The sequence below is a fragment of the Zootoca vivipara genome, chromosome 10 (genome assembly GCF_965207765.1).
Source record: "Zootoca vivipara chromosome 10, rZooViv2.hap1.1, whole genome shotgun sequence".
Lineage (NCBI taxonomy): Eukaryota > Metazoa > Chordata > Lepidosauria > Squamata > Lacertidae > Zootoca > Zootoca vivipara.
Genome location: NC_142593.1, coordinates 34,999,681 through 35,242,781, shown reverse-complemented (window position 1 = coordinate 35,242,781; position 243,101 = coordinate 34,999,681). Strand labels below are relative to the sequence as shown.

The window sequence follows — 243,101 nt, the reverse complement described above, 5'->3', positions numbered from 1 at the left end:
ACAAAATACATAACAAACAAACCCACAAACCAATACCCCCCAATACATTTAAAAGCCTATTGTTTAATCAGCCAAAGGTCTGGTTATAGAGAAATATTTTTGCCTGGTGCAATGGATAAGCACCACCCTGGGAAAGCCTCATTCAAGGTGTTTCCCTTGCTGATCAAGGTGTCTCCCATGCCAGGTAGGTATGTGTTTGATGGTGTTTGCAGAGATGTTTGAATTGTGCCCACCATTTATATGTATTTTGGGGTTTATCTGAACATATTCCAACCGAGTATTAAAAACAATACAGCATGGGGTTTGTTTGTTTTTTGGTATGGAATAACATAGTACAATTTTTGGAAAGCTGTCCAACCCTCCTTTGCCCATTTAAAATGTATTGGCATTCTCAACAACCCTGTAGTTGCTTTCTCTCTTTGTGTGTGTGCTTTCCATGGAGTCCCAGCTTAGGGCAGCTAGATCACCTAGAAAAGGAACAGGGACCTTTAGTCCTCTCAATCTGGTCCTTAAGACTTTCTCCTGAATCATATCATGAGGGGCAGCAATATGCATCTACCCTACTTAACCAAACTGCAGGGGGCGGGCGCAGCTTGACCAGTTTTGCCGCCCCTGTTGCCCTCCTGCAAAGCCGCAGTCGTGTGGCTTCCCCTGCTCCAGAGAAATTGTAGCATTCTATGCTTCATCCTGCCATAAGTGGCTTCTTCCGTGGTGGCGGCGGCGGGCCTGCTGCTGTAAGACGCTGCTTCTCTTTACATCTCTGGCAGTAGCAGATTAACTTCTCCAGCATCATCGTGGGCACCTTTTGCCCTCCTCTGCTGACTTCCAGGTTTTGGTGAAATCTCGCCAGAAGCCGCTTCTCCAGCCCCCACATCACTAGAGAAGTGAGAAGCAATGGCAGCAGCAAAATATGGAGAGCTCGCAGGAGCCCTTCGCTGCTGTTGATCCCACCTCAGTGTGAGTTTGCCGCCTGAGGTGCCTCGAGGAAAGCTTAACTTCGCATACGTGGCGCCAAGAACGCGCACGCGAGCAACCGCTTAGCGGGTGACGTGGCATCGCTCAACGGCTTCTCCGTGTCCTCGTGACTTGCGGCGGGGTGTGTGTGTGTAAGGAGCAGGACGTGGTTTTTCTCGTGACTGTAGGCCGGAGGCTTTCGGGCGTGAAGGGCCTCGTTGCCGTGACAACGGCGGCGCCTGGAGGCAGGCCGGAGAAAGTTCCTATAGGCCGCTCTTCCCCGCCCCTCTCGGCGACCACGTGACTATCCTCCGGCAGCCGCTCTTCCTTCAGCTTCCGGGGAAGAGTCGGATCGCGAGGGAACCGGAGGCGGGGGGAGTAGTTGTAGTAGTAGTAGTAACGGTGCGCGGGCATGTCGACCAACAATGTTGGCTACAACGAGCAGGCCGGGGACGCTCAGCCCGAGGTGGGCCAGGAAGCGACACCTACTACCGCCTCCTCCGCCTCGACGGCCTTCGGGCTCTTCAGCAGCGACACCAAGAAGTAAGTAAGGAACGGCCGGAGGCGGGGTGAGGCGCGGTTGGGCTGCTGGGGGCTGGGCTTCCTCCCCTCAGGGAAGTAAGTGCAGGCGCTGCTTCCGTCGAGGAGACCAGAAGCTCAGCCGCCCATGGGTCTCTCTCGCCCGATTCCCAGCCGCCTTCCCACCCCAAATCCTATTAACTTCGGGGGCCTTAATACGGTGCTTTGTGAAACTTGCTGCAAAGCTAAGCGGGGTTGTGCCGCTATGAGTTGCTTTGCGACTTTGTGTGACGTTGGGAGTTGGTCCCTAATAAAGTTAATGCCTTGCAGTTGCTTTTAGAGCTCAGTTGTTTTTCCTTACAGATCCACACGGCTGCTTCGGATTTTCTTTTCTGCCTTGAATTGTGGAGTAAGGGAGAAGTCCGAATTCTCCCTACTAACGTGGTAAAAAGTTGTATACAGGATATCAATGCAAGGGAAATACAGTAATAAATGACTGTAAGGAGAAGTGTCCGTTGAGAGCAGCATCAGAAACGCCTCAGGGACCCCTCCTTTCAGTTTTATGCACATTATGCTGCAATCCTAAACGCACTAGGGAGCAAGTCACAGCGAAGTCGGTAGGATTTCCTTTTGTGTAAACATGCAAACGCTTGTGCTCCTGGAGACACTGATAGCTTTGAAATCAGCGAGACACTGGCAGAAGTTATGTTGAGGGTGGGATAGGATCACAAGGTTATTTTTGATTCTTCAGTCAAGTTGGGTTGGCCACAGTGGAGAGACTGGATGAAGGGGGTATTATTTCATATTACCGTTCATACTGGCCCATGGACTCTATATTTCCATTTCAGCTTGCCAATATTGGTAGCATTTCATATTTGTTGATGGGACGGAGTTGGCAATATGCTTTCTCCCTTTTAAATTTGATTATGTGGTGCTCTGTTCCCACGAGATCTTGGATAGCCTCTTAATGGTCTTCAAGTGCCCATTGTTTTAACAAATGTTAAAATTGAAATAAATTGTACTGGGAACCCTTTATTTAGAAGATATCATAACTTCTGCTATTTGTAACTTCAATGTTTCAGGTTTGTCTGCAATATTCTCAATGGAATTAACACAATACATTTTCCAGTAAAAACAAGTGTCACATGTAGACTATCTAATTTTGCTGATTATAGCTTGATAATACTACTGTACTTTGTGTGCATGTGTGTGTATAAGTGAGTGATTAGTCTGTACTCCTGAAACATTGTAAGTTAGAAAGGTTTTAACTGAGTTCAAGAAGGTTGCTAGTCAGTGCTGTTTAAAAAATCATGGCATTCCAAACAAGTTGTGTTAATTTTATATTTAGTTTGGCCCTTAATATTTTGTAAGAGGAATATCTAATGTGCTCCTATGGTTTATATGATAAATTGATATGGGATGAGATGAGCTGTTAATAAACTTGATTACTGAAGAACATGGAATTGGAATATTGTATAGGCTGTGTCAGGATCATGTGGTGGTTGCTCACGAGTAACGACGCCAAACTCCAACCTGACTATTTACAGGTTTATTGTGCATACTATGTACAGTGCAGAGCTACAAGTTCATGTCTGTCTCAGTCACTAGCAGAATCCAGGAGTGCTCTTTTCTGGTTACGACCCCAGCAGAAAATCTTAGGTACCCCCAGTCTCCTCCTACTCTCTTTGTGTTTGAGCCCCCTGCGTAATTGGGGCGATGGAAGTGGTGTCTCCCTCTCTGAGCCCCCTGGGTGAAGATAGTGCGAGGGCTCCGACCCAACATCCTCGAGCCTCCTCCCCGTGCTGACCACCTCCCTCTCCTCACCACTGGAGGCGTTGCTGCTTTCCTGGCTGGAAGAGGTACTACTGGAGAGGAGGGCCGGGGGATCCCTGTATCCCAATCTCCCTTCCACCTCCTCCCGTAGACTCTGTGGGAGCCCCCTGACAGGCTGAAAGGTATCAAAAATGCAATTTTGAGTTGGCAGATCTTGCAGGTAAATCTAAGGTCTTGAAGAGCTTTTGCAGCAGGAGGCACATGCAGTTTCACAATTCATTTGTTATGTAATCTGTATTGGCAATCTTGTTTAAGTTGACATTTAATTACCAAATAAGATTTCATTACATTCTGTAAATTGGGAAGTTTGGTTAAAACGTAATTGTGTTGCTTGTTCGTAATCTAGTTGTTTCCTTTCTTTATATCCAAATAAAATGTATCATTGCAATTTGGCATTATCAAGGAGGCACTGTTGCAAGTGAAACATTCGCTTCTGAAACTTTGGAGTTTATAGAAAAGATTTTTTTAAAAAACAAACCCTTAGTAATTATGATCGTTCAAGGCAATTTTAGATTGTATTGTGAAACTGAATTTAAAAGGAAATGCTTATTGTAACTTAATTTTGGATTGCTGATAGCCCAGTCTCAGTTATTTGACTACCGGTACTATTAGGGAGCTCTCTGCGGACTCATCGGCCAAGATACCAGACCACCCATGTAAGGGGACCTGGGATCTTCCTGTTCCCAGCAGTGAGTCCTCTGGCCACAGAGGTAGTGGGCGACCCACAACGGCCTGTTCAGAAGCTGCAGTGCTTCCAGAAGTATTGGTAAGCATGAAAGGAAGGGAGGGCAACTGCTCATGCCCATGTTCTCCCACTTCCTACAGGCCCATTAGGGTCCTCAGGTGGTGGATTTCCCTGGCTTTAGAAAGGGGACACTCCTTCAGGGTGCAGCTGATGACAGATGCGACCCTCTTGGTGTGTGGACCCCACACAGAAGATCAGTATGTCCAAGAAACAAGGAGGAAGCCAACCAACTCATAAGTTGGTTGGAGCTCAGAGCAGTCAGACTGGCCCTCTTCCACACTAAGAGGCTGGTGGAGGGCAAGCACAGGCTGATCCTTTCCAACAGCATTGCCACCAAGGCATATATATGTAAAGAAGATGAAAACAAGTCACAGGCCCTCATGCAAGAGGCAACCAGCCTCCTCTCCTGGGCGGAACAGTATCTAGAAACCCTATCAGCAGAGCATGTAGCAGGTGCCCCCAACACTTGAGCAGACTGGGTCAGCTACCTGCAGACAGAGTGGATCCTTCACCCATAGATGTTCTAGCAAATAGTGGATTGCTTTGGCCTTCCAAGAGTGGACGTCGCTAGTCCAGAAAATGGAAAGGTGGAGTTCTTCTCCCAGTTCAGGACCCAAGGAGCAATGGGCATGGATACCCTGACCTGGCTGGGTAGGGGTGGGGCTTCTATATGCCTTTACTCCCATGGTCCTAATCCAGAGATTTCTCAAGCCGGTCAGATCCACTCCAGGGGAGATTATCATAGTAGCTCCCTACTGACCAAGGAGAGCCTCGTTTGCAGAACTCATGGCAAACTCATGAGTTCCTGCCCAACAGGAAGGATCTGCTGTTGTAGGGTGAGGTCCATGACCCAGCTCAGATTGGCTACAACTCCACACCTGGCTGTTGAGTGGGAGGGCCTAAGGCAATTAGAACTAACTGACTAGGTACTAACCTCTACCCACCCTAGCTTCCAGTGTTAGAAACTCAGGTATATAAGCTAATTGCCAAATGGCACCTTAAATCTAGGTTACGTTTGCCACAACATAATGCCATTCCCCACACCACCCTAGTGACTTTTAAAATTATGATCCATTTCATTTCTATACTGCTTTATATTTTAAAGAAAATATATCAAAGCACTTTACAAAACATTAAAACACCAAATAAAACAATCCAGTATAAAACAAATTTAAGCACACAATATGCAGAAATCACAATGTTGGAAAACTGAAGCCAGCCCATGCTTCTCTCAATTCCTGCAGCCCCGATAACTGCTGGCTCAGCTCTCCCCTGCCTCCTGCAGGGGGTGGTGAATCACAAGAGCAGATGCCAGCAAAAATCATGATGTGACAATATCCATGAAGCCAGCCAATGCCTCTACATAGCTCCATCCTTATTTCAGACATTGTGATATATTGGTATATCTCAATGTTTAGCTTGTGATATATCACAATGGTGAAAAGAAGATATTGCCCAGCCCTACTGGGGGGAGAAAGTGGGGTGCCTTAGGAGTTAAATAATAATAATAATAATAATAATAATAATAATAATAATAATAAAAATTTTATTTATACCCCGCCCTCCCCAGTCAAAAACCGGGCTCAGGGCGGCTGACACCAACAGAATTACAATAAAACATAAAAACAATTAATTAAAATACAGATTAAAATACAGTATTAAAATTTAAAGTGCAGCCTCATTTCAAGTAGGCCATAAATCCAAGCCATGAGGGAGGAAAACACAGGGGTCAGGCTGAGTCTAACCCAAAGGCCAGGCGGAACAGCTCTGTCTTGCAGGCCCTGCGGAAAGATGACAAATCCCGCAGGGCCCTGGTCTCCTGGGAAAGAGCGTTCCACCAGGTTGGGGCCAGTACTGAAAAGGCCCTGGCTCTAGTAGAGGCCAATCTAGCCATCTTATGACTCGGGATCTCCAGAATATTATTATTTGTGGACCTTAAGGTCCTCCGCGGGGCATACCAGGAGAGGCGGTCCCGTAGGTACGAGGGTCCCAAGTCTCATAGGGCTTTAAAGGTCAAAACCAGCACCTTAAACCTGATCCTGTACTCCACCGGGAGCCAGTGCAGCTGGTAAAGCACTGGATGAATGTGATCCCGTGGCCGGGACCCTGTAAGGAGCCTCGCCGCGGCATTCTGCACCCGCTGGAGTTTCTGGGTCAGCTTTAAGGGCAACCCTGCGTAGAGCGAGTTACAATAGTCAAGCCTGGAGGTGATCGTCGCATGGATCACTGTGGCCAGATCGGGGCGAGAGAGGTAAGGGACCAACTGCTTGATACGGCGGAGATGGAAAAATGCCACCTTTGCTGTGGATGTAACCTGCGCCTCCATGGAAAGGGAGGCGTCAAAGGTTATACCCAAACTCTTGACAGAAGGCGCTGGTACCAATTGAGCCCCTGCAAAAGATGGGAGTTGGCCCCCCAACTCCATGTCGCCCCGACCTAGCCAGAGGACCTCTGTCTTCAAAGGATTTAGCTTCAGTCTGCTCCCACGTAGCCATCCAGCCACAGCTTCCAAGCACCTGGTGAGTGTGTCCGGGGGCGAGGCAGGGCAGCCGTCCATCAACAGATAGATCTGCGTGTCATCAGCATATTGATGACAACCCAGCCCAAAACTCCGGACAATCTGGGCAAGGGGGCGCATAAAGATATTAAAAAGCATTGGGGAAAGGATTGCGCCTTGCGGGACTCAACACACCAAAGGGTGCCGCGGCGACAACTCCCTCCCTAGCGCCACCCTCTGTCCCCGACCTGAGATGAAGGAACGCAGCCATTGTTGGACTGTGCCCTGAATCCCCACGTCGGCAAGGCGGTGGTCTAAAAGTTCATGATCGACCATATCGAAGGCTGCTGACAGGTCTAAAAGAATCAGCAGTCCCGACCCACCTCGATCCAGCTGTCTACGGAGATCATCTGTTAAGGCGACCAGAGCTGTCTCGGTCCCATGAGACACAGAACAGAGTGACAGAAGGGGCACACATGCAAACAGAGATCCAATAAATTGAATTCTCATCAAATTGTATGCTTTTTCATGGGTTCCCTCCCCAGACATCATCAAATCATGGTTCACATCTGTTTTTGCTTCAATGACTGAAACATAAAATTCACAGATCATGTGAATTCACAGACCATGGTGTAGAAATACAGTTCCAAGTTATGGATATTCATAATTTTTACATGGGATCTCCTAAAAATGTCATCAAATTATTGGTCATCTCTTTGTTCACACACAAACACACACACACACACACATATATATGTTGGGTAATTTGTTGTGGTTTAGTTTCCATCCTGTGCAAAAATCAATGGATCCAAGATTCCACCCAAGCACCAAATCTGTAGGGTGGTTGTTTTGTTTTGGGCGAACCCTGTGTCAAGAGGAACTGTTTTAATTCTGAATATGATTTTTACCCATACCCTTTGGAAAAGCAAAGTAGTGTGTGCACTTTCTGTCTGGGGGGACAGGAGAAGCATTCAGAGCAGGTGGTGCCATGGTATACACTCAAAATTCTAAATATGTCCACAGGCCTAAAAGGTTGTCAATTCCTGCCCTACATCCTTGAAGATAAGTGTGGAATGATTGAATTGGATTGCATTGAAAAGTAAGAGAATTTCTAGAACTTCAACCAGAGTTGAAGAACGTCATCAAACTTTTCAGTATGCAGTACTTCTAACAAATACGTTGATTGCTAGAACTAGACCAACCATGTCAGGAACACAGAAATGAGTAGCAAGGCTTGTTCACCTGAGGGTAGAGTGATATGATGAGAAAGCAATGGTTCAGATCTCTTGATAGAATTGAAAATTCGTTTAATGTCTGAATAGTATTGATAGAAGTTCCCTTAATCAAGATGTAATCTGGCCATTTAAACAAAGAACCACAAGCTTTATAAAAGATCCAGATGTCAATAGCTCATACTGATCCTCCACATAAAAGTTTATTTGATTGGAATATCTTTAGGAAGAGATGTATAAAATATTTTAATGTTCAGATGATTTAAGGTGGAATTGATTTTCTGATTTTACAGATATTTTGGAATGTTTCTCATACAAGAGTGTTTATTCTTGCCAGCAGTTACTGTTCTAATTCAAAATGAAACATGTTCTGTCATATTTAAATGTGTGAATTTTATAAAAAGCCTTTCCGTTTCTTACCTTTGGAAACTGCATCTTAACAGCAACAGTAAAAAATGAAATCTTTAACCAAATGTCAAGATTTGGAGGCAGATTATATGGAAAGTGCATAGTGGTATGTAGAATATGTGAACATTTCAACAGATGGCAAAATTTAGAAGAATGTGTTCAACTTCATGAATTTGCATCTTTAAATTAGATTCCTGCCAAACAAAATGTGATTTTAATTTATTGGAGCCTTTTTCCTTTTCAGACTACATGTGTACTAGCAAATGCAGCAGGGTAGCAAACTGCCTTTGAGTTTTGCAAATGGCTGAGAATTCTTTGCTGAGAATGGATTGAAGATGGTGTTTCAGTACAATACTCATTCCTGAGTTTAATGCTGAAAGAGACTGAATAACTTCTGTTGTTATACAGGATTTATATATAGAATTCTTTAGTTTAGTGCACACTGGGCATACATATCCTATTTAAAAGTAATGGAAATGTATAGGAATAAATGATTTGATTTATTTTAGAGTAGTCTAGCCCTGATATTGATGTGTGATGCATATACTGGTTCATTGGCATGTTTACCATCAGGGCCATCTGTTAGTATGGCACTGTGCCTCCTACTATAGTCGTATGCCAGTTTCATTAGGCACACGAGCCAGAAAGGATGAATGGTTTGGATGGAATATCCTATAAAGTAAGTCCTTAATGAATTTTGAGCTAATAAATCTACGTGGTCCAATCTGAGTCTCAAACTGTGACACAATATTAGCAAATAGCATAAAATGATAGAAAATGCCTGTGATCTGACATGTGGGTAGTGTTAAGGTGGGTAGTGTTAAGGTGTGTCTGTTGAGGCACACCTATAGATGAGGCTCTAACTGGGCAATCCTAATGTATTGAGGAACTGGGAATGTCCACATTGTGCCTCCATGTCCATGGATTAGATCAGGCTTCCTCAAACTCGGCCCTCTAGATGTTTCGAGATTACAATTCCCATCATCCCTGACCACTGGTCCTGCTAGCTAGGGATCATGGGAGTTGTAGGCCAAAAACATCTGGAGGGCCGAGTTTGAGGAAGCCTGGATTAGATAATAGAATCATAGAACTGTAGAGTTGGAAGGGACTCAACCCCCTGCAATGCATAGGTCAGTGTGTATGCACTGACATTCCAACATCATGTGAGTAGGCACCTGCTCTCTCCAGAGCATATTTTAGGGAAGCACAGGGTGCTAGAGGGGCAGAAGATAAACCAGAAGACCCATTGCAAGCTGACGTCCATGGCACAAGAGGGGGGGTATCACTGGATGTCACTCATGGAGTCCAATGTGCGTAGGCATATACCACCTGTTAATCTTAGAAAAATCTGTGGCGCAAACCAATAATAATAATAATAATAATAATAATAATAATAATAATAATAATTTATTTATACCCCACCCATCTTGCTTACGATACAGGAACATCACGGTCCTTTAGGTCAGTGGTTAACTGAAGATAGGGATCTGTAGAGTTAGAAGGAGGTTCCTGAGAGTCAACTAACCTGGCCCCCTGCAATTCCTGGCAGGCAGCCACCTCCTGCTCAGCAGCCACCCCTTATTCAGTTGTCAAACATGGTAGCCAGCAACAGAGCCTCCATGGCCAGGGGCAGCCCACCCTCGCCAAGGAGCTCTGGGCAGAGAGGTGTTGCCTAGTCCCACCCACCCATCAGCTGGCTGCACACTATGTCTCCGCTGGACCTGTGCTGTGTCACAGCCTCCGTCTGGCGCAGCAGTTCTGCTCTGCCTCCTGTCACCATTGCCCCTTCTCTCAAAGGGGCACTACCGCTAAGCCAAGCCTCCCATTCTACGTCAATGCTGGCCCGCCAATCAAAAGATGGGGCCTCAAAACATATTTGGTGTTTCAAGTGTCCACCTGGTCTCCCCCCCATGTACCCCTGTATTAGCAGCACTCATTTGCTGTTGAGGGGAGAGGGGCCAAGCAACTAACCAGCGAGAGATAGAAGCTCCTCTTCTGGATGGGAAAGCAGAAGAGCTGTTGAAGGGCAGTAACAGTTACTTATCCAACAAGTCTTGGGTACTGTAGTACTTAAGTGTTTATTTAGAGGAGGGATGGTGAACCTTTTTGGCTGTGCCAGCATTGTGGGACTGCCTCCTGTCAATCACATGATGTCATATGATGTCCCATCCTATTTTAAACTTCTGATATTGAAGATTTAAAAAGGGACCATGGAGAGACTTGTGAAGACTTTAAGACAACCCCCTTTCCTTTAAGACACCCCCTTCTGTTTGAGCCTATGAGGGCTTAGACGGGAAATAGGTGGGCTCTCATAAAACCCTTTGAAAAGGGGCTGTTGGAAGAAGCTGACCCCCTTCTTGAAACACTAGAAGGAGTGGGCAGGGTAGAGGCTCCAGAGCAGACTTTGGGGATATGGATGGGGGGGGGGAGGATAGGATGGTGAAGTTCCATTGTGCAGGCCTAAATCTGGTAGTTAAACAGATCTGCTTTGAGTTCTAGCACCTTTATTATTCTCTACAGAATAAGAAACAATGATTTCTGTTTCTTTGACCAACTATTTGTGTAAAAAAAATTTGCATCTTTTGGAACCGTGCTTTCCTCTTCAAGCACAGATTTCCAGAGTAAACATAACACAAAATTTTTTTTACATGCTGTTATATGCAAGTGTTGTTGGATACCTATGATTAGCTGTCAACCTGATAATTGGTTGAGTGATTGCCAATAATAGTTTATAATAGATTATAATAACTTTTCTTCTTAGTGATGACAAATATCTGGGATACTAATCTCTCACCTGTAATTGTAAATTATAGTATGTTGGTCCTCCCCACCCCACTGTACAAGAAGCTAATCCATAAAAATACATTTTCTGTATTAAAAAAAATTATAACTTGAATTGATGGACCTGGTTTGCAAGTTACTACTATTAGTTTTTCTATCTTAATCAACAAAATACTGTTTTATATTCGTATGTCTTCTCTACTTTTTGTTTGCTATGTTCCCTCCCCGCTGAGGTTAATCTTGGTTCTGCATTGCATCTAAAGAAATCGTTTACTTTTACCAAGAGGTAGTTGTCCAAATAAAGCATTTTTTAAAAAGCTGAATCCAGACAAAGTGAAAGTACTGTTTTTTAGAGGTTCTGGTAATTGTGGAGTGGGCATCCTATATTGGATAAGGCTGCAGCAGTTCCTGAGATTGATGCCCAGGTGGTGCTAGTGGCCAAGAATGCCTTTTTCTAGCTGTGTCTTATATACTAGCTGTATCTTTTCCTGGGACAGCCAGACCTCTAGTCACTTCCAGGTTAAATTACTATAATATGATTTATATAATGGGCTGCCCTTGATGCCAATTTGGAAAATTCAGTTGATTCAGAATATGGTTGCCAACATGGCACATCTCACAAAAAACTTTTATCTGTTTCTCTTGCTAAAATTTGCAAGAGTTTTTTTTCATTTTTAAAGTCTTAAATAGTCTGGAACCAGAGTTACTCTCCTTCTCCAGGAGCTCTGCTGCACTTTAGAGGCCTTTCTCCAGGTATCTGGTGCATCACAGATAGCAAGTGGGTATCATAGATGGGGCTTCGTCCGCTGTGGCACCAAGAATTCTGAAGGGCCTTCCTAAAAAGGCATGTCTCTCTAAAATTGTATTACTGAAGGATTTTTAGAATGTTTAAGGATGAGCAGCAGCTTGCAATGCTTACTGCTGCTGGTTTTGTTCTTAGGGCTCTGTTTTACTGTTCTAACATTTCTAGGTTGCCGTCTGTTTATTTCAGAAAGGTGGGATAGAAAGCCAATAAAATAAATAAATAAAATGAATTTGTTAGTGCTGATCTATAATATGGTAATGTCGGAATCATGCCACAAGATGTCACTCAAACAGCTGTGGTATAAAGTGATGGCAGAAAGTGTGCTTTGAAGCTTGAAATATTTTATACACATTGTGAATATGTTTTGAAAATGTACACACTGGGGCATATCCCAAGGGTAAGGGATGGCATTAATTATATTTTAGAAGTTTAGAATCATGCTCTGTTTAATCTGTGTAGCATTGCTGTAAGCTATCAATACTTTTGCAGAATACTACCGTATTTTTATTGGATTAATAAAATGTCCGACCTTATTGGGGGTGTGGGGAAATAATTTTTAGTGCAATAAGTGTAAAAGATGTAAATAACACTGTGATTCTCCAGGTCTGTTAGTGAAGAGTCCCTGTTCTGATTGTGACATTCTTTTGACATGCCTAACATTTAGAAAATAGTTGAACATACAAATGTTCATTGAAATTAATTGTTTTAAGTGTTCTGTGCTGACTTGTGATCGGTTTGTGCCATTTTAGTAGCTTAGTTTGACAAAGGGAATGTTTAAAGAGAGAGACCAGAAAGGCCTGGAGCCTTTGGCAGTAATAACACTGCCAATCCTAACCATTATTCTACTGTAGCCCCGTTTTGCTAGCAAGGGCTTGAAAGCTGTGATTCTGACTATAGTTAGTTCAACTGTGACCTAGTGCTATGGTTAAAACTGGAAAGGCAGCAGGGAGGTAGACCATAGCCTTCTCTAGCTTTCACCTCCTCTAGAGCAGATGTTTTGCATGCAAAAGGCCCCAGGTTTAATCTCCAGGTGGGACTTGGAAGGATTCCTGCCTGAAACCCTAGAGAGCTGCTGCCAGACAGTGTTGACAGTACTGAACTAAATGGACCCATGGTCTCAAAGCTTCCACTGTTATTATATTTATATAGCCACACATCAATAAAAATCTCTTGGATGGCTTTCAATCATAATTAAAACAAATAATAACAGGCAGGGGGGGGAAACAAAAAAAATCTCTTCTTGCAAAGAAGTAGCATAAAATACCATTCACTTGAGTGCACAAACCAGCCACTGCCATGTCTGGGTTGAGTCTGTTTGTTCAAGCTCATCCATTTCATTGTTGTATGAATCCCTCATTTAGGATGTTCATAATTTTGTTCATTTTGATAGAAAAGAGTGAGTGAGCTGAGTGTTGTCTGCATGCCGGTGAGATGAATAGGTGGGTTTTTCAATTGACACTGAAAACATGTAATGGTCAGTGCCAACCTTATTTGAGAGTGGTTGTTGTTGTTTAGTCGTTTAGTCGTGTCCGACTCTTCGTGACCCCATGGACCATAGCACGCCAGGCACTCCTGTCTTGCACTGCCTCCCGTAGTTTGGTCAAACTCATGTTCGTAGCTTCGAGAACACTGTCCAACCATCTTGTCCTCTGTCGTCCCCTTCTCCTAGTGCCCTCAATCTTTCCCAACATCAGGGTCTTTTCCAATGATTCTTCTCTTCTCATGAGGTGGCCAAAGTATTGGAGCCTCAGCTTCACGATCTGTCCTTCCAGGGAGCACTCAGGGCTGATTTCCTTCAGAATGGATAGGTTTGATCTTCTTGCAGTCCATGGGACTCTCAAGAGTCTCCTCCAGCACCATAATTCAAAAGCATCAATTCTTCGGCGATCAGCCTTCTTTATGGTCCAGCTCTCACTTCCATACATCACTACTGGGAAAACCATAGCTTTAACTATACGGACCTTTGTCGGCAAGGTGATGTCTCTGCTTTTTAAGATGCTGTCTAGGTTTGTCATTGCTTTTCTCCCAAGAAGCAGGCGTCTTTTAATTTCGTGACTGCTGTCACCATCTGCAGTGATCAAGGAGCCCAAGAAAGTAAAATCTCTCACTGCCTCCATTTCTTCCCCTTCTATTTGCCAGGAGGTGATGGGACCAGTGGCCATGATCTTGGTTTTTTTGATGTTGAGCTTCAGACCATATTTTGCGCTCTCCTCTTTCACCCTCATTAAAAGGTTCTTTAATTCCTCCTCACTTTCTGCCATCAAGGTTGTGTCATCTGCATATCTGAGGTTGTTGATATTTCTTCCGGCAATCTTAATTCCTGCTTGGGATTCATCTAGTCCAGCCTTTCGCATGATGAATTCTGCATATAAGTTAAATAAGCAGGGAGACAATACACAACCTTGTCGTACTCCTTTCCCAATTTTGAACCAATCAGTTATTCCATATCCAGTTCTAACTGTAGCTTCTTGTCCCAAATAGAGATTTCTCAGGAGACAGATGAGGTGATCAGGCACTCCCATTTCTTTAAGAACTTGCCATAGTTTGCTGTGGTCGACACAGTCAAAGGCTTTTGCATAGTCAATGAAGCAGAAGTAGACGTTTTTCTGGAACTCTCTAGCTTTCTCCATAATCCAGCGCATGTTTGCTATTTGGTCTCTGGTTCCTCTGCCCTTTCGAAATCCAGCTTGCACTTCTGGGAGTTCTCGGTCCACATACTGTCTAAGCCTGCCTTGTAGAATTTTAAGCATAACCTTGCTAGCGTGTGAAATGAGCGCAATTGTGCGGTAGTTGGAGCATTCTTTGGCACTGCCCTTCTTTGGAATTGGGATGTAGACTGATCTTCTCCAATCCTCTGGCCATTGCTGAGTTTTCCAAACTTGCTGGCATATTGGGTGTAGCACCTTAACAGCATCATCTTTTAAAATTTTAAATAGTTCAGCTGGAATATCATCACTTCCACTGGCCTTGTTATTAGCAGTGCTTTCTAAGGCCCATTTGAGAGTGGAGGGAATTCCAAAATTGGGACACTTCTATTGAGAATGTCATCTACTGCAGTGGTTCCCAGTTAGCGAAGTACTGCAGAACCTCTGTTTTTCAAAAGCCAAACCATGGACTCCCTCCTTTTGAAAATTTTGATATCTCTATGGTAGTTTTTTGTTTTGTGAATAGTGCCTCGCACACAGTGGGTTAAATGGACTCCAGGTCAGAACCACTGCTCTACTGCATAGCCATACACAGGATTTTAGGATGTTGTGGCATCGCCAAGAGAGTATCCCCAGTGGATCTTAAAGTATGGACAGGTCTATAGGAGCATTTTTACCTTAAATTTTTATAGATAGTAGCAGGCAACCTGCCAAATACCTAGGGCCCAAGCTTTTTTAGGGCACTACAGTTTGTATGCCAGTGTATCTTTCATTTTTTCTTCTATGTTTTTAGCTGTTTCTATTTTATCTGTAAGCTGCCTTGAATCCCTATCAGGGAAAAAGGTGGGGTATAAATATATATTATAATAACAATTTAATATTACAGTACAGTGGTACCTCGGTTTATGAACACAATTGGTTCCGGAAGTCTGTTCATAAACTGAAGCGTTCATAAACTGAAGCGAACTTTCCCATTGAAAGTAATGGAAAATGAATTAATCCGTTCCAGACGGTCCGCGGTGTTCATAAACTGAAGCGTTCATAAACTGAAGCGAACTTTCCCATTGAAAGTAATGGAAAGTGAATTAATCCGTTCCAGATGGGTCCGCGGAGTACTTAAACTGAAGCGTTCATAAACTGAAGCATGGGTGTAATTGGTTCCGGAAGTCTGTTTATAAACTGAAGCGTTCATAAACTGAAGCGAACTTTCCCATTGAAAGTAATGAAAAATGAATTAATCCGTTCCAGATGGGTCCGCGGTGTTCATAAACCGAAAATTCATAAACCGAGGTGTTCATAAACCGAGGTTCCACTGTATGTAGCTTTCTGCCATTTAAAAACCATTGCAATTTACTTCAAAATGTAAATGTCATAGTATTCAAGGTTTATATGCATGTTTGGCTACATTCTGCAATGTTTATGTTCTAAAATAATTAATTGTTTTATGGAGCGTATCATTAGTAAAGCTAGATCTTGTTTGGCTTCTGTGTGTAAAATATAGGCAGAAACATCTTGCAAGTGCCATCAAATGATAAAATACAAAGAGAGAACAAGTAATCAACTTGTTTTCAGTGTTCATGGCTACTTTGCCATGCAAATCCCTTGGAATATTTTACCTCTTTGGTTTCTGATCCTACTTTTCTTCATCCTACTTTAAGTTGCACTGGACTCCAAACTTCCACTTATCCATACCTATCTAGTCTCTCATCTCCTACACCAGTGATGGCGAACCTATGACATGCGTGTCAGATGTGACACGCAGAGCCCTCACTGCTGGCACGCGCCCCATCGGCCCATTCACGCTGTTGTTGTTGTTCCCCCCCCCCATTTGTTCTCCCACTCCTCCTACAGCTTGTCTCCGCTACAGCTTGTCTCTGCTGTTTAAAACAGGATCCTTTTTTGTTATTGTTGTTGCTGGTAGCCAGAGATTGTTTTTAACCCTTTCTGTGCTGTTTTTTCCTGGCGCTTTGGCAGACTATGATTGGGTGTAACAGCGTTCATTTTTTAACCCGTTCTGTGCTGGGGTTTTTGCGCTTTGGCAGATTATGTTGGTGCTTCCCCCCCCCAAAAAAAGCAAAGCAACTTTTGCACCCCCCCAAAAAACTCCAAAACTTTGGTCAGCACCTCCCCCCAAAAAGCTCAGCAACTCTGGGCACTTTGTGATAAATAAGGGGTTTGGGGTTTGGTTTGGTTAAATAATTAGTTTTTGGTTTATTAAATACAGTTATATATTATAATTATACATTTTTGTTATTTAAACTATAAATATCATGAAATTATGGTTTAACACACTACCTGAGTTATGCTCAGTTTTTTGGTGAATTTTGACACACCAAGCTCAAAAGGTTGCCCATCACTGTCCTACACCAATTTCATCTCCAACACCTTGCATATAGCAACTTTCTAGAATTCAAATAGCTTCCAATCAAGTGTAAATTGGGTCTTCAACTATGAAGAGTAATCTAATTTTTGTTTAGTTTGGCCCTTTCCCAGAAAGGTAATATTTCTAAAGATGCTTCAGAAACACGGCCAAAATAATACAATTTTGAATTGATTTTTAGAATTCAACATAGACATTATGAGGGATCTGTTGCATGTGATTTTATTTTTACAAAATAAAAAAATCCTTCCAGTAGCACCTTAGAGACCAACTAAGTTTGTCATAGGTATGAGCTTTCGTGTGCATGCCACTTCTTCAGATTCTTCATTTTTACAGCTATATAAAATTCATGGTATGTTTCATAATTCTTGTTAAGCTAAAGCAAGCAAGCAATATAATAAGATTGTTTGTTGAAGTTGGCTGGTAAGATGTATTTCTGTAAAAGGAAATGACCTTTTATACAGTAGGCATTTTCTTCAAGTGAAGGGAGTGTGTATCCTGTTAACCTCATAGGTTTTTTTCAAACACCACTGCAATCTTGATCCTGATAAGTAGGTTTGGTTACCAGTGCACTTAATTCTTTTTTCTGAGTTGGAAGAAGTGGAGCAAGATTCTTCATTGGCTAAAATGAGTAGTTCTAGTTACAATATTAGATTTATTCTTGAAAAAGCAGCATCCCTAGAAGTTACCTTAAAACCAGATCCTAGTATAGAAGAGAGTGGGATTACTAGTACTCTTGAGCCATGTGAGGAAAACCTTGTTTTGTAAGTATTGGTAAACTTGCTGTTGCTCGTCTGTCTTTTGTGATCTACTTTTCATACAGTGCAGAATGACTAATAATCTATATTATATTGTGAATGTTATATTTTAACTATCTGAGTCATAACAATGTACTGTACTGTTATTGTGCACTAAAAGATAACTCCTTCTTATTTAATTGAGCACGTCACCAAGAGACTTAGATCAGCACTGAAGTGCCGTTTAGTTCAAGCTAAATTAATTCCTTTATTTTGTAGGCAAGAGTTTGTTTGAAGTAGCAATTCATGTTCTGTTGTTCTAATTCTCTTACAGAAAATTTGTTTTATGCTTTTTAAGGATAACATAGAAAATGCAACAATTTTTAGTGAAGTGATAATTCCTGCATTTTTCATACTTCTTATCTCATTGATGATGATATGCAGAAGTGAAATCAGCTCAAACATAAATGTAATAGCAAACTGGCCTCCTGAGTGTATGTAGCATTTGTTCATCTAATTTTATAGTGGACTAACTGATTTGGGATAGTGCCTGGAATACTTTCTAAACAGAGCAGCCAGAATCCTAAAAGATCTGATATCTTGAACAACTTGCAATAAATATATTTGAGCCTTCCATATAGCAGTCCCACATGGTAAACTTCATTTAAAAGTGAGACACTTCACAGAATGTTAAGTAAAGTTTTGTTTTTAAACAAACTCATGCAAGTCTTTGGTCTCTAAGAGAAGAATCTATATACATCTACTCAGGCCAGTAAGTTTGTAGGATTTCAGCCTAAGCTAAGTCTTTGGATCCGGCCTAAATAAATATACTACTATATGCCCATAGAAGGACATGGCCTTGTTTCCTCAGTGAAGAAGGGGTTGGCAGCTTAAAAAAACAAAACAAAAAAACCCCTTTCCTGTTGCCTTCTTCCCTCCACAGTAGTATCTCTTTTTTCTGTTAATGTGCGAGTGCAACAATGATTGTTTAAATGTTACATAGACTAGCATTAGAGGATATTTTCAACTTATTTTATATTAGTAAAAAGAGAGAAGGCTTCCCACACACTATTGCTTATGAACCTCAGCCTTCCCAGTGTGTACAGTGGTACCCCGGGTTACAAACACTTCAGGTTACAAACTCCGCTAACCCGGAAGTAGTACCAGTACCTCGGGTTGAGAATTTTGCCCCAGGATGAGAATGGAAATCGTGCCCCAGCGGCGCGGCCCCATTAGTGAAAGCACGCCTCAAGTTAAGAACGGTTTCGGGTTAAGAACGGACCTCCGGAACAAATTAAGATGATGATGAAGAAAATTCCCCACAGTTGCGACAATTCATTGTTGGTCTTTCTTTCACATTTTCTTTGGAAACATTGTAAAAATTAAGCCAGTCTAACATGCTAACTTGGAGTTAGGTCTCCACCACCAGTATACTGTTGTGTGTGTTTTTAAGCCAAACTTTCATCGCCACATTTGGTAAAATCAATAGCAATTACAATTCATAAAGTGACGGATTGTTAGTATGAGATTTTCTGTGAAATGATTCCAATAGCTAGACACCCCCCCCAACAAAATGATCCTCCCATACTGCTACTTAAATTCATTATCCTCAGCCTTCAGAACATGTTATTTTTATTTATGCCTTCTCAGTCCCCTCCCCACCCTGATGGATATATTTATGTTATGCAACATTTTAATTTCCAGCATTCCCCCTTTAAAAACAATTAGCAGCATTGTTGCAAAATTTGAAGTTCTGGGGCATATTGGAACACCTTTTTGTATCCTCATTAGTAGGTTGTGGTACAAGTGGCAACTCATTATTTCTCTTCCTTTTATAGAAATGAAGATTTGAAGCAAATGTTGGAAAGCAGCAAAGATTCTGCTAAGCTGGATGCTATGAAAAGGATTGTTGGGGTATGTTAATGTGCATATAATGTTGGCAGCTCTGAAAATTGTATTTCTTCATGTGTTGAATACAGACGTGCACACACAGAAACTTCAGTTTCTCAGAGTTAGTCTGAAACTAGTTATTATTTTTAAAAATAGCTATTGACTTTACTATGTATTTTTGTCCTTATTCAGGAAAACAATGAACATGTGTTTTGTGCACCTTAGTAATATCATATATACACACAACAGACTATATTATTTTGAGAGCTAGAAGATTGTAGCTTCAGCACCTTGGATATGGACATAATAAGTTTGAATGTTTCCATTTCAGTGGTTATTTGAAATATCTCCCCTCCACCACTTTTCTGGTTACTGAGGACAGGCTAGCATGGATCCAGTTCACAATCTGGAATCTAAAAGCTACTTGAGTATATCCAAGGTGATGTCCAACAAAACGTTACAACCACCTCTTCCACCACCCCTCCTGCTATATCAGACTCCTCTCAGAAGTCCAAAGTATCCTATGACAGGTGGACCTAGCTGAGGGGACCCTAGGATCAAGTGCTCACTGTTTCTCTACAGAAGAAGAGGATAGGGAAAGAATCAGAACACACGGAAATGTTCAAAACTCAGATATATGCTAGGTGCCAAATGGTTCCTTAAACCAAGTTTACAGTCACCAAAACGGAGTATCTAGTTGCCAGTGGTTGCAAGTGGTTGATAGCAAGGTGCCTGGCACCTGGCTAATTTCAAACACTGACATGGAGGCAGAAAAATACACAACTATGACTAGGAATCCCTTCTGAATCAAGGTAAAACATTTTTCAGTTTAGCTAAGTGCTAATCATTGCAGGGGTTTCCCCATCATAGTGTGGGTTCATGTCACAATGTACTTGGAAGTACCTGGAAGTACTCACTGGACTGTTAACAAGGGCCCCCATAAACTTCCAGACCTCTGGGAATAGATTGTTGCCCTCTTTGCTTATTCACTTCTACACCGTAAACTCAGTCATGAAATGCACTGTGTAACTTTGGACCAGTCACTGTCTCTCAGTCTAACCTACTCTCCAGGCTGTTGTAGGGATCATGGAGAAAAGGAGATCCATGAATACCACCTCGAGATCTTTGGAGGAAAGACAGATTGGAACATAATGCTGATAAACAACAATACAGTCATACCTCGGTTTACAACCACCTCGGTTTACAACCGCCTCGGTTTACAAACACCGTGGACCCATCTGGAACGGATTAATTCACTTTCCATTACTTTCAATGGCAAAGTTCACTTCAGGTTAAGTGCGCTTCAGTTTAAGTACAGACTTCCAGAACCAATTACACTCATACTTCGGTTTAAGTACGCTTCAGGTTGAATATTCCACGGACCCGTCTGGAACGGATTAATCCACTTTCCATTACTTTCAATGGGAAAGTTCGCTTCAGGTTAAGTACGCTTCAGTTTAAGTACAGACTTCAGGAACCAATTGTGGTTGTAAACTGAGGTACTACTGTAATTATAAAAATACTGCCCCTAATTTTGAACCGAGGGGGGGGGGATTTGGAATCATGAAAAAAACTTAAAGAGAAAAGCATGTAACCTAAGATATTCAGGGCTACAAACAATGAAAGTTTCATGCAGGTTGTCCAGAAATCCAATATGCGGCTATTTGCTGTGACAGGATTGCCTGTGTGGGTAGTGCTGGCAGGGTGTAATCCACGCTCCCATACTGCATATGAGCTGTTACACATGGAGTTCTTAACTGAAACATCCCTGGCGCCATCCTCCTTTTTGTAATAGCATTTTTAGTTTGTCGAAGGGTTTTATATTATTTTGTTCTCTCAGAAAATTTATGAAGTAGACCACACTGCAATTTGAGTAAAACAGCAAAAAGAACTGTACTAGCCCCTTCAAGACTAATACATTTATTAAGGCATAAACTTTTAGGGGCTCAAGTCCATCATTCTTGCTAATCCATGAATGCTTATCCAGTAAGACATTTGCTAGCCTTTAAATTGCTACTGGACTGTAGTTTTATTTCTGCTGTGGGTCATGGCTAGCTGACTAACCCTTTGATTGACAGTGCAGCAAAGTAATGTACCCAATGAGCCTGTGGCAAAGAGGAGGAATTTTAAATTGGGTCTGCAGATCCTGTGGTGGGCTTTTCTTGTCTCTCTCACTCTTTAAAAAAATGATACAGAGAAGGCTCTTGCCAATTGGCTTACTAAGACGGAAAAATGTGTAGGTAGTATTCTACCAGATCAAAGTATGATGCAGCCCACTAGTACACCCAATTCCTCACAAACCAAAGTTGCCTCTGACAGACTTGAGCACGGTAAGGCATGATTTGAAACTACCAGCCCCAGAAATAAATGACATGAGTATGCACCACCCTCACCAGTGAGGAATTTCCGTTTGTATTTAATAAGATTAAATACAAAATATATCCTTGGAATGGAGTACATTTTGGAATGGAGTACATCATGGAAAGTGAAGTCAAATGGGCCTTAGAAAGCACTGCTAATAACAAGGCCAGTGGAAGTGATGATATTCCAGCTGAACTATTTAAAACTCAATATGCCAGTAAGTTTAATAAGATTAAATACAAAATATATCCTTGGAATGGAGTACATTTTAAAGTCCGCAATACTGACAGCATTTTCTGTAACTGACACCTGTAAATCTGTTTGGCTACTAGACACTTTGTTTCTTCTGCCAGTTTACAAGTGCATGGGACCTCTTGGCCATAGTAATTTGGTTCTGGATTGCGATTGCTTTAAGTGGTACAGAAAGCTGTTTAACTACTCTATTCTTCTTTAGGAAATACCATAAGTTTCAAAATAGAAAACTTGATTTAAACCAATAAGTCAAATCTTTCCCTTTTAAGGGTGTGTATCTGGTTGAAATCTCATTGATTTAAATCAATCCACCCTGTCATACCCTGAAAGTAGATAATGAACTGTGAGTTCATGTAAATAAGCCAGTGGAAAGATTGCTTAATGTTATAGTGAGGGATTTTGTTGTTTAGACTCTTCGTGACCCCATGGATCAGAGCACGCCAGGCACTCCTGTCTTCCACTGCCTCCCAAAGTTTGGTCAGACTCATGTTGGTATCTTCAAGAACACTGTCCAACCATCTTGTCCTCTGTCGTCCCCACAGAGGAATTATACCAGAAAGATATGGAGGTCTTGTACACCCCAGGTAGGGTGGTTTGCTGACCTTGAGCCAGACATCATGGAAAGTGAAGTCAAATGGGCCTTAGAAAGCACTGCTAATAACAAGGCCAGTGGAAGTGATGATATTCCAGCTGAACTATTTAAAACTCAATATGCCAGTAAGTTTGGAAAACTCAGCAGTGGCCAGAGGATTGGAGAAGATCAGTCTACATCCCAATCCCAAAGAAGGGCATTGCCAAAGAATGTTCCAACTACCACACAATTGCACTCATTTCACACGCTAGCAAGGTTATGCTTAAAATTCTACAAGGCAGGCTTAAGCAGTATGTGGACTGAGAACTCCCAGAAGTGCAAGCTGGATTTCAAAGGGGCAGAGGAACCAGAGACCAAATTGCAAACATGCGCTGGATTATGGAGAAAGCTAGAGAGTTCCAGAAAAAAACATTTACTTCTGCTTCATTGACCACGCAAAAACATTTGACTGTGTCAACCACAGCAAACTATGGCAAGTGCCTGATTGCCTCATCTGTCTCCTGAGAAATCTCTATGTGGGACAAGAAGCTACAGTTAGAACTGGATATGGAACAACTGATTGGTTCAAAATTGGGAAAGGAGTACGACAAGGCTGTATATTGTCTCCCTGCTTATTTAACTTATATGCAGAATTCATCATGCGAAAGGCTGGACTGGATGAATCCCAAGCCAGAATTAAGATTTCCGGAAGAATTATCACCAACCTCATATATGCTGATGACACAACCTTGGTGGCAGAAAGTGAGAAGGAATTGAAGAACCTTTTAATGAGTGAGGGATAGTACCCAGATTTATAGTATGACGGAGCTAAAGCTTCTGACTCCAACATAGATTCTACACTCACACTATTACAGCTAGGCTGAGCAGTTGTATTGCTGTTGTAAAGGGTAATATGTAGAGCACTGGTTATGATAGCCAGCATTTTACTGTGTTGTGAACTGCAACAGGTTAGCAAAGAAACTTTCCTGATCACAAACTCTTAACCTCTTGTTCTATATAATATGCAATATCAAAGCTTTTAACATTCAGGCTATTTAAAGCTGCTAAACTGAAATGATATCTTGGTCTTTGAAAGACCCATTATGTTCTCTTGGGTTAATGAGCCATGAACAAAGGAGGATTTACACTGATCATTATGACTTAATGAGACAAAATACTCTTTAAAAAGATCCTAAATACATATTTACATGGTACACTGCAGCTATTATGGTTGGTCAGTTAAATAATGCAATATACATGTGAATTTCCATGATATATTTTAAAGCTAGTGATTTTCCAAATATACCTTCACAACAAATTGTGTGTGTTTATAAATATGCCTGAAACCTTTTTCATATGTTGTAGTATTAAACTGCTCAGCCAAATTATCTGTTAGTGGGGAAAGCATTAATTCCGGAAATGGTGAAGTTAGGTGCAATCTGGTAAACATTTACAGTGTTTCTCATATTTTAAGGCATCCCCAAAAAATAAGCCATGACAGGATTTCAAAGGGTTGGTGAAAAATAAGACATACCCCGAAAATAAGCACTATCGCAAAGCCCCGACCGAGCGAGAGGCGAAGCCGCGGGACCCAGCAGGAGCCTCGGTGTCCCCTGTGCGAAGCCCTGGGACCCGGCAAGAGCCTCAGAGCGCGTGCGCTAACCCCTGGGAGCCGCGGCAAAGCCCTGGGACCCGGCTGGAGCTTCAGCGCGCGCGCGCTAACCCCCGGCACCCGGCTGGGCCGCGGGAGGTAGCGCGAGTGGCGGGAGGCCGGCGAGGTAGCGCAAGATCGGGCCCTCACCGGCTCCGCTATCACCGCCGCTGCGAGCCCTGAATTGCGGCGTGGCGGGGACTTTTCGCCGTTTGCCTTCCCCTTGGTTCGGGGAAGGCAAACCGCGAAAAGCCCCGCCGCGCCACAATTCGGCTCCTTCCCCCAGGCGCTTCGTCTTCGGGAAGCAGGCAGGGAGACGGCAACAGCAGGAAGCAGGCAGGAGGGGAAGCAGGCAGGCCGGCTTCGCAGCGGCGGTGGCAGGGGATCCAGCGAGAGCCCGATCCCAAGCAAGGCTGGCACACATTGATCGTAAGTCGAATAAATTCGTAAGCCCGCCCCCATTTTTTCCCTTACTAACTCAAAAAAATTGTATGTCGAGTCATTCGTATGTCGAGGTGCCACTGTATCATGCTTGTTTGGGCTCTGTTCTGCTGCTTTTGATCTCAGAAACCTTTCACTTGCTTGATGCACTTTATTAAAAAAATAAGACATCCCTTGAAAATAAGCCATGGTGTGTTTTTTTGAGGAAAAAATTAATATAAGACGTGTCTTATAATATGAGAAACACGGTACCTAGAAGTAATTCTGAAATCAGTGGAATTTCTGAGTAAGCATTCTTAGGATTGTCCTGTCAGTTTCTATCTTAATTTAGCTAGGTATGTATCAGAGCAAAAATTCACAGGATAGCCCTCCTTTGGAAATCCTGGCAGAGAGGCAAAGGGTGACTAATAAAGTTGAATAGAAATGCCAAGAGTGTTCTGATTTGCCTTCCTCTTGTGTTTGTTACTTTCTTGCTCAATAAATACAAAAACTGCTTGTGTTTTGTAAATCTTTCATACACTTTTCAGATTATAAAAAAATAGTTACATGGATATCTAGTAGACAACTTGTGATATTTTAAAGGACACATTTAACTGGCTTTAAAGAAGAAGATGCTCTTAAGAATTTCAGAAGTGAAATATAGTACAGTACTGTAACTTAATTTAAGTCCATGATAGCATAATTATGGACTTTATTTGAAAATAGTGTGCTATAATTTTTCTGCATTGCAGAAATATAATTGTTATAATATAATTATTTATGCATTGCAGGGGGTTGGACTAGATAACTCTTGAGTCCTTTCCAATTCTATGATTCTATAATAAATGTTTTATTTTGTGTTCCAAGATGATAGCCAGAGGGAAGAATGCATCTGAATTGTTTCCTGCCGTAGTGAAGAATGTAGCGAGTAAAAATATTGAGGTATGATAACAAAGCTTATACCCTTGCAATATTATTCTTTTATAGTGTAAATGTTTTCAGTTCTTCCCATGAAAATGTTTTTTATCAGAGTTCACCATTAAGTCCAGTTAAAAATACTTGTAGATTTAACTGTATGCTGAAATAGAGGAAATCATGTACTGTATTCAGAATTTGTTTGGTACATAGTAAAGTGGTGAAATACTTGTTAAGTAAACAATGTGTTGGACAGATACTGGACATGTACCATTGGATCCAAGAACTATGAACAAAATAAAATTAACCTCTGGTGCTTTTATACAATTACTAGCAAAAGACCGCATAGTGTTAGATAACTTATATTTTATAGCAGGCCTCGTGTTTCTACATGTTTCATTTCTTTACAGTGCTGTAGCAATAGAAATGTGGGACGCAGGTGGTGCTGTGGGTTAAACCACAGAGCCTAGAGCTTGCCGATCAGAAGGTCGGCGGTTCGAATCCCTGCGACGGGGTGAGCTCCCATTGCTCGGTCCCAGCTCCTGCCAACCTAGCAGTTCGAAAGCACATCAAAGTGCAAGTAGATAAATAGGGGGCTACAGCAGGAAGGTAAATGGCGTTTCCGTGTGCTGCGCTGGTTCGCCAGGAGTGACTTTGTCATGCTGGCCACATGACCTGGAAGCTGTACGCCAGCTCCCTCGGCCAATAATGCGAGATGAGCGCCACAACCCCAGAGTCGGTCACGACTGGACCTAATGGTCAGGGGTCCCTTTACCTTTTACTAGCAATAGAAATAAAACAACCTTTCTGTGGGCAAAAACTGCACTGTTTCAGTGCATTCTGAATGATGTTTTGACTGCTGGGAGGGGAGCTACTGTAGTTGTAATTTGAGGTTTGCCAAGTGACCTTTTGGATACTTGCCAATGATCCAATGATGCTGTGTACTCTGCCAACATAGAACCAGGGCATGGGTCATGCTTGTTCACTCGTTCTCTTCTGTGGGTGGTGTTCCAGCTTAGAATTGCCTTTAAAAATTGGAATCATACAGAGAGCATATGACATGGGTGGGAAGGAATTCTTGCCCTCAAAACTAGTGAAAAACGTTTTGTTGTTCTAGTAAAATTCATTTTCATAAGAGCATTCTGCCCTAGTCTTGTTATATGTGTCATGTCAAAAGATGCAGAAAAGTGACCTAGAAAGTACTTGGTGGTGTAGAACAGAAATAATCAAAGGTTTAGTCAATAACTCATGAAGTTTGATATACTTGTATTGATAAACTAATTAAACAGATCTGCCTGTGTTCCTCAGCTCTAATATGGCACTGTTATTATTAGTTTTAAAGGGAGGAGTGCTGTAACATTGAATGAAGGTAAATGATAAAAGAATGGTGTAGGCACGAAATCAAAGTCCTCCTGCCTCTAGTCTCAGAGTGGTTTCAAGGAAAGTAGGCTTTCTCTGCACACCTGCAGTCATTCACTACAAAGGCCTCTTGTTGTCACTGTTGATTGCTGCTGCTTCATAGTAGAACAACAAATAATTTAGTGGCTCCTAACCTTCTGTGATTCATTATCTTGCTTTTTGGCAGAATGGGCAGAAAAATATTTCTTCATATAGTGATAATAATTATAGCACAGTTGTAGTTAAGGGGTTTTCAGAGTTTCCAATATAAACCCTTATGGTCAGTTTGTAACTCAGAACAATTTTTTCTGTGCTTAGTTAAACATACAGACTTTGTTTATACCTTAACTAAAGCATAATTTTTTAAAGCCTAAGCAAGATCAAACTGAATGATTTGTAGTACTTATGAAACTAGAGCTTGGAAGCCTTTAATCTGTGAATCTGTTGTCCTAGGGAAGCTACAATTACCATTCTTCATGATTATGCCCCTTCAGAAATACACATTGCATAAAATAAGTTTGGAAGGCAAAATTCTTCCTGGACATTTGTAGGAGTGTATATTCTGAACTATATTAAATGATTCTGATTTGACTATCATGAACCTCAACAACAACAGAATGCAAGACCTGTGCTGCTTCATGTTCCCTCCCTTATTGTTGCTTTCAACCGCTTGTATTTTGTGTCTGTCTGCTTTAAGTTTATAACCACTTTTAACTATTAACTTTTATCCCTCTCCTCTTTAAGTCTTATGTGCTTTATTTTATTTGCATGTTTGTATCTTATGCTGGTCTGCTACCATAATAAAATTTGTTTTTTACTATTATGAACTAATCTGTTTTTCAGATTAAAAAACTTGTATACGTATACCTGATGCGCTATGCAGAGGAGCAGCAGGACCTGGCATTGCTATCAATTAGCACCTTTCAGCGTGCTCTGAAAGTGAGTAAATGTCTAGTTAGCAGTGTTTTCCTGTGAAGTTGTCTGTCATTAAAAAGGTACACATAATTTTTATTGGGGAAAGCAAGAACTAACTAGCTAGGGATGAGTAGAATAATATTTAACATCTAGATTGTCCTAGAACCTTAGGGTGATGATGCTGGCCTACTTGGTATGGCTACTGTTATTGAACAGAGACTCCATTTGGGGGGATCAGCTTTGCTTAGAAAATATTCTGGTTTTGCATATCAAGTATGCATTTGTTTAGTCATGTTAGTCACACACAAGCAGAAAGTTTGTGAATTTTGTAAAGACTGCTTTCCCTCATTCCTAATTTAAAAGATAATTGGTTTATGTAGCAGAGATGAAGTTCTTCAACTCTGATGTGTCATTTACATGCCTTTCCCAATAACGGGCTCAGAACCATGGGGATGTGGAATGAGAGCTTGTTACTGTAGTGGGATGTTTTAGGTTTAAAAAGGTAGGATCAGTAGCACATGTTTGACTCATTCTGTTCTGATTTGGGGGCAGCTTAGAAATGATGCAGTCAGTGCCTGACATTTTTGAGACTTGCTTGGTATTGACATTCAAGCTAAGCAATCCTTAATTTTGATGTTTTACGCTACTTTGACTGTCGCTTCTCTTTATTCTATCAGAATGTTGTCTAAAAGCATACCAGTTTTGCACCCATATTTTATAAAGAGTCTGCCTTCATGACTTGGTAACATGGCTTTCTTGAAAAGGGCTTCATGTCCAGATGAGAAAATGAAAACCTTGGCTGCTACAGACGTGGCTGTCTTAGGCATTAGAGCGGTTTCCCCCATAGTTTGGGGTTGGAGTATGGGGTGAGCTCAGGTGCTTTTAACAATTTCGGTGGTGTTAAGAGTATGGAGAAATATTTCTTACATGTAGACTTGAGTACTGTACAGGCTTGAACTGTGTATCAGTCCTGTGCAAAGAGCAGGGAATCTAAAGGGAAAGACAAAATGTTACGATATCTCCTAGATCCTTTAAATACAGTAACAAGCAATTTAACTGTATATCATCATAAAGCAAAATCAAGATTTTAAATTTAATTATGGGGTATCTCCCTGGGTTGACAAAGTAACATTGTTGCAATACAGTATAACATCTGGTATATCTCTTGCAGTTTTCCCTCTTTCTATGGACTACTTTGGTCCTGGGCAAATGATTCTCTTAATCTTAGTGTTTTCATTTGGAAAACAGACAATGGTGACTTGGCTGCAGAGTTATTGCTTACAATAGTAGTAATAAATGGAAGGTGCGCTTTTGTACTGGAGACTACTTTGACTAAGTGTTGAATTATATCTCAGAACTTAAAATGACATTTAAAAAATAGTCTCCAGTACAAAAGAGCATATGCTTGAATTTATCTAATGACTATTCGTATTTTATTTTTATTTTAGGATCCTAATCAGTTAATCCGTGCAAGTGCTTTGAGAGTTCTATCCAGCATCAGAGTGCCAATTATTGTTCCGATTATGATGCTTGCTATCAAAGAAGCATCAGTTGATTTATCACCTTACGTTAGAAAAAATGCCGCCCATGCAATCCAAAAGCTTTACAGGTATGTTCTCTAGCCATAAATATGGAAGATAGGTATTTAGTGCTCAGTAGAGTGTGTTATAATGAAGTTTAGCTACAGCTTTTGATAACTGCTTCCTGCTAATGGGCATAAAATCAGCAAGTCAACTTTGACTAAAGGTTCTGAATTAACATAGTGAAGACCAGTCAGTGCTGTATATTTGCAGCACTTATCAAAGTTAGTCAGATAAACTGCTATTAATTGTTTGGTTTCATTTTGCATATATTTTTTGTTTTATTTAAAATCATTTTTAGACTGCTTTCCATTAAAAAAAAATCTTAAAGCATTTCACAACAGTAAATAGAAGTTCAATGAAACAACCTAGTACAGCACCAAACACAGTTAAAACATAGTCTGTTGAGTAAAACAAGGAAATGAAGCCTACAACTTGACAGAATATTCTTAATAGAACTTTAAATATTTTATTTCCATGGGCAGAGTTGAAAGGATGGCGTGCAGGACTGCAGCCCATTCAGGAAGAAGTAGCTTGAATAAGTCTTGGTGACATTCATAATTCCACTCTTAAAATGAGAGAATCTTAATTCTTTTTGTTCACTTTTCAGTCTTGATCCTGAGCAAAAAGAACTGTTAATTGAAGTGATAGAGAAACTTCTGAAAGACAAGAGCACTGTAAGTAATACAGTTTCAGCGTCTTTGTAATGCAATCAAAACTGTTCTTTTCACCTGTAACTTTATGCTACTTTAAACTTTAACCTGAAAAGAGTAGAAGTAGTGTAATGACTAGACAGGCAGAAGACCCAATTTGGCACTGTGGTGGAGAAGCATGTTACCAGTGCCTTGGTTATTTCTTTTGGTTTCTATTTCAATCTTTTCTGAAAGGACTGAGGTCAAGAAGAGACATTTTAAGATCAATTCTTATGTAAATAAACCCATAAAAGTGCTCTTCGGCAGCACATATACTAAAATAAACCCATAAAAACTCATGAGTCATAAGTTTCTTCTTCCTTTCCCCCTGTGAGTGTGAATGCTGGAAACAAGTTATAGAAGCAACAGCACCCTTTAAAAGATGTTCACGCTAAATGTCCAGATAGCTACTGAGAAGGCTACTGTGTTCAGATCCGTTTCTTAGCAGATTTTGCCTTTATAGATCACACATAGCACCATGGAGTCTATAGTGAGCTAGCACAGACCACCTTTGTTACCAGAAGTTGGGTTGCCATATTCTGTGTAAGGTATGGCTTCCAAATAACCTTCAACAGCAGTCTGGTATGGAGAGCATCTTCATTGTTATTCCGTGCCATGATTATTGACAGATGTGAATCATAAGAAAAATGGCATCCTCTTATAGTTTTAGGGGAAACACTGGCCACTGTTTCACTGTGATCCAGATTGTCATATGAGTCCCCAGGATGATCTGAGGTTGAATGTTGGGAAAGTAACAAGTTGCCATTCTATGGACTTTGTTATATTTTGGCTCCCTGGAATCTTGAATAGAAACAAAATGGTTTTCTTTCATCCTTAGACACAAAATGTAAAAGTTGTGGAGTGAGATGACAATCTCACCGCTATTTTATAGCAGATTCTGAGTTCATTGATGTTCAAAGGGCTTTTAAGGTCTCCAGCTGTGGGTGTAAATACAGCTTTCTTTTGAAGCAAATTGAGTGCCCATGTGCCCTGTGAAAGCTAGATAGGATTATCTGTAGCAGCTGACTCTTGGGAGGTCAAATAATTTGCTTGTTAAAAATGAGCTGAAGAATTGGTGATGGCTTTGTGATGAGATTACTGATGTGGTCTAAACTAGAATATTACCTTTGGGAAATGGAACAAAGTAAGGTGCATTCTTTTAACATATTTAACAGATATGCTAGAAGTAATGTGTGGCGTTCAGATTACAGATGTAAGGGTAACCTAGTATTTTCCAAAGTTATTGATTCAATGTTGATAAAAGCTTTATTGCTGTGGTGGGAAAATAACTTGAGTTTGTGCAGATGCTGTATTGTGATAGATCTATTATCCAGCTATTAGAAGATAAATGACTGATCTTTACCAGCTTCCATGCTTCCAGAAAATTGAAATAAGAAGGGGAATATCATTTGGGCTGTATGATTAGGGCAGGTGGGATGGCCATTAATTTAAGAGAAGGAAATGTTGGCAGCATAGGCCAACTTGCACCATATTATCAATCAAACCTTGATACACTTCTTGTGATGACCCAGCACTCTCAGGTTTTTGCAACGTTAATTAGAATTCATGACAAAATAGATGCAAGGAAACATTTTGTACCCTTCATAATTTTATAGAAAATTTATTGTTATTAGAGGAACCATTTGCTTAGTGTGATTTTTTTCATTACCAGCTTGTCAACTAGCATAGATAATCTGGAGAAAATATGAACTCCATAGATTGGGTGTCACTTTTGTTGATGGTTCATGTAGTTTACCTTGGAGCGCAGCTAATGGCTGAAGTTCATAGCAACAGCACAGAAAAACGTGGCAACCAGTGAAAGACAAATGAACCATGTTTATTGCTTTAATATAAAAAATACATAAATGGTAAGCTGTATTTGAATTTGTTGAGCTCATTGGTAGTTTTGTAGGTATGATTTATTTTTTCTTGCACAAAAAAACTATTTAATTTTCATCTCAGTATGTCAGTTTCACTGTAAACTGTTTTTTGTTTTCTTTTTTACGTTTTGATTTAATCATTTTGTTTTAATTCAATGTTTTTATGGGATATTTATGGGATATTAAACATTTAATAAACTAAGATCATCAGCTGTTTCCCAAATATTTAGATAGGTCCCAGCATAGTGGAAATTTGCTTTGAGGTGTGCTGTTTTCTAAAAAGACGTAGAATCAAAATCAATTCAAATTATAGCTTGAATTGGAAAGAACTTATTGTTAATCATTTATGTTTAGCGCAGAACATGTTTGTAAATTCTGGTGTGGCGGATGGCGTGTAGTGTTATATGATGGAGTTGTTACAAATAAGTTAATATTCATATCTCTATCTTTTCATAAATACAATGAACTTTTTAAAGTGGATGCCGAAGATTCTTACTCCTTGTGAAAGACCTGCCATTCTAAATACACAAATTGACTTTGCCCCACCTCTGTGTTTATGCTGCTGAATTCACACACCCTCTTCCAAGGTGTAGAAAGAACAGTGCCTTGGTTTACTATTAGTAGTCTTGGAAATGTCAGTTTCTGCCTAACTGGTAAGTAGCTAGGCAAAAGGCAACATTCTGAGCTTTCTGTGTATAGCCTTAATTTTAGGGTAATATGAAATTTAAATTGAATACCGGCAAATGAGGAGTACCTATTCTTCATTTCACTCCCCTTAAAACTCTTGTGGAGAAGTAGCACCTGTACCTACAATGATTACGAATTTTTATGTTTAGCTAAATGATTGCAGGTTTATAGGTTGTTTGTGGGATCTTGGTGTATGTATGTGTTTAGAAAATGTAAATAGGGGAAATGGACAGAAATAATTCTTTTATTTAAGGTTGCAACATTTAAGGTTTGTTAAGGGCAATATTTATATTTTATATGAAAGCTTGCATGCTTTCATATGTAGTCAGGTAATGTTGATAATATTAATTAATAGCAGTGTTAACTGATGATATAGTTGTAAAAATTATAGAAAGAAAAAGATTGTAAATGTGAACAATGAGACATTTTCCTCCTACAAGTGATGTGATATAGAAAATAAATGTAAGTATAATGCATTTTCTTTAGTCCTTTACAAATAATCAATTCCCTTCTTTATGGAATGAGTTGTATACATGCTGGGACCAGCAGGTACCAGTACATAGCAGAGCTGGAGACAATAAATGCAGCGTCACGTTTATAGTTATTGGTAATTTGTGAAATCCCCACAGGACTTGGAACTTGTTTAGCATAATAGCAAGACTATATTCTGAGCTGTTTTCTTTCAGTTGTAATCGTAGGTGCATACTAATAAACCAAATGTCAACCAAAAAATAGGGGAAAACTCTTAACAAGTGAATATCGTTGTATTTTATATTTTTCCAAAAGTGCCATTTCAATAAATTGTACTTCTATTTAATTGCTTACTTTAAATCATTGGGGAAATTTTAGAGGTTGAAATGCAGATCCCCAGTGCTCTGCTAGAAGGTGACATTAATTTCCTTACAGAAAGCTGCTTTACATGCATGCTTAACTGCATACATATCAGTTGCTTCATACAGAAGCCTGATCATAGTAGCTATTTTGCATAGCATGTGGTGGAAACAAAACAAAATTTTATTAAAGCAGTTGCTGGAGGGGTGGGAAGAGATAATTGGCAATACACAGTGACAAGTAGTTATGTCATATTTGTAACTGATAGCTGACAGGGCAACGAGATGCATTATTTTCAGTACTACTTGTATTTTTGCTAACTCTTGTACAAGCAACAATTGGTAGATAAAAAATCAAAAGGTTCAAAATGTTTTGTTTAAGGCTATCTGAAATAAAGTGGCACACTGCTTATCATTCAGGAAGGTAATATCATTAATCCTAGGATGTAATAAAATTTTATGACAGAGGAACGTGAGAGTGTATGTGGCTAATATATACCTTTTGTACTACATATTATTATAGTGGACAGATAAAGTTTGAATTTGTTATGCATGTTTTAAGAGGTTGGCACAGTAAATAATCATTTTTTGTCATCTGTGGCATATGATCTCTTGCTTTCTCTGGTATATGTGGACAATACTGTAGTTTGCAAACACTAATGTGGATATAAGTACTCATTTTTACGGCTGAACATTTAATAATTTTTTTATATGGACAAAGACATGGGTCCTTCACTGATCCCACTCCAAAATTTGTTTTGATTTTAAGCATCACTGTGAGAGTCTAAGGTAGATAACACTTTTAACATGCACTACTCATCCATCAAAGTGCAAGTAGATAAATAGGGAAGGTAAACGGCGTTTTCGTGTGCTCCTCTGGTTCGCCAGAAGCGGCTTTGTCGTTCTGGCCACATGACCTGGAAGCTGTACACCAGCACCCTCGGCCAATAACGCGAGATGAGTGCCGCAACCCCAGAGTCGGTCATGACTGGACCTAATGGTCAGGGGTCCCTTTACCTTTACTCCAACCATCATAACTAACTGGCTAGTATATTTCAAATTTAAAAGCACACCATACATTAAAAGTACATTAAACAAGGCAACTAAAACCTAAACAAAACATGTTGGGTTTAAAGGAAAAGAAAAGAAAGTTTTCAGGTCCCCAATCCATGCACATTTTACTTGGGAGGAAGCTACATTGAACTTGGTTGGGATTTACTTCTGAGTAACAGTGGCAATACAGTGCCCAGAGCTCAAAAACTGCTTGCATTTATGAAATTCCCTGTTGCAAAATGCAAGTTTCAAACACTGTGTGAAAGAATTGAAGAATGAAGAGCCCTCAAATATTCCATAGTACCTCCCTACAATGTTTTCTACTCCTGGTACTATGTGTTGTCTTCAAGTTTCAGATTCAGTGCTGTTATTTAGAAGAGATATTAACAAGTGGACGCCCCTATACCTACTACACCCATCAACTGAACTACACCTTATCTAACTGAACAAGATAGCTGATGGGCTTACTCTTAAGTTCATATTTATATTAAAGATACAGTAACATATATCATCATGAGCTATGTGTGCCAAGGGGACTGTACAATGAGAGTGTGAATAAGGCATGGCAATAAGAGTGATCTGTGTGCAAGTGAGAGTTGAAGTAGTAAAGAGAAGGGTAGAGAGGAAAAGGAGGTGAAAGTGAAAATGGGGGGTGCAAAGGGAGTTCCAAAAAAGAAGGGAATGGGGTTGAAGATGAAAACAGGGGCATGAAAGGGTCTGAAGAAAAGGAGGGGGAGATGGCTCCATAATTGGGAGGAGGAAGAAGATGCAAGGGATTACCATGGGGTTGGTTGGGGTTGCACAAAAGAAAGAAGGAGGAGATGTGGAAATGGGGATGAAGGTGAAAAGAGGTGCAAAGCAGGACTGCAGAATAGAAGAGAGAAGTGGCTTCAGAAATAGGGTTCAGAATCTTAAAAGCAAACTTAGTTACATGAGGTGGGAAGGAGGAGCTCTAGGGGGTTAATATGGGAGGAATAGCAGGGGTTGGTTGGTAAGCAGAGCGAGCAGGGGCATAGACCCAGTTATATGTATATAATCTTAAATGAATAAATCACACATCTGCTTGAAGAGTGATCCTCTATGGCTGAGTTCTTCTGGATTGATAAGTGCTCTTCCCACCTTTCAGTGCTTTTTACCAATGAATAAAGTCATATCAATGACTGACAATTAAGAAAGCAGATGTAGCCAATTAGATAAAGTGGTACATCCAGTGTCTGAAGAGCATTTCCACAAGATAGGAAATAAAATGAAATAAAGGTCACATAGCAGATGCATTTCTCACAAACTTGCTGAGTAGTCATAACCTACATGCTTGTCTCCCTTTCCTATAGCTTGTCGTTTAAACTTATTGTAATTCCTTTGGAGTTACTGATTCTTATATGCTTGATTCTTGTTCTCTAGCTTGTAGCAGGAAGTGTTGTGATGGCATTTGAAGAAGTCTGTCCAGACAGAATAGATCTGATTCACAAGAACTACAGAAAACTCTGTAATCTGTTGGTGGATGTGGAGGAATGGGGACAAGTTGTCATCATCCACATGCTGACTCGATATGCACGCATGCAGTTTGTCAGCCCTTGGAAAGAGGTAAATAACTTTTTAAAAGTTACTTTGAATTCTTCTAGCTTGTTAGGAGCAGGCTTAGTGACAAACACTTTCAGGAATGTACATCAATAGCTCTCAGATGGCCAGTACAACTGATCCAACAGTTTGCTTATTAGCATCTTCAATGATTTGTCACGCATCAAGACCATCAGACAATGTGTACCGTATCAAAATGAATAAACTTACTATTTTGTAGATTTCTGAGAGAAAGCATTTTTGTGGAGAATGAGCAGTCAACTCCTCTCCACATCAGCTAGTATGGGCTTGATCAGATCTTCTTAATGAAGTCTTAGTCATTGTATTTCTGGAAATACACTTGCAATGCCACACTTTAACACTTTACAGTCAGGCAGATAAATTGATCTCGAAAATCAGTGCAGTCTTGTAACTTGGCTCACAAAAGTTACTAGCTTGTAGAAAAAAGTAGAAAAAACCATATCAAGCAGGTTTGATGGAGAAAGGCAGATCTATCTCTGTTTTGTACTAGTTGTGGACAAACAGATCCTTCTTTCCTCATGCTTAGCACAGTAACGAAGTGGGTTGGTAGAGAAGGAATGAATTGACCTCCTCTTCTGCCAGCCCACTCATCTGCATGGAATTCTTGGTCACCTATTACTACCAGGCGATTTGTTAAATACAAGGCTTACTTAATGGATTATTGATCATAATTGGATTGTTTGTCAGATTGAGTTGTACTGGCTTCCTGCATTTTAAAACTGGTGAGAGCATTTTCTGATACTAAATGATTTACCATCATACTATTACTGCTCTCATTCTGTCGTAAACTTGTATTTCCTACACTTAACCGGGTATAAGTTAAATTCCATCCCCTAGCAATACTTGTAGTACTACAAGATAATGTTATGTGTGTTGCTGGTTTTTGTGTTGGTAGTTTATCTTCTGCATCCATGGTTGAAAGGCTTCTTCTAAGCATCACATGTCCTAGCCTACATGTTGTGTGCAGACACTTGGATTGGGTTTTTTCATTGCTTTATCCCCAAAGGTTGACAGGAGGTTATACAGTGTTTTAGGAATGTAATTGTATGCTGTGCAACAGCATGATATTTTTTCCTTTATGTTGACAGAATAGAACATGTGTGTGTGTGCGCGCGCGCGCGACCACACACACACACTGTAAGGTGTAGTCATCGTCTGCCATATTGGTGGCCACACCAATCGGCAGGCCCGGGGAGAGGGGAGGCAATGTGCACTGCTGTCCCTTCCATTAAACACACCTGCAGCAAGGCATAATGGAGCAGGGGAGGCTCTTCACACAGCAGTTTAGCAAGCTACTATGTGAAGCACCTCTCCCAATTTTTTAAAAGGAGAGTTGGTGAGCATGGGGGAGGCATAAAGGGAGTGTGTTTGGTCATGTGGGGGGAAAGGGATGTTGGTAAGGAGGTAGGTGGGGTTGGTGGGTGGAGCAAACAGTGGTGGCAACCCCTAGTGTGTACAGTATATGATTCAATGAATGATGGAATAATGTTTAGCTTTTTGACTTGTTTCATATAGGCAAGAATAAAAGACCCTTTTATCAGATTGGGTTTATGCATTCATACTGTAATATTTCCTCATAATTCCCCTTGATCATTCTGGGTACTCTTTTCTGAACTTTTTCTAGTTCTACAATATTCTTTTTTATGTGCTGCAAGCAGAACTGCACATGCTATTCAAAAATTACCATAGATTAGTATAATGTTATGCTATTGACAGTTTTATTTTCAATCCCTTTCCTGATGAGTCCTAAAATAGATATTTTTTTACAGCTGTTGCAGACTTTACAGCTGTTGACATTTTTATTGCAATATTTACCACAAATCTCTTTTCTGGTCACTGATTGCCATTTTAGAGCCCATTAGAGTAAAGAAGTTTCAGCCAGCATATACAAGCCATTTTCTGGAGATTAATTCAGCTTCTCACTGGGATCAATTAATACACCCATCTTCATTTTGGAGGTGTCCTTGAAGAATGGGTTATCCAGTTAATGGAAGTTGTAGCTTCCTTTGCTGACTGGAAGGTTGTGTGTGGCTGTATTCATGATAAACAGGTTCAGCAGCGACGAGATTGGTGTAATCCTGAAGTCTTTCTTCCCATTTGTCATTCCCCCTTCCTATGTACATAGTATTTTTTCACAAAATTATTATATGTAGTGCAGATATCTTCATGACCTGGATTAATCAAAGTCAGTCTAGTCAGAACAGAAAAGACAATGCTGTTTCCAGTTACATGTGAAACAAGATATTTTTGCTGTTTAACCTGCACACCGACATTACTGTTCATATCCAGATGTCTTTTTCTTTTCTTCTTTAGTGTACTTCTATTAACATACTTTATAAAGGAATGTTATTGTGCTTGCGGGAGATGAATAGCATTCATTCAATGATTCAGTCACCTTGCTGCATTCTGGAATTCTTTTTATCATTCTGTTTTTATTTGATAACTTCAAAGCAAATAATGCAGTAGATTAGATTTTCATAATGTTCACCATCAGCATGGCCCATCACTGGTAACTGATGAGAGGGTTCCATCTCTTAGATTTGATAGGACTTGCAGTGAAAGAAAATAATTCATGTTTGTTTCAGCCACTTTTTAAAATTTTCAGTTGTGAAGGAGTTATAGATGAATTACCACAACAGCATTTTTGTCCGTATCTTACGCCAAACCTTCATAATAGTTGCAACAACTAAAGTTGTATCTTTTTTGCTATTGGAAAATTTATTGTACCGGTAGTTATCTCACTTTTCATTCAAATCCTTGTTTCTTTCTGTACCATTCTTGTGGGCATGGGCACATTTTTAGCTTTTGCTGCCTGCCACAAGGATGACAAGGTATTGCAGTTTTTAAGAACAGGCAATATCACTAGCTACTCACTCATAAATGCTGCCTGATAGAGGCCCAGCACAACTGCAGTGTGTCCAAACTCATAGATGTTGTTAAGAAACTGCAAGTGGTTTACATGCTGCTTCTCCTTTAGTGTATTCATTACCACTGCACTGGTGGTAGCCCAGATTAGTACCAGTCTATATGTAATACTACAGCATGGTTAAAACTGACAAAGAAAGAGGATTGTGTTTGTAAACCTGGGAGCCACTCTGTCTCTTAACCATGATTAAGAGATTGGCAGTGTTATGTCTGCACAGGGCAAGAAAGTTCAGAAACCAGATTGGTTTCTTGCTAATTTAATTGCTAAAATAGAAGGAGAACCTCTTTGAAATCAGCAGGTCTCCATGCTTTTTTCAATAGGTTCTTAAATAAACACATAACAAGGTTTCTTGTGTAGTAGAACAGATTTTTAATTTAGTTTATTTGCATCATTATAGATCAGTATTTAGACTGTTTATATGTAAATGTATGATTTGAGGAACAATTAACTGTTGACAAAGTATATTGCAGTCATATCAATTGCAGTGCATTTTCCATAATTTTTCTAACTGACATCTTTGATAAATAGTGGTTGCCAAGTCAAAACCGATTATACAGTGCACTAGGAATTCATGGTGCTGTCAGGGAGAAGACCGATTGACTTTAAATTTACATATTAATGAGAAGATTTGTTAAGGGGGTGCTTGACTATAGAAAATAACAGCATATTTATAGGGCACGACATTTTATAAATAAAGCTGATGCAGGAAAATGGAAATTAAACCTTTCAGATTAATACATTCAAGAATGTTAAAATGCATATTTGCATTTTTATTTTATGAATTTACCTTCTTTTTCAGAGCAGTATATTTCCTCCTCTCCAAGTTAAATGTTCTGCTCTTGCAGGATTAGTAATTTTGAATTATTTTGTGTGCCTCAACAGGTAAAGGGACCCACCAATAAACATAGAGGAAGATCATAGTTTACGGTTTGTTAATTTTGGTACAAGCCCTATTATCTTCATTCTTACAAAAGAATAAAGATTCATATCCCTATTAGGATTTTGTGATAGTACAGTAGTGCTAGTCGTACTGATATAAGACTTAAAATATTTAGTGTGTAAACACTCTAGCTTTTATTTCATATAAATGAGTATCTTGAAAGCATGTATTTCAAGATTCACCAATTCATTAGCTGTGGATTTTAAAATGTGCGTTCCAAGCTTAATTACACAGAATCACTAGCGGTTGATATAATTGTTGGGATAAGAATTCAGATCTTGCCTGGCAACTTTGCCTTCAGTGGGTAACAAAAAAGGTGATAAAGTAATTACATCTAGCACTGTGTGTTAAATTTTACTCATGATTTCAGTTATTGCAGTGATTGTACAGACCTCTGGCCCATTGCTGAGTATCTCCCCTAAGTGAAGATACAGCTGTTAAAATCACAAGTGCCCTGTTTTCGCTCATAACAGTCCTAAACCCTGAGATTGCTGTCCTGTACCTATTTACCTGGCAGAAAGCCCATTAAGCACAAAGAGACTTACTTCTGAAGTAGATATGTATATCATTGGACTGTAAGTTAACAATACAGTGAATTCTTAATGAGTGCCTGGCTTTGGATGCTGCACAGCAGGAATCATGCCCAAGCATCTGGAAAGTTTTCTCATTTTGCATTTACCATTTGTGAAGGGGATTCTTTAACTTCCACCTGCACTTATTGTATAGTGGTATTTTCAGAAAAGACCTTCTGTGATCCAGAACCCCCAGGTCAGGTAAGTGCAGTGGTGGGGTGGCAATTGGAAGAGCTGGGCGAGCTGGAGCTGCTTGTTGCTGCTGCCAGTGCTGGGCCTGGTGGCAAGCCGGGCCTGACTACAAGGTGCAGGGTGTAATTCACCCCAGCGCCTAGCAGATTACAGCCTTCGGATGTTGCCAAGGGGTGCAGGACCCATCGGCAGCATTGGCACGGGGAAATCCACCCCAGCGCCTAGCCAAGTGGGGTCATCTGGTGCTGCTAACTTGCATCTAGTAAATAACTACTCAGATGAAAGCTGCACTGAGTTCAGTGGGCCTTACTCCCAGGTAAGGGGTGTGTGTTTTATCTAGGCAGCCAGGGCTCCTCCGGATGACAGTATCTTTTTGTACCAGCCAGGTCAGTGAGGACCACTTATTTTTAAAATTCTCCCATATATACAGAACTTAAAGACTGTATCTGTAGGTTCCCCCTCTGTGTCAAATAACTGGGGTCAAATAAGTGTTGTTTACTTTTTATAATACATGGATCTCCCTCGGGAGGTTCTGGACTTTCCTTTCTTGGAGGTTTCTAAGCAGAGGTTGGATGGCCATCTGCCATAGAAGATTTAGCAGAGTTTCCTACATTGCAGGAGGTCGCACTAGAAAAATGCAGGGGGGCTACAATCAGAAAAAGGTTGGGAAATACTGGTGTTTCTGTCCCTAAATAGCTAATATCAAAGAAAAAAATGTGTACAACTTAAAAACTTTATTTCAGCTTCACTCTTGGTTTGTTAGCATGTGGAATACTATAAGAATGGCCCAGAGCAGCTAAAGCCTTAGTAATGCTGAGTCCTGCATTTTTACTAATTGTAGTTAGTGTTTACCCACAGTATATAAAGCTCTCCATTACAAAGCCAGGATGACTAAAAAGAGGCTTAGGGCACCCTTTGTCCACATATTAGTTACACTCTTAAGTTTTAGATTCTACAGATATTTTTTGAGCTTTGAATAGAGTAACTTGGGCACAACAATTTTACATCCTTGTAGTCTTAAAGAAAACAACAGCATAACATTACTCTCTGAATCTTTTGTCTCTGCAGTATGATATTTGAAAACAATATATATACTTTTTATAACATGCCAAATAATCAGGCTGTTACTTTATGTGAACTCATAATGTCTCTGGGAAATGAGTGGTTAAGCGTATATGAAAGTATGGGTCTGTTTGGGGGAATAGATTTTGTACCCTGGAAGATTCACTGATTGATCTCTAAGGTTTCGTGCTGTATTTGATTTATGGTTCTCCTATTATTCTAGTATATAGACATACTACTTATTGAGCTTTTGCTTGGTCAGCTGAATTACAGAGGCCCAGGCAGCCAATAGATGTTTTTTTCTTCAGGCTCTGATAAAGAAACATTGTTTGCCAGGAATCTGTTGAGAAATTTGAGCTGTAGTTCAAATTCAGAATATGCTAAACAAAATTTAGGTGACATACCATATTTATGGTTTTGGTACTACCTGAAAGTGAAAAGCAAAGCAATATGTATGTTTGTATGCGTTTTTCTCACCTTTGATAGGAGGGAATTCTGGAAGAGTATAGTGAGAAGCATTTCTATGGATCTGAAGAAGAGCAGAAAGAGAAAAATCAGGAAGCGAACAAGCCCTATTCTATGGACCCAGACCACCGATTGCTTATACGAAATACAAAGCCTTTACTACAAAGCCGGAATGCTGCCGTAAGATTAACTTTCTTCATAATTGTCTTTAGGGGTTTTTAAAGCCAGGCTTTAAATTTTTAAATTTAGCCATTGAAAATAGTCTGTACTGAGTACAATAGATATCCAAACATAACCACCGCGTAATGTGCAGGCCTACTTTGCCATGTATTCTGGCTTAGTATATTTTAAAGCCGGGGGTGGAGTGGGGTTAGACCTTGAAGCTAGCTTTTTTTTCTACACATGTTTTTTCTTCTGCTAAGAAAGCTGCTTATAATTCAAAGACAATAATGTAATACCTGATGTCTTTGAATATGTTCTTTTGCTTCAAGGAACGTAAGAAATTAAAATTTACTGCATGCAAATATGTTTATACTATGTGAAAGAAAAGCATAATTACCAGATGAATGGAGGTGACTTGTCGTCATTTTTTCAGGTGGTGATGGCAATTGCACAACTTTATTGGCATGTGGCACCCAAATCTGAAGCTGGGATTGTTGCTAAATCATTAGTACGTTTACTTCGTAGTAACAGGTAAATCAAGCATACTTTTCTGCTAATTTTCCCAACAGTGGTTGGTAAAAAGTTATGAAAGGGTAAAGTAGTTTTCATTTGTATAACAGTAATTTTGGTATTCATTGTTCATACATGGATTTGATAAATATTTACAAAATCTGAAACACGTTAATAGTATTTAATGAGCTCAATTTTATAAAGCTCACTGGAAAAGAAGTATAGTGTACTATTACATTCATAAGGTATAAATTTGGTTCAAAATCAAGATCTGGCACAAGCATACAATGGAAGTAGGTTTTAAAGATAAAGCTTCAGGATTTATGCATTCCCTCTCCTGCCACCACTCTCTCATGTTAGTTCCCTACATACATCTCTCCTGGCTTTTTAAAATGAAATGAAACTAGGTATGCTTCTGTAAATTTACTTTGACTATATAGGGTTTAATCAAGGTTCTCAAAGGAGTGTACCAGATTTCATTTCCATCAATGTTTGTAGTGTTTGCAATAACTCTGAACCCATTTAGTACTTTAAACTTTGATATTCCATTATATAACATATCTTCAAAAACATTTTGAAGAGCATTCTAAGGATTTAAATAACCTTTACTTTTGAATCTAGCTCTTTAAAAATGTTTTTAATAGAGCAGTGCTTGAGAGTTATGCATATTAATTATATAACATTGACTTTTAGGGAAGTACAGTACATTGTTCTCCAGAATATAGCAACGATGTCAATCCAACACAAGGTTTGATGTTTTGAATACATAACTTCAAAATTCTACATTTTAACCTCAGTATAATTACTAAATATTGTTAATTTGTGTTTTCCCTCCCCAGGGCATGTTTGTGCCTTACTTGAAGAGTTTCTACGTTAGGTCAACTGATCCAACTATGATCAAGACATTAAAGGTATGGTTTTATCCTATATAATAATATGCAAGTGTCTCTGCGTCCAAGTTTTCCGTGTGTCCCTGGGTTACAGCGCATGTACCCCAGGGACACAGGGATTGGACAGAGAGACAACCGCCGCTCCGCCAACCGCCACACGGCGCTTCCTCGGCTTGGCGGCGGCAGGAAGAAGGGGAGGAATTCCTCCCCTTTTTCCCACCGCCGCCAAGCCAGTCCCCTAGCTGAAGTGCGGCACGGTGGGGGCTTTTCGCCGTTTGCCTTCTCCGAGCAAACGGCGAAAAGCCCCCGCTGCGGAATGGCTTGGCGGTGGCGGGAAGAAGGGGAGGAATTCCTCCCCTTCTTCCCGCCACCGCCAAGCCAGTCCCGGAGCCGAATTGCGGCGTGGCGGGGGCTTTTCGCCGTTTGCCTCCCCCTTAGCTCGGGGAAGGCAAACAGTGAACCCCCCCCCCACGCCGCAATTCGGCTCCGCCCCCCGCACGCTTTGGCTTGGGGAAGCAGGCAGGGAAACAGCAATAGCCCGGGAAGCTGCGGGCTGTTGCCGTCTTCCTGCCTGCTTCCCCGAGCCGTAGCGCATCGGGGGACAGAGCCGAAGATCGGCGGGCGCTGTTTGCCGGGGTTGACAAGCCCCAGCAAGCAGCGCCCACCGATCTGCGTGTGACAGGCGGTGGGGAATGCAGGCAGGCAAGAGAACAAGTGCCTGCCTGCCTGCCTGCCTGCCTGCCTGCCTGCCTGTCTTCCCCGCCGCCCGTCCCCCAGTGCTCCGTGCAGCGCTGCTGGGTGCCAACCCGGCAGGCCGCTTCCTTGATCTGGCGGCCTGCCGGGTCGGCGCTGATCAGCGCTGCGCGGAGCACCGGATCGAAGAGCCGGTCTGCAGAGTCAGCGCCCAGCAACGCCGCACGGAGCATCACCTCCTCAATCCAGCACGGCGTTGCTGGGCGCTGACTGTGCAGACCGGCTCCTCGATCCGGTGCTCCGCGCAGCGCTCACATGTGTTCTAGCGCCCGTTTATTTAACGGGCTGAACACACTAGTATTTTATATTTATATTAAATGCATTAATTATTCTTAATAGGATGAATATATTTGTTCCTCAGCATTGACCTTAATTTTGTAATACTAAAAAAGAGCAAAATCCCAACTCATCTCTTTCAGAAATCTTACCTTGAGTATATTATGAGGAACATACTCTGTGTTGTGAACAATTTAAACTGTAGAGAGCAGACTCTTGCACAGGTTTCATTAGCAGGAAAACTTGTGTTGAACAGGGCTTGTTTTCTAGTAAGTATAAAATTGCTTGCTGAGTCTCTAAAAGGAAGCCATTTTTTAAATGTAGGACCTTAGTGCAGTTTATAGTAAGCAATAAGTAAAAGATCTGCATTTAATTAATCTATACTAATGTCAAAGAGGACAGAAATGTAAACTGTTACATTTAATTTGTTTAAATAATCTACTGTATAGGAAGCAAAGAATGTAGCAGGGGAAAAGAGAACAACTTTCTTACGTAATTAGTTATTAGAAAGATTGGGATTACAAAAAATTGTGAAATTGTGAATTGAGCACAGAAAATAGTGACTAACATATTTTGAGTCTAAAGCAGGGATCAGCAAGCTTTTTCAGCCGTGGGCCAGTCTACCATCCCTCAGACCATGTGGTGGGCTGGACTATATTTTTTTTTGGGGGGGGGGAATGAATGAATTTGTATGCCCCACAAATAAAAGCACACATTCTACTCATGTAAAAACACGCTGATTCCCGGACCGTCAGTGGGCCGGATTGATAAGGCGATTGGGCCGCATCCGGCCCACGGGCCTGAGGTTGCCTACCCCTGGTCTAAAGTCTCTCAACTTCAGAGTGACCTTGACTCTTGAGTTCCAAGTCAGGTGCCCAATGTCACAACTGATGATGCCTTGTGGAATAGGTTTCAGTTCGTGCAGACAGATGAGGTTGACAAGGTGCTTATGGCTATTCACCCAACCATAGACCCTATTGATTCCTGTCCCTATTGGCTTATTGAACCTCACAAAGGGTGTTTGACTGTTTGGGTCCAGAATGTAATTAACACTTCATAACCTGAAGGGGTTGCCTTGAGAGTTGTTGTGTTTAGTCGTTTAGTCGTGTCCGACTCTTTGTGACCCCATGGAGTTGCCTTGAGAGAGCCACTCCTAAAGAAGTTGGTCTGGAACCAGTTGCAAAGATCTGCTTCCTAGGGAAGGCAGTGGAGAAGGTCACCTATCTAAACCTTTTTGAATCTGGTTTGAATTGGTTTTTGCTGAGAGTGGGACAAGAGGCATATGACCCCGCTTCTGCTTCTTTATCTTTCTGTGGCTTTCCTTACCATTCATTATGGTGTCCTCCTGGACTGGCTCCAAGGAATGGAAATTGGGGTACTGTGCTACAGTAGTTCTGGTCCTATCTACATGGCTGAGTTCACAGAGCAGCATTGTCAGCCCTCTGGCAATTACACTATGGGATACCTTGGGGCACCATTTCCCCCCCAGTGTTATTTAATAGCTACATGAAGCTTCTGATAGTGGTCATAGGGAGATTTGGGGCAAGATATCATTTATATGCTAATGATACAGTAGCTCTATTTCTTTGTAACATCGGAATTGGGAGAGGCAGTGCAGACCATGAACTAGCGCCTGGATGCAGTGTTGAGATGGATGAGGGAACATACCTGAATCTTGCCAAGATGGAGGCACTATGGGTCAGTGATTCCAGTGTCTGAGGAAAAGTCCCAATGTTGCCGCAGCTTAAAATTGGAGAGTGGGGCAGAGACTTACTCAGGTGTAGAGCAGGTGAATGTGGCTTGCCAACAACAGCCTTTCAGGCCATATGGGGAAGTGTGGCAGGCCTAATTAGGCCAACAGGCAGGAGGTTCCCCACTCCTGAAGCGTTATATAATACAGGCACAGCTCCTTTTTCAAACTTTAGAAAAGGCCTCTCTTCTACACCTGGATAAAAGCTTCAGTGAACATTGCCTTAGGCATGGGCCATGTTAGGAGTTCTTACAATCCATATGCATCATATGAGCTAATACATAGCTTTCAAATCATTTCCTTTAATCCTCCTTTAATCCTTTAATAAGAGAAACGTTTTCTTATTAAAAATTCATGGTGATTTATTTTCCAGCCTTCAACTTGCTGAGGGTTTTTCATTTTGTAATTCGGAACTGTTCACAATGTAGAAAACATTCCTTATTCTTCCAACAGTAGCACCTTAAAGACCAACTAAGTTTTTATTTTGGTATGAGCTTTCGTGTGCATGCACACTTCTTCAGATACAGTGAAATGGAAGTTTCCAGGCACTTATGTAGAGAAGGGGTGGGGAGGGGTGGGGATGGGGAGGGGGGATCACTCAGAAGGGTGGTGGAAATGGGTGATTGACTGACTGATAGCTGTTGATGACCGCAAACGACTGCAAATGGTTTTGCATGAAAAAGCAAGGGTTGAGATGGCTGAAGATCGCTTATCATGTATAATGAGATAAGAACCCGATATCTCTGTTCAAACCAGGTCCCTCCATGGTTTTGAGCTTGGTGATAAGTTGCAATTCAGCAACTTCTCTTTCCAGTCTATTTCTGAAATTCTTTTGTAGTAAGACAGCTACTTTGAGATCTTGTATAGAATGTCCTGGGAGATTGAAGTGTTCTCCTACTGGTTTTTCTGTCTTCTGGTTCCTGATGTCAGATTTATGTCCATTTATCCTTTGGCGTAGGGTTTGGCCTGTTTGTCCAATATAGAGAGCTGAAGGGCACTGTTGGCATTTGATGGCATACACAATGTTAGAGGATGAGCAATTAAATAGTCCTGAGATGGTATGTTGGATGTTGTTGGGGCCAGTAATGGTGTTGTCTGGGTGTATGTGGCAGCAAAGTTGGCATCTGGGTTTATTGCAGGCTCTGGTACCAGTGTCCATGTTAAGTCTGGTGGTTGTATTATTGTGGGTGAGGAGTTGTTTAAGATTGGGTGGCTGTCTGTAGGCAATGAAAGGTCTTCCTCCCAGAGCTTGAGAAAGGGAGCGGTCATTGTCCAGGAGAGGCTGTAGATCTCTGATGATGCGTTGTACTGTTTTAGCTTGGGAGCTGTATGTGATGACTAGTGGTGTTCTGTTATTTTCTTTTTTGGGTCTGTCTTGCAGCAGGTTCTCTCTAGGTATCCGTCTGGCTCTGTTGATCTGTTGTTTAACTTCATCAGGTGGATATTTTAGTTCTAAAAAGGTTTGCTGTAGATCTCTTAGGTGAGATTCTCTGTCTGTAGAGTTGGAACAGATGCGGTTGTAACGTAAGGCCTGGCTGTATACGATGGATTGTTTGGTATGTTTGGGATGGTAGCTAGAAGCATGTAGATATGTTTGTCGGTCAGTTGGTTTTCTGTATAAGGTGGTGTCTATACGTCCATCCTGTATTTTTATAGTAGTGTCCAAAAAATGTATTTCTTGCATAGATTGGTTCATTGTTAGGTTGATGGTGGGGTGAAAGTCATTGAATGTCTGGTGGAAGGTTTCCAGGGTCTGTTGTCCATGTGTCCAGATAATAAAAATATCGTCAATGTATCGCAGGTACAGGAGAGGTTTGAGTGGGTAGGAGTTAAGGAAACGTTGTTCTAAATCTGCCATGAAGATGTTGGCATACTGTGGGGCCATGCGGGTGCCCATGGCTGTGCCGCTGATCTGGAGGAACAGGTCATCACCAAATTTGAAGTGGTTGTGGGTAAGGACAAAGTGGCAGAGTTTGGTAGCAAAGTCCGCTGTGGTTTTATCTGAAATGGTGTTCCTTATGGCTTGTAAACCATCATTGTGTGGGATGTTGGTATATAGAGATTCCACATCCATAGTGGCTAGTATAGTATTGTTAGGAAGATTGTTCAAATATTGTATTTTCCTCAGAAAATCTGTGGTGTCACGTACATAGCTGGGAGCACTGATAGCATATGGTTTCAGAACAGAGTCCATATAGCCGGAAACACCCACTGTAATGGTGCCAATACCTGAGATGATGGGGCGTCCTGGGTTTCCTGGTTTGTGTATTTTGGGTAGAAGATAGAAAGTTCCTGGCCGAGGTTCCGCTGGTGTGTTTGTGAGGATCTGTTCTTGGATGTGTAGGGGTAGCTCCTTAATAATCTTGTTCAGTTCTTTTTTGTATGCTTGTGTGGGGTCTGAGTCCAATTTCATGTAAAAGGCAGTATTGGAAAGTTGTCTGTGGGCCTCTTGGATGTAATCAGTTTTGTTCATGATGACGACAGCTCCACCCTTGTCTGCCTCTTTAATTATAATGTCTGGGTTGTTCCTGAGATTTTCTATGGCTCTCCTTTCAGCATGGTTTAGATTTTGTTGTAAGCGATTGTGTTTTCTGGTCACATCCGTTTGGATTCTGTGGCGGAAGCATTCGATGTACAGATCTAGTGTGGTATTGCGTCCATCAGGAGGGGTCCATGTGGAGTCCCTTTTTGTGTAACTTCTTTTCGGTGGTAGTTGGTGGTCAATGTTCTGTTCATTGATGCGTTTGGAGGGTGATGGGAACAACCATCACCCTCCAAACGCATCAATGAACAGAACATTGACCACCAACTACCACCGAAAAGAAGTTACACAAAAAGGGACTCCACATGGACCCCTCCTGATGGACGCAATACCACACTAGATCTGTACATCGAATGCTTCCGCCACAGAATCCAAACGGATGTGACCAGAAAACACAATCGCTTACAACAAAATCTAAACCATGCTGAAAGGAGAGCCATAGAAAATCTCAGGAACAACCCAGACATTATAATTAAAGAGGCAGACAAGGGTGGAGCTGTCGTCATCATGAACAAAACTGATTACATCCAAGAGGCCCACAGACAACTTTCCAATACTGCCTTTTACATGAAATTGGACTCAGACCCCACACAAGCATACAAAAAAGAACTGAACAAGATTATTAAGGAGCTACCCCTACACATCCAAGAACAGATCCTCACAAACACACCAGCGGAACCTCGGCCAGGAACTTTCTATCTTCTACCCAAAATACACAAACCAGGAAACCCAGGACGCCCCATCATCTCAGGTATTGGCACCATTACAGTGGGTGTTTCCGGCTATATGGACTCTGTTCTGAAACCATATGCTATCAGTGCTCCCAGCTATGTACGTGACACCACAGATTTTCTGAGGAAAATACAATATTTGAACAATCTTCCTAACAATACTATACTAGCCACTATGGATGTGGAATCTCTATATACCAACATCCCACACAATGATGGTTTACAAGCCATAAGGAACACCATTTCAGATAAAACCACAGCGGACTTTGCTACCAAACTCTGCCACTTTGTCCTTACCCACAACCACTTCAAATTTGGTGATGACCTGTTCCTCCAGATCAGCGGCACAGCCATGGGCACCCGCATGGCCCCACAGTATGCCAACATCTTCATGGCAGATTTAGAACAACGTTTCCTTAACTCCTACCCACTCAAACCTCTCCTGTACCTGCGATACATTGACGATATTTTTATTATCTGGACACATGGACAACAGACCCTGGAAACCTTCCACCAGACATTCAATGACTTTCACCCCACCATCAACCTAACAATGAACCAATCTATGCAAGAAATACATTTTTTGGACACTACTATAAAAATACAGGATGGACGTATAGACACCACCTTATACAGAAAACCAACTGACCGACAAACATATCTACATGCTTCTAGCTACCATCCCAAACATACCAAACAATCCATCGTATACAGCCAGGCCTTACGTTACAACCGCATCTGTTCCAACTCTACAGACAGAGAATCTCACCTAAGAGATCTACAGCAAACCTTTTTAGAACTAAAATATCCACCTGATGAAGTTAAACAACAGATCAACAGAGCCAGACGGATACCTAGAGAGAACCTGCTGCAAGACAGACCCAAAAAAGAAAATAACAGAACACCACTAGTCATCACATACAGCTCCCAAGCTAAAACAGTACAACGCATCATCAGAGATCTACAGCCTCTCCTGGACAATGACCGCTCCCTTTCTCAAGCTCTGGGAGGAAGACCTTTCATTGCCTACAGACAGCCACCCAATCTTAAACAACTCCTCACCCACAATAATACAACCACCAGACTTAACATGGACACTGGTACCAGAGCCTGCAATAAACCCAGATGCCAACTTTGCTGCCACATACACCCAGACAACACCATTACTGGCCCCAACAACATCCAACATACCATCTCAGGACTATTTAATTGCTCATCCTCTAACATTGTGTATGCCATCAAATGCCAACAGTGCCCTTCAGCTCTCTATATTGGACAAACAGGCCAAACCCTACGCCAAAGGATAAATGGACATAAATCTGACATCAGGAACCAGAAGACAGAAAAACCAGTAGGAGAACACTTCAATCTCCCAGGACATTCTATACAAGATCTCAAAGTAGCTGTCTTACTACAAAAGAATTTCAGAAATAGACTGGAAAGAGAAGTTGCTGAATTGCAACTTATCACCAAGCTCAAAACCATGGAGGGACCTGGTTTGAACAGAGATATCGGGTTCTTATCTCATTATACATGATAAGCGATCTTCAGCCATCTCAACCCTTGCTTTTTCATGCAAAACCATTTGCAGTCGTTTGCGGTCATCAACAGCTATCAGTCAGTCAATCACCCATTTCCACCACCCTTCTGAGTGATCCCCCCTCCCCATCCCCACCCCTCCCCACCCCTTCTCTACATAAGTGCCTGGAAACTTCCATTTCACTGTATCTGAAGAAGTGTGCATGCACACGAAAGCTCATACCAAAATAAAAACTTAGTTGGTCTTTAAGGTGCTACTGAAGGAATTTTTTTATTTTACTTATTCTTCCAAGTTTTCCTAATCAGGGCCGTCTTAAGCAGGTCTGGCGCCGTGGTGCGCAGATCGCTCCGGCGCCCCCGGCCCGTTTCTTGCCGTGGCTGGTGGGCAGGCGCAGCGCACACCATGCTTTCCGCACGGCTTCGCCGCGCAGCGCCCCCCTGTCAACCCGGCGCCCCGCGCCACCCAGCCTACCCCTAGAGCCGGCCCTGTTCCTAATCAGATTCTTTTCTCTTTTAGCTTGAAATCTTAACTAACTTGGCAAATGAGGCCAACATTTCAACTCTTCTCAGAGAATTTCAGGTTTGTACATCATTCTTATTCTATGAACATACTTGAAGTGTATGATACTTGAACATTCTATGAGCATACTTGAAGTGTATGCTTAAGCTGATTCGAGATTTTTGGATTCCAGATTTTTGCATTAGAAAAACAGCTTCCTTACTTTTATTTTAAATGTTTTGAAACTTGACACTATCTAATTGTGCAGTGGTTTTCCAGTTGTGTAATGGGACTTCTTGCTTTTCTCACACCTATAGTACCCATTAGCACCCCAGATCTGTTATGGAGGGGCGTCCAACCCTCTGATGCATACTTTGAAAATGTATGGGAGGTTACAGGGGCTGGAGGGGGGGAGTAAGGGGAAGTCCGCTTGTGATCTTGGGATATCACCCATAGAACACAAAATATGATTTGTATTTTGTTGTAAATCAGCTTGATTCTGCCACAAGTTGCAGATGGGCAAAAGCTCCCTGGATACTAGTACAGTCGTACCTCGGTTTACGAACCGCTCGGGTTGCGAACAGTTCGGGTTACGAACTCCGCAAACCCGGAAGTGTTTTCGGCGCGCGCACGTCCCGCGCATGCGCAGAAGCGGCGCTCGGTTTGCGACCTTTTCGGGTTACGAACTGCGACCCGGAACGGATCGCGTTCGTAACCCGAGGTACTACTGTATTCTAGAAAGGAGTTGTCTTACGTTCTGATTATATTTTTTGATTGACTCACATTGGTCTTGACCCAAGATAGGTTGTTTCAGAACATACTGGTATATAATATTTATATTTGGAACATCTGTAGTGTTCCAAAGAACCCGTTTTTCTCCAGCAATTGTTTCACTATCACCTTTCTTTTGTTTGTTTCTTTCTTTGTTCTCAGTTGGATTCAGCAAGTTAAATGAACTGAAATATTTTTGAGAACTATTCGTGAACCATGCTGTTCGTGCACTCGAACTAATCACTGGCTTTGAGTTGCTACCCACTACTAATATACATGGTGGTTGAATCCCTTCTGGCATTGGGTAACAAAAGTTAGCCTGTTGCCCTATTTGTATATCACTCGCATTCTCTAATTTAAAAAACTGAAGGTAACTTCCAAAAGGAAGGATAGGTTTGTTAAAGATTTAAACTGATGAGACCAATATGTTGAAGACTGAAATTCCTATTTTCTGCAGACCTATGTGAAAAGCCAAGATAAACAATTTGCTGCTGCTACAATTCAGGCAATAGGCAGATGTGCAACCAACATCTCAGAAGTGACTGACACATGTCTTAACGGCCTAGTGTGTTTGCTGTCTAACAGGGATGGTAAGTTAATTGTTCTATTTTGTATTTTGAGTGACTGGCAGCTTGTATTTTCTGGTAGTATTCCCAGATAGAAACAGATAAAAGCAATATAGTGTTTGTCTTAAATAGCATGTTCTGAATAAACAGTGACATTGTTTATAGTTCCTGTTTGTAGCTCTTTAAAATTATTTCCTTTTTTAATTATTAGCATGGGCTGCTGTTGGTATACAGTTGATACTGATATCTGAAGTATTTTAAAGTACTATAATTAAAATTTGTAGAATGTTGTCTTCATCCAGAGCACTGTGATGTTTTTTCCCCAGTTGCATTAAAGTGACTGTACTGCAGAGGGTGCTACAAGCAGGGAAATGTGGGGTTTTTATGTTTGTAAGTGGCTAAATAAGATACATATCAAACAGTTTAGGACTGCCGCCAACCAAGTTGTCCATGCTTCATCGTTTATTTTCTTCTATATTAATATACAAAAGAGGGGAAATTCAAACAGGTATAAAAGCTAAGCCAGTGCTGTGTAATTATTTCTCAAAAACAACATTAAATCTTATAGAAGGAAAAACAGAAGCAAATCAGGTCTGCTTATAATGTCATGAGGTGCCAAAATAAATCTCTGGTACCCATTTTTTGCCTTTACCACTACTTTGCATGTTGAATGTCATCACTATATTCATCTGGATTGATAGGTGCCTGGCTTTACTTGGAAGTCAATCCACATATTTATTTATTTATTTGTATGCAGGTAGTTAAACATTTGAATCTAGCATATAGTTCAGGCAAAACTAAAAATTCAATTGTGAGTTTATATCAGGTGTCACTTTTCCCTTGCCATGCAGTTTCCGGAGGGGCAGATTTGAAAAGGGAGAAGAGAAAGAAGTGTTTAACCGTGCCCCCACCAGGTGCTTCCCTCCTGCAATTCTATTACAACTGTTGGTCTGGAACCAAAGTTGTAGGAAAGCATCTTGGATGGGAGTTGCCACGGAAAACAAAGGGCAGGACTAAGATTAAGCATCCCCCCCAATTCCTTCAGGAAAACCATTGCCTCCTGATGATGCATTGCAAAGGAACAGTGTTTGCTAAGTTCCAACATAGGTTGGAACAGTTCTTTACCTTCCATACCAGAATTTTAACAAATGATTTGTTTCTCTTCCTGATCAGTAGTATTCAGGTTTAAGCAATTATTACCTGCTTAATTTACTTCATGGAATGCTGTGGCCAATGGAGTGGGTACATCTTTTGTCAGCTGACACAGGCAGGAGCAAAGCTTTTATCTGTGAGAAGTAGGCCCGGCTTCCTCAATTTTTTCTCCTACCTGACACAGCAGAACATTCCTCCTCAGCTCTACTGACTAGCTAAGTTTATTGATTATTAGTTTTCTGATTTTTTCCTTGGCTTTATTTTTCTCCTAATTCTTCCCTTCTATTCCTTGGGATTTCATCCCCCCACCTCCTTCCTCCTTTTTTTTTAAAAGGCACTTACAACCCTTTTCTTTGTTCCTTCCTTTAAGGCATTTTATTCTTGTTGTTTGTTTTTGTGCCCTTAATTTGTTGTCTCTGTTGCAGTGCATGGCAGCTTCCTGGCTCCCCACTTTGTCTGTTGCCACCTCCTTTTGATTTCAACGCACCACTGCAGCGTTTCTTTTTCTCTTTTTAGCTTTCATTTCAGACGTTATAATTTTTTCCCCTACCACCAAATTTCTGGGATCACATTTATTTCCTTTGTTATTTGTGTAGTTGTGCAGCTGCCTTTTATTAATATAGTGTGTCTGTGTGTTTCATGGTCCTGCTACTGCGCTCCGGGTCTGTGGTACAGCAGAGGGAGAGGGGTACTTACACTATTTGCAGTATTGCCTCCTGGTCCACTTCGTTCGGTGATGGAGTGCTTGCCTGTTACCAATACAACCTCCAGAGTTCACCTCCAGTTCACTTAAGTGACATGGAGAGAGTATGTGTGTAGTTTGACTGAGTCATGCTGCCCTCCCCCATAGTCTGCAGTAGTGGCATCGGAGGTCTGAGGCTGGCTAATTCCTCCTGGTTCACCTTAAAAGTGACGACGAGTGATCCACGATTCAGCCTAAGGAGTTGTGTGCCCCCCTGGCTTCCACTGCTATCGATATTGTGAGAGTGTGTATCCATCTTGTCCTCCACTATGGAGCCCTTTCAAGGTGTGACTGAACGACCTCCAAAGAAAACCAAGCAAAAACAAACCTGGCCCCCTGGTTCATAGAAAACGCCCTTCCCCTACACCTATTCCTCAATCTCGGGACTCCACTACAGTGCAGACCCCATTACCTAAAAGCAATGTTGGCCATGTGAATGCTAATCATTTGCTACCACCTACTGGTGAAAGACATCTTAACACCAGCTTATCTGACTCTCAATCAGAATTTTTAGGATTTTCCAAGGATAATGGTCAAGGGGTGCAAAACCCTCAATCTACCAATCCAGCACCATTAATTGAGCAGTTGAAATAAGCACTTATTCCTTCACTATCATCTGATCTCCAATTACAAATTCCCACCAAGCGACCAGCTATCTTACCAAAGACAGATTCCTTTTCCCAGCAATTGGGAACTAATGTAGGGGAATCCTCTCCTAACCCCTTTACTCTAGTGAGCAGTGATGGAAATTATGATTATGTCTCTCCATCCTCCCCTACTTCCTTACGGAACCTGAAATGGATGATGAAAGGAGTGATGTATCAGTGCAGGACGAACCTCTCTCTGTATGTTTGTTCCAGGAAGCCTGTGCTCCCACTCTAAAACATAAAATTATGCAGGCTTTTGCATTATCATCCTTGACTCCAAAGCCAGATAGCAATATAACCCTACTAACTGATAGTCGCACCTCTTCTAATTCCATTTTGGTGCTGTCAGTGTTAAAGGCCATTGCAAAGTCAGAACTGGATTCTCCCATGCATTCTAAGAAAAATGCCACCTTAGCAGATAAATTAAATACCTTAGACCCAAAATTTATTGCCTATATTAAAACTCCTTCGATAGACAGGCCAATTTTGAATCTTTCCTCGCGCCATTTGGTTCCCTGCGAAGGAGATGTCCAACTTCATGATATCATGGATAGGAGATTTGAGTTTGCTCTATACAAAATCCATGATGCAGCAGCCTGTCTATGAGGGCCTCCTGCACCACATCATCTTGTGCCCAAGCCTTTGTGTGGCTTGAGGATCTGCTATAACCCCCCCCCAGATCCCCCCCGACAATGCCAAACTTTCTCTAAACTCTTGAAAGCTCAGGCCTTTATGGCAGATGCCACTATGGACTGTATGGAATTTGCAGCTACAGCATTGTCATTCCAAGTAGCAGCTAGAGACACTCTTTGGTTAAAAAATTGGAATGCTAATACAGTGTCTAAAGTGAATCTTTCCACTGTTCCCTTCTCTGCTGACAAGAGATGTATACTTCTCAGGCAGTCAGCTTTTTGGAGACGGGGCACTAAAAGATGTCCTGATAGAATCAAGGGATAAGAGGAAAATTTTCATTAGTCAAAGGCAGGATAGAAGGCCAAGAAGACGCTTTCCCCCTTATGCCTCTTTCTCCCCTTTCGGTCCCAAAATAGACAAAAGACTTCAGATTCGGACAACCATTTTGTCAGCAATTCCAAGGGTGACGGGGATTCCAGCGATTCCATCCAACTACAAATGCCAAGCCCGCCAAACAACAACCCCAATGATGGGTCCTCACCCCAGGTGGGAGGGCACCTCACCCAATTTCTTCCCATCTGGCAATGTTCTGTAACCGACGGTTGGGTCTTAAGAGTTATTGCAGAAGACTATGTCGTAGCTTTCATTTCAAATCCTCCCTCTCGTTTCATTCCCTCCCCTCTCCCAAAAAACAAGGTTAATTTGCAGGCAGATTGGTCCTGTTTTCGCCATCTTTTGGGCATGGGAGCTTTAGTTCCAGTTCCTCCCAACCAGTACTTCTGTGGTCTCTGCTTTGTTTTCTTTGTTGTCCAAAAGAAATGGCACCCTCAACCAATGGGTGGTGTACAAGAAATTCAAAATAGAGTTCATGAACTCAATTTGAGAAGCCCTTCAAAACATCACGCCCATGACCTTCAGTGGTTCCTCCTTCCCCACCAGTGGGCGATCACACACAATCTCCACAAGCGTCTCAGATTGACCCCTCACTTAAAACTCCATGCGCTGGTGGACATAATCGTCCAACCTTCAAAAAGGCATCCTGTTCAGAGATCCTTTCACAACTCTGATTATCAACTCTGATTATCACAGACGCGAGCCCACTGCTGGAACCAATTCATCCAAGGTCTGTAGACAGATCTAGAAAAATCTCACTCCATCAACTGGCTGGAACTGCATGTGGCCAGATTATCAATCATTCACTTTGCTTGATGGTTCTGTCCACACCACGTCCTGATACGGACCGACAATTCCATGGCGAAATCTCAGATCGTCCGTCAAGGTGGCACTCGATCTGTCACTCTTCAGACAGAAGTCGCTTGTCTCTTCAACTGGGACGAATGCCATCTGCTCTCCCTATCAATGGAACATACCGCCAGAGATTGCAACTATCAGGCGGATTGGTTGAGCCGCAAACTTCTGGACCCTGGAGAGTGGCTGCTAGCCAGACAAATATTCCAACAGCTTCAAGTTCTCTGGGATCTGTTCCAAGTGGATCTATTTGCGAGCACAGCAAGTCACCAACTGCCACGTTATTATTCAAGGTTCCAAGACCCTCAAGCAGAAGCATGGGTTGCCCTAATTGCCCCGTAGCCTCAAGGCCAGCTCTAAGCCTTTCCCCCTCAATCAATTCTTCCTTGAGCTCTTCACAAAATCAGATGGGAAAAGGCCCAAGTGGTGCTTCTAACCCCCTTCTGGCCCCAAAGACTGTGGTTGTTGGAGCTTCAAACTCTGTCAGTGGCTCCACCCTTCCATCTTCCAGTATCACCCACCCTATTGCAGCAGGGGTCACTTTTCCATCTGGACCTTCAGTGGTTGAAACCAACTGCATGGTGTTTGAACGTCATCACCTAGAATGTCAAGGTCTGCATGAGGCTGTTATTCCCATAGTTCTAACCTCTAACAGGGGCTTACATCTTGGGTGTTTGACTTCTAATTTACAACTGCATTTCAGACATTCTCCGCTACTTACAACATGGGCTTGAGGCCAAGCACTCTTACAACGTGGGCTTGAGGTCAAACACTCTTAAACTCGCGTTTCAGCTATCTCATCGATCTCAAGTGCTTCAGGCCAGCAGCCCTTTTCTCAGAACATCCTGGTTAAGTGTTTTCTCAGGGGCACAATATTGCAACATCCCCCAGTAGCTCAATGTTTCCCCACCTGGAATTTACAATCGGTTCTCACAGCTCTTCAACAACCTCCTTTTGAACCTCTGCGACTCATGCCTTTATGGCTCTTCTCTTTTAAAGTTCTCTTTTTGGTGGCAATAACTTCAGCTAGATGGGTGTCAGAACTCTCAGCTCTTTCTACAGCAAAACATCTATGTAGTTTCCATAAGGGCATGGTGGTGGTGCACACAGCTCCCTCATTCGTTCTGAACATGCTTTCCAGATTTCATGTCCAACAGGAGTTGGTTCTTACCACCTTTTGCCCTAGCCCAAAATATCTGAAGGAAAAGGTGTGGTATTCCTTGGACGTCCACACAGGTCTCAAAGTTTACATTCACTGCATGAAACCCTTCCAGAAGGCAGATTCCTTATTTGTATCCTTTCATCCTTCTACCTAAGGGGCCAAGGTCACTAGTACAACCTTAGTGAGGTGGATTAGGGCTTGTATTTTCCTGGCCTATAATTCCCTCAATTTGCCCTGGGCAACGCAGGTATTAGCTCATTCAACCAGGTCTGCTGCCACCTGATTTGCTGCTTTCTCGGCCAATGCTTCCTTGCTGGATAATGGTAAAGTGGTCATTTGGTCATCTTGTAGTACTTTTTCCAAACATTACACATTGAACCAACCATCCTCAGCTGATTTGGCCTTTGGTCATACTGTTCTCTACCAAGTTCTATAGTTGGTGCATCTGCAGAGCTGGGAGCTGCCCATGTTTTACTCCGCTGTGGCATGCCCCACTCAATTGGCTACGGTGTTCCAGGAAGTAAATAAAACAATTGGTCTTACCTGAAGTGGAGATTTAAGACTGGAACGCCATAGACAATGGACCCTGCCCTAGGCTGCCCTGTGATGCACTTCTCTGTGTTTAGTCTTTCAATTCTGTGCCTCCCCCCCCCCTCTCACTTCTCTAGTAGTTTCTTCCTGAGCCAGAAAGGCAGAAGAAGGCAGATAGGATTGGTTTTTGTTTCAGTGACTCTGTCAGTGCCTGGCCGCTTAGCAAATTTGAAAAACTGAGGAAGCCAGGCCTACTTCCCACAGATTTTTGCTCCTGCCTGTGTCAGCTGACAAGCTATGTACCCACTCCATTGTCTACAGCATTCCAGTCTTAAATCTCCACTTCAGGTAAGACCAATTGTTCTTTCTCTTTCTCTGGAAAATAAAAAAAGATAATGCCTAAAGGTTTGCAAACAAATAATATAGGATAAATTTTATTCCTGGCATATGATACCTTCAGTAGCTTTAAAGTGTGTTCTAAAGGTAGACAGAAAGAAATTTCAATGTTCTATTAGTAATGTCTGATGGAATGAGCTCATTTGGGTATTTGATGACTGCAGTCCACGCAGCAAAACCTATCTTGAAATGGAGCTGATGGGAGTTAGATTTCAGCAACATCTGGAGGGTCAATGGTCCCCCATCCCTGAAGTAAAGAATACAAATGATAGACTTTGGGAACCTTGGGCATTATTTACTGATGCTTGCTAGAAAGCAGTGTAAAAGCTTAGATGATTAGTTGTTAGGACATCATGCATAAGCCATGCATGATATTCATGGATACAAGAATGTGCCACAGCAAGACTTCTGCAAGACAAGACATTCCCTCCCAATTTTCCTGTCCCTTCCCCCTCTGGTTCAGCTATAAGGAGGAGTTCAGAAGCTCTTGCTTCTGGTTTAGATTAACTTCAGCTGTAGAGTCCAACCTGACAGACTGTGCTTAATCTTAAATATGATTTAGTTGAAATATGGCTTGCCTATGATAAGTAACTTAAAACCATAGGTTATGAAGCTGGCTTGTGTAAACAACAACAGTTAACATTAACTATACAGTACTTTAGTGTTCAGGCAATTTGTTAAACTGTTAATGGAAATCATAACCAAAAGCTTCCAAACGTAGCTGTGTCGGTGTGTGCAAACCCACGGTTCACTGTGGCTTGTTCTCGTCACACTTAAATGTGGTTTAGTGGAAGGAAGATTGAATAAAATGTCTTGCTTTTCCTATTAGGCTGCAGTAAGAACGTAGTACATTTGGTCAGGTTTGCCCTTTTCTTTTCAGCGTAATTCTTGGCTAAGAATTGGCATGAATGTGATTGATTTACTAGTTTTTATAAACGTATGTTAGTTCAATCAAGCTTTGAATATTCCTTGTTCAATAAAGTACTTTGTTGCATAACATCCCTGTAAATCTTTGAACTACCACCTTTATTTAGCTCTATTATTTCAAACATCCTGAGCGTCAGTATACTCTAAATGGCATGTGTGCTTTATTTTTTAGAACCAGGGAAAAGGATAATACACAATTAGATGCTAAATTGATGAAAACAATTTTCAGAACATTGCTTACCTAAATCAATATGACTTGGTTTCGAAACATATTTGCAGTTTTTCAGGCAGTTACAAAGCTAAGATTATGGCTATTGCATTGTATGTTTCTCAAGATCTGTTTTATCAGAGCTTCACATATAGCAAAGATGCAAATACTAAGAGTAGTAAAACACACATAGTTCTAGAAAATAAGATTTTAAAGGTTTTGAATGCCAAGCGTCTTCTTTTTATGGTTTTATTTTGCTTGACAGACATCTGTTAAAATTTGGAAAGTGATCTGCATCTGACCCACACAAAATTATTGTATTGATTTTATGAAGTATATTTTCAAAACATCTAAATACTTTAATGATTTATTTGTGTTAAATGACATTGATTTTATGTGAATATTTTCCTTTTTTAAAATTATTATTGTCTTTGTCTTTACCAGAAATAGTAGTTGCTGAAAGTGTTGTTGTAATTAAGAAACTGCTGCAGACACAGCCAGCACACCATGGCGAAATAATAAAGCGCATGGCCAAACTCTTGGACAGTATTACCGTGAGTATTTATTCCATTCTGCCTCTTAGTTACCCAGAGTAACTAGGGAATCAAGAATTGACAAATAAATATTGGGATGTAGTGTGTGGGTACAAAGTGTGTCTTGACTATATTTGTGGATATGTTTGTGGAGTAAAGCCTTAAATCACAATTTTTAATACAAGTAAAGAATTTAAAAAACATGGTGTGGGTGTAAATTTAAGCCAGTTTCTTATGCCATAATAGCATCACCATAGTTCAGATCTGTTTGGTTAAGTCATAGTAGCCACATTCTGGGTGGTAGTTGTAGGGTTAGAATCTGCTGGGTGTAAACTACACTATTGTGTGGAAGAATCACATTAAATTTAACTCAGGAAATCTTCCAGTTTTATCAAAGCAAAGCAAGATTACCAGGTAGGATGATTCAGTTGTTTAAGACTTGAACATTAAATATTTAGACTCTGTTTATGTAAGGAAAAATTATAACCGAGTGTATACATTACATTAAATGGAATTTAAGTTAATTCCATTTTTTTACCTGAGATCCTGTGGGGTCGCTACCATCTCTCAGCAAAAACATGAAGTATATTGGATGTTTTATGTGATAAACTTTAGACTTGAAAAATCAAAGTTATATTGTGTGTTATCCAGAGGTGTGTATCATGAAATAAGATGAGCTATTGAAGCACCACAGCTTTCAAATGGAGCTGCTTACAGAATGATTTATAAAATTTTCTAGATGTCTGTCTTGAAACTGCTCTAAAAAAACCAAGGCTTCATTGTTTTTGTTTGTTTTTGCAGACAAGTTAATGGGTTCAAATGGTAGCAAAAGCTGCTTTCTGACATAAAGGTTTGAAAAGTGCACTTAACCACTTGCTCATGCTATGTGGAATAAAATATCAGGCAATGCAATTTACTATCCTGTTCGGCCTTTGAGGATAATGCAATGCAGAGCTATGTAATGAATCCATTATTTCCTGTGTTCTTATAAGTTCAAGGTTCCCACTTATACAACACTGGAAAAGACAATGAAGGCCTTGACATATCTTCTTATCTGCATGTGAACTTCTTAATGAGGGTTGACTATCATTTGGCCACACAAGTATCGCTGATCTACAGCTCCTGTATTTCTGACCAATGGCCATGCTGGCTGGGGCTAATTGGAGTCTTGAGTCCAACAACACCTGCAGGGCCACAGGTTAATCACCTTTATATAAAATATGATGACAGAAGGATTCCAAGATTATATGCAAACATTTACATGTTCAAGGGATTGGGCACAATGAAATCTGGAAATGTTACATGATACCAACATTACCAAAATAGTCAGATATGTTTATCAGTTCTGTATATATCTTCTATTAAAATGATCTACACAGCCATAGATTTGACAGACAGCCTTTGTTGTGCAAAATTCTTAGGGAGTGTAACTTCAGCTAATCTAATAAGTCTACAGTCAGCCCCATTAAATTCAGTGGAACTTACTCCCAGGTAGGTGTGGATAGGAATGTAGCCTCAGTCCAGAGCCATCCCTTAATGTTTACATAGTGACTGTGTAGCCTAGGCCAAATGAAAAACCTCTTTCATAAAGCACCCTCTTCTTGCCACATTAGGGTATGTTCATATAAATATATTTGTATAAATGAATATATGAAGCTTTATGTTCTTAAAGATTTCTGTACAGTCTCAAATACAGTTAAACGTGTGAAGAACCTATCTCTGAAACCTTCTACAGCCCTAACTAAGGAGTGTGTGCACTTGTGAGAACAGATGGATATTTGGTCGTATCTGTCAGGGTTCTTATTATGTTCCTTCCCTTGACTAGAGACTCTGTCTTTAGTATAAACTGTGGCCATGTGTAACATCTGGTACTACTGTAACATTTAAACACAAGTGGATAATAGAGATTTCTTTAGATAATTTATCATAACTGAAAACTGAAGTTACCCATATATTCTTATTTAGAAGTATCTGTCAGTTCTGCAGGCAGCTTGAACTTCTCCTATACTTGAAAATTTAATGTACCACTCAATTACTATTCTTTAGTCCAATTTAAAATAATAGTTTGGGAGTAAGGTCTTAATGCAGCGTAACCTTTGGAACGTTAGAAATAACCCCTTTCCCACTGTATACTAATGACATCAGTCTTAACCACATTTCATTCAGCAAATGTACTCAAGCATTTAAAACTTTTCTTGCATAATAGATGTTCAGTGCATCTTTTCACTTTGTCACTGGAGGTTTCAAAATTAAAATGCTGTTGTCACAGAATTGTACTTTATATTCTGAATTAGACTAATAATTCAGTTTTTCCATAATGCTTTGTTGGGATCTAGTTTAAGTAGAATGCATTAGGGTCTTTAGTTATGGACGTTTTCATCTGTACAGCTGTATGAAGTATAGAATTAAATACCATAGGGTATCTGTCTGTATTGTAATGGGATGTCATGCGTATAGTAACCAAGCACATTATGTGAAGTAAAGAGGTAGTTCCTTTCTAGAACAAGAAGCTCAGGTTATTACTGGTCAAGTAGGGAACTCCATGACAAAAGACACTTTGAGAGCACAAAGTAAGTCAAGATTAGTGAATCTGTGGAAATAATCAATTGGTATCTGGTTTTCTGAATCATCTTGGGACATCCTTAGAGAAATGAAACAAAGGCTGGTGCTTATTAGGCTTTTTTGGAGGGCATAATTATGCCAGTAACTGTTCAAGTAGTTCATCCCTTACCTTCAAGAAGATGTTCTTTGTCAGATTTTACCAGGGGAGCTGCTGACTTTTTCTAGAGCATGTTAGACTCATTAGCCCTCCTTCCTAGCTGGGAGGGTGAAAGGGAATCCTAATGAGATGTATAATTCAGAATGTTTTCTAGTGACAATATCTCTAAGGAAGTTTTGCTTGTGGCCATTCATACAATTTTTTAAATTATTCTTTCTTTATATACTGCTGCATTTAAAAAATCTATCACAGCAGTTTACAACAATATAAAAATATAAAATCATACACTAACGTCATAAAAAGTTGCAAGTTGAAAACAAAAATAAATTAAGAACAAACATTAATAGTCCATTGTGGGGGGTGTACTCTTAATTGCCTGCATAGACATGGAGGACCCCAAAAAGTTTTCAGCAGGTGTTGACACAGAAGGCACCTTCTGAATCTCTGTTTGCAGGGTATTTCACAGGACTGGGCCAATGATACTAAAGGTCCGATTTCTAATTTTTGCATATACAATATTTCTGGTTCCTGTTGTTCAGTTCAGCGAATGCAATATGACATGCACTGTCCTGGAGAATACAACAGGTCCTGCTATAGTGCCAGAGAATGTATAGGATGCCTTCTTTTAAAAAAAAACAAAAACTGTTTATGGTGCTCTTTGAGTAGTTAAATGGGCTTTAAATGGCCTTTCCCTTTCATATACAGCACAAAACAGATCCCAGTGGTTTCTCTGTTATTCCTCACTCTTTTGGAGCCTCAAGTTGAGGCTGACTTTGAAGACTGTTTAAAGGTTGTGGTTGATACAGAATGCACCAGTGCAGAAGCAAACTGGCTTGTATTTTGGCATAAATGGACCGGAGGTGGGGGGTTGCAGGATATATCAGCATTCAGGGCTATTTTCCTGTAGCCTTAGACAATAATTCACATCTCTGTGTTTCATTACAGCCTCCTAGATCAGACTCTAGGGGACCCATTTCTTAATTATTTGCCTTAAATTTGCATGGTGGTATTGCTCTTGTTGTAACCTAGCTTGGGTACCAGTTTCACGTGTTGAAAATTATCATCCTAGATGACTTAGGTCCCACAAACTTTAGAGAGCACATTCTGTATGACACTTAAGATCACTTGAGAATAAATATACATCTGTTGATCATGTTCGTGCAGCAAGAAAATTCATAAAGCATGAAAACCTTTCCACTAGAAGTAAACAGACAAAAAGTGAAATGGGCATTTATGTTTAGTCTGGTGACCAAGAGTTAAGCAAGCCTTCTTTTCTTTTTTCTTTTTAAAAAATACTGAGGGTTTTACTTGAGAATAACTCAGGATAGGAATGTAAGTTAAAATAGATCCAATGAACTTAATTAGTGGGGGAGCTACTGGACCTTTATGTGTTTTGTGTCATGCACAGGAATATATTAACTATCCTACAACAACCAAGATTCATGTAAATCAATATCTCCAAATAGTGTTGCCCTTGGGGCAAGGGAAAGATGAGATGTGGAAGACTGGAAAGGAGACCTTTTTTAGTTAGTTATTTCTTGATGTATAGGTAATTTAAATTCAAGGGACCAATCCAGTTAGATCCTACTAAACTGCAGCTCTTCAGCATTGGAATACTTCATTTTAAACTTACATGTGTTTTAAAATGCAGGTTACTATTTCACAGATGATTGCATGGATGTAAGATGTAAAATAAAAGAATATTTGTGTGCATATTACTTCTAGTTTTGTATCTCTCTATATCATGGTTAAGCCAGACATATTTGTGTTATCAGTATATTCTAACATTTGTGTACTAACTTTCTCTTGCTTGCATCCTCACTTTCTCTGATAGATGACAATTAATTTAGTAGTAGTTACCTTATCAATCAAATAAATGGTTAGGTAGATTAGGAATGTAGTAGTTAGCATTTTCCTTTGGTTGGCTTGAACATGACATCTCTGTTTTGAATTTGAGAAAAGTGAGCTAGAAGGAGGAGCCATAAGAAAATATTCTAACTTGCTTGAAATACATGCTACTTGGAACATAATTTTGAGGGTGAATTGACATCTATCCATCCCACAAAAATGCATAGGCCAGTTTTGTAAACAAGATCATAAAAGGTACTAGCTCTGCTCCACCCTTAAAAAAAATACTGGCCGACTAAGAGCTTGCAGAGGAGGGATGGAGAAGTTCTTCATGCAGTAGCCTGTTGCTTTTCTTCACTGCATGCAAAAGAGGGGCAGAGCTCTCCATCCCTCTCCTGTCAGTCTGCTCACTCACCTTCATATGATCTCTTGTAGACTGTGGTAACCAGACTAGTGCTTAAATATATGATGCCCATAGATCTTGTATTTGTGGTGATTCAGAACATGCATACAGATATGTAAAATGTACATGATGAAGCCTTAATAATTTACTGAGAAGAATTAAAGTGAGTATCCCAAGGGTCTGGCAAAGTAGCGTAAAAAAAGCAGTTGCAGTTTCTAAAATATTACATCCATGGCATGACAACTTTGCCTCATACTACGAAACATCCTAGTTGGCTTGTCCAGTAATAGCAATTTAATCACTATCTTGTGATCCTAGTTGGAAGGAAACCTGTAGCCCTCCAGGTATTGTTATGGATGATGGGAATTATAGTCCAAGCATTGGCCCACTCTAGAAGGGGCTGATGGGAGTTGGAGCTCAACATTTCTGGATGACAACAATGTTCAGCTGGTCAAACTAAAGTATTGCTGCCCTCCTGTTGCTATAGTCTGAGGAGTAATATGAACGTGATAAATGAAGCATCATTGTTTATTACAGTAATGCCTCTCGTTACGTACCATCCTCCTTGCAAACGCTTCGGGTAGCGAGCTCCGCTAACCCAGAAGTAGGTCTCCTGGAAGCGAACTTTGCCCCAGGATGCAAGCAGAAGTCGTGCACTAGAGGCGTGCGTGCAGCCCCATTTGCGAAAGCGCACCTCATGTTAAGAACGGTTTCAGGATAAGAACGGACCTCTGGAACGAATTAAGTTCGTAACCGGAGGTTCCACTGTACTGTTCTACTCTTTAGCTCTTTTTGTTAGCATTGGCAGCTGAGTTGGCAACAGAGCCAAGGTTTGATAAAGGATTAATATGAATGGTATAGGATGATTTAGGAGGCTTGTGAAGAGCAGGTGTTGGAACATATCAAACACAAAAAAGTTATAGCATTGTGAAGGGACCATGTTAACATTTCCCAATGTTTAGAATCTTGTTAGTAGCATGAAGATATTTTTTATGCTGGGTGCCCAGTTACAATATGTTTTGCATATGGGATTGGATACCAGAGTACAAAGTATTCACATGTCAGTTATGAACTTTATGTGTAAATTATTTTTCTCATGGTACATATAGGTATGCATAACTCATTTTTTGTGGTTTTATATGTAATCAGCAAACAAATCTAAATGCATGTGTCATTCATAATTGGCATATTATTGGAGGTTACCAGACTCGCCCATTGAGTCTTTCATCCAACAGTTTCTGATGAACTAGGGCAGGAACTAGACAAGAATCTACTGAGAAGCCTCATGGTAGAGTGGCAATGGTTTCCAATTCCCAGTTGTTTAACAATAGCAACAGCAAAAAGACTTCTGATCCCAATAGCAAAATTATACTGTTAAAAACCTTGATCTGTAGTCATTATTTTGTAAATCTGTACTTGTACATGCAGCACCCCCACCCAAAAAAAACCCTACAGTAGGTAAATGGCTGTTCCCTCTGAACCACCATGTTGTGCTTGGCTCTCTGCCCCTCACCTTCCTAGTAGGCCTAAGTATGCATTTGATACTAATTTACCATTAGTTTGACTGTGATGATTTTATTTCAAGTGTCTTAATTTTTCCAACGTGCATACCATTGAGGAAATGTATTTCACAAATGCATAAATTACTGTGTGTTTACTCATTTTTTAATTTTAAGGTTCCCGTGGCTAGGGCCAGCATTCTTTGGCTTACTGGAGAATACTGTGAACGAGTTCCAAAAATAGCCCCTGATGTTCTAAGAAAACTGGCCAAGAGCTTCACTGATGAAGATGACCTTGTGAAGCTGCAAATTTTAAATCTTGGAGCAAAATTATATTTAACCAACTCAAAGCAGGTAAGAATGAGAGAAAACTAAAACACAAGTCTGTTTAGTCATACAGTCATACCTCGGTTTAAGTACGCTTCGGTTTGAGTACTTTCAGTTTAAGTACTCCATGGATGCGTCTGGAACAGATTTATCCACTTTCCATTACTTTCAATGGGAAAGTTCGCTTCAGGTTAAATACGTGGAACGCTCTCCCACCAGATGTCAAAGAAAAAAACAACTACCAGACTTTTAGAGGACATCTGAAGGCAGCCCTGTTTAGGGAAGCTTTTAATGTTTAATAAATTATTGTATTTTAATATTTCTGTTGGAAGCAGCCCAGAGTGGCTGGGGAGGCCCAGCCAGATGGGCGGGGTATAAATAATATATTATTATTATTATTATTATTATTATTATTATTATTATTATTATTATTCAGTTTAAGTACTCCGTGGACCGTCTGGAACAGATTAATCCATTTTCCATTACTTTCAGTGGGAAAGTTCACTTCAGGTTAAGTACGCTTCAGGTTAAGTACAGACTTCCGGAACCAATTGTGTACTTAAACCGAGGTACCACTGTATTGACTAACATTAACTAAAGAGGCTTCAAGCTTTCGAGTTACAGTATTCATATCCTTTTAATAACCTCCCTTTCCTTGGTTCAGAAATTCATCAGCATACCCAAGGTTAGTCATATAACAAAATGAAGAGGAAAAGATGAATCCTAAAACTTGTCTAAAAGGCAAAAGATATTTCCAAAAGAATTACAACCTAGGAAACCTGTGTACATTTAGTGACAGTTCAGCGAAAAGATGCACCTTAATCCAAAGAAATACAGTTTCATACAACTTGGACATAATGCAGAACCCATAGATACTGGATTTATTCCAATATTGACTGAGCAGAAGACCACGCCCTCCTCTCCACAGCATTCTCTTGTATGGGCTCTGGTGCAGGGAACTGCAGGGGGAGTGACAAATTGCCCAAGATCAGGTGCAACTTTGGATTCTATCCTTCAGTACAAACTAATCAAACAGAACTCTAAAACATTTTAAAATTATATGCCTCTGCCATTCAAATACTATAAATATTAAGTTGAAATAAGATTTGAGAATCAATGAGAATAACTCTGCTAGATGACACCAAAGGTCCCATCTAGTCCAGCATCCTGTTTTTACAGTGGCCAACCAGATGCTTGTCGGAAGCCCACAAGCAGGACATAAGCGCTCTCCTCACTTGTGCTTCCCAGCAACTGGTTTTCCGAGACATACCGTATACTGCCTCTGACACTGGATGTAGTAATGTTATCATGCATAGTAGCCATAAAGTCTCAATAGCAGCAGAAAAGTTCAGAATCTCAGCTTACTGTTATATACAAATATGATTTTGGTTCATAAAATAGATACACAAGTCAATTTCAAACCGTGGGTTAGTTAAATATTGCCTATAAAGCAGGATTCCTGGTTCATATGCAACACCTAAGGTGAGATTTGTTGAAAGCAAAATTAATCTCTCTCCCCTTTCCCCCATTTTCAGTCATTATTTACCTTCATTGGTTCTTTCCCAAGTGCCCTTAGGTATTTTTCAGATTTATTGGATCATCCCAGTTCTAGTATTATATGAGTGTGAAAAATGCATCTATCTGCTTTCCATACTGCACCCATAATTTCATTCATCTCCAGTATGTCCGCCGCCACCGCCGCCCATTTAGCTTTTTTTCTAAACTAAACTAAATAGCCCAAACTCTAACCTTTAATCATAGAGAAGTTGCTGCTGTCCCTTGATCATTTTGGGTTTAGCTTTTGTGTGCATGCACACTTCTTCAGATACATGCACACGAAAGCTCATACCAATAACAAACTTAGTTGGTCTCTAAGGATGATACTGGAAGGAATTTTTTTATTTTGTTTCGACTACGGCAGACCAACACAGCTACCTACCTGTAACTTGAATTATGTCTGATCAACATTGTATGATTTTTATCTGCCTTTACAACAATTTCCTGCATTATTATATCTAGATGAATTTATTTGACCCCATCTACACCAAGTTGTATCTTTATTACTAAACCTTGTACAGTACATAATTGTCTATTGTATTATTTAACATTACTTTTAATATATTAGTGGCCCCGTGAAATGTTATTGTCTATTGTTTCAATTTGTATATTAAGGAGTTTCTATAGCTTTGTGCAGATTACGTCAAGTATTGACAATACAAATGTTTTTAAGTTTTTGTATTGTATTAGTATATATTTTATTGAACAACATTGTATACATTGCAGCAGCCTTTGGCTATAAGCAATAAATTTGACTGACTGACTGACGCATTATTATATCTCCAAAATCCATGAGTTCATTAGTGTCTTCTAGGAAGAAAGATGCATGAGACTAAATGTCCTCTACCATCCAACATAACAGTCAATATTTTGTATAGAAAGATTTTTACAAGACTTGGAACTTCATGTTTGGCTTTTTTGATTGGGCAGTGGTGTTTCAGCAATAATAAGTCTGCCAGATTTCCTTTTCACAAACTTAATGGGTCATATCAGAGTGTAATTGAGTTTCAGTTGACATTTTGAAATCTAACCATCACCTGTGAGGCCATTTAAGAAAAGGGCTGCCCTGCCAAATTTTGAGTGTTTCCATGTTTTGATTAGCATAACCAACACTACATTTGTTCCAAATTTCTTCCTTCTATTTCCAGCTGATCATTTTCCTTCTTTAGTAACTTTGCTACGCCCTTCTATAGTCAGAGAGAAGTAGGCAGAAACTAGTCCTGACAGTGTCTGGCATCAGTAGCACTAAGAATCAGAACAGAATTGATGGGTTTGATCTGCTGTTTCAGCAATTTTCTGTTGGTTTCTCAGTGCTGAAAGCCCCTGAAATTTCCAACTTGCCTTAATATTCCATAATCAGTAGCAGCCACAATCATATGCCACTGGTTTCACTTAATGCAGTTTTGTAGTCAGAATAAAGCATTCAAAACAACACTGAATTGCATTTCTAATGAAACTGTATATATTGAACTAAGGACTATTGGATATCTTCAAAGAAATATAATTGTCCATGTTACAGTGTATACTACTTGACATTCTTCAGGCATAATTATAGAGCAACAAAATACTCAAATCTGCATCATGAGAAAATTCTTTCAAAGAGATTGTGCTTTTTCAATATAAATCTTTTTGAGAAAAGCATGCTTATATATCAGAGTTTAATTCTGTGAATTTGAAGGATGTGTCTTTTTATAAACTCAAATAAGATTTGCAGCTTTTCTTCAACTATAACACATGCATATTTTTCTTTTAAGTGATACAGTGTTTTGATCTTTGTATCAATTGCATTTTTGTATACATTTATACAAATTGTATTCAGTGGACTATTTGTATAATGTTTCCAATTTTCTCTTATGCAGTTATTAAGGTTAACATGCATGGGGTAATTTTAATAATTAATATTCCTACACATCAAATTAGAGAGTCTGGTTATGCTATAAAAAGCTGTGATAATATAACCGGCTTTTACGTATATAAATAAATGACCAATATTACCAGAAGCTTTAAGCTGTGAGGGGGGAAAGGGAAGAAGTCTTTTATCCTGGTTTTTAGAGGGCATCAGCAGCTTGCTTTTATGAAAAAGTAACAGCTAAATGCACTGCAAATAATTTGCAGTAATCCAGTTCAGTGATTCATGTGTCTGCTTTAATGGGTCATAATTCAGAGTAAAGTAACTGAGTGCAGTCAGAGTGCAGACACTGCTTATGCCAGGGACAGTATCTCTTCATAAAACACACCTCAGCAGAAGCAGGTTGCCAGCCTCCTAATACCCTCTGATGTTTTGATGTCCTGCATATTTTTCCGATTAAGTTTTGAGTGCCATGTTTTTAGTTGTATTTCCACATTCATTATTCTCACGTAGGCCCTTCAGCGGGTTTGCCATATATGATTATTTTTTTAATGATGCCTTTCTTTCCACTTCAGCAGTTTAATAATCTAGCACATGGCTGCTTCTCAGTACTCAGCATTCACCTCCCCAATACAGAAGAGGACATGTGCGTTGGCTTCAAAATTCCATTTACTGCTTTAGAAATGCATATTCCCTATGGAACAACATTTGTTTGACATAACCATTCATTTTTATTACCTCTTTAAATATGTTTATCCAGAGTTATCAATAATCATAAATAACTTGTATTCTCTTCTTGACCTGTTTTTCACAGACAAAATTGCTTACCCAGTACATATTAAATCTCGGCAAGTATGATCAAAGCTACGACATCAGAGACCGTACAAGATTTATTAGGCAGCTCATTGTTCCAAATGAGAAGAGTGGAGCTTTAAGCAAATATGCCAAAAAAATATTTCTGGCACAGAAGCCTGCCCCAGTGCTCGAGTCTCCTTTTAAAGGTTTGTCAGTCAAATTTTCTACCAAATCTTATTTGCAGATCTGCAGATCTGTATTCTTAAGTTACCAAAACAAGTTTTGCTAAATAGTCTGCTTACAATTTGTAAATGAGCAACATGATTTTAGTTTCACAATTTTTAAGGGAGAGTGGTCAACACTAAATTCTTTCTTAGTCTGACATTTAATGACATCTGGTAATCCAAAATAATTTAAAATTTTATTTTGTCATGTCTATGTTTTACCTTTTCTGAATAATAAAAATTGCTATGTTTGTACTAATCATAGTCAGTGTAGAAAGGTCTTTGGCCATTCACAAAATTTTGAACTTCTAGAGTGGCTTTATTATTATTATTGAGAAGCATCAAACTAAAGTTACTTCCAGATTAAGTTTGTGTTTGGTATATTAGGATTACTGGCATTTTTGGCTCCTAAGCCATTGCTCCCTGTTCTGTTTAAAATAATCCTGTTTATTATGTACATTATCTGTTTTCTTTTTTAAAAAATCATACTTTGGTTTTTTAATCCTGCTTTGAACTCTGAAAGCAGCACTCCTTGCAAAGAAAAAACTATTAAAATTCTGGATGTGTTTGTGCCAAGACATGTATATGGATTATTTAACTGTGCTGTCATTCTTAATATTCACAGTAAAGTAATTTTTAGAGAAGCTACATTTCAGAGCAACACCTCTAAACACACTGACTGATTAGCTTTTTTATTGACCATTATGGGTGAGATTATTGTAATCTATGGACTGGAATCAGTTTTTTGACCTATGAAGAGCTTCCTAGTTTATATTTATTCCATGACATTTGAGGTAATGTAACGCCAATTACCTTTAGTCCTGATTAAGATTGCTCTTTGTGATATAGAGCTCATGTCAGTATATTTTTCACCTCTTTCCCTCCCCCACCCCCAACAGATAGGGAGCACTATCAGCTTGGTACTTTGTCTCATACTCTGAACATGAAAGCCAATGGCTATCTGGAGTTGTCTAATTGGCCAGAGGTTGCACCTGACCCTTCAGTGAGAAATGTAGAAGTAATTGAGCCGGTATGTTGACTTTTCAAAATAATATTGTTGTTTTGGGAGCTTGGAATTATGCAAGTGTGTTTAGGAACGGGGGGGGGGGTACTTTAATTACCAAGACTTCCAATTGGGTTTCAATAAACTTATTATAAAATGTCCTTTCAGCTGCTGTTGACATATTCATATTCTTCTGCTTCATATTCTTCTGCTGTATCTTCCTTGTATATATTTTCTTTCCGTCACTCTGTTTCCAGCTTTGCTTACTGGTATATGAGTACTTCCAGTAATTAATTCAGCCTTCCAAGTTTAATCTGAATATCATGTGGTTTACTACGATTTGCAAACATCAAGAGATTTAATATCTGTTCTTGGATAACGCAAACTGTTAATGCATATTTGCCTTTCAACACCACCAAAATGCTCACAATTGGTCTAAAATAGGTAGTTGAGTTGGGGGTGTTGCTTAGAGATGGCTGCTCACAGCACATCTTGATGATTGAAGAGAAGTTGTGCAACTTGGTGGGTTGAGTCTAGGTAGATACTGAACCTTTTAGCAGGTTTTCTTATTTTTATTTGGTTGGCATAACAAAGTTGGTTTCCTTCCTCCATACCAGGATAAAAATGTTCTGCTGTCTGAGCGGAAGCAAAGCCAGGGCACATGTTGAAGTATTCCTTATTATTAAACATATTTATTGATCAGAATATTCATTAATTTTTCAAATCAAATCTTTATTGTTGCCATCAGAGACCAGCACCAAGAAAACAAAAAATGAAGGACATAAAGCACATCATCCAAATGTGTATAATAGCATAAAATAGAATAGGAAAGGGTAAATAATAAATAAAAATTCCAGTCATTTTTCTTTATTTTTTGCAAAGTAAATATAGATGTGTTTACAGTTGACACAAATAACTTGTGTTGATGAGATAAAATTGTACTGTGTTTTTAATATTTTTTGTTGTAAGCCGCATTGATTATTCTAACTTTTTGGTATAAATGTTTGTTTGGGAGTGCTCAGTACAATTCCCCTTATTTATATGTTAGATTATATCTTACTTCTGTGTGTGTGCATGCACTCCTGTGTGACTGGTCAGAAAAGAGAGTGTTCGTGGTTGTAAATAAAATTTATCACAACTTTTTATGTGTTCTTTTAAAAAAACATGAATAGGCAAAAGAATGGACTTCAATACTAGGGAAGGAAAAGAAAAAGAAACACACTGATGGAAGATTCTACTCTGAATCAGAAGAGGAGGAAGAGGAGGAAAGTGAGGATTCTTCTAGCAGCAGTGACAGTGGTATGTGTGGATAAAGAAAGATCACAGTTCAGATCTATGAAATACAGACTGTAGTCCCAGTATTTAAACCCATTAATTTGTGTTGCATGTGAATGATTTTATCTTTTGAGTAAGAAAAATTGTTGCACTGTGTATCAATAGACCTGTGTATTCTTATAGTCACATAATGTGGTTTCTATGTTAGAGTACAAAGCTAAACCTGTTTATTCAGACGAAAATAAAATGGACTTCAGAGCCTTACTCCCATGTGTGTAGATTCACATCAGTGCTCTTACCTATTCCTGTATCTTGACTCTTTTAAAATACTCAGAAATTTTTTATTTTAAAGTACAAAGTAATAAAAATAAACTAGTTAAAAACAATAGTTTAAATACAACAAATAACATTTTAAAACCACATTAAAATGCTGTTTGCCCTGGTAGCAGCCCAGTTGTCAAAGTTGTCTGTATGCACCTTGTCTTCTAAAAAGGAAGGTCTTAGCCTGCTGGTGGAAATATTACAAGTAGGGAGCTAGCTGAGAGGAAAGTCAACAATCTGACAGCCACAGGAAAAGGCTGTTAATGTAGTAGGGGCTTCATTCACTCCATATGTGTGACCTGTTGGAGGGTATGTTAAATAGAAATATACCAGAAGTGTGTGTCATATTGAGCTTTAGTAAAAATGTGAAGTTAACATTTATTTAGAAGTGAGTAGGAACAGGCCCGGCTCGTCGTAGACCCCCGGTGGCGCAGTGCACCATGGGGGGGGGCTGGTAAGCTGGGCGCCCTGCGAGGGCGGGGCGGGCGGCGGAGCGATCTCCGCCCCTCAGCACCAGGGCGCGCAATCCGCTCAAGACGGCCCTGAGTAGGAACATTAAGATATGATTTTAGGATTTCAGTTCTGTGTATGGGTGGATATGGTTATCTGTCTGTGATATGGGAGAGTTAGCTACTTTTCTAGGGCCACATAACTTTCATTAATTCTTATTGAGTCCCCTATGTACCAGCTGATCAGTAAATCATGTTGGCATTGGATATTACTTTCTTAAAGTGAATTATATAAAAGTAATATATTCTGCAGTCTTTTTTTTCTAAATCTTTGCAAGAATCTGAAATTGAAGACTATATATAAAATATGTGGTGAAAGGATTTTAAAATCTGTAATGCTATGCAAGCCTTTCCATGACTTCATCTTGGCCATGTTGGCAATTCAAGCCATCACATCCATCATTTGAATCTAAGAAATGGCTCAAGTACAGGTATAAATAATATAGACACATGTACATATAGATATAGAAATTACATGTTTTTGAATCGAGTTGACATACTCTCTTGAACACTGAGGGCACAATAGAAAAAAATGTTAAGGATTGTTAAGGCTTATAACTAGAATCAATGGACTGAAACTGGGAAAGTGTACCTTTAAGTTAGATATTAGAAACACTTTCCAGCCGATTAGAAAACGAATAACTTGTTTAAATTCCTGATTAAATTGTCATCACTAGATGTGTGTTCAAGAATAGATTAAATACTTAAATGTTAAAGATGATGCTACATTAGAACAGAGGAATGAAGGTAGAGGACATGGGAGGTCATGTCTAATTTCCTTCCTCTTCCCCACCCCCTTGGGGTATGATAGCTACAAACCAGATTATTGAGTGCTTGCATTTTTTGAATAAATTGTGTAGAATTATAAAAGCAGCATTTTCTAGCAGCCAGCTTTCACAGTTTTAAATACATGGATTGTGCCAGGGTGCTTAAACACCAAGTAACTTAAATAGTTTTATTAAGTTATTTACTTGAATTTCTTACAAATGAAAGGCTTTTCGTTTTGCATTTTATAGAGAGTGGATCTGATAGTGAACAAGAAAAAAAGGAAGGGGAAGAAGACAGCAGTGAGCAAAGTAGTGAGAGCTCCTCTACTGAAGATGATGGTAACAGGAAACCCAAAGCCAAAAGTGGTGTCTCAAAAAAAGGGACTGCAGTTTTAAAGAGGTATGTAGGGGTTTTTTTTTGTTATGACAGGTAGCAAATTGGAATGTTGATGCCAAAGTGTCTGTGGAATGAACACATTAATGTTTTTTTAATAATGATATTATCTTTGGAAAGATGCTATCCATTTTCATCTTTTCCATTATATATGTTATATGTAAATTTAGCAGCTTGGGTTTTTTTAATGTAACTTTTGTTGAATATTTAGGTGGTGATCTGAGTGTATTAACATAACCTTGGGAGGCTGAACAGTTATCATGCCACTTTATGAAACACTTAATTACCTTATACAGCGATTTTGCTGAGGGCTAAAATTAAATCCTTCTATATCTTGCCATTATGCAACTAAGGCAATTGATTTTTCCCTAAATAATGTTATATTAAAAGGATTATGATCCAGATATTGGAGGCAAGGGCCGTGAAGGGAGACGGTCAGAAGCTGCTTAAGTGTTAGGGCTTTTTAAGATTGCCTATTACTAACAGAGTTAACATGTATTAAAATATCATTAAAATTTTAAGTAATTGGGGCTAATACCTTGGATTGTCTGAATCTGTTTCTTCCACTTCTGTCAGCAAGTGGCCTCTGCAGACATGATCGCCCTTTTACTCTGTAGCCTGCTGCCAGCTCACTTGATGAGTTTGCAGCTCAGCTCAGTCGTGGCTGACAGCGCTGATTGGGGCGCAGTACGCACTCTGCTCCTTTTATTACAGACAGTAATTAAAGCAGCTCGCCCTGCCACTTCCATAACAAACACAGCATAATGCCCTAATTATGACTTTATTAATTTAAGTCAAGATTTAATGATTTTAAAAGTGATTTATATTGTTTTTCCTGTTCAGAACAAATGAAATCTGTAGGTTAAATTAATACAGGCTTTTCATCATTGCAAAGTTAAAAAGCTAGTTACTAGTAAAAAATGTTCATTAGATTAACATCTGAAACTCTTAAGCAGTAAGGTAAACAATGATTACCTATCAAAACTGAGTAATGAAATAAGTTTGCCCTGAAAAATCATATCTTCAAATTAGAAATCTGTGTGTATTGAAAATAGTTTTCTTTTACTAAAGGAATATTGGGTTTACATTGAATTATTTCTAAAATGAATACTGCCATTTACGTCTCAGGAACTAAAGAGGTAAATAGAGATATAATATGAGGAAGAATTGCAGACGGACAGTTGTATTTCCAGTTAGAGCAATGCAAGTTGGAAAATGAGAATGGATTTGCATTTTTCTCAGATTGCTAATTTTGTATTAATACTCTGCTGTGAGGCTGTTTCTTTCCCCATTTAAACATTGTTCCTAGAAATAATAGCATAATGCCAGTGCTTACCTTAACAAATATCTTAGCAAACGTATCCAGATTTATGGCTAAACCCTCCCCTTCCTTAATAATCAAATGTCATTGTTTTAATTATATGGTACAGAAATTTTTGCTCAGTTTTAATGATTGGTTCATGTATCATGCTTCTGAAATCATGCCATGTAATTTAGTTTAGCCATTCCCAATCTTGGGTCCCCAGATGTTGTTGGACTACATCATCCACTGGCCTTGCTGGCTAGGGATGGTGGAAGTTTTAGTGCAGCAATATCCGAGGAGCCCAGGTTGGGAAAGATTGATTTAGGTACATGGGACCTGTAAAAGGTTTAGTGGGTTGTAAAAAGCAACTCTCTTCATAGTCCATGGCACATGCTTATAGGCCCTGGTTCATGCATCATGAACAAATCATGGTATAGCCACCAGGAATGTGGTGCTCCTTCATGGCTTGTGGTGATGTATGAATTAGACAAATTATGGTTACTGTTAACATAGCTTGTCTCCAAGCCAGAGCTGAAAACCAACTTTAAACCATCTCTACTAGGTATGGCTATTGTGCTCCAGAATATGGCAAATGAAACTGGTATATACAAATTGGAGTATACAAGCCCATAGCACTCCCCAGTAGAAGACTTCTGGTTTCTTTGCTCATTCTTACATAGGGAGGAGCCAGGAGGCTTTGTGTAACACCCAGAGGCTCGTAAAGGTAAAGGGACCCCTGACCGTTAAGTCCAGTTGCAGACGACTCTGGGGTTGGGGCGCTCATCTCGCTTTCCGGGTCATGTGGCCAGCATGACTAAGCTGCTTATGGCAAACCAGAGCAATGAACGGAAACGTTGTTTACCTTCCCGCCAGAGCGGGACCTGCACTTTGACGTGCGTTCGAACTGCTAGGTTGGCAGGAGCAGGTTCCGAGCAACAGGTGCTCACCCCGTTGCGGGGATTCGAACCGCCGACCTTCTGATTGGCAAGCCCTAGGCTCTGTGGTTTAGACCACAGTGCCACCCACGTCCCTATCTAGAGGCTCATAGCTGTTCACTAATTTGATATATGGTCAACACTACACAGCCTTTTGAAAGAGGTGTAAATAGGTTAATAATAATAATGCTGTTGATAATATAACATTAGCTCATTTTATAGATTTTATAACTTTCTCTTGAATTTCTTATGCATGTATATTGTATTTAGTGACTTTGATGGCACAGAAGAGAATAAAGTGGAATGTCAGACAGCTCTAGCTTCAAATTCAGAATCTAGTTCGGTTGAGGAAAGTTCTTCAGACTCCAGCTCAGAATCTGACTCTGAAAGTAGTTTGGAGACTCGAAAAACAGTGCATACGTCACTTCCTCCCAAGGTATATCTTCAATGTTATATAAGTGTTCATAAGTAGAGTTATTGAAGGTGCATTTTCATTGCCTTTATGATGTGTAGAAGCAGGACATTTGTAGATTCGTATTCTTTGTTTTTGATTGGAGAACCTTTGCAAAAACATTTATTGCAAGTTAATGAAAATTAATATGCTGTTACTTTGCAATTCTAGAAGGAGGAGACTGTTTATAGGTGATGATTAACCACTGCACAATATACTAATGGAATATGTCTCAGTTTCTGTTATATAAAATATATGTTGTAAAGCACAAGAAATTATAGAAGCCTTTTTCACTGGAGATGAACAAATGCAAAGTGATAAAAATTCTGATTACAATATTCAGTTGAGCTTCCATACCTGTATAAACCTTTATCTGAAAATTTACAGTCCAGGGTTTAGATTCCCATCATTCTCAGAGGTTTGTGTTTGGTAGCCACATTGAAATTAAATGATATAATCTAGTAAAAATGAATAGTGGATAGTTCCACAGTGTATATATTGTAATATTAGCCTCTTTTAAGTATAAATGCTTAATCACTGTGTTTACTCTTACTTTCACCAACATGATTTGGACTTAATTTGCAAACTTGTGCAGCAGTCCTTGTAGTTTTTGGTTAGCAGTAGAGTGGCCGGACTACGTAGAGAGAATGAAGGCCTCCATTTTATTTTTTTCTTCTTACAATCAAGTGGTATATAAATTTTATGAAATAAATTATATTGAGACATTTATGGCGGTGAGTTCAATAGCCTAGGGTTTGTATGGTTGGAACTCTTGATGATGATGATGAAAGTGATAGTCACACAGATTGTAGATTTCTTATGCCCAGTTAATAGAAGTCTCGTTTTCACACCCTTGTAGACATTTTTTGACACAGGATTCAATAAATGTAGTCGTAGGTTGCCACTGGTAACTGGGAAACACTTCTTGGTGACAGCCTGCCTAACTGAGACACTTTCCCCCCGAAACACAGTTCCTTCAGAATTTTCAAAAGGGAAGTGTTATTTATTCATTCACCTTTTTGAACACTTGGAAGCAGCAAGAATCAGCCTTGCTGCCAGGTATGAAGTGAAAAGCTTACCTCTCTGCTGAGTCCTCTGCACCTACCAGAGATCTGGGTGGTGGTGGTGGTTGTGGTTGTGGCAGACACAATAAATGACAGACTACTAAGGGCAATATAAATGTGTGGGTCTATGGAAAATGTGTATGTGTGTGTGTATATATATATATATATATATATATATATATATAGAACTACAGGTGGCAGTGAAAATAGTGTTGCTGAAGCATATCTAAAGTACATAAAGGGGTCCACAAACATCATAGTTTGAAAGGTTCTGGTATGGTTAATTGCTGCCAGATGATAAGCACTGCAACCATGCTTATAGAAGCTTAACTGTGACTGACTTGCAAATACTGAAGGTTGTATTTTATGGCCAGTTAAAAATAAGATACCTGTTTTCATGGTTGGTGAGAACAAACTGTATAAAGGCACCTTTGCCTCCCAACATGAAAGCTTTGCTTCAGTACTTGATAGTAGTAGCAAATTTGTGTTTTGATCTCACATTTCTGTGTAGTAATTACAGTGAGGGGAGCAGCACAAACAGCTTAGTCTATCAACAATTATATTTACTAGGCAAACTGCCTTTAATAGTGTCAAATAGTTGGTCATTCAGATGAAGTATTGTCTACTTTTGATGGGCGACAATTCTCCACTAGCCCTGTAGGGACCCACAGGGTTTCGTCTTGTCTCCCATGCTCTTTAGCATCTATATGAAACCACCTGGAGAGGTCATTGGGGTATTTTGGAGTGAGGTGTCATCAACAGGCAGGTGATTCCCAGTTCTTTCACTTTATCAAATGAATCAGTCTGTGCACTCCGTGAACCAATGTATGGACACCATGATGTCCAGTGGATTGCTGATTCCCATGTTCAGGAATTGGGTAGATAGCTCTTATGGATGTAGTTGCACTTCCTTCGAAAGAACAGGCCTGCTGTGGAATTGGATAGATGGCCTTATCACTGGGGGCACAAACTGCTTCAGCAGCAAAGAACAGTTTTTCCTGGTTCACCATCTACTGCTGTTCCTGGACAGGGATACTCTGTCCACTGCGAGCCATATGCTGGTTAACTTCCTGATATGTTTACTGCAATATGTTCTATGTGGAGCTGTCCTTGAGAATGGTCTGGAAGCTACAGCCTATGCAAAATGTGGCAGCTAGATTACTGAGTGCTACAGTTCCAGAGGGTCATACAATCCTGAGAAAGTTGCACTGGCTGCTAATTACTGCAGACACAAATGACTTTTTTTTTAAAAAAACCATTCTTTATCACAAATGCACATTTACACAGCAACACAGATCATAAAACTTGCACAACACAAAACAAAGAAAAAAATATCATATGATAAACAAAACTTCCTAACAATTACTATCTACCGCATATTAACTTATTTACATATTCAAAAAGAATATATATGAAATTAAAAAAGAAAGTATAATAATAATAATAATAAATTTGCAGAGACAAATGACTTAGAAAGTTCTAAGCAACTTAAAATATTTTAAATAAATAAAATACTAATGTATAATAACCATGAACAGTCTTCCGTTTTTGGCTAAATGCCTAATCATGATACAGTTATGCTATAACTTTGAGGAAATACTAATTTTATAAAGGTGCAGTTTCTTAAATTTTTAGAGCAGAGTGTAACTGAGTTACATTCCAAGCCCACGTGAGAATAAGTTCCACTGAAATCAGTGAGGTTGCATTGTAGGTAAAATAAGTGTATAATTGGAATAAGGAAGTTTTCAGTTTGGGCTTGCACTCTTTGATGGATCATTACATTCTTTCTTTACCTGCATAATTTCTGTTTTCTAAACCTTGCAGATGAAATATACTCAGATTAATATGGTTTAGAAACATTGCTGGAGTAATTACTTCACTTTCCCTTTATTTTATTTTTTGAATGTCAGTCCCTTTCATGTCATGTGTTTTTAAAAAAACAAATATTTTTCTCTAGTTATAAAATATACTATCAATCTCTGTTCCATTTTTGCTTCCTGTTTTCCTCTACAATTATGTTTTAATCAGTATTGGGAACAAGATATAATGTTGTGCCACTTCAAAATAAATTTCCATGAGTCAGAACGTTAATCCCACAACTCTACATTCTGAGATCAACTGAAGAGGAATAGCAGTGCTCTGAACTTCCATCAAATCTAACCGTTATTGGTTTCAATATCCAGATATATCCAGGTGACTACTTGGCTCTTAGTCCCCCTGTGACTTTCCAGATAAGTATCATTAACGAAGGCTTCCAAAGAAATTTCTGTCCCAAAATACAACATCATTCCTGGTGGTTGGCCATGCCTGCTGGGGCTGATGGAACTTGGGATACAGTAACATCTGGAAGGCCACAAGTTCCCCACCACCGTTATACACATACTCTTGTGGAAGCAAGTCCCATTAAACTCAGTGAAACTTGTGAGTAAAAAACTTTGTTTTGTTTGTTTAATTCAGTGGTTCCCAACAGGTGGTCCGCGGACCCCCAGGGGTCCACGAGCTATGCCAAAGGGGTCCGCAAGATGCTATTAGAATAAAAAATATATTAAATATATTTCGTATGATAACAGATTTTTTGTTTTGGCCGCTTCCTGCATGAGCAGAGTCTAGCGCAAAACTAGAATTAGATAGAGGCAGTAGTTCTGCTGTATGCCATTAGGTGGCACTTTACAAACACTACTGTTTTGCAAAGAGGCAGCGCGCGCATTCTACTAAGGCTCACCTCCCCAAGATGCTTTGCGCGCGTCGGCTTCATTTGTGCGCTACTGCGCAGGTACCCTGTCTTCTCCATTCCCCTCCCTCCTCCCTGGCGCGCGCTGCCTCTTTGCAAAACAGTAGTGTTTGTAAACAAAGTGTTGTTTTTCGCGGAAGCTACAGTTCGCGTAGTTAAAAATGGACCGTTGGTTAAAAAGTGGTTCATCTCATTAAGAACTGAAAATTAAAACTAACTGTATACTGATGGAGTACTCTGTTGTAACTGTTAAAAACGTATAAATATAAAAAGACTCTTAATTTGACTCTCACTTTTTAATTTTAGGATTAGTAATTAATGGGGGTCCTTGTCACAATAGCGGCTCAATGAGGGGTCCTCGAGAAAATTTTGTTGGGAACCCCTGGTTTAATTGTTTAGTCGTGTCCGACTCTTCTTGACCCCATGGGCCAGAGCACGCCAGACACTCCTGTCTTCCACTGCCTCCCACAGTTTGGTCAGACTCATGTTGGTAGCTTTGAGAACACTGTCCAACCATTCCTTCCTCTGTCGTCCCCTTCTCCTTGTGCCCTCAATCTTCCCCAACATCAGGGTCTTTTTCAGGGCGTCTTCTCTTCTCATGAGATGGCCAAAGTATTGAAGCCTCAGCTTCAGGATCTGTCCTTCCAGTGAGCACTCAGGGCTGATTTCCTTAAGAATAGATAGGTTTGATCTATAGGATTACACTATTGTTGACATAATAGCTGTCAAAACAATTAATAGTTTAATGATTGTAGTAGCTTAGTAACTTGGGAATCTACCATATTAAAATACTTAATTGTATATGGAATGTTAAAACGAACGGTGCCCTCTGCTATGTCAGTTAGTAAACTTCTGTTTGTGAAATAGACTGGAGTTCTTTGGTATAAATATAACTAAAGATCCTCGCTTAGGGGAAATCATAATTAACTTTCATTTTAATGATTGTGAAAGAATCTGTCTGCATTGAAGCCACCAAACTACATTGCGGCTTTAAATTTTGACTATTTCTGTATTTTCTCCATTTGAAACGAAAATTTGAAAGGAATCTCTTGTTCCATAAAGGACCCTTCTGTTTAGGTATATACTTTAGGTATATGCTTTATATAGTATAAAATATACTTAAGATGTATTTAATAATGAATGCAAATGTCCTTTGAAGAGAGATAAAATTATGAAACATTTCATGATGTATAAAAATGGTGTCAAGATATACCTATAATAAAAATGTTAAGATGAAGACATGTTCGTCTAATACATGGCTTTTGGTTTGTTTTTTACAAAACAAAGGTAAAACGTCTCCTAATAATGAGCATAGTTCCATATCTCAAGTGCATTATGCCCTTAGAAATACAACTTTCAAACTGTTGTTGTGCATAACTAAAACACAGCTAGTGATCCTGCTCAGAAATAGCGGGGTATTCAGATACATAATCACATACTGTTAAAAATCAGATACAGATTTTAGTATGATGCGTGAGTAAATAAGAGCCTATGTAGTGGGATTTTAAAATCAGTTACTGTTGGCCTCTTATACAAGCATAATACAGTCACTCAGCTGTTAAAAACCTGATCTACTATTTAAAAAATATATAAAAACAAATTGTCTATCTTTCTGCCTGATCTCTTTTCAACTGCTAACACAATGGAAACAGTAGGTGATCAGTCAGTGCATTTGGATTGTCAATGATGGTTTTGTATAAATATTGGAAGGGCAAGAAACAGAATTCACACAGTAAAATATGATTTCATCTGCCTCTTCTCTGCAGTTCCATGGCTCATGCTGCGGTGTGAAATTCTCATTTTACACACTTTGCAGGCGGAGCACATGAATTATGCATTGAGCAAGAGAAATCTCCTGCTTCAAGTCGTATATGCATTTACCCAGGTTCTATCTCTATTATCAAGATGAATTGCAAATGGAGAAATGTTTGATGGGATATGGCTTAACTTCTTTGTTTAGCATTCAGCTCTGGGTTGCATTCTTTTCTTTAAGGAGGAAACAAATTTACTTTTGTGTGGATTGTAATTTTAAGTAAAGAACAAAAATCTATTTTTAAAGCTGTTTCAATTAAACTATCAGTAAATATTAAACATAACTGTGAGTGAGCATGTGTCATGTTCATTTTCTTACATTTAAACTTACATTGTAACCACAGTTGCCGTTTGTTGAAAGGAAAACAATGACATCAGATTTGATGAGTATGCCATTTTGTATTAGAGAGACCAGGTGAGTTTGCTGGGAGGTGCTGATCTGATCCCACTGGATTCACCTAGATGCTTGGTATAGCATCATCATAGGCTGCAGGGATGAGGGGAGAGTTGCTGTGGTCCATGGCACTTCCATATACAGTGCCAGGAAACTTGGAACTGACTGTGAGGCACTGCACCTGGTGTTGGTCAGTAAACTGTGGTTGCTGCTTCTGTACCGTCCACCTTACTGCCCAGCAGCTTCTCTCACCAAGCTGGCAGAGGCAATATTGGGTGTGGTGCGAGAGGAAACCATAACAATAGTTCTGGATAATTTCAATATCTATGCTGAGGCTGCCTCTAGTGTTCTGGCTCAGGCCTTAATGATGACCATGGAGGTATCTCCCAAGTTGTCACTGATCTGACACAGGGGGCACAGCATACCCTCCATTTGATTTTTGCTCAAGGTGGAGAAAGAGATGGTATGGAGATAGGGGGAGTAGATCACTTCCTGGTGAAGTTCTTACAGCTCTAGCCCTCTACTGGAAGGGTGATGGAAAGATTAAGATGCTGTGGAGAAGCTTATCAGGGGTTGCAGAGGGGAAAGAATAAGGTGAGTTGTGCAAGCCGCTCACATTAGGTACAACCCATACAGATTGAATGAAGTCATAATTAACTATGACTTTGGTGTTGACTGTCCTAAAACTGAGGCAATGTACATATTCCAGCTAAAATGAGTCCCACTGAAACCAGTTGGAACAATTTGAGTAGCTGTAATGAAATCCCATGAACATAAGAATAGCCTGCTGGATTAGGTCAAAGGCTTATCTAGTCCAGCATCATTTTGTCACATTGGCCAATCAGATGCTGTGGGAAATGAGGGAGCAGAACATGAAATCAAGAGCGTTCTCTCCTGTAGTTTCCAGCAACTGGCATTTGGAAGCATTACTGCCTCCAACTGTGGAGGTATTTTTGTGGGACTTAATCACAACTAAATCTGAGCCTATATATATTGAATAATGTGAACTTTTGCCTGACACTGACTAATTTTCATTTGGGGAATAGAGGTCCAGAATTTAGGTCTGGTTGCAGTATCCAGCCATTATTTGTGCTGCCTTCCCCCCAAGCCTGGCTTCTTTCACATATAGATAGAGGAAAAGCAGTTTGTCTGTCTATCTCTCTTTTTACAAACTTTATTGAAAAGTTTAAAAACGATTACCAAGCAAAAGTGTTGTCTTCCAAGAGAAATACATGTACAGATGTTAAGTCTTGTATGCAGTAATCCACATGGAATCAAAACAAACTTGGAAAATATTTTATATTACAAATTCAGCTCACATCCACAGGGTATACTTCAATCTAAATCGCTAAGTAATTTCTCCATTGTGTCTTCCGTGACTGAGACGGAAGGAAGAGTACTGTACTATTGTTAATAAACGCTATAAGTCAAGACCATATGGAGTCAAGCCATCTTTCTTTGTTATTCCTCTTATCACTCTCCAATGGTGAATTAAGTGTTCATAAGTGTTGTATTCCACACATACTGCGTCCGCGTTCTTGTGGTGGGAGCTCTATGGTCTAAACCCCCACTGCATACCATTTCAACTAAACTGCAAGAAACCTTTTTAAATGTCATCATGAGATGGCACTGGACACCCCTACACCCTTCCAGATCTAGCCATTTTCTCTTACCCTTACGTTGGACAGGATGTAAGCTTAAAGGCATGTTCCTCGTGACAGGAGTGCCTGTTGCCTAAAAGTTTTTTGGACTTGAATTTTTTTCACTGTCTTCTGCCATTATGGAACAACATCTTGTACCCGATCCCATGTTAGCCCTGCTGTCAATGGAAAATGATACCAATCCAAATGTAAAGCATAAAAGAGTTGCTCTTCTTTCTTAAGACAGCAGCAAGACAAATAATTGCATCCATTTGGAGACTTTGTGCAAGACAAATAATTCTGCATCCACCCACCTACCCACCCAAAGTTCTTTGCAGTGTTTAGGAAAGTTGGACAAAGAGTATTCTTATGTCATGCTAAGTTTGTGCAGATAGTCTCCAGGAAGATATTCATGGTTGCCAGAGATGAGCTGTTGACGGCATTTGTTGAATCCTGTTAAATTAAGCTCATGCTCCAAATCATAAGCAGTGGGATTCTTTCACCATGCTTCGCATGCGTGCTCTAGATACGAGTATTTCTTCTGCCATGAGAAAAGTGTCCTACTAATCAACATGTTTGTGGACTCAAATGGCTGATACAGTTGTCTGGAAAATTATGCCAAAAAATCATAGTAAATTTTGACAAGGAAATTTATTCCCAGGCTGTGGTGTATAGGCATGGTTCTTTCTTTGTATTTTTCCCTTCTTACACCTGCTTGTATAATTATTTATTTGAGTTTCAATTATAGATGCAATAATATATAAACTCTGTTAATTTTATTCTCCCAAAGAGATTAATTATCAGGTCTCTTGCTACTCTGAAAATGTTTTGACGATCTGGATCTAATGAGATCTCAGTTCTCTTGAGGACTAAAGATCCCTGGGTTTTGTCCCTAGTCTTGTATGGCAGCAGCTCTTGGCTGATTCGGTCACATGTCCAAAGAGAAAAGAAGTAGTGAGACCATTTGTGGTTGCTGAGGAAAGTTTGAAGTTACTGCAAACTCAAGGACCATAGGATTACAGGAAATAAAAGACTGCTAATTGATGTGAAAAATTAGATCAAAGCCACCACAATTTTTTAAAAAAAACTAAACTAAAAGAAACATGGAATAATGCCGTTTCCCCGAAAATAAGACATACCCATAAAATAAGCCGTAGCAGGATTTCTAAGCATTTGCGCAATATAAGCCATACCCCAAAAATAAGACACAGTGATAGGCACAGTTCTGGAGGGCGCCAAGGAAGAGGCGAGGCTGGACACGTAATAAAAATAAGACATCCCCTGAAAATAAGCAATAGTGTGTCTTCTTGAGGAAAAATAAATATAAGACAGTGTCTTGTTTTCAGGAAACATGGTAGCACAGCTAATTGCTTAGAACAGGACATTGACCTGCCGTTGAAGCAGAGTTGTATTGGTGTTGCAAGAACACTGGGAGATAACATCAAAGAAATGGTATTGAAAAGGCATCCAGGATTCTTTTATCTGAATTCCTATGCTGCAAATATTAAAAAGGTTGAGCCCAATTACATTCGTTCCTGGATAAGTCTCTGCAGTGTTCTTACACATTTTCTTTTAAAAAAGTATTAAACATTCATATACTTTTGGCAGAAAGAAGAGAAAGCTTCACAAGAAAAGAGCGCACCTACTAAGCAAGATGTGCCACTCTTGGATTTGGATGACTGTAAGTACTCCAGATGTTTGCCCTTTCGAATGATATTTTTATGTCCATGAAAATTAAATCATTTGACTTGCAAATGATATTTTTATGTCCATGAAAGTTAAAGCATTTGACTTAGATCCTAACTAAAGCTTCCATTGTGGGAGTGTCCCATGAGCAGAGTTCTGCCAATGGGATGCTCCCACCAGCAGAAGAAAGGCAGCAATTTTTTTACACACACCTTTTCCTTGCAACCTCTTCGCCTTTCCAAACTGTTGCTGAAGGATCGGGGAAAGCAGTTATTTCCACTTACAGAAGCAATCCATCATTTTGCAGGGAGCTAGTTAGGATCCAAGTCATTGTATTTAAATTTCAAAAGGCCTGAAATAATACTGTCTGTCTCATATAAAGATATAATGGAATATTTATGTGTACTCTATGCATTTGTCATTGTATAAGAGCATAACACACTTTAAAAAAAAAACCTGGATAGCCTACTTGAACAATGCATGCTCTTTAAACCGATTCTTTCTGAACAATTTAGCTTTAAATGTGGGGGTCTCTCTTCTCTTGTCTCTTAAGATTTAAGGCTTATATGTTTTCAGCCTATATCAAATGCATTTCTTAGTGCATTGTAATACTGTTACACTATTTTATTTTTAAATAAGTACCTTTTTATAAATGAATAGCTTTCCATAGCAAGGTAACAGTGAGACGCATGGTATCTGGAAATCATACTGAGGTCTCATTCAGAAAGATTGTATTTTCAAAGGTTGTAAATATCTATGTGTTAGTAATACAAAAATATTTAGCAGACTAAAGCACAGAAATTTGGAAAGCATAAAAGCTAGAGATGAGTGTGGTTTTCTTTTTCCATAAGTTGGATACAGAGATTAGCATGCTAAATAGAGCTAGCAAATTGTGACACACACTCCCCTCCCAGTCCCACTATGTTCCACCAAGGATTGGGGGACCTTGCTGAATGGGGAGGCTCTGGCTCGGGAAAAAGGAGGAAGGGACATCTTCCAGGGCATCTTCCATTCCCACTGAGGTGGCTGCCAGGGGGATCAAGGGACAGGGATATCAGCTTCTGCTATCCCTATTATGTGCTGTTAGCTCTTACTTCACCTCCTGTGTGTTTAGAAAATATCAGAGACTTTTACTTTTATGTCTGAGTTCTCAGAATAAACAAGGTTCATTTTTAAAAAGAATCATCTTTATATAACAACAAGGCATAGAATCTAGCATTCTAAGAATAAGCAAGTAATCTACTAACATTAATTTCCACATAGTTTACCTTTACTTTGGAACATGGTGTGTGGTGGTTGGGGAGGAGTATACACGCCTTCCTGTACACAGTAACTTAAGACATATGTTGATATACAATCCCATAAATCAGAGTTTTCCAAACTGTGTCGCAACATGTTAATGTGTTGGCTGCCGTGTGTAGGTTTATTGCGTGAACACTCCCTGCTCTCTTCCTGGGGCTGGAAAGGGGCTAGTTTAACCTCAGGTTTGCTAGTAAAACTGAATTACTGTGCCATGAAATTAAACAGGTGTGTCACCAACATTAAAAGTTTAGAAAGCTCTGCCATAATTTTTTTAAATTAAATATTTTTATTAAAATGCATAGGATAAGGTATGTGTCTAGTTACTGCATTGTTCAAGTTTAAGATGCCAGAAAGCCATACTCTTACCAGTTTAATTTACTTAAATATAACTATCCTTCTCAACTGCTTATTTTCTGCAGTCAGTCCTGTATCAACTACCACATCACTCCACAAGCCAACTATTCTTACTCCTACTTTAGCTGCTGACTTAGAAGGTTTAAGTTTATCAAGTTCTTCAGTCATTGATGTAAGTTATATTTTTCATTTACTAACTTATTTTTCTCACTCATTTTTTGTTTTAAGGTGAACTTGTATCTTGATCTATAATGGCCTTGCAGACCATTCAATAATTCATTCCATTTTTATATATAGATCAGGGGTGGGGAGCCTTTGGTCCACCAGGGGTTCCATTTTTGCTTGTGAGCCCCTTTTGCCCAAACCATGCCCACCCAGGCAATATCAGGTGTGTGGATGGGTATTGGCATGGCTTCAATGCTTAAAGTGAGTGCTGATTGTTCCTTGACTCTGGAGCAAGGAACACCTCCACCATCGATCAGCCGATGGGCAGTGAGGGTGTGCTTTCTTCCAGGAGAGGGAAGTGATTTCCATTTTGCAAACAACCCCTCACCTCTTGTTTTCAAAGAACAGCATGGGGCTGTTTGCAAAAGGACTTTCAAACAGCCCTCTGCTGCAATTTAAAGTCTCAGTAATAGGGACTTCAGAGCATACTGTCACCTGATGCCATAGTGTTATCCAGAGATTGACAGGTATGAGGAGCTGCTCACCTTACTAGTTTGGCCTGTCAGGGGTTGGGGAATTAAAGGCCTGGTCCATTGGCATAAAAGGTTCCCTGCCCCAATGTAGCTTCATAATGAAACTAAGGAAGAATATGTTGCAGAGGATTTTTTAAAGCCTTGTGGTTTTAAAATGGTGGCAATATAATCAGAATAGCTTTTGTTAATCACCATTCTAACTTTTGGCATGGGAAAAGCTTTCTTATTTGCATTTTAACTCCTTACAAATTCTGGACAAATGTTATAATCTTCTAAACTAGTAACACAGAAACTTGTTCTTCTTTCCAAATATATTTTTGAACTTCTTTGAGACCTGCTATATTTTAAAAAAATCTAACTTAGTATTTTTCTGATTGCCTATGTTAGCACTTATGCAACTGCTTAGCATGCTTCTGCAGTGTCTGTGTAGGTGTTTATTCATATCTTGAATCAACTAAAATGACTTTATACTCAGTTTCCTGGATAATGAAATAGAGAACAACCCGATCCAAAGTCCTGGAGGGTTCATGACAGGTAGACAAAAATGGAGGAGGTGGTTCCCCTTCCTAATGGTCCTTCCCTTCCCTAAATCCAAAGCATCCCCTTATAGCTTCTTTGGAAACGAGCCCCTACTCAGTGTCCTCCCAGATGCTTCTCTGTCAAAATTTCTGGAATATGCATCATCTCTTTCCTGCTGTGAGAATTTAGGGACAATTTAACAAATAGCTCCCATCTTTCTGACTGTTTAGAATTATACCACATACTTTTTCAAAACCAGGCTGCAAGGGAATGGGAAGGACATGGTAGCAAAATCTCTCTGTTAAGAAAATAACCTATTGGCCTCTTGCTCTCTGTCATGTAGGATGCTCAAATTAACAGATGGTTCAAGCAAATTTGGTAAGGTTCTCACTATGAGAAGTGAGAGGAGGACCTTAAGGTCCACAAATAATAATATTCTGGAGATCCCGAGTCATAAGATGGCTAGATTGGCCTCTACTAGAGCCAGGGCCTTTTCAATACTGGCCCCAACCTGGTGGAACGCTCTTTCCCAGGAGACCAGGGCCCTGCGGGATTTGTCATCTTTCCGCAGGGCCTGCAAGACAGAGCTGTTCCGCCTGGCCTTTGGGTTAGACTCAGCCTGACCCCTGTGTTTTTCTCCCTCATGGCTTGGATTTATGGCCTACTTGAAATGAGGCTGCACTTTAAATTTTAATACTGTATTTTAATCTGTATTTTAATTAATTGTTTTTATGTTTTATTGTGGTTCTGTTGGTGTCAGCCGCCCTGAGCCCGGTTTTTGACTGGGGAGGGCGGGGTATAAATAAAAATTTATTATTATTATTATTATTATTATTATTATTATGAAAACATAAAATTATCATAGTGTTAATTTCACATCATGCTTAGCAAACCTTGTCTACCACAAGCGTGTGGACTCCAGGAGAGGAGCTCACAGCCACGTTGCTTGAACTTTTTGCTGGTGCGTCATGCTTAGCTAAGCCTATGGTTTGATTTAGTGTGTCATCCAAACCCAGGCTCATGATTTAATTGTCCAGACTAACCATGAACTGTAACCAAGATTTGTTTTCATTAATCTGGAAGTGGTAAGCCATGAGCCTGGGTTGGACAACACTCTAAGCCAGGCATCCCCAAACTGCGGCCCTCCAGATGTTTTGGCCTACAACTCGCATGATCCCTCGCTAACAGGACCAGTGGTCGGGGAAGATGGGAATTGTAGTCCAAAACATCAGGAGGGCCGAAGTTTGGGGGTGCCTGCTCTAAGCCATTAGTTGTCAACCGGTGCACTGTGGCACCCTGGGAAGACTTGAGGAACTTTCGTTCATGAGAGCCCAGGGGGGCATCATTTCATTAACTTGCAGCCCATATCTTCTTGCATTATCTCTCTTTCTCTCTGAGGAACATTCAGGGGAGCTGGCAGCTTTAACTTGCAGCCAATTATCTTCCTGTATACCTCTCTCTACCCCAGCGACCATCCTGGGACCGGGGCAGAACAGGGCAGGGGCAGAACGAGGGAATCCCCACTTAAACGTGTCATGTAACGGAACCCCATTGTAAGTGGCTCCTACAGGGGAGCCGTAGAAACAGTGTGTTTGGTCAAGGGAGCCATGGACTCAAAAAGGTTGAAACCCACTGCTCTAAGCTCAAACATTGGATTAGCTCAGCACAACTGCAAAAAGGGTCAGGGATGAGCAAAGCAACTGTGAGCTTCAATCCAGGAGCCCACACGCTCGGGACAGTAGCTCACTTCATATGGTTTTAAAAATGAACCTTTGAAATTACTCATATGTGAGAGTCTTTACCAAAGCTTAGAAGCAGAGTACAGTTGCCACACTGGTCTAAAGTGCTACAGTAAAAATAGGTGAGGAAGCAACTTGTCTGGAAGCAACCAAGGCCATTGAGAATACATTATTTGTCTAATGGTATGTATTAATCTTACTTAACTTGAGGTTTGTGTGCTGGGTATTTTGGCCATGTACATTAAGGTAGTTTTACCCATGCAAGTCCATAGTATTGACCTGCCGCACCAATGTAATATATCTTGTTGTTTATACCATATGTGATAGGGACTTTAATAGGTGTGCCTGGAGCAGAAGCTAAAGGCCAATCAGTATAGTAGATAAAAGGTCTTCCACTGGAACCTGCATATTGCACATTGTATTCCTGTAGTCACAGAGAATATATACCCATTACTCTCAGTTCCCAATGGGAATTATGTCATGCCGTCTCATAATCATTTTTAAAAGTGTTAGACGTTTATGCTCATGCTAAATAGAAAGGATCATAAGCAACCTTCTAATGCTTGCATGTATAGGAAGGGAGCTGACTGGACTACTTTAGAAGTATTAACATAGTATAACTGAAACAGAAAGAGGCCCTTTAGGAGTGACTTTTTGAGAAGAAGGTGTAATGGTAGAAGGAGGGGACATGAAAAAATTGGGCTGATCATAGTTAAGAAGCCATACCATAGTTTGCCTGTTGTACATCTGGAAGTTCAACTCATGTATGCTTTTAATTTCTCATTTGCTTAGCACTCAACTTCATAAATTCACCCCTGCCTCCCTGCTACCATCTTCCAACTTAAACCACAAATCCAAACACATGCTGTGGACTACCTGAATGAAACTAGTGGTCCATAGGTCACAGTTTGGGAACCACTTACTTTGACTATATCAGGCAGTTGAAATCATTTACAGGCAATGACCATTTTGCATGGGGGTTCCATTCCCAGCCCCTGCACATCCTCCCACATGGAGCGTGCATAAGCCTTCTCCATCCCTGTTCTTCCCTCTTCTGGGTCCAAAAGGATGCCCCTAAAATGGTTTTCGCCTGTATGTAATAGGATACAACTTTTGTAAAGCATGTACAGTCATACCTTGGTTTTTGAACAGCTTAGTTCTCAAACATTTTGGCTCCTAAATGCCGCAAACCCAGAAGTGACTGTTCCTGTTTGCTAACTATTTTTGGAAGCTGAACGTCCAACGGGGCTTCCAATTGACTGCAGGAGCTTCCTGCGGTCAATCAGAAGCAGCACTTTGGTTTCTGAACGTTTTGGAAGTCGAACGGACTTCCAGAATGGATTATGTTTGACTTCCAAGGTACGACTGTACTTAGGCTTAATCACCAGCCTCTCTAGGGGCAGTTGATCTAGAATAGTACCTTCTGAATATTTGTTGAAGAAAATCACTAAATGAGGGAGTAATTCTATAAAATGGGGTAATTCTATAAAATACTCGTAGGAAATGGACAATTACATTAAGAATACTTTTCACTTGTAACCCCATTTGACAATCTCTAATGCAACACTAATCATTATTTTCATTTCCTTAGCAAACATGTGGGACACGGGTGGCGCTGTGGTCTACACCACAGAGCCTAGGGCTTGCCGATCAGAAGGTCGGCAGTTCAAATCCCTGTGACGGTGTGAGCTCCTGTTGCTCGGTCCCTGCAGTTTGAAAGCATGTCTAAGTGCAAGTAGATAAATAGGTACCGCTACAGCGGGAAGGTAAACGACGTTTCTGTGCGCTGCTCTGGTTTGCCAGAAGCGGCTTAGTCATGCTGGCCACATGACCTGGAAGCTGTACGCCGGCTCCCTCGGCCAATAAAGCGAGATGAGCGCCACAACACCAGTCATCCGCGACTGGACCGGATAGTCAGCGGTCCCTTTACCTTTACCTAGCAAACATGCAGAAACTAATTGCTTAAGGTTCATAATAATTTAAAAACTTTTACTCATTTTAATACAACTGGCACCATTCAAGCTTCATCTCCATGAGACTGCAGACCAAATGTTTTCCAAATTTGAGCAATGAAACATGGTTGAAAAAGAAACTGCCCAAGAGTAGTACCGTGTTTCCCCTTTTTTAAGACGTAGTCAGAAAGTAAGCCATGGCAGCATTTTTTAGCATTAGTGAAATCTAAGACACCGCCCGAAAATAAGACATACCTCCATGCGAGACCGCCGAGCGCCCCAGCCAGCCAGAGGGGCCTGGAACCGGCTGCTGTTGCTGCAGCGAACGCATGGAGCGCCCTGCAGCGCCTGGCCTCTTCTTCTTTTTTCTTTTTTTTTGGGCTGCCCAAGGCCTGCCGCCCCGCCACTGGAACCGGCGGCTGCTGAGCGGAGCGCTCCGAAGCAGTGAGCGCTCGGAGCGCCCTGCAGCGCCTGGCTTCTTCTTTTGCGGGGGGGGGGGGAGCTGCCCGAGGCCTGCCGCCCCGCCGCTGTAACCGGCGGCTGCAGAGCGGAGCGCTCCGAAGCGGCGAGCGCTCGGAGCGCCCTGCAGCGCCTGTCCTCTTCTCTTTTTGTTTGGCTGCCCGAGGCCGGTGGCCGCAGAGCGGAGCGCTTCGGAGCGGCCTGCAGCGCCTGGCCTCTTCTTTTGGGGGGAGAGCTGCCCGAGGCCTGCCCCCCGCCGCCGGAAGCGGCGGCTGCAGAGCGGAGCGCTCCGAAGCGCCAAGCGCTCGGAGCGCCCTGCAGCGCCTGGCCTCTTCTTTTGGGGGGAGAGCTGCCCGAGGCCTGCCCCCCGCCGCCGGAAGCGGCGGCTGCAGTGCCGAGTGCCCGGAGCGCCCAGCAGCGCTGGGCGGAGCGCCGAGCCAGCAGCCTGCCGCCTCGGTGCCGCGCAGAGCGCCCAGCAGCACCCCGAGCCAGTGGCCTGGCCCCTCCGAGGAGGCCTTAAGGTACAATACATCCCCTGAAAATAAGACACCGTGTGTTTTTTTGAGTAAAAAAAGTTATAAGACGGTGTCTTAAAAAAGGGGAAACACGGTACTGTATTTCTTGTTATTGAAATATTGTATACAGTATATGAAAACACTGTTACAGAAATAAGTTATTCCTCTCAACATTTCTTGCCAAAGATTTAATGCTGAAGTAGGAGCTCCGTATATAGAAGCATAAACCTAAAATAAAAATAGTATCATTGCTTTGTCTTCCTTCCTTCAAAATCTTAGTTTATTCATGTTTATAACTGGCCTATTTAAATTCGTTGAAGATTTCATGTATAATATGTAAATGATACACATACGTAGCCTTTAACCATGCCTGATAGTGGTTGTGGATAGTTTTTGTTAGGCAATCACAAATCTTACATATTGTCAATAAAACCAGTCACTTTAAAATTTCAATCACATCTTTCTAAGGTAACATTTACCTCCTCACATCTTTAGCAGCTATCAGACATGACATGGGACATATTCATTGACCCTAAAAATTTTCATCAGAATCATCCACTGAAAGGGGGCTGCCCCAGCCAGACAAAAGGCTCATTTCAATTTTAACGGCCGTAATTAAAGGTTAATTCACTGAGTCAGGATTAACGAGGAAAGTACAAATGATAGGCAAGCAGCTGCCTTTATAATACAAGATTAGAACAATGCAATTACAATAAGAATTAGAAAAAATCAACTTCCTGAAAGGTTCTGTAATGAATGGACTGCATTTCTCTGCTGCTAATTGTGCTACTTAAACATGAGGTGGTACAGCCATCATTTTATTGTAATATCTCTTTATAAACAATGTCTAACAAGATAGTATTCTAAATACCGTAATCACAATTGATATATTGAGAAAATACTATGATCACTGCCAATACTTAAAAAGAGCCATGATTACCATTATGCCATAGTGGGTTTCTTAAACTAAGGTACACCACAATTGCTTTCTTCTACTTACTTATTTTATTATTATTTATTAAATTTGAAAACCACCCTTTATCCATAGATGTTGCAATTGTAAAACTTAAGGTGGAAATAGTAAAAGGAATGTAAATGAGGATTCAAGAATTTTTGTACTTGAGCTTTTTGTTTCTGTGCACAGTAGTAGTGGTTTATTACTATAATAAATGAAGGTAGAATAGAAATCAGCTTTGTATATCTTGCTATAGGGTGCAAGATACGCATGGTAGTGATTAATTAAAGACTAGAGAAATGTCATGTTAAAAGGAATAGCAGTGTATCAGATATTATGGAAAAGATCCTGATTTTGCAGGGGAGGGGGGACAAAAATATTTCAAGGTATTCTTGGAAGAACACTATCTTTTTAAAAGTGCCGTTTGCAACTGACATCTTAAAATTGGTGACATATATGTTACATTTTGTTTTTTGTCAGGTGTCATAGGATTCAGAAAAGTTGAAAGCGTTTGTGCTTATAGATGCAAAGAAAATAATTGTACATCATAAATAGGAAGATGTGGAAAATTACCCCTTAAACTCAGGCTCCATGGAAAGAATTTGCATTTTGTCGATCGTTGTTGAGGTGCTTTAGGATAATAAATCTGTATGCTGGGATACATTGGAGTATTGATGCTTAAAACCTAATAATCCAGTAGCATCGTCCCAGGAAAAATATATAGTGCTGTTTGAAGATTATGTAGCCCATGATATGAAAAGCCATGAGCTCAATGCTGCTATTCCTGTGGAAATGGATTGTAAACATAATATAGATTTGCTTGATAAAATTATTATTTTTGCTAAGCAGATGACAGCTGGCAAATCTGTCTCATGTATGCTATAAGTCACAAAAATGTAGGTGTTATCACTGATATTTAGATCAACCCAAGTACTGTTGGCTCAAAAACTGGGCCAACATGCTGTTTCTTACAATATTTTGACATTAAAAGCTCCAAGAAATGGTATTTAAGCCGCTTTTGGTATGGGCAGTTGATAACTTTTCATTCATAATTAGCTCATAGAGAACCGAGAGACATTGCAGGGAAATTGAACTGTCAGTGGGTAGAAACAAGCATTTGACCTCATCACATTGAGTGGGGCCCATCATAATTTGTTCATTTGGTGCCCATCAGCCCAGCCTCATCTCTCATACGGCACCTCGCTGACCTTCCCTCTCCAATTCCACTCAGTTCAGCTTTAATTATGACTCTGCAGACCCGAAGAAATATTGCAGCTTGCTCTCAAAAACCCTGAACTGCCACTCACCAAAAGATTGGTTTTTAACAGGTAATAAATGCCCAGAGGAAACGGTTCTGTGTCCCACACAGAGCACAGCAGCTCCTTTGGAGATTTTCCTGCCTCTCAAGTGTCCTAATACTTACTGGATTTTTTTTTAAAAAAAATAGAAAGATCATTTTATGGCTTGTTACCAGATTCACTGTACAAAAACAGTATAAGCATTATTAAAAGCTTGTGTGTGTGTTTGTATGTTTCTGTTACAGACAGAAGAAAATAGTTATTTTGAAAAAGAATCTTTAAGAAGCTGGTTAATGATACAAGTATTAGAACTGAAAGTTTTAACTGACTTAATCAGTAAATAATCAACTACAGCTTTAATCACTAATTAAAATCTGCCCCCCTATTTAATCATTGGGCATAAGTTTGAAGGGTACTCCACTGTGTAAGTCACAATATTATACTAGGCCCCTAGTGAGAAATTTAGGGGTGGATTTTATTTTCAATTTTGTATTGAAATTAAGCAGATTATTTTACATTCATATGTGAAACCACTGTGCCCTGTCTTCATAAGAATGAAGATGGAGGACAATGTCATTTGGATCTTCCAGGTAATACATTTGGATATTCCTCCATACTGCTGAGATTTGAACTTGTTGATTTTCACTCTAGCAAGTTCAAGTAAAAAGGGAAAGTTTATATTATTCCAATTTGATGAAAAATATTAATGACCAATCTTTCAAACAGTAAGAGGGAACTTAAAATTTTATGACCAAAAAAAACCACCCTGCGGTCTTTGAAAAGACCCTTATTTCTGTTTTAATGCAAATTAATGTAAAAATAATCAAAGCCAGATGATTAAAAAAAATTGTTTGACAACCCTAGAATTAATGACACACAGTTTTAGTGTTAACAGTTTGCTTGCTGATTCCCCCCCCCCCCAAAAAAAAAGTGTAGCTAAATTCAGTACGAAAAGCGACAGGGGTGTAATTTTAATCCCAACTTAAATAACAGCAAATTAAATTTCATACACAGTAATTCCACTGGTAGTGGCAGGTGAACTGCATCTCTACTAAAATATTTCATAACACTGAATAATTCAAAACTATTCAGTGTTAGGAAATCTTTTAGTAGAGATGCAGTTCACCTGCCACTACCAGTTGTTTCCAGATGGATTTGTACAATAATCTTTGAGAGAGAGATTTGAGAACACTAGATGAAAATGTCTGAACATCTCATTTTGGCTCCAAAAACCTGTCCCTGAAGACTCTCTGGCAAATAAAAGTATTCAAAACTACAGTGTATCCTTGTAGTGAATGTGTCAGCAGGATTTTCAGGTCATTTGACAAAAAGGATACAGGTGCAGTAGATAGCAGTGAAGGTGACTGCTAGTTTCATCAATCACTTTGCCTTTCTTTAAGTTGATACATAATGGATCCCTTCAATCAGCTTCCTTGTTCTTTGTCACTTGTTTAGGAAAAAGAAAAAGGTAGAAAGGCTGGGCTTTAAAGTCAAGGTTACAAACCTTATTTACACATGATAGGAAGATGTCAGTATGAGCAGGGGCGCTTCATAAAATGTTGAGTTTTGCCAATGTGTGATAATATGCAGTTTGAAGCTCCCTTCATACAGACCTTGAGTAGTGATGGTGCTTGTCAAAGCAGTGAGTTCAAACAGGAGCTTGGAATTAAGATGTTCAGTGACAGTCGAAACACATCCCAGAAAAAGTGATAATGCACTTTATTAGCTGAGGACATAATTAGTGATATTCAGTGCCAAACTTTGTTTAGTAAATTGAAAGAAATAGATTGTTTATATACAGGTTCCTGGACTATTTAGGCAGTGCTTTCCTTGTGATTTCATAATTTCATAAACAAAATATTATGCAAATCAACCCTCTGTCCTGCCTGAAAAAAGCAAAACTCTACAGTGCCCTGTCTTTTCTTCCACAACAAACTCACTGCACCCTCCTTACCTTTTTCTGAAAGTGTAAGATATGTGCCCTTAAGTCATTGTGGTTTGTGAGTACAGTGGTACCTCGGTTTATGAACACAATTGGTTCCGGAAGTCTGTTCATAAACTGAAGCGAACTTTCCCATTGAAAGTAATGGAAAGTGGATTAATCCGTTCCAGACGGGTCCGCGGATTACTCAACCTGAAGCGTACTTAACCCGAAGCATGGGTGTAATTGGTTCTGGAAGTCTGTTCATAAACTGAAGTGTTCATAAACTGAAGTGAACTTTCCCATTGAGAGTAATGGAAAGTGAATTAATCCGGTCCAGATGGGTCCGCGGCGTTCGTAAACCGAAAATTCGTAAACCGAGGTGTTCATAAACTGAGGTTCCACTGTATTTATAAAATAAGTTTAAGAAACTTCCTTGCCACACTTTCGTTACATTTTGGTTAGTCCTGATAAAGGCATCGTCCAACTGTGGATTTTGGAGTTGAGGCTTTGCGGGTGGGGAGTGTTGGACCAGTATGGCAGCGTAGCACATGCTGTGCTAGATGAGTAAATTGATTTGGAAATGTGCAGCCCATAATGTGTTTTGAATTCCCTACCTGAAATGTATAAATATTCCTAAAGCTTTCATAACTTATACAACATGTGTTCATAAAATACTCTAACGGTTGTTGAACAAAACACGTTTTACATTAGGGTTGTTTTTTGTAAAATCAGTAAGTAAATCAGGATAATTACCTTTTTTTGCTCTAACCATTTTTCCTTAACACCCCTGGGGTTGTCTATACATGCCATCACATTTGCCTTGCAAAATATTATTACATCCTTAGTGAGTGTCAAGAAAAATCCTGGAAAGGGAGTTAGGCATGGACAATGGACATGTATGATTGGGACCAAGAGATTTTGTTCTACCAAAATTAAGAGCCTCTTGCTAGTGCAAGGACCTTTCCCTTGAGTATGTGAGCTTCAGGTGGAGGGAATTTGTAAGGGTGGTGAGCATAGTGCAGGCCTCTCTGAACATTTTTGATGATCTGTTTTTGTCTTGGGGGAGTCACTTTCTGTTCCCAATTATTGGTTGACATTGAGGGGTCACTTATCCATCCACACAGATCAGCTTCTCCTTCTTGGGCTGAAGAGTGCAGTCCTTACAATTTTGGGTACTTTCTAGTAATAGCTTCCATGGAACATGGAACATGGAAGCTATCCCAACATGATTGAGATCTTACATGCCTTCAAAGGAAAGCCCAGAAAATATAGTTCCATGGTGAGCAACTTCATATAAAATAGGCATGTGCAATGCACTTGCATTTCCTGCCCCACCTGCATCTCTGCCATATGTGAAGTCACTCTTTGGAAATGCACTTTCCCTTTTCAGAAACAAATGTTAACATCCCCCCAAAGCAAAAATAGACAAAAATGACATCCCCCCCTAAAGCAAAAATAGACACAAATGACACAGAAGATGCTGGTCTCTGTTTATGAAACAACCTCCACATTTCTTAGCAGAGAATTAGGAAGGTCTGTCAAGCTAGAAGGCAGGGCGGCAGAGGGATCAGTTCATTATGAGTACATGCAAGTCCTGCATTACAAGTGCTTGCTATGCAAGAATTCACTTATCCAACACAAGGATTTAATACCCAAACCTTGATATATACCCAAACCTTGATATATGCACCACAGATTCCGTGGTTTGGAAATGCATTCAGTTTTACCCATGTGACTCAATGGAAGTTATTGGCTTGTTATACGAATGGAGATCATTGACTAATTATGCAAATGGTCACCTAACAAATGATTTCCAGAAAACCCATGGTGTTTATAAAGCGAGACCTGCAGGTAGTAGTATGTAGGTCCGGAATTCACATGCTTTGCCCCCTGCTGTCCTTGCAAGGGAAATTCTGTTTGCTCTATCCTATAAAAGAAAGGCTTTGGTTTTGTGCTGGCTGTTATGACTTATTTTCACCCAATTATTCACATAAAGATTTTTTGAGTCCTGAATAGCCAAGTGTTGCCCCTCACCTGGTGCGCCCTGCTCCACCACTCTCCCTCATTTTGCTTTCTCCTATTCTATGTGATAAAGGAGTTGCAACTACCACTCGTTTGATACTCGCTGTATCAATAAATATTTTATTTTTATTTTATTTTATTTTTGGACAGTTCACTAATCTTGTTTTGCATACTTCAGCAAATATTGCTGCATGATATGTGTAATGGCATCTGTACATACAGTATGTAGTGTATAGGGAGAGTTGTCAGACACTCACAGAAACCTGAGGGAAGCTGATAAGATTTTATTTTGAGGACCTGCTCTTTGTGCCCCAACCTTTGGAGGGGTACTTCACAGCTACTAGGGGTGGAGCCTTCTCTGTAGTGGCAGCTCTGCTTCGGGATGCCATTTTCCAGAACAATTTGGCAGGTCCCAATAATTTTCACATTTAGGTGCATGGCAAAAACTTTTGGAAGAGTTCAACATAATTTAATTTCTATATTGCTTTTACTTACAACAAGGTAAAAAAATGGAGCACTTTTAAAAAAAGTTATTTGCAAGTGGACAACTTTGTAAGTTAATGACTGGTTCAGCAAAGTACTTAAGCATATTTTTAAAACTAGAGCATATATCTAGTCTCTGTGAACTCAACTGTTTCAAAGGGAATCTGTGGCATATGACAGACCTTAATATTCATGAGGAGTACTCATATTTCAAAGCACTCTAATGGCACAAGCCACATTCGCATTACTGCACCTCACATTTCCAGGGCACTTGGAGGATTTGGCTTTATGAAGTATGTCAATGTAAAGCTTCCAGCTACATCTTGTAAAAACCAGTCATAACGTTTCAGAGAAATGTGGTGAATCATATTTCACTCTTGTACTTGAAATATGGTATTTTAAGAACTACATGCACTGTTTTAACAAAATAATTTAATTACTGACGCATGAAAATAAATTGTAGGAATTCTCTGTCATGAAGATCTGGATTCTGCCCTTTTCCCAAGGGATCATGGAGGGCATTTTTTTTATTTTATTCTGAGTTCTCATTGGCCTCAAATGATAAGGAATAGGGTGAGCTGTTGGCAAAAGAGTTGAAAGCACCACCCCTGAAGTGTAGGCTTCTTCAGTCATAATTTTTTCCTGCTGCAGTGGCCAAAGCAAGGAGAGTCCTGGAACTCCCTGAGGAACAACCCATGGAAACTGAGGCAAAAGCTACAGCAGCAACCAAAGGAGCCAAATCTGCCTTTCTGGATGGACAGCCATGTCTGGCTACTCTGCATTTCCCAGATTCATTCCAAAAGCTGTAAAACACTGAGCTGACAAAACTGGAAAAACACAACTATCATGCAAGCTGGTGAATAGACACTACCTCTTCCTAACTAACATTATGGGCCCATTGGCTAGCCTAATCGTGGGTGTGCCAGTAGCAACTTTATCCTCAACTGTGATTATCCTGTCTGAAAGCAAAGGAGGACAGAGGAATGCTTGTGACAAGTGAGTAGAGGTGGTGCCACTCGGATTTTGAGGCAGAAGCGGTGGCCTTCAGAGCATCAGCAACCACATTAGTTACAGCTAGAATAAGTGGGCCAATGATCTCAGCTCCAGGGGGGATGTACCCAAACACAGCATGGATGGCCTAAAGAAGCTCTCCATTGTGCCTGCTTTCCAAGCAAACATGACCAGGGATCTCATGCAGTTCCACGCAAGAGCAGTGATAGTGAGCATCCTGGCAAGATGTAATATCTGGCTCTGCAACTGGGATGTAGATGCATAATCCCAAGGGCACCTGGCAAATTCCCCATTCAATGGGGGAAAGCTTTATGGGGACCCGCTCAAAAAAGTCCTTTTTGAGATATGGGATAAACAAAAGATGCCACCTGTCAAGAAGGATGAACTCGAAGATAAACAACAGCAGTCCTTTTGTCTGCGATGACAATATAATAGACCACACTCTTAAACAGGCTATAGATCCAGATGATGATGATGAAGAAGAAATGTTTGGATTTGATATCCCACTTTATCACTACGCAGTCTCAAAGCGCTAACATTCTCTTTTCCCTTCCTCCCCCACAACAAACACTCTGTGAGGTGAATGGGGCTGAGAGACTTCAAAGAAGTGCGACTAGCCCAAAGTCACCCAGCAGCTGCATGTGGAGGAGCGGAGACGCGAACCGTCTACCGCTCTTAACCACTACACCACACTGGCACAGATGAGATTGCACTGAAAGATCCAGTGGTTCCACAATGCCTCATCAATGTCCCAATTCCAATCCTGGAATTGGGGGAAGGTGCAGTGTGGGGATCAATGGAAATAAAAGATCCTCTCCTTGTGCAAAAGTGAAAATGTCTCTGCTTGTGCAGGAGATTTATTGGATTCAAGCTGTTGCTTTTAGATACTGTATATATTTTTGTTATTTAGTCGCGTCCGTCTCTTCATGACCCCATGGACCAGAGCACGCCAGGCACTCCTGTCTTCCACTGTCTCCCGCAGTTTGGTCAAACTCATGTTGGTAGCTTCGAGAACACTGTCCAACCATCTCGTCCTCTGTCGTCCCCTTCTTGTGCCCTCAATCTTTCCCAACATCAGGGTCTTTTCCAGGGAGTCTTCTCATGAGGTGGCCAAAGCCTTGGAGCCTCAGCTTCATGACCTTTCCTTCCAGTGAGCACTCAGGGCTTCCTTCAGAAGGGATAGGTTTGATCTTCTTGCAGTCCATGGGACTCTGAAGAGTCTCCTCCAGCACCATAATTCAAAAGCATCAATTCTTTGATGATCAACCTTCTTCATGGTCCAGCTCTCACATACATCACTACTGGGGAAACCAAAGCTTTTAACTATATGGACCTTTGTCTGCAAGGTTATGTCTCTGCTTTTTAAGATGCTTTATCTGTTTTAGAACATTCAGTACTTTTATTTGCTTACAATTTGTAATAATTAATGGCTGAAAACAGTTACTGTTAATATTTTTCCATTTGATTTTCTTCCATATGGCAACTTTTCCCTTAATGCCACAAGCTTGTCTTTCTTTAAACTCTAAATTAATCTGATGCCCCTTCCCTTCTCCTCTTAAATTTCAGAGTTACTGGAGCATACCCACATAGTATACGTAGGAGGAAATAGCTCATAGCTTAGTCATTTTTTGATTATGTCTTGGATAGAAGTGCCATTGAAAAGTTACTTCCAAAAATAGATTAAATTATTCAGTCCCTCACTGTTAACAAAACATAATTTTAAAGATTCCTTTGATTGTAGACAATAGACATTCATTGAACAAAATGTATATTTCATCCAGACAAGTGTCTTTTGTTATATGTGTTGAATCTGATCAATAGAAGGTTCTTCAAGAAATATTCAGCAGTGGCGTTAAAAGTTTTACAGTTTTAATCTTAAAGATTAAAGATTACAGTTTTAATCTTAAAGATTAAAGATTAAACCACCCCAGGAACCACCCCAGGAAGCAGACATGCCATGTCATAAAATAACTATTAGTGATTAGTTCGTATCATATAAATCGTAACTTGAGTTGATAATATGGTCCATTACCAGCTAACTGCACAGAGTATTTTTCATTTTACACTCTTCAGTTACTTTTTAGTGAAGTGTTGAAAATATGAAGCTTTTTTCCTTTCTAAAATTGCACGCTGTCTGTTATTAGGGAGATAACAGCTCTTATAAATGTTTCAGTAAGCACTAAGTAGACAGTTATGTGCACTCTCATTCCACGCTTATTTGCTTACTGTAATAAACTGATAAAATATGTGTGGTTTGTCTTCCTGTATCTATATGCACACAGATTTCCTTTAGAAATAATGTTGTGTCTGCAGAATTGATTGGTTATTTTCATAAAACATCTAAAAGTACATAGATGACTTTCTTAAATATATGCCAATATGATTTGTAGAGGTTTATCATACTGTTCCTAAATGCATGTTAACTCTTTAGGGGAGGCTTCATTTAAACATATTTACAACATTTGTATTGAATCAGCCTACATAGAACAATTCCACCCAGTCTTGATGCTATTTTGAGTTTCTTCAGTTGTATAGCTCATGCTCCAGTAATGATTTTTTATTATTTCATTCAGACAGCTGACGGGTTAAAATACTTTTTGACCTGTGATACTTACATATAATGTCAAGCTTGGGAGAGGGTAAGCAGCAAAAAGAATTCTACTTGTTAGGTGCCAATGCCTTTATTTGTTTTTTGGTAAGATTTCTTATCCACCCTTCACCATAAGGCAGTAGGGCAGATTACAACAATATAATATGCAGTTATAAAAGAAAATGGTTCCAGCCAAAACAGAACAGTAAAAATTCAGCAAAATAGGTTGGTACCAAATGTTCATGCTCTGACTCAAGCTGTGGTCATAAACAGCAACATGAAACAAGGTTCTACAATATGGATTTATTGGATTTGGAAGGATATGACAACAGATTTGGGTGGCATTCTTATCTTTGGTATGACAAAGTAAAAGTTCATAAAGGGTTTCTAAACCATGTTATAAGAAAGCCAATCTATGAAGTATGGGATAGATATAAAAATTTGTTAGAACGAAAAACACCATGGTGGCTGTCGCCTACAGAGGTATTGACTGTTAAAAAATTAAATATGAAGGAAAGATGGGCTACTTATGGTGAGATTTTGATGGAAACCAAAAAGGGAGTAAAACTCAAACCATATGAGCAAAATGAATTTGTGTTTACGAGTTGGTTGCAATATCATCAAGTAAATGACTTATTTAATGGAGATAAAAGAAATACTGGTTTTGGAAATAAAAAAAATCGAGATTTCAAACGGAATTGTTGGAAGGCAAAGCAAAATTGTTGTCAAAAATGTGTCATTTGTTGTTAGAATGGTATACAAAAGATGAGGAGACAAAAGAAGTTATGATAAAATGGGCTATTGACTTTGGGCATAATATTGAATACGAATCTTGGTCAAAATTGTGGAATGAAACTTTAAAATTTACCGCTTGTATGGCCTTAAAAGAGAATGTAATGAAAATGATGTATAGGTGGTACTTAACACCGATGAAATTGCCCAAAATGAAGAACAAACTATGCTGGAAGTGTGGAGAGAAAGATGGAGATTTTTTTTATCATATGTGATGGGAATGTGATAATGTAAAAGTATTTTGGGAATTGGTCTACAATGAACTAAAAAAGATGTTTAGATATACCTTCCCCCAAAAAACTGAGGCTTTTTTTGCTGGGTGTGATGGGAGAAGAAATTGCAAAGATAGACCAAAGACTATTTATGTACGCCACAACAGCGACAATAACTTTATTAGCCCAAAGATGGAAATTGCAGGAATTACCAATGATTGAGGAGTGGCAGACGAAGATGATGGACTATCTGGAACTGGCCAAACTGACAGGCAGGATCCAGAACCAAGACGACCAAAAGTTTCAAAGAGATTGGAGTAAATTTATTGGGTAAATAGTTATTTATGAATAACTATTGTAAAAATGTGAGGACACTAGTGGGATTGATATAAATTCTGCCAGGAAAAAATGATATAAAGCTCTGAAGTAGAGGATATAAAGTGCGACACAAAGATTTGAAAATTAAAAACCAGTTGAAGGGATGGAGGGAGGTCACGAGCTCAGTAGAGCAAATAATTTATTTGTTTTGTTATTGGTATGCTGAAATATTGTGTTAAAAAAGAAATTAAGAAAAATTATATTAAAAAAAGAAAAGAAAGAAAAAGAAACAAGGTTCTACAGGTTGAATGGGTTTCTCCCTCTTCCCCACCTTCCACCATATGTAATATTGTTTATACGTACATGAGTGAAGCCAGTGCCCTGCTGTGGAATGCTTGTTCTAGCTGAAGATCACTGAAAAATAATCGTACATATATGTATGCATAAATATTATTTTAGCTAGATTAAAAATCAGATGATTAATGATCTGATGTTAAATTGATTAAATGTAGCCTTGGTACACTAAAGATTAATACATTTAATTTAAATGTGCATATTGCAAAAATCTTGACGTAGGTAGCTTTTTTGACACTCTGAGACAAATTGTACAATTAGTCAATTAGAAAAACTTAGATTTAAACAAATAAAAAATTCTACTCAGTTTTAAAAACTGCTTACCACCTTCTGCCTTACCTATGCTCCTCAATGCTCTATTTTCTGCACAGAACTAAGCATATCACAGAGCAATCTAATTACTATCAGTGGAAAATTTGACTGGATCAGGATCAAAAGGGGTCGAGGTACATTTGCAGTCAAATGTACTCCAAAAAAGTTGTACAAATAGAATATCTGTTGGAAGGTATTCAGAGTGGCACCATTTGCAAGTAACAAAACCATTCTACCTTCGCTGAAAACTTCCTTCTGTGCATAAATAATTGAAATGAAGCATATTCCATAATGTAAAGTACACAGTAAGCGGGTCTAACTGACCCCTCTGTTCTTTAAATCTAGAACATTTTTTTGTGCAATTAACATTGTGTACATTATGTAACAACAAATCTTACAGACCTTGCAAACATAGCTTAATGCTACTCAAGCAGTCTGTGCACATTTTTGTTGCAATTTCCTTTTGTTCTGTGACTGCAGAGATGACACTTGATCCCTTTCCTGTTAGCAATGGCAAGTTGTACCAGTTCTGTGACTGCCTCTCTTGATATCCTAGATAAGTTGGTTGTGTTTCTAGACTCAACCAAAATCTACTGCAAACCTAGGTCTACTAGGGAGAGATGTCTGGGGATGTTTACTATAACAATGAAATAAATGGTCTCTGGTTTGGAATTCTGGTCTGAAATTGCTGCATCATTATGAATGGATGGAGAATCACTGTCCTTTTCTTTGGTACATATCTTATAAATTTAAAATATTTAGAATCTAAAAATACTGCTGTTAACACTTATTGCTTTGTAGATAAGGAACTCTGGGGAAAGGAGTAGGATTTCTGGTTTGTGTGTTTTCATTATGTGAAAGACGGGGGGGGGGGGAATTAGCTAATGCTCTGGTGATATACAGCCGATTGCATATGTTAGTTATGAGCACACAAAGTTGGCTTGTACTATACAGTACTGCAAAATTGGTCCATCTGTTCCAGTATCATCTACTATGACCAGCGGTAATTTTTCAAGGTCTTGGGCAGAGGATCTTTCTTGAACCTACTACATGAGTTCACTTTTAACTGGAGATACCAAGAATTGAAACTTAGACTTTATACATACAAAGAATACCAGTGAGCTCATCGCCATTCCTTCCTTTCTGTTTCCCTCTGTAGATTTTAATGTTATCAAATTCTGTTTTCCCCCACATGTTGCTTTATTTCCTTACGGGAAATAATCACCTGAAAGCAATATGCATTCTAATCCTTGCATTTTAGGTATGCATAGAATGTAATATTGATTCCGTGCATATATATTTTTTACCCATGCAAGAACTTGATAGTCTGTATTTACTAACTATTAATTTTTCCTATGTAATAGGTCAGTGTTCCAGCCTTTGTGCCAACAAGAACTCATGAACTCTTGCACCGAATGAGTGGGAAAGGATTAGCAGCTCATTATCACTTCTCAAGACAGCCATGCATTTACAATGATCAGATGGTATCTGTCCAAGTGACGTTGGCTAACACCACTGACCAGAAGATAGAAAATATCCACTTAGGCGAAAAAAAGCTTCCTACTGGCATGAAAGTGCATGTGTTTAACCCAATAGGTAATTGTTCTATGATTTTGAAACTCTGCAATATATTTTTCTAGCCTCTGTAGCATCTTAACTCTTTAAGACTTAGATGCATTAAAAAACAAACAAACCTTGAACCTTTGATTCCAGGAGCAGGTAGATCTTTTAACTGTCAACTGTATTCTGTGGTTCAATTAGGTGAACCTTCATAGTTATTTAATGACTTGCAATCCGGTGCATAGTAATGTCCACAGTCCTATTAATATCTGTGGTACTTCTTTGATTGGCCTGCAGATAGGTGGTGGGGAAGGTTTTCATTTTTCAGTCTAAACATATATTCCATATTCTCAGTCCAAAGTCCTGAAACAGGGTAGCATCTCAATTAAATAGCAGGAATAGAGCAATGTTAAGATTTTTAAATGCAATTTAATTAATTGCAAAAACTAAAAAAGTGTGTAAAATGTATTGATACATATATTAATAACATTGGAATATTAATATTGCTAGTGAAGTTATCAATATAGGGCTGTGTTCAGTGTAGTGCTATGCAAAATGTTCTGTCAGTACAAGGATTTCTCTTTACACAACACAACACTCCCCCCAACGCCTCCTCCAAAATCTATTCTGGGGTTCCAGAAATCTCATTGCACTAGTTCAGAGGAACACATTTTTTGCCCTTGGGTGTTAATAAAGAACTTGAATATTTAATGATGCATACACATAAAATAGAAGTATTTCTGGTAATAGTACAGGAAATCACAAGGTAGGTTAATAATTGTGAAGGACAGATATAATTATTAGTCTTCACTAGGGTTGGACTAGATGACCCTTAGGATCCCTTCCAATTCTATCATTCATATTGTAGCATTTTTCATGATTTTCAGTTGGTGCTCTTGCCATGAGCAGAAGGGCTTTTGGTGTAGTGGGAAATGCCAACTCATGGGAGTGGAGAGGAATTGGGTTTCAGGAATTCTCACCAGCACTTTGAATTGGTCTTGGGATCTAATACAAAGCCAGTGCAGTAGAGCCAGAAAAGGAGCAATACACTTTCTGCACACTATTATCATAAATTTTGCTATTGCTGAGTGGTTTCAGGCAAAATCTCTGGTCCAACTATATGGTTCACAAATTGGACTCTCTGCCAATCTTAAGATTCTTGAAACAGTCCAATCAAAATTACTTAGATCCTTATTCGGCACCCCTAAGAGCACATCTAATGTAATATTAAGGCAAGAGAGGCAGGACTGCCCAGAGTTGAATTAAAAGTCTGGGAACAAGCAATATCCCTCTGGTTGAAAATTCATTATAACCCAAAGGGAATGTTATCTCACTTTCTGGCCGCAGCCCCTTACCCACCTTGGCTTACACAAATTACTAACAAGATCAAACAAATTGGCCTAAACCCAGAAGACCTCTTTAATGGAACTTTGAATAAGGCAAAAACAATTATTACTCAGAGTCTCTTCGATATTGAACTGCAAAAAGAAGATACCTTACTCCCTGAGAACTACAGGTGTCTAAAATCTTGGCCTAATTTGGCAGCTGCCCTGTATCTATCCAATATTACTTATGAATCTTATAGATGGGCCTTCTCCAGAGCTCGATTTGATGCAATGCCTTCAGCTGTGTTAACACAGCAAATTCTTGCGTGTACCAATCGATGAGCGCTTTTGCCTATGCATGTCTAATAAGGTGGTATTTGTTATTCACATTCTTTTATTTTGTGAACTCTATAGTGAAGAACGATCACGTTTCATTTTACCCCTATTATCAAAATTCACACCCTTGCAATATTATCTGGAATTCCCCCCCCCAAAAAAAAAAACATTACGAAAATTCCTTTTGGAAGCTTCTTTGAGCTCAGTGTCCTATGCTGTGGCCAGATTTTGCACCTTAGCTATTAAAAAACGTAAATCTCTTTTATTGAATAACATATTATAACAATTTGTCCTGCCCTCCAATGATTATATTGCTGATCTTTTGTTCGGAATTGTGTTGTTTTGTATTGCTGGCTCTTGCTGTAATAAAATTGACTGACTGGCTATTGCTGAGTGGCAACTGAAACTTTTGAACCATCTTCAGATAAAGCACCCCATAGAAAGCATTGTAGCAGCAAGTAAATGAGATGAAAAATGGATGATAGCATATCAATATCAAAATAACTCCCCTCTTCAAAAAGAAGGAAAGGAGAATATGTGAATTCATAGAATTGTAGAGTTGGAAGGGACCACAAGGGTCATTTAGTCTAGTCCCCTGCAATGCAGAAATCTTTTGCTCAACATGAGGCTCGAACCCAGAATTGGCTGCACATATTGCCATATTGACTGTTCATTATTCCCCACAAAGCTTATGGGGAGACTGCTTGATTAATCTGCAATCCTAATCACACTTGTGCAAGGTCTATTGAATTTAGTGAGACTTACTTCAGTGCAAGCAAATATATGAATCAGACCTAAGAAGCAGGAATGGAATAAAGCCAGTTTAATTAAAAAGCAGTGCATTCATACATACCCAGAATGTGTAGTCTATAGGTTGTAAGTGAAATGAGCATCATAGAGTAATATGACGAATAATCTTTAGTTCTGTGAAGAGCTTTCAGTGAAATATAAAGTGAAGTAAGAAATTATATTGGTAGTTAGAATCTGGATTCAGCAAAAATATAAAAAACAGAACAAGTAAGCACCATGGAAGATAAAGTGTGATTCAAGAGAATCAGGTTTAAAAGTAAAAGAACATATTTTGTGATCAAAATAATCAGTATAGTAATGTGTGTCTGTGTTTTAGCTAAACAAATTTTGGATAGCACTTTTTCTAGAATCACGTTCTGTGGTGTTTCATGTTAAAGTAATCTTACCCATTAGTTAAGATTTAAATGTTTGGGTATTTTAATGCAATAACTATAATATATTATTGCATGTAATATATTGTACTGTACACATATTCTGACATTGTAAATAAAGGCTGCTATAGTTTTCTAGTAAATTCATGGAACAAAGGTGTTCTCTTCACTGATCCTTTTAACTTCTGACAAATAAGCAAATTGTTCTTAAATCTCAAAATTAAATACAACAGTTGAATCTGGTATTTTCTGTAAGTTGGAATAATTGTTTGATAAGATTTCTTGTTCTTAACTTATTATAGCAGAGAATTTTCAAATAACAGCCTACCAAGGTTATCTCAATATCTCCAGTGTCATTTCTGACACTGATAAATATGTATCTACATGCAGCTCACTGAAGAGAACCCCAAAGGGTCAGTTAACAATCCCTGCTATCTAATTATTTTCTTCATCATTCCAATGACTAACACCTGATCAAAAGCCAAGTAAATATTTGTTATAAAATTTTGCAAAGTCAGTAAATGCTTAAGGAATAATACGTTAAAGTAAGCAGAACCTAATACAAGTTTTCAAAAGCCTTGTTGTTAGGCTGATTTATCTAACTTTTTCAATGTTTTGCTTTATATTCTATTCAATAGAATCTCTTGAACCTGGGGAATCTATGACAGTCTCAGTAGGGATTGACTTTTGTGATTCTACCCAGGCTGCCAATTTCCCGTTGTGGTAAGTTACGCTGCAGTGGCTTTTCAAAAATAGATCATTAATGTGTAGGGGAAATGAATGGAAGAAAATATAAATTTGTTTGTCCTGTTGTGCTGTTTGAATATTAACGCATTATGCTAAGGCGGGTTTTATTTAAGCCTCTGAAGGTTGATCAGTATGCTTAATACAGAGATGGAAATGTTCTATTTTTGTGTTATTATAGAAACACGAAAGAAATTTAATAAATAAAATAATTATACAGATGATACTGCTCTCCAAATAACTATATAATGCACAATTTAATTAATACATTGTTTTCTTGCTGCTACCGGTAGTATATTTAGATTGGCAACAGCGTCTTAGCTTGTCAGTATCTGGGGGCTGAAATCAGCAGCCAGTCACCTTAAAGAACCATGGTTACTGAAGAGCCCCCCACCCCAGACATCCCACCCATTTAGACAAAAGAAGTTCAGGAAGCATTTCTGCTTACCACAGAAAATGGTTTACAAAATAATGAGCACCTCCATTATATCAGACTAGTCACATGTAAAAGTATCTGCTTGGTCCCCTCTGGAAAGCTCAGTACTTAACATTTGCATGCCTATGTTTTGGTATAATTTCTAGTGTGAACAAGAAAAGGATCTCTGTACTGAGGGGGTTTCCACTGAGTACTGTGGATGAACAGGCAGCTTTATTTTATGTGTAACGAAGAAACAAGGCTTGTTATTTGACACCAGCATCACAAGCTTTAGCAATAGGTATCCCATGACTTCTCCTCATTATAATGTCCATTTAAGCTGTGTACTTTCTGTCATATTCTTGAATAGCTCCAGCTGTCCACACATGGAGTAAAGTAGGTAGGCTCCAACATGTGGGGTTGGCAGGGGAGGGGAACCTGCTTCAGAACATAGGGTCATTGGGAACAGGGGACAGATTTAGCCTTTTCCCCAATAATGTCCCGGAATTGTACCCCTTTAACATTCATTTGCACCAGTGAATGGTTACCCTTTCCCCATAAGAATGAATGAATGATGAAATGTCCTCTTTGAGGGCATAATTTAATTGAAGGCAAGACTTGCCCTTTACCCTGCCCTTGTTCACCAAGGTTTGTCCTACAGTTACAGATTGTGGTTGAGGAGAGTTTGGATGGCTCACTAAGCAAAACCATGGAGCAGTGCAGATTTGAGCTTCTCTCCAGGAACCAACATGTTTGTGCAATTCCAGCAAGCAATAGTTTGGCTTACTGTGAAGTGCAAATCAGGCCAAAGCGAAACCCAGCCCCTGCTAACAAGATCCTTATGAAAGTATGCAGAGCATATGGATGTATTGCACCAGGAGGGTCCCAGAAATCTATCCGGGTTCCTTCCACTTCCAGATGTTGTGATATGTATACTTGGTTCTTCAGTTATATATTTAAGTGTGTGAAAGAAGGGCTGCTTTCTTTTCTCCCCTGCCCCCAATCCTAAAAGCATGAATCCAAAGTAGTCTAAGGTAAACACATTCTTAAACCATTGTTTGTCTAATATTGTGGATCAGAAAATAATGTAATGAAGTTATGTTTTGTGGTAGGAGAGAGCATTTAGTTATAAGAGTTTCCCATTTGAAGCCTGAAGTAGTACAGTCCAGGCACAGATTTACCAATTTGGTAGGCCTGTGGCATCCTTCCACCTATCTCAGCTGGCTTACTTTTGTATTCAGCAGTGCCACCCACATTCTGGAGGCAGCCAGACACACCAGGTCTCCCCCTACAAGTGGATGAGTCTCCATTAGTTTGTAGACTTAAGAGTCATGTGTTTGCTTAACATTCATTATACCATTAAATTCTTTGCTGGTGTGATTCCCTGCTTAGCCTTCCATAAGATCATCAACAGTTCTTTACTGTAATTTCAGCAGGCTGGTTAACCTGATATTTGCTGGTGCTTCAACAAATAAACCATAGTCAGAGAGCAAACATATATTCCTAGCTAAGGAAATCTGGGAAGTAAACATGCTGAAGTTCATATAGATGTAATTTCACTGTTGTGTTCCACTGTTCTGTTCATACTTCCTTGCATGTGGAATTTTATGGGGTTTTTTTAAAAAAAAAATCCAGTAGTTCCTTTATCATGTTTTAGATTATTCAAAAAAAGTATTAAAATTATCTGCAGCATTTTGATGAGTGATATAATAACAGTATTCATGATCTGCTTTTGAGCATCTTTAAAGGCTGGCATGATTTGGCATTATAGTATGTTGATCTTGTATTGAATATTGCATAAAATGTTTTTAAAATGTTCATTTTTTTATAAAGTATGTGCACTTTTGAGTGCCCCTCTCTCAGCAAACTAATAGTTCAGTTCCAGACTTAAGCCACTGAAGGCTTGAGATTCTTTGCAGTGATAAATATAAGCAATGTAGCATAACACATTGATTTTATGCAGATCATCACCTTTATGTTTTGGGAGGTCTGCTGTATTAGTGATATATAAAAACTGATTACTTTCTCCAACATTACCTAGTAATTGTTTATTATTTTCCTATTAGACAAACAAGAAAGATCGATATTCCTCAACACTGGTCTATGAGTAACGTCACTGTAAATAGATTTGCCTCAGACACCAGTGGTGTATTCATTTTAATGATTTGGACAATGTGAACCCAATGACACAGCTCAAGCTAAGCACCAAGTTTAGAGTTGAAATAAGAAACCAAATAGTTGCTTTTCTACTGCTCAATTAAAGGTTTTTTTAAAAATACACAGTTAAAATGAATGAAAAATTATGTTGCTAAAAAGAGGTTGGATTTTAAACTTTTAGCTAGGTGAATATTTTAAGAAGTACCAAATAACACATATTTTTCTCCCACACTTTCTAAATGGGATGTACAAATGGGGCCAGTTCATCACCAGCAGGCGAAAGGACTCTTAAGGAGGTTGGGACTGTATCCTTAAACTTCTAGGAATACAGCCTCCAACAGCACCAACCCACCTCAGTCTCTTGGCCAGAATCAAACAACAGTCAGTGCAACGCAAAACTTACAGGGGCAAGGCACTAGTTTTCTTCCGGTCAATTGCCACTTTGTCTAGTTCCCCACATCAGAAAAGCTGGAGCTCAGATTACATCTGTTGCTTCAGACTGGGAGCTTATATAGAAACTGCAGGCCTCATCCCCTCCTGGCTCTGAGCCAGGCGGCCCTGGTTCAAGTAGGTGCTTCCATCCACTTTCTTTTCACTAGGTATTTATGCAGTGGCTCTAAAGCTTCTGCCTGGCTCACATCTCTTCTACTGCTGTGTTCCTGAGGAATGGTGGGTGGGTGGGTCCGAGAGCTAGCCAGGAACTCAGGCAGCTGGAGTGTGAGACTTCAGTCCTGAGGCACAGGTATCTTCATGGTCACTGATAGTGTGGAGAGCCAGTGGAGGGTTCTGAGATACTTTCATTGCCCAGCACTCTAGCCCCTGTGACATTCAAGACTGAAGTGCAAGTTCTTAATAAAAACATCTTCATTCCAAATCCATTATAGCAGCCATTGCATTGTGCTGCCCTTCGATGCCAGTTTCCTGTATTCTCTGTGTGATTGTCAAAGATGACAATCCACACCAATTCCCCTGAAAAATAATGTATACCCTTTTCTCTTACACTTTCTAATAGAACATAGTTTACCTATGTAAACAAAGCTTACTAATTCTATTAAAATCATTTTATATATTATTTGTTTTAAATATGTTAAGCCCGCAGAAAAATAAAAGTATGTGTGGTGTTGGCTGTGTTGTTATGAAAAGGTTCACCCCCATAAACCATTTCTGATTATAATTATTTCCCTTACATTGTTCCAAAAGGAGTACTTTGTCTTACATCAAATGTAATTGATCCTGAAGCAATGTAATCACAATTACTCACTTTCTTAATTAGCCTGCCCAAAATCAGAAAATGGAAACCGATCGGCACTGTTTAAATCAATAGCTTTGTAGTAAGGCTTGTGTGGGAAGGCAGATAGTGGTAATGGGTAGATCAATTGGTTTAGATGCCAATCATTGACTGTGATTTGCATAGCAAAATTTGCTATTCTTGTAATGTACTGGAGCAAGCGATTCAGTAAAAGCAAATTATATAAAGGAAAGATAAAAATTGGTAATAAAACATTTAGGAGTTTTAAAATAGTTCCTTATATAAATGATGCAAAACTCTAATAAAGAATTAAAAGCTCCTGGAAGAACTCCTTGGTAAGCACTATTTTTATTAAGCAAAGCTTTCCAAGAAATACATCTAATTAAAGATAGTAAAGAGAGAATCCTTAACTTGAAGATTGGACCTAACACTTATTTAGCACGCTTAGAAAGATGTTCACCTTACACATGACCAATACCACCTTTATTTTCTTGAAGTATTCCATGTTTTATTTCAGATTTACAAAACCACTGCATATTTCTCAATATGAAGGTGGTAACAATATGATTTTTGGCCTTCAGAAAGAACACACAATCCTACCTTTTTTGGCTTAGAAACAAATTGATGCTTGGTGTGGTAAAAGTGGCAGTGGCAGTGAAAACGAGCAGGGAACCAAGCGGAAGGTGGGGTGGGAGAAGTTCCTTCATCTCCATTCTGCTCTCTGGTGGCTTAAAGTGGCTTGTGCACAGTTACCAAGCAACTAGCGCGGGTGGTAGCAACCATGCTATGAGAGCTTTGTTACACACACACTTTACCTCAGGGCCCGGAGGGCGCTGGTGAAGGGCCTGCCTGGCCACTTCTAAAACTTGAGGCCATACCCCATGTCTCACAGAGGACTGGAAGGAGGAGGAAGGCACTCCAGCACCAGTGCTTTTTTCTAGAAAAAATGCACTGGTTCTGGGGCACAGTAATTTAGGGTACAGTGGTGCCTCGCTTAATGAATGCCCTGCTTAACAAAATTTCCGCTTAACGAAAGGATTTTTCGAGCGGAGGTTGCCTCGCTAGACGAATTCGTTTTATGAAAAATTTGTCTAGCGAATCGCGGTTTCCCATAGGAATACATTGAAATTCAATTAATGCGTTCCTATGGGCAAAAGAAATTTTTTCAAAAAATTCAATGCATTCCTATGGGATTCACTAGACGAATTTTTCGTTATAAGAAAAGACCCGTGGAACGAATTAAATTCGTCTAGCGAGGCACCACTGTATATAGAAGTTTTACCACTTTATCATAGTTAGAACACAGATGTACCCATTCTGTGTGCTGTGGAATGACGTAATCAGAGGTGAAACCAGAATGAACATCCTAGGTATGGATTCTGCTGAATATTTAAAATTTTGATGGCTGGTTTTTTGGTGTGGATAACGACTGGTCATTATATAAATTGTTCCTTATTTGTTTACTGATAAGACAAGTGTTTTATCTTACAAAACCATTTATTTACCTTTCTGCTTTTTTCACAGTACCAAAGATGATCAGTTCAGTATTAATATTCAACCCCCTGTTGGAGAACTACTTTTACCAGTTACTATGTCGGAAAAAGACTTTAAGAGAGAACGAGGTAGGGGGGGAATTAAAATAAGATTCATGTTCTGGGCCTTTTTGCAAATGCAGTGAAACCATATTGCTCTAAATGAGAACATCTTTTTCTGGTCTAACCCTAAGATTTCAGGGTTCTTGCCCTCCTAAGTAACACTTACTTCATATTGTACTGGTACTAAGAAACTGATTGATACTTTAAAAAAGAAAGTCATGATTAGGCCATAACCACTGTGTGAGTTTGTGGGTATTTTGCTTATCTAGGTGAATTTTTGAGTATATATGTACTGTTTTAATGGCTATTCTACCATATAGTGTATTTTTTTTTAAATTCAGGAGTCCTTGTTGTGTGAAGCAATAAATAGATCTATTTAACCAAACTATGGCTTCCTATGCGCTTGGACATTTCATATTACCGTAGTCCTAGTGATCGGAATACTGGTGTAACCTACTCAGAAAAACAATCCCAACACATTTAAATAGTTTTCTTTATATTTCCAGTCCTCTTTCTAAAGCTTTTGCTTGTATATAGCTAGTATACTTTGTCCCTACTCCGTTAAAATTCATTAAGGTGACCTACGTCTTACAGCATTATTTAGCCTTAATCTCTTCAGTTTCAAAAAAAAAAGCATGGCTTAGCTACTTGGTTGGCACCCACATTTTTGTCACACTTTAAAAAATATAGAATGGAGCAATTCTGTGTTCACCAGGAGTATGGCTGAGCTGCATAGGATGCAGCAGAAAGTCTAACCCACTGTCAGTGCAAGGCCAAAAAGCTCTGTGCCCTTCCTTAATAATGGTGGGCAGTGAGGGCCAAAATGAGTTGTATAGAAGACAATGAATGTGCATATCTGAAGCTCTGTCTCCGCCACACCCCTGCACATCCACACAGGCCACAAAGCTGCGCTAGCTCTGTTGTTGGTGTAGTTACATGGCTCTGTTCGTTAGGTGTCTCCCACCCACCCACCCACTCCCTGGCCACAGCTAGCCAGCAGGGCTTTGGATTTCAGTGTTGCTCCATCATAGACTCTGTACTTACACACAAACACATAACAGAGTTGCTCTGCCTGTCTCGTAACTCGCAAGCTTTTTGTGTGGCATCACATCAAATACATATGAAGGACTTTCCTGTACTACAAATCCTTCTTGCAAAAAGTTTTATTCGGTATTGTGTTTAAAGAAGCCAAATAGAAAAGTGCTTTTTTGGTTTATTTATAAGCTCACCTGAACAATCTCTGAACTGTTTGGGGTGGGTGGGATACCTTTAGATTCCATTGTGTATTCTCATATTGGAATTTGCATTAATCATTCCTTTCATACTGTTCTGGAAAGTTTAAAAAATCCTTGGGTATTTATTACAGCAGCCCAAAACACCTGAATATGATATATATTTAATATATACGGTATGTTTAATAAGCAGTTTTGTGTGTCTTCTTCTTTGTGTCTTTTGTCTAGAAATACTGATAGCCTTCACAACTATTTGATTTCCTTTTTTTCCGTGTAGTTGTGTCCTATGATAAAAAGTAAGGCCAGTTATTTTCTCCCTTAACTAGTTTCTAACTATTTGCTGTTCTTACTCTTTGCTGGCTAAAGCCTACTTTGCACGTGCTCAGCAAACCAAGGTGAGTGAGTGACTTGAGGTTTCGTCATATTTTGTGATCTACTTTTCTCCCCTTCTCTTAAACTGTCATCTAGGAGTGAAATTTTAAGTAAAACTGGATATTGCACTCTGTCTCTCCCTTTCTCATTCTTGTTGTATGCTTGCTTGCTTGTATCTTGATTGAGTTTTGTATGCTTAGCGGTGACTGAGAGCTCCCCCCTCCTGACTGGCCATTCAGAACCATGAGTGCATAGAAGAAGTGCACTTTGAGAATAGCTGTGGTCCTCTGTGGAGTTGTTGCCAAAATTCCTTTTTCTTCTGCCATTTTACTTCTGTGGTTGTTGATTATTTGTCTGAATAAATCTGGCAGCTGTTTGCTATGTTTAATAGAGCAGAAAGGCTACTCTGAATAAAGCTATTTGAAAATTTGTTTATATGAAGTATTTGTAAATCCATGAAGGTCTCTTGGCATTTCAGTATTGCTCTTTCTGTCTTCCTGAATTCATTCTTTGATGCAGGACTGATGCTGGCAAATTTACCGTAGGTTTAAAAGGCTTTTTCTTTAGTATCATCTTAGTTAAATGTTTCAGCCGTTTTAGAAAATTCATGATAATAGAAGTCTCAATTCTCAGCTTTATGTATTTTCTAAACAAGATTAAATAACAGTTTACAGAGTATTTTGAGGGGGAAAATTAAGAGTTACTAAATATTAACTTAATATTTAAGCCAACTGAATTTCCTCTTAATTTTCACTAGTCAAGTGAAGCATAAAATTGAGGTCAGCTTGGAAAGTTACCAAGAGCAATTGTCTCATGTCAGTCAAACTTGCAGTGTAAACCTAACCAGGTCTACTTAGAAGTAAAGCCTGTTGAGTTCATTGGGGCTTATTCTGAGGTAAGTGGGGTTAAGATTGTACCCTTAATCTCCTTCAATAGTACAGTCATAACTCTGGTTACGTTCGCTGCGGGTTGCGTACATCACGGGATATGAACGCACCGAACCCGGAAGTACTGGAACGGGTTACTTGCAGGTTCGGCGATTCGCACATGCGCAGAAACGCCAAATGACGTCACATGCATGCACAGAAACGCCAAATCGCGTTGCGAGCATGCACAGATTCGGCACTTCAGGTTGCGAATGAGGCTTCAGAATGGATCCTGTTCGCATCCAGAGGTACCACTGTATTATTATTGTCCAGAGTTTTCTTTCCTTTGTGAAATGCCGCAAACCTTCACATCTAGAAATACTTTTTTAAAAAGCGGGGGGTGGGGGTGGAATGAGGATTTTAAAAAGTAAAAATAGAGTCACTTTTTAAATATTAGGAACTAAAAGCATGCTTTGAGACTTCGATTTCTGAAAATCAATGATAAAAGGTTCCAAGAAAAATACATATTTCCATTATGATGTGTTTGCTGTTGCTTTCTTCTAAGAGAGCTGGGCCAAAGGCAGCAGGGGAACAAACTGCTGCATATTCATGCTTGTTTAAGTTCTCTAAGCAGCGCTAAAAGATGGAAAGCTGAATTTATGTACATGCTGTGCATGATATGCTAAGCCTTGCCATTCTGTTTCAGTAGGACCTCAATTCTGAACTGGAAAAACCACTTTTGGTGTAATTCATTCCCAAATCACCTAGCATAGTTCAGAACAGCAACTGGGGTTATTTGATTTTTCTGCTTCAACTCAGTGTACCAAACTGATATTATCACACACATTTCCCTTATTTTTCCCCTAGGCTTAAATATAGAGCAATACATATCGATAACATCTGTTAACAGTAACGCTGTTTCTGTCTCTGTAAAAGCCTGCCTTCTTACTATTTTGTTTTTCTTTAAAGTAATGGCAGAACATTAACTGAGAGGAGCGGATGAACCCATTGTAGCAGAAACCAACTTCTATAAATTCCCAAAGCAGATTTTGGGGGCATATAGGGGGCTGCAGGGAGAAGGAGAGGAAAGGAAAGTGTCATTGGGAGGAAAGAAAAGGAGATTGTTAGCTGCTTTGAGTCTCCTTAAGGGGAGTGAAAGGCGGGATATCAAGTCCAAGTCCAAACTCTTCTTCATTGCACATGCGGAAATCTGCTCCACTCACATGTGGACAGCATTGGCCTCTACCGAATATTTCTGAAAGATAAACATTTCATAAAAGTACTATCGTAATTTAAAATGTCAAGCTCATTCTGCTTTAGTTCAGCTTTTGGATATTAATAGGTTTCTGAAATCTTAAGTTTCCAATAATTTCCTCTTCTAGATTTTTTTCCCAAAGACTACAACTTTAGTAAGTTAAACTGGCAACTTTAAGTATACCCAGTAGACTTTAATTCGGAAAAGCCATGTCTTTTTAAAAAATCTCTCAAATTGTTTACTTGATTTTATCAAGATTTATGTTTGCAAAATTTTCTGTCCTCCCAACAAGTAAGGTGCTAATTCTTTAAATGGTCAGACATTCACAATTTTCTGGCCCTTAACTACCACAAGCAATCATATTTGATGCCCCTTAATTAGAGCACCCTTTTTTTCTTTTCAGGTTCTTTTCCACCTCAGCAATCGAGACAATACATTTGCTTACCATGCTAAGTGTTCTTTTGCATGTAAATTAATCTTGATTCAGTTTACACTGTCATGCTGAGTGGTACAAATTGCCTATAACAATAAAACAGCATGAGTTAAAAATAAAGGGGGGGTGGTAAGGCAGATTGAATGTGTGCTTTACTTGATAGGATGTTACTTTGCTTTATGCCAATACATTAGTCAACGATAATGAATCTTCTGTTCTGAAAAGCATGGTTTAGTTGATTTTTTTAATTTTACTTCAATGGAGCAGTACCTTGTCTTTATAGAACAAGTTAGACAAACCATTAATGACAAGAGTGTTAAGGTTAAATATGAAGCAATGCATTCACTTCTCTGAGTGCTATCCATCTTTCCATTTACAGGAGCTTGACAAAAGTACTGGCTTTGTACAACATTTCCTTTAATTACATGCTGCGGGAAACAGGCTTTTAACATAAACATAGTTGCATTCATTTATTCAGCATTTGCTCTTCAATAGAGCTTAATGGAGAAGGTTTAAATCCTTAATGAGTACACACATCTCTCAGCAGTGTTATGTCAGTCCTTTGCTTAAAAGCAGCCTCAAGACTGCTTATATACTTTTTTCAATGCATTTTCCTAATGTAAAATTTAGACCATCTGCAGTACCATGTACTGTTCCCAGCTAAAGTTGATGCATTATTTTTTAAAACAAACAAACAAACAAAAAGCTACATAATATTCATGGTTAAGTGAAATGTAGTTTAAAATAAACATTGAGTAGGCTGTTTTCTTAATTTACTTTAGAATTACAAAAACCGGTTAAGCACCATAGCAGTCTTACAAAGAAGCATGTTCTGTTTCTAGTGATTACTTGTTTATTACCTATCTGACAGGGCACATCTTCCTGACCTTTGGGGTATTGCTTATTCTGATCCTTCCAGGGCATGTATGTGTCAGTTCATTGCCTGTCTAGCCCTGTGGCACTCTAACTTACTTGGCAGGAGCTTCTGTAAGGCAATGTCCTACTACAACCAGTGGTATAGCATAGGCAGAAAAACAATAAAAAATAGTGTGCCCTGCCCCTCACACAGAAAATCTCCCAGCATTTGCATCGGTGGACTGAGAAGCAGATTTAGGCAATGGCGGGTTGCTTGTGAGTTGAAGATTGGTTCAGAAACCACCTAATGCAGAACCTAGCAACCATACTATTGAGTAGAATTAGGCACTGTGCTCATGTAACACTAGTTCTTTGCTGACTACACTGTCTGGCAATTCGTATCTGAGCCCAGTTCAAGCCCTTATTGGTAAATTTACCTGAAACACTGATATCTTTTATCTCAAGTATCTCCTTGAAGATAAGAAAAATGATATAATCCTGACCATGGGAAAATTTCTCTTGGAGCTAGTAAGAATTAGAAATCAACATGTCTTTTATAAAACACAATGCCTGCCTAGTAATGCCTTTTCTATATTTTTGCTGTACTTTGCTTTCAAAATGGTTTTTGTGGGTCTTTGGACCATAATAAAGAATGTGAGTGAGAATAAAGGCTTGTACATCTCAGAACCCCAATACTTCAAGGACTGTCTTTCTTGGAATGAACTTACCTGGACCTTGATGTTAACATCTCAGGCCCTTCTCTGTGTGCCGCCTCCTAGAAATGTCTGTCGGGTGGCAATAATAAACATGGTAGCCCCCCATTTATGGAATGTTTTCCCCAGGTTTGCCTGACATTGACAGTATTGTCTTTTCGACACCAGGCAGAGCTGTATTTCTTCTCATGATTATTTGGATGGTGCTAATAGATCAACTGCATGGCCATCTTTTAGTGTTCATCCTTGTTTTAAGTGGAGGTCATTATCGTTTTTTTAAGTAAACTTTTGAATGGGTGTTTCTAGTATATTTGTATCATGACTCCTGTTGGTGTGGGAAGTGATAAATTAGTCTAATATGCTAGACTAAGCACTCACTTGGTAGCCAAAGGCAAGAAGGAATTGAATGTAGATGAATGATTGGGTGGTGAAGGATAGAATGGGTGTACACAGCAAAGAATTCAAGTAAGCTGCTAGAGGTGGGAAACTCTCTCTTCTATGTCCAGTGTAGAAGTGCAGCTCTCTAGTTTTTTCCCACCAACCCATAGCAAGCTAGTACATTTAGCTCAATCGGTAGAGCATGAGACTCTTAATCTCAGGGTCATGGGTTCGAGCCCCATGTTATAATAATAATAAAATATAATAATAATTAATAATTAATAATAATAAAGCAATATTTATACCCCGCACAACAACAATAACAACATTTATAGCCCACCCATTTGGCTGGGTTTTCCCAGCCACTCTGGGCGGCTCCCAACAGAATAATCTGAAGGGCTGCCTTCAGATGTCTTCTAAAAGTCAGATATGGTAGTTGTTTATCTCCTTGTGGAAAAGATTCCTGCATTGCAGCGAGTTGGATGATATAACCCTTGTGGTCCTTTCCAACTCTACAATTCAATGGTTTATTTTTTGCAGGCTAGTAACTGTTGTGATCTTATTTACAGTAAATATTGAACTTATGGGTGTTGTTTATAAGCATGCTGTTTTCTCTTTTGAGATCTCTATATATTAGTGATTGTATCTATATATGTAGTGTATATGTGCGCGCACACACACATACACAACCATTCAGTTATACTGCATAAGCCTTTATTTTCTGAAATTATATGAAAATGGCTTACTATATCTTCATGAATATGCAGTTTAAAAATTATAGTTAGTTGACTAGGTATTTATCATATGTTCCCATAAGGTACTCAGAAATCCTTATTAAGACAAACCTTAAACATTTAGCACTAGGTATATGTATTATTGGGCTAATATGTCAGTGTTGCTTTAAATTTTCTTTATTATATTAACCACATGAATCCATGGTTTTTATGTTTTTATGTTTTACTGTTTCAGGAAGGTTGACTGGTATGAATGAAACATCCACTACAGTCACTGTTGCACCACAAAATTCCACTCGTCTTGTAATATTGCAGAAGGTGGTAAGCGTAGCAAACCTTGGTGTGGTTCCTTCTGGTGAAGATAACATTCACAGGTAATCAAAATTTGGAGGTTTCTTGTAAAACTTGGATAATGTAATTCCAGTTTGCCTTCTTGTATATAAATAGATTGACATTTGGGGAATAGCCAGGGAAAACAAATTTACATCCAAAGTCAGGTTTCAAAGCAGAAGCTTTGTCTATAGCACACACGAGTGACTGCTAGGAGCATGGATTGGTTTATTTCAATTTCTTAATCACAGGAACTTTGCTACATATTCCACTTAATTCCAGCAGTCTACCTATAAATATTGTTCTATTTGTCTGTGTCTAAATGGCTTTTCCACCTTCTCCTAAATTACTTTTGTCTGTGCAAGTGGGAGATGTACTGTTTGAAAAATCTGAGGAAATGGAAGCTAAGAGGGTAGATTTGGTACCTCTGTGACCATCCACATCAAGAAATACCCTCAAATACCTGTGCTTCTTAGGAGTTACACGAAGGCTGACCAGTTTTGAGTCAAGTATATCAATTCCATTTTTATTCTCAGAGTGATCTGTGTCATTCTTCCCCTAGCAATAATAATTATTCCAGTGCTACTGAATGATTATGTTGCCTAGCAGCGAACAGGGCCTTTGCATGTGGTGAGGAAAGAGGCATGTGAGAAGGGTTTTCTGATGTGGGAGAAAAAGGCCAATTGTTACTCTACCTACCTCTACATCAGGCACGTCCAACAGGTAGATCTTGATCTACCGGTAGATCACTGGATGTCTGTAGTAGATCACTGCTAGATCACTGCCACCCCCAAAAAAGCTCACCCAAAATTTTCCTCCTCCCTAAAAAAAGCTGAACAACTATGACCTGAAGCCCTAAACAAAAATGGGCCTTCCTCCCTCCTAAAAGAAGCTCAACAAGTTTGACCTAAACCCTAAAAAACAGGGCTTCCCTTCCTTAAAAAAACCTCAACAGCTTTGACCTGAACCCCCCAAAAGGGGGTAGATCACTCCCAGTTTTTACTCTGTGTGTAGATCACAGTCTCTTGGGAGTTGGCCACCGCTGCTCTACATCTTTGAACTTCCTGGTGGCACTTCAGCATATGCAAAGAGGTACATGACTGGCACATGGTAAGAAATTAGTACTGGTGAATATGCAGAGCAGAATAAGGACAAAATATAGAACAAACAACTGCGGTCCTAACTGAAGACCATGATAGGCATGAAAACTAAAAGCCAGCAATTAATGTATACAAGAGAAAAAACAAGCACAAGAGTTGTTTGGATGTATAACTGGGTGACAATGGAAGGAAGAATACTACTTTCTAAGGGTTGAGGGCACTAGGAGAAGGGGAAGACAGAGGACGAGATGGTTGGACAGTGTTCTCGAAGCTACCAACATGAGTTTGACCAAACTGCAGGAGGCAGTGGAAGACAGGAGTGCCTGGCGTGCTATGGTCCATGGGGTCACGAAGAGTCGGACACGACTAAACAACAACAGCAACAAGGGTTTTCCCAATTAACCTGAAGGGGATGACAGACCCAAAGACTCCTCTAATTATGCAGCATTGCTGTGTACTGCCTCAGCAACCACAACTATGGTGGTGGTAGTTATTTTTAAAAAATATGTTTATTTTCTAGGGTAAAGGCCATTCAACACGGCTTACAGCAATATAAACTACAAGTATGAAAAAATCAATTATGACTTTAAAAAAAAGAATAAAACAGATTCACAAGACTGACTACCTCCAGCAACATAGAGTCCAACAAGCAGGACAAAACAAGACTTAGGCAAGGGAAATCAAAACAAATGAGTCTTTAAGCCTTTTTTTTTTAAAAAAAAAAGAACCTGGAATGTAGCCTCCTTACTACAGCGCTAATGGGAAGGTGTTCTAAAGGTGTGGGACCACCACAGAAAAGGCCCACTCTGTCTTGTGGTCTTCCATATGTGTGACTGCACAAAGAAGAAAACAAATTGTGTACCTGTAACTGGTTCTACAACTGCCATTGATCTTTGCAGAACCATGGGGTTTCCCTGACCAAGGGCAGGGTCTCAAGGTTCTTCTGAGCTGTAGAAGTTCCCAAATAATGTGCAGTGCAGGCACAAATCCTCAATATGACAGGCTGCACAGATGACCACTCAAAGAACCATAGTTATAGGTAAGCAACCTGTTTTTTCTCTCATCAAACAACATTAAAGTGAGCCTTGAGCTTTGTTGCAGTTTTATAGATTCAGTCTTGCCCCAGGATCATGTACGAATGCAAGACTAGTAGAATTCATAGTTTAAGTATTCTCAGGCATTTGATGCTTGAGTGGCATGAATTCCACCTCCTAGCAGTAGCTTCTTTTGAAACTAATGTTCCACTTCTTAAGGACAGTCTTCAGAACCCTTGACAAGATTCAAGGACTGGTTCTCAGAGAGAACAAGAAAGAAAGAAGCATTTGCCAAGCAGGCTTCTTCCTACTCTCATCTGCAGGCTGTGCTGAACTGAGTGTCACCCCTGAATCTTAGACATCAAGGCCCTTCTGATGAGGGAAGAAGTGCCACCGCAGAAAAGGCCACTCCTGCTTGCGACTTCTTTGCATAAGGAAACCCTGTGAGGCGCTTTGGAGGAGCTGCAAGAGACGTCAGCAGCTCAACTAAGTCAAAGGGAAGAGCACTCCTCCTTGCAGGGGGACCTGGCTGGGGCATATGCCTTCCCAGACAAGGCCATAGCTCTGCAGACCAACTGCTTGTGCCCTTCAGCCAGGTGCATGACAGCGACCAGCAGAAGCATGGTGAGTACCAGCCTAGCTCCTATGTGGACCTGATGTGGCTGCCCACCATCACCTGCTGCGCAGGAGTTGCAGGGTTTGGTCCAGGTGGCATAAACGTCAGACTGCATCTTGAAAACAGGGAAACCACAGCAGGAGGAGAAGGGGATTTGGAGTGGCAGTACCCAAACCACACTGCAGGTGCAAACAAAATGCCAGGCCATCCACACAGCACTTGGAGATTTCCAACAATCCTCAGCTCTAGTGGGCTGCAAATTGTAGGTTATTCTGAGAAGAAGGAAAAGACTCAATTGTTTACATGGAAGATGCTTATGGAGGCCTGGGAAATATGGCCTGTTGCATTCCCAAATGCCAGCTCTATAACGAAGAAACATACCAAAACTGCTTTGTTTCCTTGCCACAAAACGAATACATCTATGTATCACTTATTTTGCCACCAAGAAGAAGAGTGAGAAGTTCAAGGACATGTCAACAGGATCGCTGCTCAGTGGGGGGACAGACTTGTCTTGGACTTCCTCAATTGGGAATGGACCTCCTGTTATCAAGGATGACGTGGACAGGTTCCTCATCAAAGCACTTGAGTGGGCTACCTAGAGTCAGCATCCACCTTGCCACCAGCGACAGGTCGAAGACCATAACTGTTCTCACCATGGCCCAGTACCCAAGGACCCAGCCGGTGTAGCACCTGGCTGAGCTACAGGCATTATGTATATTTTAATGAACTGAATAGGGTGAAAGATTATAAATCAGGGTGTGGAAAGCATCGATATGAACTTAACAGTGCTTAGCTTATTTTTTTAGTTGCTATTTTGTTAATGTTTTTAATATACAGTGGTACTTCAGGTTACAAACTCAGCTAACCCAGAAATTGTACCTCAGGTTAAGAACTTTGCTTCAGGATGAGAGAACAGAAATCATGCTCCGGCAGCAGAAGGAGGCCCCATTAGCTAAAGTGGTGCTTCAGGTTAAGAACAGTTTCAGGTTAAAAACGGACCACCGGAACGTATGTTCTTAACCAGAGGTACCACTGTAGTTTTATAGGGCATTAATGCCATATTGATTTGTTAATCATATAATATGACTTTTGGTGTAATGGTGATGTTTAGCTTATTGTTTAGTAGAGGCTTTGTTAATAGTGTTTTTATATATTGTTTACTTATGATTTGTTAATTATTTTATATGATTGATGCTGTACTTGTGATGTTCTTTTATGTTAGTTATTTATTGTTTGTAAGCCGCAGTTCATTTGAATGAAAATCAATCATAGAATCAATCAATCAATCAATGATCCCATGAATACCAAGGCCATTGCTGGAGAGTAAAATTTCTATGAACATCTGACAGTTCTGTGGTGCTGTGTGAAAGCTACTCTTCCAGTATGCGATTGTGGAAGTAATGCTACAGAAATAGCAGGGTACACAAAAGAAAACCCGTCCAGGGTTGGCGCATAAAATTATACAGTAGAATAGTAGGGACACAAAGGCTATAAATAACAACCCCTGTTGCAAAATAGCACTGCTCCATCTATGTAAATCAGCTCACATAATTTAGATCATAGGAAAGCAGTAGTCGGGGTTTTGCGTACCAAAAAGCAAGTGACTCAAGTTACATGGTGCATGAAATGTAAACAAAGCCCCAGTGCTACCAGCTAATATTGCTGGGTGGTTGGGGTTTGGTTTTTTTTTGTTTTTTTTTTTTTTTGCCCCAAGCTGTAATTTTAGCTATTCGTACAGATCTGAGCAAAACCTGTACTGATACTCTAGGGGAGAGATCCATAAGATAAGGGAAACCTGACTGCTGGGGTACTAGAATTAAAATGAGAAGACTCTTCTTAAATGTGTCCAATGCTATTTTATACTCCAACCGAGTTATTGGTCTTCTATGAACAGTTGTGGGAACAATTCCATAATATTAACAATGTTTATAATTTAAAAACACCTAGTTTTCCAACCTAGAATGTGTTAATGGTCCGTTTGTAGCCATTAACTCTTATACCGACTTGTTTTAAAGTCATGTAGTGTCAGGGGTGTGACACAGTCAAATACTTTTAAAAAGCAGTCCAGTAGCACCTTAGAGACCAACTAATTTTGTTTTAAACTGTAACTGTTTCCACTTCTGGTCTTTTAACTGTTCAGTTGATCAAAGCAAAATACATCCGTAAAGCAGTGAGACCTTTCCCATTATGGCACTCAGTTTTCAAATTACCTAAACCATGGTATTAATTATTCTTATCTGCCTTATAATTGACTACTGAAGTTGGGAATTACCTTCAAACAGTTTTCCCCAGATAGTTAATGACCATCCACCAGTTTTAAACCCATTGCCTATCACTCCTCCAGTAATTAATAAAGCACCAGGCCATTTTTTGCACAACTCCTTAAGGAAATGCCCTGTACATTTTCCCAACTTACTGTACGTAGAAAACCAAAAGAATAAAAATAGGGAAGCAACTGATTTGTTTTAATGGAGATGTTGGTAATCATGGCCAATGTTGTGATGAAGTATTTCCCTCTTCCTCTATTTTTTAATGGAGTAGGGGGAATATATGCCCATAAGTATCATGATCATTATGCCTCTTTATTATGCTTCTATCTAGAAGTCTTTTTTGCTAAATATCAGATATTTGCAGAACACTAATACTTCTTCTTTTTAAAAAACCAAACAATTTATTTGTGCTAAATGAATGGAAAGAATGTATTTCAGAATACAGTGGTACCTCGCAAGACTAATGTCTCGTGCAACAAAAAACTCACAAGACGAAAGCGTTTTGCGATGTTTTTGGTGACTCGCAGGACAAAGTTTTCTATGGCCGCGCTTCGCAAGACAATTTTTTTTTTGCTATGGCAAACTGCGCTTCACAAGATGAAATTATCGCTAGACGAAGTGACTCGCGGAATAAATGAATTTCGTCTTGCGAGGCACCACTGTACATTTCTTTATACATTGTACCGGTTTATGCTGCTAAATATGCATTTGCTATTGTCATCTAACTTTTCTCTGCAATCTGTTCCTTTTCTACCAAGCAATACAACATTTTCGGCTGTTACACCAATACGCTGCTATAATGTGCACCTTCAATCATATTTTCTTCTGATTTTTCTTTGAATGCTTAAATAAACTCCAATATCAATTAAATACAAATAGTGATAGATAGATAGATAGATAGATAGATAGATAGATAGATAGATAGATAGATAGATAGATTAGATAGATAGGTACTATTTGGAAGCTTGCTAGTTAACTTTTTGGATGTATAAGTGAATCAAAATAGGTTGTACTACCATCCCGTTTGCCGTCCACTAGAGGACAGCACTGCTTCTGTATCTGAAATTATAAAGTACAAAATAAGTTGATCACTTTCTTTCTTTTTGTGGTTTAATTCTTTAAACATAATGCATTTCATGTTTGCAAACCAGTGTTATGTTTAAGTTTAAACCACTATGAATTATTTGGGAAACTATTTTCCCCCTAAAACACCATATTCAGTTTTGCAAATTGAGTTTTATAGCTGCTTCTGCTAGATGGAAAGTAAACAATTCTAATTTCTTTTTAATTTATTTTCCTTTTAAAGCTATATATAGTGAAAAATTAGAGAAGCCAAACCTTTTTAATAGGAAGAATTGATCACAATAGCATAAATGATGTATTAAAAAGGAAAATGTATCATTTTGGGTTTTTTTAAAATACAAACTGAATTGTATTTTCAATATACTTAGGTACTATTATAATAAAATAATAGAAATATGGCCACCAGACTGGAGGTGTGTGTTTGCTCAGATTATACATGTAGCTCTTGCTCATCTTGGGGTCACTCTACCTATCAATGGAAGGAGCCACTCTGTAGATTTAGATGTATCCACATCATTTCCTGTTACTGTGAGGGAGCTCAGAATAACCTGTCTTGGGATAACTATATTTTTAGGCTAAAACAGAACTGTGTAGTATGTTGTCAGACATAATATTCCCCAACCTAAATTTGTCAAGGTGACATGGAAGTGGGATGCTTGTAGAGAACCAAGGTGTTTTAACTACTCCCACCAATTCTCCCCTGTAGCAACACCCCCAGGGAGATTAAAGGAGGGGATCTATTGCTGAAAGAAGAGTTGAACTGCAAATACAGTGGTACCTCAGGTTAAGTACTTAATTGGTTCTGGAAGTCCGTACTTAACCTGAAGCGAACTTTCCCATTGAAAGTAATGGAAAGTGGATTAATTCATTCCAGACGGGTCCGCGGAGTACTTAAATTGAAAGTACTCAACCTGAAGCATACTTAACCCGAGGTATGACTACTCTCCAGTCGATGTACATTTATATTACAAGAGAAATGTGGGACTAGAAACCATGTTTCACTTTTAAAATATACAGTAGTTGCCTCCTAACAGTAACTTTGTTAATGCCCCATAATTTTTTATGTCATAGATGACACGTAATTGGATCACTTTGAGAATCACATAGGATCACTTTGGGTGGTGCTCAGTTCTACTCCTACTCAGAATAGATCCATTGAAGTTAATGGACACAGCTGTTTTACTCTGAGTAAGACTTGGCTGAAAATAACGCTTTCTTTTGGTTTGCATGATATCCACTGAAGGGTTTGTGGCAGCTATAGGGTACTGATGTTATCAATTATTTATATACTGTATATTCCTGCGTATAAGACTACTTTTTAACCCAGGAAAATCTTCTCAAAAGTCGGGGGTCGTCTTATACGCTGGGTCGTATTTCTTATATGGCGAGTATATCCCAAACTCTATATTTTAACTGGAAAAGTTCGGGGTCGTCTTATATGCCCAGTCGTCTTATACACCAGAATATATGGTCTCTCTGCCCTAATACCGTACAACATTACATGTTCTAACCTTTCATTCTGGTATTTGGGATTAGAAGACTAATTCACAGGAAATTTCTTAAATACATTCATTGTGCAACTTCATTACACATTTGTCAACTTTGGGCTAATTATTTTTATACAGCTAGGGCTGGGCATTGCATCTTGTGATCGTCTTTCTTACTAATAGGATTCTGTCTGCTTCAGCAGGCAGTAATTGAAGGCTTCATGTACAAGGTAGGGGGAGAAAAGTTTTAGCATGAATGGGCCATTGTAACAGCCTCTGGTGACTAGCAAATCTGAAAAGAGGAGAAAAGGAACTAAGAAGAATTACAGACTATTCTAAAAAAATAGAGAAAGTGTGCAGTATTAGTAGAAATAAGTGTTAATGAAACTTTTATATGCAAACATTTTGTATGTTGTTTGAAGTCTCAAGTCCCTCCCTCCCCTAAAAAAATTAAATTTTAATTAGTACTGGACTTTTATTACAATGTGTTCTAGAAATCTGAAACTTTGCAAGCCTTATCTGCACTGTAAAAGCATGGAAAGCACTAATAATAGTTGCAATGGCTTAATTTTTTCGTGGTGTTGGTGTTGTGATCAATTTCTTAATAGACCGGCGTAGCAAACATGGTGCTTTCCAGATGTTGTTAGATTACAACTCACATAAGCTCAATCAACAACTGGCAGCCACCTCATTGGCTACTCCTGTACTAGACACGGCTTTGTGACATGAATTGGGGTGGGGTGGGGTGGGGAGGATGACTATATATATGCTTATGGATAATATTTTTTCTTCTTTATCTGAAATCTATAAAACAATTCTATTTCAGACTTTATGTCAAAATTTTATTGCAGTTAAAATACAATCAAATTATCATCTTTCTTAGAGTAGAACAAAAAACCAGTATCCGTAGAGATAAATAACGTAACTGTACAGCTGCATATGACAAAGGAGGAAGGCATAGATAAAAGAATCTGCTTTCTATGTTCCATACTGATTTTGTATAATCATTCAGAAGAGAGAATGAATGCTGCTTCTACAGTTACATGGTTTTATAACATCATTCATATTATGCTTGCATGCATTTTCATACTAGGGAATAAACAACTTGCATTTTACTCAAAAACAAGGACAGCTGTGCCAGCCCACAAGAAAAAAAAACTACATTAGAGCAGTACCGTTATTTGATCCTCACCTGGTTTAGCCAGCCAGATGAAGCCATTTCCCAGTGTGTGGCTGCTGACAGACATATGCTGACAGCTTCTTAGAGCCACAGGTGAATGCTGAGTGCAGGGTGGAGACCAAAGGTGCACAAACTACTGCAGAAGGAGCAGGACATACCCCCCACCAGAAATACTACCCCTCTCCTAATACCTCATACACTATAGGTAAGACCAAGCACAGTTAGCCTGGTTTAGACATAACACTGCACTGTGGTTAGCTAAAAACAGAAGTGAAAGTTTCCAGTCGTCTCCTTATGGCCACACTTAGGGGTAAGGGTAGGGGTAGGCTTGTTCACATAGTCCTAGACCATTTTTCAGCTTTATGTCCAAATGAAGCTACCATGTGCCTTAGTGAGGAAATTATTTAACTATATTTTCATGTTTGTTAAGTCTCCTAATTAGACCACTGTGAGGCCATCGTATTCTTAAAGCAATTACATTCTGTGTTTTGTGTCTGTTCTGCACTATTTTCCATTGTAGGAACTCCATGTACTCTGGGGAGAAATGAAGCAGTAGGTGCTGCAGTGTTGAAATATATTTATGTGTTTAGGATGACCAGACACTTACTGTACAAAAGATTCACTTCTGTTGATGAGAGAACATTGCTTTTATTGTCATAGTATATGTATTATCTCAGTTGTGATTCAGCTGCTTCATTATATTAAATCTTTCATGAGTTAATACAAACTTTCATGATTTACTGACATTTGAACTTGTCACAGAAACAGGCTCAACATTCAAAGATGCCTACTGTCTCCAAGAAACATATTTTTATTAAGGGACATAGGAAATTCCACCACAAAGTACATGTGATTCCAGCAGTTTCTTTAGATTTGAGTCTCTCCTAATCACATATAACGTGATGAATGAAGCCTTGAATATTATTGCAAAACTGGAAGAGAAGGGTTGGAGCATGGGGTGGCGAACCTTCCCTCCTAGTTTACCTTCTGGCAGTCCATCCTTCCTGCCTCTTTCCCCCTCACCCAAGCTACCGTATAATACCTGAAGACTACTTGGTTGGATAAAAAGTGCCTGAGGGGAAGAGGCTCTGGATAGGTAAATAAACAGGCATTGAGAGGGTTCTTGTTGTTGTTTAGTCGTTTAGTCGTGTCCGACTCTTCGTGACCCCATGGACCATAGCACGCCAGGCACTCCTGTCTTGCACTGCCTCCCGCAGTTTGGTCAAACTCATGTTTGTAGCTTCGAGAACACTGTCCAACCATCTTGTCCTCTGTCGTCCCCTTCTCCTAGTGCCCTCAATCTTTCCCAACATCAGGGTCTTTTCCAAGGATTCTTCTCTTCTCATGAGGTGGCCAAAGTATTGGAGCCTCAGCTTCACGATCCGTCCTTCCAGGGAGCACTCAGGGCTGATTTCCTTAAGAATGGATAGGTTTGATCTTCTTGCAGTCCATGGGACTCTCAAGAGTCTCCTCCAGCACCATAATTCAAAAGCATCAATCCTTCGGCGATCAGCCTTCTTTATGGTCCAACTCTCACTTCCATACATCACTACTGGGAAAACCATAGCTTTAACTATACGGACCTTTGTCGGCAAGGTGATGTCTCTGCTTTTTAAGATGCTGTCTAGGTTTGTCATTGCTTTTCTCCCAAGAAGCAGGCGTCTTTTAATTTCGTGACTGCTGTCACCATCTGCAGTGATCAAGGAGCCCAAGAAAGTAAAATCTCTCACTGCCTCCATTTCTTCCCCTTCTATTTGCCAGGAGGTGATGGGACCAGTGGCCATGATCTTGGTTTTTTTGATGTTGAGCTTCAGACCATATTTTGCGCTCTCCTCTTTCACCCTCATTAAAAGGTTCTTTAATTCCTCCTCGCTTTCTGCCATCAAGGTTGTGTCATCTGCATATCTGAGGTTGTTGATATTTCTTCCAGCAATCTTAATTCCGGCTTGGGATTCATCTAGTCCAGCCTTTCGCATGATGAATTCTGCATATAAGTTAAATAAGCAGGGAGACAATATACAACCTTGTCGTACTCCTTTCCCAATTTTGAACCAATCAGTTGTTCCATATCCAGTTCTAACTGTAGCTTCTTGTCCCACATAGAGATTTCTCAGGAGACAGATGAGGTGATCAGGCACTCCCATTTCTTTAAGAACTTGCCATAGTTTGCTGTGGTCGACACAGTCAAAGGCTTTTGAATAGTCAATGAAGCAGAAGTAGACGTTTTTCTGGAACTCTCTAGCTTTCTCCATAATCCAGCGCATGTTTGCTATTTGGTCTCTGGTTCCTCTGCCCTTTCGAAATCCAGCTTGCACTTCTGGGAATTCTCGGTCCACATACTGCCTAAGCCTGCCTTGTAGAATTTTAAGCATAACCTTGCTAGCGTGTGAAATGAGCGCAATTGTGCGGTAGTTGCAGCATTCTTTGGCACTGCCCTTCTTTGGAATTGGGATGTAGACTGATCTTCTCCAATCCTCTGGCCATTGCTGAGTTTTCCAATCTTGCTGGCATATTGGGTGTAACACCTTAACAGCATCATCTTTTAAAATTTTAAACAGTTCAGCTGGAATATCATCACTTCCACTGGCCTTGTTATTAGCAATGCTTTCTAAGGCCCATTTGACTTCACTCTCCAAGATGTCTGGCTCAAGGTCAGCAACCACACTACCTGAGGTGTACGAGACCTCCATATCTTTCTGGTATAATTCCTCTGTGTATTCTTGCCACCTCTTCTTGATGTCTTCTGCTTCTGTTAGGTCCTTACCACTTTTGTCCTTGATTATGGTAATCTTTGTACGAAATGTTCCTTTCATATCTCCAATTTTCTTGAACAGATCTCTGGTTTTCCCCATTCTATTGTTTTCCTCTATTTCTTTGCATTGCTCATTTAAGAAGACCCTCTTGTCTCTCCTTGCTGTTTTTTGGAAATCTGCATTCAGTTTCCTGTATCTTTCCCTATCTCCCTTGCATTTTGCTTGCCTCCTCTCCTCCGCTATTTGTAAGGCCTCGTTGGACAGCCATTTTGCTTTCTTGCATTTCCTTTTCCTTGGGATGGTTTTCATTGCTGCCTCCTGTATAATGTTACGAGCCTCCATCCATAGTTCTTCAGGCACTCTGTCCACCAAATCTAAATCCTTAAACCTGTTCCTCACTTCCACTGTGTATTCATAAGGGATTTGATTCAGATTGTATCTTACTGGCCCAGTGGTTTTTCCTACTTTCTTCAGTTTAAGCTGGAATTTTGCTATAAGAAGCTGATGATCTGAGTTACAGTCAGCTCCAGGTCTTGTTTTTGCTGACTGTATGGAGCTTCTCCATCTTTGGCTGCAGAGAATATAATCAATCTGATTTCGATGCTGTCCATTTGGTGATATCCATGTGTAGAGTCGTCTCTTGTGTTGTTGGAATAGAGTGTTTGTGATGACCAGCTTGTTCTCTTGACAGAACTCTATTAGTCTTTGCCCTGCTTCATTTTGAACTCCAAGGCCAAACTTGCCAGTTGTTCCTTTTATCTCTTGATTCCCTACTTTAGCATTCCAGTCCCCTGTAATGAGAAGAACATCCTTCTTTGGTGTCATTTCTAGAAGGTGTTGTAGGTCTTCATAGAATTGGTCAATTTCACTTTCTTCAGCACCGGTAGTTGGTGCATAAACTTGGATTACTGTGATGTTAAAAGGTCTGCCTTGGATTCGTATCGAGATCATTCTGTCATTTTTGAGATTGCATCCCATTACAGCTTTTGCCACTCTTTTGTTGACTATGAGGGCCACTCCATTTCTGCTACAGGATTCTTGCCCACAGTAGTAGATATGATAGTCATCCGAACTGAATTCGCCCATTCCCTTCCATTTTAGTTCACTGATGCCCAGGATGTCGATATTTATTCTTGTCATCTCATTTTTGACCACATCCAGCTTACCTCCACTCATGGTTCTTACATTCCAGGTTCCTATGCAATATTTTTCTTTACAGCATCGGACTTTCCTTTCGCTTCCAGGCATATCCGCAACTGAGCGTCCTTTCGGCTTTGGCCCAGCCGCTTCATCAGCTCTGAATCTACTTGTACTTGTCCTCCGCTCTTCCTCAGTAGCATGTTGGACGCCTTCCGACCTGAGGGGCTCATCTTCCAGCGTCATAACTTTTATATGCCTGTTGTCTTTGTCCATGGAGTTTTCTTGGCAGGGATACTGGAGTGGCTTGCCAGTTCCTTCTCCAGGTGGATCACGTTTAGTCAAAACTCTCCACTATGACCTGTCCATCTTGGGTGGCCCTGCATGGCATAGCTCATAGCTTCTCTGAGTTATTCAAGCCCCTTCGCCATGACAAGGCATTGATCCATGAGAGGGTTCAGCTCCCCTTATTACACCTGCTAAAAGCTGAACACTTACACCACCGCAATTCCATTTTTGTATGTGATCAAACCAGGCCAGGAATTAAACAAATCGGTTTCCTATTGCCTAGTATAGTTTCAGCCATTGTTTGCCATGCCACATAAGACCACGTGTGTCCTTGAGTACTGTGTTCTGTATTTGCCAAATGTCTACTATGCAAGTTGATTAGATATTAGTAAAGAGGTGTTTACTTTACACTGTCCATAATCATTTGCAGCCAAACTTGCCTTCCTTTTTAAATAGATTTTTTAAAACAGTTAAGTGTCATGTGAGATTCTACTAGTCATCTGATATCAGTTAAGTAAGTGCTCCCAACATTTGTTCTCCTTAGACACAAAAGCTACATTAATCCATGCTACACTGGAACTTAGAACTTTAGTTTAAGATAGCATTCACTGACTCATTAGTTGACAACAGTATCTTCTTTTTAAAAAGGCATTCTGAAGTATTCATTTCAAATAAATTTTCCTTATCTAATTGCTTTAAACGACACACAAAGGCACCCAGCCAGAATTGACCCTCATTGTGCCTTTGGGCTATGTTTGCTTTTATAATAACATTGACTTTATATCACTTGCAGTTTAGGCTAGAACAGGAGTAAAATTAGCCTTGGGGCTAGGAAGCCCCAGCTCTGGAGCTTTAATTGTGTGAATTCAGGCATAATCTGTTTCTCTGTAGTCCCAAGACACAAGTGTTAAATAAATAAAGAGACTAATAAGACTATTGTTTACATAATTATCACCCTTTCCAAATTGATGGGAGAAACATAGATTTTAACATCATGGTAAAGATACTAAATGGGACTGCTTGTATTTCTTTGAAATCTTTTCATTGGATAGAGATTTAGTTTCTTATTGGATATAAAGAGTGGAAATTGTGTATCTAATCTGAATAAAAGAAATATACTGACCTGTGAGAAGAGTGACATTTAAGGATGACTTATGTTTCCTAAATTAGTGTAATGTGTTACAAGATTTTGAGGTTGATATGCTTAATTTTTTAAAAAAGAAATTACTTTTCATTTAAAGAGAATCTGCTTCCTGCTGAAGAGGCTAATATTTTAATTAAGTCTAGAGTGAAGCTTTTTGAGTATCTGCTGATAAACTCCCTCTTTTATGTTGATGGTAATTAAACAGATCCCTAAGGAGCCCAGGAGGCGCTGTGCAAGGCCCATGCTAATTGTCAGACATGAGACACTGACCAGTTGGTTTGCTCTTGAATAGCTGATGGCGTGCTGTCAGCAGTTTTATTTTTATGTATTGTGAGCCGTTGTCAGGGCTAACTGGGTCCTATTGTGGCTGAAGATGTTGCGCAAATTGAGGCAGATGGCTCTGATTCAGACACGTGTCATTCAGAAAGGGGAGAGGGAATTGGCCCTGCAAAGTGGGGTCACAGAGGGTCACAGACCTGCTCTACACTTGTTAGTGTTTTCAAAAGCCCATGTGCAGCAACTTTGTTGTTCTCTGGGTGGTTCTTCTTCTTCTTCTTCTTCTTTGAAAAAAAGGGGGGTAGTATGCTTTGTGGAACATGGATGGGCTGTTGCCTTCCCTTCCCTTTCTGTCTCTAGGGTCTCGCTGTGCATGCAGAATGAATTAACAGGATTGACAGAAGTTCATTGTGCCTAAAATGGCTTTTCAGTCAATTGCAGTGCTTAAGATACTAGTTTTGCTTTTAATTCCATGTAATGAGTAGGTTCTTCATGTTTTGGAATTTAGTATTGGAAGATTAGATCTCAAGTTTGCTTTCATTATATAAAGTTTTTAGAAGTATATTAATTATCAGATAAATAAAAATGGAAAGATTTGTTACTTTGGAAGTCCTGTTCCCACGTGTGAGGTTATGTGCCAAGAGAAAGACTTTTCCTATTGAGCTGTGTTGTTAACTTTGGTAACTTTGGTTAGCTGTCTAATTTTAAATCTATTTTAATAGGATTACTGTATTTTGAATAATTCAATACTTGTGTTGCCTAATAATCTGTTTGCTTCTCAGCCAAAGTTCAGGTTGTTGGTATATAAAAATTAGGGATTGTGTAAATCTGACTGCCTTCTAAAGCCTGCTTTAAGCTTTCTTAATTTTCTTCTATTTCCGTTATGAAGTTGTATTTGTATTGTGCTATGGTGTGTTCATGACTTGGGGATTTTGTTACAAAAAATTCTTGTGATATATAACTTCATTGAATTAGGAAAACGTCACTTGTGAGTTTGTTTTGTTTTGTACAAAAGGTAATCACAGATTTTGTTTCCATCCTCTAGATTTGCAGCTAAAACGGTGCATAGTGGGTCACTGCTGCTAGTCACAGTGGAGATGGAAGAAGGGTCTACAGCACAGCTCATCATAAACACCGAGAAAACTGTGATTGGCTCTATTCTGCTGCGGGAGCTGAAGCCTGTCCTGTCCCAGGGGTAACCTGCTTACATCTGGACTTCAGAATCTGGCACACAACAAAAGTGCCTGGCATCCACTACTGCTGCCTTTCATTTATAATAATAGCCTTTCCATCTGGCAGTGGGGGAAGAATACACTCTTGACATTCTTGTCTCCTGTTTTAGAATGCTGTAGTGTGCATCTATCACACACAAGCAAGTACTTCACGTCTTTCCCTCTTGCTTGCTTTCTAACCAAAGAAACATGTATTTTACTGTCAGCTAAATTCATAAATGTTATTTACAAGGTGTTTTTCCTAGCCTCATACTCCTCCTGCTTTCCTCATTTTCATGTTTTGTTTTCTCTCATGAAAACAATAAAAGACTGAGGAATAAGGTACTGGGGGGAAATCAGCTTATTCAGAACACTTAAAATAAAATTCAAGGAAATCAATATGGAAAACTACTTCATGCACCTTCACAGTGTTGATTGTACTGGAGTGTTTGAGAGAGATAAAATTTTGCAGTTTTTATATCCCGGAGACTATCTGCTTCTGTACTTGAGCATATATTTGTATCTAATTGTTCCTCATGGCTGACATAATTTTCTAAAAATTGAGATTCTAATGAAGTCATGTTATGATCAATTTGTTTTCTTCTGAGAGCTATTAAAAACAAAATTTCTATTACAACTTGATTATTACTTGAGAACCTAAGTGTTGAATTTCTACTTTTTAGAAAGCTTCAAAAATTGCAATGAGTTTCATGTCTACTTATTAAAGACTTAATTTTAGATTTACATCATAGGTGATGGGTTTGGGAAATGTATCTACCGGTATTCTGTCCAGTATAACATGTAAGTGATCACACCAACTTTCTTCTGCATTATCATTTGGGTATAGAATTTAGCTTTATGCAGCAGCTTCTCTATACTAGAGAAAAAATTAGGATTCTCTGGCACTTTAGGGACAGACTGGTATACTGTAGTCAATTTATTGTATCTTCCATGGTCAATAGCCTACTCATCCAATACATAAAGTAAACTAGAGAGGAAGTAGGTTTGTGCTCATGTGAGTTTAAAAACTGCTTAGAGAGAATTTGTTTTGTATCTAAAGGTCACACAGCTCACTCCAATCGCTGGAACACTAAACAACACACATACTGTATAGTCAAAGGAGACCATGTAAGTTTTATTAAGAGAAAGTCACTAATATTCAGATACGCAAATACTATTAAATTATTTAAAAATCCCAGTTATGCAGCTCCTGTTCCAACGAGCTGTCCATGGTTCAGAACAGGTTTCTATATCTTGCCTTTTTAATAGGTCTCCATTTTACTACTCTAGAACTACCCCATTTGGCCAATGTAAGTTGTTCAAGGTCAGTTGATAAATGAAGTTATATAACAATCATGAGAATGTATCCTTGATATCATGTCTGATTTTATTGGGTTCTGTAATGGTCTTGCTAAAGCACATGAATCTATTTATATGGTATAATTCTGTTGAATGGTCCACTAGTGAGTAACTGTTTCAGTGTCTGATTTAAGGCCAGATTTAGACAACATTTTTTCATATTGACTGCAGATTACTTAAGAAGCAATTGGTATATAAGCCAGAGGCATAGAGATAAACATAGTGGTAAAGTGGGCATGGTACTGCATTCAACCAATTTTTATAAATACAGGCATTGGCCCCATACAGGTTACGTGGCAAAGTAGTCACTCCGTTATAGCACAGAACAAAGAATTACTGTACCTTCTACCCTACGGACAGCACCCACTCACCATATTCTAAAAATCCAACCTCACTGCCACAACTATCTGGAGATCACTAAGCTTCCCTAAAAGAGGAGGTGGTTATCTAAGACACAGCAAGTATTCATGTATATATTTTATGTTGAGTTAAAAAAATGCAAAAAGAGGAAGAGGAGGAGGAGGAGGAGAGAGAAGTTCGAAGATAATAAAAAGATGCCTAGAGAAAATATAAAAATTATAATTTTGACCCAATCTGGATGAAAAAGAGTCACATAGACCATGATAGTACTATCTCTTCTTGAGTTTAGTTGGATAGAAAGCCATTGGGATCACTCAAGATGCTTTAGGAAGACCCACATCAAACTGAAAAATGTGGTTGCTTAGCAATGCCCATTCAATGGTCCTCCTAGAGAGCTTCATTTATTTGCCAAGGGTTTTGACCTAACAGGTAAAATATGGAAAAAAAAATTACTCCACCTCTGGAAATTCCTAGCTATTATGCAAGCCCAAGTTATAGGAAAGTCCTATAAGTTTCAATTTTTATTCTGTGATAGTGATTCACAGTGATGCCTAAAAGTTCTGGTTTTGCTGAAGCTCATTTTTATTACTCGACTAAATATGTTTTTCAGTTTTCAAATACGAGGAAGATTGTATTCATTGCTACATAAATCACTAATTTTTTAAGAGGTAGAAAATATTAGCAAAGGAATAATACGAACGTGGTTGAATGAGTAAAATGAATACATTTTAGATACCCTTTTCTACACTTTTCCTTTAATGAGAGAGTATCTTTAAAAGTTCATTATCCTATGCAGCTGAATGAGTATCTGAAGAAGTGTGCATGCACACGAAAACTTATACCTATGACAAACTTAGTTGGTCTCTAATGTGCTACTGGAAGGAATTTTTATTTATTTATTTGTTTTGTTTCGACTGTGTCAGACCAACACGGCTACCTACCTGTAACAAGCTGAATGAGGTGTGTGCTGATACTGTATGCATTCAAATAGAACACCCTGAGGTAACATAAAATAGTTGCATCTATTATTAATCCTAATTTTTGGGAGAACTAAATCTGAATTCCCAAATCTATTACCTACCACAGTTAAATGGGAGAAAGACTCAGATTAATCAATTTGGATAATGTGTTTTAATTAGGGCAAATTTTCCTGTTTAAAAAATGTGAATGTAAATGTTGATATTTTAAAACATGCGTGGCTACACTTTAATTCTTTATTGTGGTTGGTTTATTGGATAAGCAACACATTTAAAAATACTATTTTAAATTTCATAGTACTGTTTCATAAGCATAACAAGATTGGTCCCTGCCCACAGACAGCTTAAAACAGGCATCCCCAAACTGCGGCCCTCCAGATGTTTTGGCCTACAACTCCCATGATCCCTAGCTAACAGGACCAGTGGTTGGGGAAGATGGGAATTGTAGTCCAAAACATCTGGAGAGCCGAAGTTTGGGGATGCCTGGCTTAAAATCAGGAGTTGCTGAAACTGGCTGAATGACCTTAGGACTAAAAAGTCTGCAAGCTACAGTATATGAATCTCACCTGATCCCAAACAAAACTGTGTTCCTGCAGAAGGAGTTGGTACAGCATTTGGAAATATGATTGGCCAAGCTAATAAAAATATTAGGGCCAAGAGACTTTTGGAATTCCATATGGTGCTGCTGTTTTAGAGTTTGAAATTGAGTGATAGAAGACAGAACAGGAGCAACTGCAGTGATGAGTCTAGTATAGCCAAGTTCTTGACTAAGAGTAAAAAAATGTAGAAGTATGTGGTGATTACTTGGAGATCTTGGGGCTATATAACCCCAGTTGCCCCGGAGCACAAATTCTGGGCACAAGGAAATGTGTGGCTACCCCCAGGCTATAACTTCCCCTAACGCTTGCTATCTGGCTTGCCACTTTCAATCACAGGGTGAAACATTTTCTATACAACTTGAACATGCTTTCCCTGAGGTATTTCAAGCTAAGACTAAAGCCCAAAGAAGCCTCTTTTAGCTTGTGCTTGACACTTGTGCAAAGCCAAGAGCAGCAGTGGTTTGAGGGCCTACCAACTTAGAATTGCCTAAAAGGTGCTTAAAAGAACATACAGAACAATAAATATAGTTTCTCTACATTTATTTTCTCACACAAAAAGCCAAGAATAAGCCGCAAATACCCGCACCCTCCCTTAGAATCATAGAATCATATTACATCACCAACCAAGTACACCACATAATCCCATATATTTTAGATTAGAAGATGAGACTAAACAATGGGTCCACTTGGAGAGAGACACCATCAAAAACACCCCCACAGCAGCATACCTATTTTTCCAAAACAAACTAAATAAAATTCCCACAACACTAAACAGCTTCATGCAGTCCATGCTTAAAGCATGGGACGGAAAAGCAGGCGAACTGTCCCCAGCCCCACTAACACCCCTGGCTCACCACCCACTATTCCAACACGCAGCACAAAACTTCCAGATAAAAACCTGGCAAGTTAAAGGCCTACACCATCTAAAAGACTTCTACATAAACAACAAACCCATACCGACACAAGAAATACAAGACAAACTTGGGGACACCCAAATACCCTGGCTAACAACTTCTTAAACAATCCAGCAGTACCTCCACATGTGGTGGGAATGCTCCAAAATCCAAACCTTTTGGACAGCAGTCCTACAAGAGATGGGCAAAATAACTAAACAGGTATTAGGAGCCACCCCAGAACTGGCCCTACTGAACATTTTCCAAGATCATAACGGACACTCGCATTATAAAGAGATTATAAACCACCTACTCTCAGCAGGCAGAAGCTTCATAGCCAGACACTGGAGAGACCTGTCAGAAGTGAACATGGACCACTAGTACCAAATTGTATGGGAAACAGCTTTACTAGAAAAGCTAACCAATGGACTGAAATTGACACAAAGACAAATTGAAGAGGACGCCTTCACTCCAGTATGGCTCCCCTTTATCACATACACAGCCCAACAAGCCAACAACAACAAGCTACCAACAGCATCAATCAACAATAAAATTTACAATAAAAAATAACTAATAAACAAAAACAGGTAAGCCACAAGAAAATCAGATAAGACAAGACAAAAACAGCAGCTAGTTCAAAAACTAGTTTACAAATGCATGTTAAAATGCAGAGCAGCAAAACAAAACAAGTCAGCCCAGCGGGCCAAATGTTTAAATAAAAAGGCTTTGCCTGTGTGTGAAAGGCTGTCAACAAGAGAGCTAGATGAAGCTTTCTCATAAACTGCTCCAAAGATTAGGTTTGGCCACTGAGAAGGCCCTTCCTCAAGCACATTTCAGATGATACAGAAAGAAAGGCCAATGGATGAGAATTGGGCAGATTGAAAGCTGAGCTGTGCCTATGCACATGCAGTCAGGCTGTCAAAAGTCAACAAGGAGAAGGCAATCCATTATTTTTGGAAACTTCAGTTACTCCTTTGGAAAGGTATGGAGACATTTAATTTGTTCTTCGTGTTGCTTCATCCAACTGTTGACTGCTGCCCTACCTTTAAACCCTCTCTGGTATTTTGCTGGAGTGGAGTCTTTCTGAAAGTGCCAAAGTTTCCTCAGCTAGTCCAGCTCTGAAATCTTCCCTTTTTAGCACCTCATTGCTTTTTCAGAAGCCCAGCTCCACCAGCTGCTGGACTGTTTCCTCTGCATACGTTGTGTTTGTTTTAGGAAACAGAAGCACTTCTCTATTGTATAGTAAAACGTCAATTGAAAAACTAGTTTTAAGGCACCAGAATCTTGGCAGCTCATCATCATGAGGTTTGATGTTGAAGAGCTTGAACTGGAGTTACTAGAATTTAGGACCTTTGCTTCATTTTGAAGAACAAGTTGATTGATATGCTGAATGATTAAAAAGTGTCTTACTCATAGCTGCCAAGTTATCCCTTTTTTTAAGGGATTTTCCCTTATGCTGAATCGGCTTCCTCGCGAGAAAAGGGAAAACTTGGCAGCTATGGTCTTACTAGATCAGCCTTCTCCAAACTGGTGCCCTTCAAATGCCTCAGACAATGTGGTCAATGGCTGGGACTAATCAGAGTTGCAGTGTAAGACATCTGGAGGGCACCAGGTTGAGGAAGTGAGCTGGATAAGCAAGCACAGCTTGTACTGTGCTTCCATATATTTCAAAATACCAGAGGTGATCTCCAAAATTCATTTATACAGCAATTCTATGAAACCTTGCCAACAATCCTCTTTGGATGTATGCACTGGCAAGGAAATGGATTATCCTATAAATTATTATGAACTCTACCTGAGCCCATTATTTCGTTAACAAGGTTTCTATATGTAATTAACTTCCCTGTTAGTGAAGAACCTTGTTACCAGTTGAGTAATAAGCTAATGTTTATTAAATATTTAATTGGACAGTAATAGGTTATTTTCTCTGGCCAATTGTATCACAACTGGGTAGGGTCTGTTATTATCACTGGCCCTTCTTGTGACTTCTCTTTTAAATTGTTACTTGGCCCTGAGTCTTAGGAATAGTGAAAACAATTAAAAAAACACTGTTTCTATGGAGACTTCTATAGTCCTCAGTGTGGAGCTATGCTGGAAGGATGCACTTGAAATTTCATTTTGCTGAGCCGTCCAGGCAAGATTATTACAGTAGCCCAAAGTTTCATGGGATAATCAAGGACTTCATGATGTGGCAGAGGGGTGGTGATGCAACAGGAACACAAAGTGGAAGAGCATCCATTTCTGGCAAGGGTACCAGAAATAGCTTTAATAACAGTTTGGAGGATGTAATGGAGTCAAACTGAATCATCACTTGCCCTATATTGGGAAAGTAACTTGGGTTGGGGGGACATAAAGGATGTAAAACAGGTAATGTATCTGACATTACTGGTGACTGATGGGCTGGGGAGGGAGTTACAGTCTTCAAGGACAGGGATAGTAAAGAGGAAGGATAGATTTAGGGAGGGACTAAGCAACCTTTATGTACTGCCCAATATCAGGTTTTAACAAAAGCAGAAAGCTGTGAACTTCTGGAGACCTTTATTTTAAAGCACTGAAAATGTGGCCGTGTATCTGGAAGGAGTATCTTTTGTCAACCAACAAATCACTACATTTTGACCATACCCAGAAGGGTGTGGACAGATGATTTGCTGCAGGTGTGCATTTTTTACTCTTAAGTACAGGAATGGCAAACTTTGCTAGATTCCAACACTCATCATCCCTGACCAGTGGACATGCTGGCTGAGGCTGACAGAACGATCAGCTGGAACATCACAGATGCCTCATCCCTGCTCTAGTTCAACCACCTGCTGGCATGATTCTGGAAAAACACTTGACCATGTTGGTGGTTAATTTTTGCATTTCCGTTCAGAGCCCTAAGCTAGTGTAGAGAAGTACTTTGTGTTGAAGTATTTGAGATATTTGTGTTTGAGTATTTGAGACAATCACCTTGTTTTCAAAATATTTAAAACATGAAATCTCAATTAGATGTTTTGAAATAAAAATTGTTGTTACGCTGAAAAGGAAAAGAACCATGCACCTTGGTTTACTACTTACAGCTTGCAATTCTGGAAGCTGATAGACAATTTCTGAATAATCTGTGGGCTAATGTGACCAAAAACCTCTTTTCAGCTTTTACTTGTTATCTGCATAAGTACTTCTTTAGTCTGCATGATTAATCTTTTTTAATCAATTCATATAACCAATTAAATATTGCAGCTCTAGTGATTAGATAGAACACACTGATGCAAGGATGTATACATAGTTTAAAATGCATTGGTTGGTACGTAGAGCTGAACAATCCTAACTCAGAGCAAATGACTCACTGGATTAGCTCATTGAGCATCAGTTTGTGGATCCTCATCCAGCCTTACCTACCTAAGATAAGATGCATCACAGCTCTCTTCTGATAAACCAGCTGAGCCATACTGATGCTAAAAACATTATTTTAACTTAAATATGGATTCCATATTGCAAGTTAGAGTTAATCATACAATTGTATAGTTGCAAAGGATCCCAAGGGTCATCTAGTCCAACCTCCTGCAATGCAGGAATCTCAACTAAAGCATCCATGACAGATGGCCATCCAATCTCTGCTTAAATACTTCCAAGGAAGCAGAGTCCACAACCTCCCAAGGGAGTCCGTTCTACTTTCTAACAGCTCTTACTGCCAGAAAAGTTCTTCCTGATGTTTAGTCAGAATCTCCTTTCTTGAAACTTGAAGTCATTGGTTCAAGTTCTACCCTCAAGAGCAGGAGAAAACAAGCTTACTCCATCTTCCATGTGACAGCCCTTGAGATACTTGAAGATGACTATCACATCTCTCAGTCTCCTCTTTTCCAGGATAAACATGCCAAGCTTTTCAACAATTCCTCATAAGGCTTGGTTTCCAGACCTTTGATCATCTTGGTTGCTCTCCTCTGCACATGTTCCAGCTTGTTAACATCCTTCCTAAACTGTGGTGCCCAGAATTGGACACAGTTTGGCCCTTGCTCTGGAAAAGTGGAGTAGATGAGCCTTTAGCCTCTCACTCTCAAAACAGTGGTGCCTGCCATAAGATGATGTGGTGGCTTCTAGTACAGCTTTCCTGCGTCAGAAATTCATATACTGTACGTATATTGCAAAACCCTACTATGGTGTAAGTCCCATCAAGTTCTGCTTTTCAACTGTTGTCTCCTAAAAACACCATATTGCCATGCTTGTCCGTATACTGCTTGTTTGTTTGTTTTGAGAAAGTTAGTTGGCAGCTTAACTTTGGGTAATTGAAAGTCATTCTGATTTCTGCAGTATGGTATAATTGCCTAAAAAGTGTTATTTGGTGATTATAATTCTGGAGTGAATTGTGTTCTTTGGGTTCTTGCACCGTTCCTCCATCAGGGACTTGGTTTCAGTGGTGTGCAGCTGCTGGAGCTGATTTACAGTGCTGCGGCTGTGGCTGGTCATAAATAAATCCTCTTATATAGTTGTTATGAACACCTGTTAGATCATCTGTCAGCAAAGCGCTGTTCACATTTATCATGGTGCAGTAGTTATTTTACTTCAATCCATTTCCAACTGACTCGGCCTCCATCACTGGATTACTATTACCACACCATAATCGCTCGTTTCCACTCCATGTTACAACTTGCAGATAAAAGATTTCACTACTTGGCCAAATTTCATAAATAAAGGAGCAGTTCAGTGCAGTAAAAGTTTATTTTTGTCATCATTTGTCACCCCATTATTCTATAAATCAAATGGAATAGCACTATTGCTACCTCAGGCGTTGCTGTCAGCTCTACGTGTGGAAATGGTCCGTTTCTTCTTTTTAGATGAGATGACATGTCTTTCAGACTTAACCGGCTTATGGCTTTGTTTCACCCATTTTATTTTATTGCCCTTCAGAAAATCCCTTGGAGACGGCAAGAGACTAAAGAAGTAAAGCGGAATTGGGAAATACAGTAAAACATCCTGCTCTCAGTGTCTTATGCACATTCCCCCAACTTGCAATTGCTCATTTACAAACTTGGCCACAAAAATAATGGCTCTGGATATAAAATAGCCCCACGGCTTTTAACAACAGTGTTTTAGATCACACCTCAAGAAATGGATAGACAAAAAGCAAGCCTATCTTGGATTCTGTTCTAACTCACATGCACACACCTTTAAATAATGTAAGACTGGTAGAAATACTCTCTCCCCCCCATAAAAAAGAAGCACCGTGTATTATTATTATTATTATTATTATTATTATTATTATTATTATTTAAAAAGCTCAAGTTAACAATTCATGCATCCGATGAAGTAGATACCAGTCCACAAAACCTTATGCCATAATAGATTTGTTTATCTTGTTCACCTTTAAGGTGCCACAAAACTGTTGTTTTTCGGTGAAAAAGACTGACACGGCTACCACTCTGGAAACAATAATAAAGAACTGAAATTGTGTTGCATTGTCTTATCTGAAAATGTCAGATATATGATGAAAGAAACATCCTATATCTCTTTTGTTTAAATGGTATTGTATATTTTACAAAACTTTATTTAACTTGAAATGATGCTACTGTGTGCTGCTCTTAGCCTTTCAAAAAGCCTAGAATTTATAGAGAGATTGTGAACTAGATTCCAGGGAGAATCTTGAAGAAAGTAAATGTCCCTTTTTTAAAAAAAAAAAGGGCAATGGAAGAAAATAATAAAGGAGCAGGCTAATAGAAAAAGGTTTATAGTGATATTATACTTCCAAGTTGGTTCTAATTCAAGTTACATTCTTCATAGTCATTATGTAGCTCATAAATTCAATAAAGTGTTTTACTATTACTATAAAAATGACAGGAGGGGGGTTTTATGTTGTAAGTTTCGTTAGTTGCTCTTCCTGTTTTATGTGGAAGTTCTATGCCCATTATGTCATTAAAGTCTCTGGAGTCTGAAGGGCTCAGGCCTCTCCATTACTTATCAATGGCATGGGGCAGCATGTGGGGCAAATGTTTACACTTCTGCTAAAGGTAGTTGTCACCATCATTTATGAATAAGCCTCTCCCCGTTCTGTGGATAAATGTATTGTCTGTGTTAGGTATATAATATGAGCAGGTGTCTCATTTTTTCACCCATGAAGTGATGATGGCCTTTTGAATTTAGCCAGGACCCCAACTGAGGAATCTTAAGATCAGTTGTCATCTCTGGATGAGTTAAAACCCCACGACGAGTATTACAGTGATGCTGTGTGTCTGCATGAAAGACAGAGTGTATATATAAATATATTCAGTCTGTAATATCCCTGGAAAGATGATATATACGCATTCACAAAATCCACAAGTTGTCTGGTCCAAAAAACCTTGAAGGCTGCAATAGGTTAAAACCACTTTCATCTCTTGAGTGGCTGCTGCAGGAATTGAAAGTACCAAAACAGCACACTTAGTCCTAAAATGTTTAGTTGTCTGCACATGTACATAATGTTGTGTAGATGTCTACAAGTGAAAACATTACATCCGAATGGATCATTCACCTTAGTCACAGTTCATCCTCTCAACATTTTTCAGGAAATGTTACTTTAGCTCATGAGTTCGCACCAGAGTTAGTTGCTTGGATGAACCACAAGCGAAATATACACATGCATGTGTATCTATTGAAGAGCCCATTCCTGGACAATCAATGTTGTATCAGTAGAACTTAGTGTACATCCATGTTGTTTATTCCACCTTCTGATAGTCTGGATTTTATCTCTGTGTTATCTCTGACTTACTGTCTAGTTTCTAAAATAAGATTTATTAAAAGTCCAGGTGTCACCAAATCCTGATACTGTGGCAGTGATTGGTAACTGAAGTTAGTTATAGACACCCAACGGTGAAGGAAGGAAAGGACATTCTGCACATGCTCAAAGATAGTCCACTTTAACTATAATTTCAGATGTACCACAGCTGAGCCCTACTACTGAAAATATGTTCCAAGATCAAAATATTAATTAATGCTGACTTAAATTAACTTCTGCCTCTGAATATTAGGGTAAGTAGTGTTGTAAAGCAATAAACTGGGAATACCCAGAAATGTGCCTTTTCCTTTCTTACCTTCCTGAAGATAAGAGTCAGAAATTGGAACACCTCCCTGATTGATTGTATTGATTGCTGAAGCTACTGAGTTTAGAAATGTGACCAAAGGTAATCCACTTCAATAATTTGCACTGTGGCACAATCTTTCACATATAAACAGAAAAGTAGCCCCCTCAGTACCATGAAGTCACAAATAAGTCTAGAACTGCCAGTATTGAGAATTTTTTGAGCTGTGGAGGGTAGATTAAAGAAGAGAAAGGAATTAGTGTGGTTTCTTACTACTTTGGTTGTATTAATTGCTTATGGTGTGCGGGATGAAGCAAGGTAATATATACGCCCTTAAGCCTGGGCTTTTTTCCAGATGTTTGCATTGTGCACAAATAACCCAAGTGGAAATACACCAGTGCTAATTCTCTGGCCAGAATGCATCAGGGCCTTAATCTAAAGCTTCCCATCCATCCAGCTGTCTGGCATTTGCTATTATAGGGCACCCAGAGAGAAATGAGGCGGTGGCTTTATAGCTGCACCCTGGGTGACAACTTGATTTTCTGCTTTCACCATCAGCAGCAGCCGCCCAACATGATGGGGCTGTTAATTTGTGCATTTCATGGTGTCTGACAGGGGGGCCAGAAGAGGAGGGTTACGGGAGAAGGGAATGGAGCATGTCCCAGCCTCGGAAGCACCTGTCTGCATTGATGGCACAGAGCACTTCTTATTAGCGTGCAGGTCTCTAAATGCAGCCCTGGGATGACAGCCTGGCATTCCCAGCACCCACACAGTGTGACAGGCGCCGGCAGCCGGTCCCATTGTTTGCCCTTGATGAGCATGTCATTAATGGAAATGGAAGAAAGTGAGGGCCACATCAGTATTCAAATAGCCTCCATTCTCTCTGCCATTCATCTTGCCTGGCTGGGACATGCTGCTGCAGATTTCCTTCAGTGGCTCCACTTGCACATTTTTACAGATTTATCCCTTGCATGGGAGGGGAGAAACCCTGTGTGTGCAGTTCGGTCTGGTTGTCCCAGGCACCCCTCCACAGACACCCTCAAACACTGAGAACATATTTTCTGTACCTAAAAACAAAGTGGGAGCACGATCTCTTACTCTCCTCCACCGCTGTGAATTATTATTGTTTAATTAGAAAATACTTGGTGGGCTATTCATTTGTCTAGGGGTGGCTGGTTTCTCTCCCTTGCCCTAGCCAAGATCCACAATAACTTCAGGATCGCTTTCTGCAGCTGCATCTCCTTCCCCAGCAGCTCCCTCCCAATAGTCTGCATCAACACTGTCCTTCCAACATTGATGGGTACAATTTATTGCCAATAGGAATCAAGATGGACTTACGGTAGTTAGCTGCTGTTGTGCTCAGCTCAGCTCAGTTTTGCAGACTATGTCCCACTGTGTTGATCAGGTTTGTTTTTAGTAACATATCCTTGAATACAGAAACTGCAGCTCCTCAGAGATCATATGGAATAGCTGGTTCTGAGGGTCAAGGGCGTACCCACCACGGGGCAAGTTAGGGCAGCTGCCCTACTCTAGAAGCAGGGCTGGTGGGCAGAGGCGGAGCACAGCCCGGCGGAGCGCGAGTTCGCCGTTCCCGCCCGCCGCGCTACGCCCTCCCTCCAGCTCCCCGTCGCGCCCTCTGGCAAGGCCAAGCGCGGCGGGGAACCAGAGAGCGCGGCACGGCGGGCGGGAACGCTGAACTCGTGCTCCGCTGGGCTGGGCTCCGCTTCCGCCCACCAGCCCTGCTTCTAGGGAGGGGCACAGCCCGGCGGAGCGCGAGTTTGCCGTTCCCGCCCACTTTGTGGCCCCTCCCCTTCCGTGCCTTGGCCCCTCCCCTTGCCCCCCCCCCTAGTTTTGATCCTGGGTACGCCCATGCTGAGGGTTTTAAGAGATATGAGGTAGGAGTTTTCTGCCTACACTGACTTGTGCACCTTGAAATGTCAGTATGCTTACATGTGAAAATGTTTGCTTCGAATAGTTATTTACAAATGTTTAGATGAGTAGTTGGGGGGCTCAAGTGGGGCAGTGTTGCTGCACCAAGGAACTATTTTTGGGCTTCCCATAGGCAGCTGGTTGGCCATTGCAAGAAGAGGTTGCTGGGCTAGATGGGCCAGCAGGGATCTCCTTATGTTGTTGATGGTTTTACTATTACTGTTAGCCTAAAGGTACCCTGGGCAGGGATGGATAAGTGGGATATAATTTTAAAATAGAATAAAATAACAAAGTATTAAAATAATGTTACATTGTGTCCTCCTTTCAGTTTGGAAAATATATATGCTTGTTCAAGACGAGAGCTTGAGAGAGTGGGGCTTCCCTTGAAAACTGTCTGCAAGTTTGCAGCTAGTGCAGAATGTGAATGCTGGAGTGCTGAACTACCGTATGTATCAGACCAGAGACAAAAATACTAATTCTCCAGGATCTGCACTGGCTGTCTATATGCTACTCTGCCCTATTCAAAATCCTAATGCTGACATAGGAAATCGCTCAACTGCAGGGGTCTAAAGTACTTAAAGGAGAACCTCTCCTTTTATCTGTCTGCCCAGACTTTGCAATCAGCAGGGGACACCCTTCTTGCCGTCCTGCCAATGGGTATGACCAGTCAGGCACTGACTCAATATGGGATCTGTGGTGCTGCCACAAAGAAGGCCCCCTCTTTGGAGGTATGTCAATCAGTCTCATTACTGAATAAAAAAATTCCTTCAGTAGCACCTTAAAGACCAACTAAGTTTTAATTTTGGTATGAGCTTTCATGTGCAGGCACACTTCATCATGCACACGAAAGCTCATACCAAAATTAAAACTTAGTTGGTCTTTAAGGTGCTACTGAAGGAATTTTTTTTATTTTGTTTTGACTCAGACCAACACGGCTACCTACCTGTAACTCTCATTACTGAGTCTTTCTTGTCAACTCAAGGCGCACCTATTCACCAAGGCCTTTATTGAAGATATGGATGTTGGTGGTTGGGTCATCTGTATGTTCATATTATTAGTTTAATGGTTAATGGTTACTTATTTTTATTTTCTGAAATGTTAAATCAGAAGTAACCAACATGGTGCCCTCTACATATTGTTGGACTACAGCTCCCATCACCCCTGATGACAAGCCATGCTGGCTGAGGCAAATGGGAGTTGGAGTGGCTACCACTGTATGTTGGCTATCCCTATTTTAAAGGTTTTCAACTTTTCTTAACCTGATCCAGATTCTGCCCAGTACTCCAGAGCTCTGATTTCTTCTTGTCTGCTGTGTGTGACTAGTCTAGTACTGGAAAGAATAAAAAGTAAAAAGAAAGAGGCAAAACTGTTGTGCTTATTTATGCAGCAAGCCTCACTGCCTTATACAGTACTTCTAAAAGGAGGGGAAGGAGGAGATCTATTCACCCAGCTCTCCTATTCATTCATATTGTTTAAGGCTTACTGTGCACAATCTTTCATTTCTCCATTAATTAATGGTGAAAATAGATATAGCCAGAAAAATGGCCAACGTAAGCAGTGCATTAATTTATTTTTAATAAATAGGGAATGCCTCATCAGGGGAAAATGCAAAAGCTTGAAGTATCTCTTCATGCTCTGGTTTCTATTCTTAATCTGCGTACATGGTCGCTAGCTATTCTCCCTTTCTCTTTAAGGCTCCCACAATCAATTTATTATGACATTTAACAAAATATTGTAGATAAGGGCAGGGAGGAGGGAGTACTTTGGAGAAGGTATTCAGGTTGAACAGCCAGAAAGGAAAGGAAGGAGAAACAGTCAGGACAAACACCAGTCTAATTGATTTTGTTTATAACATAAAATTGGCTGGAGCCAAAGAGCAGGAAAAGGCACTCACCTCTCTATTCTAAGCATTTGTGGCCTACGCTAAATGGAAAGAGTAAAATCAGCTCTTCTGAAGCCCCAGGGCATTACCGGAACATAAAAATAATTAGTTGCAGAGAAACAAAACTGCGTGAATTGTGTAAAGTGTTTTGCTGGGATTCCAAGAATGGCTGTTCTAATGAGGCCCCACACTTCACATTACGCCCCTGATTTCTAAAAGCAGGTCTCCCCCTATTAAACCCAAACAAAACAAACAAACTGCTTTTAATGTGGTATTTCATTTACATTCAGTGCTTTGTTCTCAAGCACCTAGGTTCCAATAAGTGCATGTAATGTTAGTAAACTGCAACAATTCAGGACACACACACACACACACACACACACACACACACACACACACACCGCAGCCCGCATAAAGACACCAAAGAGGATAAAGAGAGGAATTGCAAGTTACAAAGCAATTGTCCCAGTGGTTTTGAACCTAAACTAAATAAGCAGGATGTAGGAGATAATTTGCATTTGCAGGGTAGAATCAGTGGATGAGAAAGGCTAAGCAGCCTTACTCCCTGTTTTCCTACACACATTTCCCCCCAACATTAATGGTACCTTTGCCAACAAGGTTTGGTTAAGGAACATGCATTCTAATTTGGGTTTCTTTCCTATGGCAGCAACTGCCCTTCTCCCATTATGCAGCCTGCACTATTAGAAATTATTCTAGTTAACAATACACTGCTTCCATTATACTTGAAATGATTTTCGGCAATTTTAAAAATGAGTTTGTGAAACATTACATCAAATGTCGGGTGGATTCAACTTTTCTCTTCAAGAATTGCTTTCAGCTTGATTTCAGACTTCAAAGAACAAAAGGGCCCTGCTGGATCAGACCCAAAGCCCTTCTCCTTGGATAGCACCATGGACTCCAGATACAGGAGGCATTTCAAGCTCAAAAAACAAAGAATACTGTATGATGCATCACCAGCAACAAGCTGCCCCTTTCCTGTTTGCAAATCAGCTGTGTTATATTTAGGCTCTGTGAATTAGCTGTGTACTACAGTATTCCTTTAAATCAAAATAGGCTAATCTATGCCCCCTACACACATTGTTGGATTCTACTTCTCAAATGATCAATGAGGGTAGTTGTAAGCCAGTAAAATCCAGAGGGCCACAGATTAGCTATCCCTGCTTTAAGGATAACCCACCCACCTACCCACACTCCTTCCTTCTTTGCCCTTGGAGTAAGAGAAACCCTGGTGCACAACTGCATGAAAAGCTCTACCAGAGATCTGTAGAAAACCTTATTAATAAACTCGTCAAGTTACCAACATCTAATTCCATAGTCAAGGTTCAACAGACAACATACTTCTTTTTCTAAAAAGACTGACATTTCAGGTGCAGTGCTGAGCTTCTGCAGCTGAAAGAGCTTGCAGGGCAAGTGGCACGTGGTTGTGTGAGAGAGTATGAGACCTGCCAAGTACAAAATATATTGCTATTAATGAATATATTGCTATGTTTCTGCAATAGAGAGGTTATTATGAAAAAACTATAATCCTGTCAGTATCATGTATAAACATGTTTTCAATAATCAATGTATTGGTTCCAGTTCAGATTGAAATTACTGACATTGACTCCTACCTAGGGATGTGAGGCGAGAATATTCTCTGCCAGAAAATTCTCTGGAGAAGATTCTCCACAAACTGTAAATTCTGTGTCGTCTACACAGCTGCTTTAAATGTACACACCTCATTAATCGAGAATATTCTCCAAAAGATTATTCTCGAGAATTTAACACCACTACTTTGACTAAATGAAGATGTATTCTCAAGTTCTACTCTGAGGGGGATATTTAAACAGCAGGAAGGATAATGTGGTGCTTTTGAGAATCTCCTCAGTTTCAAAAGTGGTTTGCCAAACAGTATGAGGACAGTGGGAGTAAGAACTCAAGCCCCAAAAGCTCTAGATAGCCAGAGCTACTTAAATGACACTTCGTATCGCAGCCCTTTCTGTAGGTGGAACATACCCTGAGCAAGTCTTGATGCCACAGGAAAACAATTATTGAAGTACTCAGGAGTACATCTAAATTGATATCAATCAGATTATTTTTCTCAACACTGTATCTCCCCCCCCCTCCCTGCCGCCGCCTTTTTTTCTTTCTGCAGTGAGAGAATGAAAGACATGCAACTGTTTCCATGACAGAAATCACACTTTCATTCCTATTTGCCAGGGCCATGAATGGAATGAAGATTCTATTACTTGAAAGCAATGAAAATATGTATTATTTCCCTGCATCCATCATTTATGCCACAGAACAGATCCAGAGCAGAAACTCCTGTTTAAATCTCTATCTCTTCTGTCAAAACAGGCATATTTTGAATACAGGTATGCCTTTAATGTCATTGTACACCACATAAAGTTGTGTTTTCATTGACTTGAGGGAGTGCTAAGATTAATAGCTGCCAAAATCAGGATGCCATTATGATATTTTGTACTCTAATAGTAAAGGATAGCAGTATTTGCTTTATGTTCTAGAGCTTGAATATCAAATGTGCAGGAAATAATCTAGTGCATTACTGTACTCTGAAATAAATTCAAGCCCTTTCCAGACAATTAAAAACAATAATCTTGATTTTTTTTAATCTATCAGATATAAACAACAACAAATACTTAGCAACTGTATAACAATTCAAAGCATTTCACATACAATATATTGTAATTATTACAAGAGCCTTGTAAGCTAAATGCATGGTATTACCCCCATTTTGCAGATTAGAGCAGAAGTTAAGAAGATTGCCTAAGGCTACCAAGTGAATTCATGGTAGAGAAGAGATTCAAACTGGGAGCTTTCTGCTTTCCTTCTCAGTCTTTTAGCCACTATGAAGATTCATATTTAAGCAACACCAAAACTTACCATATTTTAAAAATGCATATTTTAAAATGAAAAGTTCACCAGATCAGCCTCTCAGGATATAAAACATTTTAACATTTAAAGGGCTTTTAAGTGGTGCTGTGGGATTTCCTTTCTCTCTCAAATGATATCAGTGACAGCATCCAGAAAGGGATGCATGGCATGCAGTATTGGAACAAGCGCACTTAATTGTGAGGGGGAAAATTCACGTCACCAACAGTAAAAATAAAAGGCCATTTTGACTGTAGAGATTGTGGGCATTCTGCTCTTTATGATGGGCAAGCTGTCAATAGAACAACTGCTTTCCTGTCACATGGTAAGGAACTGTGGTCAGAACAGCAGGCAGGGTGGGACAGGGATTCCTGGGGGGAGGGGCCTAAAAATTGTACACCCGGGGTTCCAGCCCCCTGCCCCCCCCCCCGCTACACCCCTGCATACACATGTTCTCCAAGACCCCCCGACTCATAATCTTCCAGCTCAGCCAAATGCTGCACTGGCTGGGATCCTCGGGTAGTGGGCCATAATGGAAACAGTGGGGCTCTTGGGCCTACTGTCAGTGGCAAGGTGGATGTAGACACTGGTTAACTCAACCAGGCACTCTGATGAGGAGCTCCACATCACCCTCCATAACCAAGAGGTCCATTCCCACTTAACAAAGTCCAAGACAAGCCTGCCCCTCCAGACACTGGTGGAGGAAGTGGGTGCGGGGGGTGCAGTCAGCCCTGGGTGTCATCCTTGAAGGGGGTGACCGCTGCCCCGCCCCCCTGGGATGCTCACTGCGGGCGATCCTGCTAATGTGTGCTTGAATTTCTGCCTCCAGAACCACGATCCTGCTAATGTGTGCTTGAATTTCTCACTCTTCTTCTTGGAGGCAATATAGGTAATATATAGGTGTATTTGCTTTATGGAGAGAAAATAAAGCAGTTCTGGTATGTTTCTGGGACTGTCATCTCTTGATTATTGAGCTGGCAATTAGGAATGCAACAGGCCATGTTTCCCAGCCCCCATATGCATCAAGCGTCTTCCATGTAAAAGACTGAGTCTTTTCCTCCTTTCCAGAATGACCTGTAATTTATAGCCTACTAGAGCTGAAAATTGGTGTCCCAACAACATCTGGAGGGTACCCTGCTGTACAGGTTCATTCTCCAAACCACAAACACATTTTTTAATACATATAGATTATTATAGTTATATCCTGTCTTTCTATGATATCAAACCAAACAGTGGAAACCTATTCTACAGCTGAATTTTCCAGTTTTATTTGGACATCCCAAGTCCTAACTCTAGGGGCAGAGATGAGACACAACAGAAAAATGCACAGTCAGGATTAAAATGTATTAAGGCCTATGCTGAAAATTTGAACCCAATGAAAAGCAACTAGAAGCTGGACTAAACAGGCCTTTCACTGAAAATGTGGGTGGGGGGGGGCATCTACCCTTTCTCCAATAGAAGGGATTCATAAGAGGATTCTGCATTCCCTTCACAGAGGCTTCCTGAGAAGGTAGCAGCATATAAGCAGGGAAACTTCCTTCTCTTTGAGGAAAATAGGATGGGGTAGTAAAGTAGTGGGGAGAGAGAAAGAGAGAGATCAGGAGGAGTAAGATGAACATAAAACCTGACCCCTAGGGATTCTCCCTGCTTCCCTTAAACTCTATGTCCAAAAGTTAAAAACTTACAAAAGAATTTTGGCAAGGCAGCAAAAAGAAAGTGGTAGGGCAGCAAAAAGAAAGTCTCCCTATGTGCCCCACTGCCCCTACTTGATGTATGGATGGAATCTTCAAAGGAACCCTCTTGGTAAATCACAGTGGATAGTGGGTTGCATGTATCCCATGATTCCATAACTGCAGCAGGTTTAATGTTTCGAAACTATGGTTGTGTACACATCACCGGCTTAAAACACAGGTCATTATTTTTCTAAATTGGGATTGATTGATCCTATGTAGGCTCAGCCTTAATGCAAAATGTTAGCTTTTCTAATGCATTGTACGCCTAACCTTGGCCATTGGGGGCAGCAAGAGAGGGGAGATAGCTCTTGACAGAAACCAACTCTATGTTAATACAGTAGTAAAAACCTGCTTCTGACTAGAGTTGCTACAAGAAGAGATAAATATCTCTTTGTTGGCATGCAAAACAGCTGTGATTTAGCGCATCTCCTCACCCAACAAGCAAGCAAATGAACTATTTTGAATTAATTGCTCCAAGATAGTGTGCTAGTCTGCAAAACATATCCTGGTTCCTGCCAGCTTAACATATCAGGGTGGAGATTCAGAACGCTATTATTGCAGCAGAATATTATTTAGGCTTTATGACAAGGAGTTAGGGTCAAGATGAAAACTTTTCAGATTTACATTTTTATCCTGCACTGACCTTTTAGCTCCATTCCTTAATTGACCAAGGCATGCTAAAGAAAGTGATTATTATGAGGCGGCCACATCCCCAGGGTGTTATGAGGTACCAGGCACAGTTAAACTATCTCAAGACAACCATGTTCTCTAGAGTTGCTTTATTGCTATTATAAAAAATCTTTATATGGTGAAAAATTTGTATTTTTATGCTGGAAGAAGATGAAGATGACAGTTTAGACTTTGAACAGTAGTTTCCGTTTGAGCTTTGTGCCCACAGAGATTGTAAAACATCTAAGACTGGGGCAGCCACTTGATTGGCTTCTTAGGATTCTAAAGGGGTAGATTAATCTCTGTGAAATTCATAGTTGGAACATTCTGCCATTAACTGGCACTTTCCAGTTATCAAGGTACTTTATGAAACTGAAAAAGTCCTATTACAGTTGCTAAACAGGCAACTTTGGGGGTGTGGTTCTCATGAAACCATCACTTCTCTAGGGTAGCTAATCATGGCTGTGCTTTGTGCTAGTTAAAGACACAATGGCAGCCTCCTTGTCAAATAACCTTATGCCATGTTGAATCATATTCCTAAAAAGGATTGCAGTTTGTATGGTGCTGGCACCTAGAACTCTGGTTGTTTGGAAAGACTTCAGCACCTTCTGAGAATTTGCCTCAAGGACATTGCAACATGTTGCTCATGGTACCTCCTTCTTAATTCTCCACCACCACATTGTACCTCATATTTTGAAAACCTATTTCCATGATTCCAATCTGGGGCTGTGAAGCACCAGTCAGGAGCTTTGACACTTCCAATGAAGCTGTTCTGAAGGATGTACAGTATCTATCAATAGCTTTTGGCTGTACACAATGCCCCAAACTCGCATCTGAATAACTTAAAACAAAGAGAGTTCCAGGGTATTTTTAATATATAAATGATGCTCTTTTACATATACTGTCCCTTAGCTGAATTACACTTGTGGTCCTCCTGAGACAGGGCCAATGGTTGGAGTCACAGGTTCCCCATCCCTGGTTTAATCAGGCATTTGTTTTCAGCTTTAGTCTACATCAGGCAGTCCTAGTTGTTGGGGTCCTAGTTGTTGCCAAGGTCATGCACTGATCATGTAGACCAGGCATCCCCAAACTGTGGCCCTCCAGATGTTTTGGCCTACAACTCTCATGATCCCTAGCTAAGAGGACCAGTGGTCAGGGATGATGGGAATTGTAGCCCAAAACATCTGGAGGGCTGAAGTTTGGGGATGCCTGGTCTACATGATCAGTGCATGACCTTGGCAACAACTAGGACCCCAAGATGGGTTTTCCCCACCATGTCTGCCATACCACAGACTGCAGCAGAGAGTATTAGAGAAAAGCGAATGCATTTCCTTTTTACTAAACTTCTAGCTAATACAGCGGTACCTCGACATCCGAACGACTTGACTTCCGAAGGTTTCGACTTCTGAAGTCAACAAACCCGGAAGTCTTTTCGCCGTGCATGCGTTCTGCGCCTGCGCAGAAGCAGCATGAGCGGACGGCGCATGCACAGAAGCACGAAATCGCGCTTCACGCATGCGCAGAACGGGCGCTTCAACAACCGAAGACTTCAACTTACGAAGACGGCCGCGGAACAGATCGTCTTCGTAAGTCGAGGTACCACTGTACTACACAATGTTTGTGTAGCCTCTGTCGAGTTAACTCTTCCCCTAAGAACAGAGCCATTTCGTTTGTTTCTCTTCCTCCCAACTTGTTGAGACAAGATCGCTGCTATTTTCTCTCTCTCATCTGCACTCATCCTGTAAATAATTCCTGCATGAATAAAACCTTTGAACTCCAGAAACTGTAAGTGATTATTCTAATCTAATTCACTAATTCACTAATTCACTGCAAGGTCTGCCAACAATTAGTGCTTTCAGTTGAATTATATCTCAGTGTTTCCCATCCATACGAATGAGGGTGGTTGACTGTATGCACTTGCATTGTGGGTTGCTGCTCCCTTCTCTTAAATTCCTTACCCTTCCTAACATCTGAAAAAACTAAGGCCCACTGTAGGCATGTATGCAGGTATTTTTTTACCCATGTGCTCAGCCTATTATTATTTCTGAGATATAGCAGACTTGCACAAAACAAGTGCCTGGACCCACAAACAACCCACTGGAGACTGCCTTGCCAACAAATGTAGCGGGTGCAATGATAGATGGTACCCAGCAAAACACACATTTTTTTAAAAAAAACTCGTTGTTGTTGTTTTTAAAAAGTCACCTACCTATACAATGCAGTCCAGTACATCCAAAGTTGGATAACATGCAATTTTATGTTGTTGTTTTCCTTACCACATTATCTGCAGATGGAGAAAATCCAAATTAAAAACAGGAACAGTCCAGGCTACCACTTGCAAGAAAACAGCATCATGTGGATGACACATAAAATACATGCACACACTGGATAAATCAAATTCACTTTCAACTGCTGTATGTACAGTATACAGTACCTCAGTCTCTCCTGTTAGTAAATGCTGTCCCTGGGAAGTATAAGGCCTGCTTCTGCATATCTACATTGGTATTATTCTGCTTATCTGTACTTTATGCAACTTTTGCTTTTTACACCATGTGTGTACTGATCAGCTAACTGTCCAGTCAGATGTGTTTTAAGGCTTAAAAAAACCATATACTACACTTCATATATTTATATTCCATGATTCAGTCTTCTATTTAATTACTTGCCTGGTCGCCCCAGATGACATGCAGGCAAGCACAGAAACTGAGCATGCTTGCAGACAAGGGACTCATTCCTCCTCTGCCAGTCTACTTGTAAAAGGCAATTGATTGAAAGAAAGAAAGAAAGAAAGAAAGAAAGAAAGAAAGAAAGAAAGAAAGAAAGAAAGACTATTAACTTTTCTAGTCTAATATACAAGACTGCCTTATTTATTCCTGAGTAGTCTGATTATCTATACTCTGTAGCACTATTGGAAAATGGTGATGAGTTTCAGTAGCTGAAGGCTGTACATGCTTATTTCAGTATACAAGACTAAGGTGCAAATGCAATATAATCTTAAATTCTCTACTTGCCAAGAGACAATAAAAGCTAACTAGAGTACTCCTAATATTCCTATCCTACTGATAAATGACTTGCATATGAATCCAACTACAAATATCAGACTTGAATAATTATACATTTAAAAGCAAAGAAAGAGTCAGGGTGTTTTTGATATATTAGACTGACACAACCATCTTGGTTGAAATACATTTGGTAGCTTGTTCCCTACCACGTATTCATTTCTTCTGGCGGTTACATAGCCATTTTCAGATGTCCCTTGATCCTGCTACATCCTCCCCCCACCCCCGGGAAGCTGGGCTCAGGAGTCCTATCCATGATGGGACAGAATATTATACTGTGGTTTGTGCACCAGCATCCTTAATATTTCCTTCCTTTCAGAAGCAAATAGAGCGTACCCTTATCTGAATGCTAATTTCCTAGTTAAAACCCTCCCTTGCTGACAAGGGACTGAAAGAGTTTTAAATCACAGATGTAGAGTATCAAATGCAATAATGCTCTTGCAATAGTGCATTGAAGCCTCAATTAATTAACCCTTGGGCTAAGTAGGCAGGTACATGGTGGTGGCCACAGGCGGTGGATGGATGAGATTTAAATGTGTATCTCATTTCCCCAGCACGGAACATGCCGTTTGGTTCAGAAAGGAGTCATTTTGCACACTCGCCTCATTTACTCTCAGTTTTAATCCCTTTAATTCCACCTGAGATCCAGGCAAGAAAGGAAGAGGAAAGCGAGGTGTAAAGGCTGCCGAGCTGGCCTTTGTTTACATACTTTTTCCCTGGGGGAACCCCCACAACAGAGCCGTGGCTTCTGGCCTTTTCATTGGGCTGCAGGGCTTCAAATCAGTTATCATATGGAAATAGTTAAACAGAGATTAGAGGGGGGAGCACTTCACAGCAATCCACCCTTTTAGCTAAGGCAAAAAAAGGGGCAGGCGGGAATTGAGAGAGGAGAATGTGGGTTGCAGAAGGAACTGAAGGGCCTGCTAGCCACAAGGGAGAGTGGAGGGGTTATGTTGCAAAAGACCTGAACCTTAGGCTAGGGGGACCACAGCTGTTGTGTACCTTTCGTTTTCCTCTCACAAAACAATGATATTTCAACCCACAACAACAATATCCAGGAGTTATAGAAGCATCTCATATATAGTCTAAATAAAATCACCTATTTAAAAAAAACAAGACTGTTAATAGGACTAGAATTTAAGAATTGCAAGATGATGTGATATGAGCACTGGTGTTCACATGTGTGTTCCCTTTTCTTATGAGTTGGAGAATGCTTTGTGTATGTAATGGGAGGAAATTTCCATTTGCCACACATTCATCACCTGCACAGGTTTCCTGCACCTATGGGCTTTAAACCAAATGAATAGTTTTGATATATGTATTGGTTCCCCGGGGGGGGGGTATATAAAAAGGAGAATTCCTAGATGCCAAGATCCAAGTGTGGGCCATGTACTCTTTGGTAAGAGAACACCAGCAGAGATTTAAAGTCTCAAAATATGCAGCAAAGTAAAGCGTGGAAATATAGGTGACTCTTTAAAAGTGAGTTCAAAAGTTTCCCTCTTCCTCTTAACTTGGAAAAAGGTCACACATTTGGTTTACTTACAAACTCTCGAAAGGTCAGATTCATGTGCTTTTCCATACCACATTCGGAAAAAGTGCACAGGCAATAAAACATGGCTTAGTTACAAAGTGATGAACGTTCCTAGAGTATTGGTGGTTCACATATCTGAACACTCATGAGGTTTACTGGTTGAGCTTGGAACAATCACTCTCTGAAACTATATCCATCCTAAAAAAGGGGGGGCATTTATCAGGCCAGACCTGTACTTTAATCCACCAAATTTACAGCTCTAAAAAATACAGCTCTACCACTCCTATTGTGAAAAGGAACTGCAATTCCCACACACCTCCACTGTTTTGGAGGAATGTTAATATATTTTTCTGAGTTATGGTCTGTGTGCTATGGTACAGCCTAGTCCAGCATGGCTGTACTGGAACTGATAGGAGTTGTAGTCCAAAGTATCTGGAGGCACCAGCTTGGGGAAGGCTGGCCTAGTCCATTATAGGAGACAATGGGCAGTTAGGTATTCCAAGAAACAAAAAAGAGAGTCACATCCAAAACAATTTTTGCTCCATTTGGTAGAGTGCAAACCAGAACAGATAAGAAGGAACATTTTGGAGTATTTGACCAGGCACTACTTTAGACTTTGGGAAGCCTCAATTAAACCTAGAATAGCCTGTTCTTGCTTTTTGCACCCATATTTATAAATAAGTTTATTATTATCAATTTTACTATGTCCTCAGATTTTTCTTCTCCAAAGGAAATCAATATTGAGAAGAAAGAATATCTGAGACATTTGAAATAATTACTTTTTAATAAGTATCATTGAATTGTGGCTACTTTCCTTTGGGGAAAGAGTTGCTTTATATAACCTGGGTAGAAGTATCAATAGGAAGGAATGGCTGGCTCAAATTATTGGCATGGTGGGAAGATCAAACTTCCAACCGGATGTTCTTTTCAAACAACAACCTGATATTCACCAGCTGCCTCCTTCTAATAAAGGCAAATTAACAGGGTTTAAAACTGGCTTTAAATAGTCAAAACTAGAATTCTGCTAGGAGAAACATGTTAAGAATTATTCAAACCAATTATTCCTCATAAGGAAAACAGTTAAGAATATTATATTATGCTGAGGAATACTTGGAAGCACAATGAGGTCCAAAATAGGTCAACTCCCACTAACATGGTTGTGCTGGTTGCAGTGGATGTGGATGGGAGCTGAAATGCAAATAGGTCAAATTTGCTCCCCAATATGTAATGATGGCCAAAAATGTGAACGGGTTTAAAAGAGGATTAGAGAAAATAATGAAGGATAAGGCTATCAGTGGCTGCTAGCCATGGTGGCTGTATTTTACCCACCATTGCTAGAGGTTGTATGCCTCTAAATACCAGTTGCTGAGAATCACAAGTGTGGATAGTGATACCACACTCAAGTTCTGCTTGTGGGCTTCCTGGGGGCATCAGGTATGGCCACTGTAAGAACAGGATCCTGGTTAGATGGGCCTTTGGACTGATGCAGCTGGGTTCTTCTTATGCTCTCATCATTTTTCAAACATTCTTGTGAATAGTGTTGAGCTGCCCTGCTGTAGAAAATTAAGAGTTTTCTCCAGCACTTGACTCTTCTTTGGATAAAGATATTCTCAGTCAAGGGCATTTCGTGACAGCAGAAGGAAATACAAGGAATTGCAGGGTTGCGGCAAAGAAGTAGAACTCATGCTTTGCACATGATTCCTCAGCAGGGTCTCAAGCCAGGGAGGTATGAAAGGTTCTAGTCTAAAACCCTGGATAGCTGTGGGCAGTAAAATAAATAAATAAATAATAACCGCTGGGCTAGATGAGGAATACAGATTCTCTTCTCTATATCAAAATACCTAAGAAAGTCTAAATATGAACTCAGATATGGAATTAACTCAGGTAGAGTCGGACATGACTAAACGACTAAACAACAACTGCAATGCTAATCATGTCTACTCAGAAGTAAGTTCAACTAAATTCAGTGGGGCATCCTTTTGACAAGTAGGATTAAGATTTCAGTCTGTGCCTCTATCCATTTTTTTGGTAATTTTTAAAGTTTTATTTAGAACATCTGTTCCTCTTCAGAGCACTGCAGCTCAAGTCGTATGACTCCAGCTTCTGGTGACGTCTACACTGATTCCCAGATGTTTTCAGGATAGATGGTGAGACACAGCTATGTCATCCCCAACTCAGAATTCATCTGGAGAAATTTCATAATGTAGACAAACCTTCTCTTCTACCCCTCCACCCACCCACCCCACCTCCAAAGCATCTAAATCTTGGGGGGGGGTCATCTCTCATATCCCACTTGCCGGAAGCTGCCCCTTTGTGCCAAACAAATGCCAATGTCACTGGAGTGAAATGAACAAAAGGAGAGGTAAAAAGGATTGAAGGATTATGTGAGCATGGAAAGGGGGGGGGTGTTGTTTGTTTCTCACTTGATTCTGGTTCTGCTGGTGGCTGGTTGCCCTCCCCCGCCACCGCCTTCGGCATGGCCTGCACTCCACCGTGTAACTCTCCAGCTCATTTCTCTCCACGCGATTTACCATCTGTGAGCTCGTCTTTAACCTAATAAAAATCATCTAGCTTTTGACTAACAAGAAAAGGAAACAGTGTTCATTGTGGGGTTTGGGGAAAATGGCTTCACTAATCTGCAGGATGAGAATGGAGTGATTTATAGGCGGATTTAACTGGAGGCTATGATTAGGGGGCTGGTAGTAAGTGCATTAGATGTCTAAGTGTGGCAATAGAGTAAATAGGCGTTTTATTTATCGCAGTGCCAGGGGCCTCTTAGCGGAAGAGCGCTTCTCCAAATTGAAATATAGCAGAGTTTACACTCCTGATTAGGGCTTCAAGTGCACAGCCCAAGGCTATCAGCGAGCAGAATCAACGCTCGCTGACACCTAATTGTCACTGGATTAATGTGCAAACAGGGACGGCAAAACAGCCACAACAAATAACCTGGTGTCAGAACTGTTGGTGGCACTGTCCACTAAATGACTGGGGGCCAAATTGAAGTTTATATCTCAAAATCCACTGAGATCAATGCATCAGCCAAGCTGGAAATATGGCACCGGTGTGTGTTTGCTAGAGATTTGCATATTGCACACACTTGGTGGATCTACATACGGTAGACTGCTATGTGGCCCTCTTAGGACTGTAATTTTTTTGAAGTTCTATAGGGTTTTTAGAAGTTGATTTTAACTGTCTTATTTTAACAAACTGATTGATATCTCTCAAGGTAGTGAGTATTTCCATTAATATAATTATTTTTTCCTTAACTAAATAACATAGGAAAATATATCTTATTGGAGAAATCTCCCCCCCCCCACACACACAGTGCTGCATGATTTATCCATGATGGAGGCACTGAGAACAAAACGATTGGCCATAACTGCCTTAACAGCACAAGTAGCCCAACACGTTTTTAGGGGCAGCATTCAAAAGATGTGCCCCAGCAGCCTCTGTGGAGGAGAGTGTAAATGTGTACCTCAGGATCTCTCACAAACAATGCTGCAGTGGATTGCCTTTTTTAATGCTGTAACTCAGAATACAAATATTGAACATTCACTAGTAAAAATTCAGGGTGGTCTAGTGAAATATAAGCTCAGTATGAATGAGTGCATTGTATGCATTTGTGTACATAATGCAGATGCTTATGTATACATATTAAAAAGCAATATTATACCATGCTATCTCTGTCTCTCTCCTTGAGTAGACAGATCTACAATCTTATGCAAATAAGAGCCCTTAACTGTCTGCAAATGCATAACATAAATAAACGTCTATCACTGCTAGTATATGTATAGTAATGTGTGTGTAAACTTATATTTAGATATCATTCGATTTATTTTTCTGCTTTACGCTTCACAATTTAGGCTATTAAGATAGATTTATGTGAAGGGAACGCCTTTTACTCTAGGATCTTGTAACTTCCCATTGCTCCTTGCTATTAAATTTTATCACCCTGTTTGTGAATTCAATCATTCCAACAAGTACATATTCAATCTGGGGCACCACCTGTCTGGTTTTGGACCACAGCAAGCCATTTGGGCAGCTGAGTTCTGGCCTTCCTATTTTAGAAACAGATTTGTTGTTTGCTTGTTCCAAGACTTCTGAACATTCCTAGGCAAGAGGAGGAGGAGCGGGGTGGATTACAAGAATATCTAATTCTTCCCACCCCCCATTTTCTGTTAACTTGAAGAAACTGGTGTGCATCTCTTGGAACAAACAGAATTATAATAACATGTTCTAAAGCAAATGAAGGAATAGGTTACCATCCAAGGAGCACATATATTTCATCATTTGTCTTTTATAATTAGCCATTTAGGAAGAAAAAGTCACAAATATATGATTTACATCTCTTAATGTATTTCTAAAGTTCTTAAGTTTTATTGAGCATGAAAGTTGGTCTTTCCCTGTGGTAAGAACTCAGGAAACTATAGAGCTGGCTAGTAGCTCAATGATGCAAAGTCTTATGATTTACTCTTGACATTTGCAATTTTTTGCAGTAAAATACTACTTTTCTTTATTTCAGGCCTTTTAGTTGAAAACCTCGTAATTCCCTTTAAGCTCCATTTGATTGTCAATTGTACAACTCTCTCCAAATCTTCAGGCTTATGGCTTTTCATACATATATGATTACTTTTCTATTGCAATATCACCTTAGCACAGATTCTTCTTCTTTCACAAGCATTCCTGAATCAGAGCTTCTGTGAATTTTGCAGTGCCAGTCTTTGAGCATGACAAAATTATTTTTTACAAAGTTAAAAAAAACCATGTAAATTGTCCAGCTTCTTCCTTCAGAACTGTACAGCCTGGATTGGGGGAGCATTTGCATGTTCATCACAGTAAAAACATCGGAATAATTCAAAATATAGGTAGTTATTTAAAGGTAAAGGGACCCCTGACCATTAGGTCCAGTCGTGACCGACTCGGGGGTTGCGATGCTCATCTCGCTTTATTGGCCAAGGGAGCCAGCGTACAGCTTCCAGGTCATGTGGCCAACATGACCAAGCCGCTTCTGGCGAACCAGAGCAGCGCACGGAAACACCGTTTACCTTCCCGCCGGAGCAGTATCTATTTATCTACTTGCACTTTAATGTGCTTTCAAACTGCTAGGTTGGCAGGAGCAGGGACCAAGCAATGGGAGCTCACCCCATCGCGGGGATTCGAACTGCTGACCTTCTGATCGGCAAGCCCTAGGCTCTGTGGTTTAACCCACAGCGCCACCCGCCCAAGGTAGTTATTTAGGGCTTCCTAAATTTAGGCTTTTAAAGCCTATTGTAAAAGTAGCCAGAGCCTAAGACAGCAAGGGAGGTAAACAGCATGCCATACTAACCAGGTGAAAAAAGAACAGGAGAGACTCCTTTATCATAACTACCGGAGGGCAATTGTATGTTTCTTAATATCTCATGGGAAACAGAAAAATGTAGATCCTACAACATACCTGCCAAGTTGCTGTCGGAGAAATAAGGGACCGGGCTGAAAGTAGCAGACCGGAAGTAGCGCTGCCGCCATTTTGGAACTGGGCGGAGCATGCTCAGAAGTGACTTTTGATGCTGCTTTGCCCAGTTCCAAAATGGCCACCATGCCAGAAGTCGCACTGCAGCCATTTTGGAACTGGGCAAAGCAGCATCAAAAGTCGCTTCTGAGCATGCTCTGCCCAGTTCCAAAATGGCCGCCACGCCAGAATAAACCAGGAAAAAACAAAAAAAAATCTGTTTTTTTCAGCTAGGAACAGCTGGAAAAACGGGGATTTCCCGGGGAAAACGGGAGACTTGGCAGCTATGTCCTACAACCTCGTCCCTGTATACCTGAAGGGGTGTCTCCACTCCTATCATTCAGCCCGGACACTGAGGTCTAGTTTCAAGAGCCTTCTGGCAGTTCCCTCACTGCAAGAAGCAAAATTACATGAAACCAGGGAGAGGGTCTTCTCGGTAGTGGTACCACCTGTGGAACGCCTTCCCATCTGATGTCAAGGCGCTAAACAACTTTCTGAAGACATCTGAATACAGCCCTGTATCAGGATTTTTTTTATTGTTTTGCTGTGTTTTTATTATGTTGAAAGCCACCCAGAGCGACTTCGGCGACCCAATCAGATGGGCAGGGTAAAAGTAGTAAATAAATAAATAAAATATGGGGTAATAACAGTACTTACACAGAACCCTTCCTAAGTTCTTAAACCATATGTTCCCTGTGCTGAAGGGCTGTAGGGTGATATGGACCTTCTCACGGGCAGAGGCACTGCTGGCAGTGCTCAAAGGTCAGGAGAGACAGAAATAGGATGTTCCCAGGGCATGTTGAGGATTTAGGAAAGGCTTAGTTACATCCGATCTAAAGCTCCCACCCCATTACGCAAATAAGGCCCAAGAAAGGGCAAAAAGGCTACACTGACCCTCATGCTGGTGTGCTTTTCTTCTTCCTTCCTAAGAGTATCAATTGGGGGGGGGTGTTAAAATCAAAGTGAGGGAAGGAGTAAACAGAAAATATACCTCCCCTACACACAAACACACTAAGATAAGTGGAAGTTTCTCCCCCATGAAATCAACCACCACTATGAGATTTATGCTTCATGCTTCACATACATTCATAATTCTTATAACTTCTCTTAACATAGTCCAATAATTATCATCATATTAAGAATAAGGCTTCTGACTTGGGACAGATAATCACTCACTTAAGACCACCTTGTTTGAGCTAATGGCTGGGATTTGAACTATGGATCTTGTAACTCACAGTTCATACTCTTAACCAATGCTCTGTGCTTGATCTTCAGAAACATATATAAACAAGCTGCTCTGAGGATTAATGCAAAAGTGGTTCTGGAATTATTTATTTTTAAGATTGGACAACCTGCAATCCAGCACGCTAATGAACATTTCTAGCAATCTTATTACCTGAAGACTGGCAAGTAGCTTTCATGAAGAGCAACCAAATAGTTAGCTATATGAGTGATTATGGGTCAATTTTTGCTCAAAGCAAAGGTGGCTGCTAAAGTTTCAAACACATCTGTTTGGTCTCTAATTCATTTGCTGCCAGAAAATCGGAGAACGTGGTATGCAATAGGGAAGTCCCAGGTTCATTTTACTAACAATATGCTTGATGAATCCAATGTATTTTTAATCCAAGTGTAAAACTCTAAGGACAGCCAAGGTGCTGACTAGAGCATGAAAATCTAAATGAATATTCTGCCAGAATGACAGTACTTAAACAACCAAAGTCTCACCCCAGGCAATAAGCCTTCTGCAAAATTCATAATCTATATATAGTTATTGTAAAAATTGTGATTTCATGGAGAAAGTAATTCACAAATCATAATTAGTGCAGTTCCCTGTAGATGACCAAATGCTAAATGTATCTCTACATTTTTGTGATTTAAAAACAAAGCTTTATAATTTGGTAATGTATTACCACAGATGTACATTACAATGATCACATTTTTCAATATATCAAGGAATGAATTCTTCCTTCATTGACATTATTTTAGAATGAGTCTAACCACTAAAGACTCAGAGCAGAAAGCGGGGCAAAACTAAACTTGTGGCGTTTGGGATTCTCAGGCAAGATGTCAGCATTTTAGACTACATACAGCCAGTAGCCAATGCTGGCTTGCTGGTGCTCATCTGACCTCTGTTTGGGTACATTGCTGCTGCTTACCGGAAGATGGTGGGGAAGGGCAAGATGGCAACACACCCATTTACTTTTCAGTAAGCAGTAGCAATGCAACCAACCAGAGGTCAAGTGAATGTCACCTCCCCAACTAAATTGTTGGTTACCATTGCCATCTCATATATATATATATATATATATATATATATATATATATATATATATCCAGAATTATGCTGTTTTTCATCAATATTCTTTGATCATATCTTTGTCATACCTATCTAAGGGTTACTCCAGTGAGGCTGACTTCTACCCGTATACCCCGCAGCAATCTGAGCCCCACAAAAGCCACTCCTTAGGGCTGATGGACTCTCTGGCTTACTAGGGGATGCACAAAGGAAGGCTGCAGTGGAATGGGGAAATCACTAGAATTTGGCAGGGCTTCGTTGCGCAAGTGGAAGTGCTTTTTTGGTTCATGCAAAGCATCCCTGGATCCAAGCCCACAGCTGTAATACTGGAATAAAAAAATCACTCTTCACAATGTTTTATATTAGTACCACATTTTCTAGTTTCATATGCAGCTTGCATATGATGTATATGCAGAAGGAGGGGAGGCACAGAGGAAGCTGAAGTGCTCCATACCCTCCCCCCCATGATTGAAATTGTGGCTCTTTGCCCTCAATGGAAAGATGTGCAAGAGTTACATGGAGTAGCAAGGTTTGGACTCTTGAGTAGGTTTCAGATGGTGAAGATCAGGCACCCCCAAACTTTGGCCCTCCAGATGTTTTGGCCTACAACTCCCATGATCCCTAGCTAACAGGATCAATGGTCAGGGATGATGGGAATTGTAGTCCAAAACATCTGGAGGGCCAAAGTTTGGGGGTGCCTAGTGAAGATGATCCTCTACCTCTGTTTTAATAACCAAAGTATGTGAGAATATAGATATAAATTTACACAAACCTTTCCTCTTTCTTAGGATCTGGGTGCAGCAGCTGGCAGGCTACTTGGTGTAAGTTAATATTGCCAAACACAATGTACATTATACTAGGTGACTTTCATCTGTGATATGCAACTTTAATTTGAGTTTTCTGGATAGAGTCTCACATATGTTTTATAAACATCCATGCCATGAAGCAGAGATGGAGAGTCTGTGACCCTCCAGACTACAGTTAGACTACAGTTCCAATGACCCCTGACCATTGGTCGTGCTTGCTGGGGCTGATAGTCACAATTCCCCATCCCTGCCATTAAAGAAATTGTAATAGCAGAGGAAAAATTTTAATCTATTATGTATTCTGGGAGGCCTAGGCTACATTCTGCAAAACCTCTACTTTTCAGGAGACTCACAGGCTTGATCCTGAAGAGATTTATAGAGCTAATACCTCACACAAATTGCCTCAACTTTTTGAATCAAAGAAATTTTTTCACTATAAGCCATTACCAATATGAAGGTATGCTGCCGTTTCAGAACACCAATGAAATTATGTGCCTTCTGCTAATGTTGATGTAGAATGGATGGAGACGTCTCCCTGTCACCTTCTCTCTCTCTCCCTGCCCTCACTTAAACGGAAATGTGTGGTCAGATATTCCTTGAAGTTCTTCAGGTTCATTAACAAGGTCAAAATCAATGTTATCTTACTATTTGGAATCATTTTTGGCAGAACAATGAAAAGAAACCATAGTAGAAGTAGACTTAATATAATCATTTTCTTTTCATTGTTCTTTATGGGAAAATAATTTGGCCCGAAATTTAGTGGTCCCATCAGGGAAGTGATATCTTTAAAAAGGTGGTCTGAAGGACAGGTTTTACTGTACTTTAATAGGCTTATAGATTAATATAAATCTTAATATTCATAATCTTTAACATCCTTTTCCTCAATATCCAGTCCATCTATACATCTATTTATAATGTATGTTTCAAACACAAGTTAGATTTTATTTTATTGAACTTATTGATAGCGCTACAGGGACAACCACTTGACCCAGTTTCTCCCTCAAAAAAAAAAAAGAATTCAAATTTAAAAGCTGGGTTTTCCTTGAAAATAATGTATTATTTCCACCTAATACATGCTTGCAGTTTTGAAGTATTCAATCACTTGGGCTGAACTGTGGCCTTAACAAAAGCACAACTAATGAGATATGCTGTTAGTTATGAGGGGCATTATTAAGCAAAGTAAAATATAATGTTTACTGGCCTAATTTGGTTCCATTTTTGTATCAAAAGTGGATAAAGAGCTTATTCGCGTGGTTTTTGAGATCTTATGCAAAAGTGGGTTAATATTTTATGTCAGCCTAGTTCAAATAGCTTAATTTGGCATCATAAAACTAATGCTGTAGCCTCCATAGCTAGAGGTCCAGACAAATGGTTATACTGTTAAATATAACAAACTCATATAATTAGTCAATATGGACCCATTCAAAATATGTTAAAAATGTGGGGCATGATCCACTTGCACCAGGGACTCAGTCTTGGAAAGACCATTAAAAGGCTTACCCAACCTATATTCCCTTGCCCTCCCATGAACATGCATAATTTCTGTTGAGGGAAGGCTGGAGGGCAATATGGGAAATGCATACGTATCTAACTCCTCTTATTGCACTGCAATGGACACATGCCCATGTATTGGGAGGGGGGGCAGGGAAATAGGGCTTCTTTGAGGCATGCTGGAATCCTCCATATCCTCCATGCACAAGTGCAGCACCCATAAGTGAATGAAGGGATACATAGACAACTACTTTGAAACAAGCACCTTAAAGAGGTGATATGATGTGGAATGCTCTTCATGAATCATCAGGCTTCCAGAACTGATTGTGCTAGTTCTTGAATTAGTTCAGACAATGATTTTGACATCTGGGTGATATGCAGACCTCAGCATGCTTAGGGATGGCTATTTGGGCATTCCTGTGTTTCAAGTGTACATGAGGTTGTGTCCAGATTTTACTAGCAACATATCCTGAAATGGCCACTTGACCTAGCTAATCATATATATCGAGTGGGGTGGGGGAGGGGGTAATGTCTTCATAAGTGTATGAAAACAAAATTAGATTAGTCATCTTGTATCAAGGCATCTAAGTGGTTCTAATTGTTCAAATTGGCGCTTAGACACTTGAACTGTAAAACTTGGTTTATCCAAAATTTACCTCATTTTTCCACTGTGAAAGCTCTCACAATTCATACATATTTTCATGCAAATTTCTCCCAATACATGTTTTTAATGCAATTTTGCATAATTCACGTTTTTGCAATAAATTTCCCAATATGTAATTTTCAGTAATATAAACATTTTTGTTCACACTTTCCCTTAAAATACATTTTTATATGCATTTTTTGGGTGGGAGAAGTATAAAATTTGGGGGATAGCTGCCTTTTGGTCCATGTATTAGTTTGGAATGTGCAATGTAGTTGGATTTTAATTTAAATGCAAGATGAAAAAAGTTCTCTCCCATTCCTATTTGGAAAAATGTAAAAAAATACTTGTATTACTCTGTATCAAAAATAGCATCTATTGTCCTCAATCCATCTACATGCATGGATGGGAAGGGACGGAGAACACTGGATTCTGCTACCACTCTCCTCTCCAACAAGTGATCAGTATTATCATCGTTGATCTGACTAGTTGGCTCCAATGTGGATGGGGCTTTTGAGCCTAGAGTATCATACATGCAGCAACCGATCAGCACCCATATGGGTAAATGTGCATTTATAGTACTAGGCAATTATGTTCTGTAACTATTTTATGCAGTTTTATGTTCTATTTCTATTGCATATAGAGAGGCTTTGGCATTAGGACACTAACACACACACGGAATAGAGAGGTTGGCAATTATTTTCTGATAAAAGCAAAGTAATGGCTGACACGGGTATAACTGAGAATGGGTTTTGGACGAGGAAACCTATTACAAGAGTTTTTCTTCTCCTTTCTTAGCTGTTGATTAACGCCTTGGCCTTAAGCGTGTGCAGCTTTTAATATAGTATAGTGATTTCTCTTCTTTTAAATATGTGCTGAGGGAAAAAACTCCTGTGTATAATTTTTTATAACACACAGATGAGAAACTGTATGATACAATAAGGTGTGATATTCCAAATCAGATATGGTGTCTGATCTTCTTCTGTCTCTCCCCACCCCCACCCCCCCTCTGCTGAATGAAATAAAAATGAAGAGGCCTTTCTGAATGCTGAGAACCATTTGCAGAACTTCGAATTGGAGCTGGCCATCTGGAATAATGGACCGTGTTGGCTGCCTTCCACTAGAGGGAATTATTCAAAGTCATAACAGGCAGTGGTCACTGGGGAACAGGCCTAGGGAAAGCTAGTCATTCTTTCATATTTGTATGGGGTATTAGTGAAGATTTATTAAAACACTTGTCTTGTTCCGAATTGACAGTTGTGGTTATTAATATCGTTAGTTTTATTTGAAGAAGAGTCTCCTTGCTATATTTCAAATTGGTTTACTGCGTTATATAAAATACAGCAACTCCATTGTGACACAATGGAAATAAAAAGAACAATGCCTATATAAACCTGTTTTGTATAATGTACATGGGATATTTACTAAACCCACAGATCCCAAACCACTTTTACTGGACTGATCTCATGGCCATATGTAGAACTATATAGGACTAAGTTGTTACAGTATTTGCAGGCTATGCTGAACTGCAAATCTACATCGTCTCTGATCATTCCAGCAATTCCAACTGAATTCAGCCTAAAGAAACTGTTTTTTGGAATGCAAAATTAAGGCCTTCCATATGAGTCTTGCATGTGTGCACACACACACACACACCTATATATACAGAGCATAATTTGTATAGAATGCATTTCTATACACTATGTATTTACCCAATTATTCATATTATATGTTGCAACTGTTCTGAATGCTTTTATCTGAATTTTTAATTAAACTCAGTCATTCGGAGTGTAAAAATAGAGTACTTCAAATAATAGCAAAATTAAAAAATGAAGTTGAACACATTCATTTTTTAATCATTCATTAACATATAATTGTTTTGTTCTGGGATAATTTAGAAGAATGGTTAACTACAGGAATGCAGAGTAACACAACAAATATTCCAATATTTTTCTAAAGGAGTTCCCTCCCATCTCCTTTATTTCTAGAAATTCAAGACACCACATAAAGAGTATAAAGGGAATGCTGATAAGATGCACTTCTAGATACTGAAGCATTTGCAGATGTTAAGTGACTCTTATCTTTGTTCATGGCAGCAAAAGAAAAATTCTGTATTTGTCAGCATAATCAGTTTTTAAAAATAGCACTATTGTTGGTAACATAAAAATCTTATGAAGTATACAAAGATACTGGTAGTTTATAAGATCTTCATACTTTCCATACAGGGGACTCTGGTAAGTGAAACCAATTTGGACAAGTAAGATTTTGAGCTTGAAGAGAATTTTCCAGTGAATTGTGCCCTATTTAAGCTATAAATAAATAATAGGCACAGGAGAAGGACATATCCTTGTGACATGCACAAAATTAATGTTTGTACAATTATTTGTATTTATATGCCTCAGTATAAATTATGAACATGCATAGTGCTATCACACCCCTTGTTCCTCTTCTCGAAGTGCACACCATTGAAGGGTCAGATTGAGGAACTGGAGATGCCGTTCCTCTTCCAACTAGATACACACAGGTAGAAGCCTGTTTCTATTTGCACATGCCTCCTATTTTCTAACTACAGTTAAATCAGTGAAACCATGTGGATTAACGTAATTTTTAGCTGATTGTTTCTTACTTCTCTTATTACTAGAGTTGAAATTTTTTTTTTTAATTATCATTTTTATTTAGATATTTCAAAATTAGGTGCATACAGCAATGAAAATTGATACATACGAATAAATAAAAGCAAACATACAAGTCTGTACACCTCTTAAATAAACTTACTTTTACAAAATCAAACTTTAGTTGTGTCGTGTTTATCTCTTTTCCTATAACGTTCTTCTTCTCCACTTGTTCTTTCGAACTGGACTTCCTCCTGTTTCTTTCTTGGTTTTATTTCCCATCTCACCATTTTCGGTGCCACACTTTTTCTTGCCTGTCCTTATCTTACTTAGAGTTTTCCTCTGTGTATATATATTTTCCTTCCATTTGTTCTTACCTGTATTTTACATATAATTTTGCCTATATTTTTATGGACAATGGCTTTATAATTCTTTGTTGTATTTTAAAAGTAATTCTACTAGTGTTTTTATTCATTTAACATTCATTTAACATAATCCTTCAGATATTCCATGAACTTATTCCACTCCTTTCGGAACCTTTGTTCTTTTTGGTCCCTTAGTCTTCCTGTCATTTTTGCCAACTCTAAATATTCTGTCATTTTCTCTCTCCACTCATCTACATTTGGAACCTCTGGTGTCTTCCACCGTTGAGCTAAGATAACTCTCGCTGCCGTAGTGGTACACATGAAGAGGTTTTGATCTTCCTTCTTAATTTCCCTCCCCAATATACCCAACAGCATTTCTTCAGGTTTCTTTGGGAAAGTATAACGCAATAGCCTTTTTAATTCGTTATAAATTAATTCCCACACGTCCACCAGAGATGGTAGAAATCTCCATCTTTTTTATTGCATTTCCAGCATTTCTTGTTGTTTGTTTTATATATTTTAGCCAATTTGACGGGCGTAAGGTGCCACCTATACATCATTTTCAAAAATTATTTATTTTGAAAATAAATTGGAGGGAAACATCCCCCCCCCCAAAAAAAAATATTCCTGCCTGAGGGAAGTCTAAAGCTTTCAGCGCAATTCCTAACCATGTCTGATCCACACAACCTTTTCCTTAAGTATTGCCTTTCTAAGTTCTACATTAGTTACACCTACTTCTCTCACACACAAAAGTTATCTACTTCCTCTAAGGCAGAGCTTTCCAAACTTCATGTTGGTGACATACTTTTTAGACATGCATCATTTCGCAACACAGTAATTCAGTTTTACTAGCAAACCGGAGGTTCAACTAATCCCTTTCCAGGCCCGGTAGGAGCGTGGGGAGTGTTTGTGTGACACACCTACACACTGCAGATGACACACACAGTTTGGAAAGCTCTACTCAAAAGGATGCAACATAGATCTTGGTCATTATACTTTGTTTCTTCAATTGATATAAACATTCAACATAGAGCTATTTACAGGTAGGTAGCCGTGTTGGTCTGACGCAGTCGAAACAAAAAATAAAAAATTTCCTTCCAGTAGCACCTTAGAGACCAACTAAGTTTGTCATAGGTATGAGCTTTCGTAGCTTTCAGATACACTGAAACAGAAGTCACCAGACCCTTATATATAGTGAGAGGGAAGTGTATTACTCAGCCAATCACCCATTCCCACCACCCTTCTGAGTAATACCCCTCCCCACCCTCTCACTATATATAAGGGTCTGGTGACTTCTGTTTCAGTGTATCTGAATAAGTGTGCATGCACACGAAAGCTCATACCTATGACAAACTTAGTTGGTCTCTAAAGTGCTACTGGAAGGAATTTTTTTATTTTTTGTTTCAACATAGAGCTAGGTATTCTTCAGCCTATTGGTTTTAAGAGGCATAAACACACCAAACTCAGTGCTGGATTTAGGCCAGAATCTACCACACCTTAGATCTGCATATTCCTGCCTCACACTGCTTATGTAAGTAGACCATTCCTGTGAGGAGGAGTGACAAAAGCAGTCAGACATAATGGTCTGAACCAGCCTTCTATTTTGTTGCAATATAGTCTAAGCTGTTACATTCTCTATTATCTTCGTTTGAGTTCCAATCATGCAGTTATGCATTTTTCAGAGAGATTCATCCTGAAAGGTTAACAAATGAGAAACTAAACCAACCATACAAATAACAGCCAAAAGAACAGTTTCCAAAATGTGTTGCTGCCATGCCATTTCCAATTTGATATTCAGATGGTTAAAGCTAAAGGCCACCAAGCAGGGGTGGATTAAATAGTTCTGCCTTTTATTACTCATTCTTATACAAAATCTCTTAAATATTGCTAATGAAGCCAGTTATCCTACACAGACCTGTAGTGCCATCCTTTTTCAGGCTGGCTCAGTTACATTTCAGTGTCTGGCAATTTACCCCAGGCTCCTATTAAGTGAATTATCACGGCTACTAAATCATCTCTGCAGGGGTTTTCTCTAATCCCATCAAGATACTTACACTCCCTTTCTTCCCTCCTAGCAGCATAATGAATTATTATTTCATGGGGAGCTGTTAAAGAGGCCCCTTTGGAAGAGTTTAACATGTAACACTGGAAAGGAGGAGGGGTGCCGGTGGCAGCAGCGGCACAGCAAGGGGAAAAGCTGTGGTAGGTACTCTAGCCTGGGGCTGCCAAGGATCACAACAGTGAAACAAAGGGCATTAGCAGGGCCTCTCCCTTCCACCCTCGCCACAACAGACCTCCCCTGGGATTTAAGTACACTTTCCCCTCTTAGCCCAAAGGAAGATGGCTGTCCTCCTCCCCCCCCTTTCCCTTTTCTGTCCCTGCCCGCTGGTTACCCTCCTCGGCAAGAAAGCCAAAGGGAGCAGGAATATAAATGTTTTCCTTAACTGGAGGAAGCACAGCGCTCACAGACCACTTGCGGAATCCATTAGGCTAATTTATTAAATAGAATTTGCCTTGTGTGGCTGAGCTGAGTAATGATAAAAAACATAAATAAGGGAGAAAAGCCACAGCACAGAGTCAAATACACATTGGGCAAGGGGGGGGATCTTTATCGTCTCCCTCAAATCCAGGCCTCTCTTCCTATCTTCTATACTTGTGGGGGGTGCTGGTGGTTGTGGGGAAATAATGGAAATAAGGCCCATATTAGGTTCAATAAAGGAACAAAGAAGGGGAAGTCTGCTTGTTGTGGCTTTTATTCCTCTCTTCTGGGTATTGTATTGTTCTTTATCCCACAACTGATTCTACATGAGGTGCTCATAAAGGCTTTCGTTATGGTCCTAAGCATATTTATATCGCCAGACGTTTTGTCATGAGGAGACCTATGGTGGCAGGGAAAACAGCTGGAACATACAATTGGGTAGTTTAATACATTTAAAAAAACTTCTGTTAAATATTAATACAATAATTTTTAATTCTATCTGTTTTTACAATAAGGGCCTTTTAAAATATATTATTAAATTAAGGATTAAAATAAATAAATAAAATAAGGGCCTTTGTACTTATTGGCAGAAAATGCTAGAAGATGTAAACAAAATTACTTATTAGTGAGAAACTAAAAGGTAAAACAATGCTCTAATGCCTTTCCTTAAAGCTCTACCACTAAAACGGCTATATACTTTGTACGGTGATTTGAGATACATGTAAAATACAGCATAAATATTATTTAAATAAATACTTGGTTTTTTTAAAAAAAGAAGTAACCCTGAAATTTGGGTAGCTGGATTATCCCCGAAGAAATATATCTCCCCAGTTTCCTCTGCACAGGGGTCCCCAAACTAAGGCCCAGGGGCCGGATGCTGCCCAATCGCCTTCTATATCTGGCCCGCGGACGGTCCAGGAATCAGCATGTTTTTACATGAGTAGAATGTGTTCTTTTATTTAAAATGCATCTCTGGGTTATTTGTGGGGCCTGCCTGGTGTTTTTACATGAGTAGAATGTGTCCTTTTATTTAAAATGCATCTCTGGGTTATTATTATTTTTCAAAATATAGTCCGGCCCCCCACAAGGTCTGAGGGACAGTGGACCGGCCCCCTGCTGAAAAAGTTTACTGACCCCTGCTATAGCAGGTGCCTCACAGTTGGAGAGGGGGCAGGGATTAATACAGATGTAAGAAAAGACTTCACACCAACATAAAATTAACACAGAATTAAAGCTGGTGCAAAAAGGTGACTAAATAATTTGATGATGAAAAAATATCAGAGACATGATGCCTGTAGTCAGCATGTACGTTAGTCCTAGGCTATAGAAGCTTCTCCATTGGGCAAAGTGGGCCACGGGCCTTTTGGAGGTGATATAAATGCAGGTAATAATTTAAGCCTACTTACTCAGGGGGACGCAGGTGGCGCTGTGGTCTAAACCACTGAGCCTCTTGGGCTTGCCGATCAGAAAGTCGGTGGTTCGAATCCCCGCGATGGGGTGCGCTCCCTTTGCTAGGTCCCAGCAGTTTGAAAGCATGTCAAAGTGCAAGTAGATAAGGTAAAGTAAGGTAAGGTAAGGAAAGGTAAGGTAAATGGCTTTTCCATGCGCTGCTCTGGTTTCGGTGTTCTGTTGTGCCAGAAGCGACTTGGTCATGCTGGCCACATGACCCAGAAAAACTGTCTGCAGACAAATGCCGACTCCCTCGGCCTATAAAGCGAGATGAGAGCCACAACCCGAGTCGTCTGCGACTGGACTTAACTGTCAGGGGTCCTTTACTTTTACCTTTTTTACTTACTCCAGGAGTAAGCTCCATTAAATTCATTACAGCTTTCTTCAGAGCAAGACAAGTAGCCACCAGACCCAACAGAACTGACTTGTTCACCTTCTCACAACCAGCTATTCTGTGTTGAACCAATTAAAAAAAGCAAACCAAATTTATTTTCATGGCATTCATGATTCTCTTCTTCCTGCAAAACCTCCTGCAAAACCTCCTGGTAAGAAAGATATTGGGTCTCCACAATGGGACCATCCCCGCCCAATTAAGAATGGAACTGGAACTGCCATCTATTGTGGCAAGAGCTCACATCAGGATAATCACTTATTATAAATCTCTTGCAGAAGCCCCAAACTCTCTTCTTGCCAAACAAGCCTTCCTAGCCTTTACTGGCAGCCACATTTGGTCAAAAGGCATGGAGGCCATCTGTGAACATTATTCCCTCCCAGCTTTCTCCGCTCTGATCGCTTGGGACAATGATAAAGTCCATAAATGGATCCTGGATAGGGACGAAGAGCGGGACCTGGCCCTATCTAACGCGGCCAACCTATCCACTTGGTATCCTCGCGTGAAGGCAGTAAGAACTATGGCTCACTATTTGAGCGACCTGACGAACCCTTCACAAAGAAGGGCCTTCACACTTGCCCGCTTCCATTCCATTCCCACAGCATTTTTACAGGGTATATTTTCCAACACTCCCCCCGATCTCCGACTCTGCCCGTGCAACAAGGGAAAGATAGAGGATTTTATCCATTTTTTCTTTCACTGCCCCCTATACGATGCAATAAGACCAAGGCTCCTCATACTAATTCCTTCGCTTATCGCCTTGGAAGATGACCGCATGAAATTTCTATTGGTGGACGCTAACCCCAGGGTTACCCGCGGAGTGGCCATTTATATCTTGCAGGCCCTGAAACTCGGAGCTCTCGCGACTGGCTAATTTTCTCTAGACACGGATTTTACTAAACATTCTCCAATGGACAAAACACACATGATGCATCCTACCGTGTTTCTCATATTATAAGACACGTCTTATATTTATTTTTTCCTAAAAAACACACACTATGGCTTATTTTCAAGGGATGTCTTATTTTTTTCCTCCTCCTCCTCCCGCGGCCGGCATTGCTGCTGCGCCTATCACTATGTCTTATTTTCGGGGTATGGCTTATATTCCTTGAATGCTTAAAAATCCTGCTATGGCTTATTTTATGGGTATGTCTTAAAATATGAGAAACAGGGTAGTTTTTACCAAATTCTGTTTTATATCACATGTTTTTATATTTGATGTTTTCGATACATGCTCTGTATAATAGCGGTAGGTTACTGCTAGGATTTTTTTATTTTTTATTTTATGTTTTATGTGTTATGTGCTATGGCCAACTGGCTAATGCAATAAATTTTTTGATTTGATTTGATTCTCCTCTTCCACATTTTGTCCTCACAACCATGAGACATAGGCTGACAGCAAATTGCCCAAGGTCACCCAGGGAGCTTCATAGACGAGTGGTGATTTTAACTTTGGTCTCCTACACCCTAGCCCAGGCATGACCAAAGTCCATTTTGGGGGCTAATCTGGCACACCCGCCGATTTAATCCAGCCCCTGTGGCAGTATATGTCCTGGGTAAAAATCCTTTAAAAAGCTCAGCAACTTCAATCCTAAAAAAAGCTCAACAATTTTGGTCAGCCCTCACACATGTGAGGCATAGAAGTACATACATTGGGTGGGGGGAGCTGGTCTCTTTCAATTGAGATGAAGGCTTAGAGGCAACCTTGTTAACCGTTCTGTGTGGTACCTTACCAATTAAGACTTACCAATTAAGGCTCCAGTTCTATCTGGGAGCAATCGCCCATGGAATTTACTAGGGCTTACTTCTGAGTAATGTATGGTTACTGTGACATTACCCACACTAAAAATTGTGACAGCAGAAACCCCTCCTAAACCAAGTTTAGACACTTTTCAGTTTAGCCAGGCAGTTTTCAGTTTAGCCAGCTGGTGTAGAGAGTGTAGAACTAGGACCTGGGAGACCAGCATTCAAATCTCCACCAAGTATGAAGCTCACTAGGTGACCTTGAGCCAATCACAGCCTCTCAGCCCAACCTAACTCATAGGTTGTTGTGAGGATAAAATGGGGAAGAAAAGAACAATGTACGCCACCTTGAGCTCCTTGGAGAAAAGGTGGCATATAGATGCAACAATAAATAAATAAATAAATACATAAATAAAATAAATAAATAAATAAATAGGTAAAGTACTTAGAAAATTGCAATGCTTTTGTGTCCACATCTTTGCAAGGGAGGAGTATGGGAAGACAACCAGAACAACTTGGACCTGCTCATGTGGCCTCCTTATTCCCACCTATGCAGTGTTTTTTTTTCTGGGGGGACGCAGAGATATGCATACCCCTAAACATCTTTGGCAGATCTTGTCAAAGAAAGCAGGGGAGTGATTTTTACTGATTCTCTCTTTCCCTTGTATTCCCCAATGACACCTCTTGTGCTACTCTGGGTTCCCCAAACCCCTGAAGCAGATTTTCAGGGGGCAGCAGGGGGGAAGAAGGAATCAGGAAAATTGCCTTGCCCTGCTTCTACTGAAGTGAGCAAAACACTGGGGCTAGTGAACAATAAATCATAATGCTGGATGGAACCCATTAATTTCAATGCACAACTACCTCTAAAAAGTATTAAAGATACAGAAACTCTATTTCAGAGGTCAATAAGCTGCTTTCCTTCAGATGGACTCCAGCTCCAAGCCATAAGGACAGATCATGCCATGGTCAATCAATATACCATCTAAAACTATAGTTACTGGATTTCGGCCAGTAGAGACCCACTAGAAGAAATTTGCCTTTGCTTGAGAGTCCCATTTTGAACACATCTTCTGATTGTGAGCTCCTTGCCAGTTAGTTCCTTAGTCCCTTGCACCACAGTGGCCCAAGGGGCTGTTGCAATGTTTTAAGCAGGTATTGATCAAGTTACTGCCTGCTGACCCAGTGTCAAAGGCTGTTGTTTTAATACGGGGGGGGCAAAGCACTGTGCCCCTTCAGAAATTGTTGGACTCCAACACTCATCATTTCTGACCACTGGCTGGGATTCATGGGCGCTGAAGTCAAACAACATCTGAAGGGCCACAGGTTCCTTATGCCCTACTTCAATAGTTACAGGGCAGTAAGGTATTATTTGGGAATAGTATGTTACAATGGTTAACACACACACACACACAGAGAGAGAGAGAGAGAGAGAGAGAGAGAGAGAGAGAGAGAGAAATGAGAATGCTGCATGTGCTGTTTTGGTTGGATTCCAACAGAGCCCACTTTGCTGTTGTCAGGGATGGAGGAGAGAGTGAGAAAATAGGTTGCAAACAGGTGAAATACACTATTCCACATAACACGTTTGTTTCCCAGGAACTGCTAAAACAGCAGCTACTGTGTTTGAGTCAGTTGCTAGTAACCTTATTTATGCCTTGAACGGGGTTGGACTAGATGACCCTTTTGGACCCTTCCAACTCTACAATTATATGATTATATGAATATTCATCAATTCTATCCCAGATTTCGCTCTTCAAAGAGTGCTGGTGTATTTGCAGAGGAAATAACTATCAAACAAAATGAGATCTATCTTCTTTTTCTATGCATCACTGGTCAAACATGAGGGTGGGGGGTCCATTATTTCTATGATAGTAGGAACATAAAGAGCAATGCTCTCTATGTGGGGCTACCTCTCAGGTTAGTCGGGATCTGATGCAGAATGAGACATTTAGGTTTCTTGTGGGAGCAAACTACCACCAGCCTATAACACAGTGCTTGCAGGATTTGCTTTGGCTGCCAATCTGCTAGCAGGTCAAGTTCAAGGTGTTGGTACTAATATATAAGGTCCTATACAACTAAGGACCAAGTTACTTGAGAGACCGCCTTATCCCTTATACTCCAGTGGATTGCTACAGTGAGAGAATCTCTCTTGCAAGTTCCAAAGATGTCAGAAGCCCACTCGGCAATAACTTGGCTGTTCTGTGGAACAGCAATCCTGTCAAGACACCACAGAAGCCCTCTAACTTCACTTTCTAGAAACAATTGAAGGCATTTTTGTTCCAGCAGGCTTTCCCTGCTGGATAAATGAGTCTTTGCCACAAGAGTCTATTTAATATTGTTTTTGTTTTGTTTTATAGGAGGAGTATAGCAATAGGAGTATAGCATCTAGATCAAGGGAAGTAATAGTACCACTGTATTCTGCTCTGGTCAGACCTCACCTGGAGTACTGTGTCCAGTTCTGGGCACCACAGTTCAAGAAGGATACTGACAAGCTGGAACGTGTCCAGAAGAGGGCAACCAAAATGGTCAAAGGCATGGAAACGATGCCTTATGAGGAACGGCTTAGGGAGCTGGGTATGTTTAGCCTGGAGAAGAGAAGGTTAAGGGGTGATATGATAGCCATGTTCAAATATATAAAAGGATGTCATATAGAGGAGGGAGAAAGATTGTTTTCTGGTCCAGAGAAGCGGACACGGAGCAATGGATTCAAACTACAAGAAAGAAGATTCCACCTAAACATTAGGAAGAACTTCCTCACAGTAAGAGCTGTTCGGCAGTGGAATTTGCTACCAAGGAGTGTGGTGGAGTCTCCTTCTTTGGAGGTCTTGACAGGCATATGTCAAGAATGCTTTGGTGGTGTTTCCTGCTTGGCAGGGGGTTGGACTGGATGGCCCTTGTGGTCTCTTCCAACTCTATGATTCTATGATTTATATGTATCGGGGTGTGCTTTTAACTGTACATTGCCTTGATACAGTTTTTAGAATGTAATTAATAAATTATTGATACTAATAAGATTATTAAAAGGGTGTTTGGGGCCCAAGTCATGCACAGCAGCTCTTGCCAGTGTTAGAATTAATCATTCCTATATCTAATTCAGAGGTCCTCAAACTAAGGCCCACGGGCCAGATCTGGTCCACCAAGGTCCTAAACCCCACCTGCCTGGCAATTGCAGAATCCGCCGCACCGCACCCCCATTTTCCTTTTTCCGCAGGGAGGTTCTCTAAGCAAACACTTGGCACGCACAAAAAGCAGCGAAAAGTAGCAACAATTCCGTCCCCGACGTCCAAAAGTCTCCTTGGCGTTCTGAAAGGGCCCCACCCCCACCCCGCTCCCCACCCGGAGCTCAGAGGGGAGATGCGCGACACCGCTGGGCTGCTGGGAGAAGCAGGATAGGGCTACAAATAAAATGTGTGCAGTGTGCATAGGAATTCGTTCTTCTTTTTTTTCAAACTTTAGTTTGGCCCCCAATAATGTCTGAGGGACAGTGAACTTGCCCCCTGTTAAAAAAGTTTGAGGACCTCTGCTCTAATTTCTTTGTCTTGTGAGGAACTATAGAGTGTGGGGCATACTAAATGTTAAACTGCAGTTGACCCTTTCCCCACTACAGAATACCTTCTGGAAAAACAATTTGCATTGGAGAAAAGACAGGCGAGGGGAATGCTTGATCCTTCCCCTACCAGATATGTTTTACTGAAATCTTCCCAGATTTTAACCCCACCAGTGTTCCAGGGCTGTGTTTAGCATTCCTCACAAACATGAGCCTTATGGGCATAAGTGATCTCTCCTTACTTTCTGATATATTCTGGAGAGTATGCTTACCATGCCTGAGACAGGCTGCTTTCCCCTCTCCCTCACAGGTTTCAGTGTGTGCTCTGGCAAGCCACAGCCCATTCACTGAAGTGTAATCCTATCACAGAGACTGTTGAAGGGTAAGTATGTTGCATCCTGGATAGCCCTATCTAAATGTCTACTCCTGAGAGAGGCCTCACACACTTGAGAAATACTGTTTTCGCTGATTACAATGGAGCTTCTAAGTAGATGTGTTTCAGTATCTATAATGTCATAATGTTGAGAAAGGATGCAGCAGGAGGAATACCTGAGAAGCCCAGAACTAACACTCTTATTAGCAGTGTTCTAAATGTAACTCTCTCTCCTTTTCCTGATACAAAATAGTCCTATTTCCAGTTCCATCACCGGCCTGTTAAGTAATTTGCGAAAAGCTAACAAAGTCTGGCTACATCCTCATAGCGACTGTTTAAACCCATTACTTTTTCTTTTAATCAAATCGTTGTTGTGTCAAAATATACAATTCTCGCCATGAATCTCACTGGCTTGTTACAGTTCACCGGTTGACCTTGAAAATGTTTGCTCTCCTAAGCGTCTTTTCTCTGGCCTCCAGCTAAATTGCTCAAGACCAGGCCTGATCATTTTTCTATACACAGAGAATGCTGATTAACATAAACAAAACAGCTACCCTAACAGCAACAAATAAACACTCAACGGGGTTTTTTTAATGCCCTTGGCTGGGAATGCACTGCATATATTGCATTTAATCTACTACTAGAATTAGAAAACTTGATATTTATATCAAAATGTCAAGAACTATTCCTAGAGGAATAAATACAAATTCTAAAAAAAAACCTGCCTACCGGTACTATCCTTGTATAAGTGATGAATCCCCATTTTCTTCCTTTTTAATGCTTCTGTGAAATATCTGAATTCGTTGGTTAACCAAGAAAGGGCAATGCAATACTGTTTGAACAAGCATCCACTCACTAATATAAGGCAGTTGCGCAGCATTGTAAATGGGAAGTTAAGTGCCAGAGGCTATTTTCGTGGTTTAATGTATTAAGTAAATAAAAATGTATCTAAGATGTGGCCACACAATTAGTTTTGAGTTATTTATCTGGAGTTTGTATGGTTTAGAAAAACTCCATCTTCTTGGCTGATGCTGTCCTAATGCATTTAACTTCAGCCATCAGCTATGATTAAACACCTGCTGTTGTGGGGAAACAAAGCACGCTAATCCAATATGTATTTCTGACATCTTAAATATCACCCAGTCCCCTGACATCAGGCACAGCTTTTCAGCAGGATGGAATTCCAGAGCATATTTTTCTAATTTATGGATGGACAATAAATCAAAATTAAGCCTTGGGCAATGAAATATACATCAGTGCAGTATGAACTGACTGCAAACTAGGGCACAGAATAGCAGAGGGGGAAAGGGAGGTATTAATGGAATCCTGAGCTGTAAACACTGAAGTGAAAATGAAAGAAGTTCCTAGCATTTTATCTAATGAAAATGAAAAGGCAAAAAAGAGAACAAAAACAAAACAAAGTTCCTATTCTTCTGGGCACACAGCTATTTGTGTAGAAATCTATACCCCATTACCCTCCTTACCACCATTTAAAACAGGTTTGAATTTGAATCAAATAATGGGCAAATTCACCTTACCTCATATCAAGATAATTCAGATAGTAAAGCTTGAAATTTAAAATGTATTGTTTTATTTAGAAAACACTTTAAGAAACTCAATGGCCCCAATCCAGTTCTAGCCACACAAGTGCAATGACTGTTCTCAGATAGGGACTGTTCTGCCCATCTACATCAAAGGGCACATTGAGATGGATCCACGGGACCTGGGTGAACATGTCACGGTATCAAGGTGTGAATCTTTATCCACCCCAGCACTAATTTTCCTTACCTACATCAGGTGACAACATGCAACTATGAATGAAAACTGAGAGAGATGTAAATTAGCAAAAAGCTATGGGAAGGAAGTGCCTTACAAGCTACTGCCCAGCTCCTAGCCATAAAGAAAACAGGTTCCTGTTAACTGCTTCCTATTTTGCACTTATTAACCAGTTAACTCTTAGCCTTAGTTCAGCCAGTAAGTACTAGGTCCTATGCCAAGTTTAAAAACATAATACATCCCTGCAATTTTCTAGTTACTCCCTGATATTAGCTGGCACCTCAAGAAATAACTTACTTGTAATTAGTCTTGCTTTAGTTAGTGGTTCATTTGTTATATAAAATATTTACTTTACAATTTGACTTTAAGAGCATTCCTTGCTGTAAAATGCTGTTTAAAAATTCATTCCTTTGACTATAGCATCCCATACAACTGCACACAATTAACAAATCCATTATCTGACTGCATGAGCCATTACACTTTCCCCCCTAAAGTCAAGCACTACTTTTGGAATTATTGACTTCCACTGACTGCATGGCAATTAAGGCATTGTTTCAAATCCACACATTTATTATAAGCTATTTTATAATACCTTAATGTTAGCATATATATTCTAATAAATTCCAATTATTTCTTTATTGTTTTAAATGTGCAATGCTTTTTGGGAACAAGGTCTGAATGTTTTAAACACTTAAGTACTCTCTTGCTTGTGTACGTGTCTTTCGGAAGTCAATCCATTCTGCCAACCATTTATTTTTCAACAGAATTTCTTTCTTAGGATATTTTATTGCATTAAGAGGGCAGAATGGGGTGACTGATTTCAAAATACTAAATTTATGGGGGGGAGGTGCTTGCTTGCATAGAGTGGTGGACATTATGATACACAGACAAGGCCATAAAATTCAAAACAGGTGCAATAGTGGCAAAACTCAAGGGGGTAGTACCTACAGGCAAGCACAACTAGTCGTGGGTAGCTAGTGGATCCCAGTCTTCAAACCAGAGACGCGGCTGGGTAATTTTAGACCCTGCCTACAGAATGAAAATCGAACCTACTCTGCTATGGGAAGAGCCATGGCTCAGTGGTAGAGCACAGGCTTTGCATGCAAAAGGTCTCAGAGCACCACTAAGAGAGAGACCATTGTCTGATATCCTGGACAGTCACTGCAAATTAGTGTAGGCTAGCTTTCTATAGCCTTGGGTCCCCAGATGTTGTTGGACTGCGATTCCCATCATCCCCACCCAACTTAACCAATGGGCAAGGATAATAGGAGTTGCAGTTCAACATTCAAGGTTGAAGAATGCTGATGTAGACAGTTCTGAGGTGGGCAGACCAATAGACTATCCAATACTGTAATGCGCTCTACGTGGGGCTACCTTTGAAGGTGACCTGGAAACTGCAATTATTCCAGAATGCGGCAGCTCCCAGTACGTTTCCAAGCACAATTCAAAGTGTTGGTGCTGACCTTTAAAGCCCTAAACGGCCTCGGTCCTATATACCTAAGGTGCGTCTCCACCCCCATTGTTCAGCCCGGACACTGAGATCCAGCGCCGAGGGCCTTCTGGCGGGTCCCTCACTGCGAGAAGCAAAGCTACAGGAAACCAGGCAGAGGGCCTTCTCGGTAGTGGCACCCGCCCTATGGAACTCCCTTCCATTGGAGGTCAAAGAGATAAACAACTACCTGACATTTAGAAAACACCTAAAGTATCCCTGTTTAGGGAAGTTTTTAATCTGTGATATTTTAATGTATTTTGGTATTTGTTGGAAGCCGCCCAGAGTGGCGGGGGAAACCCAGCCACATGGGCGGGGTATAAATAATAAATAATAATAACAACAACAATAAGGCAGTTTTTTTTATTCTGGAAAACCCACACCACTGCTGGTGGTATTTGTTGTTCCCAGTAAGTAGAAATAATTTTGTCTGAGCAGGCATTCTTTGCACCCCATCCTAAACACTGATTGAGGAGATATCTCAGCAAATCAATGATTACATCTGAAAGCAGTCTATGATATTTTATGTCTGCAATTTAATTATATATTAGTTAAGCTTCCATATTTTATACAGTGACTTTTAGTATAAATAAATATAGGATAGTACAAATCCTATATTTATACTACAACAATTTTTTGAACGGCATTTGAATGACAATGCTGAGCTGTACATAAGCTCTAGTTCCTCTACTAAAAGTATTTATTATGCAGAAAAGCTTATCATTGCAGGGTGGGGGAGATAGAGTGGGGGCAAAGATGACATTCTACTGGTTGGCAAAGGAATTCTTCAGTTTTGGCATCTCTCGAATATAACCAATCTACAATACTAAATCAATTGATTTTACTTCTAGAAAGACCATAGAATAAAATAAACAAAGACTATATGAAAATAATAGTATTATGCCATTACAAATCATGACAGGCCATTCCTGTACCATACAAAAGTGCCTTCCTGCTTAGTATTAGACGCTGCATTTGCACCCCCCTCCTCCTGACCAGAGCAGAGTAGTCAAGCCAGCACAAGGTACTGTATAACAAAGTGGTTGGACACCAGAAAAGGAGTTTGACAAGGCTGTCACATCTGCTCAGTATTTATATAGAAATAATAATGTGTATTGCTGTTGATGGTTTCCATAGTGGTATTAGCATTGGCAGAAGGAGATGTAATCTCAAGGATGCTGATGACATCCCTATTGCTGAGTCTGTGGTTTCTTGTATCTGAAAGCAAGAGGCTGAAAAGTAGGTGCTAAGAATGACAGTCGAGAAGGAGCATATTTTAACAGCATTATTAGATGGAAATGAATATGGTAACCATGTAAGAGAGTTTGACTGCCAAGATTCTGTGGTGAACAGAAATGGCAACCCTCTTTCTGTCATTGAAGCCAATGGTTATTAGTATCTTCCATGTTTCATTTTCAGTAACAGGGTTGCCAACAACTAATATTGAAGGATCCTAATGTGCCATGTATTTCTGCAAGGCAGATAGATATACATTAGGTGTAGGATATTTTGTCATTACAGTATTGTGAAAACCACATTTTCCATTTCGGGGGGGGGGGGCATTTCTGTCAATGGCAACTTTAGCTTAGGGTCAGTCAACTTTCTTGGAAGGAAAGCAGATGCAAGGTACACTTTCATTTCATTATGATGAAAGGCTTGCTATTGCCTTTTAAAACAACAACATGTAAATGTTTTTCTTCAGAAATGTGCCTTTGATCTTCCAAAAGAGAAAAACAAGATCTACAACTAAGGATTGTCAGTTATTAATAATTGGGGTGTGCTACCTTTTAACAACCATTCTTTATTCCTTAATTTCCAAAAGATGGTACGTGTACCTGCATATCTGCGCCATTGTGATAAAGTTAAAATATATTTACCCTATTGTTATTTACCAGTATTTAATTAGGACTTACATATCATGTCTTATATATGCCCTTGCAGGCAGGCTTACATTTTCAAAACACACCACAGAATAGGGAAGCAAAATGATTAAAGGTCTATCAAGGTAAACTGAGGAGTAGCAGTAGAAAACTAGACTTGTTCATAATTATATGAAGCTTGTTCTTGGTTATTGACACACAGAGAGAGTGCTAGCCTGCACTATTACATATCAATGTAAATAAAATCCAGGCTTACATCTTCTTAAGTAAAATTCAAGTTTAGTCATAAGGCCAGAGTTTCATACTACTTCTGTTAATAACCTAGGTGGGCCTTGTATTAGTTTTATAGGTGGTGAAATTCACCTGATACCTGCAAGTTCTTTACTATACAGTGGTACCTCTACTTACAAATTTAATGCGTTCCGAACGCACATTCGTAAGTCGAAAAAAATTGTAAGTCGAATCCCATAGGAATGTATTGGGAGAAAACATTTGTAAGTCGAAGCAGCCCTATCTAAAAATTCATAAATAGAAAAAATCCTATCTAAACAGCATCCAAGATGGCGGACGGAGCTCTATTTGCAAGTAGAAACATTCGTAAGTCGAGTCATTCGTAAGGAGAGGTACCACTGTAATTCAAGACCTGTTTATATTAGCATGTAGTTCAATCATGAATGCCTCAATGTACAGATTTCAACTCAAAGAGATGAAGATCAACATAGAGACATGTAGCTACTGTCAAAATGAGTTAAGCCCAGAGTGATGATGATGACAATATCTTAGCCTGTAAGAACATGACAACTGATTGAAGGAAATATCAGCTGATTCTAGAAACTTGAAGATTTCACTCCTCCTCTATGTCTTTATTTCCTGGCAGATAGAGAGAGGTGTTGGTATTCACCAGGGAAATTACTATCTACTTTGTTGCTGAAATTTTGACATTGTGTTTAAAAATGAGCTACAGCAAAGAGTTTACTAGAACAGGGTCAACAACCTAAGTGTGTACAGTTATAGGACAGTAGAAGTGAACTTAGGTTTCAGTTTAGACAAAGATGTTAAAGAATTAAATACTGGGAAATAGATTAAAGGCTAGCCAATTTTTTTGGCAGTTGACCATATACGCCTATCGTTTATTTTTCCATTTTACAGTTTACAATGATCTGATAAAAATCCAAAAGGTAGGCAGAACCTTACTTGATTGTTTACTCAACTTACACTAAAGACAAAGTCCAAAAAAGTTTTGGGTTGTTATAATTACTATTGGGGGGGGGGCATATTTTCTTTATCCTCTAATGGGTTGGGGTTTTCTTTCTACCTTTTTTTTCCATTTCAGAACTGTAAAATAATCTTCAACATAAAATTCAAACTATGTAACCACCCTGAGTTAAAACATGGATTCTTGGAAGTAAATTTCACTTTTTTCAATGGACTAAGTACTTAGGAATGCAACATAAGGAAGGTATTCAAATCTTCTTGATTTTACAGCAACACTTATTTAATAGCTAAAATACACTGTAATATTATTAATATGCCATATGGTAGAACTGGATCAGTTTATTCCTTAATGTATTATTGGATCAGTTTATTCCTTAATGTATTATTTCATTTTGACTAATCTTGTATAAATTACAGCCCAACCCTATAATTTCCTGATGGAAAAATATTTTAGATTCAGGTACCTCTGTGTGGGTGAAATGTTATAGTGATAGTGGGATTACTTAAGAGTATAAGGCTACTCCAGGATGTTGTGAGTCACTAGTACTATGACACCACTATGAAGACTTAATGTGGCACCTAAATGCATGGATAAGGGAGTGAGAGAATGATGGGACAGTTTATGGATATGAGTATCCAGCAGCCTTATAACACAACTTTATCTGAAAATACTATTTAGTAACATGTTACAATCAACAAAACAAGAAAGAACTGCTTCACTTTGTCTCGCTTAGAGTGCCACTGTAGCTATGCTGTGATGTTACAAATATGTACTACTATTGGGTTCAGAATATTGGTGGGAATGCCTTCCCCTTCCTACCTTTATAGCATTTTTTTACTACTTTTCGGCTGAAAAAGGGTTCTCAGAATGGCTTACAAAGATCAATACAGGCTTACAATCAAAAGATTTAAACCTGCCTATACAGTCATAACTTGGAAGTCAAACGGAATCCGTTCCAGAAGTCCACCTTACTTCCAAAACATTCAGAAACCAAAGCACAGATTCTAATTGGCTGCAGGAAGCTCCTCCAGCCAATCAGAAGCCATGGAAGCCACACCGGACACTCGGTTTCTGAAAATGTTCGAAAACCAGAATACTCACTTCCAGGTTTCAAATGTTTGGGAGCTGATTTGTTCGGGAGCCAAGGCATTTGAGATCCAAGGTACGGCTGCATTCCAGAATATCTGGAAAAGATCAGTTTCAAGTTCCACTTTCTCAGGATGTTTTGAGTGAGTGCCGAAGGCAGAGCTTGCTCTCTGTTGTAGCAACACAACTGTGGAACACACTGTTCTGTTCCATTTGGAATGGCTTTATCTGTTTTTATGATTGCATAGTCTATTGTTTCAGCCCTGAGTGCTCACTGGAAGGACATATCCTGAAGCTGAGACTCCAATACTTTGGCCACCTCATGAGAAGAGAAGATGCCCTGGAAAAGACCCTGATGTTGGAAAAGATTGAGGGCACAAGGAGAAGGGGATGACAGAGGACAAGATGGTTGGACAGTGTTCTTGAAGCTACCAACATGAGTTTGATCAAACTGCAGGAGGCAGTGGAAGGCAGGAGTGCCTGGCGTGCTCTGGTCCATGGGGTCATGAAGAGTCAGACATGACTAAAAGACTAAACAACAACAACAATTCTATTGTTACAACCCACCGTGGAACCTTATGGTGAAGGGCAGGTAACAAGTTTTATAAAATAAATAAAAATCCTTCCCAATGAAGCTCACTAGACTACAGCTATTGCGATTTCAGTGGTGTAAAGAAACCTACCGGTATTTATTTCAGGGGGGTTGGGAATGTGTAGTTTGTTTACATTTTCGCTGTTATTTCAATATATGTTTAATAAAAATATTTTTTATTCCTCTAGTCATTTTTTATGGTTTCCACATCAACTCAGGCTGAAATCCTATACCAACTCACTTGGGAGCAAGCCCCACTGAAGACAATGAGGCTTACTTTTGAGAAGACATGTAGATGATTGCACTGTCACACTAATTTTTTATAGAATGAATATTTTAACATTTTTATATAAATAAGCATTCTAAAGGGGTAAATAATTTTCTTGAATGAATTTGTGAAACAATGAAATTTTGATCTTCCACATCACATTAATTCCGCTTCAATTCATTTCACAGGAAATTTATGCCAGTGTAGATGGAAATAGTATAAAGTTCATTTCCCCCAAAGTTATACATTTACATTGCCCAAGTTTATTGTTTTGTAACTGACTCAGTTGTGAAATTTACCGACAGCCATTTAAATCTGGACTAGGATAGTAATGGCTGAAAGTTGTAGCTAGCTGACAGCTGTTCAGGGACCTGTGTGCAATGAGTTGGCAATTTCAGTTGAGTCACTATCAGACAAAGTAATGGTAGAAACTGGCATCCTTTATGGCATTTTCAGCAGAAGGGCCAAAGCAGCAATGGGCATCATGACAAATGACCACCTTGCCTCTTGGCCTATAATCAAGACTAGAACCAAGCATTTAGTCTGGGCCACACTGTTCATCCAGAGCTTTCCCTGTGACTGCTGGTGTAAAAGAAAGCATGAGATCTCTAACTTAAAGATAGCTTACAATGTTCAATACTCAAATTTCTGAGCCTCATATGGCCGTAATTTTGTACCCCCCCCCCCACTGACTTTGTCCCCTGCTCAATTATTCTCCGTTTCTCTAGACTCTCTGATATCTTGCACCAAAGCTTTCAGTAGAATTGGTCTTGGAATTGATTGATTGATTGATTGATTGACATTTCTGGAACACCCATGGTATTTCTTCATTTGTGCTACACCACTAACATCTAGACCTGCTGTTTAGGATATTTGGAAATACATTTCTGACAGTTGTGTATTGCTGCCTCAATCCAGTGGCTGTATGTGTATGACAGAAGGTTTCTACATGCATGTCCCTAATGGATAGGGAATCGAATGTGCAAATAGATCACATGTGAGTGGTTCCCCTTCCTGAGTATACTGGGTAGTGCATTCAAAGCCTCTTGTGGAAAAGCTCAAAAAATGAACATCCTGCAGATCAGCGGTACAGGAGGTGGGTGGTACAAGAGGTTTGGATTCACTCATTCCCCCTGCCAAACAGTTGATCAGCAGGATTTTAGCTTTTTAAAAGTGAGCTGTGCACACTGTGTTGGATTGGATCCTGGATTATTAAATTGTCAAGAGTGCCAATTTGGCTTCTTCATACACCTTGACTTCCTAAACTCACCAATCCCAACTCATTTATCTCTTTTATGGAAAAAAATAACTTAAAACTATTTGTTTTTAGCTAGCATGCCAAAACATTATACAGATTTAGTCTAGAAGGAAGCATGTGTTTAAACACACACACAAGCAAACACATTTGTGCTTTGAGTTTAACAGCTCATTTTCAGTTTTTTAAAAAAGTTTTCTGATTTATCTTGCTATAAACTTTTTTATTTAATTAATTCCCTCACTTCACATTTTATTGATCCTCAGTACTACAACAAGGAAAACATAACTGTAGATAATACAGTCAGAACTCATTTTACATCAATACTGAGGAAAACACACACTTAGCCAAAAAACTGCAAGAAAATACATTCTTCTCCCACAGGAGCATTGCAGAAATAGAGTACTTGACTGGTGTCTCAAAGAGCACCATTTAAACTTCCTCATAGGAATGAATAGGAATGAATAGAAGACAAAGAACAAAAATATCAGTGATAAATTATAGTGAACAATAACGGGCAAGGAACAAGTACTACTGAAAGCCAGAAATCTTGAATGAGCCTTCCCACAGTACTTTGCCAGTCCCACAGTGCACGTCATACCTGCCAAGTTCGGGACCTAAAGATCCGGGATCGGCAGCGCGCGCATGACCGGAAGTTGCGTGACGCAACTTCCGGTGGCGCTTTGCCCTTCTATGGGCACCAGAAAATGGCGGCGCCAGCGCCGGAAGTCACTTCCGCGCATGACCGGAAACACGTAAAAGCGACTTCCGGCGCCGGCGCCGCCATTTTCTGATGCCCATAGAAGGGCAAATCGCCACCGGAAGTCGCGTCACGCAACTTCTGGTCATGCGCGGAAGCGACTTCTGGCACCGCCGGCGCCATTTTCTGTTGCCCATAGAAGGGCAAAGCGGCACCAGAAAAATGGCCGCCGGGCCGAAGCCAATTTAAGGGACAATACCGGGATTTTAACCTAAACGGGAGACCGCCAGGAAACGGTAAGAAAAAAGGGGTTTTCCCGGTGGATACGGGATACTTGGCAGCTATGGTGCACGTGTGTGTGTGTGTGTGTGTGTGCGCGCGCACACACACACACACACACAGTGCTTGTGGCACAGACCTTGGAAAACAGATATTTTTAATTCTATGATCCTTTCAAAATGTTTTATCTCCTCTTCTTACCATTCAAAAAGAAAATGGCCTTTGCACCACCCAATTATATTTGTTGACAAGATGGAAACTATAACCAATGAAAAGGATAAATTAAATAATTTATTTACCAAATAGAATATACATTGTCTTGATAAAGACACATGTAAGATAAATCACTTTGAGGTGCCTCATTGGAAGCACTTTATAAATGTAATAACAACAAAAACAATACGGTGTCAATTTTATAACTGCCCATGACAGTAAACATACTGATTCCCCTTTTGCCAAACCAGTGTGGCTTAGTTGATCAAGTGTTGTACTTGACTTGGAACACCTGCTCTCAGATCTGTGTTTAATTATGACCTCCCTGGATGGTATTGAGCTCTTAACCACTCTCAGTTCCTTAACACTTGGAATATCTGTTAATCTGTTTGGCAAGGCTGGAGTGAGAATGCAAAGCACTTTCCTCACCTGTCCTTGGGGCAGGGCAGTCCAATGTTTCATATCAAGTGGGCCACAAGAGTACTTCAACACAGAACCCACAGGCTGCATAATGCCTTGTCACACACGCAAAGGGTGGGGAACAAGGCCAAAATTTGACACACAAACCAGCCCTCGGAGGTACAAGGCTCTGGCAAGGTCCCAAAGCAGGGAAAGCACTAGGTAGGTTTTGGGAAGGAGCCAAGAAGACTCTAGGTCCCTGTCAGAGCCTTCACATCTCCTTCCCAAAGCCCAATTCCTCACTTACCCAGCTTTGGTAGGCAACACGAGAGCTGGGGGCATCAAATGTTGCTGAGGGCCACCAAAAAAGCCTTGGGGGGCCACGTGCAGCCCTTGGCCATGCGTTTGACCACCCTGCCTTGGGTGTAACTGGCATCACAATGGAGTTGTGACAAAACTCCCACAAATATTAATTACCCTTTGGTACTTTTACATTAGTACCTCAGTGGCTGGTGTCTCTTTCTCTTCTTGTCTTTGCTGTTCATTCCCCCATTCCTTCCTACAGCACTTTGCCTTCTCCTCTGGTTTAATCTTCCAATTCTTCTGTCCCCTTCCTCTCCCTTTGGAGTAGGCCCTTCTTAGTGCACATTAACATGTGTCATGAACATTAATGAACAACTCCAGAAGAAAGGAAAAGAGGAAAGGAAAGGGGGGGAAAGCAGTTCAGCACTGCTGACAGTTCTTAACTAATTCCTGCAGACAGCCCTGAATTCCATGGTGTTGGTTACAGCTGTGAAATCACGATAAGCTAAGGCCCTGCTGTGTTCTCTACCTTTTCATCAGTTGGTGCATGGCCTGAATGTTGAACAGTCACACCATGTTGAGAAAGACTAAATTATTGTCATAGCCTTTGAAAAGAGAACCTATGTGAACAGTTCCTCTTTTTCAGGGAACAAGCTTCCCAACTTAGCAGGTCTATAGTAAAACTGATTTTGCTTAGTTATTCTCAAGAAGGAGGAAAGCATTATTTAACACTGTACCAAGGTATTTTCTTGTGTGAGTCATATTTTGTAACTTGCTATTATTGAATGCCCAGGTGACATAGCAATCATCAGCTGGAAACACACATGCATTCAATATTGGAGAGAATATTTAAAAGAAACTGAAATAGTGATGTATAATTATTTTAACTAGGATTATCACTTGCTTAAAGTGATCTTAACCAACATCATATGAATTTTAGAGGATTAGATTAAATATGCAGATGAGAAAAACAAGTTTTTTTTTCTTTTAAACACCTTTATTTTGAGATTACCCAAGAGATGCTGTTTGCAGATGAAACAGTATTGACAGCGGACTCCAAGGAAGCTATACAGAGACCCATCAACCATTTTGCCCAAACCTGTGTGGAGTTTGGCCTCACCATCAGCCCGACAAAGACCAACATCCTGGGTCAGGATGTCACCAGCACTCTACACTTCAGCATTAGTGGTAGATGATTTTGTCTACCTGGGTTCCACAATAACCAAAACCTCTCCATCGATGCTGAGCTGGACAAGCAATGGCTCACCTCTCTAAAAGGGTATGGGAGATAATGCGATGCTAACATCCAATACCAAGATGAAGGTCTTCCAGGCTTGCGTGTTGAGCATGCTGCTTTATGGAAGTGAGTCATGGGCAACTTACAACTGCCAGGAACAATGCCTCAATGCCTTCCACATGTGCTTGTCAATAATATCAATAAGATATAATATCAATAAGATTTTGGGCATCACATGACAGGACAGAGTCTCAGACAAAGAAGTGCTCTCCCAAGCCCACATTCCCAGCATGTTCACACTCATTTTGATCCACAGCCCCCTTCATCCCTGCCATATCACCCTTACTGGTGTAAATCACTTCAAATTGTGTTGTTTTTTACAATTAACTGTTCTATAAATTTTACGCAATGAATAAATGTTAGTAGGCCATGGAGATTTCTACAGTGGCAGTGAGGGTGCATCAGATCTTGCAGCTCCTGTTCAAACTTCTCTCTCAACCTTCAAAAGTGAGATCTGATACTTTCTATGGCCTTGGGATGCCCCCCCCCCCGGGACCACAGGGTTGCAGTGTTAATCAATTTCTAAGCTGCCTTTCAGTGTTAACAACAATAAAAGTAAACCAGTAAGTAATCAAACACAAACCAGTCTCAGCAGAGACTCTTCTATAGCTCCTTCCACCCTCTCTTATAGGACCCATCTCTTTGGAATTATCTCCTAAGGGAAGCATAGTTGCTGCCAACCTAGCTATTCTTTTGTGCCAGGCAAGGATTATTTTAAACATCCAGGCATTTAATACATTTTAGTGTCATGAATGGTTTTTAGATTTGCATTCATGCAACTAATGCCACATTTAGCTTGGCACTGAGTGCTACCACACCATCAAGTCTGCCTTGCTCAATTTGAATGAAATTTATAAATTTAGTAGGTAGAACTACAGGACTGAGAATGAACTAAGGCAGATGTCTGTGCAGCACCCCTAATACATTAGCCTATATCAACAGGTTTACAAAAAGCAACAAGCTGAAAGCAACAGAGCAAAGCACACCATGACAGTAGAACCTTAAGTCAAAGAGATACCATGAATTGCTATTTGTCTAAACAAATCATAACATGGAGGGAGGGGGACTTAAGTTTTTGATAACTATAAACTTCATTATAGTCAGCAAAAGTGCTTGTCACTGACATTTAATTGTATTCAGTTTATCTATTAATATTATACACAGGTCTGCCAGCCAGTATTCTAAATGCCTACTTTGCCTTTGGTTTTGCCAAATAAGCAATTTAGCTCCCTTCCATTGTGTTCAATGTCGCAGCGTTTGCAGTAGTATTTCAGAGCATTGATTAGTTTGTGCTATGCTAATTTTTAGCACAAAGGGAGAATTGATTTACTTCAAGCTTGGCCTGTCTTAGCACTGAACTGGAAATAAGTCCATCGGAAATATGGAAAATGAGTAGTCACGTTAACAGCTGGATAAATGACTTGACATTTGTGAGCTATAAAGTATTCGATGGATAAAAAGGATTTACCAATTAAAATAAAACATCAACCCTCCCATTATTTAGTAAAGGAAAAACAATACTGATTGTGGATTTCTATATACAGTAAACCTCTGAATGGATAGTTCACGTAACAGCAGGTAGTATCAACTGTATAATTCAGCCACTACTTTGGGGGCATGCAACTCTGCTTTTCTTAATGGAATACATGTTTGATACACTAATAGCTCTGTTATTTGGTTGCTAGCTATCTGAATTGACTGGTACCCTGATTCTATGGATAAGAATGGCTGAAAATGGGCACCAAGATGCATTGGCCATCGTATCACTGTTATCTCTAGCAGCATCTTATTGCAAGAGAATTAGGACAGGTCTGTTATTACCACCACCACCCAATTTATGTGTGGGTTACATTCCAGGTCATCATGCACATCAGAGAGGCGTTCCACCCTCTTCCAGTGCTGAACATGGTGCACATATGCACAGTCGTGAATGCATTGAACGCAAGCAAATTGAGAATTGCCTGTACTTTGCTATGTTTCAACACAAATGCAAATTGCTACTATGTTATAGGAGATATATTTGTTGGTTTTCTAGCAGGTGTGCATATAACATACTACCTACATAAGTTTCCCCACTCTTGTTGTCTCTCTTATGTACATCCCTTCCAGTTTCTGTTGTTCTGGGTTTTTAGAATCTGAGCTTGAAAGAAAATCGCAGGTGCATGGTCACCTGAAATGCTGCTGGACACCAAGAAAAATATAAACTATTTGTTCAGGTTTGTGTAAAGCTGGTATCTTAAAATCCCTTGAACATCACAGCCATGCAGAACATGGACCTAATCTACTGTCTGGCAGCAGGGAAGTAGGGACCAGACTCCCTAACTGTTCAAGAAGGGATGAAAAGCTCTGTCCTGGTTGTTGATAGTAGTGGGGTTTGTTCTGCTGGTTCTTGTGTTGTTTTGTATTACAGTTGTACCTCCGGTAAAGAACTTAGTTTGTTCTGGAGGTCCATTCTTAACCTGAAACTGCTCTTAACCTGAGGTACCACTTTAGCTAATGGGGCCTCCCGCTGCTGATGTGCCGCCGTCGTGTGATTTCTGTTCTCATCCTGAAGCAAAGTTCTTAACCCGAGGTACTATTTCTGGGTTAGCGGAGTCTGTAACCTGAAGCATCTGTAGCCTGAAGCGTCTGTAACCCGAGGTACCACTGTATTTGCTAAGCAACAGATTGAAGGTTTAAGCAAAGTGAAAGCAGGGCATTAATATTGTTAGGCCTGTCATTCCTCTGTGCAGTGAGATGTTTCAGACCATGTTCAAATATACAAGTTGTGTATAAATGGAGACAGCCAAATTGTTGCCCTCCAAATGTTGAACTACACCTCCCATCAGCGCCAGCCAGCATGACCAGTGGTGAGGCCTGATGGGAGTTGTAGGTGAACAACATCTGGAAGGCACCATATTAGCTCTCACTTGCTTAAGCACTTCAACAGGCTTGAAGGAGGTGGTATAATGCTCAGTTCTTGGGCACGGTAATCCAAGGGAAAGCATTCAGTATGGAGAAAATATGCATGAATAATAAGAAGGCATTTCCTCAGGTCTTCAGGAAAAGTGAAACAGTGTAACACTTTTTGCAAGACTTGGGTGTGTTCACACCTATTTTCTCGAAAAAAACAGTAGTTTAATTTCACAGTACTTTATGGCAGTCAACTGTGGATGCACGACAGTGAGCGATTTACTCCCCACTGTATCTTGAGAAGTACAGACACCGTTATTTGCTTCAGTTCCTCGAACTCCTTTCTTGGGAAAATTATTTTAGGCATAGGGATCTCTCCTACATCTCCCACAGTGAAGATTGATGCAAATAATTAATTTAGCTTCTCTGGATTCTCCTTGTCCTTCTTTAGAATACTTGTTACTCTCTTGCCATCTGAAGGTCCAACCACCTCCCTGTCTAGTATCCTGCTACTAATGGTATTTAAACAACTTTTTGTTGTTGGTCTTTATGTGCTCATATTTTATTTTATTTTTTGTATCTGTTATTCTCTACTTGTTTGCATACGTTTTGTGTTCCTTTTTGTTCTCATTTGGAAGACTTCAGTATTTTGAAGGAAGTCTTCTTGCCTCTAATAGCTACCTTAACTGTGCTTAACCATGCCGATACCTCTTGGTCCTCATCTGCATTATGTGAGTTTGTGTGTGTGTATTTAACAGAAGTCTTCCACAAAGACAATATTCTGCAAAACCTTCACATTGTTGTTGTTATTTTTAAAGACTGATGCATATTCCAATTATATTTTAGACTTGTCTTCAGAATGCAACAATCTGTGGAAATGGACATGTTCATATGGCATGGGCTGAAAGAAACAAAATGGCTAAATAGTGCTCACTTGAAGAGCAAACAGCAGCAGGGGGTGTGACGACAGAGAACACCCACTGAAATGTAACCACATTTGTGACAAACCACCCACCCAAACCTGGGATTTTGGTACTAACAAGCTTGCACATCAACAGTGGATGCAGATGTATAACCAATTATTTTTATTGGATTAAATGTAACAAAAGCACAGGTTGGTATTGTGATGTGGAAACACTGCATAAAACTTGTATAAAGTTCTGAGATTCTATGATAAACTTCTATCTGAAACCACACTAAAAACATGTATTTAGTATTTCTCTCTGTGATTATCATCAACTGTGATCTGCTGATGGGCAACACTCTACACTGGGCTGTACATGTTAGACATTTCATATGATATTGGGCTGAGCCCAGTCATTGAAAAGAGAGACTCGGGTATGTGTAACAACTCTGGCTCTATTTTAAGCCATTGGTACCAAACCGTATTTTTTTAATTACAGACAGGCAACATAAGGCTTGCAGGCTACATCCAGTTTTTCCCAACTGAGACAGCTGCTTAAGTTTAGAAATCAAAGCTGAATTAAAAGTAAAAGGTACTTACAGCATATGTAATCTGTAGAGCCGGAAGGAACCCTCAGCTGTTATCTATTCTAGTCCAACTCCCTGCAATACAGGAATCACAGATGAAGAATCCATGGCAGGTAGACGAAGGAGGTCAACCACCTTCCAAGGGAACCCATTTCACAGTTGAACAAGTTGCCCTGTCATTTTACCAGGAAAAGCTTTAACAGGCTGGATGCAGCCATTAGGCAAATCAGTGTCCCTTGCTCTAAGGTTGCCCCAAAATCAACAAACGTTGTTTAGGATGTGAAGCTAGCCATACAATTATACTGCTTGTGGGAATCCACTTTATTGCAACAGTCCTGTAAAATCCACATTTCCAGGTACACAAGATACATCATGCAAAACGTCATTTAATAATCTAAGGTGTTTTGTGCAGTCTGTCATCTTATTGCGCAGATGTTTTTGAGCAAGTGGCTGTGATAAAAAGAAAACCCACACAGAGAGGGGGGAAAAGTATCCTTTTTGCCCGGATGCCAACAGTGGACAACAACAGTCATATGAATTTGCCTCTAATCTGTAATTTAACACACAACCTTTTATTTGGTACTGATTAAGTTGATCTCTACTCTTCTTTTCTCCAAAATCCTCTTCTCTAATTGTATTGGTTGCTTGAGTAACAAATGTTCACCAGAACATTCAATGCTAAATTCTCAGTGCTGTGGTTTTTGAAGAGTGGAGAAAGGAAACTACATGGAGTTTTGTATACCAATGGGAGATATTGTATGTAAACCTGAGGAAATTATGCTGGCATTGTTTAAGGAGCTCAGATAGCTACATTTAGAATACTGTAGTGCACAGTTTCAGTCACCTTATTACAAAAGGATGTTCCAGGAATGGAGAATGTACAGCAGGCGGTAACAAGATGCGTACAGGGATTTGAGGCTCTTAGTTATTCAGCAAGTTATCCTTCAGCAAACGAGAGATTAAGAGGGAACCTCATTAAAGTATAGAAAATTCCAAGGGGAATAGTGAGGATAATTGTTTCAAGGCAATTTGAGATAGTGTCAAATACAAGAACAAGGGGGCACCAACTTTTGATAAAGAAAGAACTTCAAGCAGACAGTTTTTACATAGAGAGTAAATTATGTACTGCAATGAATAAATGATCAAAAGCTTCTAAAATAAATAGCTACAGACCTTTTAGAAAGGTCTGTATTTCAAAATCTATGCTTCTAAGATCCAAGTTTTTATTATGTTTGTTTCATCCTTTACAAATACCTTGCATATTTATATGGATATCCCCATTCTAATCTCAAAAATAAAGACTATCAGTGCAATGGGAAAGGTATTTTTAAAAGTGGCAAAAATGAAGATCAAGAAATTGGAGCACCTTCCATGTGAGAAAAGCCTATAGTGTCTTGTGCCTTTTAATTTTAAAAGGAGATGGTTAACAGTACAATCCTATGCATGCCTACACAGAAGTAAATGCAAGTGAACTCAGTGGGGTCCCAGGCAAGTACGTACAGCTTACTGCTGTAATCATTATCCTACACATATCATCATTTTATTTATATACTACTTTTCCCCTGAGGAGGAACTCAAAGCAGCCACAAACAAACAAAGCATTATCTGACAATTCCATAAAATATATTAATAAGCAAAAAGATAATAGAACAAACACATATTTTAGCCACAAAATATACATTTACACATTCATTCCAGCAGCCAATATACAATGTAATGTTCAAGATGGAAAATCCACCCTAGAGCCAGAAAAAGTCATGAAAAAGTAGCACCCACCAATTAATTTGGTAATTGCACAGAATAAAAATGGCCACCATACTCCAAACTCCATGTCATTCCTGCTCCACCCTCTCACTACACTTTGGTACAAAAAAAAGGAGATGCTAGTCACATTGCTCTGCTGGTAGTTGTGGCTTCACAGCCCAGCCTGTAGCATTTACCACCATGGCTATGTTTTACCTTCACTGTCAGAGGCAGCATGCTTCTGAATGCCAGTTGCTGGGAATCACAAGTGGGGAGAGTGCTATTGCATTCAGGTCCTACTTCCCTGCTTCCCAATGGCCACTGTGAGAACAAGCTGCAGGACTAGATGGACCACAGCCCTGATTCAGTAGGCTTTTCCTTAGTTTTTGTGTACCTGGAAGTAAGTCCCATACGACACAGTGGCTCTTCTGAGTAGGCTTACAGAGGTTTGTTTTAATAAATGAATAAATAATAAAAAAACAGTACAGAGAGAGTGCAAAGAGAATCTCTCACTCACTCACTCATTCTTTCTCTCTCTCTCTCTCACACACACACAAATTGTGCTATATTAAGAGTCATTCAATAAAGTTAATCAGAAGTAGCTTCAGAATAGAGGAAACATGAAAGGATAAAGCACAAGCATAATTTCTTTAGAGCCTGATACAACCAAACCTGTAGCGTGGATCCCCTCTCACATTCATGCCAGGAACTCATCCCATACATACATAATACATTCTGTTAGTGCAAATATATATTGAATCATAGAATAATAGAATTGTACAGTTGAAAAGGATCAAAAGAGTCATCTAGTCCAACCACCTGCAATGCAGGAATATTCTCCCCAAAGTGCGGCTCAAACCCTGACTGAGATTAAGAGTCTCATGCTCTTCCAGTGGCCAATCAGATGATTCTGCTATAGGTTTCTCTGCCATGGGCAGTCTATGATGTGGAGCAAGGGTGGGGAACTGTAGAGCATGACATCATGAGGACAAGATAATCTGCAAAACATGATGGGCAGAGCACCACTATTTTTGGTTATGAGCTCATGCTTCACAAGACATATACCATAGCTCCACCATTCCAGTATGTGTTTGCATGTGAACGGTGCACGGCACTTTTTAAATTTAGGGAATTCTTTAGGCAACGTTCTTGCCTGTCCTCTGTATGACTTTGCTCCCAAGAAACATTATTACTCAAAATTATCGCTGTTTTTAAAATCACTACAATTACATATGTTTTGAAATGTCTCTTTTAAAATCATTTATTATAGTTCCTTAAATACATTAGAAAATCCATCCAACTGTTTATGGTAGACTTAGTAGCTTTCTATAAAAAGAAATTCATATATATAAAGGGAAATTCCTGGTTGCCAAGATCCAAGTTTGGGCAAGTACTCTTTGGTGAGAGAACCCTGCAGAGATTTAAAATCACAAAATATGCAACAAAGCATGGAAATATAAGTTGTAAAACCTTTAAAATATGCCTTCCAAGGAAGTTCCAAACTTGCCCCCTTTAAAAGTAACTTATAAATGTTTCCTCTCACCCCAGCATAATCCACGTTTGGTAAGTAAAAAAATTGCTTAATTACTAACTCTTCAAAAGTCTGGCTCATATGCTTTCCCATGCATCAGTCAGACTCCATACAACAGGGGTTCCCAAACTAAGGCCCGGGGGCCGGATGCGGCCCAATCGCCTTCTAAATCTGGCCCGCGGACAGTCCAAGAATCAGCATGTTTTTACATGAGTAGAATGTATCCTTTTATTTAAAATGCATCTCTGGGTTATTTTGGGGGGACAGGAATTTGTTCATTCCCCCCCCCAAAAAAATATAGTCCGGCCCCCCACAAGGTCTGAGGGACAGTGGACCGGCCCCCTGCTGGAAAAGTTTGCTGACCCCTGCCATACAACAATAGACATGATTACCTATTTCCTCCCAAGGTGAGGGCAAGTGACCTTGCTAAGCCTGGCAGGACAGCAAGTCTATGGTATCAACCCATTCATGCATTGATTAGACTTAAGCATGTGGGACATGCTTGTTGTCTTACGGGACATGCTTGTTGTATTTTTGGATATTCTGTTGGAAGCTGGCCAGAGTGGCTGGTGCAACCCAGTCAGATAAACGTGTACAAAAATAAGACTGATAGGTGTCCTTTAACTTCTTTTAAAGTTCCTTTTGTTTAAATTTCTGGCATGAGATTTATGCTTTAGAGACAGACACTGGAGAATGGGGGTGGGGTGAACTAGGCAGATATTTTGAGCCTGTAAATCCTACAAATATCATGGGCTTCAATGTCCCTTGGTATCAATGTCCCTGGTTATTACAGTGCTTTGTCTCTCCCTCGTGCCTAGTTATATAGTAGAGCTGTTGCTTTCAGGTCCTGCTTCTAGGTTTACTGGAGACATCCATTTGAACACTGCAGGAAGCAGGATGCTGGCCTTAGATGAAACCTCTGTAAGATCCAGCACGCCTTCTTTTCCTTTTTTTGGACAGCTTGCCTAAATTCGTGGTGAGTTGTGCATACAGCACAACTGTGAGCACGGCATTATGCTTCAGCACTGGAAGAAGAATTTACCTTCCATACAACAATAGATTAACGGTTTGCTGTCCTTGTCCTTATTTGAAGTGGCAATGTATTGACAAAAGTGCAAAGAAGATAAATACAATAACATTTGGTCAGCTTCGGGAGATTTATATATCATAGTTGCAGTCCAATGTATTTGTACTTCCAATTTAGATAGTCAAAATACATTAACCCATGTCCCTTTCCCTATTTTAACTCTTCCTTTTTAATTTTTGCTCCACTCATTAAAAACCAGACTACATAGACAACATCCACTTGCAAGTGGAACTATGCTGGAGTAATGTGCATAGCTCCAAAACTAAAGCTGCTGGGATGTGAGAGTCAGTGACTAGCCTCGTAGATGTAGGAAGCGCAAGTTCAAATCCCTGTGGTGGGCTTCTCACTGTCATCAGTGTACATTGGACTGCCTCTTGCATCAAGTGGCCACTAACATCTAAGCTGCTCATGAATTGGTCAGTGTTATTGTTTATTAAGCCAACTAACTGCATGCAAAATCCTATACTATGTATATAATACATATAATAGATTCATGTCATGTCCGTGCAGTACTGGATTTTTGCAGCAGCATAATTTTACAGGTATTAATACAAGAATATTTGTATACAGCTGTGTGAATTGCTGAATGAATCTGTTTATGTGCTGGTTACTTTAGGAAACCCGAGTGCATATGGTTATAATATCATAATGATGCATGTTGTTGTTGTTTAGTCGTTTAGTCGTGTCCGACTCTTCGTGACCCCATGGACCATAGCACGCCAGGCACTCCTGTCTTCCACTGCCTCCCGCAGTTTGGTCAAACTCATGTTTGTAGCTTCGAGAACACTGTCCAACCATCTCGTCCTCTGTCGTCCCCTTCTCCTAGTGCCCTCAATCTTTCCCAACATCAGGGTCTTTTTCAGGGAGTCTTCTCTTCTCATGAGGTGGCCAAAGTATTGGAGCCTCAGCTTCACGATCTGTCCTTCCAGTGAGCACTCAGGGCTGATTTCCTTAAGAATGGATAGGTTTGATCTTCTTGCAGTCCATGGGAGTCTCAAGAGTCTCCTCCAGCACCATAATTCAAAAGCATCAATTCTTCGGCGATCAGCCTTCTTTATTGTCCAGCTCTCACTTGATGCATGTAATATGCAAAAATTGTTTGTATTTTTAGCTGAAGCAGTAAAAGAAAAATGCTTTTTGTTGAGATCAAGGAGATGGGAATTAGAAGGGGGGGGAATCTGTGTGGATAAGCTTAGGATTTTCTGAAAGTTCCATCCCTAGTTACCATAGTTTTCCCTGCTGCTGGCATAGCATTCCTATAAAGGAACAGGATTTGACCATAAAAGTGAATTATAAATGGTAACAAAAAATTAGATACTACAGATATGGATGGTGCTATTATTGTTGTTTTCAAGCGATAAAATTATAATAGAAGAAAATAATGACAACACAGCACACATAAAGTGCATAAGGTTGTTCATTTTTGCTCACACAGAAAACCTTCCCACAGTAACTTGGCAATTGATGTTCTTGAATACAGCTTTCAAAAAACTATTCCAGTTTTATGTGTGGAATTGTTACTTAAGATGTAAATTCTCAGTACTGACGGCTTTTTATGAACAGCTTAGTTGGAAACAATATTTTAAAATAATCTCTTTTAAATACTGTATTAGAATAATCTTCTTTTGAAAATGAGGCATTTCCTTCCTTCCCTCCATCCCTCATGCATACTTTTCCAGCTCATCAAAACTAAAAGAAGGTTTAATAGATGCAACATATTTTCTGATGATCTTTAAGATGCCAAAACCACTGAATGGATGTCAGATTGCCATCAATGTGACTACTGAACAACCATCACAGTTCTGAGACAGAACTTCTGATTATAAAGTAATGTGCACAGATTTCACTTGTCTATATATTTCCATAGCCATCACTTATACACAGCTTATCAGGAGTAGCATGGGTGGTGTGGAGAGATGGGGTAATGTTCCACTTTAAAAGAAAAATATGGGTGAAAACATATTGTGCAATTTCCCCCCACTTTCTTAAGTGAGTTTTATTAAGAGTTTGAGCAAGCTCTAGTTTACAATATATTCAGAACCATATGTATGCATTAATTAAAGGAATGTAGAGGAGGAGAAGGAGACCTGAGAAAATAACAAAGCAGCAGTGAATGCGTGCAATGATTTTTCATTCTGTTTCGCTTCAGCTCTGCCCCTGCAACAGAGGATCTAATCAATCTGCCGGCTATTAAGTTTGTTAATTGATAATGCATACTAATTAGGCTGTGCGCAGTTACTTAAGAGACTTTGCTAAGGTGATTGTAGGCACAAGTCCAAATGGAGTTTAAAGTATTCTGTGTGAGGTTAAAACCCATCAACCAGAATAGATGGATTTTATATTATAACAGAAGGCACAACATACTCCTAAATGCTTAATGTATTTCACAGCTATCTATTGTTACATACCTTATGTCAATCAAACAATTACATATTAGGACAACCACTACAAGCTGGAACTAAATCATGTACCTAAGTAAAGCATATATATGAGAGATGTGGGGTATGTGGTGGGCGGATTCAAGCAAAGGGGGAATAATTGATTTTCCTCATTTATTTTGGGGGAAATAGTATCTTTCTCTGCTGCAGGGCAGAAACAGCCCCTTGTGAGAAAGCCGGCTACTTCTGTTTTATGAATACTTAAACAATGCCACATAAAACTGCCATGCTTTTCTGCCTTTGTTCAACAGGGCAATAAACTAGAAGCTGTAAACTACAGAAACTATACAAACTAATAAACCCAAATTCAAATCGTTTGTATATTAATGCACTTTAATCACATCTGCCAGCTCTTGTCCTTTGTGTGGGAGGTACCAATTTTAAGGCTGTTCTCCCTTCCTGCCGGTACTTAAATCTGAGCTCTAGACTTCAATCTTTGATTTATTCTAATCCTCATTTTAGTTTATCTGACATTTTCTGAATGACTCCACCAGCAATGAAGGCAAGATCTGGAAGCTGAGCTTGCTGAATTAAAGCAAAATACTATTGTTTCTCTTTCATTAAGCTGCTAGCTTTTATACCATCTGCTTTTGTTTCATTGTGATTTCTCATTTTTGTGTTTTATTCATTGTTGTATATATATACCGGTATTTGTAAGCTGCTTTGTGTATCCTTGATTTATTTTTAAAGTGGGATATAAATAATTATAATATAATATATAAGTCCTCTGGCAAGTCGTACTGCAGAAATAACGTCCACAAATGATGAAACCCACCAAGAAAAAAAAAGGAAGCTTCTTCAACAGGAGACTTATTTGGAGCAATCAGGATTCTTTACTACTGAACAATGTGCTCTGCAGCTAAATAGGGCATTCAGATTATGTACCGTTCCAAGAATCCACCAATTTCCACCAATTTCAGGTTGACTACTACCCTGGCATTAACAAGGGTGATTTGGATTACTTTTTCCTTTATTGTGTGTTAGCAACAGTACTCTTTTTCTTTTTCCACATGCAAGTCTACACAACTTGCAATCACACAATTCCCCTCCTCCTTTACGCACAACTGTAAGACCTATTTTTCAGCACATACTTTCTCCAACAATCTGAGCCTCACCTTACCACCACCTCCTCTGCCACCTGAATCCCCCTGCCCCATCCACAACACTCATTTGTCAATTTTGTCATGATTGTCAGGTTCATTAAACACAGACACCCATGAATGAGAAAGGAATAACAACTTCATTGCAAAGTATGTGTCCCATCATTATAATTGGGTTGACTGCTTCCAGTTTTAGGCCATCAGGTGAACAGGAAAAAGTGGTTTTCATTTCACCATCTGGTAACTACTTCTTCTCAGAGAGTTTCAGTAGCCAATAACACAACCGATTTTGAACTAAACACTATCCACAAAATTCCATGCAGGCTCCACCCCCCTCCCGAATGCATTTAAATGAACAGATCTAAATATAAATTTTGCACTCTTCTTTAAAGAACTTAAGAAATTGAAGTGTGGCTTAGTACTGGGTATATTACATTTGTTTCATCTGGTGAAGAGAAGCTGTGCCCAAAATGCATGCATGAAACATACAAAATAATCTTACATAGAGCTCTCACATCTAACAAACTGATTAGGTCCATTCTGCTTAGAATAAGGAGTACTACAACAGCAGGTACTTCCAGATTACTCACTGGAGCCAATTTAAATAACTTACAATTTTTCTGCTCAAACTCAAACTAACCTGGCCAATTTCTGTGGGATATTTCCAGACTCATACAACCAACACGTTTAACTCTAATTAATGCATGAAGGGATTAAGATCATAGAGTAAGCTGTCCTACCAGACTTAGTTAGGTCACACACCCTCACCTTGTGATTTCAACTAGCTACGTAATTGTACAAGTTAAATGCATGTAAGATGCGATCAGACTGCATTAATATCCTACTTATTTCAAAAACAGAACTGAACAACTGAAGATAGCTTACAAAGCAAACTTCAAACCATTGAAATACAGCAAAAGCAGCATTTTACTACTAAAAACATAATGAGGGAGAGAAACAGCTGAAGAAAATATTTAACAATAAACGTATTCCTCTGGCCATCACATACTATCAGCGCTGGTTCAGATCTCCTAGGATAGGGAGTTCCGCAGATTCGGCATCACAGCTTTAAAAGCCCTCTCACATATTCCCACCAACTACTGTATAGGAACTATCACCCAGCTTTGGCATTTACATTTTCTTCCTAATGTTAGTCATAGCCAATGATGATAAGAAGACTCTTCCTGTAAACCAGAGAACGCTTCATTATAACAGCCTCGTATTTTGCTCTTATGTAATGCTGGTGTAGCACATTTGTGGACTGGTGGCAAGATTGTCTTAGGAAATGAAAATGAAACCACGACCTGAATAGCTGGCAGCTGGTATGTTTGACATCTACTGATCAAGTTCTTCCATTTAGATACTTTTGTGATAGCCTTTGACAGGATGCTGCACAGTAAGTAACATCCTCCTTATGTAATAATTTTAATAGTCGCATCTTACACATTTTGATTGCCACTGAAATCTCTCACACAGTATTGTCATAAGAGTCTGTAAAGCTATGTAAAGAGCAATATCCATGCCTACAGATTACAGACCTTCACCCTTCTACATAGAATCTAAGGAGCATTTCTGAACTGCTTGTTTATTCTCAAAATCAGAGAGAAACTTCTGATACTGAGTTGTGCTTTTCTGCTGATATTTAATGGGTTGAGAGTTGAGCAGAGGGGTACAAAAACTGCAGCCCTCCAGATGTTTATGTACCACAACTCCCAGCAGCCCCAGCCAGCAAAGTCAGTGATCAGGGATGATGGGAGGTACAGTCTAAGAACATCTGGAGGGCTGCAGGTTGTACACCCCTGGCTTAGCAGCATTATTCCACATTCTTTATTATCTGTATCAAAGCCCCCAAAGGTCAACTTTATTGCAATCTTAGCCTCATACCAAAAATTGTGCCTACCAGCTCAGTAAACACTGAAGGAATATCTTACAAATTACTCAACAACACCAACATTATCATTTCCTCACTCTTCATCCAAGGAACTCAAGGAAGCATACTCACCCCCATTTTATCCTCACAGCAATCCTGTGAGGTAGTCTGAGAGATGGTGAATGTTCTAAGGCACCCAACGAGTAAGAATCATAAAAAGCATATCAAAGATTTTTCATGAAGTTATGTTACGCTTAAAACAACATCTGGGCAACTTAAAGTGAAGTAGATTTGCCAGAATACCATGTGGTACGACCAAGATGGTATGAAACAAAGGGTAGGACAAGATTCTTCTCAAACAAGTTCTCATATGCCTGCTACACTTTCTGGACACCTTGTAAAATGGTCTATGTACTGAAACATTGCCTTTGGTTTTATCACTGGGAGTTTTCAAGTTACGGCTTTTTGTGGAACAGAACATTTTCTGAATAGTTGCTGCTCAGTAAGTCAATCCATGCAATTCCAACTTTCTATTCAGGAGATAGTAAGTCAAATAATAGACTCATAGAGTTGGAAGGTACCCAAGGGTAATCTAGTCCAACCCCCTGCAATGCAGAAATCTCAGCTAAAACATCCGTGATAGATGGCCTTCCAACATCTGCTTTAAAACCTCCAAGGAAGGGGAATCCACCACCTCTTAAGGGAGTCTGTTCCACTGCCAAAAAGCTCTTACTGTCAGAAAGTTTCCCCCCGAATGTTTAGTCAGAATCTCCTTTCTTGTAACTTGAAGCCACTGGTTTGAGTCCTACCCTCTAGAACAGGAGAAAAGAAGTATGTTCCCTCTTCCATGTGACAGTCCTTAAGATATTTGAAGACGGCTATTGTATCTCCTCTGTCTCCTCTTTTCCAGGCTAAACATACCCAGCTCCTTCAACCCCTCATCGGGGTTAGTTTCCAGACCCTTAATCACCTTGGTTGCCCTCGTCTGCACACGTTCCAGCTTGTAACTGCATTTGTGAAAAGACTTGAACTTAAACACAAAACCTTTTGGATAGATCAAGCTTTAAATAGTAGACAAATGCCTTTACATCTTTCTGAATTCTAGTACAAGATCTTTCCATTTGCGTACCTGTAACCTCCACATACTGTTTTGCGGTTATCCTTTGCTGTGTCAAGATCTACCAAAGGATTTTTGGTTTTTAATATTTGCTTCAAGCTTGTTTGGTAGCTTGACCACTCACTACTATGCCTACTTTTACTTTGAATTGTCTGATATCTTCAGATACCCAACTCTACCTCTCTTTTTAATAGGAATCAGTGAAGGCAGTGAATGTCCTTTGTGAGTGTCTGGAGATTGCTGAGGGATGGATTGAGGTTGAATCCTGACAAGACAGAAGTACTGTTTTGGGGGGACAAGGGGTGGGGGATTTCCTTGTCCTGAATGGGTTAACTGTGCCCCTGAAGGACCAGGTATATTCTGTGCCCCCACCACCCCATCTTCCTACGCCCCTGGCTGAGATGCTACCTGCTCATGGACTGTCCCGCCAAAGTGGTACATGCTCTGGTTATCTCCCACTTGGACTACTACAATGCGCTCTATGTGAGGCTCCAATCCAGAATGTGGCAGCTGACTGGTGACTGGGAGTGGCCACCAGGACCATATAACACTGGTCCTAAAGGATCTTCACTGGCTCCCAATATGTTTCCAAGCACAATTCAAAGTGTTAGTGCTGGCCTTTAAAGCCCTAAACGGCCTCAACCCAGTATACCTGAAGGAGCATCACCACCCCATGATTCAAGCTGGACACTGAGGTCGTCCTCTGAGGGTGTTCTGCTGGTTCCTTGAGTGTGAGAAGCGAAGTTACAGGGAACCCTCCCTGAGGAATGCCCTTCCTTCAGATGTTATGGGGATAAAAAACTACGGTACATAACTTTTAGAAGACATCTGAAGGCAGCCCTGTATCAAGAAGTTTTTAATGTTTGATGCTTTATTCCCCAGAGTATAAACAAGAAAATAATTATTTATTATTTTTATTTTTATTATCATGAAGTGAAGAACTGAAAGATGCAAAACATAGTTGGACGCATATGAAGCTGTGACAAAATAATTTTGTTGAAAGAGAACTAAAAAACCAAGTTTATTCTCTTCATTGATTCTCTGAATTAGGTAAAGAGTAACAAGAGTGTGCTTGATTAATTTTATTTTTTATCACCTCAGAATAACTGCATACTCTCATGTACACTTACTCATGCTGTAGTTTTAAGAATTATAATAAAAAAAATAATTTGACTCATTATAGGTATCACAAAGTCCAACATCTCCAAAACTTCCTCCATGTTCACCTAACCATGACATGCTGGTGTAAATCACCTTTAGGGCTCAGGTGCCATGGGACTCATTTTTTGTGTATGCTTTTGTTGTAGCAGATTAACATGGTCAGGCTACCACTATGGGATTATATTAAAATATGTACTGTACCAGTTCACTTCTCAGTACTCATGCTGTCTTGGAAAATGTATTTATCTTTTGATAGCTCTGAGACTTACAATTACATCACTGTGTTTCTCTAAGTGTTAAATGTATTTGTCACCTTACTTATAGACATTAATTTTTCTGTCTATTCATCTGCCTGTCCTTATTTTGTGGAAAATTAAAGCAAACTTCCTTTGAGACATTCAAAAATGATCTGTAAGCCCGTCGTGTATGCTATTGTTTCACATAATAACTTTGTGTATGCTGTTTCTTTGCAATGTGCCAAATATGGTATCTTTCCAAGAAAACACATGCAGTCACCATCATTATTATTTTTAAAACTTAATGTAAATATTCAGGCATTGATTCATTTACTTTGAATCAAGCATGTTTGCAAGGAACATATTTGTGCTGTGTGTAGAAGTAATATTTTGCTCCAAAAATATCTTAATAGAATCACTTCTATTCAACAACTTCATCAATAGGAACATGGGAAGCTGACATACCAATTCGAACAAGTACAGACAGGCAGTGGTTCTCCAGGATTTCAGGAAGGAGTCTTTCCCAGACTTACCTAGGACCTTTTATATGTTAAGCACATGTTCTACCACTGAGCTACACCCCTTCGTTGTTGTTGAAGTAAACACTTGTACAAGTTTTCTAGATTTCCACTACATTTTGTTTTTGAGTTTGTTCAGCCATTATTTTCTTTTGATTAATGCACAGTACTTAAAAGAATTCTAAGCAAGAACGGTCATTGTACAAATAGCAGTAGATGGGGTTTATAAATAAGTATCAAAAGCAAAATCTGAAAACCAGACTTCCAAACACACATGATATACACACTTTATACCATCTATTCTGAATTTCTAACTGATGCATGTAGTTACTTTACTGCAGTTGTGACACTTTCCTAGTCATGGAGGCTTATTCATCCCAAGTTAGACAAATAGCTGTAAGCTCTTAAACATGCAGGATACCTTTAAATGCATCCTGACAAAAGAACTGCAAAGAAATATTGCCAAGTATTTGTATTCAAAGGCCAATGGCTACAATTTTTTTAAGAAAAGCAAATTCCCCAAAAGTGAAATGAATCAAAAACAATAATGGGTCTCATTCAATGCCTATTTAAGATTAGGTTAACTCTCATTATGCCTAACTTTGTAGAGCCACTAGGATCTCAACAAATCCATGCCCCCTCTCTCTAGTCTAGTGTCTACCCCAGTCTGGTCTGTATAGTTTCTCCACACGTCTGTAAGATCCTGTGAACTTCAGAACTCAGCCAGGATTTGTATCTCGGTTTCTCACATTCAAATCCATTCTCTAGTCCAGTGTTCCTCAAACCGTTTTTTTTAATGGACCACTTGAACCTGTTAGTCTCAGCAGACCTCTATCCTTTTTTTCCTTCTGCAATTCAAAGCACTACTCATAGCTCACAACCTTGCCTTTCTAATGCAATGAATATACCCCTTTTTAAGCAAAGTTATGTGATGTCATTCTCCATTACGAGAGAAAAAATTAATCAAGTACAGATATTCTTAGCAGTTGTACAACCTTTCCATAGATCACCTGAATACAGCTCACAGGTGACTAGTGGTCCATGGAACACAATCTGAGAACCTCAGTTCTAGACACTTTACTAGTTTGGGCTTTCAGTGGACATCTTAGCCTCAGGGAACACTTCTTCTCCATGAAAAATATTACTTATCTACAAAGCAAAACTGGTATTACATCATATGCTGGGAAGGATTCTTTGAGTATACCTGAATTGCCACAGTTTGGCTTAGAATTAAAAACAAGAGAATAATTGGGCGGGGGGGGGGGGGCATTCTGTCTATAATGCAGAAGACAAAGAAAAATGATTAACATTCAGCTTAGTGCTCCAGTGTGAACTAAATTATGTGGATTTTAAAATACAAAAATGAAGATAAATGAATTTCTCTCTTGCCAGCCATCACACATAAAATAAATGTTTCCCCCTAATATTATTCTTGCTGTTTAGCATGTTTCAGACAAAAATAAGTTATGGAGCTAAAGACCTTCTGAAAGAGCATATTCAGTGTTTTATTTTTCACATTTTTTAAATAATACAAAAATATGACATCAGATCCTTTAATATTCATTCTCAATTTCCTTTTGTATATTAAACTGGGTAAAGCAAAGACCAGATCTGTAGCACTGGTTAAATCAAAGGCCTTCAATACAATTACTGCAAAAGATAAACAAGTATTAATGTATAGTAAATTCCTACAGTTGTATCCAAAAGAACATCTATGCTGGAAAAGTGGCTCACAGGGTACTGAGATTCTAGCACTGAGAAGCACATGACTCATTCTTTGAGTTGCCTAGTTTGGAAATCTAATATTTTAGACTTATTGGGTTGATGAGACATTTTAGAAGGTGTTGTGTTAGTTCACCAACTCCTAAATGTGGGAAGCCAGCCCTGCTGCACTTACAGACCCTTCTGCTCTCTCTGCTGAAAGATGCCCTGAATTTCCACCCCAAAATCCTACCCTGGCAGCATGACTTGTGCTTCCAACAACAAAAGTATCACTTCCCAGTCCTTGGCTCAATACAGCTAAGAACACAATGGAGGCCCCTCATCACTGGAGTAGTCTCAAGATTATTGTACTGACACAATACTCTCTGTCAAGTGCAATGGAGCTAGAGAGCTCCCTTCTACTTGCTGTGATATTGCTTTAACTGCAGCAGTGTAAAGCTAAACATGAACCTTAGAACTGAGATGGTTAAATTTATAGTGCAGACAATTTAAATGGGTTAGAATATCAGATATCACAGGAACTATGGGTGTATTTCTTTCTTTATCCCCATCCATGCTGTAAAAACTGACTCCATGATGTGAACCCCAACTGCCTCTAGGGCAGACTACCTGTCTAGTTGACTTCTGTATGTGCCCGGGGGGGGGGGTGCCATCTTGTCCTTCGCCTCAGACAGCAAAATGTCTTAGGGTGGCCCTGCCTAATCATAACAAGCTCATACCCTAATTACACTGGGGTAGAGATACATCAATGGAAGAGTTACCATATCCTATACCAGCACAGCCACGGGGCGGGGAATGTAACTAGGAAAATTCCAAAATGGTAGGGAAATGGCAGACATTCCTCAAGCATCCTTAAACACACTGTCAAAGCCTGAGTCAGAGGTTGTACCAGTGACAACACTCACATGGCATCCACAAATGGAAGACGACTTAGATGAGCGCCGCAACCCCCGAGTCGTCCACAACTGGACCTAATGGTCAGGGGTACCTTTACCTTACCTTTTACTCAGAGTAGACTCATTTAAACAAATGGTTGTGACTAACTTTGGTCTATTAATTTTAATGGAACTACTCTGGGTAAAGATTAGTTGACTACAACCCAATGAATTCATGATAATGGCGGCACACACAACCATTCCCCACACAACATGCAATATGATTCCATAGTGCACCCAAAGTTAGAAATACTAAAAGGTACATACTCTTCAACATAACTGCTATGGTAACAATACAAGGTCCTAGTACAATATTAAACATCAGATTGATACCAATGATCAATCATTGGATTTGTGTACTAGAGATCCAAGGTCACATCTTAATAGTCTCTTCCTAAAGATTCTTCACTCACACACCCCTCAGTTGAGGAAAATAATGTGTATTTCTTACTATAAGAGATGGTACTCCATTTTACAATATTCAGAGAAACTGGCTGCAGAAGTTGAGATCAAATAGGATTTCTGGTATATTGAAATGCTTTTATAATGCCATTAAAAAGTCTGTCTATATTCAGAAGCTCAGATTTGGAAGGTGCCTCAGAGAGGAGGAGGAGGAGCGTTAAATGCCAGGGATGTGTATACCTGTGAAGAGATCCAGGATTTAAAACTTCAAAGCCAAGTTGAGAGTATCTGGGTCAAAATTAAGGGAGAGAAAAATAACAGTGATCTCATTGTGGGAGTTTACTATAGACCCCCAAGCCAAACTGAGGACACAGATGATGCCTTCCTGGAACAGATGACCAGGCATTCAAAAGGAGGTGAGATAGTAGTAATGGGGGATTTCAACTATCCTGATATTTGTTGGATGTCAAACTCAGCCAAGAGCATAAGGTCGAACAGATTCCTCACTGGCCTTGCAGACAATTTCATTGTCCAGAGAGTGGGAGAAGCAACAAGAGGATCAGCCATTTTAGATCTGGTCCTAACCAATAGTGATGACCTGGTTAGTGGGGTAGAAGTGGCAGGATCATTAGGTGGGAGTGATCATGCTCTTCTGGAGTTTATTGTTCAGCGGAAAGGAGCAACCAAGCATACTAAGACTCAAATCCTAGACTTTAAGAAAGCCGACTTCAGAAAACTTAGGGAAGCGCTGGGTGAGATCCCATGGACAGAAATACTAAAAGGGAAGGGAGTTTGTTAAAAGAGAGATATTAAAAGCACAACTTCAGGCAATACCAATGAGACGGAAACATGGAAGGTGCCTAAAGAAGCCAGGGTGGCTATCTAAAGAACTTTTAACTGAGTTAAGATTTAAAAGGGATATGTACAAAAAATGGAAAAGGGGGGAATCACCAGAGAGGAATTCAAACATATAGCCAGCACATGTAGAGACAAAGTCAGAAAAGCTAAAGCACAGAATGAACTCAGGCTCGCCAGAGAGGTTAAAAGCAACAAAAAGGGCATTTATGGGTATGTCCGTAGCAAAAGGAAGAACAAGGAAACAGTAGGGTCACTTAGAGGAGAAGATGGTGAAATGCAAACAGGGGACAGAGAAAGGGCAGAACTCCTCAATGCCTTTTTTGCCTCAGTCTTCTCCAAAAAAGAAAACAATTCCCGACCTGAAGAATATGGAGCTGATCATTCAGCAGGGGAAACACAGCCCAGAATAAGTAAGGAGGTAGTACAATAATACTTGGCTAGTTTAGATGTATTCAAGTCTCCAGGGCCAGATGAACTACATCCAAGAGTATTAAAAGAACTGGCAGAGGTGATTTCAGAACCACTAGCAATAATCTTTGAAAATTCCTGGAGAACAGGCGAAGTTCCAGCAGACTGGAGGAGGGCAAATGTTGTTCCTATTTTCAAAAAGGGGAAAAGAGAGGACCCAAACAATTACCGCCCAGTCAGCCTGACATCAATACCAGGAAAGATTCTAGAGCAGATCATTAAGCAAACGGTCTGTGAGCACCTAGAAAGGAACGCTGTGATCACTAAAAGTCAGCATGGGTTTCTGAAAAATAAGTCATGTCAGACTAATCTGATCTCGTTTTTTGACATAATTACAAGCCTGGTAGATGAAGGGAACACTGTGGATGTAGCCTATCTTGATTTCAGCAAGGCCTTTGACAAGGTGCCCCATGATATTCTTGTAAAGAAGCTGGTAAAATGTGGGCTAGACAATGCTACCATTCAGTGGATTTGTAACTGGCTTACTGACCGAACCCAAAGGGTGCTCATCAATGGCTCCTCCTCATCCTGGAGAGTAGTGACTAGTGGGGTGCCACAGGGTTCTGTCTTGGGCCCAGTCTTATTCAACATCTTTATCAATGACTTGGATGATGGGCTTGAGGGCATCCTGAGCAAGTTTGCAGACGACACCAAATTGGGAGGGGTGGCTAATACCCCAGAGGACAGGATCACACTTCAAAATGACCTTAACAGATTAGACAATTGGGCCAAAGCAAACAAGATGAATTTTAACAAGGAGAAATGTAAAGTACTACACTTGGGCAAAAAAAAATGAAAGGCACAAATACAGGATGGGTGACACCTGGCTTGAGAGCAGTACATGTGAAAAGGACCTAGGAGTCTTGGTAGACCACAGACTTGACATGAGTCAGCAGTGTGATGCAGCAGCTAAAAAAGCCAATGCAATTCTGGGCTGCATCAATAGGAGTATAGCATCTAGATCTAGGGAAGTAATAGCACCACTGTATTCTGCTCTGGTCAGACCTCACCTGGAGTACTGTGTCCAGTTCTGGGCACCACAGTTCAAGAAGGATACTGACAAGCTGGAACGTGTCCAGAAGAGGGCAACCAAAATGGTCAAAGGCCTGGAAACGATGCCTTATGAGGAATGGCTTAGGGAGCTGGGTATGTTTAGCCTGGAGAAGAGAAGGTTAAGGGGTGATATGATAGCCATGTTCAAATATATGAAAGGATGTCATATAGAGGAGGGAGAAAGGTTGTTTTCTGCTGCTCCAGAGAAGCAGACACGGAGCAATGGATTCAAACTACAAGAAAGAAGATTCCACCTAAACATTAGGAAGAACTTCCTGACAGTAAGAGCTGTTCGGGCAGTGGAATTTGCTACCAATGAGTGTGGTGGAGTCTCCTTCTTTGGAGGTCTTTAAGCAGAGGCTTGACAGCCATATGTCTAGAATGCTTTGATGGTGTTTCCTGCTTGGCAGGGGGTTGGACTGGATGGCCCTTGTGGTCTCTTCCAACTCTATGATTCTATGATTCTCTATGATTTCCTGTAAGTTCCCCATATGCTCTCACTGCACTACAATCTACCTGCCAAGTCAAGCTTCTTCTGATCTCACATCTTCCCTAACTTTCAGCTCCTCACCAGTGGCAGAGCTTCATGCTCCGGCACTGGGGGGCAGAGAGCAGGTAGGGGCGGGGCTGGCATGCGTCCCAGGGGCGTGACACGCTGCCTGCAGGGGCATGGTGCCCAGTGCGGGGGGCAGCCGCAATGGCACCCCACCGCAAACGTGCTGCTAGGGGTGGTGCGTTCCCCCCGCACACCTCTTCCTCCGCCAGTGCTCCTCACCCTTCCAAGGTGATAATATTATTCATATTCTGAGGCATAACTACATACTGTACAAAGAAAATACCTTGACACTGAATATCTCTCTCTCTCTCTCTCTCTCTCTCTCTCTCTCTCTCTCTCTCTCTCTCATGGATTAAGAGAATTAGTAGCTAACAATTCTATGTGAGAATTTTAATGTTACGCAAACATACATTTTTATAGGAAAAAAGCAGAAAACACCTGGAATTATAACATCCTTTATACTGCAAGTGTCATATTATGGTTTTTTGGTGATTACGTCAATTTAGTATTTCACGTATTAGTAATAATTCCTCATTACATAAAATTATTACTAAACTGGCAATTAAGTGGATGTGAAAGATCCATATGTTGAAGTGTTCATAACATTTCAATTATGAACTTCAAATCAGATGTCTTCCAACATACATTAGTGACAGTAATGAACAAGTTATTTGCCAAAGGTACCCAAATGAACTCATTCAGCTTTGTAGTGTATCTTTTGATTATCAGTCTTGAATTGGTTGATCATCTCCCTTCTGTAGATTTAGAGATTTCAAATTTTGTGAAAGAACTTTATGAGTTACCGGTAGGTACTACTATGGAAAAGTAAACACTCAGAGCATCATCTATACTGCCAAGACTGGGCCTGATTGATAACTTTGTCGTTTGTTTTTTGCATATTTGCATGTACTGAAATGAATTTTGTGAATGTTCCAAATTGCTAAATACTCTGTCATGTAAAAACCTCAAAAAGAGGGTTGAATAAAGACAAATGAGTTGTCTGGAATAGGTTGAACTATTTATACAGCCATTCTGACATGCAAATCCACTGAAAATATGAACTTGTGCCAACTACAACCAGGCAAAACAGTCTTTGGAACTGATCCAAACTGATCCAAAACATGGCTCAAGTTTCCTGCCCTTTGAAAGATTGTTTCTCCATTCTTTATATATTTCCTAACCGTTACAGTTTCCTGGTGTAAGGAAATCTACATGTTCTTTCCTTTAGTTTAACATCTTTATTCCTGCTCTGTCTTTGCTGACCACTTAGATTAACTGTCCCATTCTCTCGTGGATGTTCTATAAATCAAACACTTTATTGTACATTTCAAAGGCAAACAGAGGAGATGAGGGAAGAAAAAAGTAATCTGGTGAGCAACCAACCATTTTGTAGTTTATAAAACTCCTCCCTGTCTTTGCAGAACATCCTCTTTATGAAAGGAACCAGGGATGCTGCAGGCTAGTCGGCAGTTTTACAGATACAGGCTAATGCCTGTAAGAGATTCCTCTTGGACATCAGGGTGGTAGCTTGACCTTTCTTGACTATTCTTAATTTTCCACACAGAACCTTTGGCAAGGCCTATTTTGGGACATAGATATTCAGCCCCTCAACTTGGCATTGGTACTGCTATTAATTGGTGTCATTCTTTAATACATTATGTAGCATTTGTCTGTTAGAAAAATGCCTCAATCTCTGTTTGCTCATAGGAAATATTTGAAGAATCCTACTGTTCATATTTTTATAGATAGCTTCTGAGGCTGAAATACAAAATCTGGGATTTAATCCAAGATCTCCTAGGCCCACATCCAGTGTGAAACTGTGCCAAAATTGGGAAGTTCAAAGAAGGACTTTGGGCATGCAGAAAAATACCTAACTCTGGCATGCTTCTTTCTGTATGCCCTGGGTGACTGTGGATTCCACAATCTGCTCCAGAGTTTCAGTAGAGTAGATAGTCACAACAGATTTCTTCTTAAAGGAAACATACAAACTAGCCATTAGATTGTTATCTGATGTAGACAGGAGAACTCAGGCAGATTCATAAAAAAGGAAGGGGAAACTGAATGAGAAATTTAGACTGAGAAAAGACTGAGGGATGTAATTTTAAATAACTATGGGAATACGTTACAATAGAGCTGGAGAAGGTTCAGAAAAGGACAGCAAAAGTGATTAAGAGGTTAGAGCAACTCCCCTATGAAGAAAGGTTACAATGTTTGGGGCTTTTCAGTTTAGAAAAATGCTAAGGGAGTATGATTGAGGTGCAGCATTTATAAACATGGCAGAAGAAAAACTCTAGGTTGGATCCAGACTTCACCTTTCATGAACAGAAAGGCCTTTTCCATCCATGGAAAGCTTTTGATCAAGCAGAGGGGTCCTACATAGGAAGGGAGGCAACTCTTGCCTATTCTCCCTTCCTCCTCCAACATCCAGCTCACACAATGCCCCAGAGGATTTAGTGTGGGGAATGCATAAAAGATGACTTCCTCCCCTCTATTGGGAGGAGTGTTCCCCAAGCAGAACGCTACTTAGAGGGTACTCCTGCCTAAGGAAGCAAAGTCTGAATCTAACACATTATCATTGAGCAGTAAAATATTCTGGCTCTAGAACTATTTCTTATTCTTGTTTCTATTTCTATTTCTATTTTTATGGAATTCCTCCTTCTGCTACCAGGAGCACCCAACATTTCTGTATTATAGTTCTCTGTATTAATCATAATGTGGACTGTTTGATTATCTCCCACAAGGTGACCAAATGTGCCTTTTTGCAGTTGTGAAGACAGATTTTGTTGCACAATACAACATTAATACAAATGGTTACATTGCCATATGAATGGAATGGAGGGCGTAGGTAAGAAATGAATTTCAGGAACAGAAAGTGAGGCAAACTCCCACAGCTTGAATTCAAAGAGACACCTCCACTTTCTGTTCCATAGTTATGTTTCTGCTATGTTCATTTGAAATATTTATATATTATGTATTATTTACATTTCAGTTATTCACTGCATAATAATGCACTTTTAGCAAAAGTGCTGTTTGTTTGCATTAACTCTTGGAACCATCACGATATGACATATTTATGTTTTTGTTCGTTGCCTAAGGCAATTACTGGAGAAAAATACAAAAGCAAACTTTGCCTGTATTTGCCAGAATAAGCATATTTGTTTGAGAAATAAGGTTGGCAGAATGAATGGCCATGCATGTCTGATGCTGAAGTAAAGCACATTTGTGCCTAATTCATTGGAGAAATTGTTCAAGAACAGTTCATCTGTGTGGAAAATACAAGCCTTGTAATGCTGCCAAGATCAGTGAGACCTTTGGTGATCAGCTAAGTAAATATTAGTCATGCAAGTTAGAACTGCCCTAGAGTGACTTTAACTCACACAATGAACCTCTCTAACATTGCAGGCTATTCTGGAGGGAATACGGTACATTAAATATCCTTGTTTGGTCTAATTCCTTAACTCATCCACTATTTTGTCTTCTCCCATTGACCTATGCCACTTAGTTTGCACTTAGTGCATGCTGCATTTAGTGTGTGCTTTCCTAAGGCGCATGCTATATTTTCAGAAAGAGGACACTGGATATATATTTTTTCATAGTCCCACTTATACAAGTAACATTTGAAATGTCAGTGTGACCTGTTCAACATTCTAACAAAATATTACTAAATTTTACATGGAAAAATAACTGTAATAGGCACTTTATTTTAAATTACTTGGGCACAAAATGAGAACAGCATATCTATGAAAAGCTCTCCAGCTGTAACATTCCAAAGTTGCTACCACATGAATGGCCACAATCACATAGAGAATCTCCACACAGCTGTCACCAGGAATGTGTAGTGGTGGCCTGAAAACTCTTAGAGTGACAGAGGTGATCTGTGTGCTATGACTTGGCATATGTTACAACTGAAGTGTGAGTGATGAACTTGCCAGAGGGATGCTGCTTCTGGTAGTATCCTCCTAGGCAGATTAATGCTAAACTATGCATTCAGGGAATGCACTTTGAGGTTGATAGAAAAACTGTCAACATTGTTATTAATATTTAAATGGCAGTGAAGTTGAACTTGCACACCAACCAAAATCAACTGTTCATTAAAAATCCGGATGAAACTGATTCTGGGCTGCCCTATGATGAGATGGTCTGAACCTGAATTTTGGGCTGCCCTACGATGAGATGGTCTGGACCTGATTTCAACTCTTTATAGTGCCTTTTGTTTCCTTATGGATTTTGAATTATTAACACTTACATTACTATCTTTGGCTGTTGTGTTCTTGACCCTTCATCCAAGAGCCTGCAAATGGTTTCAATAATACAGGAGAAGTTAAATGTCTTGGCCTCCCTGCCACAACCACACACACACACACATGCTAATTGTATGCTTATCTCTACAACTATAAAAGCAGGTGATCTGGAGGTGAGGCATGTAAGGCAACGCAGTTATATAGGGCATTACATACGCATCTACTGTTCCAGGGGAAAATACCCTATTATTTTCATGCAAATTTTAAACATGCAGTTTTAAAAATCCTCATTTATCAAATCAACTTCCCCAGTTCAGCTATGAGTACACATAGCAACTCAATTTCATATCTAAATTAAATTTCATAGTGAATTGCCCGGCAGACTGAGAATGAATTAAATAAAAATATGTTGTCACATTATTTTGCCCATCTTTGATTATAATTCCTTCCCAACCCAGTGCCCCCCAGATGTTATTTGGTTACAGCAGGCATGCTTCCCAGGTAAGCTACACCACCTTCTGTTGTATAGGCAGGGCGGTCCCTCCCCTTATCTGGTCAACCCCCTGGCAACGCCTCCCCAGGCAGGATTGGGCAGTTGACTGAGGTAGGCGGAGACCTCAGGTATCCTGCCTGGGGAGGATGAAGCCAGACCAAACTACCAGGAGCCGCACTGGGATCCAGGGGGCTGCGCGCAACCATGCAAAAGTCACCCCCCCCCATTTGATGTGGGGAGCGGTCATTGTCACATATTTTGCCCATCTTTGATTATAATTCCTTCCCAACCTAGTGCCCCCCAGATGTTGTTTGATTACAACAGGCATGTCCAAAGTCCATTTTGGGGGCCTAATCCAGCCTGCCAGTTGGTTTAATACGGCCCCTGCCCTGTGGCAGTTTATTTCCGGGGGTAAAATCCTAAAGCTGAACAACTCCAATCCTTTAAAAAAGGTCAACAACTTTGGTTGGCCCTTCTGGCCCTCTTTGAAAAAAGTTTGGACACCACTGGATTACAACTTCCATCAGCCCCAGTTACCACAGCCAATAATCTGGGGTGATGCGTGTTGTAGTCCAATATTATCTAGAGGTCACTCGCTTGGGGAAGGCAGGATACATACTTGTTAGTCATTATATTTAGTTGTTATGTGTCTCTGTGTTCTTTACATTGTATGTGCCATATCTGAGGCTTTCAAAGTGGCTCATAGTTAAGCAATTTAACTTTTCCACAAATACTGTGCATTGTTCATGTCATTATGTAAAAAGTATCAAGCTAGGATAAACAGGTGGTGTTGCTATTCCTCCAGGGGCCTCCAGCTCCTGAGTCTGTCACTGCTCCAGCAGCTTCTGGTAGCCAAGGGTGCCACTCACCGCCACCATCACCGCCACTGGCATCTTCATGCCCGCTCCAACCCAGGCCAGCCGGCAATGGGATGTTTCCTCCAAGGCGGACAGGCAGGCACTCTCACCGGTCTCCCTCAGCTTCCGCTTCCAGCCCAGAGAAGCATTTTTACTTTTAACACACCTACTGTCACACCATCCTGGGCTCTTCTCTACAAAAAATGAGTTTACTGCAAACCAAATTGGACAGCAGTCTGATTTACATGGTCATCATGTGTTACGGTATTTCAAGTAAGCTTTGTCTGCTACCCAATCTAAAATCAGCAAGCTGCTGTTTCAACTCTTTCTACTAGAGCATTCATCCACTTCAAAGTTAAAGCTAGTTCTTTAAATTAAAGTCTCTCCTTTCCAGATTTATTTCTCATTGACTCTATAATTATATAATTAAAGCTAATATAAGTAATTTAAACATTTAATTTATTTAATGGCATTGAGGAAAGTGTTTAAGGTCAAAGGAGACCTAAGGTCTTGGAGTCTAGCTGAAGTCATGATTCATGAGTGAATTTTCAAGCAGTGATTCTAGTTACCGGTAGTTAGGTGTCATTGCAAGGCTAATGATCAAAGGTCTTAAAGAGACAGCAGCAGTCATTTTGCTCTGCTATTCAGAATTGTGTGAGAGTTAATACCGGTATATGTTTAAGAGCAGCAGAACCTGAAGTATTTCTACCATACAATAGGGCACACAGGAGGACATTTAATCCTCACCCCCTCTCACTTACCCACATTCATCTAAACAGCTCTAGGTATTATATTGAAAAGCTTTTTGCAAAAAAAGAAAAAATACTGAGTTGAGCTTTGGCAGGATATTTGCATAAATACTAGGGCTACAATATTTCGTCAATTACGCTTTGATCCAAAACATACGTAACTAAGAGTAACTCCCAGGGACTAACTTCTGAGAATCATAGAACCATAGAATTTTAGAGTTGAAAGGGACCTTGAGGGTCATCTAGTCCAACCCCCTGCAGTGTTGCAATATTTTGCCCAACATGGGGCTCAAACACACACACCCCTGAAATTAAGAGTCTCACACTCTACCGACTGAAGTATCCCAGCTGTTGAAGATATTGAAGTTTTGAATGTCTGTTGTGTGTCACTTTGGGCACAGCCAATTGCGGAAAAGCCGTATATAAATAAAAACAGTCAGTCAGTCACAGGTATCAGCCAATCAGTGCTGGATTCAGACACATACTTCCAACTTCCAGAACTTCCCTCCCTGAACTCAGCCCTAAAGAGTACATGTATGAATGAAATATAATGAGTGCACTTTTAAAGCAATCTTACACCAAAAATATGTAGGTCTGCAGTACCCTGAGAGAGTCCTTGCTATAACATGTGCATTCATCATCTAAAAACACAGGATGCATGCTTTCCCCCCTGAAAGCTATTATTTTACTGATGCACAAGTGTATGTAGATCAGATTAACTGATTGACTAATCCTCATGCAATTGATTAACATTTCTTTAATCAGGTGACAGAGCCAATGAACATGCATAAATTTGTGCCACTTGACGCAGAAAGAAATTAGTCCTAAGTGCCTTCCCTCTATCTCATGCAGAGATACTTTGTGTTTCAAGTTGCTTCATTACAAGCTAAGAATAGTGATAAAGTTCAAAAATGTAGATACGATGCAGAAGGCATTTTAGGAAGTATTTTAATTAATTAAAAAAATAATAATAATGTAGTCTCTACCAAGATCCCTTGAATCACCTTAGATTATTATACAAAAGGGTGCTGTCATGTTCTGTGGATTATGGGTGCCTACATATGAATACCATCGGGTCTGCTTAAGCGTCTGACTGTATGGAGCCATTTTAAGTAAAATAAAAACTTACAGCTCCAAAAATGATTCTGAAATAGCATTTATTCCACGCTCCAAAATGTTTCCCCTTCCCAACAAGCATCTATTCCCTCATGTTTGATTGGAGCTACAGTCAATTTGTTCTCATCCAACTCATTAGTCAGATGCTGAATAAGTAATAATACCACAGGGCCAGTTTTTGATGAAAATAAGATCTAAGGCTAAATATTATCAGTGTTTCAATAATGGTGCTATCTTCTTAGTAGCTACTTTAAACAGGACATTTTTAAAATGTGACGGGTGTGTTGACACTTTTTCCTCTCACACCAGTGGACCCCGCTCTCACTCAGATAAATTAGTTTCTTCTTTTCCTTAGAAGAATCTCTCTCCTCTGGACTAGATTTGAGTCCCAAGTAGGCTGTTCCTTTCCAGCTCCTACTTCTACTGGCTCAGCCTCTGCCTCCCAGTAAAATTCCGGTCTATTCCTCCTACAGGACACCACACTCTTTCCTTCACAATACGCTCAGAGTGAATGTTTCTACCCAGAACCAACTCTTTCTCCCATTCTCTCTCTATACCTCAACCTGTCTCCCTATCTCCTAACCAGGCATAGGCAACCTTGGCTCTCCATATGTTTTGGAACTACAACTCCCATGATCCCTGACCACTGGCCCTGTTAGATAGGGATCATGGGAGTTGTAGTTCCAAAACATCTGGAGAGCCAAGGTTGCCTATGCCTGTCCTAACCTCTCCAAACTCAATTCCAACAGTCCAAAACCAACCCCCAATTCCTAACTCCCTGTCTCTCCTCAAATCCTTTCCTTTTGAACTCTCCCTCCTGGAACCATGGCCAATGAGGCTGCCGTTCATTAACCATTTGCTGGCAGGGAAAGAAAAAGAAGAAGAAAAAGAAACACTTGTTGATTTAACCGGTCCAGCAAAATGAACTTTTCCATCACAGTCATGATGTCTGAGCCTCATGCAGAGGTCTTTCAAGTGACAATAGAATATTCTTTATTCAGTGATACTTCAGTTATGGCTTGACAGAAGCATATTACTTTGGGCTTGAATTAGAATATATCATCTGTGTTGCTTCATTCATTAGTCTAACATTTCATAGTGAGGAAGGATGTAAATGAATTTGGGGGAACTATTAGAAGCTGGAATAATCAATGGACTAATTAATATGTCTTAGCTACTAATTTTTAGAGCTGTACAAGGAATGAGTCAGAAGAACCATCAATGAATATATATATATAAACACTAAACCATGTTTAATCCTTTTGTCTGGTTAGTTCAACATACCACACCTCTTCCATTGAACTATCCATGTTTGGAGCCTCAGTAATCAATAAATGATCCCCAAACTACCTTTCCTGGGCTCTTGGGAAATGAAGCCTTGAAGCCAACAATCTTGATCAACTATTTCAATTCACTTGAGGCCCCCCCATGGCACAGGGTTTGTTACTTGGTTCAGCATCAGGGCAGATTTCATGGCTACCATGGGGCTGGCCCAACATGTCATCGTCCCAATGCATGTGGCAGTCTACACTCTGGACCTTGTTTTCTCAACTGGGCATGAAAAGAATAATCTAAAAGTTGGGGATGTTTACATCAGTCTCTTGTCATAGTCAGATCACTTCCCTTTCAGCACCTTTACCCTCTGCAGAGGTAGGGGACTTATTAGGATGGTTTGCCCTCAGAGGCTGATAGATCCAATGGGTTTCCAGAATGCTCTCGGGGATTTTTCTGGATGCTATGACTGGCACTGCTGTCAAAGCCCTGGCCAACCTCTGGAACATCCAAATGACTCAGGCCATTGACACTATTGCTCCTAAGCACCCTTCTCCTGCTTCATGGAGCCCACTTAACTCAACAGTATACTCCAGAACTTAGGGCAATGAGACAAGCTGGAAGCCAGCTTGAATGCAAGTGGAGGAAACCCTAGTCAAATACAACTGAGCTCTGGTGAGGGTTTATCATCAAGCCTACTTAGTGGCAGTGAAGGCAGCAAAGAAGGTATACTTTGCTGCTTTCATTGCATCCTTACTATGCTGTCCAGCAGAGCTTTTACAGATAGTACAGGGCCTTTAACAGTCTTGATCTATGGATGTGGTAGAACCAACACTAACTCTGTTGTTGTTGTTGTTGTTGTTAATTGTTATCATTGTTGTTATTGGTTTCTATTGATTTATTGGTTTGTTGTTTGTATGTGACATTTTGTTTTTAATGTTTGATGTTTTGTTTTTTACTATGTTGTAAGCTGCCCAGAGTGGCTGGGGAAACCAAGCCAGATGGGCAAGATATAAATTATATTATTATTATTATTATTATTATTATTAGTGACTTGTAGGCAAAGCATTTTGAAGATAAAATTGCTTGCATCCACTGAGATCTTGAGGTGTCCAGAGCACTGTCTAGTCCTGTTATGTTGGATGAGTTTGTTAGTAAGGCTCAAGGACATGGGCAAGGTGATTGGATTGGTCAGGGTGATCATTTGTGCTCTGGACCCTTGCCCCTCTTGGCTGATAAAAAGTAGCAGGGAGGGGACAGTTGGCTGGGCCAGGGAAGTGATTAATGCTTCCCTGCAAGAGGGGGTAGTCCAGAGGTTTCCAAACTGTGTTGCAACACATTACATAGTGTGTCAGCTGCAGTGTATAGGTGTGTCACACAAACACTCCCCAAGCTCCTCCCAGGGCTGGAAAGTTTAACCTCAGAAAAACTGAATTACTGTGTCATGAAATGATGCATGTCTCAACAGTGTGTCACCCACATGAAAAGTTTGGAAAGCTCTGGGGTTGCCCCTGCCTGCTTGAAGGTAAAACCACTCCTTAAGAAACCCTCCCTGCATTTGGCCAGTTGCCAATCTGCCCTTCTTGGGCAAGGTTCTTAAGCAAGCGATATTGGAGGAAACTGGTGTTCAAGATCCATTCCATGTCAGTTGGAGTATACGCCCAGTTTTGGCACAGAAACTGCTTTGGGCACCCTGTATGGTTTAAATGCCCCAGAAAATATGATCCCAGTACAGAAGAAATTGCCCACTATACCTATGGATGGCCAAATAATGTGCATAAGAGAAATAGTCAGCAGGTGTAACTTGTATGACAAATTCATCTACTCAAATTCCTCTTCTGTGCAGAAATTAAAGGTGCAAGAGCCTTGTGCTGTTCTTCACCTGACCACCCTAGCTACTCGAGTGTGATGACACAAAGCACAATATTAATAGCAGTACGTTGAGAAACTGGTGAAAATATTTAGGACATAACTATCCACAGATAGTAATCCTAGTGAGTAAATACAGTTTGCACCAAGATCTATAGATGCTGCTGCTGTCTGCCAGGAGCTGACTGCTGTCTCAAGCTAGCAGGAAATTAGGAAAGGTACTTTTTGTCCTGTTTGTATTAGACACAAAACCCACAATACATAAAGATGCTACTTTTCTAGCCAATCTTGTTCATTGCCTGATATGCTGCTTATGTAATTGTAAGTATTTAGTGTTGGTTTTTAATGTGCTTATCCAAAGCATTAATTCCCATCTAATTAATTTGCAGCTAAATAGTTGACATGTTTGATTTGAGAGGATACTGGAGGAGAATGGCAACACCTCTGGCCATGCAGCAAACTAGCAAAAATGAACCTTTTCACACACACACCCCAAATCTAAACTGACAACTCAAAACCTCTTAAGTTGCTCCCAATGCCTAATCCAATTTTTGGTTCAGGGGCAAATAGTGTAAAAGAAAAAGAAAAAGGATGCATACAGCTAAGGAGAGTGTCCTTCTTTCCTTTCCTTTAAAGGATAAATTAGGGCATGTCCCCCACCCTTTTGCTGGAACTATTTATCTTCATGCACTTTAGCCAAGAATTGCGTCTCAGTTTGGACTGCATGACTGCAATTATGCATAACTACAGAGTTAAACATTATGATGAGACACATAATTTATTTCTTCAGTAATGTGTGTGTGTGTGTGTGTGTGTGAGAGAGAGAGAGAGAGAGAGAGAGAGAGAGAGAGAGAGAGAGAGAGAGAGAGAGAGAGAGAGAGAGAGAACTATTGCAAGCTCCTGGAGTTTGCAGCCTGCAAATTTTCTCTCTCTCTCTCTCTTTCCTATTGACCACTTGTTAAATCTTTTTGTTTGTTTCCCGCCATTCCCCAGGGACCGGCAGACAGACAGCCTTGCCAGATTCATTTTCTGATCAAAGCTGTTTGATTTGGTCAATTTTGCCACATTGGAGACGTTCTCTATTACAGAGATAAATAGCCTTGGGCTAACTGTCAACGAAAACTTGTAAGCTAATAAATTATTCCAATTTCTTCCTGCGGATTTCTCTGGAGACAGCCCTAGGAAATACACTTTTTGATTAGTAAATTTCTCTGTGTGTGTGTCTGGACATTCAAATGTGTCGACTTTGATTAGCACCATTGCTTTTCAAGTAGACGCTGGCTGAGGGGCTGTCAGTTGCAGGCAGCCCTGATGCATAATGCATCAACTGGGCCCGGAAACAAGGAGCCTCATCCAAGGCTAGAAAGGCGGGAAAATTGCCCCAACAACCCTTTGCCACCTAGGGAGCTCTCCAAGTTGCAAAGATTTTTTGGCATTGGACAACACAAAACCATTGTGATCAGCTGGAACTGCACCAAGAGCTTAGATGCTCGTCATGGGGCAAACACTTGTATAAGGTGCCCTGAGGAAATTAACAGACCTCAACCAAGCCACTCCTTCCTTTTAAACCAGACTCCGATCCTTCTTGCCTCCCACCTCCATCCCAAGGAGGATCAAATTTCGCTTCACCTCCTACTAGGATTTCCTTTTGTCTGTTGTTTGCCTACTGCATGTTGTTATAAAAACAATATTTTGGCTATAACAAATCAATTGGTGCGTGTGAACACAAACATACAGATCATTTATCAACGGCAAAATACCCTAAATTATGACCTTTCTAAAACCTATCAGAAGGGCAAGGGAATGCATAACGTAAATTAAACTTTGAAGGGTCAGCGGTTTTTACTTTCACTATTCATCTTTCTTTCACCTTATAGGTTTAAGAACAAGAGTGCTGTGTAATTACATTTCAATGGGGTGCAGCGGTTCATTATTCTCTGCTATACCAATCTACTGCAACATTTCCAATGCAGTCAGGTACGTTTGAGCAGATATTAGTTAGTGTAAGAGCACACTTGCTCTTTTGGACTGATAACATCTTTTAATGCGGAGCAGGGCAATCATCTTCAAAGAACTAGTAGGAAAGGGGGAGGGAGGGAAAAGATGGGGAAATATGAAACAAAATCAATGTACCTGTTTATATATTTCTTTCAAAAAGCCAAAGTGCTCTAAGACTTTCTTTTTCTTCCCTTGCTATTATTTGGCTTTTCCAGTCCTTTTCCCTCCTTCCATTTTGTTCTTGTGCTGGAGCCTACACCACTGGTGGAGATAGGTGACTTCCAATCACAAAGTAAAAAAATGCCAGATTTTTTTGTGTATCTGATGGCATGAATCCAAGAGTGACCCAGGCAATAGCCTTGCAATTTGGCCACCCGGAATTTGCACTGAGCATAGCAGCAAATGAATGACTTGCATGACAAGGCCATAAAGTAACAATTCATAGAATTAAATTAGCTTTGTCCTGTTGAATTCAACAAAACTGATACCTATGAGCTAAAGATCTGTGCTATCAAAGTCTGTTGGAAACACCAGATTGGTTCCTTACCTTTGATTGGTGAAGCAGTCAGTATACTTCTATTTACTGGGCTTGCAAGTCTTAGAGTCAAGATATGTCAACATATCACAGCATTTCACCTTAAGTGGCCTGAGGATCCCTGCCTAAATCTGCAACCCTAGACATAGGCGTCATTCATTTTGATGGGAAGGAACATGTTTATAGGTTCACAATCTTAAACTGAACAATAGAGATTCAATGGAGCCTTCATTTCCCACCTACTTTTAATCAAAGTCATAATGTTTTCACTATGGTGACCCATTTCACTATGACATCTGTAATAAGCTACTGTATTTAGTTTATCCAAATTCCTGGTTTTTTATGATCCCTCAGACTTTTGGGGATGTAAATGCATAACTGCAGGGCCACAGTGTTTTAAGGGACTTAGGAGTCACCAAGCTTCCTATCCAAAAACAGCATCTCTTATTAGACAGTTCCTTTTAAAAAGGCAAAGGGTACTCTCATATAATCTTAGTGCTATATTTTGGAGCTTCAGACATGGCTGCAGGTAAAAATCAATCCAGGTGGTTAAAGGTAAAGAGCTAAGGCAAAAGATACAGAGGAAGGCAATTGTCTCACATATGAAGCTAGTTGGTTTATACCGTGCCAGGTAATTGATCTATCTGACTGCCAGTCTCAAATAGGGGGTCTCAAGTTCCTTTGAATACAGTTGACTCCCCACTTACTTGGGGTTACGTTCTGGGGCCCTGCACACATAAATGAAATAACGTAAAGTGGGGAGCACCCTCTAAACACTCTTCAAACGCCGTCTCTGCCACTCTCTTTTCAATCCATACCAAAAAATATTGTATCCAAAAATATCCACAACTAGAAATGAAGCTCTGGAGCTGGCAGGAGGCTGCAAGTCATGCATGCTGCTGCTGCTGCACTATGCCACACATCAGCTGTTAGGCGGAGAAGCTGAACAACATAAACAAAGCCCTGTGATGGTTCTGTTCTCTTCATAGCTTTGTCCACCCTCTTCGGGCTCCGGGGGGGGGGGGAGCCTCTTCATGAGCCACATGGACTCTCCAGTTCTCTCCCACCATTTCTGGATTTGAATTGTTTATCCCCCGACATCACACGTATACACAGTCGCACACATGTAGAACCCATATAAATGCCCCCCTATAAATCTATATTTAAATACCTATTAAACTGTCTCAAATAATATTCCTGCATTATCTCAAAAGTTTCACTGAGTTCAAAGCATTACTTAGCTAGTAAGCATCTTAAATATATTATGGTTCCTCTTGAACAGGAGTGGGGAACCTTTTTCAGTCCAAGGGCCACTTTCCCTTCTGGTCAACCTTCCAGCAGTGGGCGGGGCCAGAGAGAAGAGTGGGAAGAGCAACTAATATAAATGCTGTCTCCATTTATATTAGGCTGCTTTCTGCACATACGGTAGGCTGCTTTCTACACAAACCCCTCTGTCCTCCATCCAGGCAAGCAAGAGACATTGTTAGCATTCAAGGACACATTCCAGTCAGCCAAAAACACTTAAGAGATAGTACGGTATGAGGCAGGAACAGAGACAGCCCCAGGGATCACTTGAACCCTTATATCCCAGCTAGATCACTGAAAACATCTGCAGGAGAATCACTGGTTGTTCCCAGAGTTGGTGAGGCACATGAGCAACAAAAACACAACCTTTAGTGTCATGGGTCCAGGTGACTTCTGTTGCAACTTTTAAATGCCTGCTGAAAACTTTACTATTTCACCAGACCTATGCAGGCAATTAAGAATACAGTGGTGCCTCGCTAGACGAATTTAATTCGTTCCACGGGTCTTTTCTTATAATGAAAAATTCGTCTAGCGAATCCCATAGGAATGCATTGAATATTTTTGGATTTTTTTTTTGCCCATAGGAACGCATTAATTGCATTTCAATGCATTCCTATGGGAAACCGCGATTTGCTAGACGAATTTTTCATAAAACGAATTCATCTAGCGAGGCAACCTCAGCTAGAAAAAACCTTTCGTTAAGCGGAAATTTCGTTAAGCAGGGCATTCGTTAAGCGAGGTATCACTGTACATATTTCCACAATAGTTAATTGATGTCTGACTTTAATTACTTTAATTTTTATTGGTTTTATATATTATTGTAAACCACTTTGATATTTTTCTACGAAATAGTTGAATATAAATATTTTTATGCATAAATAAAATGTGGCCTGGGGAGGGTACGTGGCATAGGGAGAGTCCTTTGGTCCAGATAAAAAGTGTTGAAGGGCCTAAGGTTTCTCATTCCTGCTATAGAACAAGGTCATTCCATCTAACATACTGTCCAGAGGAAATAGGAAAAAAGAAGCTGGGAGTTCATCCTGAGGGTTAGAGATCATAAATATGACTCAAGATTAAAATTCAATTAATAAATTTTCATAGATTTACAAACTTTGTGAAACACAGAGCTTCTTCACTCCTAAGACTATTTAAGGAAAAAAGTCTGTGCTTTTCCACCTCTTATAAACAACAAGGGCATATCCTGAGGCAATGCAACTATATTATTTAATTTTTGCTTAGAGTGAAATATGTTAAGAACTTTCTTTTGTGGCTTAATGTATATCTATAATGGGGAGAGTAACTGAGATTAGAAGGGGAGTTACTCAGTTTCTATAGCCTACAAGATTTCTGCAAAAATCTGGAATCTATTGGGCATTAAATTTATGTTGATAGGAGTGTGACAAATAACTCTTCAGTAAATCATATTGATCTTATAGCCCACCTTCTTTTATATAGATCTATATGTGTCCCAATCAAGCTATTTCCAAGCTATTGGCATTTCCCAATTGGAGGCTTGTAAACAAATAGTTATTTTGACCATTTATATACTCAAGAATTGCTATTAGTTGATGGTTCTGATTATCCACCACTCAGTCATCTTAAATAATCAGCTAAACAAAGGTAGGTTAAGAAAACTTGAAAGTATCATTCTTACTTGAAAGTATCATAAAAATCTATGACTCATAGTCCCATGTAGAATTGTTCCCTCATTTAAGATTATAGAATCACAGAATCTTCGAGTTGGAAGGGACCCAAGGGTCATCTAGTCCAACCCCCTGCAATGCAGGAATCTCAGCTCATTTAAGATTATGATTCTCCCGTTACTAAATAATGTCAGTTACCCAGACGAGGCTATTTAAGGAAGTATGTGAAACTTGCATTAATGACATTATCAGATTCTTGATAGACCACTGTGACTGCTGTATCTTTAACTCAACCTGTCAATGATTGCTGCTCAAGGGGTATGGT

At 39.9% G+C, this 243,101-nt stretch overlaps 1 protein-coding gene, 1 long non-coding RNA gene and 1 pseudogene across 2 annotated transcripts; 2 read left to right on the top strand and 1 right to left on the bottom strand.

The window, feature by feature from the left end:
• The first annotated feature begins 1,281 nt into the window (after nt 1-1,281).
• Nucleotides 1,282-142,771, top strand: AP3B1 (adaptor related protein complex 3 subunit beta 1). Its single transcript, XM_035100070.3, has 27 exons — nt 1,282-1,497; nt 19,375-19,450; nt 25,549-25,623; nt 27,838-27,933; nt 29,358-29,518; nt 30,100-30,166; nt 36,033-36,215; nt 42,409-42,567; nt 42,983-43,080; nt 43,753-43,807; nt 43,899-43,970; nt 52,058-52,120; nt 53,268-53,400; nt 61,467-61,576; nt 68,202-68,378; nt 72,572-72,758; nt 73,676-73,806; nt 74,952-75,078; nt 76,901-77,051; nt 79,554-79,719; nt 88,984-89,056; nt 90,783-90,889; nt 110,235-110,466; nt 113,911-113,995; nt 119,362-119,459; nt 126,506-126,644; nt 142,014-142,771. Exons 1-27 carry the CDS (start codon nt 1,367-1,369, stop codon nt 142,165-142,167), a joined length of 3,306 nt encoding a protein of 1,101 aa, XP_034955961.3. The 5' UTR covers nt 1,282-1,366; the 3' UTR covers nt 142,168-142,771.
• LOC148684433 (uncharacterized) lies at nt 56,393-58,650 on the top strand (annotated as a pseudogene).
• On the bottom strand, nt 123,018-198,355 carry LOC148684432 (uncharacterized). The gene is made up of 4 exons (XR_015945998.1): nt 198,230-198,355; nt 164,707-164,781; nt 123,603-123,676; nt 123,018-123,157 (listed from the first exon to the last, which is right to left on the bottom strand). It is a non-coding gene; the product is annotated as an uncharacterized LOC148684432 (long non-coding RNA).
• Between the last annotated feature and the right edge of the window lie 44,746 nt (nt 198,356-243,101).

Coding starts and splice junctions, on each gene's coding strand:
- AP3B1 (XM_035100070.3), top strand. CDS start 1,367: ATGTCGACCAACAATGTTGGCTACAACGAGCAGGCCGGGGACGCTCAG. Junction 36,216..42,408: donor TTGTCAGCCCTTGGAAAGAG/GTAAATAACTTT, acceptor CACCTTTGATAG/GAGGGAATTCTGGAAGAGTA. Junction 43,081..43,752: donor CGTTTACTTCGTAGTAACAG/GTAAATCAAGCA, acceptor ATTGACTTTTAG/GGAAGTACAGTACATTGTTC.